At 40.3% G+C, this 288358-nt stretch overlaps 1 protein-coding gene across 1 annotated transcript; it reads left to right on the forward strand.

The window, feature by feature from the left end:
- The first annotated feature begins 40035 nt into the window (after nucleotides 1-40035).
- Nucleotides 40036-180987, forward strand: LOC147630977 (uncharacterized). The gene is made up of 3 exons (XM_086809118.1): nucleotides 40036-40475; nucleotides 40592-40780; nucleotides 180802-180987. Exons 1-3 carry the CDS (start codon nucleotides 40275-40277, stop codon nucleotides 180985-180987), a joined length of 576 nt encoding a protein of 191 aa, XP_086665244.1. The 5' UTR covers nucleotides 40036-40274.
- The last annotated feature ends 107371 nt before the right edge of the window (nucleotides 180988-288358 follow it).

Consider the following 288358-nt stretch of genomic DNA (forward strand, 5'->3'; position numbering starts at 1 on the left):
CAAACCGATCCGACTGCACCTCTAACGGTACTTGGTCAGATCAAGGAAAAAACTTGCACTTGGATCATTGGGATCAACGCTTTTTTCCCCATCAAGAGGCACAGCCGTTGATTCCTATCCATAGAACAATTACTATCCGGGATCAATGCTTTTTTCCCCATCAAGAGGCACAGCCGTTGATTCCTATCCATAGAACAATTACTATCCGGGATTTACTTCATCTATCGTAATAATAGAAATTAAATCTCGATTTACGGATTCATCAGTCCAGCCTAACCCCATCCAGTCCCATGGGTTAGCCAACCTCCCAACCACTGTAGTGATGGGATCCAATTAGGAATTTGGTTAGGTTTTGTCCCGGGTACCAGGGAAAAGAGTTCCTAGGCCCCCTAGTCGGAAGTTCATGTAAACATAAAACTAGTCACACCACTTACACACCCAATATGAAATTGCCTTTTTCTCAGCATCAACTAACTTTCAAACAATCCTTTAATGAAACTATTATGTCACTGATGACAATCCTCGAAGTCTCTGGTTGAATCCTTATTTCCCATCATTCATTCGTTGGTGTACTTATGGCATCATTGGCAACCAAAACGCTCACCACCTGTTCACTTAGGGGCCTTTTCCATAGTTCCTAGCTCATAGTAACCGGCAATATATTCATATAACAGAATGGAATCTCCGTGGAAGATCAGCAAGATCAACCCACAGATCCATATAAAAGAGCCATGGACTCATCCGTTGAGGACCAGCAAGGTCAATCAACCAGATCCATGCCCGATTTAAGAAAACAACTCTTACTCCTTGTTCCAATATCTTCCACAACGCACGTGTGGGTATATTCGGCGACCCAGAGCCCGAGCACCGTATGGTCAGCACCCTCTAGGATCCTTCGCAGGTGACCTAGCGCTTCACTCATAGGCCACTTCCTTGGTCCCTCTTCATCCACCGTACCGGAAGCTCACCATTTAAATCGAACCGAGGCTGGTCAAGACCTCGATCGACCTTGCTACGCGAGACGTCCTCCATTGACTTTCCGTCTCAGCAGTTGCAACTTTATCAGTTCGGTCTTCATGACCTTAATCCTCAAGACGATCAAAATGCTTCCCCAGCATTCTTGACATAAAACAGTCATTTACAAACAACCACAAAATAAAGTTTCTATAACGAACTCTCGTCTTTTCACATTATCCACTCTCAGATCACATTACTTATTCCGTATTCCATTCAATGTGTACTCATTCTCATCCATTCACTCATAAAGACTACACATTATTTCACATACACCTTCACATTCATTATTCTACATACATATCCATGTTCGTACGTCCACATCATACTTCCAATTTCACATTCATACATACGCATCTACATGCATACATCCACATCCACATTCATACATCCATACTTCCATTTCCACTTCCACACATCCACATTCACATTCATACATCCACATTCACATGCATACATCCATTTTCACATCCTCATTCGTACATCCACATTCACATACATACATCCACACCCGTATGTACATCCATACATCCACATCCACATCTTCATTCACATTCATACATACACATCTACATGCATACATCCACATCCACATTCATACATCCACACTTCCATTTCCACATCCACACATCCATATTCACATTCATACATCCATATCTACATTCATACATCCATATTACATCCATTCTCGCCCTAACACATCCCATATACATCTTATCCCATCAGATACACTCTCTACCTCATCCCATACACATCTTAACACATCCTAACTCATCTTAACACATTCTATCACATCTCATACACCTCTTATCATATCCTATCACATCTCATACACATCTTATCACATCTTTTCACATCTCATACACCTCTTATCACATCCTATCACTTCCCATATGCATCTTATCACATCTTATCACATCTCATACACCTCTTATCACATCCTATCACTTCCCATACGCATCTTATCACATATTATCACATCTCATACACCTCTTATCACATCTTATCACATTTCATATCTTTTTATAGAATACAAGAGAATTCTTATATTTGATATAAGATTTCTCTACACATTTATTTATGCATAAATTCCATTTAAGGAGACTAACACTTTCAAAATAAAAATCAATCTTTTATGCATTTTCCTATGCATAAATTCATTTTAAATGAAAATGACACTTTTGAATTAAAATTCAATCTTTTATGCATCTTCCTATGCATAAACTCAATTTAGATGAGAATTGACACTTTTGAATTAAAAATCCATCTTTTATGCATCTTCCTATGCATAAATTCAATTTGGATGAGAATAACACTTTTGAATTGAAATTCCATTCTTTTATGCATCTTCCTATGTATAAATTCAATTTAGATGAGAATGACACTTTGAATTAAAAATCAATCTTTTATGCATCTTCTTATGCATAAATTCAATTTGGTAGGAATTACACTTTTAGAATAAAAGAATTTCTCTTATGCATCTAAGTTATGCATAAAATCCATTTATGATGAAAATCACACTTTTAGTATAAAAAGAATATCTTTTATGCATACCTCTATACATGAAATCCAATATGATAAAAGTAACACTTTTACAATAAAATAATCAACTTTTATGCATACCTCTATGCATGAAATCCAATATGATAAAAGTCACACTTTTATAATAAAATAATCAAATTTTATGCATACCTCTATGCATGAAATTCAAAGATGATAAAAGTCACACTTTTATAATAAAATAATCAACTTTTATGCATACCTCTATGCATGAAATTCAAAAAGTCACACTTTAATAATAAAATAATCAATTTTTATGCATACCTCTATGCATGAAATCCAAATATGATAAAAGTCACACTTTTATAATAAAATAATCAACTTTTATGCATACCTCTATGCATGAAATCCAAATATGATAAAAGTAACACTTTTATAATAAAATAATCAATTTTTATGCATACCTCTATGCATGAAATCCAAATATGATAAAAGTAACACTTTTATAATAAAATAATCAATTTTTATGCATACCTCTATGCATGAAATCTAAATATGATAAAAGTAACACTTTTATAATAAAATAATCAACTTTTATGCATACCTCTATGCATGAAATTCAAATATGATAAAAGAAACACTTTTATATTAAATTAATCAACTTTTATGCATACCTCTATGCATGAAATCCAAATATGATAAAAGTAACACTTTTATAATAAAATAATCAATTTTTATGCATACCTCTATGCATGAAATCCAAATATGATATAAATACACATCTACATGCATACATCCACATCCACATTCATACATCCACACTTCCATTTCCACATCCACACATCCATATTCACATTCATACATCCATATCTACATTCATACATCCATATTACATCCATTCTCGCCCTAACACATCCCATATACATCTTATCCCATTAGATACACTCTCTACCTCATCCCATACACATCTTAATACATCCTAACTTATCTTAACACATTCTATCACATCTCATACACCTCTTATCATATCCTATCACAGCTCATACACATCTTTTCACATCTCATACACCTCTTATCACATCCTATCACTTCCCATATGCATCTTATCACATCTTATCACATCTCATACACCTCTTATCACATCCTATCACTTCCCATACGCATCTTATCACATATTATCACATCTCATACACCTCTTATCACATCTTATCACATTTCATATCTTTTTATAGAATACAAGAGAATTCTTATATTTGATATAAGATTTCTCTACACATTTATTTATGCATAAATTCCATTTAAGGAGACTAACACTTTCGAAATAAAAATCAATCTTTTATGCATCTTCCTATGCATAAATTCATTTTAAATAAAAATGACACTTTTGAATTAAAATTCAATCTTTTATGCATCTTCCTATGCATAAACTCAATTTAGATGAGAATTGACACTTTTGGATTAAAAATCCATCTTTTATGCATCTTCCTATGCATAAATTTAATTTGGATGAGAATAACACTTTTGAATTGAAATTCCATTCTTTTATGCATCTTCCTATGTATAAATTCAATTTAGATGAGAATGACACTTTGAATTAAAAATCAATCTTTTATGCATCTTCTTATGCATAAATTCAATTTGGTAGGAATTACACTTTTAGAATAAAAGAATTTCTCTTATGCATCTAAGTTATGCATAAAACCCATTTATGATGAAAATCACACTTTTAGTATAAAAAGAATATCTTTTATGCATACCTCTATACATGAAATCCAATATGATAAAAGTAACACTTTTATCATAAAAAGAATATCTTTTATGCATACCTCTATACATGAAATCCAATATCATAAAAGTAACACTTTTACAATAAAATAATCAACTTTTATGCATACCTCTATGCATGAAATCCAATATGATAAAAGTCAGACTTTTATAATAAAATAATCAACTTTTATGCATACCTCTATGCATGAAATTCAAAAAGTCACACTTTTATAATAAAATAATCAATTTTTATGCATACCTCTATGCATGAAATTCAAATATGATAAAAGTCACACTTTTATAATAAAATAATCAACTTTTATGCATACCTCTATGCATGAAATCCAAATATAATAAAAGTTACACTTTTATAATAAAATAATCAATTTTTATGCATACCTCTATGCATGAAATCCAAATATGATAAAAGTAACACTTTTATAATAAAATAATCAATTTTTATGCATACCTCTATGCATGAAATCCAAATATGATAAAAGTAACACTTTTATAATAAAATAATCAACTTTTATGCATACCTCTATGCATGAAATTCAAATATGATAAAAGAAACACTTTTATATTAAATTAATCAACTTTTATGCATACCTCTATGCATGAAATCCAAATATGATAAAAGTAACACTTTTATAATAAAATAATCAATTTTTATGCATACCTCTATGCATGAAATTCAAATATGATAAAAGAAACACTTTTATATTAAAATAATAATCTTTTATGCATACCTCTATGCATGAAATTCAAATATGATAAAAGTAACACTTTTATAATAAAATAATCATCAATTATGCATAACATAAAAATCAATTTCTCCATGATTACAATAAAATTATTTCAAATAATCTAGGATGATAATTCCTAGAATATGGTAGGAAGTTCTCTTTTCATGCTTTGAATGAAATTATTTTATGTGTAATTTTTATAAAAATTTTGCCATAGCTCCGTGACTATGACTGATAAATCTCAATTTATTTTGAAGGATAAAGCTTATCATTAAGAGAATGATTAGAATGATCCCTAATTGGATCGTTAACCCAATAATGGATTGAATCATCAATATTCATGAAATACATAAACTAAAAGCATAGAAAAAAGCCATTAATTTGGCCTCAAGCATAGATTAATCTTGGATTAAGGAAAAGCTTTATGAAAAGCTTCATTTGGATTGAGAATGGGTCATGAGTATGACCATTTCTTGAGTGAGAGAGAGAAATTACATAAAAACCATTAGAATTAAGCATAAATGGAGATTTATGTAATTCTTTACTATCATTAACCAATTAACTTCAATAGTATTCATCAAATTATGTAACTCTTCAGTACCATTCATCAATTAACTTCAATAGCATTCAAAGACCATTCCAATTAAGCTTCTCAATCTTGAGAGGGGTTGAGAAGAGAGAAGCATTGAGAAATTATAGAAAAGATCAAAATTCACCATTTACCTTACAAATTGCTTGATTCTTTGTTCACGGTAGAGGCCCCCAACCAATCAATTGGTTAAGTATGTTGATGGAGCCACCAATGGAGATTGAAGAAAGAGAGAAGCTCCAATTTCCCCAATTTGGAGAGAATTTTAGAGAATAGTAGAAATTAGCATTATTTCAGCATAACTTTAGTATAGTAAAATTCTCCTATTTTTTTCAAAGGACTCATGTTCTATTTATAGGAGAGGGAAGCTCTAACCAAAGCTAACTGAATTCTAGAATTTTCCAGATTCAATTTGGTTAAATTTGGACTAGATTTGGATCTAGTTTGGTTCCTTTTTTATTCGGTTTGGTTCCATTTTGATTTGGTTTGATTCAAGAGAGAGGAGAGATAAAAATATCACATTATTTTTTAGTTTAAAACTCATTCAAGCATGTGAAATATGCACCTCCTTTAATGGACTCCCCTTCCTTACATATGTGTCAAAATGGAATCATTATACCCAAAATATCTCATATTTTTGATATTACTCATAGTTTCTTACTAATAAACCTTGTACATAGTCAACTCTTCATCTTATGTGAGCATTTACTCATTTTTGGGTATCTTCTTTTACAAATTGGATTTATCTCTTCCCTACACATGGATTGATGCTATTGGCCCATAGGAACCTTAATTGGACCATAATACAAAAATTTCTGAAAATCTAGACCCTTAGGCTAAGGTCCTTTATACCCATTTCCAATAAATTTCAACTGCACATTGGAAAGTTCTTTTTGAATTTCTGTTTCAGGGGAATTCATTTTAATAATATGAGAAATTTTTCTATCTAAAAATATTCAAAATCTGAATATTCTCTCTCTAGAATATTCTCTCTCTATGTCAAAATAGGCAGAGACAAGATCTTTTATATTTCTGAAGAGGGGATTGATTACAAGGGAAGATGCTGGACATCTTGAGAGGCTGGGGAGGAATCTTACATTCTCTCCCACTTGAAAAATGCGAGATGCCCTCATCTCGCAAACTGGGGGTAATTTCGCAGGATGCACGAATATGAGACTAAGAGAAAATTTTAATTAAGATTAACCACCAAGAAAAAGTCTCAAAGAGAGCAAGACTCAAGACAAGAATAAAGATTTCAACTTTATTCATTGTTGGAACATATACAGTAAAGATAGAAGAACTTTTTACACTTCCATAAGCCCGTCCATCATATGGTCGCAAAAGCAGCACTCACAAGCTGCACACGTATAAGGTAATTCATCTATGGGAATAATTCGGCCGGTTATTATAGCACCTATCTCACTGGTATGAGGTGACCTATTAAAAGGACCTCTGAGAGGCAAGCCAAAAATGGGATAAAGGCATATCTTCTGATGAGGAAGAAAACACGCCAAAAAAAAGACCCGCTCAGAAAACCCAACATGTCTTGATCTAATCACGCAATAGTATCGGGGACCCAAACCCAAAGTTTCAATAACCATAGCCAAGCGAACATTGTTACGAAAGTGCTGTTGACCCCACGGTGTTACCCTAGTTATGTCTTGATAGGTCCGCCATTTGGTCTGAGCTACAGAAGTTCCCAAGTGAGGGAAAAGTGAGCGCTCATACAGTTCTATAAAATCCTTCTTCATAGACTCACTTGCGTCTTGAAGGTGAGAAATCATCATGGATAAAACCAATTCCTGTTGCCAAGCCATAAAGGAGATTAAGAAAGAAAGGAGATCGATGGAAGTAAGATTACTGCGAGCGACAAGTAAGAGTTACGACTTATATAAAGAAGGAACTAGCGTAACCTAGAAGCCACCGGGATATCTTGCCACTGAAGTTTTACCGTCTCTCCATGATTTGGGTTTGGCACAAATTTTTATAGAAGGCATTAAGAACATTGAGATGAGGAGATAAAAGAAGTTCGTAGGCTAAGTCACCTACTTTCTTTGGTCCACAATATCTGGGGGATAACTACTTATACTCTCCAAGAGATAAAGAACTTCTTTTGGTCCGTACTCAAATGAAGTCCATATCTGCTTCTTTGAATTCTCTGACTGTCCTCTTCTTATCTGTATACTGTTTCTGTCGATCCTGGGCAACTTTTATATCTTTATGAATTGCTTGCATCTATTGCTCTATGTCGTCAAGCATTTGACTGGTTATCTCGACCCTAATCAATGGGTCGGACCTAGTTAATGGAGTTAAGCAATCTTGTCCGAGAGAGACGGACCCTAATTAGATTGGTATGAAGGAATTGGTCTTTGAATTTGGGTTCTTGACTTCCCTGTGCCCTTGTCATGGCAGGAGAGTTGGGTAGTCTTTTAACTGATGACCAAAACCTTGGCATCCAAAACACCGGTTCCCACTTCTGAACTCATCGTTCTGAATCCTTAAAACAGGTGGGCTCCTGAGAAAGTATTCTGGGAAAAGTGTCTTCCCTTTTTAAACAAAATCTTTCTTTTTTTTTAGAGAGGGAATAATTATAAGATCAGAAAGGGAGATTCTTACTCCTGCATACCTCGAAGGCTGGGAGAGGAATCTTACATTCTACCCCACTTAAAAAGTGCGAGATGTCCTCATCTCGCAAAGTAGAGGACAACTCATTTTCTTAAGATCCAATTTATTCTGGGGTTCCTTATATTCTGGTCAACCCAATAGAATACGCGGATAAATATCCCTTATATAGAACTCATCATTAAATAACAATTCATTCAGATCATATCATTCATATCTTTAACACGATAACGGTCCATTAGACCGAAAAATTTCCTTCTGAACATTCCTCCACGGGAATTTCAGTTAAGTTCTCAATTTGACATCCCTTAATTTGATCATCCGTGTCAAGTGTTAACAGTAGCAATTTGACAGCACAATCCACTAATCTCATAGTGATTTGCTGAAATCATTATCATCATTTATCATCACAGGGACTCGTCCCATTCATCTTCATTGTGGTTTTGCTCAGTTTATTACATTTCAACCCATTTTCACGCGTCATCATTTTTCAATCAGAATCCCAATCAATTCATCAGCTCGCAAACAGGATTAAAAATCATATCAACCACATTCGAATTCATCAATTGGATAGCATTAATGCTTATAATTTCAAGTCTTAGATTTACTCGTATATACTGCTGGTAAAGAGCTGCAGTTATACCCTTGGTATATACGGTTAGTCATGATACTTGGAATTATAAGGTAAATACCATCATGTCTAAGCCTCAAGCAAGTCAGGGTTCCATACAATTGCGGTACTTCCATTTGAAGATCTAATTACTAATTCACGAATTTGTATGAATTATATCACACAATTACAACCTTTTTGTGTTTCTTGATAAATTTTTGACATATTTATCTTCTCAGTTGATCTTTATTAGCCAATTCACTCTGATACCAACTGTGAGATCCCGGTCTCCACCGCGCAACGGATTCGGGGTACGTGGAAGTAGCACATCGTGCGCGGGGCAGGGGTCCCACACTCGGGGCATCACCCACGGATATCCGGACAAGAGACTAATCCGTCGGTTTATCCAAAACCGAAACCGAAAAAACTTCCTTTACCCGGAAAGCACGGGCGATTCCACCAGGATAACTCTTTACTCTAACGTAGTCAAGATCATTTTACTGATCAAACCGATCCGACTCCACCTCTAACGGTACTTGGTCAGATCAAGGAAGAAACTTGCACTTGGATCATTGGGATCAACGCTTTTTTCCCCATCAAGAGGCACAGCCGTTGATTCCTATCCATAGAACAATTACTATCCGGGATCAATGCTTTTTTCCCCATCAAGAGGCACAGCCGTTGATTCCTATCCATAGAATAATTACTATCCGGGATTTACTTCATCTATCATAATAATAGAAATTAAATCTCGATTTACGGATCCATCAGTCCAGCCTAACCCCATCCAGTCCCATGGGTTAGTCAACCTCCCAACCACTGTAGTGATGGGATCCAATTAGGAATTTGGTTAGGCTTTGTCCCGGGTACCAGGGAAAAGAGTTCCTAGGCCCCCTAGCCGGAAGTTCATGCAAACATAAAACTAGTCACACCACTTACACACCCAATATGAAATTGCCTTTTTCTCAGCATCAACTAACTTTCAAACAATCCTTTAATGAAACCATTATGTCACTGATGACAATCCTCAAAGTCTCTGGTTGAATCCTTATTTCCATCATTCATTCATTTGTGTACTTATGGCATCATTGGCAACCAAAACGCTCACCACCTGTTCACTTAGGGGCCTTTTCCATAGTTCCTAGCTCATAGTAACCGGCAATATATTCATATAACAAAATGGAATCTCCGTGGAAGATCAGCAAGATCAACCCACAGATCCATATAAAAGAGCCTTGGACTCATCCGTTGAGGACCAGCAAGGTCAATCAACCAGATCCATGCCCGATTTAAGAAAACAACTGTTACTCCTTGTTCCAATATCTTCCACGACGCACGTGTGGGTATATTCGACGAACCAGAGCCCGAGCACCGTATGGTCAGCACCCTCTAGGATCCTTCGCAGGTGACCTAGCGCTTCACTCATAGGCCGCTTCCTTGGTCCCTCATCATCCACCGTACCGGAAGCTCACCATTTAAATCGAATCGAGGCTGGTCAAGACCTCGATCGACCTTGCTACGCGAGACGTCCTCCATTGACTTTCCGTCTCAACAGTTGCAACTTTATCAATTCGGTCTTCATGACCTTAATCCTCAAGACGATCAAAATGCTTCCCCAGCATTCTTGACATAAAACAATCATTTACAAACAGTCACAAAATAAAGTTTCTATAACGAACTCTCGTCTTTCCACATTATCCACTCTCAGATCACATTACTTATTCCGTATTCCATTTAATGTGTACTCATTCTCATCCATTCACTCATAAAGACTACACATTATTTCACATACACCTTCACATTCATTATTCTACATACATATCCATGTTCGTACGTCCACATCATACTTCCAAACACCTCTTATCACATCTTATCACATTTCATATCTTTTTATAGAATACAAGAGAATTCTTATATTTGATATAAGATTACTCTATACATTTATTTATGCATAAATTCCATTTAAGGAGACTAACACTTTCGAAATAAAAATCAATCTTTTATGCATCTTCCTATGCATAAATTTATTTTAAATGAAAATGACACTTTTGAATTAAAATTCAATCTTTTATGCATCTTCCTATGCATAAACTCAATTTAGATGAGAATTGACACTTTTGAATTAAAAATCCATCTTTTATGCATCTTCCTATGCATAAATTCAATTTGGATGAGAATAACACTTTTGAATTGAAATTCCATTCTTTTATGCATCTTCCTATGTATAAATTCAATTTAGATGAGAATGACACTTTGAATTAAAAATCAATCTTTTATGCATCTTCTTATGCATAAATTCAATTTGGTAGGAATTACACTTTTAGAATAAAAGAATTTCTCTTATGCATCTAAGTTATGCATAAAATCCATTTATGATGAAAATCACACTTTTAGTATAAAAAGAATATCTTTTATGCATACCTCTATACATGAAATCCAATATGATAAAAGTAACACTTTTATCATAAAAAGAATATCTTTTATGCATACCTCTATACATGAAATCCAATATCATAAAAGTAACACTTTTACAATAAAATAATCAACTTTTATGCATACCTCTATGCATGAAATCCAATATGATAAAAGTCACACTTTTATAATAAAATAATCAAATTTTATGCATACCTCTATGCATGAAAATTCAAAGATGATAAAAGTCACACTTTTATAATAAAATAATCAACTTTTATGCATACCTCTATGCATGAAATTCAAAAAGTCACACTTTTATAATAAAATAATCAATTTTTATGCATACCTGTATGCATGAAATCCAAATATGATAAAAGTCACACTTTTATAATAAAATAATCAACTTTTATGCATACCTCTATGCATGAAATCCAAATATAATAAAAGTCACACTTTTATAATAAAATAATCAATTTTTATGCATACCTCTATACATGAAATCCAAATATGATAAAAGTAACACTTTTATAATAAAATAATCAATTTTTATGCATACCTCTATGCATGAAATCCAAATATGATAAAAGTCACACTTTTATAATAAAACAATCAACTTTTATGCATACCTCTATGCATGAAATCCAAATATAATAAAAGTCACACTTTTATAATAAAATAATCCATTTTTATGCATATCTCTATGCATGAAATCCAAATATGATAAAAGTAACACTTTTATAATAAAATAATTAATTTTTATGCATACCTCTATGCATGAAATCCAAATATGATAAAACTAACACTTTTATAATAAAATAATCAACTTTTATGCATACCTCTATGCATGAAATTCAAATATGATAAAAGAAACACTTTTATATTAAATTAATCAACTTTTATGCATACCTCTATGCATGAAATCCAAATATGATAAAAGTAACACTTTTATAATAAAATAATCAATTTTTATGCATACCTCTATGCATGAAATTCAAATATGATAAAAGAAACACTTTTATATTAAAATAATAATCTTTTATGCATACCTCTATGCATGAAATTCAAATATGATAAAAGTAACACTTTTATAATAAAATAATCATCAATTATGCATAACATAAAAATCAATTTCTCCATGATTACAATAAAATTATTTCAAATAATCTAGGATGATAATTCCTAGAATATGGTAGGAAGTTCTCTTTTCATGCTTTGAATGAAATTATTTTATGTGTAATTTTTATAAAAATTTTACCATAGCTCCGCGACTATGACTGATAAATCTCAATTTATTTTGAAGGATAAAGCTTATCATTAAGAGAATGATTAGAATGATCCCTAATTGGATCGTTAACCCAATAATGGATTGAATCATCAATATTCATGAAATACATAAACTAAAAGCATAGAAAAAAGCCATTAATTTGGCCTCAAGCATAGATTAATCTTGGATTAAGGAAAAGCTTTATGAAAAGCTTCATTTGGATTGAGAATGGGTCATGAGTATGACCATTTCTTGAGTGAGAGAGAGAAATTACATAAAAACCATTAGAACTAAGCATAAATGGAGATTTATGTAATTCTTTACTATCATTAACCAATTAACTTCAATAGTATTCATCAAATTATGTAACTCTTCAGTACCATTCATCAATTAACTTCAATAGCATTCAAAGACCATTCCAATTAAGCTTCTCAATCTTGAGAGGGGTTGAGAAGAGAGAAGCATTGAGAAATTATAGAAAAGATCAAAATTCACCATTTACCTTACAAATTGCTTGATTCTTTGTTCACGGTAGAGGCCCCCAACCAATCAATTGGTTAAGTATGTTGATGGAGCCACCAATGGGGATTGAAGAAAGAGAGAAGCTCCAATTTCCCCAATTTGGAGAGAATTTTAGAGAATAGTAGAAATTAGCATTATTTCAACATAACTTTAGTATAGTAAAATTCTCCTATTTTTTTCAAAGGACTCATGTTCTATTTATAGGAGAGGGAAGCTCTAACCAAAGCTAACTGAATTCTAGAATTTTCCAAATTCAATTTGGTTGAATTTGGACTAGATTTGGATCTAGTTTGGTTCCTTTTTTATTCGATTTGGTTCCATTTTGATTTAGTTTGATTCAAGAGAGAGGAGAGATAAAAATATCACATTATTTTTGAGTTTAAAACTCATTCAAGCATGTGAAATATGCACCTCCTTTAATGGACTCCCCTTCCTTACATATGTGTCAAAATGGAATCATTATACCCAAAATATCTCATATTTTTGATATTACTCATAGTTTCTTACTAATAAACCTTGTACATAGTCAACTCTTCATCTTATGTGAGCATTTACTCATTTTTGGGTATCTTCTTTTACAAATTGGATTTATCTTCTCCCTACACATGGATTGATTCTATTGGCCCATAGGAACCTTAATTGGACCATAATACAAAAATTTCTGAAAATCTAGACCCTTAGGCCAAGGTCCTTTATACCCATTTCCAATAAATTCCAACTGCACATTGGAAAGTTCTTTTTGAATTTCTGTTTCAGGGGAATTCATTTTAATAATATGAGAAATTTTTCTATCTAAAAATATTCAAAATCTGAATATTCTCTCTCTAGAATATTTTCTCTCTCTATGTCAAAATAGGCAGAGACAAGATCTTTTATATTTCTGAAGAGGGGATTGATTACAGGGGAAGATGCTGGGGAGGAATCTTACATTCTCTCCCACTTGAAAAATGCGAGATGCCCTCATCTCGCAAACTGGGGGTAATTTCGCAAGATGCAGGAATATGAGACTGAGAGAAAATTTTAATTAAGATTAACCACCAAGAAAAAGTCTCAAAGAGAGCAAGACTCAAGACAAGAATAAAGATTTCAACTTTATTCATTCTTGGAACATATACAGTAAAGATAGAAGAACTTTTTACACTTCCATAAGCCCGTCCATCATATGGTCACAAACAGGGATTTAATATTCACGTGATCACAAGATTTTTTCTGATAATAACACATGTGAACAAGTTATTCACATGTTCTCATGTTACCGTTCACAAAATAACAGGTCACTTGCCATTTGGGAACCCCTTAAAAGCTTGGCTACACATGGAAATAAGCTATTCACATGTTTTCATGTTACCATCTTCACATAATAGCAGGTCAGTGGCCACCTAAGAAGATTTTTTATGCCCGACAAAGATAATTTTTTAAGGCCCTTATGAAAGCATTGTGAATATAACATGTGATCACAAGATTTTTTGTGTTATTAACATATGTTATTAACATGTTCACATGTTCTCGTTTACGTCAATGAAATCCCTGGTCACAAAAGCAGCACTCACAAGCTGCACACGTATAAGGTAATTCATCTATGGGAATAATTCGGCCGGTTATTACAGCACCTATCTCATTGGTATGAGGTGACCTATTAAAAGGAAACCCAACATGTCTTGATCTCATCACGCAATAGTATCGGGGACCCAAACCCAAAGCTTCAATAACCATAGCCAAGCGAACATTGTTACGAAAGTGCTGTTGACCCCACGGTGTTACCCTAGTTATGTCTTGATAGGTCCGCCATTTGGTCTGAGCTACAGAAGTTCCCAAGTGAGGGAAAAGTGAGCGCTCATACAGTTCTATAAAATCCTTCTTCATAGACTCACTTGCGTCTTGAAGGTGAGAAATCATCATGGATAAAACCAATTCCTGTTGCCAAGCCATAAAAGAGATTAAGAAAGAAAGGAGATCGATGGAAGTAAGATTACTGCGAGCGACAAGTAAGAGTTACGACTTATATAAAGAAGGAACTAGCGTAACCTAGAAGCCACCGGGGTATCTTGCCACTGAAGTTTTACCGTCTCTCCATGATTTGGGTTTGGCACAAATTTTTATAGAAGGCATTAAGAACATTGAGATGAGGAGATAAAAGAAGTTCGTAGGCTAAGTCACCTACTTTCTTTGGTCCACAATATCTGGGGGATAACTACTTATACTCTCCAAGAGATAAAGAACTTCTTTTGGTCCGTACTCAAATGAAGTCCATATCTGCTTCTTTGAATTCTCTGACTGTCCTCTTCTTATCTGTATACTGTTTCTGTCGATCCTGGGCAGCTTTTATATCTTTATGAATTGCTTGCATCTGTTGCTCTATGTCGTCAAGCATTTGACTGGTTATCTCGACCCTAATCAATGGGTCGGACCTAGTTAATGGAGTTAAGCAATCTTGTCCGAGACGGACCCTAATTAGATTGGTATGAAGGAATTGGTCTTTGAATTTGGGTTCTTGACTTCCCTGTGCCCTTGTCATGGCAGGAGAGTTGGGTAGTCTTTTAACTGATGACCAAAACCTTGGCATCCAAAACACCGGTTCCCACTTCTGAACTCATCGTTCTGAATCCTTAAAACAGGTGGGCTCCTGAGAAAGTATTCTGGGGAAAGTGTCTTCCCTTTTTAAACAAAATCTTTCTTTTTTTTAAGAGAGGGAATAATTATAAGATCAGAAAGGGAGATTCTTACTCCTGCATACCTCGAAGGCTGGGAGAGGAATCTTACATTCTACCCCATTTAAAAAGTGCGAGATGTCCTCATCTCGCAAAGTAGAGGACAACTCATTTTCTTAAGATCCAATTTATTCTGGGGTTCCTTATATTCTGGTCAACCCGACAGAATACGCGGATAAATATCCCTTATATAGAACTCATCATTAAATAACAATTCATTCAGATCATATCATTCATATCTTTAACACGATAACGGTCCATTAGACCGAAAAATTTCCTTCTGAACATTCCTCCACGGGAATTTCAGTTAAGTTCTCAATTTGACATCCCTTAATTTGATCATCCGTGTCAAGTGTTAACAGTAGCAATTTGACAGCACAATCCACTAATCTCATAGTGATTTGCTAAAATCATTATCATCATTTATCATCACAGGGACTCGTCCCATTCATCTTCATTGTGGTTTTGCTCAGTTTATTACATTTCAACCCATTTGCACGGGTCATCATTTTTCAATCAGAATCCCAATCAATTCATCAGCTCGCAAACAAGATTAAAAATCATATCAACCACATTCGAATTCATCAACTGGATAGCATTAATGCTTATAATTTCAAGTCTTAGATTTACTCGTATATACTGCGGGTAAAGAGCTGCAGTTATACCCTTGGTATATACGGTTAGTCATGATACTTGGAATTATAAGGTAAATACCATCATGTCTAAGCCTCAAGCAAGTTAGGGTTCCATACAATTGCGGTACTTCCATTTGAAGACCTAACTACTAATTCAAGAATTTTCAGTTTGAATATCAATTTGTATGAATTATATCACACAATTACAACCTTTTTGTGTTTCTTGATAAATTTTTGACATATTTATCTTCTCAGTTGATCTTTATTAGCCAATTCACTCTGATACCAACTGTGAGATCCCGGTCTCCACCGCGCAACGGATTCGGGGTACTAGCAGCGGAAGTAGCACATCGTGCGTGGGGCAGGGGTCCCACACTCGGGGCATCACCCACGGATATCCGGACAAGAGACTAATCCGTCGGTTTATCCAAAACCGAAACCAAAAAAACTTCCTTTACCCGGAAAGCACGGGCGATTCCACCAGGATAACTCTTTACTTTAACGTAGTCAAGATCATTTTACTGATCAAACTGATCCGACTGCACCTCTAACAGTACTTGGTCATATCAAGGAAGAAACTTGCACTTGGATCATTGGGATCAACGCTTTTTTCCCCATCAAGAGGCACAGCCCCGTTGATTCCTATCCATAGAACAATTACTATCCGGGATCAATGCTTTTTTCCCCATCAAGAGGCACAGCCGTTGATTTCTATCCATAGAACAATTGCTATCCGGGATTTACTTCATCTATCGTAATAATAGAAATTAAATCTCGATTTAGGGATCCATCAGTCCAGCCTAACCCCATCCAGTCCCATGGGTTAGCCAACCTCCCAACCACTGTAGTGATGGGATCCAATTAGGAATTTGGTTAGGTTTTGTCTCGGCTACCAGGGAAAAGAGTTCCTAGGCCCCCTAGCCGGAAGTTCATGCAAACATAAAACTAGTCACACCACTTACACACCCAATATGAAATTGCCTTTTTCTTAGCATCAACTAACTTTCAAACAATCCTTTAATGAAACCATTATGTCACTGATGATAATCCTCAAAGTCTCTGGTTGAATCCTTATTTCCCATCATTCATTCATCGGTGTACTTATGGCATCATTGGCAACCAAAACGCTCACCACTTGTTCACTCAGGGGCCTTTTCCATAGTTCCTAGCTCATAGTAACCGGCAATATATTCATATAACAGAATGGAATCTCCGTGGAAGATCAGCAAGATCAACCCACAGATCCATATAAGAGAGCCATGGACTCATCCGTTGAGGACCAGCAAGGTCAATCAACCAGATCCATGCCCGATTTAAGAAAACAACTCTTACTCCTTGTTCCAATATCTTCCACGACGCACGTGTGGGTATATTCGGCGACCCAGAGTCCGAGCACGGTATGGTCAGCACCCTCTAGGATCCTTCGCAGGTGACCTAGCGCTTCACTCATAGGCCGCTTCCTTGGTCCCTCATCCACCGTACCGGAAGCTCACCATTTAAATCGAACCAAGGCTGGTCAAGACCTCGATCGACCTTGCTACGCGAGACGTCCTCCATTGACTTTCCGTCAGCAGTTGCAACTTTATCAGTTCGGTCTTCATGACCTTAATCCTCAAGACGATCAAAATGCTTCCCCAGCATTCTTGACATAAAACAGTCATTTACAAACAGCCACAAAATAAAGTTTCTATAACGAACTCTCGTCTTTTCACATTATCCACTCTCAGATCACATTACTTATTCCGTATTCCATTCAATGTGTACTCATTCTCATCCATTCACTCATAAAGACTACACATTATTTCACATACACCTTCACATTCATTATTCTACATACATATCCATGTTCGTACGTCCACATCATACTTCCAATTTCACATTCATACATACGCATCTACATGCATACATCCACATCCACATTCATACATCCATACTTCCATTTCCACTTCCACACATCCACATTCACATTCATACATCCACATTCACATGCATACATCCATTTTCACATCCTCATTCGTACATCCACATTCACATACATACATCCACACCCGTATGTACATCCATACATCCACATCTTCATTCACATTCATACATACACATCTACATGCATACATCCACATCCACATTCATACATCCACACTTCCATTTCCACATCCACACATCCATATTCACATTCATACATCCATATCTACATTCATACATCCATATTACATCCATATTACATCCATTCTCGCCCTAACACATCCCATATACATCTTATCCTATCAGATACACTCTCTACCTCATCCCATACACATCTTAACACATCCTAACTCATCTTAACACATTCTCCATGATAAGATGTGATAAGATGCATATGGAAAGTGATAGGATGTGATAAGAGGTGTATGAGATGTGAAAAGATGTGTATGAGATGTGATAGGATATGACCTTGCTACGCGAGACGTCCTCCATTGACTCTTATACACCTCTTATCACATCCTATCACTTTCCATACGCATCTTATCACATATTATCACATCTCATACACCTCTTATCACATCTTATCACATTTCATATCTTTTTATAGAATACAAGAGAATTCTTATATTTGATATAAGATTTCTCTACACATTTATTTATGCATAAATTCCATTTAAGGAGACTAACACTTTCGAAATAAAAATCAATCTTTTATGCATCTTCCTATGCATAAATTCATTTTAAATAAAAATGACACTTTTGAATTAAAATTCAATCTTTTATGCATCTTCCTATGCATAAAATCAATTTAGATGAGAATTGACACTTTTGAATTAAAAATCCATCTTTTATGCATCTTCCTATGCATAAATTCAATTTGGATGAGAATAACACTTTTGAATTGAAATTCCATTCTTTTATGCATCTTCCTATGTATAAATTCAATTTAGATGAGAATGACACTTTGAATTAAAAATCAATCTTTTATGCATCTTCTTATGCATAAATTCAATTTGGTAGGAATTACACTTTTCGAATAAAAGAATTTCTCTTATGCATCTAAGTTATGCATAAAATCCATTTATGATGAAAATCACACTTTTAGTATAAAAAGAATATCTTTTATGCATACCTCTATACATGAAATCCAATATGATAAAAGTAACACTTTTATAATAAAATAATCAACTTTTATGCATACCTCTATGCATGAAATCCAATATGATAAAAGTCACACTTTTATAATAAAATAATCAACTTTTATGCATACCTCTATGCATGAAATTCAAATATGATAAAAGTCACACTTTTATAATAAAATAATCAACTTTTATGCATACCTCTATGCATGAAATTCAAAAAGTCACACTTTTATAATAAAATAATCAACTTTTATGCATATCTCTATGCATGAAATCCAAATATGATAAAAGTCACACTTTTATAATAAAATAATCAACTTTTATGCATACCTCTATGCATGAAATCCAAATATAATAAAAGTCACACTTTTATAATAAAATAATCAATTTTTATGCATACCTCTATGCATGAAATCCAAATATGATAAAAGTAACACTTTTATAATAAAATAATCAATTTTTATGCATACCTCTATGCATGAAATCCAAATATGATAAAAGTAACACTTTTATAATAAAATAATCAACTTTTATGCATATCTCTATGCATGAAATTCAAATATGATAAAAGAAATACTTTTATATTAAATTAATCAACTTTTATGCATACCTCTATGCATGAAATCCAAATATGATAAAAGTAACACTTTTATAATAAAATAATCAATTTTTATGCATACCTCTATGCATGAAATTCAAATATGATAAAAGAAACACTTTTATATTAAAATAATAATCTTTTATGCATACCTCTATGCATGAAATTCAAATATGATAAAAGTAACACTTTTATAATAAAATAATCATCAATTATGCATAACATAAAAATCAATTTCTCCATGATTACAATAAAATTCTTTCAATTAATATAGGATGATAATTCCTAGAATATGGTAGGAAGTTCTCTTTTCATGCTTTGAATGAAATTATTTTATGTGTAATTTTTATAAAAATTTTGCCATAGCTCCGCTACTATGATTGATAAATCTCAATTTATTTTGAAGGATAAAGCTTATCATTAAGGGAATGATTAGAATGATCCCTAATTGGATCATTAACCCAATAATGGATTGAATCATCAATATTCATGAAATACATAAACTAAAAGCATAGAAAAAAGCCATTAATTTAGCCTCAAGCATAGATTAATCTTGGATTAAGGAAAAGCTTTATGAAAAGCTTCATTTGGATTGAGAATGGGTCATGAGTATGACCATTTCTTGAGTGAGAGAGAGAAATTACATAAAAACCATTAGAATTAAGTATAAATGGAGATTTATGTAATTCTTTACTATCATTAACCAATTAACTTCAATAGTATTCATCAAATTATGTAACTCTTCACTACCATTCATCAATTAACTTCAATAGCATTCAAAGACCATTCCAATTAAGCCTCTCAATCTTGAAAGGGGTAGAGAAGAGAGAAGCATTGAGAAATTATAGAAAAGATCAAAATTCACCATTTACCTTACAAATTGCTTGATTCTTTGTTCACGGTAGAGGCCCCCAACCAATCAATTGGTTAAGTATGTTGATGGAGCCACCAATGGGGATTGAAGAAAGAGAGAAGCTCCAATTTCCCCAATTTGGAGAGAATTTTAGAGAATAGTAGAAATTAGCATTATTTCAGCATAACTTTAGTATAGTAAAATTCTCCTATTTTTTTCAAAGGACTTATGTTCTATTTATAGGAGAGGGAAGCTCTAACCAAAGCTAACTAAATTCTAGAATTTTCCAGATTCAGTTTGGTTGAATTTGGACTAGATTTGGATCTAGTTTGGTTCCTTTTTTATTCGGTTTGGTTCCATTTTGATTTGGTTTGATTCAAGAGAGAGGAGAGATAAAAATATCACATTATTTTTTAGTTTAAAACTCATTTAAGCATGTGAAATATGCACCTCCTTTAATGGACTCCCCTTCCTTACATATGTGTCAAAATGGAATCATTATACCCAAAATATCTCATATTTTTGATATTACTCATAGTTTCTTACTAATAAACCTTGTACATAGTCAACTCTTCATCTTATGTGACCATTTACTCATTTTTGGGTATCTTCTTTTACAAATTGGATTTATCTCCTCTCTACACATGGATTGATGCTATTGGCCCATAGGAACCTTAATTGGACCATAATCCAAAAATTTCTGAAAATCTAGACCCTTAGGCTAAGGTCCTTTATACCCATTTCCAATAAATTCCAATTGCACATTGGAAAGTTCTTTTTGAATTTCTGTTTCAGGGGAATTTATTTTAATAATATGAGAAATTTTTCTATCTAAAAATATTCAAAATCTGAATATTCTCTCTCTAGAATATTTTCTCTCTCTATGTCAAAATAGGCAGAGACAAGATCTTTTATATTTCTGAAGAGGGGATTGATTACAGGGGAAGATGCTGGACATCTTGAGAGGCTGGGGAGGAATCTTACAAGCACGATGACTTGGATTTACTTCTTGAAAGAGAAGAGTGAAGCACTTGGGAAGTTCATCGACTTCAAAGCATCGGTGGAAAAATAGTATGGTCAATGGATCAGGTGTTTGAGGACAGATGGTGGTGGTGAGTACACATCACATGCATTTGATGCGGTCTTGAGAGAGCATGGGATAAAAAGACAAAGTACATGCAGGTACACACCTTAGAAGAATGGTGTTACTGAGAGGAAAAATAGGATCATTGGTGAGATTGCAAGAGCTATGCTTAATGAGAAGTCTATGCCAAATTATTTTTGGGTAGATGCATGTGCTCCTGCAGTGTACTTGTTGAACAGGACTCCTACCGCAGGTATACATGAGAGTACACCTGAGGATGATAGGATTTAGGCCAGATATTGGTCACTTGAAAGTCTTTGGATGCAAGACTTGAACATGCCATGTCTGGGGTACTTTGAACATACAATGTATATTGAAACTAACCCCCTCACTTGCAAGTTTTTTATGGTTGAGTATGTGTTGGAAGTAGATTTAATCTTGGGGTCATAAATGGCCCATTGCTACCCAAGCACCAAAATTTGAAAAGAATCCTGCCACACAAAAGGACATCATCACAAGCCAAATACTTCAAATGATGAATGTCGCTTCAATGAATCAAATGAGGAACTGCGAGTCACCATCTCATTCTGATGATAAAGTCTATGTTCCTCCGGATCCTTCTCTCTCTTCTCTCCCATTATTAACATCTCTTAGTGTCCCCACTAACAAAAATCACTTGTAACCTTACCGATGATTGCCAAAAACAAAGTGACCCAAAAAAAAATAACAGCTCGCACAAATATAAAATGCAATCATTTGCAAAAACCCCCCACCCCATTAGGAATTCCTAATACACCGCTAACCTCTTCATACATTAACTAGCTTTTCCTATTCCTTCCAAAGGAACACAAACCATTGAACATCATTCAACATCAAAGCCATCGACAAAGCTTATTCATTCTCCCTGTTGGCTATATATAGAATGTCTCTATATATAGTCCTAGGATCTCCTCTATATATATTCATCTATTGTGTGTATTCCACACACCTTTGGGGATGCATATGACGTGTCTCTCTCTCTCTCTCTCACGTTGGTTCAACATGGTATCAGAGCAGACCATGAGCGAGTATTTTCGTCATAGCTGACAAGGGAAATCGAATTAGCAGATTTGGCCCGCGATGTCTTCTTGGAAACGACGATACGATCAATTTTTGTATTCAAAATTTTGTCATTCGAAGACCGTACGACCAAGTTACGATTGATTTTCTGCAGCTGTCCTGGAAGATGACGATTTCTGTCTACTCCTGTTCTTTGGCTTCTTGGAGGTAAGGAGGAGGTAGAGGAGGCTCTTGTTGTTCCTCTTCTTCTCTTTTGGTGTGTGTATATGCATATGTATGCATACGGTTGTGTATTGCGAATAGAAGAAGAAGCGGTATATGTGTATTACGAATAGAAGAAGAAGCGGTATACTTCTCAGTGTCGGGAGCAGCGCTTTCACAGAGGTAAGTGCTTACGGCTTTCTTTTATGATGGAGATTGTGTATATATGAGAGTGTGATTATGCTCAGCCTTGCTTCCCCTACCCATCTCTATCACTCCGTCTCCATGAAACATGCGGTCTAAGTACTATGCGGGCAGGAAGGGGAAGAGAGAGGAACAAAGGGCGGGCCGTCTCAAGGCCGAGTTTTGTGATGAGGATTCTTCTTCTACTCTCTTATGATGTTTTTAATACATATCCATACTCCTCTTACCTATCTACATCATCATCTATGGCATATGAGAAGAATAGCAGTGAAAAGTGTTTTTTTCGGCAGGCTCAGGGGGCTGTATTGTAGAGGGCATAACTTTCTGTAGGAATGTTGGATTTCAAATATTTTTATATCAAAATGTAGCCCTGAAGAAGCTCTACAACTCTTGTGGATGCAAATTTTCTGGTTTGGTCATATTCATGCTCAAAAATTCGCCGCAAAAACCGGCAAAGAGCGGTTTTGGCAGTTTTGCAGGGAAATCTGATTTTTTGCCATTTTGGGGGTGGATTTTGGAGTTCCTCCACTACTTTTTTGCAGGGGCTCCAAAGAGACAAAGTTGTTCATTTTGTTTCCCTCTACAACTTTGTAGTTTTGAGTTTTTAAAGATTTCTTCTAGTTTGAGAGTTATGGCTCTCTGAAAGTGGCCGTCGAAACTGGCAGGCAGTTTGGCACTTGGAAAAATTTTGCCCAGTTTGTTCTGTTTTGACCCAACAGGGGGTAGAGGGTGGTTTTTGGTGTAAATTGAACAGGTTTATTTGTTGATGGCAATCGGCAGAGTCCGATAGTGAGAATTGTATTCCTGATTGGCATGCATAAGGGTATATATGATTGATACGATCCATAGAGGTCCGATAGTGAGAATGGTATTCCTGATTGGCATGCATAAGGGTATATATAATTGATATTGTGGTTTGTTGAAATTTGAGCATAATGATGAGCTATGGTGGATCATACACTAGAATCAACATGATTAACAAAGTGATTAAGAAATGATTAACACGTAATTAGTGAATAATTAGCAGATAGATTAATGTAGGCATGGATACTCAAAAACCAGCAAATTCTCATTAGGACTATGCCTCAATTTATAGAGTTTACATCAAGCATCAAATCCCATTGATTTCTCCATGATTCACTCCCAGAATATCTCCACCTTTTGCCTGATTCTCTCCACCTCTTCTCTTTTCCCTGAATATCTCCCAGAATATCTCCACACTCCTAAATTCTCTCATGCTACCCATTATTCTCTCCCAGTAGATTCTTCTCACCTTTTCACAGGTTCTTTCACAATTACATCTCCTCTTTTACAGCCTCTATCCAAGAGCTTGTTCCCGCACACACCCTATTCACTTGTATATTTCAACACCTCCCCTCAAGTGAATACTCCTAGTACACCTAGACCCTATACCAAGTTTGCCTCCCCTTTACTTGGCAGTCCGCGACCAGTGTCTACTCCTCCCCTCAAGTTATCTCAGCACACTTGGACCCTGTATCAAGTTTCTTTCTTACTTGACAGTCCGCGACCAGTGCCTCAAGTCCCTAAACTCCATAGTCCTTGACACTATCTCTCTCTGTGTCCAAGGCTACTATAAGTGCCCGCGACCTTGACTAAAGTGCTCACACATACATCTACCACGTGGCCTACATCATTGGTGGCTCAGAGGTGGTTTTACTTTGTTGGGGCAGGTTACATTGGGTTGTGGGGTCTCTCTCTCTCTCTCTCTCTCTCTCTCTCTCTCTCTCTCTCAGAGATTTTCACATGGCTCCTCACTCTTTGGAGCCTCACATCTTCTCTTGTCTTCAGTCTTCTTGTCGTGGCAGCTTGTCTCCACGCGTCCGTCTCTTCTTTCAGTCTTCTTGGGGCAGCTTCTCTTCTTGTGGCAGCTTCTCTTCTCGTGTCCATGTCTTCCTTTCGATCTTCTTCTCGGTGTGGATCCTCTTCTTGGGAAGAGATATTCTTCTTCTTCCATGGCTGGGGCCATGAGCTCGTCCGTCAGGTCATTTTGCTCCATGATGTGAGCAACATGTTTCAATGTTTTGCTGACAGTTCCTTTGGGCTTTTTATGTTTATTTTGTATCATTATGCAATGCAAACCCAAATTTATGCGGGAGGTCTTACCACTTGCCTTAATCTGGACAAGGGCAGTGTCTGTTCCCATTTTTACACTGATGCAATGTGCCCAATACATAATGCGTATAGCATCCATTCTCATGCACATTTCAAATGCAACTCTGGCTGTGAATAATCTTGAATTTCAGTGAGATTTACAGGCATTAACCAAGGGTTAAATTCAAAATGATGATTTTCACAATTTTATCAGCACAATTTTCCCAGAAATTACATTAAATCAAGGGTAACCAATTTGTACGGGATGGTTGGAGTATCAAACCAACTCTGATTTGCAATCTGAAGTTATAGGGATCTGTATCAGATACCTAATGGTTAATTTGAACCCTCAATTGTACCAAAGTACAGTGATTAGCACTGATTAGCAAATTAATGCTCTGGTTTGTGTGCAGAAAACAGAGTATGCGGGAGCCTAGATCTGGTGCCTTCCACTTCAAATGAGCTCAAATGCTTTCAAAGGCATCAATATCAATGAGTCTAGTAGAGGATTAAGCCAAGAAACACAAGATTTGACCAAATAATGAAAGTTTAATCTCTATTTTACCAAAGTCACCTGCAGATTTGATGAAGAGCTTTGATCTCAATGTAGACTTGATGAAACTGAATTCTGTCTTCACCAGCTTGTAGAGCATGCTTGATTACCCCTTGGGCTAAGAGGAATTAGAGAGCTTTGATCTGTGGAAGTTGCAATGTCAAAAACATCTCAGAAAAACGTAGCCTGCAAATCGAGCTCCCGCCGGCGTTCTGCGTTGAATTAGCCCACAAGATTTGAGATGTGTGTAGCCCTATGAGTCTACTATGAGTACCTAAGAGGGCTTAGCCTAATGTTATGTGTGCAAGGAGAATGGAGTCCTCCACTAGCTGGGGGTGAAGGGGAAGATGAAAAACTCACTAAAAACTGATTTTTTGCTAATTATCTTACTAATCCTCATTAATTAACTAATGGGCTCATAAATCTGGTTGATTCTAGGCATGGCTCTGATACCATGTTGAAATTTGAGCATAATGATGAGCTATGGTGGATCATACACTAGAATCAACATGATTAACAAAGTGATTAAGAAATGATTAACACGTAATTAGTGAATAATTAGCAGATAGATTAATGTAGGCATGGATACTCAAAAACTAGCAAATTCTCATTAGGACTATGCCTCAATTTATAGAGTTTACATCAAGCATCAAATCCCATTGATTTCTCCATGATTCACTCCCATAATATCTCCACCTTTTGCCTGATTCTCTCCACCTCTTCTCTTTTCCCTAAATATCTCCCAGAATATCTCCACACTCCTAAATTCTCTCATGCTACCCATTATTCTCTCCCAGTAGTTTCTTCTCACCTTTTCACAGGTTCTTTCACAATTACATCTCCTCTTTTACAGCCTCTATCCAAGAGCTTGTTCCCGCACACACCCTATTCACTTGTATATTTCAACATGGTTGTGGGTAGAGACCCGTATGGTTATGATATGATGATGGGTTGCAGGCTCATTTGTTTGTGATCGGCTGAGGTCCGATAGTGGAAATTGTATTCATGATTGCTATTGTTGTACCCTGATTGTTGAGCACTTGTGGTATGCATGAGCATATGGTTGACTAGGCTGCAGAGTCCGAATTGCATTGTGGAACTCTTCTGTGTCGATGTGGTTGTTGTCAAGCAACCACTACCACATGTCATTCTCGGTGTGGCTCTCCCGATACCGCACCGCCTCTCGAGTTGGCCGCGACATGGTGATATTGTAAAACTTATCCTTCCATGCATCGTTTCCGCCGGACCCGTAGTGCGTGGGTGTTTGGCACGCCCTTGCATCCCTTTGTTGGGAGTGTGCTCGTTGCCCTGCCGCCTGCTCGTTCATCTTCTCTTCCATCGCCGTCTCCCACTCTATGTCGTGGACTTGGCCGGGGCGATGATTATGGTCAGGGTCTTCGTGGCCTTGCCTTACATTGATCGTGACTTATGCCATGGACTGTGCTAGCTACAGGAATCACATGATTAAGCTTGGACGTTCATAATGTATTTATTGACAATCCAAGGTATTATCACATGATGGTAATTATGCCTTTCTTTTCGATCGACTACTGATGATATGTATATGGATTTTGTTCATCCTGCCTCGGTGATGATCTGATTGTTTTATCTTATGACTTCTAAATCGTTACAGTTACTTTCTCATGGTCATCTCGGTGATGATCTGATCATTTTAAATCTTATGACTTCAGAATCGTTACAGTTACCTTCTCATGGTCATCTCGGTGATGATCTGATCGTTTTAACTCATGACTCAGGAATCGTTATAGTTACTTGCTCATGGTCATCTCGGTGATGATCTGATTGTTTTATCTTATGACTTCAAAATTGTTATAGTTACTTGCTCATGGTCATCTCGGTGATGATCTGATTGTTTTATCTTATGACTTCAAAATCGTTATAGTTACTTTCTCATGGTCATCTCGGTGATGATCTGATCGTTTTAACTCATGACTTAGAAATCGTTATAGTTACTTGCTCATGGTCATCTCGGTGATGATCTGATTGTTTTATCTTATGACTTCAAAATCGTTATAGTTACTTGCTCATGGTCATCTCGGTGATGATCTCATTATCCTTTTATCTCGGCGGTGATGTTGATCTCTCGTTTGATTGTTCTCACAAGGAAGTTGTGTATTTGTTCTTTCTATGGCTTCGAGGAAGTTCGTCTTGTGCATAAAGAGGACTTTATTGATGCTTAGCATGCTGTTACTACTAGTTAAAGGTGCCATGTGTTCTACCTTTGCTTGTTACATTACAACTAGTCTCACGGACTTGACAATTATTATTTTAAGCATGCAAGCCTCGGTGATTCTGACAGGTTTGGTGAGTTTGTAATTTTGGTGTCTTGGTATGATGCCATGGTGGTGATGGTTACACTTTTTATCGATATATGTATATGTGTTCATTGCATTGATGTAATTCACTCACTACAATCCATGATGCCATGGTGTTGTTCCGTGATGATGGTTACATGTTTCATCGATGATGGTTGACTATGTTTCCATGGATCGTTGTTCCATGATGATGGTTATATGTTTCGTTGATGTTGGTCATTCCAAGCTACATGTTTTGTTGATGTTGGTCATTCCAAGCTACATGTTTTGTTGATGTTGGTTCATTTGGCTAATCTATATTGGTTGATTGTGTTTCCATGGATTTTACCCATGATGCCATGGTGTTGTTCCGTGATGATGGTTACATGTTTCGTGATGGTTGTTACCATGATGCCATGGTCATTGGATGCACCGTGCCTTGGCTTTGGCTCATCAGATTGACTAGGTTTATTTAAGTCTATCAATGTCTTTTGTGGTTGACAATGCAACCATGCAGGTCTAAATGGCTATAATGGTGGTCAAGTCTTGGAATTCAATCTATGGCAACTAACAAGAAATTCCGTCGAGCATATTTCTCGAGAGGTTTGATTTCTCGTCCTATCAGCTTATGAGGTTTATGTTCACATCATGTCATCCTGGCTACATACTGCCTACGGATGTCAAAGGTTTGATTTCTCTGTTAGAAGGAATGATCCAAAGTCATGTCAAATGAACTAAGGTTGAAGGGTACTTCATGGCCTAAGGTTAAAGGCAATGTAAAAGCTAGAGGATCAAGTAAATGAGGTAGATTTTGTCATGACATAACTGATGATGTATGTAGTACCTCTTGGGTGTGTGAAAGGACAATGACCTTTGGGGAGATGGAGAGATTTTAGGAGATGCCTTTTGGCTCTTTGTAAAGGTTGTATCATGCCTATTTAAGAGGCTATTCCTAATGAAGAAACAGGAATTCTATTGCCCCATTTATGTTGTTATTATGCTGTGATTAAGTCTCCCTAATCATGCTTAACTAGTGCTTAATTACTAGCTTTATGATATGGCTCATTTCCATCCACCATAGCTCATCCATTGAGTATGAGATTAAGCTCATTCATACATTCAGTATTCTAACATGGTATCAGAGCCACATTTCATTCCTAAGCTTAGTTATCATCATCATCTTCAAGGCATTAAACCATGGTCTTCATTTTCATCAAAATGAAGCTTTCCATTGAAGCTTCAACTACATAACCCTGGTCTTTTGCTGATTGCGGGCTGAATACTCAACCATTTCACAAACTTTTTGGTGCAAAAGAAAGCTAAGAGGCGGCGCTTTCAGCGTGTAGCTACCCGTGAGTTCAATCGCCAGCATCGCGTCGCCATTACGTCTGCAAATCGGCGCTTTTTTCTACAAAAATCGGCTACAGCAGGAGACATGGTCCATGGTTTACTAATTCCTTTGGTGAGCACTTTAGCAATGTTATGAAGCTTATACATATTGAATTTCATGAGCATTGATGCACTGTAGCTGCTGCTTCAAGTCATTCATCAGTTTTCAAAGTGTCTGCAGTGTTGAGGCTCATATCAGTGATTTACTCACTTGTTTTGGATGGTGTTGAGCTCAATAGCTTAGCAAATCACTGCTATTCATTGTGTTCAAAGCATTTTAAGTGAATCATTTGGGAAGCTCTTCAATGAAACACTCAAAGTCAACTCTGTTTTAGGGACAGCCTTCATATGAATGGATAAGGTTTGAGCTAATCCAATATGATTTTGTACTTCACTATCATATGGTATTGTGATGATGTTTATCATGATGGAAAGTGATGCAGAATCCTCAAATGAATCATATGTGAGAAAATCCCTCAAAAGCACAAGAAAAATCAGAAAGCCAAGGATGCGGGTAAAAACTAGAACCTACTACTATCATCATGCTAGAGCTTTAGGGTTTGGGGAATTTCTAAGTAACAACATGCACTTGTATTGTGATGGTGCCTTCTAGTTTTTGAACTCTCTTATTTCTCATGAGACTAGACACTGCCATTGTTTGGTAAGACCTTCTCATGGAGATGTCATCTCAAATCCTCATTAAAAAATTCAATGGCCATGACTTCCACACATGGCAAGTCAAAATGAAGTTTTTGTTGATGAAAGATGGTGTTTGGGGCATCGTCAATGGATCTATACCTAAGCCCAACACTAGAGAAGGGGAAATCTCATGGCAAACCAAGGATGAGAAAGCTCTTGCTCTCATTGCTCTTGGATTGGAAGATAGTTACATTCATTACATTGGTAATGGTAACTCGTCACAAATAGCTTGGAACACACTTGACAAATCTTTTGGAGCACAAGGTCTACACAGTAAAATCAGTTTAAAGGTTGACTTTTACAGCTTGGAGCTAAAAATGGAAGAGACACTTGCGTCTCATATCAACAAAATGAAGAGCTTAATGGCTCAACTAGAAGCCATAAATGAAACAGTCAAAGAAAGTGATGCCATTGCTATACTTCTCAAATCTATGCCTCCTGAATATGACACCATAATGCCCACTTTGAAGTATATGCAAGATCCCACTTTAGAAGGCATTGAAAGTGTCCTTCTAGAAGAAGAAAAGAAACTTAAAGGAAGGGCCACCACAGAACTTATGACTCCTGCATATCTTGTTCAAAAACAAAATGGTAAAGCTCTTCAATGCTCACACTGTGGAAGAATGGGACACACCATAAAGAACTGCTACCACAAAGACAAACCAAAGCATCAATGCACCATTTGTGGAAAGCCAGGACATCTAGCAGACAAATGCTACAACAAAGTGGAAGCAAACATTGCTAGCACTTCAACCAATGCAGCCAACACTACTACCACCGAACAATGTAATCATATATCCACCTCTTATAATGATGAAGAGGTACCTGATGATGAATGGGCTTTTTAAAGCCATGATGATGCACTCCTTTACTCAAGATGTATGCTCACCTCTGACCACCGAGATGATGTAGGTCATGTGATATGATGTATGCTCACAGTTCTCCTACGTTGGCCATGTAGCCCTCAAGGGGGGGATTGATGGGAGTTGGGTCTCCATGCTCAACACATGATGGTGCACATGAGGCACAATGTTCATGGATATGGAGTATTGGAGAGACATGTTTTCATGTTTATGTTTTTCAGAATGTAGAGCTATGCTCCCTATGAGCCATGCTATTTTCTTTTATGCAATGTAGAGCTATGCTCCCTATGAGCCATGCTATTTTCTTTTATGCAATGTATTGGTCAAGGAAGGGTATTACACTATGACATGCCTTGATCAAGGAAGGGTGTTAGAAGGAATGATCCAAAGTCATGTCAAATGAACTAAGGTTGAAGGGTACTTCATGGCCTAAGGTTAAAGGCAATGTAAAAGCTAGAGGATCAAGTAAATGAGGTAGATTCTGTCATGACATAACTGATGATGTATGTAGTACCTCTTGGGTGTGTGAAAGGACAATGACCTTTGGGGAGATGGAGAGATTTTAGGAGATGCCTTTTGGCTCTTTGTAAAGGTTGTATCATGCCTATTTAAGAGGCTATTCCTAATGAAGAAACACGAATTCTATTGCCCCATTTATGTTGTTATTATGTTGTGATTAAGTCTCTCTAATCATGCTTAACTAGTGCTTAATTACTAGCTTTATGATATGGCTCATTTCCATCCACCATAGCTCATCCATTGAGTATGAGATTAAGCTCATTCATACATTCAGTATTCTAACATTCTCGTTCCGTCATCTTATGAGGTTTACTATCTTAATTGTGAATGTCACACGTTTGATTTCTCGGCCTATCATCTTATGAGGTTTACTTTCAAGTACGTCATGTCAGAGGTTTGGTTTTTCGTCCTGTCAGAGGTGTCTACATCCTAATTGTTGTTTCATGTCAGAGGTTTGATTTCTTGTCCTGTCATCTTATGAGGTTTACTTTCATATCATGTCATCTTGGAGGTTTGATCCAAGTTATAGTTGTCTCATTATCTTGACTCATTATCTTGACTCATAATATTGGAGGTTTGATCTTATGTCATAGATTTTTCCCATGGCAAAGATATGATTCTAGCTTTCCATGATATCCTTAATAACTAGTGTCATTTTCTATTTTAGTGTTTATTGATAGGTCAATCTTCCAAGTCAACTTCTCCAAGTAACCAGATTCTCTTACCAAATCTAGTTCATTTGCCATTGATTGGATGATCTTCCACAAGTTAACATTGCCATGCATGTCCTTGCGGATGGACTATATTCCTAAGCAACCATATAATAGATACCTTTATGTCTATTTCTTTATGTACATCTTTTCGTGTACATCTCATATTTCTATAACAAAATTATGGTTTTCCATTTGTTATGGAGACTTCTTCCATATTACAGGGTTTATGGATCAGGATTATATTTGGATATTGTTGAGCTTCAATTTAGATAAGAGACTACAAAAATATTATTTGGCATCGTCACGAAGATAGACTCGCACCCAACCTACATGAATGGATCAAGACAACATGAAGATGGATGACCTTCAAAGCCTTCATGGCTATTGTACACATAAGAGTGATGAAGTATATATGGGAGTGATGTAGCTCCTTCATGGCTATTGTATATATGGGAGTGATGTAGCTCCTTCATGGATATTGTATATATGGGAGTGATGTAGCTCCTTTGCAGCTTTCATGGCTATTGTATATATGGGAGTGATGTAGCTCCTTTGAATAATACTTTGTAACTATAAAATAATTTAATATAGCGGTAGGTGTATATAGAGCTGTGGGTTTTTCCCTTGAGCCCCCAAGGGTTTTTTCATCCACAGTTAGAGACCCTTCTTTGAGCGGGGGTGTTGGCTATATATAGAATGTCTCTATATATAGTCCCAGGATCTCCTCTATATATACTCATCTATTGTGTGTATTCCACACACCTTTGGGGATGCATATGACGTGTCTCTCTCTCTCTCTCTCATGTTGGTTCAACACTCCCCACACAGAAGTCTTCAACACACGATCACGAGGACGCGATCGTTATCAGGAAGGGGGGAATGTTAGTCCAATTCTAGGATTAACAAGAGCTACCGCCATTATCTTACATCAAGGAGTCACGATAGATACACCATAGGGTCATACATTTAAGATATCAAGCAATAGTGTCCAAAGCTACAGCTTGGACGGGCACCCGTAATGGTGTGACGGAGTATTTATGGTAATTCCCGCTTCAAGAGCGTGTGGTAGCAAGTCAGGATGAAGTCCTAAGTGATGTACTTCATGGATATATTATGAGAGTAGTCATTTTAATAGCATTGGCCTCTTATAAGCCTAAAGTGCCCAGTCGGCCATAGTCTAAGTAAGTGTGAACACTTATGGCCATGTATATACGTGAATTTTGCTCATAATACAACATACTCTTCCATTGTGCAATTGAGTTTTGCTCTTGCTAATCTCTCTCTCTAATGCATGCTAGAGTGAGTGTGTGAGTGAAGTGAGGTGAGAGAAGGGACAAGGACCCATAGTGCAATGCGGCGGTGTGACAACGCTCACCGAGAGATGTGGTGGAATTGCTTCTCAAGGAGTTGTAGAGCTTGGAGACCTCGAGGGTTATGAGCTCGGCCATTGGAAAGATCCTCACGATAGTTACAGTTCACTAGGTAATCTATTTTTGGATGTGTTTCAAGGAGAGTTAGGGTGAGCCTTAACATTTTTGGCGCTGCCGGGGAACGACAAACTCGGGTCACCCATATGATAGGTGGGAATACTCAACACGATCACGAGGACACAATCGTCATCATCAGGCAGCAGCAGGGGGGAATGTTAATCCAATTATAGGATTAACAAGAGATACCACCATTATCTTACATCAAGGAGTCACGAATAGATACACCAAAGGGTCATACATTCAAGATATCAAGCAATTGTGTCCAAAGCTACAACTTGGATGGGCACCCGTAATGGTGTGACAGAGTATTTATAGAAATTCCCGCTTCAAGTGCATGTGGTAGCAAGTTAGGATGAAGTCCTAAGTGATGTACTTCATGGATATATTATGAGAGGAGTCATTGTAATAGCATTAGGCTCTTATGAGCCTAAAGTGTGAGCCAGCCATAGTTTAAGTGAGTGTGAATACTTATGGCCATGTATATAAGTGAATTTCTCTCATAATACAACATACTCTCCCATTGTGCAATTGAGTTTTGCTCTTGCTAATCTCTCTCCCTAATGCATGCGTGAGAGGAGGGACGAGGACCCGTAGTGCAACGGGGCGGTGTGACAACACTCGCGGGAGATATGATGGAATTGCTTCTCAAGGAGTTGTAGAGCTTGGAGGCCTCAAGGGTTACAAGCTCAGCCATTGGGAAGATCCTCACGATAGTTGCGGTTCACCAGGTAATCTCTTTTTGGATGTGTTTCAGGAGGGTTAGGGTGAGCCTTAACACATGCTCCACAAAAGCATGCAAATCATCATGTGTAAATAGTGGGGGACGCCATGCACGTGCTCCTAATGGAATTTAAACCCAAGGTGCCAGGTACTGTGTCACAATCATGGGGGCCTCTACGATCAATCATGCCACCATCCACATGCCAAAAAAATCTACTGACAATCTGAGCATCACGCTTGGGATAGGATGATGCTGCACTCCCACACAAATGTTGCGAGAACCACTTGACGACATGGCATGCATCTCTGAACCGCTCAATATCCTGCCCATAGTTGATGAAATCTTAGAGCACATTTCAAACATGCACCCGCACCATCATGCTCTCCCTTCCTGTGACCAGTCTCAAAGAATGACCAAATCACTAGGATACTAGACTACAGATGCCACCTATAAACCCATAAAAACAAGTCTTAGTTATTATTTTCTTTAAGATCTTCTAGTGAATTTAGATTAATTACAAATCTAAGAGAACTATAAGTACTACCTCTAGAGCCAATAGAATTGTCATGTGACGACTTGAACTATGCACCACAACTATCCAACCAAACCCATCATTAGCCACATGTGACTCCACAATCTCATAAAAAATCATCATGGAGACGAAAATAGTGTTGCACAAAATGTGCATCATGTGAACAATCATCACTGATATAGAAATGATACTCTCGAATAATGACACAGTCCTCGGGGACCAGGGATTTCACTGACGTAAACGAGAACATGTGAACATGTTAATAACATATGTTAATAACACAAAAAATCTTGTGATCACATGCTATATTCACAAAGCTTTCACAAGGGCCTAAAAAAATTATCTTTGTCGGGCATAAAAAATCTTCTTAGGTGGCCACTGACCTACTATTATGTGAAGATGGTAACATGAGAACATGTGAATAGCTTATTCCCATGTGTAGCCAAGCTTTTAAGGGGTTCCCAAATGGCAAGTGACCTGTTATTTTGTGAACAGTAACATGAGAACATGTGAATAACTTGTTCACATGTGTTATTATCACAAAAAATCTTATGATCACGTGAATATTAAATCCCTGTTGGGGACACTTGCATAAAAGTATTACAACCAGTTGTAAACCGTTGTCTAGGACACACGTTTTCAATCCACCTTATCATGCTTTTTTGGCTCTTTCATTCCATGCCTTATATGTCTCCACCTATTATGGAGTTAGATTTTCTTCAGTAATATTTGGCTTCCTCACTTGTGATGAACTCCTAAATTTAGGGACTTATTGAATATGCAAAATTGCCTATCATGCTATATATCATTGGAAAGGTCTCAAAGAGTAGATTCCAAATGTCCAAACTCTGTTCACTTTTGAGTTGATTTACAAAAATTTTTCACCATGGTTCCATTTTGTAGAGAGAGAATGTGTAGAAATCCTTAAGGAAGCCTAATTTGCGTCCAAATTTTTCCTAATGTGGGGTAGAGGGAGAGCTTGAGTTTCTTGTAAAGAAAAAACACATACACAAAAGAGAGAAAGATACAAGAAAGAGATTGATGGCTGCATTTTCTTCTATATTTTCTTCTCTACAACCCTAAACTAAAGAGATAAGAGTAGATATTGTAAGATAAAGTACTCTCCTACTATAATGTATAATGATTGGTCCATCATGTGAGCTTAGCTATATTATGTGGAACTATAACTATGCCATACTCCATTAATCCAAATATGCCTCTCACATAGCCTATCGTCCACGGGCTTCATATCAACCATAATGTCACCAAACATGCCAGTTGTATAAGTGTGGAAGCTATCACCCAAGTGGGTCATCAATATCTGTAGCACTAGTTGAGCTCTAAAGCTCAATGCCTTTTCCTTCGTATAATATGAATTATCTCATCATGGAATTCTTTCGTTGCAATCCCCAAGACTTTCCCTAGTGTAAATTCCACCCTACTGTTTAGAACCCTCTCTTCAAGCACCTTTTTGAGGCGGCTTCAATATCAGATTGAAGCTTGTAGAGTGGACTTTTCCCTTTACCCTTCTTCCTCTCATGCTTCATTTTTGCTGGCACTTCTTCCATTGATACTTCCTATGGAGGTCTGCTATGCGGTGGAGGCATATGTGATGGCCCAGGATCCTTCTTTTTTCACTACCACGGGTGACCCTTTTTGATGGCCCTGGCCCCTCCTTCCTCATTTTCCCTTTTACGCTTTTCCTCTGCATGTGCCTCATTATTCTGGCATTTTGCAATGTAGGCATGAACAGATAAAGAATCCACAGGCTCTTCCCAGCCAGTCTCAAGACGTATACAGTCACCTGCCTCATGCAAAGCCTGTTTAGACACCTTCTTTGATGCAATTAGTTCCATTGTTGATGGCCAAAAATATTCATTCTCATAATCTTCATCATTCTCAGATTCCTGCTTTGATTGACCAACCTTTAACCCATAGGTTGCTGCCTCAACCATAGAGATGGCATGTCCAGCAACCATGTCTTCAACCAGCTTTTTCATCCCTCCTTTCCCAAAGTTTGTGCTTAATGGAAGACCAGTCTCTGTAAGGTGAATTTTCCCATCTTTGAAAAACACAAGTTGATTTCTGAGGGCTTCTTTATAGCTAGCACAGTCTTTCTTTGCATGTTCTGGGTCATCACACCATATACATCTGAATGTAAACCCTTCTTTGCTTTGGGGCCTTTGCATAGAAGCCTGCCCTAATGGTAGCCCTTTTTCTTCAATCCTGGACATCTTCAATTTTAGGTCTCGCATGCCCTTAATAAGCTCATCCATAATTTGGTTAGGTTTTGTCCTGGGTACCAGGGAAAAGAGTTCCCAAGCCCCCTAGCCGGATATTCATGCAAATTATGAAATTGCCTTTTTCACAGATTCAGCTATCTTTAAAACAATCATTTAATGAAACCATAGTGTCATTGATCATAAACATCAAAATCTCTAGTTGAATCCTTATCTGCAATCATTCCTTCATCGGTGTATCTATGGCATCATTGGCAACAACCACCTGTCCACTCAGGGGCCTTTTCGATAGTTCCTAGCTCATAGTACCTGGTAATATATTCTCTTATAAAAATCAAGATGGAATCTCTGTTGAAGATCAGCAAGATCAACCAATAGCTCCATATAAAAGAGCCATGGACTCATCCGTTGAGGACCAGCAAGGTCAATCAACTAGATCCATGCCCAGTTTCAGAAAGTAACTCTTACTCCTTGTTCCAATATCTCCCCCGACGCACGTGTGGGTATCTTCGGCGACCCTGAGCCCGAGCACCGTATGGTCAGCACCCTCTAGGATCCTTCGCAGGTCACCTAGTGCTTCACTCATAGGCCGCTTCCTTGGTCCCTCATCCACCATACTGGAAGCTCACCATTTAAATCAAACCGAGGCTGGTCGACCGACCTTGCTATGCAAGACATCCTTCGTTGACTCTCCGTCAGCTGTTGCAAATTTATTAGTTATGTCTCCACGACCTTAATCACAAGACACTCAAAATGAATCCCCAGCATTCTTGACATATAACAGTCATTTAAAAATAGGTCATAAATACAGTTTCTATTAACGAACTCTCGTCTTTCTACATTGTTCCACATCAATCTACATTACTTAATCCACATCCATTTCATATGTATTCCCATTCTCATCCAATCACATCATTTTCCATCTCATCACATCTTTCCTCATTTATTCTCATCACATCTCATTCACTCACATCAACCAATATTCACATCCCATCACACCTCATTCATTCACATCCCAATTCACATAACATCACATCTCATCCATTCACATCTCGATTCACATGACATCACATCTCATCCATTCACATCTCGATTCACATGACATCACATCTTATCCATTCACATCTCGATTCACATGACATCACATCTCATCCATTCACATCCCCTATCATTCATTCACATCCTGATTCACATGACATCACATCTCATCCATTTACATCCCGATTCACATCACATTACATCTCATCTATTTACTCACATTGACGTCACATCCTCTCACATGCACATCCACATCCATTCTTTCACATACACATCTACATCCATACATCCACATCCATTCTTCCACATACACATCCACATTCATACATGCACTCGATCAAGATACGGAAACGCAATCTATACCGTCCATTCACGTACGCTGGAAGATGCGATCTCGGCCGTTTAAATATCTCGATCGAGGTATATAATGAATCTTGACCGTCGAGATACCTTGTCGTGGTAATGCCTTTAAATCGTGGCCGTCCATTTACCTCGAACGAGATAGTAATATCAAATCTCAGCCGTCGATCCTTCCCCAACCCTAGAATTAGGTGTGTATCTTGGCCGTATGTTGCACTAACCCTAATATCCAGAGCGTTAATCTTGCAAACCCTAAATTGCATGATGTTTCCGAACCTCGATCGAGGTTATAAAACCGGAAAACTTTTTTTTTTGCCTCATTTTCACAAGTCGTTTTCACTCTCTTGCTCTCTTGATTTGGATTAGTATTAGTGAGCCCATTAGCTTTGTTTTTAGCTTCATTAATGCTACTTAGCACTAAGCATTAGACCCTTCACATTGGACCCTTCACATTTGGCTTAGGTTTTAGCATGGAGGGCCACGAGGAGGGCCACGAGGAGGGCCGCTCATCTATTGCGGACCTCATCGCGGAGATAGACCGCGAGTTAGCGGCTATCCGTAGGAGTGCTAGAGACACTCCGTCTACATTACATATCGTGGCAGACTTGGAGACGATGCTTGCGTCCCTTCGTAGCCTTCACGATATTGTTTATGTAGATGAGTGGATAGCCCACCATCGCGCTGCTCCTGTGTCACATGGCCTGACATATCGTCAGGTCTGTGATCTTGCTCCTATTAGGGATGGGGCTTTCCTAGATCTTTTCCTCGATAGTCGTGGGATGAGGCCCGGGGTGGGCAAGCCCCTCACTATTTCGCGGTGTTCGCATCCTCATATGGCGGCACATATCTATAGTCGATATGTTGCCGCATATGGGAGGATGCCGAACAACCGCCAGATTCCCATATACTTCGCAAAGCAGTTATATGCGGAGTTTGTCTTAGGGGAGGAGGTCGATTACACCAGCCATCGTCCGGGTGGTGGTGCTGGCCGAGGCCGTCTCCAGGACCAGGGTAGGCGGCCTCCACCAGCCCTTCGTGTAGCACCTACCACAGATCCTTCATTTGTGCCATTGTCGACAGTAGAGGCTCTTGGCACGCAGGTCGGCATTGACGTACGGAGTACCACGGAGAGCATCCAGCACGTGGTGCGCCTATTCTCACGATCTATACCGACGACAGATGTGGAGGTATTTACATATATATTACGTCTTAAGTTTTTTTGGTCATTTATCTTCATGTTTATATGTACTTTTCTATATTTTTACATGAGCAGCATGGTTGATTGTGTCACGCAGGTTCCCACACCTACCACTCAGAGGCTCACTCAGGAGTTGGTAGAGGCGAGAGCGGAGATAGACCGCCTCCGAGCTGCATTACAGATGGCAGAGGCAGCTACTGCAGAGGCACAGCATCTGAGAGAGTCCGACATCCAGCAGGTAGGTTTCTCTTGCACGTTAAAGAGTTATAATTAAGGTCCTAAGTTACAAATTTCTTTAAGTAATACCTAATGAGAGACTAATCAAATATTTTAATGCTTTACTTTTTTGCGTAGGCTCGGACCGAGGTAGAGAGCTCCAGAGCTGAGGCACAGCATCATCAGATTATGGAGCAGATTGCCCAGCACAGGGCAGAGCAGCTGATGCTGCATGTTCGAGAGTATCGTAGATCATCGGACGTGACAGTGCCTTACCTACCGTTATATCCACGACCCGTTCACAGAGGTTTTTCGACGACCTCTCCCGTAGGATGCACCACCCTTCCTACGTGATGCGTGCTGCTGTTTATGTATCGAGGACATTGATAGTACAGGAGGATATGCCCTAGGATGTGGACATATTTTCCACTTGTCTTGCATCACCCAGGAGCTCGTCCGGTTCTCAGCATGCCCATCCTGCCGTGCACGCGTCGACCTAGCGACGTACAGGGTATTGGGCATCGATGATCTTCACCCAGGCCTTGTACGAGTAGATGCCAGGACTGGCAGGCCTGTCGACTTTACATCAGCTATGGACTTGGGACTCGACGCCTTCGACGATAGAGCCCAGGAGCCTGAGGTGCCTCCTGAGATAGAGTGGAGCTCACATGAGTTCAACGCTTACCAGAGAGTCCTACATGAGAGCCAGGTGACAGCATATGAGCGCGTGGGTGGTGCTGGCCCTAGTGGCACAGCGGGTGATAGTGCTAGCAGGAGTGCTACTTCTCATGAGCAGCGTGTCCTTACAGCAGAGAAGCTTACACGAGCAGAGTGGCAGACACGCACCATTGCAGATTATAGATTTTGGGTTTACAAACAGAGGCGTCTTGCATTAGAATGACGTAGAGAGAGAGAGAGGGCCATAGCAGCTTTTGGGACTCGTGAGCTCCCGAGTACACCGGCACCAGCTCACGATCCTTCCTTTGAGGCAGACCTCCCCACAGACATTCGACGACCCCCGCTGCCGGCACAGCCTCCTCGACGTGCACAGCAGCCTCGACGCGCACGTCGACCGGCAGTTAGAGATGACAATTTTGATTGGGTTGCTGTTGATAGTGACTAAACTCAGACTAGCTGGGTTAGCTCACTTACATTGTACTTAGATTTTTGGGCAGTGACTAACCTCAGACTAGCTGGGGTAGCTCATTTTCATTCTGATGTACTTATTTGATGTTTATATCATTATGAGTTTTCTCATTATTGAGTATCATTACATTTTAGTTGATGTTCTTGATTTTATTATATTTTTTAACACTTTGGCTATCATATTGTTTGTTGAAAATCTCCATGCCATCGTACCCAAACATGCTCTGATGGGGACCAAACTTTGCAAGCATGGGGAGGGGACCCACCCCCACATGCTTGCAAAGTTTGGTCACAATCAGAACATGTTTGGATTGGTAATTGGCGCCCAATGCGGGTTTTTGAAGTCTCTTGGTGCTTAAGAGGCCATGGAAAATCCGGGCCTTCCCCATACCATCGTACCCAAACATGCTCCGATGGGGACCAAACTTTGCAAGCATGTGGGGGTGGGTCCCCCCCACATGCTTACAAAGTTTGGTCACAATCAGAGCATGTTTGGATTGGCAATTGGCGCCCAGTGCGGGTTTTTCAAGTCTCTTGGTGCTTAAGAGGCCATGGAAAATCCGGGCCTTCCCCATACCATCGTACCCAAACATGCTCCGATGGGGACCAAACTTTGCAAGCATGTGGGGGTGGGTCCCCCCCACATGCTTGCAAAGTTTGGTCACAATCAGAGCATGTTTGGATTGGCAATTAGCGCCCAGTGCGGGTTTTTCAAGTCTCTTGGTGCTTAAGAGGCCATGGAAAATCCGGGCCTTCCCCATACCATCGTACCCAAACATGCTCCGATGGGGACCAAACTTTGCAGGGTCCCCCCCACATGCTTGCAAAGTTTGGTCACAATCAGAGCATTTTTGGATTGGCAATTAGCGGCAATTAGCGTCCAGTGCGGGTTTTTCAAGTCTCTTGGTGCTTAAGAGGCCATGGAAAATCCGGGCCTTCCCCATACCATCGTACCCAAACATGCTCCGATGGGGACCAAACTTTGCAAGCATGTGGGGGTGGGTCCCCCCCACATGCGTGCAAAGTTTGCTCCCATCAGAGCATGTTTGGATTGGCAATTAGCGCCCAGTGCGGGTTTTTCAAGTCTCTTGGTGCTTAAGAGGCCATGGAAAATCCGGGCCTTCCCCATACCATCGTACCCAAACATGCTTCGATGGGGACCAAACTTTGCAAGCATGTGGGGGTGGGTCCCCCCACATGCTTGCAAAGTTTAGTCCCCATCAGAGCATGTTTGGATTGGCAATTGGCGCCCAGTGCGGGTTTTCAAGTCTCTTGGTGCTTAAGAGGCCATGGAAAATCCGGGCCTTCCCCATACCATCGTACCCAAACATGCTCCGATGGGGACCAAACTTTGCAAGCATGTGGGGGTGGGTCCCCCCCACATGCTTGCAAAGTTTGGTCACAATCAGAGCATGTTTGGATTGGCAATTAGCGCCCAGTGCGGGTTTTTCAAGTCTCTTGGTGCTTAAGAGGCCATGGAAAATCCCGGCCTTCCCCATACCATCGTACCCAAACATGCTCCGATGGAAACCAAACTTTGCAAGCATGTGGAGGTGGGTCCCCCCCACATGCTTGCAAAGTTTGGTCCCCATCAGAGCATGTTTGGATTGGCAATTGGCGCCCAGTGCGGGTTTTTCAAGTCTCTTGGTGCTTAAGAGGCCATGGAAAATCCGGGCCTTCCCCATACCATCGTACCCAAACATGCTCCGATGGGGACCAAACTTTGCAAGCATGTGGGGGTGGGTCCCCCCCACATGCGTGCAAAGTTTGGTCACAATCAAAGCATGTTTGGATTGGCAATTAGCACCCAGTGCGGGTTTTTCAAGTCTCTTGGTGCTTAAGAGGCCATGGAAAATCCCGGCCTTTCCTATACCATCGTACCCAAACATGCTCCGATGGAAACCAAACTTTGCAAGCAGATGGGGGTGGGTCCCCCCCACATGCTTGCAAAGTTTGGTCCCCATCAGAGCATGTTTGGATTGGCAATTGGCGCCCAGTGCGGGTTTTTCAAGTCTCTTGGTGCTTAAGAGGCCATGGAAAATCCGGGCCTTCCCCATACCATCGTACCCAAACATGCTCCGATGGGGACCAAACTTTGCAAGCATGTGGGGGTGGATCCCTCCCACATGCTTGCAAAGTTTGGCCCCATCGGAGCATGTTTGGATTGGCAATTAGCGCCCAGTGCGGGTTTTTCAAGTCTCTTGGTGCTTAAGAGGCCATGGAAAATCCCGGCCTTCCCCATACCATCGTACCCAAACATGCTCCGATGGGGACCAAACTTTGCAAGAATGTGGGGGTGGGTCCCCCCCACATGCTTGCAAAGTTTGGTCCCCATCAGAGCATGTTTGGATTGGCAATTGGCGCCCAGTGCGGGTTTTTCAAGTCTCTTGGTGCTTAAGAGGCCATGGAAAATCCGGGCCTTCCCCATACCATCGTACCCAAACATGCTCCGATGGGGACCAAACTTTGCAAGAATGTGGAGGGGACCCACCCCCACATGCTTGCAAAGTTTGGTCCCCATCGGAGCATGTTTGGGTACGATGGTATGAGGAAGGCCCGGATTTTCCGTGGCCTCTTAAGAACCAAGAGACTTGAAAAACCCGCATTGGGCACTAATTGCCAATCCAAACATGCTCTAATTGTGACCAAACTTTGCAAGCATGTGGGGGTGGGTCCCCTCCCCATGCTTGCAAAGTTTGGTCCCCATCAGAGCATGTTTGGGTATGATGGTATGGGGAAGGCCCGGATTTTCCATGGCCTCTTAAGCACCAAGAGACTTGAAAAACCCGCACTGGGCGCTAATTGCCAATCCAAACATGCTCAGATGGGGACCAAACTTTGCAAGCATGTGGGGGGGAACCACCCCCACATGCTTGCAAAGTTTGGAGCATGTTTGGGTACGATGGTATGGGGAAGGCCCGGATTTTCCATGGCCTCTTGAGCACCAAGAGACTTGAAAAACCCGCACTGGGCGCTAATTGCCAATCCAAACATGCTCTGATGGGGACCAAACTTTGCAAGCATGTGGGGGTGACCTACCCCCACATGCTTGCAAAGTTTGGTCCCCATCGCAGCATGTTTGGGTACGATGGTATGGGGAAGGCCCGGATTTTCCATGGCCTCTTAAGCACCAAGAGACTTGAAAAACCCGCACCTGGGCGCTAATTGCCAATCCAAACATGCTCTGATTGTGACCAAACTTTGCAAGCATGTGGGGGTGGGTCCCCTCCCCATGCTTGCAAAGTTTGGTCCCCATCAGAGCATGTTTGGGTACGATGGTATGGGGAAGGCCCGGATTTTCCATGGCCTCTTAAGCACCAAGAGACTTGAAAAACCCGCACTGGGCGCTAATTGCCAATCCAAACATGCTCTGATGGGGACCAAACTTTGCAAGCATGTGGGGGGGACCCACCCCCACATGCTTGCAAAGTTTGGTCCCCATCGGAGCATGTTTGGGTACGATGGTATGGGGAAGGCCCGGATTTTCCATGGCCTCTTAAGCACCAAGAGACTTGAAAAACCCGCACTGGGCGCCAATTGCCAATCCAAACATGCTCTGATGGGGACCAAACTTTGCAAGCATGTGGGGGGGACCCACCCCCACATGCTTGCAAAGTTTGGTCCCCATCGGCGGAGCATGTTTGGGTACGATGGCATGGAGATTTTCAACAAACAATATGATAGCCAAAGTGTTAAAAAATATAATAAAATCAAGAACATCAACTAAAATGTAATGATACTCAATAATGAGAAAACTCATAATGATATAAACATCAAATAAGTACATCAGAATGAAAATGAGCTACCCCAGCTAGTCTGAGGTTAGTCACTGCCCAAAAATCTAAGTACAATGTAAGTGAGCTAATCCAACTAGTCTGAGTTTAGTCACTATCAAGATAGAGATCTAGTCAGCAGCACCCTCTCTAGCTCTCAACTGCTCTAGAATGCTCTCATGGTCATCCACTCGAAGCCGAAAACGAGGGTGAGAACTGTGTTTTCGGCTCTGTACTCGAACAAGAGTGAGCCTGGTAGCAACCACTAGATGAGAGAACTGAAATGCCTCTAACTCCCACTTCCACTGCTGGAACTCAAGACTCCCCCGATGAAGTCGAATCTGCTGGTAGAACCGGCCTGCCACAATCATGCTATGGGCGTCATAAGAAAACCCATGATCATCCATTGTATCCTGGTCAAGCATGCACTTTGGCCTAGTGCAACTCATCAGATAGTAGTCTACTCCCTCGCTATTTCCCTCACTGGCAATAACAGCAAATACATCACCCTCCTGTAGCAAATCTGTCAGGTCATCATAACTGACCATGAACGCAGGACCTGTGTGCTCATCAGACACCACTGGATGTGAAGGATGCTCAGGGGAGAGGAATGTCTGTATCCATGCATCTGCCCATCCTCTCGAGGCACAATGTGACCAATCGCCATCCATACATGCTCCACAGAAGCATGCAAACCGTCGTGTGTAAATCGTGGGGGCCGCCATGCACGTGCTCCTGATGGAATGTAAGCCCAAGGTGCCAGGTACTGTGTCACAATCATGGGAGGCTCTACGGTCAATCGTGCCACCATCCACATGCCAAAAAAATCTCCTGACAATCCGAGCATCACGTTTGGGGTACGATGATGCTGCACTCCCACACAAATGTTGGGAGCACCACTCGACTACGTGGCCCGCATCTCTGAACCGCTGAGCATCCTGTCGGCTGATGACGCCTCAAGGCACGTTTCACACACGCGCCTGCACCATCATGCTCACCCTTCCCATGACCAGTCTCAAAGAATGACCAAATCACTGGGATACTAGACTGCACATGCCACCTATAAATCCATAAAAGATAGTCTTAGTTATTGTTTTCTTTAAGATGTTCTAGTGAATTTAGTTTAATTGTAAATGTAAGAAAGCCATAAGTACAACCTGTAGAGCCAATAGAATTGACGTGATGACTTGAACTGTGCGCCACAACCATCCAACCAAACCCATCGCTGGACATGTCTGATCCCACAATCTCCTAAAAAATCGTGATGGAGACGAAAACAGTGTTGCACAAAATGTGCATCATGTGAACGATCATCACTGATATAGAAATGATACTCTCGAATAATGACACGGGTCTCGGGGGTACTCGCTATCCCATCTACATGAGCCTCTGCATGTCGATAGCTAATGTGGACCAAAATAGCAACCTGGTGAGGTAAGCAATACATACGTTTAGGACACAAAAAATCAATTAAGTAATGTAGCTCAAACATAAAACAAATATTACAAAATATAACCATTACCTGCTCTGAGAAGTAATACTCAGATTGTATCTCCTGAAAAGGTGTGAAAGTGTAGTTCTCTGCAAAATCAATCACAGAGACGACCACACCAATAGGAAACTCTGCTAGGCATGCTCGGAACTGACGATCCTGCCACTTGGCACAATGACTGTGCCGTATGTAGGGGTAGATCTGCTCCCTAAATGTGGCTGTGAAGTGACAACGTGGTGTATGTTTGTCCACGAGCTGCAACTTCCTGGACTGTCCACCACTCTGGAGCTGGTGTGTCACATACTCATAACGTTGCCATGCCACTATCTCTTGGTCACTTGCATCAAGATCTACCATCTGTAGATGTGCAAGTGAACCACATGATGTGCAATTGCTCTCCACACAAGGCATCCTATGGAACTGGGCATCCTCCGTGCGTGCACACAAAAGAGAGTGGATGAAATCACGTGGACTATGAGGCAACTCTCTATGCCCACTAAGAGAACGGAACACATCATAAAAAAGATTGAACTCAACATGGTAGCGACAACAACATGTGTCACGCTGACGTGAGTACCTCACAAACCAAGGCTTACACCCCTCAAATGACCTTTGCCCAATTTTAAGCTCTGGATACGAAGCCACAAACTGAGAATACAACTCAGTTTGGGACATTTCAAGAAAGCAAGCACCGTGCTCAATGAACACTCCTCTTGTCACTCTCTTACGCAAAGCTTTCTTGAAAACTGGCGATGCACGACAATTCTCCTCCCAATAACTTTCTATCAAGGTTCTAGTGGTTTCATCTAGTAGGCGATCATGCCTAGCTACACGACCACTACTCGCCCACATAGCACCAACCTCATTGGCATCTAAACTTTGTCGCCTAATAGACCCAACTCTAAGTGCGTGTGGTGCTATGGAAAGGATGCGAGATGTGGCACTAACCTTACCCTTCATTTGGGAGCTACTTATGGCTGCCACAATAGCCCGTCGAGCAGCCAAAGCGTCCGCAGAGTTCCTCTTCTTGTTAACTATATAGGAATGACGAACACTTTGTAGCACCGCCATGCCAGCTCTCCTCTCTCTTCGACCTCCAATGTCGGAAAGCGCCCTGCAGTTGGCCATGTTGGGCAAATCAATCAAAGCATCAAGCACACATGCCTGTGATGAAGACGTGAGGTCTTTGAAATAGGATTGGAAGATTGCATGGGCATGACAATGTGCCCCTGCTGACTTTGATAGTTCTTTCCTATCCACACGAAGGGCGCCCAAAGGAGGGGGGGTGGGTTCTTGTAGAAGAGAGGACTCAAGAAGGGCGGGTTCATGTGGATTATCTAAACTAAGGGGTAGTGGGGGGGAAGAGGGCGAAGGGAGAGGAAGTGGAAGAGGAGGAGCAAGGCTTGGATCATCGCCAACGGAAGGTGTTGCTCGTTGACGTGCTCTCCACTCTCTCTTTCTCTCACGAGCTACCCTTCTCCTCTCCTCCTCTTGAACTTGGTGGATGGGGGGGAGTCTAGTCCTATCACGTTTCCGACTCCTACGACTTTGAGAACCCATTCTCAAGGAAGCTAACAGAGAAAATATTATAAAGACTCAATGATGGGATAGTACTACAGATAAGTGTGGGATAGTACTAGAGATGTGTGATTATATAGGAAAAATAGGTTATCCACTTCAAATCTCACTGGATTTCCTATCTAAGATTGATTGGATAACTAAGATAAACATAAAGATAATTAAAGATAAACTATTATCCACTTAAAAATTAATATTATTTATAATATTTATTAACAAGTCTAAATATTTATCATTACCAGATATATAAATATATCTTTAAAGAAATCTTTTATTTTATAATTATATAACTGCTTTTTTTAAATAAAGTATTTTTTTCATATTTTATTTAAAGGTTTATTCTACATAAAAAAATTTCAAGAAATATAAAAATAAAAAATTTATTTTTTTTTAAAATTAATAATATGATCTTTAATAATATTTTTATTGATCTAATCCCAAAATATAATCCTTTAAAATTAGTGATTTTAAATTCTTTTATTTAATAAGTTACATATATTTTATTATTTAAATTTCTATATTCTATTTCTCTAAATTACTAAATTAACTTTTCCAAGAATATGTTTTTGAAAAAAGAGGGGAGGTGGGAAGGAGATGCCACGTGTCACAAGCGTGCATGACACGTGGCATTCTCTTGACATGTGGCACTATTATGGTTGATGTGGCAATTCCATGATGTGGCATGCCATGTCACCATGTGCGAGGTGGCATGCAAAGGTGGCAAGATGATGTGGCATTAATGATGACTAGGATGATGAGGTGGGGAGTCAACTAGGTTGACCATGTTGACATGGAGGGTGGAGGTGGCAAGCTGAGGTGGCAAGCTGCTTATGTGGATCCTCTCGATGCTCACGTGGACATAAAGTGGCATGCATATATAAGCTTTGGGCCTACCCAAGTCTCACACATGGAATGAAACCTAAGCTGTGAAGTTTACCAAGCCTAGATTTCCAAACCTAACTAGGATTGGTTTTAGACTTGAAAAGGGGAGAGTGGACACAATATGGGAATTTTCACTTGGGAGGATTGAAAATGGACCTTCCCATACTCAAATCAAGCCAAATTTTTTTTAATAAATTCATGGCAACAAGAGTATTGATCCCTTGAGTTTTTAGATTGAAAGATTCAATATTTAATTTTCTAGAATTAAATTACTATTGATTTAATGGGCCTCTAACAGTCATAATAAATTTTCCAAAGTAAATCTACAAAAATCAAACCGTTAGATTTGTAATTTTATCTTATACCCACATTATACTAATCTTTCCCAATCTAATCATCACTAGATCCATACAATTTGAGCATTTTAAATGGTAGATGTGGTGGGAGGATAAAATAGTATGTTTTTTAACAATTCTAATATCTTTTAAATAATATAGAAAATAGTAGAACACATCAAAAATTAGTCGATAAATCAAGTTAAGCTCTATGTTATTTGTATTTGTGATATGCAAAGTGGGAACATCGTATGAGTAATAATGTAAAAGTTATAGGCAATTTACTCACATTCACTATACCTGTCTAAACCTAGGACAGGGCCTGTATACAAACTTGGTTCCCAAAGAAAAGGGGATTTACAATTATTGGATATTCGATCAGATTATAGTTTTAGGTGCCCAACTTTGCATATGATGTTTCATTAGAAGACCTTGAAGTGAAACTCCTTGGCTAACTATGAGAGATTGGCTATTCTTCTTGAAAAAATGCCTGTTTTTCAGCTAAAGCCAAGGGCGCCCACGACATGAAACTAGATAACCTCATCTTGCAACCACCCTGAATTATACTAAAATTTCCTCTTCTTCCCATTTAATTTCTTAAATCTCAATTACCATGGGAATTCCTCTTTTTGCATTTGATTATTTACATTCCAATGTCATGGGAATTCCTCTTTTTCTGTCAATTATTTCTCATAAAATAAATTCATCTAAAATAAAATATCCATTATTTCAATATGCTAGGAATTTCTCTTTTCCCATCTAAATGATGGAATTCCAAATGTCATAGGAATTCCTCTTTTAACATTTAAATATTTCTCATAGATAAATAAATTTATCTAAAATTCATCTTTGAATTTAAATGAATTATCCAATCATTTCAATATGCTAGGAATTTCTCTTTTCCCATCTAAATGATGGAATTCCAATTGTCATAGGAATTCCTCTTTTAACATTTAAATATTTCTTATAGATAAAATAAATGTATCTAAAATTCATCTTTAGATTTAATTAAAATACTCATCAATTCCAATATGATAGGAATTTCTCTTTTCCCATCTCAATGATGGAATTCCAAATGTCATAGGAATTCCTCTTTTAACATTAAAAATGAATTACTAGAAATTTCTCTTTTGCTAATTACTATTTATTTTAGATTAGAGAAATGCTTCATGATGAGAAGCTTCATTTGAATTGAGAATAGGTCATAGGAATGACCATTCTTCGGGGGAGAGAGAGAAATGCTTAAAAACCATTATAAATTAAGCATAAATAGAAATTTATGTATTTCTTCATCACAATACATTAAAGAACTTCAATAGTATTCAAAAGCCATTCAAATTAATGCTTCTCAAGCTTGAGAGGGGTTGAAAAGAGAGACATTTGGAGATTTAAGAAAAGAAGATAATAATCCACACTTTACCTCCTAAATTACTTGATTCTTTGATCACAATAAAGGCCCCCAACCAATCAATTGGTTTGGTATGTTGTAGGAGTCACCAAGGAAGATTGAAGAGAGAGAGAAGCTCCAATCTCTTCAATTTATAGAGGATTTTTAGAGGATAATAGAAAATATCATTATTTCAGTATAATACTGGCATGGTATAGTTCTCAAATTTTTTTACAAAGGACTAAGGATCTATTTATAGGTGAGGGAGGCCTCTAACCAAGTCCAACTAGTTTCTAGAATTTTCCAAGTTCAGTTTGGCTGAATTTGGACAAGATTTGAACCTAGTTTGGCTCCCTTCTTTTGATTTGGTTTGATCCAAGAGAGAGGAGAGATAAAAATATCACAATATTTTTGAGTTTAAAACTCCACCACACATTTAAAATAGGCTCCTCCTTGAAGAGCCCTCCTTCTCCTTACCAAGCTGTCAAAATTGAATCATTATACCCAAAATATCTCATTTTTTTAGTAATACTCATAGTTTTTTTAACTAATAAACCTTATCCTTAGTCAACTCTTCATCTTATGTGAGCATTTACTCATTTTTGGGAGTTTTTCTTTTATAAATTGGATTTATCTCCTCCCCACACTTGGATTGATCCTATTGGCCCATAGGAACCTTGATTGGACCATAATCTAAAAATTTCTGAAAATCTAGACCCTTAGGCTAAGGTCCTTTATACATAATTTCAATTAATTCCAATTGCACATTGGCAAGTTCTTTTTAAATTTTTGTTTCAAGGGAACCCATTTTAGACACTAGGAGGATTTTTATATCTAAAAATATCTCAATTTTGGATTATCTCTCTAGATATTTTCTCTCTCTAGGTCAAAATAGGGTAAAACAGAATCTTTCTTTTATTTCAAAGAGGGGAATAATTACAAGATCAGAAGGGGAGGTTCTTACACCTGTACACCTCAAAAGCTGGAGGGAGGAATCTTACATCCTACCCCACTTAATAAATGCGAGATGTCCTCATCTCGCAAACTAGAGGACAACTCTTTCCCTTAAGATCCAACTGATTCTGGGGTTCCTTATATTTTGGTCAACCCAACAGAATCTTGGGATAAATATCCCTTATATAGAACTCATCATCAAATATCAATTCTTTCAGATCATATCATTCATATCCTTAACACAATAATGGTCCATTAGACCGAAAAAAATTTCTTTCTGAACATTCCTCCACGGGAATTTCAGTCAAGCAAGTTCTCAATTTGTCATCCATTAACTTGATCCACCGGGTCAAGTGTTAACAGTAGCAATCTGGCAGCACAATCCACTAATCTCGTAGTGATTTGCTGAAGTCATTATCATCACTCCAATTACGAACATCATCACAGGGACTTGTCCCATTCATCCTCATTGTGGCTTTGCTCAACTTATCGCTTTTCAACCAAAATTCAAGAATAATCATTTTTCAGTCAGAATCCAAATCAACTCATCAGTTCTCAACCAGAGTTTTAAAATCATATCAACCACATTCAAATTCATCATCTGGATAGCATTTTTGCTTATAATTTCATGGTCTTAGATTTACTCGTATATACTGTCAGTAAAGAGCTACAGTTATACCCTCGGTATATACGGGTAGTCATGGTCCTTGGAATTATAAGGTAAATACCATCATGTCTAGGCCTCAAGCAAGTTAGGGATTCCATACAATTGTGGAACTTCCATCTGAAGACCCAATTACCAATTTACGAATTTCAGTCTGAATATTAATTTGTATGAATTTCATCACACAATTTCAACCTTTTACTATTGCTTCATAAATTTTTGACATTTTTGGCTTTTTAGTTCATCCACTTTAGCCAATTCACTCTAATATCAGCTGAAAGATCCCTGCTCCCTCCGTGCAACCGGATTCGGGGTGCTAGCAGCGGAAGTAGCACTTCTGCGCGAGGTAGGATCCCTCACTTGAGGCCTCGCCCACAGATATTCGGACAAGAAACTAATCCCTTGGTTCTTCAAAAATCGAACCCGAAAAAACTTTCCCTTACCGGAAAGCACGGGCGATTCCTCCAAGATATTTGAACTCTAACGTAGTCAGGGTCATTACTGACCAAGCTGATCCGACCGAACCTGTGAGTCACTTGGTCAGATCAAGAAAGAAACTTGCACTTGGATCATAGAAACCAACGCTTTTTTCCCCATTGAGAGGCACAGCCATTGATTCTTTTTCCATAGAGCAATTACTATCCGAGATTTACTTCATCTATCGTACTATAACACAATTGAGTCTCATTTTACGGATCCATTAGTCCATCCTAACCCCATCCAGTCCCATGAATTAGCCAACCCCCCAACCACTGTAGTGAGATGGGATCCAATTAGGAATTTGGTTAGGTTTTGTCCCGGGTACCAGGGAAAACAGTTACCAGGCCCCCTAGTCGGATATTCATGCAAATTTAATGCTAGTCACACCACTTACACACCCAATACGAAACTGCCTTTTTCACAGATTCAGCTATCTTTAAAACAATCATTTAATGAAACCATAGTGTCATTGATCATTCCTTCATCGGTGTATCTATGGCATCATTGGCAAACCAGAACGCTCACCGCTTGTCCACTCTCAGGGGCCTTTTTGATAGTTCCTAGCTCAAAGTACCCGGCAATATATTCTCTTATAAAAATCAAGATGGAATCTCCGTTGAAGATCAGTAAGATCAACCAACAGAAGAGCCATGGACTCATCCGTTGAGGACCAGCAAGGTCAATCAACCAGATCCATGCCCGATTTCAGAAAGCAACTCTTACTCCTTGTTCCAATATCTTTCCCGACGCACGTGTGTGTATCTTCGGCGAGCCAGAGCCTGAGCACCGTATGGTCAGCACCCTCTAGGATCCTTCACAGGTCACCTAGTGCTTCACTCATAGGCCGCTTCCTTGGTCCCTCATCCACCATACCGGAAGCTCACCATTTAAATCGAACCGAGGCACGTCAAGACCTCGACCGACCTTGCTATGCGAGACGGCCTCCGTTGACTCTCCATCAGCAGTTGCAACTTTATCAGTTAGGTCTCCACGACCTTAATCACAAGACACTCAAAATGCTTTCCCAGCATTCTTGACATAAAATAGTCATTTAAAAATAGGTCATAAATACAGTTTCTATAACAAACTCTCGTCTTTCTACATTGTTCCACATCAATCCACATTACTTAATCCACATCCATTTCATATGTATTCCCATTCTCATCCAATCACATCATTTTCCATCTCATCACATCTTTCCTCATTTATTCTCATCACATCTCATCCACTCGCATCAACCCAGATTCATATCCCATCACACCTCATTCATTCACATCCCGATTCACATGACATCACATCTCATCCATTCACATCCTCATTTATTCTCATCACATCTCATCCACTCGCATCAACCCATATTCACATCCCATCACACCTCATTCATTCACATCTCGATTCACATGACATCACATCTCATCCATTCACATCCCCTATCATTCATTCACATCCTAATTCACATGACACATCCATTTACATCTCAATTCACATCACATTACATCTCATCTATTTACTCACATCACATTACATCTCATCTATTTACTCACATCGACGTCACATCCTCTCACATGCACATCCACATCCATTCTTTCACATTCACATCCGCTTCCATACATCCACATCCATTCTTCCACATACACATCCACATTCATACATTCACATACACATCCACATCGATACATCCACATCCATTCTTCCACATACACATCCACATTCATTCTTCCACATAACATCCACATCCATACATCTACATACACATCCACATCCATTCTTCCACATACACATCCACATTCATTCTTCCACATACACATCCACATCCATACATCCACATCCATTCTTCCACATACACATCCACATCCATTCTTCCATATACACATCCTCATCCATACATCCACATACACATCCACATCCAATCTTCCACATACACATCCACATCCACATCCACATCCACATCCATACATCCACATCTATTCTTCCACATACACATCCACATTCGGGTTGTTGCAAGATCAGGGTGTCCAGTTTTATCCAATTTATGCTGAACTGGGACAATGCTTGGAGAGAAAGTTTTAGGGCGGCAAGGTACTTCAAATGAGATCAAGCAACTAATAGAAAATACACATGCACTCAAATTAACCCAATATAACTTAAATTAATATAAATTAGTCTAATTAATCAAAATTAATAAAAAATATATTATAATGATAAAAAATTGATCTTTTTATACTTAGAGTGATCCAATTTTTTTTCCATAGATGCACCATTACAAGTACACTAGTCCCTATAGGTTTTAGATGATTTACATCAAACATGTAATTTTACTAATTAGATTATTGATATTTGCAAGCCTTCTGATAACCTTGAAGAATTTTAGAAAATAGATCATTAAAAATCCAACCATTGGATATGTAATTTTGACTAACCACCACATTCAACTAATGTCTCACTATCTAAAACTCTTTTTATCTACAAGATTGAGCATTTAAAGTGGTAGTTATTGTGGGTACAAAAAGTAACATATATTATAACACTTTAAAGACCTTGAAATATTTAAAGAAAATAGACAAATAGCTTAACTTTTCTCAAAAAATCAAGTCAAGCTCTATATTATGTGAAGATCTAAGGTCCAAAGTGGGAATCTCATATAAGTTTATATGTAAAAGATATTGGCATTTTATGGAATCAGTCCAAATTTGGGACAGGTTATACACATTAACTTTGTACTTGAGGAAATGAGGAAACTATCTAATACTTAATTAGATTATGCAACTATATTCCCAACTTTGCATGTGATGTTCCGTAAAAACAACTTGAAAGGAAATTCCTTCGTTAGCTAGGAGAGATAAGCCATTGAAGGTAAATAAATGCTTGTTTTTTTACTGCTTATTTACAGGGTGCCTGAGTGGACAAAATTGGGCACGCTGATCTTGCAACCACCCATCCATACATCCACATACACATCATCCATTCTTCCACACACACATCCACATCCATTCTTCCATATACACATCCACATCCACATTCATTCTTCCACATACACATCCACTTTGTGCATAAATAAGATTAGTAGTTTGGGTGCAATTGTGTACAAAATCTTGGACTTCTACATCTCCAAAGTTGATTTAGCAAAGCGATCCGATGTTTGATTTAAGGTAAATTTGATCCTTGTATTTTGTGGTGTGATTTTATGCTTGGTGGCTTGAGGGCCTATTTTTAATTTGGTGCCTTTCATTCCATGATAAGAGGGTTATATGGTGAGAGGGCTCCCATAACCTTAAGACCATGTGTATACCGACAACAAAATCAAGCTTATATTGTCTCTCTAAGTTCTTCTCCAAGTTTGGTATGTATCTATTTGTGTTATGCTAGTCTCCTCCACACACAATACCATATGTTATGAGTGTTTGTTGAGGGTGTGTGTGCCTTTTGATTGATGTATATTGTTAGCATGTATTGATTGGCTACAAGGAAAGATCTTTGGTGTCCTAGCTCACACACATAACTAGGTGGTGCCCCTTTCTTGTTGAGTGTGTGGTTTTTGGGTTCTTATGTTTGTGTTGCATTGTGCCCCAAGCCCATTGAGCAACATGGGAGACTTGACGAGTGCCTAGAGGCCGCTCTTCTTGTTGCCCACCCCGGACTGCCTCAGTACCAAAGAAAAATGGTAAAATCAGGGCATGTGTTGATTATAGGAAGTTAAATGCAGCAACCATTTTAAACCCATTTCCTTTACCTTTTACCGATACTCTATTAGATGATGTAGCTAGTCATGAGATGTATAACTTCTTGGATAGGTTTTTAGGCTAGAATCCGGTTCGTATGGTAGAAGAGGACATGGACAAGACTGCCTTCATCGTTGAATGGGCAGTGAGCACAGTAACAAACTTTGGCTTTTACCGATACTCTATTAGATGATGTAGCTAGTCATGAGATGTATAACTTCTTGGATAGGTTTTTAGGCTATAATCCGGTTCGTATGGTAGAAGAGGACATGGACAAGACTGCCTTCATCGTTGAATGGGCAGTGAGCATAGTAACAAACTTTGGCTTAAAGAATGGTCCTTCTTGTTACCATATTATAGTAGTGATGTGTGTGAACACACTTAGGACCGCCGGGGCACTTTTTCCCTCACTAGGAGGTTTTTTCCCCCGTGCATTGTATATACGCCCATTATCTTTTAGGGTTGGTCATCTTTTATTTTTGGCACTCATAATACACTACAGTGTTGTGCTCAAGCTTCCTCATCTTCTTGAAGTTGTGTGTGCATTCCTGCAACCCTAATTCCAACAATTGGTATCAGAGCAGGCTTCCTCCTCCCGGGCAGCATCACCGGCACCTGCCGCTTCATCTCCTCCGATTGCGACGAGGTTTCACGAGCGTCTGCAGGTTAGTATATGCCGTTTCAGAATTTTGATCTGAAGTCATTTTGATCAGAATTTTGATCTGAAGTCATTTCGCCCTCCGTTTTTGCATTCCAAGTACTGCGCAGGCAAAATCGTCCTACTGTGCAGATTTTCTGTCAAGATTAAAATCTGCAGGACAGGTGCCCATTCGTCTGTTTTGGGCTGTGCTACATAGCACAGGTCGATTTTATACAGCTTTACCTCTTACAGACAGCATTTACATCTAGTAGTACAGTCATTGGCCATGGCTGACAACAATGATGTATTCCGCATGTTGGCTGCTGAGGATAAGTTGGATGGCACCAACTATCCATTGTGGGCATATATGATGCGACATGTATTGGTAGCAAAGGGGTTATGGAACATTGTGCAGGGTATTGATGCACGTCCTATTGTGGCTGGGAATGCTGCAAACACATCAGAAACAGGTACTGTTGATGATGGTGCAGGCACAAGTGCTGTAGCAGCTGTTCGAGAACCACCACTTTCAGCAGAGCAGATTCGTTGGGATGGTAGAGATGCGCAGGCTCATGCCTTGATTGCGCTGTCTGTCAAACGTACCATTATCCCACATATTCGCTCCTGCAGGACTTCTAAGGATGCTTGGGATGTACTTGCCACATTGTATCAGGCAAGAAATGAGGCTCGTGTTGCTTACCTCCGAAAACAGTTGGAGAGTGAGCATATGAACGAAGGTGATTCTATGGATAGCTTTTTGACAAAGATCAAGGATTTCAAAGAGCAGCTCATTTCTGCAGATGAAATCCTGTCAGACAGTTCACTTGTGCAGACTGTTTTGAATGGTCTACCAGATTCTTATCAGGGTTTTGCTTCCACTCTTCGCTTGATGATGAAAGGCAATCCCAATGCCTTATCATTTGAGGAGTTAGTTTCTGTTTTGCTGCAAGAAGACCAGTCAAGGCAAAACAGGAATATTATGCGTGTCGCAGATCAAGCTTTCGTTGCTAGTCAGAGAAGCGGGAAAGGTAAAGCTGGCTTTTCTTCTAGTAAGCAGAAATCTGCAAATGCTGTGCAACCAAAGAAGGAAGACAAAGATGAGAAGAAGGGTGACAAACAGAAGACATTTTGCAAGTACTGTAAGGGAAATGATCATGTCATCAAAGCGTGTCCTAAGCTGGCTGCGAAAGAGGCTAAGAAGAAAGAGGCTGGTATGGCTGTTGCAGATGCCTCTCCTTCTAACAATGAATCTGCTAATGTTGTTCAAGATACAGAATGGGCATTCAATGCGCAGTGCAGTTATGACCCATCTTTGCATGACACATGTATGTCTGCAGTAGATTCAGATGTATGGTACTTTGACAGTGGTGCCACTAAGCATATCACCTCGCAGCGCAGTTTATTCACTTTCCTTGAGTCTGCTCCCACAGGGAATACTGTCACTTGTGCCAATAACTCCTCTTATCCCGTTAAAGGAGTTGGACAGATTGTGCTGAATGTTGCAAATTGCAACACCTTTACACTTTTTGATGCATTGTATGTGCCAGGGATCAAAAAGAATCTGCTGTCAGTCTCCGCATTTGCCAAAACAGGTTTGGTTGTAAAATTTGTGGATGACAGATGTACTGTTCATGATCTCTCTTGTGGTGACATCATTGTAGCATCTGGTTCACTATGTCGAGGGCTGTATAAGCTCAATATGGATGGCAAATGTGTAGAGGATTCAGCATGTGCTATTATGGATACGCAGGCTATTTCAAATGCAAAACTGTGGCATGCATGTTTTGGTCATCTGAATTTTGCAAGTTTGCTGCGCCTGCAGAAATCTGAAATGGTGTCTTCTTTGCCTAAGCTTGAGGCACCTGTCAAGCATGTTTGTGAGGGCAGCATATTGGGTAAAATGCAGCGTGCTTCCTTTCCCAAAGATGGATCAGTGAGAGCTGAACGCAGATTGCAGCTTGTTCACAGTGATGTTTGTGGTCCCATGCAAACTCCATCATTTGGAAACTACCTTTACTTCGTGACTTTCATTGATGATTTTACCAGGCATGCATGGGTATATCCTTTGAAGGCAAAGTCCGAAGTGTTTTTGTGCTTCAAACAGTTTTTGGTTATGGCTGAAAATGTGTCAGAAAGTAAGATGGGCACCCTCCGCCGTTCAGATCGAGGGGGGGAGTATATGTCTTCAGAATTTAATGCATTTCTGGCTGAGCGTGGGATAAAACACCAATGTACAGTGCCGTATACACCACAGCAAAATGGTGTGGCTGAGAGAAAAAACAGGTCTCTCATGGAAATGGCAAGATGTATGGTTAAGAGTCAAAGTCTACCACATGGTTTTTGGCTTGAGGCTGTCATGTGTGCCACTTATGTACTAAACAGGTGTCCCACCAAAGCATTACAGGTTGTCACTCCATATGAGGCTTGGCATAGCCGCAAGCCATCTATTGGCCATTTACGTGTTTTTGGTTGCCTGGCATATGCATTAGTGCCTGTGCAACATCGCAGAAAATTGGATGACAAAGCTGTCAAATGTATTTTTGTTGGATATAGTGCTGAGAGCAAAGGCTATCGTTTGTATCATCCACAGACAAAGCGCATTTTGGTTAGCCGTGATGTTGTATTTGTGGAAGATGCAGTTCAGCCCTTGGTTTCATGTACTAAGGAGACAGATATCAGCTCACGTGATGTCTATGATACATTGTTGCCTCTTTTCAGTGGTGCACAGTCAAGTGCAATACCTCATGAGGCAGTTTTTCAGCCTATGCAGGTTTTAAATGATGGCACAGATCAGCCTATATCTGATGCAGATGTGCATGATGCACTTGAGGATGAGAGACAAGAGATTGAGGGCTCTAGGAACATGCCTAGATGGCTGGTGCAGACTTTGCGTGACAGCAAGTTGGATGCCCCTTTGTCTAGTCGCACTCGTTCTGGCTCTCATGGTGCCTCTTATGCGTCAGATTGTTATGCATTGGCTGTTTCTAGTATGTGCGATGAAAGTGAGCCTGTTTCATTTGATGAGGCACAAAGTTCAGAAAATTGGATGGCTGCTATGCAAGCAGAATACGATGCTATTATGAAGAATAGTACATGGTCTTTATGTGACTTGCCCCCTGGCAAGAAGGCCATTGGAACTAAGTGGGTATACAAATTGAAGCGTAAGCCTGATGGCACAGTGGATCGCCATAAGGCTAGGCTTGTTGCAAAAGGTTATGCTCAAGAGAAGGGCATTGATTTTGATGAGACTTTTGCTCCCACATGTCGTATGACCACTGTTCGTAGCATCTGTGCATTAGCAGCTCATAATGGTTGGAATGTACATCAGCTGGACATAAAGACTGCGTTCTTAAATGGAGATTTGCATGAGGAGGTGTATGTATCGCAGCCTCGTGGTTTTGTTCAAAGAGGGCAGGAAAACAAAGTGTGCAGGTTAAAAAAGGCTTTATATGGTTTAAAGCAAGCTCCACGAGCTTGGTATGAAAAAATACATGCATATTTGACTGCACATGGGTTTCAGAATAGTCCAACAGAAAGCACTTTGTATGTTAAACGTGTGGATGGTGTACATCTAATCATTGCTCTCTATGTCGATGACATGCTGCTCACAGGACCAAATGAGAGTCATATTGCTGATTTTAAGGCTGATTTGAATGCCTCTTTTGAGATGTCAGATTTGGGGCATTTGCATCATTATTTGGGGATACAATTTAAGCAGTGTGATGGAGGTATTGCTTTGTGTCAGACAAAGTATATTGAAACATTGTTGCGGAGATTTGGCCTTGAAGACTGCAAGCCTATTGCTACTCCAATGGAGACAGGTTTGAAGTTGAGTCTTCATGATGCTGGAGATCACTTTGATGTCACACTCTATCAGACAGCTGTTGGTTGCCTCATTTATGTATGCATTACGAGGCCAGACATTCAGTTTGCAGTCTCACAGGTGAGCAGATTTATGCATAGCCCAGGCATTAAGCATTGGCAGGCAGTGAAGCGTATCTTTCGCTATTTGAGTGGTACTCGGCATCTTGGGTTGTTTTATCCCAAGGGGGGATCATTGCCGCCAGATTTACATGTTTTTTCAGATTCTGACTGGGCTGGTTGTTATGACACACGCGTGTCCACGAGTGGTTTTTGCTTCATGCTTGGAAGCTCATGCATATCATGGTTAAGCAAGAAGCAGCCTACTGTGGCCACTTCTAGTTGTGAAGCTGAGTACAGGGCAGCTTTCACAGCTACGGTTGAGTGTGTGTGGCTCAGACGCCTTATGGCTGATTTGGGTGTTGGGAAGCCATCTGCCACCACCATCTTCACTGACAGTCAGAGCGCATTGGTAGTTGCGCGGAACCCAGTGTTCCATGCTTGTACGAAGCACATTGAGGTGCACTACCATTATGTCAGGGAGAGACTCTCTGCAGGAGAGATCAGTTTGGCTTATGTGCCAACACAGGATAACCTTGCAGACCTTTTCACAAAGGCTCTGCCTCGTGAGAAGTTCGAAGCTTTTCGCAAAGCTTTGGGCTTACTCCCTTTTGTGGATTCGTCCACATAGCTAGACACTTCCCTATACATGAGTGCTAGCTCTTGTTCACCGCATCACTCCAGGGGGGATTTGTTACCATATTATAGTAGTGATGTGTGTGAACACACTTAGGACCGCCGGGGCACTTTTTCCCTCACTAGGAGGTTTTTTCCCCCGTGCATTGTATATACGCCCATTATCTTTTAGGGTTGGTCATCTTTTATTTTTGGCACTCATAATACACTACAGTGTTGTGCTCAAGCTTCCTCATCTTCTTGAAGTTGTGTGTGCATTCCTGCAACCCTAATTCCAACAATTCTTCTTGCTTCTAGTGCTTCATTTGATGCAAGGCATAGGCTGAAATATGGCCAAGCTGATACTGCGATAGCAAGGTTTCCTCTTCTGCATGAGTGTTGATAGTGGTAGAGAGGGATTTTGCTAATGTAGAGGTATTGCCACACGAGGGTAAAGTTTGCCATCTCTTTAGGGGATACCAAGGTAAGCTTCTTGCCATGAGTATCTATGGCTATGATATGATAGCCATCTTTGACAAATTTGAACTCAATGCCTTGATCAGCAAGCTCACTAATAGAGATGAGATTCTTCTTTAACCCCGGGACATAGTAGACCTTCTTGACTAAGGTATATTTGCCATTAGGGAGAGTGATGACAACCTCACCATAACCTTTGGCTTGTTGTAGGCTATCATCTCCTAAGAAAATATCTAAGGGATTGTTAAGAGAAGTAAAATTAGACAACCATGAGAGATTAAAGGTCATATGGTGGGTTGCACCAGTATCTAGGTACCATATAATAGAAGAAAGAGTATTATGTGAAATACTAGTAGCAAATAGGTGGAGAGGGTAATCACCATAAGTAATGGGATTATAGAAATTAGGATTAGAATCTTTATTACCTTCTTGAACCTCAGCAAAGTGATCCCTACCAAATGTCCTCTTGTTATTGTGATTGTTGTTGTTGTTGGAGAGAGCTCATTGCTTTGTGCGACAGTCCTTGTCTTCGTGCCCATGAAAGTGGCAATATGTGTATTGCAAATTGGAGTAAGGGATATTTATAGCATGATAATGCTTGTGAGCTCCCCCCTTAGGGTTGAAGTGATGAGGCTGTTGTGAGTCATGAAAACTACTTTTGTGATGACCATGCTTATGAGCATTGTGATAGAAGTGGCTAGAGCCACTGTTTTGATGTTGGAGTGGGATGTTTGATCCCCTAAGGCCTCCTCTTGTTGAATCTTTGCCACTAAGCTTTAAAGCTTGAGCTCCGTTGTTGAAGCTTGGGTTGTAATGAATTCCCTCCATGTTGATGGTAAGGCCACCCCAGCAAGAACATTGATTGAAGAGTCTCTGAGATTTCAAGACCAGAGAGAAGGGTTTCATCTAGAAGACCCTGCGAGGAGTCCAAGACCTTGGTGGTTGCTTGAATTTCTTGAATGCTGAAGTTGACAAGTCTCTTCACTAGGGACACTTGATAAATCAAGTCAGTGTGTAGATAGCAATCTTTGAAGAATTGCCATATTTCTTGTGAGAGGACTTTAATCTTCTCACCATTTTCACTTGTCGATCTCCATAGTGAAGGTTCATCTCCATCTGCATCGTGATGTCTTGTTGCTTCCAAAGCTTGAGGGCTTCGGGTTGCTCCTCATTGGGTTTGCCGTCATCCTCGATGTACTTCCATAATTGAAGTTCCTTGAGATATAGCTTCATTCTTAGCTTCCATACTAAGTAATTGTTGCCATTGAGCTTGTCAATGGAGAAAAACATTGGCTTGGTTTTTTGCAGTGAAAAATGAGGCTACCTCCATGGTTCCTTGATTGAAGGAGAAGGATCTTGAGCTTGGAGCTTGAAGGTAGTGGAGAGTAAAGCTAAGGTATGAGATCTTAAGAGGGAGGCTTATGGACGGCTATGGAGTTCTCAAAGCTCTGATACCATGTGAGAACTATGAGATGGTGAGAAGAAAGAATAGAGTAGACACACACAGACACACACACACACACACACACACACATATGGATGGCTATGGAGTTCTCAAAGCTCTGATACCATGTGAGAACTATGAGATGGTGAGAAGAAAGAATAGAGTAGACACACACACACACACACACACACACACACACACACCCCCACACCCACACCCACACACACACACACACACACACACACACACACACACACACATATATAGAGAGAGAGAGAGAGTCACTTAAGTGAGTAACGACTTGCTTGTTCACCTTGTATTCAAATGAGAGAGTGTGGCTCTTAATACAAAGTAGGATCACTACAAATAGTAGACTTTTGGCAACTCATGTTAAATATTTGAATAGAATATGAGTCCATACTCAAATGAACACCTGGAAGCATTAACTACTTGACACCATTTTCTCAAGAAGTATTGATTCAAGTGAGCAATTTGTTGTGGTGGCGAGGTTCAATTGAGCATAAACATCTTGAAGGGAGTGATAGCTCTATGGGAGAAGTTCATTCAGAGGAAATAGAGAGAAGAGCCCGGCATGGGAAAATTTGCAGTGAGCAAAGAGGGAAAGCCACCGGTTAGAAGTAAAGGATATTGTTGGCTTGTAGGAGGGGAGATGTCATTCCCTATGATGAGAGACAATTCGTTAAAGGTTACACTTTACTTTGCAGTGGTTTGGGTCACTAGGCCATAAGCCTTCTCAGAACCCTAAACCGATCACCATACCCTAAACCGATCACCATACCCAACAAAGACAACATAAACAACATGGGAGTCCAGTTTGTTTTGCTTCTCTAGCAGAAAACAAAAGCATATGCACGGGATCCAAAGACTCAAAAGGTAGGTGAAAACAGGTTTGCCATCCTCACGATTAAGTGCCATGAGGTCTTAAAGACCCTTGTCAGGTGGCATCAATGGATGTCATTGATCAAAATCGCAAAGCCTTTTTTGGGCCCTCGGATAAAGTAAACTAGGTCGAGTAAACTAGGCTACTAAGAAATCCTAGTTTACTAAAAGAGCATAGTTTACTTGTTTACTAAGCGGGTATACTTTACTTCCTAGTTTACTTAGTTAATCATTGTTTACTTAGTTAATCGTAGTTTACATCATGGAATGAGGGTGAATTTGGGTTTGGGACCTAGAAAATTTTGGAGCAAGATGTTATGTGGAAAAGAGGATTTGAACTTGAGACCTTGGGTTACCATTGGAAACATCTTACCACTTCACTATACCTTCAGGCAAAAAAAACCATTGTGGTTTCAAATCTATTATATTCTATGTTTTTCACCACTAGTTTATTCGCCGTAGTTTACTTTATTCAATGGTCCAAAAAGGTGTCACAATTCTGATCATTAACACCATCTATTGATGCCACCTAACCCACTTGGCACTTAGTCCTGTGAGGGTTTGCCACCGCGAACCACAGCTCAATGTAGACTTGAATGGAAGTGTGGTGGTGAAAAGGTGATTCTACAAGTAGGCATATGGAGCCCATTGCCTCCTCCCAATAGGGATGTGGAAGGTCTTCATAGAGTGAGTAGCTGATAAAAGGTTTCGATTCTTGCTTCTTTCACTGAGCAACCCAATTCTACTAGGGGTTAAATGGAACAATAAGTTGATGTTGAATTCCCTCCTATTGACAATAGGAGGTGAAGTCATTAGAGATGTACTCTCCTCCATTCTCTATGCGGAGAGCTTTGATCATGGTGCCAACTTGCACTAGGTGTTGATACATCTTGAAATGATCTAGAACTATAGATCTGTCTATAAAGAAAGAAACAGTCACATCAATAGAAGTACTTTGATTTGGTGAGTGAAGGTATGCTCATTGGGCCACATATATTTAAATGGATTAACTGAAGTGGAGAATATGTTTTAGTCTAAGAGCATGGATACCTCTGATTTTAAACTTTGCCAAATATGCATCTCTCACATAAATCTATGGGTTATAGCATGAAGTTGAAACCTCCGATGGCCATATAGTGAGACTTTATCTCACCATACCACCATCGGAGGTTTCAACCATATAGTGAGACTTTATCCCACCATACCGCCAAGATTGCATCTCCCAAAGAACATTTTGGATTGGATGACCATGCCAGTAATGCTGGTGTAATGTCTCCAACTAGGCCCTAGTAGGACTTGTGGGGTCATGAGAGCTTAATTTGGAGCATGGGTAATACACATACATAAAGGTGCCTTTGTTATGGACATTTGATGTACACAACAAGGGCATTGTTGTGTATATAAGGCGCCCTTTTTGTGGACATTTGATGTAGACATGTTTGCCTATAGGAAGCCATGCCTTAATTATACTGTAGTGATGAAAGAATTTAACATTGGCACCATTTGTAGTGGGCTCACTAAACAGAAAGGAGATTTTTTGTTAGGGACAGGACATAAAAGACCCTTGGGCCGAGGTTCACCTAAAAATATGTAAATATACCATGTGAGTTCAAATGACAGGGTTTTTTAATTCAAAATTTTAAGGTAAATTTATAGAAATACTTTTACAAAAAGGGGTTTTTTAATCGATTTTGAAAAAAAAAACTATAAGTCCATAAAGAAAAAGGGGTCATTTTATTTATGAAAAATTCACATGTAAGGGGTTTTTTAAATACCTCTTGAATGTACATGATACATAGGGTTTCTGAGTAGTGCACCCCCCAAGAAAAGAGCTTTGAAATGGTGGATGTCTAACCCTCAAGAAGAAGAACAGGAATGTCGCTAGTCCTTGATTGTACATAACATATGATGTCATCTCTATAAATATAGTTAAAAGAGGAGTATAGTTGACCAAGAAATTGTGTTGTTGTGACATGTGTTGTGTAGCACCAGTGTTTAAGTAGCATGGATCATTAATATTAGTATCTACTCCCATATTTGTGGCAAAGAATTATAAGTGTGGAGGAGTTATCTCTTGAGAGGTTTGCTTCACACAACCACAAGGTTGCTTCAGGACGGCTGGAGGATTTCTCTCTACATTTGGTCCTGCATTCTTTTTCTGCATGGCCAGATCGTTTACAATATTCTTTTATAATGTTTCCATTATAGGCAGTATTGGGGTAAGATTGAATATGATAGTGAGGACGTCCTTAGGTTGAGCAACCTAGGGTTATGGTTGCCTAAGGATGGAACTACCACCATAACCCATTGTCAAATTAGGGAAAGATTGCACTTGGATCATAGAGACCAACACTTTTTTCCTCATTGAGAGGCACAGCCGTTGATTCTTTTCCATAGAACAATTTTTGTCAGGAATTTACTTCATCTAGCGTACTATAACAGAATTGAGTCTCAATTTAGGGATCCATCAGTCTAACCTAATCCCATCCAGCCTAATCCCATCCAATTCCATGGGTTAGCCAACCGCCCAACCACTGTAGTGATGGGATCCAATTAGGAATTTGGTTCGGTTTTGTCCCGGGTACCAGGGAAAAGAGTTCCAAGGCCCCCTAGCCGGATATTCGTGCAAACTTAAAACTAGTCACACCACTTACACACCCAATATGGAATTGCCTTTTTCACAGATTCATCTATCTTTAAAACAATCATTTATGCACGTGTGGGTATCTTCGGTGACCTAGAGCCCAAGCACTGTATGGTCAGCACCTTCTAGGATCCTTCGCAGGTCACCTATAGCGCTTCACTGATAGGCCGCTTCCTTAGTCCCTCATCCACTCTACCAGAAGCTCAGCATTTTAATCGAACCGAGGCTGGTCAAGACCTCGGTCGACCTTGCTACGTGAGACATCCTCCATTGACTCTCCGTCAGCTGTTGCAACTTTATCAGATTAGGTCTCCATGACCTCATTCACAAGACGTAGAACAACTTTTGTCAGGGATTTACTTCATCTAGCATACCATAACAGAATTGAGTCTCAATTTAGGGATCCATTAGTCCAGCCTAGTTCCATGGGTTAGCCAATCACCCACCACTGTAGTGATGGGATCCAATTAGGAATTTGGGTAGGTTTTGTCCCGGTCGGGTACCAGGGAAAAGAGTTTCGAGGCCCCCTAGCCGAACAGTTCAGTTAGTTAAGACTTTTTGACTCACTTAGAGAAAAATTATCCTAGAGGAATCGTCTGTGCTTTCCGGGCAATGGGAAGTTTTTTCGAGTTCAGTTTTGGAAGAACCGATGGATTAGTCTCTTGTCTGGATATCCGTGGGTGAGGCCCCGAGTGAGGGACCCTAGACCGTACAAGAAGTGCTACTTCCGTTGCTAGCGGCCCTGAGTTCGTTGCGCGGTGGGGACAGGGACTCTACAATAAAAAAGTTTGAACTCAACATGGTAGCGACAACAACATGTGTCACACTGACGTGAGAACCTCTGAAAGATTCCTACCCCCTCTGCGCAACAAAATCAGGAATGCTAGCGGAAGTAGCACTTCTTATGCCGCAGGGTAGAGCCTCTCACTCGGGGCCTCGCCCATAGATATCCGGATAAGAGACTAATCCCTCGGTTCTTCCAAAACCGAACCCGGAAATACTTCCCTCGCCCAGAAAGCACAAGCGATTCCTCTAGGATGTTTTTATTCTAATATAGTCAAGAGCCTTAACTAACCAAACTGATCTGATGGAACCCATAAGTCACATGATCAGATCAAGGAAGAGACTTGCACTTGTATCATAGAGAGCAACACTTTTTTCCTCATCACAAGAGGCACAACCATTGATTCTTTTCCATAGAACAAGGACTATCTGGGATTTACTTCATCTATCGTACCATAACAGAATTGAGTCTCATTTTAGGGATCCATCAGTCCAGCAGGGAAAAGAGTTCCTAGGCCCCCTAGCCGGTGCTTCGAGCAAAATTCAAGATAGTCGCACCACTTACACACCCACTTACACACCCTATATTAAATTGCCTGTTTCACAGATTCAAGTATCTTTAAAACAATCTTTTAATGAAACCATAGTATCATTGATCATAATCCTCCAAAATATCGAGGTTGAATTCTAATTTCCAATCATTCTTTCATCGGTGTACCTATGGCATCATTGGCAACCAGAACGCTCACAGCCTGTTCACTTAGGGGCCTTTTCAATAGTTCCTAGCTCATAGTACCTGGAAATATATTCACTCATAAAAATCCAGATGGACTCTCTGTTGAAGATCAGCAAGATCAACCAATAGATCCATATAAAAGAGCCATGGACTCATCCGTTGAGGACCAGCAAGGACAATCAACCAGATCCATGCCTGAGTTCAGAAAACAACTCTAACCCATTGTTCCATTTTCTTCCTCGATGCAGGTGTGTATATCTTCGGTGACCCAGAGCCCAAGCATCATATGGTTAGCACCCTCTAGGATCCTTCGCAGGTCACCTAGCGCTTCACTCATAGGCCGCTTCCTTGGACCCTCATCCACCGTATTGGAAGCTCACCATTTAAATCCAACCGAGGCTGGTCAAGACCTTAATCGACCTTGCTACACGAGACGTCCTCCGTTGACTCTCCGTCAACTGTTGCAACTTTATCACTTAGGTCTCCATTACCTCATTCACAAGATCGTCAAAATGCTTCCCCAGCATTCTTGACATAAAACAGTCATTTAAAAACACGTCATAAATACAGTTTCTAATGAACTCTCATCTTTCCACATTGTTCCACATCATTTCTCGTTATTCCACATTCTTCTACATCAATTCACATTGCTTAATCCACATCCAATCATATGTATTCCCATTATCCTTCATCCATTCTCATCTACTTACATCATATTACATCTCATCCATTCACATCTACCCATATCCATATCACATCACATCACATCACATCCATTTTCATCTACTTTCATCATATTACATCTCATCCATTCACATCTACCCATATCCATATCACATCACATCCATTCACATTGCATATCATCCATTCACATCTATCCCGATTCACATCACATCCATTTCACATCACATCAAATACATTATGAAAAATGGTTTTTCTAGGTTTTTATTATCAATTTCTAATAAGAATTCGTTTATCCTTATTAGCTTTCAACAAAGCTCTGATACCAACTGTGGGGTCCCTGCCCCATGGTGCACCTCTACCGGTGGCGAAAGCGACGTTAGCCTCCCGCGCGGGGCGGGGATCCACACTCGAGGCCTCGCCGACAGATGTTCGGGACAAGAGGCTAGCCCGGGCAGTCCCTTCGAGACCGGCGGGTCCGGAAGACTTCCACGGGTGATTCCACCATGGGAAAAATTTTCTAACGACGGAATTACTCTAATGAGTCAAAGTCTTTACTAGTTAAACTGATCAGATCAAACCTGAAGTCACATAGTCAGATCAAGAAGAGACTTGCACTTGGTCCATGGAATCACCGCTTTTTTCCTCATTTACGAGGCACAGCCACTGATCCCCTCCCACAGAACAAGGTCTTCTCGGGATTTAAACTAATTAACGTAACTAATCATATCTAGTTGTTTCTCAGGAATCCTCCGATGCAGCCTAACCCCATCCAGCCCATGGGTTGGCCAACCACCCAACCACTGTATTGGTAGGATTCCTTTATAAAAATTTGTTATGTTTTTTCTCGGGTACTGAGGAAAAGAGTTCCCAGGCCCCCTAGCTGGCGATTCATGCAAAAATTAAGGTAGGCATACCACGTACACACCCAATATGAAATTGCCATTTATAACAGATTCAATTGGCTTTAAAACAATCCTTCAATAAAAATCATAATATTTTTTATCATAATTTTTCAAATTTCTGAGTCCATTGAATTACAATAATATCCTCTGGACTCTTCGTTGAAGACTAGCTAGTCAACCAACGAGATCCAGTATCAAAATCTGGTTCCTAAAAATCTTTCCTTTTAGTCCATCTGAATTCCTCCTCGACGTACGCATGGGTGTCCTTGTAACCACCTAGTGCATCGCCTAGTCAGAACCCTCTAGAATCCTCCTTAGGTGTCCTAGCACTTAACTCAAGGACCGCTTTGTCATTCCTAACCCATCGTATCAGAAGCACACCATTTTAACTGTACCGAGGCTGGTCAAGACCTCGGCAGGCTTTTTCGCGAGCGACGTCCCTTGACGACTCCTCGCCAGCTATTCCAACGAACCTCTTCTTAGAAAAACATAAGCCAAATGCTTCCTCTAGCATTTTGGCGTAAAACAATCCTTTGAATTTAAAAAAAAACAGAGGTTCTAATGCAAGTAAAATACTAATTTGAGATTGTTTCCAAAAACTTTTTTTCCATAATTCCCAGTTTCATAATGAGGATCCTTGATCTCTCATCAGGGTAATCTACCCATCATTCAGTCTGATTGTCCAACTAGATTCTTGGTGAGTTCGTTCAGGAAAAACTAGTTTAGTTCCGGTAGTCTATTCTTCGTGATTAGAACTGGAATTGGTCACGAAGTTTTTACTTGATTCAGATGGAGAGATGGACAAGTAGGTTTACTGTCCATCCCTCACGTAGTCTAACCAAATTCATTCGGTTTAGTTCTACAAGGATTCCCTTCAGATAAACATCTAGTTTTGGATAAATATACAGTTAGTGATTTTACCAATTAAAATATCCAAAGATACTCTTTATGCCACATAATTTCTTGACCTTAATTCATTAGGTAGAATTATGGTGGAAAGTCCTCTTTTGACACTAAGATGTAATTCAAATTCCTCTTTTCTTAAATATCATAAAATTTCTTCTTTTAACTAAATACCAATACATATTTTTTTTAAAATAAACTTAAAATTCCTCTTTTTCTCAAGAGTGCAATCCAATTATCATGGGAATTCCTCTTTTACCATAAATTAAATCTATCTAAAATTCTTCTTAAAATTTACATAAAAATATCCATTAATTCCATTAAGCTAAAAATTTCACTTTTCTCATTTAAATATTTCAATTCCAATATGATGGGAATTCCTCTTTCATCATTTAAACTTATCTATGCAAAAAGATAAATTTAACTAAATTTTCTCTTAAAATTTAAATAAAAATCTCCATTAATTTCTTTACACTAGGAATTACACTTTTCTCATTTAAATATTTGAATTCCAATATGGTGGGAATTCCTCTTTCATCATTTAAACTTATCTATGCAAAAAGATAAGTTTGACTAAATTTTCTCTTAAAATTTAAATAAAAATCTCCATTAATTCCTTTACACTAGGAATTACACTTTCCTCATTTAAATATTTAAATTCCAATATGGTGGGAATTCCTCTTTCATCATTTAAACTTATCTAGACAAAAAGATAAATTTAACTAGAATCCTTCTTTAATTTTTAAATAAAATATACATTAATTTAGCATCACAATTTTTCTCTTACTTCATTGGAATACATGGATTTCCATTGTCATGGGGATAACTCTAACATAAAAATGGATTACTAGAAATTTCTCTTTTTCCTAATTAACTATTTATGTATAAACATGAAAATTAAAATTTTCATGATTATAATGAGAATAATTCAATTAATCTAGGATTATTAATCCTAGAATATGGTAGGAAGTCCTCTTTTCATATTATGAATGAAAATGATTTATGCATTAATTTTTAAAAAATTTTACCATAGCTTTGCTGCTATTACTGATAATTCTTAATAATTTAAAAGCATAAAGTTTAGTAATATCCCTATGATTAGAATAACCATTAATTGGATCAATATCCAATTATGGACTTGATTCTTAATTTTTTTCATAAATTAAATAGCATAAAAGGATTAAAAAGCTACTTATTTGGCCTCAATTTGACAAGCATAGAAATTACTTTTAGATTAGAGAATTGCTTCATGAGAGAAGCTTCATTTGAATATAGAATAGGTCATAGGAATGACCATTATTTGAGGGAGAGAGCGAAATGCTTTAAAAAAACATTATAATTTAAGCATATATAAAAAATTATGTATTTTATCACTACAATTCATTAAAGAACTTCAATTGTATTCAAAAGCCATTCAATTGAATGCTTCTCAAGCTTGAGAAGGGTTGAGAAGAGAGAAGCATTTGGAGATTAAAGAAAAAAAAGACCATAAACCACATTTTACCTCCTAGATTGCTTGATTCTTTGATCAAAGTAGAGGCCCCCAACCAATCAATTGGTTTGGTATGTTGATGAAGTCTCCAAGGAAGATTGAAGAGAGAGAGAAGCTCCAATCTTTTCAATTTGTATAGGATTTTTAGAGGATAAAAGAAAATAAGCTTATCTTAGAGTAATACCGGCATAGTTTAGTTCACAGATGAGAATACAAAAGAATGAGGGTCTATTATAGGTGAGAGAGTCCACTAATTGAGTCCAATTGAGTTCTAGAATTTTCCAGCTTCAGCTTGGCTGAATTAGGACAAGTTTTGGACCAGTTTGGCTCCCTTTTTTATTTGGTTTGATCTAGGAGAGAGGAAAGATAAAAATATCCTATTATTTTTTAGTTTAAAACTCATCTACACATGTGAAATAGGCACCTCCTTGAAGGGCCCCCTTCTCCTTACGAATGTTTCAAAAATAAATGATTACTCCAAAATATCTCATTTTTTTATTAATACTTCATAGTTTTTAACTAATAAATCTAGTACTTAGTCAACTCTTCATCTTATGTGGGAATTTACTCATTTTTGGGTATTTTCTTTTATTCTTTGGATTTATCTTATCCCAACACTTGGATTAATTTAATTGGTCCATAGGAACTTTAATCCAAAATTTTTAGAAAATCTTGACCCTTAGGCTAAGGTCTTCTAAATCATTTTTTATTAATTCCAATTGAACCTTGGAAAATCTATTTTGATTTTTTGTTTCAGGGAAACATTTTTTTGATATTTGTAGGATTTATTTATCCAAAAATATCCCAATATTGATTTACCACTCTCTAGAAATTTTTATCTCACTAGGCCAAACAAGGAAAAATAATATTTTCTTGTATTTAGAAACATAGAATGATTACAAGGGATTGAAGTAGCGGCTTATTTGTTATTTAGGATGAGGAGGAATCTTACATCTCTGCTAAGTACAAGTTTGTTGGTGCATGTAGACATGTTATACAAGCACCTCCTTTATAGTTGTCCTTCCGCTCTTTATCTTGAATTCTTTGATTCTACCCTTCCATGACGTTATGAAAATGTTCTTTTGCTTGTATGTTTTTGCCTTCTTAGTTGCATAAGCACCCAGGTTTCCTTGGTTATTTGAACTTGTGTTCATTGGCTCTGTTCGTTGAGTATGTTAGAGATAAGTATAGAAAACCCTGATGATCTAGGTCTCCTTGGCCTTTGAAGTGTTTCGTCAATGTCTTCCAATGCAGGGTATGACCGACATGATATGAATCGATGGTTTGTGGCCATTGTTTAAAAAATATATAGAACTGAAAGATTAGAGTAGAAGGATTAAGGAAAGCAGTGTGTAGCTAGGAGAATTAAGAGAGAAAAATGAGAAGAATAATACATATACAAAGGTAGTACACTTAAAAATTTCCCTCCTCATAAATCGACAAGAAAAGACAAAAAATCGAGGATGAAAAATTCTCCATCTGTACTTGGGCAGGCGTCTTCAATGTAATTTCTATCAGATTCTCCAAAAAAGTTATATATTTATGATGAATACGATTGTTTTTGGAATATACATAAAAACTTTTTAAGATTTTTTTAATGAATATAGCTAATTCTCAACATTACGTTGCCTGCTTGCTCATTGGTTGGCAGCTATTTTCTCTCTCTTCTAAAAGACCCTCCAAATGACCTCCGAAATGCTCTAATGATCCACTGGTAGATCTCCTATCTGAGATGCTACCTACCCAATCTACATATGTGTACCCATATAGCTTCAATGCTATACCTGATGCATAAAACAATGCATAACCAACGGTGGCCCTCAAATATCTAAGTGTGTGTCGTATACTGTTAAGATGTGGTTTGCACGGAACCTACATAAACTGCCTCTCTAAGCCAACAGTGTAGCTCAAATCTGGCCTGTTGATCGGTGACATAGATCAAACTCCCCAAAATCTTCCTATACATAGTGGGATCCTCCAACACATAACCTGCATCCGCCACTATGCTTGCCATTTTGATCTAATGGCACGGCGATTAACTTACAATCAGCCATCCCATACTTGGACAACATGTCCAATACATACTGTCTCTATGACATCCAAATACCCTCATGTGTGCGAATGACCTCCATTCCCACAAAGTAGCACAAATCCTTCATCTCAAACTTTCTTTTGAGAAGGTTTTTCACATGCTCAATCTCTTCCAAATTGTGACCCCCAACAATAAGATCATCTACATAAATGGTGATGATCAGAATACCCTTATCACTCTTGTGCACATACAAAGAGTGATCTGCATCTGCCATATGAAAACTAATAGTGACAAGATACTCAACAATCTTGTCATGCCATGCTCGTCGTGGAGCTTGCTTCAGCCCATACAAGGCCTTCCGAATCTTACATACATACTCTGGGTTACCTATATCCTCAAAACCTGGTAGCTGATCCATATACACCTCTTCTTGCAAGTTACCATGCAAGAACATATTTTTTACATCCATCTGATGTAAATACCAATTTTTAGTTTCAGCCACCACAATCACAACTCTCACAGTTGCCATCTTTGCAACTAGGGCAAATGTCTCCATTATAAGTCAACCTCTACATAGTGTTTTTGACTCTTCCAGATCTTCATAGTTTTGTATTCATAGCTTCCATAACCTTATTCACACTAGGTGTCCTCATTTTGCTGGAATCCCAAGCCCCTCACCAAGGCTCATCTCCAAGCCATTAGAATCTCCATCAACAAGAGAATTACCTCGCAGAAATATCAGGCATACCAAGGGGCTCAACCACTTTCTCTTTGTCTTTATATGATGTACCAACTACATTTTTAGGACTATTATTATGATGTAACCTTCCATTTTTAGGACTGTTATTATGATGTAACCTTCCACTTCATGGTCTATCAATAGAACCGCTGGATGAGGACTCTCCTAGTCCACTCAATGATTGTGATTTCTGACTTGCATTCTGTGCAACCACATTTCCACTTACATCAGCCCCAACAACATCTTTTTCAGTAGCATACTAGCTACTCATCTCATCAAATACAACATCCTTGCTTACTGTCAATTTACGTGTAGCAGGATTATAACATCTATTCCTCAAGGGAACACCCAATAAACACACATTTTTTTGCTTTTGGATCCAACTTAGTATGCAACTCATCTGGCACGTGCACATATACAATACATCCAAAAACTTTCAAGTAAGGCAAGTGGCTACACAGTAGGAGTCATGTTCATAATATAAACTACTGTAGACACAGCCTTAGCCCAATAGCTATGTGGCATATTCTTCTCTGTCCCATCAATGCTCGTGCTATCTGTGCAATATGCCTATCTTTTTGCTCATCAACTCCATTTTGCTGCAGAGTGTATCTACATGTAAATTTTCTCTGGATGCCATTCCTTCGCAAGAATTTAGAGCTCATTGGAGAAGTATTCTCCCCCTCTATCTGACCTCCTTAGGCAATTCACATGCTTTCCTCTTTGTTTTTCAGCCATAACTCTGAAATTCAAAAAATGAGTGAACACTTTACTCTTCTCCTTCATGAAATACACCCACACTTTCCTTGTGTGGTCATCAATGAATGTTACATAGTACCTGTAGCCACCCATAGACATCCTATACATATGAATGCACAACATCTAGTACATTCCTGGTCTCATTTCTATCATTGAAAATACATGTTTTGTTGCTTTCCAAATTGACATGCTCACAAACTTTTTGACAAAGAAAGCTCCTCAATCGTAGTTTGTTTGCCGGTGCCTCCCGAAGAGCTCCCAAACAACAAGGGTATAGTAGCCAACACAAAGGGGGAAGAGTACCTGAAGCTCTTACCCTTGTACCACTTCCTGTGCTTCTCTTTCTTGCTACTCAGCCCATAGCATGAACCAAGCTTTGATACCATGAAAAGATGGGGGAAGAGAGCTTGATCTCTTAGTAGCACACACACACTCACACAAACCCTAGAAGAGAACACACAAGGTGAGAGGATGAAAAATCTTCTTCTTCTTCACACAACAAAAGAGGTCTACAAAGAAGATAAAGTGATTAGCACACATAATAGAGCATATACAAGTGGTCCATAATGTGAACATGCTAAGAGGAGTGGGTAGATGTGGACTAGTTTGGTGTAGTCTAGCTGTAGAATCTTTGGCGAAGAGATGTCGGTGCCAGCTACCAATTTCAGCAGTGATGTATATGTCGAAAGGTCATGCAGGTGCCTCATGAGTGTCAGCTCAGGTTGAGTTTGACATCTCAACATTTCTCATCCATCTCAAGTCGATAAAGTTTCTTGCGGATAAAAATTCATGCTATTGCATTAACCTGACCAAATATAGATTTGAGATGCGACCATGCCTCATGAGAGCTCTTGGAAGATCTCACCATGAATAATGAAGGATTATTTTCTAGCCCATAAATAATGAAGGATAAAGCTTTTAAATCATTGCTTAACCACTTATTGATACCGTCAAGATCCTGGAAGGTTTCTTCTGAGACATTCACTACTATAAACTAGAGTTCCTGATCTACCAACCCCATTTACATGTTAGTACTCCAAGTATGGTACTTGGAACCATCAAACTTCTTAGACTTTTCTAAGAAGTGCCCATAGTGATGATTGGATGAACTGGACATGGTGCACACTATCATAACTCACACTCAGTGAGATAACTAGAACAACTCACATTGAGTGATAAGAGTAATCCTTTATCAGTAAACAATGGATGAGTTCCTCACAAGGATTAAAGATCTCATACATGCTTTATCAGCTTTCCAAATTGACATGCTTCATATACTTTCTGCATACCATTAGCGTTAAACTTAGGCAGCCCCGTCAAAGGTTCTTTAGTCTACATAGACTTTATTCTTTGCAAATTTACATGCCCAATTGTTTTGATATGCCAAATGTTTGTATCTACAACAACTCCTAATTCCTGTTCAAACATTTGAGCTTTCAATTCATACATATTGACATCTAGAGTAAATAATATGCCCACTCTATTACCTTTTGCAACGAACTTGTACTTATCTTTAAATTCTTCAACATAACACCCATTAAGGTTAAAGCGCACCTACAAACCCTGATCAATCATCTGGCTAACAAAAACCAGATTCTTTGTAATATTTGGAACATGAAGTACATCTGCCGCATACTTCACCTTAGTACCATCATGCATGGAAAATAACACATTTCCAACATGGGACAACTGGATGAGCAATATCATCCCTTGTTTCAACAAAACCTGGATTTTTAGTACTTTTCATATCCTTAAACCACTCACCATGACTATTCATGTGGTTCGAATCACCTAAATCTACATACCATACATCATCATTGCATGCAGATACATCATTTCCAGACACAACATTAAGCACATGACACATAACAAACGAACTTTCATTGCTCCTATTGTTTTTGCTAGAGGACACACAGTTATTTTGCTGCACTTTTCTATTTCTCATGTCATTTTTCTTCTTATAGTAATTTGCCTGCAAATGCCTAGCTTTGCCATAATAAAAACGACCTCATGTATCATTTTGCTGCATTTGCCAATTTCCATAACCCCTTTCACTCCCCTTTCCTTTGAACTGGCCTCTTTCACCTATGTGTTGTTGTTATGATTCATGGAATTGTTGTTGCTGACCATGTTGCTTCAAGCTACCTTTGTTTTGCAAAGACTAGTCTTTAACCAAACTCTTTTCTTCAATGATCAGCGTTGACTCCAAATCTGTAAAATTATGAATGTTCTCCTGAGTCTAAATAAATGTCTCGAATACCTTGTATTGTGGCCTGAGACCATGTAGACATACTTTCACCTTATCATCATCATTAACAGAAAACAATAATAGATGCAAGGGATTCCACAACGCACTTAATCATTAAGGCATAATCATTCATAGACATGTTTCTTTTCTCCACAATATGAAGCTCATTCTTCAATTGAGTCTTCTATGCCTTGGTGTTTGTCTCATACAACTTCACCAAGGTGTCCCATGCCTCCTTGGGTGACTTGGCATCCTTTATCTTCCCAATCATGGTGCCTTGTATACTAATAGAAAGTTAATACATGACTTTCCTTACTCCTTGATTCCAACCCTTATACTCTTTTATATCAACAGTTGGATTAATCTCAGGTATCTCTAGTGCCTCCTCACGTTCACCTTCAATGTAGTCCCAGTAGCCTTTTTCCATCCAAAAATATGTTAATCTAAGCCTCTAAGTATGGAAGTTATTCTTGTCAAGCTTCTCTGCAACAATTTAGTTAATTCCATCATTTGACATCTTGTCTGCAAGACAAATTCACCGAAAATAACTCTTGTTTGACCTGCACAAACCATTGTATTCTCTTCTTTGACCTACACTTCTGTTTGACCTACACAAGCTACTGTATCTTTGCAGTGATACTATATAGCACCCAAATTGTCATAACCCAATGTGCATACATATACTATTCTCTTCTTTGACCTACACTTCTGTTTGACCTACACAAGCTACTGTATCTCTGCAGTGGTACTATATAGCACCCAAATTGTCATAACCCAATGTGCATACATATACCCAATAATGTTGAGATTACAAGCTCGATATGACAGCTGAAGCCAGGCATGATATGTGTTGGCATGGTAGACAGTAGCATGTGTGTGCCAATAAATGGCCGCATCCAACTAGCCACAGTGTGTGGAAATCAGTTAGGGTTATTTGGTGTGTGAACACAGCACATGTATTGTGTGGTTGTGTAGTCTTCTCCTATTATGCATTATTTGAGGTTGGATATAGCTTCCCTCTATGGTTAGGGTTACATCAATCTATTAGGGTTTGGTTTTGTGTGTTTTTTCTCTCTCACTTTTTTTCTTTTATCATGGTATCAGAGCCTAGTGTTCTCTATTAGGGTTTTGCAAGTGACTGAGAGAAGAGGGAAAGAAGTTGTGTGAAGAAGAAGAGAGCCATTGGAGCTTGGAGCAAAGAAGAAGCTTCGAGCACACATCTACTCAATAGATATGAAAGATAAGGACCACGGATAAGCAAAGCTAAACACCCTTGAGCGGATTGCAGGTGATTTGACACAAGCAAAGCAGATTTGAGTTGCCCTAAGCAAGTGGAAATTCTGTTTTGCAAGCTTTAATGGAAAGCTTGAGAGCTTGATTGTGCAAAGAGGAAAATGTATATAATACGTGAAGGACATGTGGCATTGGTGAATGCAATATCAACTCATATGCAAACCCTAACTTGATTTTGGAGAAACTCTATGCATTGTACAAGAGGGAAATTATTGTTTGGAAGCTTCACAAAAACAGAGAACATATGCTCAAAATTGATGCCATTAGAGGTGATTCTTGCACAAATTGGAAGCATTGATGTATTGGGAGAAAGCAAGATAAGCCCTCCTATACAACAACATTGGTGAGTACAAATCACTCAAATCTCCCTAGGAGCAGGCGGCACTAGAGAAACAGATCCTTGGAGCAGTTTTTTTAATCATTTCTCCAGGGATTTAATATTCACGTGATCACAAGATTTTTGGTGATAATAACACATGTGAACAAGTTATTCACATGTTCTCATGTTACCGTTCACAAAATAACAGGTCACTTGCCATTTGGGAACCCCTTAAAAGCTTGGCTACACATGGGAATAAGCTATTCACATGGTCTCATGTTACCATCTTCACATAATAGCAGGTCAGTGGCCACCTAAGAAGATTTTTTATGCCCGACAAAGATAATTTTTTTGGGCCCTTGTGAAAGCTTTGTGAATATAACATGTGATCACAAGATTTTTTGTGTTATTAACATATGTTATTAACATGTTCACATGTTCTCGTTTACATCAGTGAAATCCCTGCATTTCTCTCATGGTGATGCCTCCCAAAGCCATATGAATGGTGTGATTGCATATGAATTTTAGCAAATGTGTGTATGTGAACTTGGAGAATGTTTTTGGAAGTTTACTTGTGAGAAACAACAAGATTTGAGTTGATTAAGGACTTCTTAACAGAGGATTAAGCTTGTAATTAGCAAAATAGAGCTCACTAAACCTTTAATTATTCACTCACTATTCAAAATCACGTGCGTTGTGGAAGATATTGGAACAAGGAATACGAGTTGTTTTTTGAATTTGTGCATAGATCTGGTTGATTGACCTTGCTGGTCCCAAACGGATGAGTCCATGGTGCTTTTATATGGATCTGTTGGTTGATCTTGTTGATCTTCAATGAAGATTCCATTTTGATATGTGAATATTGCCGAGTACTATGAGCTAGGAACCATCGAAAAGACTCCTGAGTGGACACGTGGTGAGCGTTCTGGTTGCCAATGATGCCATAGGTACACTCAGGAAGGAATGATGGCAATTAGAATTCAACCAAAAATTTTTGGAGGATTATGATCAGTGACTATGATTTCATTAAATGATTGTTTTAAAGACAGCTGAATCTATGAAAAAGGCAATTTTATATTGGGTGTGTAAGTGGTGTGACTAGTTTTAAGTTTGCATGAATATCTGGCTAGGGGGCCTGGGAACTCTTTTCCCTGGTACCTGGGACAAAACCTAACCAAATTCCTAATTGGATCCCATCACTACAGTGTTTGGGTGCAGTTGGGTAGCCCATGGAACTGGATGAGGTTAGGCTGGATTGATGGATCCCTAAATTGAGACTCAATTCTGTTATGGTATGCTAGATGAAGTAAATCCGTGACAAAAATTGTTTTATGGAAAAGAATCAATGGCTGTGCCTCTCAATGAGGAAAAAAGCGTTGGTCTCTATTATCCAAGTGTAATCTTTCCCTGATCTGACTATGGGGACTTACGGGTTTGGTCAGAACAGTTGAGTTAGTTAAGACTTTTTGACTACGTTAGAGGAAAATTATCTTGGAGGAATCGCCCGTGCTTTCCAAGCAATGGGAAGTTTTTCCAGGTTTAGTTTTGGAAGAACCGATGGATTAGTCTCTTGTCCGGATATCCATGGGTGAGGCCCCGACGAGTGAGGGACCCTAGCCCATGCAAGAAGTGCTACTTCCGCTAGTAGCCGCCTTGAATTCATTGCACGGTGGGGACAGGGACCCTACAGCTAGTATCAGAGCAAATTTGGCTAAAGTAGATCAACTGAGAAGCCAAAAATGTCAAAAATTGATGTAGCAGTAAAAGGTTGAAATTGTGTGATAAATTCATACAAATTGTTATTCAGACTGAAATTCATAAATTGGTAATTAGGTCTTTAGATGGAAGTACCACAATTATATAGAAAAGGAATGTGATGTGACATGAATATATGTGGATGTGAAGTGATAGATATGAATGTATAAATAGATGTGGGTAGTCGTACATGTGAACGATTAGATGGATGTGTATGAATGAGATATGGTGTGGATAGAAGTGATGTAATATAATGTGGATAGAATGTATGTGATAGGATGGTTATGAGAATGTATGTGGTGGTATGAATGAACGAATGTGATGGATATGAATGAATTAGATGTGATGGGTGTAAATGGATGTGATGTAATTGAATGTGATGGGGACAAGAATTGAATGTGATGTAATTGAATGTGATGTAATTGAATGTGATGGGTGTAAATGGATGTGATGTAATTGAATGTGATGGACAAGAATTGATGTGGTGTCATGTGAATTGTGATGTGAATGATTATGATGTGATGAGAAAGGGAATACAGACGAAATAATGAGGAATGATGTGACACAATGTGGAAAGACGAGAGTTCACTTTAGAAACTGTATTTATGATCTGTTTTTTTTAATGACTGTTTTATGTCAAGAATGCTGGGGAAGCATTTTGATCGTCTGGTGAATGAGGTCGTGGAGACCTAATCTGATAAAGTTGCAATAGTTGATAGAGAGTCAATGCAGGACGTCTCACGTAGCAAGGTCGGCCAAGGTCTTGACTAGCCTCGATTCGATTAAAATGGTGAGCTTCCGGTATGGTGGATGAGGGACTAAGGAAGCGGCCTATGAGTGAAGCACTAGGTGATGTGCAAAGGATCCTAGAGGGTGCTGACCATACGGTGCTCGGGCTCTGGGTCGTCGAAGATACCCACACGTGCGTTGTGGAAGATATTGGAACAATGAATAAGAGTTGTTTTCTGAATTTGTGCATGGATCTGGTTGATTGACCTTGCTGGTCCTCAACGGATGAGTCCATGGTGCTTTTATATGGATCTGTTGGTTGATCTTGCTGATCTTCAACGAAGATTCTATTTTGATATGTGAATATTGCTGAGTACTATGAGCTAGGAACCATCGAAAAGACCCCTGAGTGGACAGGTGGTGAGCGTTCTGGTTGCCAATGATGCCATAGGTACAGTGAGGAAGGAATGATGAAAATTAGAATTAAACCAGAAATTTTTGGAGGATTATGATCAGTGATTATTTTAAAGACAACTGAATCTGTGAAAAAGGCAATTTCATATTGGGTGTGTAAGTGGTGTGACTAGTTTTAAGTTTGCATGAATATCTGGCTAGGGGGCTTGGAAACTCTTTTCCCTCATACCCGCCGCCGCAGGACAAAACCTAACCAAATTCCTAACTGGATCCCATCAGTACAGTGGTTGGGTGGTTGGCTAACCAATGGGACTAGATAGGGTTAGGCTGGACTGATGGATCCCTAAATTGAGAATCAATTCTATTATGGTACGCTAGATGAAGTAAATCCCTGACAAAAATTATTCTATGGAAAAGAATCAATGGATGTGCCTCTCAATGAGGAAAAAAGCATTGGTCTCTAATGATCCAAGTGCAATCTTTCCCTAATGTGACTATGGGACTTACGGGTTCGGTCAGATCAGTTCAGTTAGTTAAGACTTTTTGACTACGTTAGAGAAAAATTATCCTGGAGGAATCGCCCGTGCTTTCCGGGCAATGGGAAGTTTTTTCGGGTTCGGTTTTGGAAGAACCGATGGATTAGTCTTTTGTCCGTATATCCGTGGGGTGAGGCCCCGAGTGAGGTACCCTGGCCCATGCAAGAAGTGCTACTTTCGCTGCTAGCGGCCCTGAATTCGTTGCACGGTGGGGACAGGGACCCTACAATAAAAAAGTTTGAACTCAATATGGTAGCGACAACTTGTGTCACCCTGATGTGAGTACCTCTGAAAGATCCCTACCCCCTCTGCGCAACAAAATTGGGGGTGCTAGTAGTGGAGGTAGCACTTCTTGCGCAAGGCAGAGCTTCTCACTCAGGGCCTCACCCAAAGATATCCAGATAAGAGACTAATCCCTCGGTTCTTCTAAAACTGAACCCAGAAAAACTTCCCTCGCCTAGAAAGCAAGGGCGATTCCTCCAGGATGTTTTTATTCTAACATAGTCAAGAGCCTTAACTAACCAAACTGATCCGACCAAATGCGTAAGTCACATGATCAGATCAAGGAAGAGACTTGCACTTGTATCATAGAGAGAAACGCTTTTTTCCTCATCAAGAGGCACAGCCGTTGATTCGTTTCCATAGAATGACTATCTGGGATTTACTTCATCTATCGTACCATAACAGAATTGAGTCTCATTTTAGGGATCCATCAGCCCAGCAGCCTAACCCCATCCAGTCCCATGGGTTAGCCAACCACCCAACCACTGTAGTGATAGGATCCATTTAGGAATTTGGTTATGTTTTTTCCCGGTTACCAGGGAAAAGAGTTCCCAGGTCCCCTAGCCGGCGCTTCGAGCAAAATTCAAGATAGTCACACCACTTACACACCCAATATGAAATTGCCTGTTTCACAGATTCAAGTATCTTTAAAACAATATTTTAATGAAACCATAGTATCATTGATCATAATCCTCCAAAATATCTAGGTTGAATTCTAATTTCCAATCATTCTTTCATCGGTATACCTATGGCATCATTGGCAACTAGAATGCTCACCACCTGTTCACTCAGGGGCCTTTTCAATAGTTCCTAGCTCATAGTACCCGGAAATATATTCACTTATAAAAATCCAGATGGACTCTCCATTGAAGATCAGCAAGATCAACCAACAGATCCATATAAAAGAGCCATGGACTCATCCATCGAGGACCAACAAGGACAATCAACCACATCCATGCCCGAGTTTAGAAAACAACTCTAACTCCTTGTTCCATTTTGGACCCACGTGTGGGTATCTTCGGCAACCCAGAGCTCAAGCATCGTATGGTCAGCACCCTCTAGGATCCTTCGCAGGTCACCTAGCGCTTCACTCATAGGCCGCTTCCTTGGTCCCTCATCCACTGTACTGAAAGCTCACCATTTAAATTGAACCGAGGCTGGTTAAGACCTCGATCGACCTTGCTATGCGAGACGTCCTCCGTTGACTCTTCGTCACAGCTATTGCAACTTTATCACTTAGGTCTCCATGACCTCATTCACAAGATGGTCAAAATGCTTTCCCAGCATTCTTGACATAAAATAGTCATTTAAAAATAGGTCATAAATACAGTTTTGACATGAAATAGTCATTTAAAAATACGTCATAAATACAGTTTCTAATGAATTGTCATCTTTCCACATTGTTCCACATCATTTCGAGTTATTCCACATTCTTCTACATCAATTCACATTGCTTAATCCACATCCAATCATATGTATTCCCATTGTCCTTCATCCATTCTCATCTACTCACATCATATTACATCTCATCAAATCTATCCTCATCACATCTACCCATATCCATATCACATTCACATCTACCCATATCCATATCACATCATATCCGTTCACATTGTATCGCATCCATTCACATCTATACCGATTCACATCACATCCATTTCACATCACACCTCATCCATTCACATCTATCTCGATTCACATCACATCACATCTCATTCATTCACATTATCTCGATTCACATCACATCACATCTCATCCATTCACATCTATCCATATCCATATCACATTACATCACATCCATTCACATTGCATCTCATCCATTCACATCTATCTCGATTCATATCACATCACATCACATCCATTTCACATCACACCACATCCATTCACATCTATTTACATCATCCATCCACATCCATCTCATTCATTATATCCACATCACATCTCATCCACATTACATCACGTCCACATCTCATTCTCATCCACTTATATCACATCACTTCCTTTCACATATCATCACATCTCAATCTCATCTCATCACATTCACATCCACATCCATTTACATCACATCACATCCCATCCACATCTCTTCACATCTATATCCACATCCATTTACATCACATCACATCCTGTTCATATCCATATCCACATCCATTTACATCACATCACATCCTATCCACATCCATTTACATCACATCACATCCCTTCCACATCTCTTCACATCCACATCCATTTGCATCACATCCCATCCACATCTCTTCACATCCACATCCATTTACATCACATTCACATCTTATCACATCCACTCACATCCTATTACATTGCATTCACATCTTATCATATCGTATTCACATCGTATTCTCATGAATCTTATCACATCGTATTCACATCTATTCTCATCTTATTCACATCTTATCACATCGTATTCACATTTATTCACATCGTATTCACATCTATTCACATTTAGTAACATTTTCTACTTTCGATACTGATAGGACTTTTTCTAAATTTTTGCTAATGGCTTGGCCTAGTTAAAGATACTTTTCTCGATGGATATTTTCATATTCTTTCTCAAATTTCTCAAGTGAAATATATTCAATATTCTTCTTTTGAGTAAAAGATTCATGGGATTTACAAAAATCAAATCTATCCATATTTCACAATAATGCTCAAAATTCCACTTTTGATAAATACTCATAATTTGAATTATGCTAAAAATTTCTCTTTTTTCATTTAATTTCTTAGATCTCAAATATCATGGGAATTCCTCTTTTATCATAAAATAAATTTATCTAAAATTTCTTTTTTCTTTAATAAAAATATCCATTATTTCAAATATGCCAAGAATTCCACCTTTACCATTTAAATGATTGAATTCCAACTGTCATGGGAATTCCTCTTTTATCATTTAAATTTTCTCATGCATAAAATAAATTTATCTAAAAATTCTCTTTAAATTAAATATTCATTATTTTAATATACCAAAATTTCTCTTTTTCCATTTAACTACATGGATCTCCATTATCATGGGAATTTCTCTTTTTGCATAAGAATAAAAATACCAAAAATTTCTCTTTTCTTTAATTAATTATTTATGCATAAATACTAAAAATTAGTTTCCCATGAATTTGATGAAAATCATTCTTTTAGCATAGGATATCCAATCCTAGAATATGGTAGGAAGTCCTCTTTTCACATTATGCATAAAAATGAGCTATGTATTAATTTTTAAAATTTTTGCCATAGCTTCGCTACTATTACTGATAATTTTTTATATTTCTAGAAAGAATAATACACTATAATACAATTATGATAGAATACTATCCTTAGCCTTAAATCATAAGTTTACCATGATTTTATTAGCATAAAAGCATAAAAAAGATATTTTCTTAACCTCTAGCTTAACAAGCTTAGAGATTGATTTTGAATTAAGAATTTATCAATGAGAAGCATTCATTTGCTAAAGAATGTCATAGGAATGACTATTCTTTTGGGGAGAGAGAGATATACATAAAAAGCATCCTAATAAAGCATAAAAAACTAATTTTTGGATTAATCATTAGAATTCTTATAGAAAGCTTGATTTGCATTGAAAATAATTAATTTGAAACTTCTCAAGCTTGAGAGGGGTTGAGAAGTGAAATATTTTGAGAATATTAATGAAAACCATGAAATTACTTCTTACCTCTAGATTTGGCTTCTTGCTTCTTTATCTTAAAAGAAAGCCCCCAACCAATCAATTGGTTTAGTATGTTAAGAAGAAGCTCCAAGGATTGTTGAAGAGAGAGAGAAGCTCCAATCTCTCCAAAAATAGAGGATTTTTAAGGAATAATATAAAATATCATTATTTTAATGTAATACTGGCATGGTATAGTTTACAGATTTTTTTACAAAAGACTAAGGATCTATAGATAGGTGAGGGAGGCCATAGAATTCTCCAGGCTCAACCATTCAATTTGGACCACTTTGGCTCCCTTTTTGATTTGGTTTGATCTAGGAGAGAGGAGAGATAAAAATATCACAATTTTTTTGAATTAAAAACTCATCCACATGTGTGAATTAGGCTCCTACCTCAAGAGTCTCCCTCTCCTTACCAAGGTGTCAAAAATGCATCATTATTCCAAAATATCTCATTTTTTAGTAATATCTCATAGTTTTTAACTAATAAACCTTGTACTCAGTCAACTCTTCATCTTATGTGAGAATTTACTCATTTTTGGGTATTTTATTTTATTATTTGGATTTTTCTCATCCCAACACTTGGATTAATTATATTGGCCCATAGGAACCTTAATTGGACCATAATCTAGAAATTTTTAAAAATCTAGACCCTTAGGCTAAGGTCCTTTATATCATTTTTAATTGATTCCTAATGCACATTGGAAAGTTCATTTTAAACTTTTGTTTCAGGGGAAACCATTTTAGACACTAGGAGGATTTTTATATCCAAAGATATCTCAATTTTAGATTATCTCTCTCTAGGCCAAAACAAAGTAAAACAAGATCTTTCTTCTATTTCAAAGAGGGGAATAATTACAAGAACAGAAGGGGAGGTTCTTACACCTTTACACCTCGGGAGGAATCTTACAACCTCACAAACGACCAAGGCTTACACCTCAAAATCTGGAGGGAGAAATCTTAAACCCTCAAAAATCAAGGCTTACACCTCTCAAATGACCTTTGCCCAATTTTAAGCTCTAGATACGAAGCCACAAACTGAGAATACAACTCTATTTGTGTCATTTCAAGAAAGCAAGCACCGTGCTCAATGAACACTCCTCTTATCACTCTCTTACGCAAAGCTTTCTTTAAAACTGGCGAGGCACGATAATTCTCCTCCCAAAAACTTTCTATCAAGGCTCTAGTGGTTTCATCTAGTAGGAAATCTACACGACCACTACTCGCCCACAAAGCACCAACCTCATTGGCATCTAAACATTGCCATCTAATAGACCCAACTCTAAGTGCGTGTGGTGCTATGGAAAGGATGTGAGATGTGGCACTCACCTTATCCTTCATTTGGGAGCTACTTATGGCTGGCACAATAGCCCATCGAGCAGCCAAAGCGTCTGCAGAGTTCCTCTTCTTGTTAACTGTATAGGAACGATGACACTTTGTAGCACCCCTCTCTATTTGACCTCCAATGTCGAAAAGTACCCCGTAGTTGGCCATGTTGGGCAGATCGATCAAAGCATCAAGCACACATGCCTGTGATGAAGGTGTGAGGTCTTTGAAATAGGAATGGAAGATTGCATGGGCACGACGATGTGCCCCTGACTTTGATAGTTATTTCCTATCCACACGATGGGCGCCGAAAGGAGGGGGGTGGGTTCTTGTGAAAGAAAGGGGGCTCAAGAAGGGCGGGTTCAGGTGGATTATCTAAACTAAGGGGTAGTAGGGGGGAAGAGGGTGGAGGGAGAGGAAGTGGAAGAGAAGGAGCAAGGCTTGGACCATCGCCAACGGAAGGTGTTGCTCATTGACGTGCTCTCCACTCTCTCTTTCTCTCACGAGCTACCCTTTTCCTCTCCTCCTCTTGAACTTGGTGGACGGGGGGGAAATCTAGTCCTATCACATTCTCGACTCCTACGACTTTGAGAACCCATTCTCAAGGAAGCTAAGAGGATCATCACCAACGGAAGGTGTTGCTCATTGACAGCTCTCCACTCTCTCTTTCTCTCATGAGCTACCCTTTTCCTCTCCTCCTCTGGAACTTGGTGAACGGGGGGAAGTCTAGTCCTATCACGTTTTCGACTCCTACGACTTTGAGAACCCATTCTTAAGGAAGCTAAGAGAGTAAAAATTATGAAGACATGACGGGATAGTACTAGAGATAAGTGTGGGATAGTACTAGAGATGTGTGATTATACAGGAAAAATAGGTTATCCACTTCAAATCTCATTGGATTTCCTATCTAAGATTGATTGGATAATCAAGATAAACATAAAGATAATTAAAGATAAACTAATATCCACTTAAAAATTAATATTATTAATAATATTTATTAACAAGTCTAAATATTTATCATTACTAGATATATAAATATATCTTTAAATATATCTTTTATTTTATAATTATGTAACTGTATTTTCTTTTATGATGTATTTTTTTAAAATTTTATTCAAAGTTTTCTACACAAAATATTTTTAAGAAATATTAAATTTAAAAATTATTTTTTAAAATTGAATAACATGAAATTTAAAAATAATATTATTGAACTAATTATAAAATATAATCCTTTAAAATTAGTGATTTTAAATTCTTTTATATTAATAGGTTATATATATTTTATTATTTAAAATTCTATATTCTATTTCATTAAATTACTAAATTAACTTTTTTAAAAATATGTTTTTGAAAAAAAAGGGGGAGGTGGGAAGGAGGTGCCACATGTCACATGTGTGCATGACACTTGGCATTCTCTTGACATGTGGCACTATTATGGCTGATGTGGTAATTTCATGATGTGGCATACCATGTCATCAAGTGCGAGGTGGCATGTAAAGGTGGCAAGAAGATGTGGCATCATTAATGATGACTCGGATGATGAGGTGGGGAGTCAACTAGGTTGACCATGTTGACATGGAGGGTGGAGGTGGCAAGGTGAGGTGGCAAGCTGCTTATGTGAATCCTCTCGAAGCTGATGTGGACATAAAGTGGCATGCATATATAAGATTTGTGCCTACCCAAGCCTCACACAACATGGAATGATATCTAGGCTTTCAATTTTACCAAGCCTAGATTTCCAAACCTAGCTAGGAATGGTTTTAGACTTGAAAAGGGGAGAGTGGACACAATATGGAAATTTTCACTTGGGAAGCTTGAAAATGGACCTTCCCATACTCAAATTAAGCCACAATTTTTTTAATAAATTCATGGCAACAAGCATATTGATCCCTAGAGTTTTTAGATTGAAAGACTCAATATTTGATTTTCTAGAATTAAATTACAATTGATTTAATGGGCCTCTTACAATCATAACAAATTTTCCAAAGTAAGTCTACAAAAATCCAACCGTTAGATTTGTAATTTTACCTTATACCCACATTCTACTAATCTTCCCCACATTCTACTAATCTTTCCCAATCTAATCATCACTAGATCCATATAATTTGAGCATTTTAAATGGTAGATGTGGTGGGAGGACAAAATAGTATGTTTTTAAACAATTCTAATGCATTTTAAATAATATAGAAAATAGTAAAACACATCAAAAATTACTCGATAAATCAAGTTAAGCTCTATGTTATTTGTATTTGTGATATGCAAAGTGGAAACATCATATGAGTAATAATGTAAAAGTTATAGGCAATTTACTCACATTCACTGTACGTGTCTAAACCTCTTACAGGGCCTGTATACAATTTTGGTTCCCAAAGAAAAAGGGATTTGCAATTATTGGTTATTTGATCACATTATAGTTTTAGGTGCCCAACTTAGCCCTTCCTTTGGGAATCAAACTAATGCAAAAGAATTTCACTAGTGGATGCTGCCCTAGGTGTAAAATTGCTATTAAGGATGGAAAACATGCAGTTTGGGGTTGTCCTGCTATTAGAGGTCCCTCGTCCAAAATATGCAGATGGGTTTATAGTTGTAGTGGGATTCATGGATTATGGGAGGACTGGTTACAGTTGTAGTGGGATTCATGGATTATGGGAGGACTACTGCTAATGAGGAATGTGTTGAGTCTGTGTTTAACATAATCAGATTTTTTTGTCTCTGGGAAACTTGGAACACTAAGAATTGTATTGTCTTTCAAAAAGCTATTGATAGTGGATTGGATACAATAAGACTGATGTATAAATGTGTATATCTGTGTTGGTCTATTCATGTGGTAAATAAGTTGAACAAGGATATGATGGTGCAAAGGATTCACTCTTTGCAGGCAGCCATTTCTTGATCTCACTTATGAAAAGGGGAACCCTTAGGCATACTAAGCTGAGCCTAACTGTTGTTTGTTGGTGCACTTAGATTTGTACAAAGTTAAGGCAAGGAAGAGACCAGTGAAGTATGCTCCAAGAACGAAGAGATGGTACAAGAAAGTTAAGCAAATTGACTACACCTTTGTGGCATTTAATAAGAACCAATATGTACTAGGCCAGTAGTTAAAATTTGGTCCAAGAAGGGTACGGTATGGAGCAGCAATTACCTAAAGGATATACAACTGAAAGTCTCATGGAAGCATGTATGCAGCTGGGGCATCAGATCTCATGGGAGGAATCCTCCTTTGTTTTTGAGGATGAGAGATGGGCATTGATTAATGAGAGATGGGCATTGATTAATGATCTACTGAATAGGATCTAAATGTATAAATAGATGTAAAGCTCTCTGGATATTTTTTTGTAAAGGGTTTTTGATTAATATATATATAACTATTGATCCAAAAAAAGAGAGAATAACACTTATGCATCAAAGGCCTTTACATCAAATATGAAATTTATTGGTACACTTATATCTATCTTTGCTTTTAGCAAGGCAAGGTGTACAACTTTTCAAGTGATGCATTTGATGATTGGAATGGTACATAGATAATTGGGTTAATGGTACAATTACTACAATTGCTAAGTGATAATTTCTGATAGGCATTACAATCATCAGTCATGGTATTCTAGAATTCCTAGCACGTTGGGATTCGTCGTCTAGTTTGATAATAATGCATGCCTCAAATGCGAGTTAGAGGGTTCCATGTCAAGTGATGAGGCTTAGGAGTCGTTCGAACGCGTGCGCATCGCAGATAAGCCTGAGAGCGCCCGCTTGAGAATAGCCAAACTCCTGGGCAGACCTTTGCAGAGGCTCCTCGAGGAGGGGGTGCCCGAGGAGGGAGACCCTAATCATATACAAGCAACTGCAACTGCAATTGCAGAGTTCCTCTCCTACCAACAAGACAGGCAAAAAACCCTTGGGCACCTTAAAGGCCGGAGGTCCATGGCCCTTATTACGTGCCTCCTGATCCCCCTCCGCGTGATCACCATTAATCAGCTTCGCATAGTGGCATTCAGTACAATTGGAGGAGCTAATCTCCGGCAGAGGAGTAATTAGGGCTGATCGTGCAGCGACCTTTTGGAACTTTCTGATCAATTTGCCCATGATTGAGGGGAGGGGAGGGGAAGAAGAAAACTCAGAAACTTAACGAAGGACTCCCGTCTCCGGAGTCCAGTACACAATACAATTTAACAAGTAATCTATCAAATTATGCACGACTGAGGGCGCTCGGACTACAGAACGACCCTCCCTTTGGCCGGCCCGGTCCAGCCTCCACCTGGTACTGGGCAAATCGGAATCACAACGTGTGCTAATTAGTGCTACAGGATTCGAAGCCGTGATTCTCACGGCAACAATCATAGCTTCACATGTGCGCCAGAATCATCATATACAGACAATTTTTTTATTTTGCGCATGCTCTCTTTTCACAATCAAACCCAAAAGTTCGTAGGCGCAGCATGCTCAAATGACGAGGACTTGCAGTCACTTACTTGAGAAAAACAAACTCAAAAAGTTCGTAGCGTGAGCATGCTCAAATGACCAGGACTCACAGCCACTTACTTGAGGAACACGTGATTTGAGCATGCTCCAGGACCAGGACCAGGACATTGTAGAGCTCAAAGCCACGCAACACAAGACATTGTAGAGCTCAAAACCACGCAAGCCATTGTAGAACTCACAGCCACGCCATTGTAGAACTCACAAGATGTCACCATAAGCATTCGACCATCAAACGTGGTGAGTCGTCACTTGAAGTCTGAACTCTAGACACAAAGCATCAAATCTTTGACATCTAGCGTATTTTTTCGCACATTCTCAACAGACCTTAAAGACATTCTATCAAAAAGGTGTTTACACTTTTCAATTAAAAAATTAAAATAGGAAAGCTTGGAAAATATGATATTAACTTTCTTTGGCAAAGTTTACCACTTTATGTAGCCTAGTACTTTTTAGAGGACCTCATAATAGCCATTGGTCTTAAATTAATCTTAAAAAAACTCCTCCTTCTTATTGCCCACTTTGCATGTGCATACAAAGTCATGATTTGTGGTGTGCGTGCACACACATGCACACACACATGCGTGCATGATAATAGCATTTTTGAACTCTAAATCATTCACATGCAATCAAGCTATTTAACAAGAGCTCACACTAAAGATCTTCCCCTATGATTACTCACATTGAGGACTCGGAAGGACATTGCACTTGATCTACAAGGTTTCTCCCTCTCACTTCCTTCAAGGTCTCTCTCTCTGCACTACAAGAGGATGAGGGCATAGTCATGCCACTAGTGAGAAAATATAGTGAGATAGTGGTGGGTGCAATGAGTAAATGTTGCAGGGGTGTCGAATTGCAACACGCAGCTACATACGCAGATACATCTATATATATAGTTGCGTTTACTAAGATAGAATTCAAGAGGCATACCTGAGAGTAAGACTTTCACAGCGAGCTAGTTTGTGGTGGAATATAATAAAGGTTTCCAAGAAAGAGAGACAAGATATCACAATAATGTGTGTTGGTTTGTGTTGTTGAGGTAATATAGGTGCCTAAGAGAGGCCAATCCTATTGCATCTTCATTTTTGAAGAGGATCGTGATCGGCATAATCATATTTGGAAAGAAGAACTCATACAAAAATATGAAATTAACATTCCTAACTGAGAAATCGAGTTATGTATTAGGGTAATCTTGGTCCGTCGACATTGGTCACATCTTCAATAAAATCCATATATGCTAATTGGTCTATCTCAAGATCCATATCTCCACCCATTACAAGATCATTGGGTTCTATGCCACTATGAGCTATAGTGGATTCCACATCATCATCATCATCTAGATCATTGGTATATTTGGATTTGATTCCTTTGTCTTCATCTTGGATAGGGACACCTTTATCTTCATTGGTTGGTAGTATCTCACTCTCGGCATCTTGCACTTGATTCTCCCTATGTTTATTTTCAACTCCCACTTCATTAATGAGCTCTTTAACATCTTCCTTTAGAAAAATATTCTTTTAATGTGAGGAGAAATGTCTATGATGTTGAGATGTCAAGCTCAACATGAAATGACACTTAATATATGCCTAGGTGACCACTGACATCACTAGCGTGTTTGGTAGGTTGCTGACATGATGGATCTTCGCTAGTGATTCTACAATTGGACTATACCATCTACTAGTCCACAATTGAGTTATGGCATACTTATCTTGCCATCCCACTCACTTAGCGTGTTCACATTATGGGCCGCATGTACATAGTAATTTAGTACTTATAATGCTGCATTTTCCTTATCTCTTGGGTAGACCTCTTTTGTTGAGAAGAAGAAGAACAACAAATTTTTAGCCTCTCATCTTGTGTGTTCTCTTCTAGGGTTTATGTGAGTGTGTGCAAAAGTACAAGCTCTCTTCTGCCCTACATCTTTTCATGGTATCAAAGCCTAGTTCATGCTAAGGTGCTGAGTGAAGCACACGAAGAAGTACAAGGGTAAGAGCTTCACCTACTCTTCTCCCTTTGTGTTGGCTACTACACCCTTGTCCGGAGCTCTTTGGGAGGCACCGGCAAACGAACTTCGATTTAGGAGATGTCTTCACGGGAGTAGAGCTGCATGGAAGCTGTAGTGTTCCTTGACCTCCACATTTGAGTTAGTAGGCATTCACATGCACTACACGTTGGTTTTGATTTTCTACAGAACTCTAATTTTGGAACTACAGGAAGGGAATCTAGTTGTGCAGACACTATGTGTGCTACTATAAAGAGGTCTTACAGGTGTTATCTGATAAAAGATAGATAGTGAGAGAGAACACACACACAAAATAAAACCCTAATATTGATGTAACCCTAACCATGCAGGGAAGCCATATCCAACCTCACATAATGCATAATAGAAGAAGAATCCACACCACACAATACATGTGTTAACAACCCTAACTAATGTCCACACACTATGGCCAGCTGGATGCGGCCATCTATTGCCACACACATGCTACTATCTACCATGCCAGTACATATCATGCGCCTGGCTCCAACTGTCATCGAGCCTATAATCTCAATAGCCCCTCTCAAGCACATGATGTACAACCATAAATGAAGATGAGCTTGGGCTATCAACACCCCCCCTCAAGATCAATGCTTGTACTCTGAACATAGTACCGAAGTACTCAAACTTCTCTCTCCCAAGTGGCTTTGTAAATACGTCGGCAACCTGCTCTTCAGTCTTCACATACTTCAAATCCACTGTACCATCATCCAACACTTTTTTCCTAACAAAGTGATAGTGGACCTCTATATGCTTGGTCCGTGCATGAAAAACTAGATTATTGGCCAACTATATGCTGCTCATGTTGTTAGAATGTATGACAACCTTTCCCTCAAGATGCTCACCCAAATTAACCAGGAGTTTCTTTAACCATACTCCTTCACATGTAGCTATGCTACTCCTCTGTACTCAACCTCTTTGGATAAAGCAACATTGGGTTGCTTCTTGCTACTCTAACTCACCACTGCACTCCCAAATGTAAAGCCATATCCACTAGTAGATCTCCTCTCATAAGAGCTGCCTCCCCAATCAGCATATGTGTAGCCATATGTAGTTTGTGCATAGGACAAACCAGAGTGTTGTTTCTGGTAAATTTGTGTGTCTGGCAGGATGTCAAATGATGGCATAAACCAGATTGTCGCTGAGAAGCTTGATAAGAACAACTTCCATGCTTGGAGGTTTAGGTTGATAAATTTCTAGATGGGAAAGGGTAACTATTTGGGACTACATAGAAGATGAGCATGAAGAGGTACCGGAGATACCAGAGATAAATCCACTACAGATGTGAAAGACTTCAAGGATTGGAACCAAGGAGCCAGAAAAGTTATGTATTGGCTCTCTATCAGTATACAAGACACCATGATTGGGCACATACAGGATGCCAAGTCCCCCAAGGAGGCGTGGGACACCTTGGTAAAATTCTGTGAAATGAATACCAAGGCATAAAAGATACAGTTGAAGAATGAACTTCATACTGTGGAGAAAAAGAGTATGTCTGTGAATGACTATGCATTGAAGATCAAGGGTATTATGGAATCCCTTGCATCTATTGGCATTTCAGTAGATGATGACGATAAGGTGGAAGTCTGTCTACATGGTCTCGGGCCACAATACAAGGCGTTCAAGATGTCTATTCAGACTCGGGAAAACATTCTCAATTTCACAGATTTGGTGTCTATGTTGATTATAGAAGGGAAGAGCTTGGGTGAAGACTAACAGTCTTCACAAAACAAAAATAGTTCAGAGCAACAGGCCTTCTACACAAGTTCAGGAAGAGGACGAGGTAGAGGAGAACGTGGACGCGACCAAGGAGGTGGCCGAACAGGTAATCAGATTATGGCCACCAGCAGCAGCAACAACAACAGTCTCAGAATTCACAGCAACAACAACACGCAAGTGGAAGAGGCCAATTCAGAGTCAAGGGGAGTCAAAGAGGTCGTGGAAATTGGCAAAGGTAGTATAATGATACACGTGGATGCTTTTATTGTGGTAAGCCTAGACATGTGCAGGCAGATTGTTATAAGAAAAAAGTTGACATGCAAAATGGAAAATTGCAGCAAAACAACTATGCATCCTCGAGCAGAAACAATGAGGATAATGAAAGGTTGTTTGTTATGCAGCATGTCGTTAATGCCATGTCTGAAAATGTTGAAGCAGCACATAAAGATGATGTACGGTACGTTGATTCAGGTGCTTCGAACCACATGACAAGTCATGGGGAGTGGTTTAAGGAGATGAAAAACCTTGAAAGACCAGGTTTTATGGAAATAGGGCATGACACTGCTCATCCAATTACCCATGTTGGAGATGTGCCATTGTCTATGCAGGATGGCAAAGTGAAGAACCTTGCAGATATACTTCATGTTCCGAACATAACAAAAAATATGGTTTCAGTTGGCCAGATGATTGAGTAGGGTTTGCAGGTTTTGTTTAACCCTGATGGTTGTTATGTTGAAGACTTTAAAGACAAGTGCAGGTTGGTTGCAAAAGGCAACCAGAGTGGACAGAATGTTTACATTTTATGTACAAACATGCCTGAAGTGAGTGTTGCGATGTTTGCAAATGGTTCAGGAATTGTTGCAGACACAGACATTTGGCATAAAAGAATTGGACATGTGAATGTGCAGAGAATGAAGTCTATGCAGACTAAAGGAATTGTAACAGGGCTGCCAAAGTTTAAAGTTGAAGGTATGCAGAAAATATGTAAAGCATGCCAATTTGGAAAGCAAACAAAGCATGCATTTCCACGTGACAAAAATGTGAGCAGAAATGCACTAGATGTTGTGCATTTAGATGCATGGGGTCCTACAAAGACCATGTCTATGGGAGGCTGCAAGTATTATGTGACATTTATTGATAACCACATAAGGAAAGTGTGGGTATACTTCATGAAGGAGAAGGGTGAGGTGTTCACTCATTTTTAGAATTTCAGACCACACAAGGAAAGTGTTTGTATACTTCATGAAGGAGAAGGGTGACATTTATTGATGACCACACAAGGAAAGTGTGGGTATACTTCATGAAAGAGAAGGGTGAGGTGTTCACTCATTTTCAGAATTTCAGAGTTATGGTTGCAAACAAGGAAATATGTAACGTGCCTAAGGTCAGATGGAGGGGGAGAGTACTTCTCCAATGAGTTCTCTGAATTTTTGAAGAAGAATGGTATTCAGAGAGTTTACATGCAGATACACTCGGCAGCAAAATGGAGTTGCTGATGAGCGGAAAAATAGGCACATTGCTGAGATTGCATGAGCATTGATGGGAGAGAAGAATATGCCGCATAGCTATTGGGTTGAGGCTGTTTCTACAGCAGTTTACATCATGAACAGGACTCCAGCTGCTGCAGCCATACATGATGTAACTCCAGAGGAGAGGTTTACTGGCAAAAAACCTAATTTGTCTCATCTGAAAGTCTTTGGTGCATATGTGCATGTGCCAGATGAGCCGAGAACTAAGCTGGATCCAAAAGCTGAAAATGGTGTGTTTATTGGATATTCCCTTGAGCAAAAGGGATACAGGTGTTATAACCCTGCTACACGTGAGTTGAGGGTAAGCAAGGATGTTGTTTTTGATGAGATGAGCAGCTGGTATGCTACTGAAAAAGAAGCTGTTGGGGCTGATGTGAGTGGAGATGTGGTTGCACAGAATGCAAGTCAGCAACCACAGTCTTTGAGTGGACCAAGAGAGTCCTCATCTAGTGGTCCATGGAGTGGCAGGCTATGCCATAATACCAGTCCTGCAAATGTGATTAGTACGTCACATAAAGGCAAAGAGAAAGTGGTTGAGCCCCTTAGTATACCTGACATTTCTGTAGCGCATTCTCATGTTGATGGAGAGCCTAGTGGCTCAGAGATGAGCCACTAGAGATGGAGAGTCTAGTGGCTCAGAGATTAGCCTTGATGAGGATCTTGGGATACCAGCTATGAGAACACCTGGTGTAAAGAAGGCTATGGAAGCCATGAGTGCAAAGCTGCAAAGAAATGGGAGGGTGAAGAATCCTGTTTAGAGGTTTACCTATGACGGTTATGTGGCACATCACTATGCATACATGGCAGAAGTTGTGCAGGTTGTAGAGCCCACATTGATGAGGCTGTTGGAAATGTGTGTTGGGAGAAAGCTATGGGGGATGAGGAGATGGATGCACTATATGGATATGAGACTTGGAATTTAGTGCAATTGCCTAAAGGCAAGAAAGCCATTGGTGGATGCAAGTGGGTGTACAAAGTAAAACATAACAGTGATGGAAGCATAAGCAGGTACAAGGCTAGATTGGTAGCCAAAGGATATGCACAGACATATGGCATTGATTATGAGGAAACTTTCAGCCCAGTTGCCAAGATGGCAATAGTGAGAGTTGTGATAGAGCAGTGGCTGCATCAAAGCAATGGTCTTTACATTAGATGGATGTAAAGAATGTATTATTGCATGGGGATTTGTAGGAAGAGGTGTATATGTTGCAGCCATCTGGTTATGAGGATGTGAGTCACCCCCGAGCATGTTTGCAAGTTGAAGAAAGCCTTGTATGGCTTAAAACAAGCACCAAGAGCATGGTCTGACAAGATTTCTGAATATATTGTCACTATTGGCTTTCATGCAGCCAATGCAAATTTCTTGCTATATGTGAGACACAGTGATAGAGGGGTTGTGCTTGTTGTCATCTATGTAGATGACTTGATCATTACACGGGGGACCATGATGCAGAGATCTTCGATGTAAAGATCTTGCTTAGACAAAAGTTTGAGATGAAGGATCTGGGGGAGCTCAGATATTTCTTGGGCATTGAGGTGATTCAGTCACCACATGGTATTGGATTATTGCAGAGACAGTATGGCTTGGACATGTTGTCCAAGTATGGTATGAAAGGCTATAAGCCTATCTAAGTGCCATTGGATCAGAATGGCAAGCTGAGTGCAGATTTAGGAGAGATTTTGGAGGATCCTACTATGTATAGGCGCATAGTAGGAAGCTTGATCTACATGACGATCACCAGGTCAGATTTGAGCTATGTTGTTGGGTTGGTGAGTTAGTTTATGTAGGTTCCTCGGAAGCCGCATTTGGATGCATTGAGATGCATACTGAGGTATGTGAGGTCTACTTTGCATTGTGGACTATTTTATGAAACTGGGACAGAGATATGTGTACATGGGTACACAGATGCTGATTGGGCTGGTAGTATCTCAGATAGAAGATCTACTAGTGGCTTCATGTTTTTTTTGGGGAGTGCTGCTGTGACTTGGAGTAGCAAGAGGCAGCCTATGGTTGCTCTTTCTAGTACTACAGAGGCTGAGTACAGAGGTGCTGCTATGGCAGCATGTGAGGTAGCTTGGTTGAGAAACCTACTTGAGATTTGGGTCTATCAATGGATAGACAAGTTGTCATTTTCTGTGACAATATTAGTAGTGTACAGCTGGCCAAGAACCCAATTTTTCATGCTCGCACAAAGCATATAGAGGTCCACTACCATTTTGTCAGAGAGAAGGTTTTGGTAGGAGCGTTGACCTTGTTTATGTCAGCACACAGGATCAAGTCGCTGCTCACATCTTCACCAAAGCATTGGGTATAGAGAAGCTCCGCAGATTCAGGGCTTTGCTTGGTGTACATGAGATGGAGTTGAGCTCGAGGGGGAGTGTTGAGATATCGAGCTCATCTAGTGAGGCGGTGGACACTAATGACCCGCCTGGGGGATAGGCCCCACACTAACACCACTGGCATGGTTGGTGAGATCATGGGTGATATGTAGCCAGTGGGATGACAGGCTATGTGACAGCCATTCTAGAGACTGGCATAGTTATAGCGCCAACTCATTCAGTTGGGTTCACACTATAGAGAAGCCTAGTATGTATTTGGTTGAGTACCTTTTCATATTGTGTGAACTTATATCTTTGTATATGGTGTGATGAGTTGTGTGAAGAAGAAGAATATTTTTAGCCTCTCACCTTGTGTGTTCTCTTTTAGGGTTTTGTGAGTGGGTGTGTGCTTGTAAGAGCTCAAGCTCTCTTCTCCCCTGCATCTTTTCAGCAATAACTCTACAACCATTCTGAAACTCTTCAACGAAATAACCATGCTTGTTAAATCGTACTGGTAATCCTTGCTCAACCATTTGACCAACAGAAGCCAAACTCTTTGTAATGGAAGGCACATATAAAACATTTGACATAGACTTCACCTCGCCATTATGCTTGTTAAATCGTACTTGTAATCCTTGCTCAACCATTTGACCAACAGAAGCCAAACTCTTTGTAATGGAAGGCACATATAAAACATTTGACATAGACTTCACCTTGCCATTATGCATCAGGCGAGGGAATTTTTTCGGGCTTGGTTTCAGAGGAACCGCTGGGATAATCTCTCGTCCGGACATCAGTGGGCAAGGCCCCAAGTGTGGATCCCTGCCCCATGCATGAGGCTGACGCTGCTTCCGCCAAAAATTGGATCCCTCTCACAGTTTTTGCTTGTATTTGTGCTCTACTCAAATGCCACAAATTGGACTACAGAAGCTCGTAAAATAAATCTTTTCTGTATGTTGCAGATTTGGGTGATTGAAAGCCTCCAAACACACTGTTATTCTTTGTTCAGTACGCACTTGGTATCTCTTGCCTTGTAGATAATTCTGGAGTTTTCTTTCAAGCTTGGGCTCCACCTCAGTTGGCCTGAGCTGGGCTACATAAGCTCTAAGAAAAACTTTGAAGAATATGCACACACAAGTGCAATGGAGAGCTCCAAAGTGGATGAACTTTCACTGGTTTCACTTAGAAGAAAAAAGAACACATGATACCTTCAATGTTGATGTTCCATCATTCAATTTGGGTTTGATGCTAAATTTGATGAAGTCCTTTTTCTATTTCCAATGCCTTGAGAAGTTTCTTTGATTTTCTCCACCTTTCCCTCTTGTTACAAATGGGTAACACACTCTCTCACAAAGACTTGATCACACCCACAATGGTGTGTCCCTAAGAATTAAATCCCCTCTTAATCGCAGTAATGCCACTCACTAAGAATGAGGGTGATGATTTTAGGTTTGCACAAAGCAATGTGTTCACAAAAAGTTTATGCAAAGATGATTTTGATTTCTTGCTACTCAAGTATGCACACTAATGAGGCAATATATGTTGTAACGAAGGAACTAATGCCAAGAATTAGTTTTTACTTTTCAACTAATGCAATAAACACATGATATGTTGAGAGTCTCACTACTTTCCCACACAATGGCAAGATACCAACACTGTAGAAGATCCACAACACAAAGATGTGCCTCTCAACACATGAAAGAGCACACTCACAAAGGGGCTCTCATACCAAGTTAAGAAATAGGGATGAGAGTGGAATGCAATAATGACTAATCACAAAGAGAATGATACATAACCAAACTCATCAATGCACATAAGCAATGCTAGATGCACTTAGCATGTGATGGGTAAACAAATGAAAGACCATGAGTTAAATGATAAACATGAATACCACAAAGCTTACCTTAATGCAATGAGGAGATAAGCTCATGCCCACAAAAGGATCCACCAAGTTATATTATCAGCCTATGGTAGCTTGCACAAAGAACTTACAAAGGCTCCTCACTACACAACCATAGAGTTTAGGACCTTGTTTATATAGAGAACCAAGACGAAAATGTGTGAGCTCCCTAGATTGGCACCACCATCCCCTAATCATCTCACCAGTCTCACCATAAAGTGACTCCTACGTCAAGGGAACCACCTACCATGCCTACACCTATAAAACATGGTAATAAGAGACCAAATGACCTTAGGATGTCTATTCCTAAGGTGCAAACAATATTTCTTTACTAAGGACTAATGCTAATGGCATCTTCATAACCTGTGTTTGATCCATATACACTTCTTCTTGTAAATCAACATGCAAGAATGCATTCTTAACATCCATTTGATGTAGAACCCATCCTTTTGATGCAGCCACCGTAATAACAACTATCACAATTGCCATCTTGGCAATGGGGCTGAACGTCTCCTCATAATTAATGCCATAAGTTTGATCATAACCTTTAGAAACCAATCTTGCTTTATACCTGATAATACTTCCATTTGAGTTGTGCTTTATTTTGTACACCCACTTGTATCCAATAGCCTTCTTGTCCTCCTTAGGTAATGGCACCAAGTCGTAAGTCTCATTTGCATCCACTGCAGCCATTTTTTCATCCATGGCTTTCTCCAAATCTACATTCCCAACAACAGCTTCTTCAAGACATGTGGGTTCAACCTTACACAACTTTAGCCATATTGATGAGCCACATAACCATCATAAATCAACTTGTCAAAATAGGATTTCTAAATCGTCGTGACTTGCGTTGTCCATGATCACTACCTAGAATTTTTGCAGCTTATCTTGCCTTCCTTTGCACTAGGTGTTTTAATAGTTGGAATCCCAATATCATCATCATGAAGACTCTCATCTGAGACACTAGACTCTCCATCGACAAAAGAATGCCCTGCTCTACTGTAGAAATTCCAAGCATCGCAAGAGGTTCACCAGTCTTCTCTTTGACTTTACGTGATGTACTAACTATATTGACAAGAGTGGTGTTTTGACGCAGCGTGCCACTCCATGGTCTATCAATAGAATCAACACAATAGGACTCTCTAGGTCCACTCAATGATTGTGATTGCTCACTTGCATTTTGTGCAATCACACTTTCAGTTACATCAGTCCCAACAGCATCTTTTTCAGCAACATACATGCTACTCATTTCATCAAGCACCACATCTCTACTAATTCGTAACTCACGTGTAGTAGGGTTATAGAATTTATATCTTTTTTTCTCAAGGGAATATCCATTTAATGCACATTGTTTTTCCTTTTGGATCCAACTTCGTACGCAACTCATCTGCCACATGCACATAGACAATTGATCTAAAAACTTTCGAGTGAGACAAATCAAGTATCTTGCTAGTGAATTTCTCCTCTGGCATTACATCATGTATGGCTACATTTGGAGTCATGTTCATGATATAAACGGTTGTGGAAATAGCTTTAACCCAATAGCTATGTGGTATATCATTGGCACTTCACATGCTTTCTTGTTTTCTTTACAACCATCACTCTAAAATTTTGAAAAATGAGGTAAAACTTTACTCTTCTCCTTCATGAAATACACCTACACTTTCCTCGTGTGGTCATCAATGAATGTTTCATAAGACTTATAGCCACCCATAGATGTAGTTTTTTCAAGACCCCACATATCTAAATGCACAACATCTAGTACATACCTGCTCACATTTCTATCATGTGGAAAGGGTATCTTCGGTGACCTAGAGCCTGAGCACCGTATGGTCAGCACCCTCTAGGATCCTTCGCAGGTCACCTAGCGTTTCACTCATAGGCCGCTTCCTTAGTCCCTCATCCACTGTACCGAAAGCTCACCATTTTAATCGAACTGAGGCTGGTCAAGACCTTGGCCGACCTTGCTACACGAGACGTCCTCCATTGACTCTCTGTCAACTATCGCAACTTTATCAGATTAGGTCTCCACCACAACCTCATTCACAAGACGGTCAAAATGCTTCCCCAGCATTCTTGACAGAAAACAGTCATTAAAAAAAAAAGAGATCATAAATACAGTTTCTAAAGCAAACTCTCGTCTTTCCACATTGTTCCACATCATTCCTCATTTATTTCATTTGTATTCCCTTTCTCATCACATCACAATCATTCACATCACAATTCACATGACATCACATCAATTCTCGTCCATCACATTCAATTACATCACATCCATTTACACCCATCACATCTCATAAATTCATATCCATCACATTCGTTCATTCATACCACCACATACATTCTCATAACCATCCCATCACATACATTCTATCCACATTATATCACATCACTTCTGTCCACACCATATCTCATTCATACACATCCATCCAATCGTTCACCTGTTCGACTACCCACATCTATTCATACATTCATATCTATCACTTCACATCCACATATATTGATGTCACATCACATCATTTTTCATCACATCACATTCCTTCGCATACACATTCACATCACATTCTTTTACATACATTCATATCCCATATCATTCATTTACATTGTGATTCACATCCCATATCATTCATTTACATCCTGATTCACATGACATCACATCTCATCACATCTATTCACCTCACATATCTTCTTCCCTATTCACATCACACATCTCATCCCATCTATTCACCTCACATCTCATCACCTCTATTCTCATCACATCTATCCATCCCTTCATTCACATCTATCTGATTCACATCACACATCTCATCACATCTATTTACCTCACATCTCATCACCTCTATTCAAAACACATCTATTCATCCCTTCATTCACATCTATCTGATTCTCATCACACATCTCTTCACATCTATTTACCTCACATCTCATCACCTCTATTCATTCCTTCATTCACATCTATCGGATTCTCATCACACATCTCTTCACATCTATTTACCTCACATCTCTTTTTCTTCCTGAAATATCTTTCTCGAAAAGGGGGTGATATTTCAATTACTAATTTACTGAATTTCATTCATTGAATATTCACTTAACTGATTTCTATATTAATCACGAATTTTGATGAGGAATAAATTAATCATTTATCTGAATATTTCGACTTCGATAGATTTCTTGAAATTTCTCTTTACAAACCGAGTGAATATGAAACGATAGAATTTTCCCTCTCAGAGTATTTACTTATTCATTTATCAAATATTCATGGAAATTAAACATAAAATTAAAGAGAATCTAATTTTGATATAAAAATTCTTTATGCATCTATTTATGCATAAAATCAATTTAATAGGAATAACACTTTTAAAATAAAAAGATTTTCAATATGCATCTTTCTATGCATAGAATTAAAATCTAATGAAAATAACACTTTTATAATAAAAAAATTTCCAATATGCATCTTTCTATGCATAGAAATTGAATCTATTGAAAATAACACTTTTATAGTAAAAAATTTTCCAATATGCATCTTCCTATGCATAGAAATTGAATCTAATGAAAATAACACTTTTATAATAAAAAAATATCCAATATGCATCTTTCTATGCATAGAAATCGAATCTAATGAAAATAACACTTTTATAATAAAAGATATCCAATATGCATCTTTCTATGCATAGAAATTGAATCCAATGAAAATAACACTTTTATGATAAAAAATATCCAATATGCATCTTTCTATGTATAGAAATTGAATCTAATGAAAATAACACTTTTATAATTAAAAAAATATCCAATATGCATCTTTCTATGCATAGAAATTGAATCTAATGAAAATAACACTTTTATAATAAAAAATATCCAATATGCATCTTTCTATGCGCATAGAAATTGAATTTAATGAAAATAACACTTTTATAATAAAAAAATATCCAATATGCATCTTTCTATGCATAGAAATTGAATCTAATGAAAATGACACTTTTATAATGAAAAAATATCCAATATGCATCTTTCTATGCATAGACATAGAATCTAATGAAAATAATACTTTTAAAATAAAAGAAAATTCTTTTATACATCTATTTATGCATAAAATAGAAATAACACTTTTAAAATAAAAAGAATTTCTTTTAGAATGCATAAACGGTGGGGATTATTCTTTTTGAATAACATAAAGATAAAACTTATTTCCACAAAATTTAAGAAAATTTTGCCATAACCTCCTTTATATGGCTGACCATTTCTCAATTTTTACATTCTAAATTTACTTTAAAATTTATCCCAAGATGAAATAAAGCACTCTAATCTAATCAATTTTTCACTTCTAAAGAGTAATGAATAGGAAAAGTTTAACTCAATTTAATTGTTACTCATTTTAGGATAAAGAAAGGCTGAAAATCTTAATGAAGAGAAGGGGAAAGCCTTTTCATCAAGGCTTATAATCCATAATCACATTGAAAAGCAAAGAATTCAGAAAACCATAGATTAGAATCAAAAAAAGTAGAATTAATAACTTACATGGAGTTTTATGAGCTTTCATTTGGCTTGAGGGTTTTAGGATTCTACCCTTGTTTGGATCAAGAGTGGCCACCAATTCTTTGTAGAGGAATTTGTCAAAAACAAGTGAATTATGAAGTGAATTCAATGTTTTTGGCTCTGGGAGGACTAGAGTAATAGTGCGTAAGCACTATTAAGCTTTTACAAAAGGGGGGATTCTATCTATAGGAAAAAGTGAGCCTCAAACCAAGCAAATTGACTCTAGAATTTTTCAGATCAGTTTGGTCAATTTTTGAGTATTTTTGGGTCAGTTCAACTTACTTTTTTGAACTAGACTTGAATGAGGATTTTGAGGTGTCAAAAATAAGTTTTTTAACTATTTTCCTTGGTCCTTAGTCCACTCTTCATCTTATGTGAGTATTTACTCATTTTTTGGAGGGGTTTTCTTTATTTCTTCAATTTATCTCCTCCCCCTACATTTGGATTAATCTAATTGGTCCCTCAGAACCTTAATCTAAAATTTTTAAAAAATCTGGACCCTTAGGCTAAGGCCTTTTGAGCAGATTATAATTTATTTCTAATGCACCTTAGGAAACTCTTTTTAAACTTCTGTTTTAGGAAAATTTAGTTTAATAAGAAAGGATATTTTTCCATCCAAAGATATCTAAAAACTGAGTTACCTCTCTCTAGAACATTTTCTCTCTCTAGGCCCAAAACATGTAGAAACAAGATCTTTTATTAATTTTGAAAAGGGGATTGATTAGAGGGAAAGAAAATGGACATCTTGAGGGGCTGGGGAGGAATCTTACATTTATGATGTGTTCCATTCTCTTAGTGGGCATAGAGAGTTGCCTCGTAGTCCTCGTGATTTCATCCACTCTCTTTTTTGTGCACGCACGAAGGATGCCCAATTCCATAGGATGCCTTGTGTGGAGAGCAATTGCACATCATGTGGTTCACTTGCACATCTACAGTTGTTGGTAGATCTTGATGCAAGTTACCAAGACATAGTGCCATGGCAACGTTATGAGTATGTGACACACCAGCTCCAGAGCGGTGGACAGTCCAGGAAGTTGCAGCTCGTGGACAAACATACACCACGTTGTCACTTCACAGTCACATTTAGGGACTAGATCTACCCCTATATACGGCACAGTCATTGTGCCAAGTGGCAGGATCGTCAGTTTTGAGCATGCGTGGTGGTAGAGTTTCCTATTGGTGTGGTCGTCTCTGTGATTGATTTTGCAGAGAACTACACCTTCACACCTTTTCAAGAGATACAATCTGAGTATTACTTCTCGCAGCAGGTAATGGTTATATTTCATAATATTTGTTTCGTGTTTGAGCTATATTACTTATTTGATTTTTTGTGTTCTAATCGTCTCTATTGCTTACCTCACCAGGTTGCTATTATGGTCCAGATTAGCTATCGACATGTAGAGGCCCATGTAGATGGGATAGCGAGTACCCCCAAGACCTGTATCATTATTCAAGAGTATCATTTCTATATCAGTGTGATGATCGTTCACATGATGCACATTTTGTGCAACACTGTTTTCGCCTCCATGACGATTTTTTACGAGATTGTGGGATCATACGTGACTAGCGATGGGTTTGGTCAGATGGTTGTGGCGCACAGTTCAAGTCATCACCCACGACAATTCTATTGGCTCTACAGGTAGTACTTATGGCTCTCTTATATTCGCAAATTAAACTAAATTCACTAGAACATCTTAAAGAAAACAATAATTAAGACTTTGTTTTATGGATTTATAGGTGGCATGTGTAGTCTAGTATGCTAGTGATTTGGTCATTCTTTGAGACTGGTCCTCATGGGAAGGGAGAGCATGATGGTGTGGGCACGTGTGTGAAACCTGCCCTGAGGCATCATCAGCTGCGGGCGGCAGGATGTTGAGCGGTTCAGAGATGCGGGCCACGTAGTCGAGTGGTGCTCCCAACATTTGTGTGGGAGTGCAGCATCATCATATCCCAAACGTGATGCTCAGATTGTAAGGAGATTTTTTTGGCATGTGCATGGTGGCATGATTGACCGTAGAGCCTCCCATGATTGTCACACAGTGCCTGGCACCTTGGGCTTACATTCCATCATCAGGAGCATGTTCATGGCGGCCCCCATGATTTACACACGATGGTTTGCATGCTTCTGTGGAGCATGTATGGATGGCGATTGGTCACATTGTGCCTTGAGAGGATGGGCAGATGCATGGATAAAGACATTCCTCTCCCCTGAGCATCCTTCACATCTAGTGTTGTCCGATGAGCACACAGGTCCTACGTTCATGGCCAGCTATGATGACCTGACATATTTGCTACAGGAGGGTGATGTATTTGTCGTTATTGCCGGTGAGGGCAATAGCGAGGGAGCGGAGGACTACTATCTGATGAGTTGCACTAGGCCAAAGTGCATCCTTGACCAGGATAGAGTAGATGATCATCGGTTTTCTTTTTGATGCCCATAGCATGATTGTGACAAGCTAGTTCTACCAACAAATTCGACTTCATCAGGGGAGTCTTGAGTTCCAGCAGTGGAAGTGGGAGTTAGAGGCATTTCAGTTCTCTCATCTAGTGGTTGCTACTAGGCTCACTCTTGATGAAGTATAGAGCCAAAAACACAGTTCTCGCCCTCATTTTTGGCTTCGAGTAGATGACCATGAGAGCATTCTAGAGCAGTTGAGAGCTAGAGAGGGTGCTGCTAACTAGATCTCTATTTTGATTGTGACTAAACTCAGACTAGCTGGGTTAGCTCATTTACATTGTACTTAGATTTTTTGGGAGTGACTAACCTCAGAATAGCTGGGGTAGCTCATTTTCATTATACCCCCACATGCTCCCAAAGTTTAGTCCCCATCGGAGCATGTTTGCGTACAATTGTATGGAGAAGGCCTGGATTTTCCATGGCCTCTTAAGCACCAAGGGACTTGAAAAATCTGCATTGGGCTCTAATTACTAATCCAAACATGCTCCGATCATGACCAAACTTTGCAAGCATGTGGGGGTGGGTCCCCCTCACATGCTTGTAAAGTTTGGTCATCATCGGAGCATTTTCGGGTACGATGGTATGGGGAAGGCCCGGATTTTCCATGGCCTCTTAAGCACTAAGAGACTTGAAAAATCTGCACTGGGCGACCAATCTAAACATACTCTGATCATGACCAAACTTTGCAAGCATGTGGGGGTGGGTCCCCCCCACATGCTTGTAAAGTTTGGTCCCCATCGGAGCATGTTTGGGTACGATGGTATGGGGAAGGCCTGGATTTTCCATGGCCTCTTAAGCACCAAGAGACTTGAAAAATCCGCATTGGATGCTAATTACCAATCCAAACATGCTCTGATTGTGACCAAACTTTGCAAGCATGTGAGTGTGGGCCCCCCCGACATACTTGTAAAGTTTGGCTCCCATCGGAGCATGTTTGGGTACGATGGTATGGGGAAGGCTTAGATTTCCCATGGCCTCTTCAGCACCAAGACACTTGAAAAATCCACACTCGATGCTAATTACTAACCCAAACATGCTTCGATCATGACCAAACTTTGCAAGCATGTGGGGGTGGGCCCCCCCACATGCTTGCAAAGTTTGGTACCCATTGGAGCATGTTTGGGTACGATGGTATGGGGAAGGCCTGGATTTTCCATGGCTTCTTAGGTACCAAGAGACTTGAAAAATACGCACTGGGCACTAATTACCAATCCAAACATGCTCTAATTGTGACCAAATTTTGCAACCATGTGGGGGTGGGTCCACCCCACATGCTTGCAAAGTTTGGTCCCCATCGGCCGGAGCATGTTTAGGTACGATGGTATGGGGAAGGCTCGGATTTTCCTTGGCCTCTTAAGCACCAAGAGACTTGAAAAATCCACAGTGGGTGCTAATTACCAATCCAAACATGCTCCGATCATGAACAAACTTTGTAAGCATGTGGGGGGTGGGCCTCCCCACATGCTTGTAAAGTTGGGTTCCCATCGGAGCATGTTTGGGTATGATGGTATGGGGAAGGCCCAGATTTTCCATGGCCTCGTAAGCACCAAGAGAATTGCAAAAACCTGCACTAGGCGCTAATTACCAACCCAAACATGCTCCGATCATGACCAAACTTTGCAAGCATGTGGGGGTGGGTCCCCCCCACATGCTTGCAAAGTTTGGTCCCCATCGGAGCATGTTTGGGTACGATGGTATGGGGAAGGCCTGGATTTTCTATGGCCTCTTAAGCACCAAGGGACTTGAAAAATTTGCACTGGGCGCTAATTACTAACCCAAACATGCTCCGATCTCATGACCAAACTTTGCAAGCATGTGGGGGTGCCCCCCCCACAAGCTTGCAAAGTTTGGTCCCCCCATTGGAGCATGTTTGGGTACGATGGCATGGGGATTTTCAACAAACAATATGATAGCCATAGTGTTAAAAAAAAAACCAAGAATATCAACTAAAATGTAATGATACTCAATAATGAAAAAACTCAATGATATAAACATCAAATAAGTACATCAGAATGTGAGCTAACCCAGCTACTCTGGGTTTATAGCCACTAACTTAAAAGATCAAGGCATAATGAAAATGAGCTACCCCAGCTAGTCTGAGGTTAGTCACTGCCGATAAATCTAAGTACAATGTGAGTGAGCTAACCCAGCTAGTCTGCGTTTAGTCACTCTCAATGGCAACCCAATCAAAATTGTCATCTTTAACTGCTAGTCGACGTGCACATCACGGCTGTTGTGCAGGTTGAGGAGGCTGTGCTGACTGCGGGGGTCGTTGAATATCTGCGGGGAGGTCTTCCTCAAAGGCAAGATCATGAGCTGGTGCCGGTGTACTCGGGAGCTCACGAGTCCCATAAGCTGTTATAGCCCTCTCTCTCTCTCTACGTCGTGCTACTGCAAGACGTCTCTGTTTGTAAACCCAAAATCTATAATCAGCAATGGTACGTGTCTGCCACTTTGCACGTGTAAGCTCCTCTTCCTGTAAGGACACACTGCTCATGAGAAGTAGCATTGCTGCTAGCACCATCACCCAAGGTGCCACTAGGACCAGCACCACCCACATGCTCGTATGTTGTTGTGATCTGGCTCTCGTGATGAAGGACTCTCTGGTATGCATCAAACTCGTGCACTCTACTCAATCTCTCAGGCTCCTGATCTCTGTCACATTGGCGACGTCAAGTCCCAAGTCAGTAGGCTGAGGTAAAATCAAGAGGTCTGCAAGTCCTAGCATCTACTCGAGCAAAGCCTGGGTGAAGATTGTCAGTGCCCAAAACTCTGTATGTCGCTAGGTCGACGCGTGCATGGTATTAGAAATTTTTTGAGGTCATTTTTGGACCTTGTAAGGAAGTTTGACCGGAATATTCCCTCCAAAAAGGGGCATCGGATAAAATTTTTGCAAACGAACTCCAAATTTCTCGGACCTCACATATTTAGATTCTACTCTTCAAAAGCTATCCATTGATATATAACACAATAGGGTTCGGAGAAGGGACAAGATAGATACCTAGAAGATTCCCTTTTGTCTGGGGAAGATTCACGTTACAAGATTCACGTAACGTGAATCTTCCCTAGGCAAAAAGGAATCTTCTAGGTATCTATCTTGTCCCTTCTCCGAACCCTATCATGTTATATATCAATGGATAGCTTTTGAAGAGTAGAATCTACATATGTGAGGTCCGACAAATTTGGAATTCGTTTGCAAAAATTTTATCCGGTGCCCCTTTTTGGAGGAAATATTCCGGTCAAACTTCCTTATAAGGCCCAAAAATGACCTCAAAAAATTCCTAATGTAAGAGGGACATGCTAAGAAGCATACTAGCTCCTAGGTGATACAAGACAAATGGAAAAAATGTCCACATCCCAGAGCATATCCACTAGTACTGTCAATGTCCTTGATATAGAGAGCGCAGCAAGCATCACGGAGGAATGGTGGTGCATCTTGAGGGAGAGATGGTCGAAAAACCTCTGTAAAACATGTCATGGATATAAAGGCAAGTAGGGCACTGTCACATCTGAGGATCTACGAAACTCCCGAACATATATCATCAACTACTCTGCTCAACATCCTATTACACGTGTTGGTAGTGTGACATTATGTATGCATGATGGTAGAGTAAAAACCATGTCAGATGTGTTGTATGTGCCAACAATTACAAAGAGTATTGCATCAGTTGGTTAAATGGTGGATCAAGGAATGCAAGTCAGGTTCAATCAACATGGCTGTTTTGCTAAGGACTTCAAAAATGGTTGCAAGTTAATTGCAAAGGGGTAGAAAGAATGTAGATTGTTCAAATTGAGTGCAAGAATTCGAGAGTTGAGAGTCTGTCATGTTTTCAAAAAGTCAAGGGATTGTGCCAGACATTGATATTTGGCATAAGAGAATTGGGCATGTGAATATTCAAAAGTTGAAATCTATGCAAACAAAAAGTATAGTTGGTGGTTTGCCCAGGTTGAAATATGATGGTAGTAATCATATATGTGAAGCATGTACATTTGGGAAGCATGCAAGGTTGCCATTTCAAAAATATGGTCAAATCAGCAGAAGACCATTGGAAATCATTCACATTGACATATGGGGTCCAGCACAAACTCCAACTATCAATGGTTGCAGGTATTATGTCACATTTATTGATGATTATAGCACGATGACTTGGATTTACTTCTTGAAAGAGAAGAGTGAAGCACTTGGGAAGTTCATCGACTTCAAAGCATCAGTGGAAAAATAGTATGGTCAATGGATCAGGTGTTTGAGGACAGATGGTGGTGGTGAGTATACATCACATGCATTTGATGCCTTCTTGAGAGAGCATGGGATAAAAAGACAAATTACATGCAGGTACACACCTTAGAAGAATGGTGTTACTGAGAGGAAAAATAGGATCATTGGTGAGATTACAAGAGCTATGCTTAATGAGAAGTCCATGCCAAATTATTTTTGGGTAGATGCATGTGCTCCTGCAGTGTACTTGTTGAACAGGACTCCTACCGCAGCTATACATGAGAGTACACCTGAGGATGATAGGATTTAGGCCAGATATTGGTCACTTGAAAGTCTTTGGATGCAAGACTTGAACATGCCATGTCTGGGGTACGTTGAACACACAATGTTTATTGAAACTAACCCCCTCACTTGCAAGTTTTTTATGGTTATGTGTTGGAAGTAGATTTAATCTTGGGGTCATAAATGGCCCATTGCTACCCAAGCACCAAAATCGGAAAAGAATCCTGCCACACAAAAGGACATCATCACAAGCCAAATACTTCAAATGATGAATGTCGCTTCAATGAATTAAATGAGGAACTGCGAGTCACCATCTCATTCTGATGATAAAGTCTATGTTCCTCCGGATCCTTCTCTCTCTTCTCTGCCATTATTAACATCTCTTAGTGTCCCCACTAACAAAAATCACATGTAACCTTGCCGATGATTGTCAAAAACAAAGTGACCCAAAAAAAATAACAGCTTGCACAAATATAAAATGCAATCATTTGCAAAAACCCCCTACCCCGTTAGGAATTCCTAATACACCACTAACCTCTTCATACATTAACTAGCTTTTCCTATTCCTTCTTCCAAAGGAACACAAACCATTGAACATCATTCAACATCAAAGCCATCGACAAAGCTTATTCATTCTCCCCACACAAAAGTCTTCAACACACGATCACGAGGATGCGATCGTTATCAGGAAGGGGGAATGTTAGTCCAATTCTAGGATTAACAAGAGCTACCGCCATTATCTTACATCAAGGAGTCATGATAGATACACCATAGGGTCATACATTCAAGATATCAAGCAATAGTGTCCAAAGCTACAGCTTGGACGGGCACCCGTAAAATGGTGTGACGGAGTATTTATGGTAATTCTCGCTTCAAGAGCGTGTGGTAGCAAGTCAGGATGAAGTCCTAAGTGATGTACTTCATGGATATATTATGAGAGTAGTCATTGTAATAGCATTGGCCTCTTATAAGCCTACAGTGCCCAGTCGGCCATAGTCTAAGTAAGTGTGAACACTTATGGCCATGTATATACGTGAATTTTGCTCATAATACAACATACTCTTCCATTGTGCAATTGAGTTTTGCTCTTACTAATCTCTCTCCCTAACGCATGCTAGTGAGTGTGTGAGTGAAGTGAGGTGAGAGGAGGGACAAGGACCCATAGTGCAATGTGGCAGTGTGACAACGCTCACCACCGGGAGATGTGGTGGAATTGCTTCTCAAGGAGTTGTAGAGCTTGGAGACCTCGAGGGTTACGAGCTCGGCCATTGGAAAGATCCTCACGATAGTTACAGTTCACTAGGTAATCTCTTTTTGGATGTGTTTCAAGGAGAGTTAGGGTGAGCCTTAACATTTTTGGTGCTGTTTTGCCGGGGAACAACAAACCCAGGTCACTCGTGTGACAGGTGGGAATACTCAGCACGATCACGAGGACACAATCGTCATCATTAGGTAGGGGAAAATGTTAATCCAATTCTAGGATTAACAAGAGATACCACCATTATCTTACATCAAGGAGTCACGATAGATACACCAAAGGGTCATACATTCAAGATATCAAGTAATAGTGTCCAAAGCTACAACTTGGATGGGCACCCGTAATGGTGTGACAGAGTATTTATGGAAATTCCCGCTTCAAGAGCATGTGGTAGCAAGTTAGGATGAAGTCCTAAGTGATGTACTTCATGGATATATTATGAGAGTAGTCATTGTAATAGCATTAGGCTCTTATGAGCCTAAAGTGTGAGCCAGCCATAGTTTAAGTCAGTGTGAACACTTATGGCCATGTATATAAGTGAATTTCTCTCATAATACAATATACTCTCCCATTGTGCAATTGAGTTTTGCTCTTGCTAATCTCTCCCTAATGCATGCATGAGAGGAGGGACGAGGACCTGTAGTTAGTGCAACGTGGCGGTGTGACAACACTCGCGGGAGATGTGATGGAATTGCTTCTCAAGGAGTTGTAGAGCTTGGAGGCCTCAAGGGTCACAAGCTCGGCCATTGGGAAGATCCTCTCACGATAGTTGCGGTTCACTAGGTAATCTCTTTTTGGATGTGTTTCAGGAGGGTTAGGGTGAGCCTTAACACATGCTCCACAAAAGCATGCAAATCATCATGTGTAAATAGTGGGGGACGCCATGCACGTGCTCCTAATGGAATTTAAGCCCAAGGTGCTAGGTACTATGTCAAAATCATGGGGGCCTCTACGATCAATCATGCCACCATCCACATGCCAAAAAAATCTACTGACAATCTGAGCATCACGCTTGGGATAGGATGATGCTGCACTCCCACACAAATGTTAGGAGAACCACTTGACCACATGGCATGCATCTCTGAACCGCTCAGCATCCTACCCATAGTTGATGACATCTTAGAGCACATTTCAAACATGCACCCGCACCATCATGCTCTCCCTTCCTGTGACCAGTCTCAAAGAATGACCAAATCACTAGGATACTAGACTACAGATGCCACCTATAAACCCATAAAAACAAGTCTTAGTTATTATTTTCTTTAAGATCTTCTAGTGAATTTAGATTAATTACAAATCTAAGAGAACTATAAGTACTACCTCTAGAGCCAATAGAATTGTCATGTGACGACTTGAACTATGCACCACAACCATCCAACCAAACCCATCATTAGCCACATGTGACTCCACAATCTCGTAAAAAATCATCATGGAGACGAAAATAGTGTTGCACAAAATGTGCATCATGTGAACAATCATCATTGATATAGAAATGATACTCTCGAATAATGACACGGTCCTCGGGGAGTCGGGACACTTGCATAAAAGTATTACAACCAGTTGTAAACCGTTGTCTAGGACACAAGTTTTCAATCCACCTTATCATGCTTTTTTGGCTCTTTCATTCCATGCCTTATATGTCTCCACCTATTATGGAGTTAGATTTTCTTTAGTAATATTTAGCTTCCTCACCTGTGATGAACTCCTAAATTTAGGGACTTATTGAATATGCAAAATTGCCTATCATGCTACATATCATTGGAAAGGTCTCAAAGAGTAGATTCCAAATGTCCAAACTCTGTTCACTTTTGAGTTGATTTACAAAATTTTTTCACCATAGTTCCATTTTGTAGAGAGAGAATGTGTAGAAATCCTTAAAGAAGCCTAATTTACGTCCAAATTTTTCCTAATGTGGGGTAGAGGGAGAGCTTGAGTTTCTTGTAAAGAAAAAACACATACACAAAAGAGAGAAAGATACAAGAAAGAGATTGATGGCTGCATTTTCTTCTATATTTTCTTCTCTACAACCCTAAACTAAAGAGATAAGAGTAGATATTGTAAGATAAAGTACTCTCCTACTATAATGTATAATGATTGGTCCATCATGTGAGCTTAGCTATATTATGTGGAACTATAACTATGCCATACTCGATTAATCCAAATATGCCTCTCACATAGCCTATCGTCCACTGGCTTCATATCAACCATAATGTCACCAAACATGCCAGTTGTATAAGTGTGGAAGCTATCACCCAAGTGGGTCATCAATATCTATAGCACTAGTTGAGCTCAAAAGCTCAACAAGAAAGAGAAGCAACTTCTACCATTCGCTATAGTGTGTGTTGCATTGTGATAAGCCCTATTGTGTGGCATGAACAGAGAGAGAGAGAGAGAGAGAGAGAGAGAGTTAAAGTTTGAACTTTGTCAACCTTATAGTGAAGTTTACTTTATAGGTTTGGTATGTAAAGTATGTTTATTCTATTTAGCATGGAAAATAACGCAATGGTTCAAATCGTTTATAACAAATGTCTTCTTTTATAAATCTCCCTCTTGGGTTCATAATACATCACTCCACACATTATCTGTGTTTAAGTGCATTAGTTTTCCTTATTTCCACATGGTATGACCTCTTCTAAGAACTAGGTAGTCTCTGATTCATTGTTTTTTTTAAACTTCTGTGTGAGCCTTTGATTGTTGATCTAGACAACCTTCATGGCTTTGATCTAGACAACCTTCAAGGCTCACTTCTGTGTGAGCCTTTGATTGTTGATCTAGACAACCTTCAAGACTCACTTTTGTGTGAGCCTTTGATTGTTGATCTAGACATTCTTCATGGCTTCTACTTACAACTATAACCCTACTCCTATTGCTCATGTGCTTGAGGCTAATCATGTCCCTTTTACATCACATGCATATCAAGTTGACAAAATTGTTAGTAACTTGTGCAAATAGATCTTTTTTTTTAAATGCCTCTTTGATCTAAATATGAGTGACATCTAATCTTCCACTCAATTTATAGATACCTTAATCACCACCATTAGATGAAATAACCATTTCTGGTTTGATCATTCATAAAATCTTATAATTAATGCTTTTGGTGGCTAATCTTCAACTTTAGGGTCTTCTTAGTAAAATACCTACCATCTTCATGGAGGGATTTCATCAACACACAGTCCACAGTGGTGGCTAATCTTCAACTTTAGGGTCTTCTTAGTAAGATTCCTACCATCTTCATGGAGGGATTTCATCAATACAAGTCCACCATGGCTAATCTTTAGCATAGGTTCTCACTAAAATCCTTGAAGAAGAGGCACTACTCAAATACTTTAGATCCGTCCCATAGCCATGGCTCTTAATCTTAAAAATCCTTCAAGAAGAGACACTGGGAACCATACCCCTAGATTGCTCGTCCTCACTATTTTGTTTAACCTTGCCCCAATGCTCCCTATAATGGGAACATTATAAAAAGTATTTCAAATGACCTGCCCATGAAGAAAAATATTACAAGACCAAACATAACCTCTTTAAATGCTTCATCTCTCTCCCATGGCCATGACTCTTGATCTTCAACTCTCTCCCATATCCATGGCCCTTAATCATATTCAATCTTACCCCAATACTGCCTATAATGGAAACATTATAAAAGAATATTGTAAACGATCTGGCCATGCAGAAAAAGAGTGCAGGACCAAATGTAGAGAGAAACCCTCTAGCCGTCTTGAAGCAACCGTGTGGTTGTGAAGCAAACCTCTCAAGAGATAACTCCTTCACACTTACAACTCTTTGCCACAAATATGGGAGTAGATACTAATATTAATGATCCATGCTACGTAAACAGTGGTGCTACACACCACATGTCACATCATCACAATTGCCTGGTCAACTATACTCCTCTTTTACCTATATTTATAGAGATGACATCATATGTTATGTACAATCAAGGACTAGCGACATTCATGTTCTTCTTCTTGAGGGTTAGACATCCACCATTTCAAAGCTCTTTTCTTGCGGGGTGCACTACTAAGAAACCCTATGTATCACGTACGTTCAAGAGGTATTTAAACAACCCCTTACGTGTGAATTTTTCATAAATAAAATGACCCCTTTTTCTTTATGGACTTATAGTTTTTTTTTCAAAATCGATTTAAAAACCCCTTTTGTAAATGTATTTCTATAAATTCACCTTAAAATTTTGAATTAAAAAACCCTGTCATTTGAACTCACATGGTATATTTACATATTTTTAGGTGAACCTCGGCGCAAGGGTCTTTTATGTCCTGTCCCTAACAAAAAATCTCCTTTCTGTTTAGTGAGCCCACTACAAATGGTGCCAATGTTAAATTCTTTCATCACTACAGTATAATTAAGATATGGCTTCCTATAGGTAAACATGTCTACATCAAATGTCCACAAGAAGGGTGCCTTTATATACACAACAATGCCCTTGTTGTGTACATCAAATGTCCATAACAAAGGCACCTTTATGTATGTGTATTACCCATGCTCCAAATTAAGCTCTCATGGCCCCACGTCCTACTAGGGCCCAGTTGGAGACATTACACCAGCATTACTAGTATGGTCATCCAAGCCAAAATGTTCTTCGTCCTCGTGAGATGCAATCTTGCCGATATGGTGAGATAAAGTCTCACTATATGGCCATCGGAGGTTTCAACTTCATGCTATACCCCATAGATTTATGTGAGAGATGCATATTTGGCAAAGTTTAAAATCAGAGGTATCCATGCTCTTAGACTAAAACCTATTCTCCACTTCAGTTAATCCATTCAAATATATGTGGCCCAATGAGCATACCTTCACTCACCAAATCAAAGTACTTCTTCACATTTATTGATGTGACTGTTTCTTTCTTTATAGACAGATCTATAGTTCTAGATCATTTCAAGGTGTACAACACCTAGTGCAAAGTCAATTTGGCACCATGATCAAACCTCTCCGCATAGAGAATGGAGGAGAGTGCATCTCTAATGACTTCACCTCCTATTGTCAATAGGAGGGAATTCAACATCAACTTATTGTTCCATTTAATCCCTAGTAGAATTGGGTTGCTCAGTGAAAGAAGCAAGAATCGAAACCGCTCACTCTATGAAGACCTTCCACATCCCTATTGGGAGGAGGCAATGGGCTCCATATGCCTACTTGTAGAATCACCTCTTCACCACCACACTTCCACTTAAGTCTACATTGAGCTGTGGTTCCTCAGTCGCAAACCCTCAGGACTAAGTGCCAAGGGGGTCAGGTGGCATCAATAGATGGTGTTAATGATCAAAATCGCGATGCCTTTTTTGGACCATTGAATAAAGTAAACTAGGGTGAATAAACTAGCGCGATGAAAAACATAGAATATAATAGATTTGAAACCACATGTTTTTGTTGCTTGAAGGTATAGTGAAGTGGTAAGATGTTTCCAATGGTAACCCAAGGTCTCAAGTTCAAATCCTCTTTTCCACATGACATCTTGCTCCAAAATTTTCTAAGTCCCAAACCCAAATTCACCCTCATTCCATGATGTAAACTACGATTAACTAAGTAAACTATGATTAACTAAGTAAACTATGATTAACTAAGTAAACTAGGAAGTAAAGTATACCCGCTTAGTAAACAAGTAAACTATGCTCTTTTAGTAAACTAGGATCTCTTAGTAGCCTAGTTTACTCGACCTAGTTTACTTTATCCGAGGGCCCAAAAAAGGCGTTGCGATTTTGATCAATGACATCCATTGATGCCACCTGGCAAGGGTCTTTAAGACCTCATGGCACTTAATCGTGAGGATGGCAAACCTGTTTTCACCCACCTTTTGAGTCTTTGGATCCCGTGCATATGCTTTTGTTTTCTGCTAGAGAAGCGAAACAAACTGGACTCCCATGCTGTTTGTGTTGTCTTTGTTGGGTATGGTGATCGGTTTAGGGTTCTGAAGGCTTATGGCCTAATGACCCAAACCACTGCAAAGTAAAGTGTAACCTTTAACGAATTGTCTCTCATCATAGGGAATGACATCTCCCTTCTACAAACGAGTTTGAAAAGTCAATTATACCATTTAATCAACCTTAATCAACCTCTACTACAACTTCATGGGATGAAGAGTGGCCACCTTACCTCTTGATCCACAACCCGCGGTTCCTATCCCTCAGGATCCATTTCCAGCCCCCATGTTAAGCATGTCTCTCAAATCCAACCACTCCTCTCTTGCCCAACTGGCAACATTCAGCATCGTCTTGGTTCTCTTGCCTTATCACCTCTTGGCTTCCCGTCATCACCTCTCGGCGGGTCCTTCTCTAGCTCTCATAGCACGGTAGATCCACCCATACAAGGGAAAGTGCCACCACGTGGCTGTATAACCTCACATTTGACTTCTCCTTCTACGCATGGGCCGTCATCTAGAGTCAACTCGACTTGTGGATGGCATTTTTCAACGCTTTACCTCTATAATGTGGCACCTTTGCCAATTCTTCTCACTAACCAGTGGCTTTCCCTCTTTGCCCACTGCAAATTTTCCCATGCCGGGCTCTTCTCTCTGTTTCCTCTGAATGAACTTCTCCCATAGAGCTATCGCTCCCTTCAAGATGTTTATGCTCAATTGAACCTCGCCACCACAACAAATTGCTCACTTGAATCAATACTTCTTGAGAAAATGGTGTGAAGTAGTCAGGTGTTCATTTGAGTATGGACTCATGTTCTAGGATTAGCTTTATTCCATCCATGTTTCTAGGAAATCATATTGCTATTTCTATTCAAATATTTAACATGAGTTGCCAAAAGTCACTACTATTTGTAGTGATCCTACTTTGTATTAAGAGCTACACTCTCTCATTTGAATACAAGCTGAACAAGCAAGTCGTTACTCACTTAAGTGACTCTCTCTCTCTCTCTCTCTCTCTCTCTCTCTATATATATATATATATATATATATATATATATATATATATATATATATATATATGTCTACTCTATTCTTTCTTCTCACCATCTCATAGTTCTCACATGGTATCAGAGCTTTGAGAACTCCATAGCCGTCCATAAGCCTCCTTCTTAAGATCTCATACCTTAGCTTTACTCTCTCCACTACCTTCAAGCTCCAAGCTCAAGATCCTTCTCCTTCAATCAAGGAACCATGGAGGTAGTCTCATCTTTCACTGCAAAAAACCAAGCCAAGGTTTTTCTCTATTGACAAGCTTAATGGCAACAATTACTTAGTATGGAAGCTAAGAATGAAGCTATATCTCAAGAAACTTCAATTATGGAAGTACATCGAGGATAACGGCAAACCCAATGAGGAGCAACCCGAAGCCCTCAAGCTTTAGAAGTAACAAGACATCACGATGCAGATGGAGATGATCCTTCACTATGGAGATCGACAAGTGAAAATGGTGAGAAGATTAAAGTCCTCACAAGAAATATGGCAATTCTTCAAAGATTGCTATCTACACAGTGACTTGATTTATCAAGTGTCTCTAGTGAAGAGACTTGTCAACTTCAACATTCAAGAAAGTCAAGCAACCACCAAGGTCTTGGACTCCTCGCAGGGTCTTCTAGATGAAACCCTTCTCTCTAGTCTTAAAATCTCAGAGACTCTTCAATCAATGTTCTTGCTGGGGTGGCCTTACCATCAACATGGAGGGAATTCATTACAACCCATGCTTCAACAACGAAGCTTAAGCTTTAAAGCTTAGTGGCAAAGATTCAACAAGAGGAGGCCTTAGGGGATCAAACATCCCACTCCAACATCAAAATAGTGGCTCTAGCCACTTCTATCAATGCTCATAAGCATGGTCATCACAAAAGTGGTTTTCACGACTCACAAGGGCCTCATCACTTTAACCCTAAGGGGGGAACTCACAAGCATTATCATGCTATAAATATCCCTTACTCCAATTTGCAATACACATATTGCCACTTTCATGGGCATGAACACAAGGACTATCGCACAAAGCAATGAGCTCTCTCCAACAACAACAACAATCACAACAACAAGAGGCCATTTGGTAAGGATCACTTTGCTGAGGTTCAAGAAGGTAGTTCAAGAAGGTAATAAAGATTCTAATCCTAATTTCTATAATCCCCTTACTTATGGTGATTACCCTCTCCACCTATTTGCCTCTAGTATTTCACATAATACTCTTTCTTCTACTATATGGTGTACCTAGATACTGGTGCAACCCACCATATGACCTTTAATCTCTCATGGTTGTCTAATTTTACTTCTCTTAACAATCCCTTAGATATTTGCTTAGGAGATGATAGCCTAAACAAGCCAAAGGTTATGGTGAGGTTGTCATCACTCTCCCTAATGGCAAATATACCTTAGTCAAGAAGGTCTACTATGTCCTAGGGTTAAAGAAGAATCTCATCTCTATTAGTGAGCTTGCTGATCAAGGCATTGAGTTCAAATTTGTCAAAGATGGCTATCATATCATAGCCATAGATACTCATGGGAAGAAGCTTACCTTGGTATGCCCTAAAGATGGCAAACTTTTTCCTCGTGTGGCAATACCTCTACATCAGCAAAAGCCCTCTCTACCACTATCAACACTCATGCAAAAGAGGAAACCTTGCTATCGCAGTATCAGCTTGGCCATATTTCGGACTATGCCTTGCATCAAATGAAGCACAAGAAGCAAGAAGAAGGACCATTCTTTAAGCCAAAGTTTGTTACTGTGCTCACAAAAGCTACCCATTCAATGATGAAGGCCGTCTTGTCCATGTCCTCTTCTACCATATGAACCGGATTATAGCCTAAAAACCTATCCAAGAAGTTATACATCTCATGACCAACTACATCATCTAATAGAGTATCAGTAAAAGGTAAAGGAAATGGGTTTAAAATGGTTGCTGCATTTAACTTCCTATAATCAACACATACCCTGATTTTATCGTTTTTCTTTGGTACTACCACAATTGGTAATAACCAAGTCACAAAAGGTTTGATGAATCCAACCCTCAACAACAAATCAATTTCCTCTTTCACCAACTTGGCATAATTTGGATTCATCATGTACCTATGCTGAATCACTAGTACTGCATCCTTCTTAACTTAAGATTAATTCTATGCTGGTATAGCAGGATCGATACCTTTCATATCTGAATACTCCCAAGAAAAAATATCTTTTAAACTCCATCCAACAAATTAAAAAATCATCCAGGAATTGACCTCCAACAAAGACACTTACTTTCACTCGTTTCGGTTCTTCTTTAGAGCCCAGATTCAGCTCTTGCAATTCATCTGCACCAACATGAGAAGAATTCTACGTATAGTACTCAAATCTCTGATCAGCCTCTCTAATAGCCTTCTGATCATTTTGTTCCAACTTATCAGCTCAATCATTTTGTTCCAGATTTGTTTGGGAGCTCTGACTAGGGTCTATAGGCTGTGCTGGAATAGTTTGAGAAAACCCCCCATATTCTTGCAGAATCTTCTCTCACCATCTATCTCAAAAACTGGCACTGCTATTGGATTAGTAGCCAGATACATATCCTCCTCATCATCCTTTACCTCATTTGCAAAATTCATAGTCTGAGCTACCAGTGGCCTATGGCATCTCTTCAAAAGAACCTTATGTGCCAAGAAAGTTGAATTTCCTTTTCCCCAAATCTAATCACAGCAGTATCAGCACCCGAGTCATGGTTAAGCTTGGCCGATCTAAACCAAGGTCTACCCAACACATGTAGAATGCTCTCTACTATCCATCTTTAGAACCACAAAATTCACTCTAAATTTCACACTTGCCACTCTTATGTCCTGATTCCTCAAAATTCCAAGTGGTTGCAGTCTCCTCTTATCTATCATTTTAACCTGAAATGGAGTTGTCCATAGCACCCCCAACTTTTTTCTAATCCACCACATTTTTCTCTACCTGGTTTAATAGAGTTGCCAAATCCTCTAGACTATGTTGAACAGTTTCCTACTTAACTGGCTCTCGCTCATCCAAGATCAAAAACTTTATCACGAACTGTTCTTGGAAACTAGGTATGAAATTCACTACTTGCTAAAAAGTTAGATGAATCGAAGACTTCAACAAAGCTTCAAAAAGTTTTGATGAACCACCCCTACCTTCCTTTATGTGGGTTGACTCCTACTTAAAACTTGGGGAATCACTATTTCCCCCAAGCACAACTTGAAACATAGGGGTATTGGGAGGAGGTTCTACCTTTCTTTGGATCTTATTGATCTCCTTGAGAACCCCTTTCCGAACTTCATCTTTCCAACCAATCTAGTTGTCCCTTCAACTACGCTTTGGCTCAAGTTACTGCAAAAGCTGGTGCTTCCTCCGAACACTCTTCAATCTGGATACATGCTGAACAATCATAATTGTGATGATCTCCAGGAGTTATTTTAAGAGGACTCTCTACCAGTTCCCCCATTTCCCTTAACACTAAAGGGTTGACTATACAGGATAATTAGACAGTCCTAAACTTTCCAAAGACTCACCTTCTGAATGCATTTCCAACAACACTACATTTGCTGAAGTTGGTGTTTGTTGCTACTGAGGTGTTGGACCAGGTAATCTAAAGCCAGCCTGATTTATGACCATTGGTATCCCTCTTTCATCCCTATGCCTAACCCAAAGCTCACATGATGGCCCAACCCTGTGACCTCTAAGACCACAAAAATCACACATTTGCACCCCTAGTGGACCCTCTTGCTGCCCTTGTGGTCTCGGCCAATTAGGTTTGTTTTGGAACCTCCGAGGTGGTCAGTCATCATCAAAATTTATACCCTGATCATACGGCATGACTTGATTTTCTTCCAAGAATCTAAGTTTATACTGCTCAGGTTGTATCTGAGTTCGAATCCTTTCTCTAAAGCTAGGATTATACCAGCATTCCACTGTTTCATGACGATGTCACAAAACGTCTCCTTCACACCTGATGCACTAAAGCCACACATCTTCAAACTCTTTTATTTACTTTTCCAAAGTAGTTCCCTCCACTTTTGTGGGGAACCTCTTCTTCTTAGTATTTTTAGACTTCCTGGATGTAAGGTTCCCCCCTTCGAAAATAGGAGAAACACTTAAGATAGTCCACTAAGTCTTAACTTGGAGAAAATCTCCTATTTATCGACACCTTGACCATGTAGAGATTCAAGGATACGATTCATAGGTAAGACCTAGTCCTATCCCGCAGGGGGAGCGTGATCTTCTAAAAATCAAATCACCCATAGGGTAATTGATCATAAATTGGGCAACTACTAGACTTCATTTCTAGAGGCAATGCTTTTTTCCTCATCCATGCAAGGCACAGCCGCTGGCCTAGTCTTCTAGAATAGAGTTGCCCAAGAACCTATTTATCTAGCGTAGGGCTTTCACTTAATCTATTGGAAAGATACCCGACTAATCGGGTCCACCCGTCTGTAGGATGGTGCCATCGGGGCATTCCATCCTCCCACTTTCCACCCTACTCATGCGTCAATTTGTTTTCTAATTAATCCTACCACACAGTTTGACATAAATAAACATGTTTCTTAATTAAGGCCCTTTTCACAAGGTTTGTTAAAACAATCTTTTTCCACAATACAATAATGCCAAAGACAAGATATATATAAAAAGTTTATACATGAATCAATTCCATACAAGCCAAACCGGCTCTCTTATTCTTTTCCTTTATATTGCCGATGATCTAGAATTCGACCTTCTAGCCTCTACATGCTAGGCAAAACCCTACGGGACCAGACACCTCATCGTTGGCCGCTGGTGGCAAGGACTCATGCCGGCCTGCCGCCCTCTCAGGCTCCATCGCTTGATCCTCCCGCCCCTCAGAGGGATGTCTACACACTAGGGTGGGCTTATTCATCGCACTAGCCTGGGCCCTCAAAACTAGACAGCATCATAATCTCTCGCCTCAATCGACAAACCTTATTCTCCCAATGGTATGAGGGATACCTTGGGCCATTCCCGAGCTTTGCTAATGACGCTGCCCGGCTACACAAGCACAGAACGAAGTTTGCCTCAAAGCCAGGAAAAACTTGCACTCTTTAAGATAACAATTTCAATGCAATTCATTGAATACATCATCACTTAATTCGTAACTTCATACAATTTTATGTCATTATTTTAAAAGGAAAAGATACACATTTATTGACACTAATATTTAAAAAAACTTTTCTTTAAAAGATGACCAAGCTAACCTGACCACCATTTCCTTGAGGAGCTTGTAAAGGGAGGGTTTGAGCTGCATCGGGAGCATCTTCTCTAATCTCGTTGTTGCATGCTCCTCTCGAGGCAATATTCTGACGTTTTCGAGAAGGGGCCATCTTGGACGTCGTCTTGTAGGGCTCGCTGTGCGGTCAAAACGCTCCAGTCAGATCTCAATTCTGAGATCGTTTGCTCACCGTATGAGCAAAAGACCACAGCGCATGAACCCTCTCTTAAGGCTAAAACCTCTTACTAAAGTCCACACAAATGGGGGGGGGGATTTGTGAGATGTCCTTAATACAAAAATGTTTTGTTGAAGGGGAGAAGGCTGCTCTAAGTCTCTTTACACGGGGGAGGGGGAGGGAGGGGGAGAAGAGTTAAGGACACTGCCTCCTAGCAAGAGAGGGATAGAGGAAAATTGCCTTATCTGAAAAGTGGCAAATGAGGGGCTGTGGAGAGGGGTGGCTGTACTATAGCAAGTACACTGCACAGGGACAAATGGCAGGACAAATGGCAGTACGGACGGCGGCACAACAGAGCATAAGCTACACAAAAATGCGTGTTGCCCATGGAGCACCCCAGGGGTTTATATAACTGTGGGATACGGGTATGGGCACTGCGCAAAGGCTGTATACAGATCAGTGGCCTGCATGGCTTTGGGGGAAAGGTACGGTGTTGGTTAATAGGAAAAGGAGTGGTACGCATGTACCTTATCTGGTCTGGGGCAGCATGGGTGTCCACGTAGTGGTTACGTGTGGACCACACAGTGGGCGGTCGTCCTTTGGTTCTTGTACGGCCATCAAACGGGCACCCTGGTAAGTGTGTACGGTCTAAATTTTGCGACGAGGTCCCCAAATTTGGGACGCCGGTCTCGATTTTTGCGTGCCAGACCACCCTGGGGGGCAAAAATATTTTTTTTGTCCGAGATGTTCTCCTAGTCGTTGGGGTGCAAACCGTTCATCAATCGGACGCCCGGTCATGCATTTATTATTAAGGTTTAAAGGTCGTCACTTTTTAACAAAAAATGACTAAAATTTGCGTATAAGCTTGATCCGGTGTCCGTTTTGGATGCTGTAAAATCCTATATTAGGATAAAATTGCATGCAGATTCTAAATTTGGGTTTAGAATTTGAAGATTCTAAGTAGAAATGACTCATTTAATCAAAATCATTGATTTTTATACCATAAAAACTCATAAATTTATCTATTACATGGACATTTCTTTATTAGTGAAGATGGGTATGTTACATCCTTCCCCCCTTAAGGAAATCGAGATGTCCTCATCTCGTCATGAATTAGGGATCATCCTTTAAGAGTGTAGCTTCATCTTCCCAAGTTGCATCCTCTTCAGGGTAATCTTTCCACTGTACTAGATGTTCTACAAGAGTTCTATTTTGGAGTTGCCTTTTCCTAGAATCTATGATGCTACTGGGCTGTAATTCAAGGAATCCTTGAGTAGGGATTATAACTTGTTCATCATCAAGAATATGATCGAGATTGGGTACATAAGGTTTTAACAAACTTACATGAAATACATTGTGGACTTTGATATGGGCTGGGAGTTGGAGTTTATAGGCACTTTTACCTAGACACTTGATAACTGTATAGGGACCACAATACCTAGGGCTGCGCTTCTTATATTTCCCAAGTGATAGAGAACTTCGTTTGGGTCGCACTCGTAGAAGAACTTTGTCTCCTTCCTTGAAGATCCTTTCAGACCTCTTGGTGTAAGCATAATGCTTTTCTCGATCTTGGGCAGCTTTAATATCCTTTTGGATTACCTTGGTTTGTTCCTCCATCTCTTTGAGCATTGTCCTGGATGCCTCAACTCTTATGGTCGGATGAGAGAAATTTAGAGGAGACAAGCATTCTTGCCCATAGAGTGCTTTGAATGGTGACATTCCTATGCTCTGATGATAAGATGCATTGTAGGTAAATTCTACGAGAGGAAGGTATTGAATCCACCTTCTTGGTTCCCGTCCACAATATGCTCTGAGAATGTCTTCAATTACTTGATTGATTCTCTCAGTCTGGCCATCGGTCTCTGGATGATAAGCTGTGCTAAAGCAAAGTTGAGTTCCCAGGGCTTGAAATAAGGACTGCCAAAACTTTGAAGTGAAGTCAGAATCCCAGTCACTTACTATCTTTTTGGGAGACCATGAAGTTTGAAAACTTCCTTGATGAATATTCGAGCAACATCAGAAGCTTTGAAGGTCTCTTTGCTGGTATAAGGTGAGCTACTTTGGTAAGTAAGTCCACTACTACCACAATGGAGACATATCCTCCTTGAACAATGGGAAAACTTGTGACAAAATCCATACTAATGCACTCCTACTTCATTTGGGGAATAACCAAGGGTTGAAGTTTCCCACGCATCTTGACCCTTTCAACTTTGATCCTTTGGCATGAGAGACATTGCTTCAAGTACCGAAGGACATCATTTTTCAAGCATGCCTAATGAAAGCTCCTTCTTACGGCATTTAATGTTTTTGCATAGCCTGGGTGTCCTGCAGAGGCAGCAGGACTATCATGAGCTTCATGGAGGATTAGTTTCTAGATAAGTAATTAAATTGTTGAAATTAAACGTTTCATATTGTTTCTCTTTTAAAAGTGAAATTTGATTAGTCTAGAGTGTTTAAAACCATTTGGGGATAATTTTAAGTAATTTTAAGATAGGAAAAATTAAAAAATAGTCAGCCATACAAAGGAGGTTATGGCAAAATTTTCTAAAAATTGGTGAAGTAAGTTTTATCTTTTATTTTTCAAAAAGAGTAATCCCCACCAATTGTGTATCCTAAAAGTGTTATTTTAATTTTATGCATTGAAAGGTGCATAAAGAAATTTATTTTTATTTCAAAAGAGTTAATCTCATCAATTTTGATTTTATGCATAAATAGATACATAAAGAAATTTATTTTTATTTCAAAAGAGTTATTCTCATCAATTTGGATTTTATGCATAGAAAGGTGCATAAAGAATTTATTTTTATTTCAAAAGAGTTATTCTCATCAATTTTGATTTTATGCATAAATAGATGCATAAAGAGTTTATTTTTATTCCAAAAGAGTTATTCTCATCAATTTTGATTTTATGCATAAATAGGTGCATAAAGAATTTATTTTTATTCCAAAAGAGTTATTCTCATCAATTTTGATATTATGCATAGAAAGGTGCATAAAGAATTTATTTTTATTTCAAAAGAGTTATTCTCATCAATTTTAATTTTATGCATAGAAAAATGCATTAAAAAATTATTTTTATTTCAAAAGAGTTATTCTCATCAATTTTGATTTTATGCATAGAATGATGCATAAAGATATTTATTTTTATTTCAAAAGAGTTATTCTCATTAAAATTGAATATATGCATAGAAAGATGCATAAAAGATTTATTTTTATTTCGAAAATGTTATTCTCCTTAAAATTGAAATTATGCATGAATAGATGTGTAAAGGATCTTTATATAAAAAATAAGGATTCTTTTGCATTCTAAGAATAGATGTGATGATATAGGATGTGAATCAGATAGATGAGAATGAATAGAGAATAGATGTGATGAAAATTGAAGTAATGAGAATGAGAGCTAGATAGATGTGATGATATGTGATATGAATCAAATAGATGAGAATGGATGGATGGATAGATGTGATGAGAATAAATGTGATGAGAATGAGAGGAGATGTGATGAGATGGGATGCGAATCAAATAGATGAGAATGAATGAATGGATAGATGTGATGAGAATGAGAATAAATGCAATGAGAATGAGAGGTAAATAGATGTAATGAGATGGGTTGCGAATCAAATATATGAGAATGAATGGATGGATAGATGTGATGAGAATGAGAGGTAAATAGATGTGATGAGATGGGATGCGAATAAAATAGATGAGAATGAATGGATGGATAGATGTGATGAGAATGTGAGGTAAATAGATGTGATGAGATGGGATGCGAATCAAATAGATGGGAATGAATAGATGGATACATGTGATGAGAATAGATGTGATGAGAATGAGAGGTAAATAGATGTGATGATGTGAATCAAATAGATGGGAATGAATGGATGGATGGATGTGATGAGAATAGGAGTGGCGAGAATGTGAGGTGAATAGATGTGATGAGAAGTAATGCGAATCTGATAGATGGGAATGAATGGATGGATGGATGTGGATGTATGTGAAGAATAGAAGTGGATGTATGTTAAAGAATGGATGTGGATGTATGTGATAAGTATGGATGTGGATGTATGTGAAAGAATGGATGTGGATGTGTGTATGTGTATGTGAAAGGATATATGTGGATGTGTATGTGTATGTGTATGTGATAAGTATGGATGTGGATGTATGTTGGAGAATATATGTGGATGTAAATGTGATGGATATGAACGAGAATCGAAGCGATGAGATGTGATGTAAATTGGATAGATATGAATGATAAGGGACGTGAATGAATGATATAGGATGTGAATGAATGTGATAGCATATGAATCGGGATGTGAATTAATGATATAGGATGTAAATGAATGTGATAGCATATGAATCGGGATGTGAATGAATGATATAGGATGTGAATGAATGATATAGGATGTAAATGAATGTGATAGCATATGAATCGGGATGTGAATGAATGATATAGGATGTGAATGAATGATATAGGATGTGAATAGATATGATGTGATGTGAATCGAGATGTGAATGAATGATATAGGATGTGAATGAATGATATAGGATGTGAATGGATGTGATGTGATGTGAATGAATGATATAGGATGTGAATGAATGATAAGGGATATGAATGGATATGATGTGATGTGAATCGGGATGTGAATAAATGATAAGGGATGTGAATGGATGTGATGTGATGTGAATCGAGATGTGAATGAATGATAAGGGATGTGAATGGATGTGACGTGATGTGAATCGGGATGTGAATGAATGGTAAGGGACATGAATGAATGTGTGAGCATGTGAATCAGGATGTGAATGAATGAGATGTGATGTGAAATGAATGTAATAAGATGCGATGTAAACTAGATAGATGTTAATGTATGTGAAGTGATGAGATATATGGGTAGATGCAAGTGGGTGAGATTTGATAAGGATAAATGAGGAAATAAGTGATGAGATAGAAAGAGATGTGATTAGATGAGAATGGGAATGCTTATGAAATGAGGAAATAAGTGATTAGATGAGAATGGGAATGCTTATGAAATGAGGTGGATTGATGTGTGGATAATGTGGATTGATGTGCATGGATGTTTGGATGATGTGGATTGACGTGTGGATTGATGTGGATGGATGTATAGAACATATGGATGGATGTGTGGATAATGTGGCTTGATGTGGATGATGTGGGGATTGGTGTGTGTATGAAGAGTGAATGATGTGGATTGATGTGGATTGGCGTGTGTATGATGAGTGAATGATGTGGATTGATGAGTGAATGATGTGGATTGGTGTGTGTATGATGAGTGAATGATGTGGATTGATTATGGATTGATGTGGATGGATGTATGGATGAGGTGGATTGATGTATGGATGATGTGGATTGATGTGTGGATGATGCGATTGGATGTGATTTGATGTAGGAATGATGTGTTGTGATAGGGATCGATGATGAAAATAAAATTGTGGTAAGATGAAAAAAAGATGGGGTCTAATGTGAAAGGATGCGAAGTAATGAGAAAAGATGGAAAGATTGTTGGAGCTATATTTGTTTGTGAAATCTATTTTTAAATGACTGTTTTATGTCAAGAATGCTAGGGAGCCCCAAAAAAGAATGACAGGTTCCATTGTCTGTGACCTTCATACATTGCATCATTTTCCATCATTCACATGGTCCATATTTTTCAAAGCACTTTTGAATTTGAATAGGAAACTGAGTAATGCGGTTGAAAGAGAGAGAAGGAATATTACGTCACTTGTAGTAGTAGCCGTTTTCCTGATAGATGCATGGGACATGATTTGTGCTCCTTGACTATCTATCTGAGAAGTCCATTACATCAAATATGTGAAGGTAAGTAGGTATTATGGAAATTCCTAGATATCAAACTTGATTGAACATCTTATCTTATTACGCTCTAAATCAAAGAGTGTGATATGTCACAGGTGGTTGTGTTTCTAAAAGCGATAGTGCTTGTGATGTATTTCAAACGTTGGTTTCGTAGTTGGTACCGACATGTCATATTGAATGATTTAGTTAATTAATTTTAGTCTTTTACTCATAGTAGGCCCCTATTTGGATCCATATTCTTATACCACATGAGTTGTGAGGTATTTTAGACATTGGTTTTGTAGGTAATGCTAGACAATAATTCCTTGGTTTTTCACCCAATCGAGCGGCCCATATCCTTCCATCACTTGAGAAGGTGCAAGGTCATGGATGGTCATTTCCAAAAACGTCACACCACTATGCAAATCTTCACTAAGGGGATCTCCCTTACTTTGCTAGTGTGCAAGGGTGAAGACTTTAAGGGTGTTGCACTACGTACTGGAGCAAATCATATATTTGTTAACACAATTTTCTTTCCAAGTATACCTACACAAATTTATTATAAGAATTGATGATGTCATGTAATATTACACATTTATACTTTCCTTACATGCTTAAAATATGTAAAGTTAAGATAATGATCCTTCTTTGTTAACAAAGTGCACCTACCTATTTCAACCGAGTAGGGCTTACCTACTATTACCCGATTTTTTTAAAATACTCCATCAAGATAGTGGAGTTGGAGTAGTGTTTTATAGACCATAACTATGCCGACATCTTCACCAAGGCTCTTGGGAAGTATCAACTCACTTGGCATCTTCATCGACTTGGTGTTGGGCTAAGAACATAATCTATCTTCAGGGTAGACATTGAGGGGAGGCATTAGTATACACTCCTCTTATTAGCATCTATGTTTGGTGCACATTTGTAAGGACCCCCATTATAAAGAGAAGTCATTGGTGCATGTGTCTTTAGTAAAAACCCTAGCTTAGACACCGAGATGGGGTAGTTATGACCATTGATGTTTAGGAGATAGTTAGGGGTGTAAGTGTTAAGTCAGGGCCTAGGGCAACGCCCGAGTTGGGGAGTCCCAGGGGGGCTAACATAGGGGTCTAGGGGGCAGGAGCCGCTGTCTCGATGGTATGGGCTCACTGGTGGTGGTCGGTTGGCGGTGTTTCGAGTGCAGTGATCATGTCTATGCCGTGTAACCGCTCATATTGTATATGCATCTACCACACCACCTGTAGCAATATATATGAACATTGTTATCACAAGCTAAGGTATCCAATGCTTGTGAGTATCCACACCCTCTACACGTAGTACTTCCTACATCCAAAGTCTGTCTAGATCGCCATCTCAAATCTAGTTGTGGGTGGACAACACCATCACATTGTAGCTGCCTTAGAATTTTGAATTCTCTATCTATTGTATTATCTATTGCACTTTGTGTTACTATCTATCTTTTTGCTTGCTATATTCTTATAGAGAAAAAGGGAGAGAAGGCAAAAAACCCGCCAAGGCGGGTCTAGGCCACTCATAATAAGAGTAGTAGCCTGTAAGACCTTGAGCAAGGTATGTCTAAAAAGCCCCATTTTTTTTCACAAATACCCTCCTAGGAGTATTATTCGGGCTTGCTACTATCCATCATATGCTTTCATGAACCCCAAGGTTACCTATCAATTTTTATTAACATCCCTTTCCGCTTTATGGCTTGACTTTTTCAATTAAGAAGCCTTGTTTGTATATTTATTTTAATGTTAAGTCCATCGAACAAAAATCCATTGTATTGAACTCACTCACTACCTCACATATTTCTAGGTGAACCCCCACCCCAAGAAAAGAATATGACACGTTCCATCGTATGTGACCTTCATACATTGCATCATTTTCATCATTCACATGGTCCACATTTTTCAAAACACTTTTGGATTTGAATAGGAAAGTGAGTAACGTGGTTGAAAGAGAAAGAAAGAATATTATGTGTGACTTGTAATAGTGGCCGTTTTCTGATAGATGCATGGGACATGATTTGTGCTCCTTGACTATCTATCCAAGAAGTCCATTACATCAAATATGAGAAGGTAAGTAAGTATTATGGAAATTCGTAGATATCAAATTTGATTGAACATCTGATTACTCTCTAAATTATATCCTTCCGTCACGTGAGACGTGGAGCTTGAAAGTATTTCATGGACATTTTGGGACCAATTATTTATTCAAAACCTAAACGTCGACGTCAATCCGATCATAAACTTTGAAAATTAAGTATTTCTGGTCCTAATACGCATCTGGGGTCCAATTATACAAGTTTTTGTTGGATTTTGCCTTCTCGAGGGGTCCAAATAAACAAGTTTTAGCGATCTCGTAAGTGCGCTTGCGCTCATCAAACGAGATGCCAAAGCTTTCTGACAAGCTTCAGAAGCTTGCATGGTTGCTGTGGTCGCATATGGGGCTAGAGCCGGCGCACTTATACGAGAGGGTGAGTGATCCATCGTTTGATGCCCAGGGTCACGTCTTCCAGGGAGCTGGATCAGTTAAGGTGCCCAAGGGTTTTTTGCCTGTCGTGGTGGGCGGCGCATGCTACCTGATGAAGGCTTCACTCCTCAACGACCCTCTCTTCTCGCACGTGCTGCACGAGTCCGCACAGGAGTTCGGCTACTCGTACGCGGGCGCTTTGAGGCTGTCCTGCGATCCTCGGTCATTCGAGCAGCTCTTGAGCAGCATGCCCAGCTGGCCCCAAAAAACCCTTCCATGGAGAAGAGATCTCATTTACCTTCGATCCTTGTGATTTGGCCGCTTGCACTCATTTGTAAAGCCTCTAAGGTTTTTTCGGCCTTTTTATGCGCTAGAAGATTTGCTTATACGTTTTTTTTTTTTTTGTGAGAGCTTTATGTCATGATCGCCAAGGTGTTCTAGAGGGGTTTTTTTTTCCTTTCAAGTCTATCTATAATATATAGACTTTGAGAGATTAAATTTTCTTGTTTAGATACACTGAATAAAGAACTCCCTGGTCATTTCATTTTTTCAATGCTTATTTTCTTGCAAAACCGATGCTTATTTTCTTGCAAAACCGTGCATATCTCCGCACACACATGCACTTAGGTCATTGGGATGTCTACATAAACTACAAGAGGTACTCATGAAGGATTATCTTGCGCATGTTTCACCTCGTCACTTAGTCATTGTGATGTCTACATAGGTCTCGGTGCAGGACTATCTTGCACATGTCCATCTCATCGCTATGACGCTCAAAGAGTCCCATTCTTTTTCAAATGTTTGCTTCTAGTGCTTTAGATGAGCCAATACCCTCGTCCCATGTAGTGCCTTTTGAACAATTGATGACATGATCCATTGCATCTATGTGTGTATAAGAATGATGAGGGATAGTAGAATGTCAACCCTCATTTCCCCCCTTTATTATTTGGAGTAAGGTAGAATAGCCTACATTTGGCTACTTGGGCACCCTCAAAATTCAGTGTGAGAAAAGGCATTTTTCCACCTTTACTATCCAATCTCTTCAAGGTTGCCAACAACAAGGAATTGCATTCCAAGCTCTTCTAATGAAATGTCACATGCAAAGTTGGGTATGAATGATATAATCCTTTTAAATATAGGATAATTACAAGTCCTTATTTCCTTGTGTAGAGAGTTAGTGTATATGTCCTAACATGGATTCGGATTGCTCAACATTATGCTCTTAAAATACTAATTACTTTTATATGTTTTATAGCTAACTCATGTGAATTTTACATCTTAACTCATGTGAGCTTCCCACTTTGAACAACACAAATTCAAATAATATAGAGCTTAACTTGATTCATCATCGAGGATTTTTTACGTGTTTTCCTATTTTTAGAAAATATTTTAAAGCAGTGAAACTGTTTAAAATTACATTATTTTTTTGTACACATTAAGGTCTACCACTTGAAATGCTCAATATTATGGAAGATAGGAAAGGTTAGTAGAACTCAACTGTTGGGTTCTCATAGATCTCTTTTGTAAAATTGTTTTTGATTGTTAGAAGACTTTAAAAGTATATTTTTTCATAAATACGTTTTGTAAAATTCTTTTAGACTGTTAGAAGGTGTGTGAAACTTGTCTTAAATCCAAAGTTCAATCCAAAGTGTGTTAAAATCCTAGGGAGGAATAAAGTAAAAGTTATGATATTTTTTAATAAAGTTTAAATGATTAAAATGTTTCAATCAATCTTCCTTACAAGTGGATACATAATATGTACTCAAATGGGGGGTGGGGTGGGAATTTAATGAACCTTATAAGGATTTCATCCTATTACTTAAAATCCTAAATTACTAGATAAGCACCAAACTCCACCAGACTCCTCGATGAATTAATTTTCTTCGTTCATGTTTGATAAACTATTAGGATGAACTTGTTTATTGCATGATCTCAGAGTCTACATCATAGGCCAGTGGACGAATCAAAACATTGCATATATCTTTATTAAAATAAGGGGGCGTGCACTTGAGAACTCCTTCCACCACTTTCCGAGTCTCCCATCCTAACGCTTAAGCTAACTACCTCTTTTGGAAACAACAAGCCTAAGTAACCACCGAATATGATTATGAAAAAGATATTAAAGATTACTATATAATTACTTATAAGCTTTTCTCTTTAGAGAAAAAAAGGAAATATACCTCTTTAAATGTCGAATATTTTCTTAATAACAGGTTTAGAAGTCATCACCTTAATCTTAGCTTGATTAGTCATTCATTAACATGGAAATCCAAACTTCTAATCTAAGCATAGATAATGACATTATTAAACTTAGTCATGGGAGACAAAGACAGATTGTATGTTGATCCCTATTAGTCCATAGACAAGAAGATCATTAGTACTTAATTAAAGTAATGCTAAAGAATTGAAATGAAGAGGTTGAACGGCTTTTACAGATTCTCCTTCTGTAAGATTCCTCCCTCCAGCTTTTGAGGAGTAAAGGTATAAGAACCCCCCTTTCTATTCTTATAATTATTTTCCTCTCTGAAATAGAAGAAAGATCTTATTTCACCCTGTTTCGACCTAGAGAGAGAAAATATCTAGAGAGAGATAATCCAAAATTGAGATATCTTTGGATATAAAAATCCTCCTAATGTCTAAAATGGTTCCCGTGAATCAGAAGTTCAAAATGAACTTTCCAATGTGCATTAGGAATTAATTGAAAATGGTATAAGGGACCTTAGCCTAAGGGTCCATATTTTTAGATTATGGTTCTAATTAAGGTTCCAATGGGCCAATTGGATTAATCCAAGTGTTGGGACGAGATAAATCCAAAGAATTAAAAAAAATACCCAAAATGAGTAAATGCTCACATGAGATGAAGAGTTGACTGAGTACAAGGTTTATTAGTTAAAAACTAAGAGATATTACTAAAAAAATGAGATATTTTAGAGAAATGATGCAATTTTGACACCTTGGTAAGGAGAGGTGGACCTTTGAGGTAGGTACCTTTTTCACATGTGTGGAAGGATTTTTTAATTCAAAAAAAGTGATATTTTTATCTCTCCTCTCTCCTGGATCAAACCAAATCAAAAAGGGAGCCAAACGGGTCCAAATCTTGTCCAAATTGAGTCAAACTGAAACTGGAAAATTCTAGAACCTAGTTGGACTTGGTTAGTGGCCTCCCTCACCTATAAATAGACCCTCATTCCTTTGTATTTTCATATTGGAGCTATATCATGCCAGTATTATATTAAAATAATCATATTTTCTATTATCCCTTAAATTTTTCTCTCTCCTGGGAGCTTGGAGATTCTCTCTCTCTCCAACATCTCTTCGAGTTGCACTTCTCCTCTTGGTGGACCAATTGATTGGTCGGGGGCTTCATTGCTATCAAAATATCAAGCCAAACTTGGAGGTAAAATAGACAAGAAGATCATTAGTACTTAATTAAAGTAATGCTAAAGAATTGAAATGAAGAGGTTGAATGGCTTTTACAGATTCTCCTTCTGTAAGATTCCTCCCTCCAGCTTTTGAGGAGTAAAGGTATAAGAACCTCCCCTTCTATTCTTATAATTATTTCCCTCTCTAAAATAGAAGAAAGATCTTGTTTCACCCTGTTGGGTGTGATGGATGTGAATGGGTGTGATGAGATGTGAATGGATGTGAATGTGATGTGATGATATCTGAATGGATGTGGTGAGATGGGGTGAGATGTGAATGTGATGTAATGAGATGTGAATGGAGGTGATGTGATATGTGGATGTGGTTAGATATGAATGGATGAGATATGATGTGGATAAATGAGATGTGATGTGATGAGGATCTGGGTAGATGTAAATGGAGGTGAAGTGATGTAAATAGATGTGAACATGATGTGATGATATGTGGATGTGATGTGGATCTGAATGAATGTAGATGGATGTGATGTAATACGAATGGATGAGATGTGATGTGGATATGTTGTGACATGGATAGATGTGATGTAATGTGATGTGGATATGGATAGATGTGAATGGATGAGATGTGATTTGGATGGATGTGATGTGATGTGATGAGGATAGATGTGGATAGATGTGATGAGATGTGATTATGATGTGATTAGACGAGAATGGATGAAGGACAATGGGAATACATATGACGGGATGTGGAATAAGCAATGTGAATTGATGTAGAAGAATGTGGAATAACAAGAAATGATGTGGAACAATGTGGAAAGATGAGAGTTTGTTAGAAACTCTATTTATGAAACCTATTTTTAAAAGACTGTTTTATGTCAAGAAGGCTGGGGAAGAATTTTGACCATCTTGTGAATTAGGTTGTAGAGACCTAAGTGAAAAAGTTGTAACAGCTGGACGGAGAGTCAATGGAGGACGTCGCGCATAGCAAAGTCAGCCGAGGTCTTGACCAGCCTCGGTTTGATTTAAATGGTGAGCTACACAAGAAGTGCTACTTCCACTGCTAGCATCCCCAAATTCGTTGCGCGGAGGCTGCAGGGATCTTTCAGCTGGTATTAGAGCGAATTGGCTAAAGTGGATCAACCTAGAAGCAAGAAAGGTCAAAAATTTATGAAGCAGCAGTAAGAGATTGTAATTGTGTGATGAAATTCATACAAATTGATATTCAGAATGAAGATTCATAAATTGGAAATTGGGTCTTCAGATGGAAGTACCAGAATTTTGTGAGATCCCTGACTTGCTTAAGGCTTAGATATGATGGTATTTACCTTATAGCTCTAAGGACCATGAGTGTTCGTATATACCATGGGGATATATCTGTAACTCTTTACTGACAATATATACGAGTAAATCTAAGACCTTGAAGTTATAGGCAAAAATGCTATCCAGATGATGAATTCCAATGCTGGTTAATATGATTTTTTAATTCTAGTCTCGAGAATTGATGAATTGATTTGGATTCTGATTTAAAGATGATGATTTCTGAATTCTAGTTGAAAGAAGATAAGTTGAACAAAGCCACAATAAGGATGAATCGGGAGAACACCAGTGATGATGCTAGTAACTGGAAGAGGATTATGACCTTCAGCAGATCACTATGAGATTAGTGGATTATGCCAACAGATTGTTACTGTTGACCTTTAACCCAGTGGATCAAATTAAGGAATGACAATTTGAGAATGTGCATAACTGAAATTCTCATGGGAATGTTCAGATGGAAATTCCAGTCTAATGGACCATTAATGTGCTAAGAAAATGAATGAATTATTCTTTGATATGAGTTCTGTATGTTCTTCTTGTAGAAGGGATCTTTATCCCAGGATTCTATGAGGGTTGACCAGACTATAAGGAACCCTAGAATTAGTTGGATCTTAAGGTGAAAGAGATTATCCTCCAGCTGCGAGATGAGGACATCTCTCGTTTTTAAGTGGGGTAGGATGTAAGAATCCTCCCTCCAGCTTTTGAGGAGTAAAGGTATAAGAGCCTCCCCTTTTGTTCTTATAATTATTTCCCTATCTGAAATAAAAGAAAGATCTTGTTTTACCCTGTTTTGGCCTAGAGAGAGAAAATATCTAGAGAGGTAATCCAAAATTCAAATATCTTTGGATATAAAAATCCTCCTAATATCTAAAATGGATTCTCCCAAATTAGAAGTTAAAATGATCTTTACAATGTGCATTAGGATTTAATTAAAAATGGTATAAGGAACCTTAGCCTAAGGGTCTACATTTTTAAAATTTTTGGATTATGGTCCAATTAAGGTTCCAATAGGCCAATTGGATTAATCCAAGTGTAGTGATGAGATAAATCCAAAGAACAAAAAAAAAACCCAAAAATGAGTAAATGCTCACATAAGATGAAGAGTTGACTGAGTAACAAGGTTTATTAGTTAAAATTAAGAGATATTACTAAAAAATGAGATATTTTGGAGAAATGATGCATTTTGACACCTTGGTAAGCAGAGGTGGAACTTTGAGGTAGGCACCTTTTTCACATGTTTGGAAGCATTTTTTAAATCAGAAAAATGTTATATTTTTATCTCTCCTCTCTCCTAGATCAAACCAAATAAAAAAGGGAGCCAAACAAGTCCAAATCTTGTCCAAATTGAGTGAAACAAAAGCTGGAAAATTTTAGAACCCAGTTGGACTTGGCTAGTGGCCTCCCTCACCTATAAATAGACCCTCATTCCTTTGCATTTTCATATTGGAGCTATACCATGCCAGTATTATATTAAAATAATCATATTTTCTATTATACCTTAAATTTTACTCTCTTGGGAGCTTGGAGCTTCTCTCTCTCTTCAACAACTCTTTGAATGGATGGATGTGGATAGATGTGAATATGAATGGATGGATGGAAGTGGATAGATGTGAATGTGAATGAATGAATGGATGTGGATAGATGTGAATGTGAATGAATGGATGGATGTGGATGAATGTGGTGAGATATGGATAGATGTGGATGTGATGTAATGTGGATGAAATGAATGAGATGTGATGTGGATAGATGTGGATGTGATGTAATGTGGATGGAATGAATGTGATGTGATGTGGATGGATGTGAACAAGATGTGACAAGAAGAGGATAGATGTGACGAGATGTGAATGACTATGGGATGTGAATGGGTGTGATGAGATGTGAATGGATGTGATGAGATGTGAGTGGATGTGATGAGATGTGAATGGGTGTGATGGATGTGAATGCGTGTGATGAGATGTGAATGGATGCGATGAGATGTGAATGGATGTGAATGTGATGTGATGATATGTCAATGGATGTGGTGAGATTCGGTGAGATGTGAATGTGATGTAATGAGATGTGAATGGATGTGATGTGATGTGGATGTGGTTAGATATGAATGGATGAGATATGATGTGGATAGATGAGATGTGATGTAATGAGGATCTGGGTAGATGTGAATGGATGTAAAGTGATGATGTAAATAGATGTGAACGTGATGTGATGATATGTTGATGTGATGTGGATGTGAATGAATGTAGATGGGTGTGATGTGATATGAATGGATGAGATGTGATGTGATATGAATGGATGAGATGTGATGTGGATATGTTGTGACATGGATAGATGTGATGTAATGTGATATGGACCTGGATAGATGTGATGTAATGTGATGTGGACCTGAATAGATGTGATGTGGATGGATGTGACGTGATGTGATGTGATGAGGATAGATGTGATGAGATGTATTATGATGTGATTGGATGAGAATGGATAAGATGTATTATGATGTGATTGGATGAGAATGGATGAGATGTATTATGATGTGATTAGATGAGAATGGATGGACGATGGGAAAACATATGACTGGATGTGAAATAAGCAATGTGAATTGATGTAGAAGAATGTGGAATAACGAGAAATGATGTGAAACAATGTGGAAAGATGAGAGTTTGTTAGAAACTATATTTATGAAACCTGTTTTTAAAAGACTATTTTATGTCAAGAATGCTGGGGAAGCATTTTGACCATCTTGTGAATGAGGTCGTAGAGACCTAAGTGAAAAAGTTACAATAGCTGACAGGGAGTTAATGGAGGACGTCTCGAGTTGCAAGGTCGGTAGAGGTCTTGACCAGTGTCGGTTTGATTTAAATGGTGAGCTTCTGGTAGGGTGCATAAGGGACCAAGGAAGTGGCCTAAGAGTGAAGCGCTAGGTGACCTGCGAAGGAGCATAGAGGGTGCTAACCATACGGTGTTCAGGCTCTGGGTCGCCAAGATACCCACGCATGCATCAGGGGGAAGAAAATGGAACAAGGAGTTGGAGTTGTTTTCTGAACTCGAGCATGGATCTGGTTGATTGGCCTTGTTGGTCCTCAACGGATGAGTCCATGGCTCTTTTATATGGATCTGTTGGTTGATCTTGCTGATCTTTAATCGAGAGTCCATCTGGATTTTGTTATGTGATTATATTATCGGGTACTATAAGCTAGGAACTATTGAAAAGGCCCTTGAGTGAACGGGCGGTGAGCGTTCTGGTTGCCAATGATGCCATAGGTACACCGATGAAGGAATGATTGGTAATTATAATTCAAGCTAGACATTTTGGAGGAATTTGATCAATGATACTATGGTTTCATTAAAAGATTGTTTTAAAGACAGCTGAATCTGTGAAACAGGCAAATTCATATTGGGTGTGTAAGTGGTGTGACTATCTTGAAGTTTGCTTGAAGCCGGCTAGGGGGCTTGGGAACTCTTGTCCCTGGTACCCGGGGCATAACATAACCGGATTTCTAAATGGATCCTATCACTATAGTGATTGGGTGGTTGGCTAACCCATGGTATTGGATGGGGTTAGGCTGGATTGATGGATCCCTAAAATGATACTCAATTTTGTTAAATTACGATAGTTCAAGTAAAATCTCTTCTATGGAAAAGAATCAACAGTTGTGCCTCTTGATGAGGAAGAAAGCGTTGGTCTCTATGATCCAAGTGCAAGTATCTTCCTTGATCTAACCATGTGACTTACAGGTTCAGTCGGATCAGTTTGGTTAGTTAAGGCTCTTGACTACGTTAGAATAAATATTCCTTGGAGTAATTGCACGTGCTATCTGGGCGAGGAAGTTTTTCCAAGTTCGATTTTGGAAGAACTGAGGGATTAGTCTCTTATCTGGATATCTGTGGCGATGCCCCGAGTGAGAGGCTATGCCCTATGCAAGAAGTGCTACTTCCGCTACTGGCGTCCCCGAATTCGTTGCGCGGAGGGGACAGGGATCTTTCAGCTCATATCAGAGCGAATTGGCTAAATTGAATCAATTGAGAAGCAGAAAATGTCAAAAAAAGTTTTTCGACAAAAATGTCCAGGATGTTCTCTTGGTCATTGGGGTGCAGACCGTCCATCAATCGGATGCCTAGTCTTGCATTTATAAAGGTTTAAAGGCTGCCATTTTAAAACTAAAAATAACTAAAATTCGCATATAAGCTTAATCCAGTGTCCGTTTTGGATGCTATAAAATCCTATATTAGGGTAAAATGGTGCGCAGATTCTAAATTTTGGCTCAAAATTTGAAGATTCTAAGTATAAATGGCTCATTTAATAAAATCATTGATTTTATACCATAAAAACTCATAAATTCATCTATTACATGGACAATTCTTTATTAATGAAGATGGGTATGTTATATCCTTCCCCCCTTAAAGAAATCAAGATGTCCTCATCTCGTCATGAATTGAGGATAATCCTTTAAGAGTGTAGCTTCATCTTCCCAAGTTGCGTCCTCTTTAGGGTAATCTTTCCACTATACTAGATGTTCTACAAGAGTTCTATTTCGGAGTTACCTTTCTCTAGAATCTATGATCCTACTGGGCTATAATTCAAGGACTCCTTGAGTAGGGATCACAACTTGTTCATCATCAAGAATATGATCGAGACTAGGTACATAGGTTTTAACAAACTTACATGAAATACATTGTAAACTTTGATATGGACTAGGAGCTGGAGTTTATAGGCACTTTGACCTAGACACTTGATAACTGTATAGGGACCACAATACCTAGGGCTGATCTTCTTATATTTCCCAAGTGATAGAGAACTTCATTTGGGTCGCACTCGTAGAAGGACTTTCATACCTCTTGGTATGAGCATAATGCTTTTGCCGATCTTTAGCAGCTTTAATATCCTTTTGGATTGCCTTGGTCTGTTCCTCCATCTCTTCGAGCATTTTCCTAGATGCCTCAATTCTTATGGTCGGATCAGAGAAATTTAGAGGAGATAAGCATTCTTGCCCATAGAGTGCTTTGAATGGTGATATTCCTATGCTGCTCTGATGATAAGTATTGTAGGCAAATTCTACTAGAGGAAGGAATTGAATCCATCTTTTTGGTTCCCGTCCACAATATGCTCTGAGAATGTCTTCAATTATCTTATTGATTCACTCATTCTGGCCATCAATCTCTGGATGATAAGCTGTGCTAAAGAAAAGTTGAGTGCCCAAGGCTTGAAATAAGGACTACCAGAACTTTGAAGTGAAGTCAGAATCCCAGTCACTTACTATCCTCTTTGGGAGACCATGAAGTTTGAAGACTTCCTTTATGAATATTCGAGTAACATCAAAAGCCTTGAAGGTCTTCTTTGCTGGTATAAGGTGAGCTACTTTGGTAAGTAAGTCCACTACTACCAAAATGGAGTCATATCCTCCTTGTACAGTGGGGAGACTTCTGACAAAATCCATACTAATGCACTCTCTTTTTATTTGGGGAATATCCAAGGGTTGAAGTTTCCCAGGCATCTTCACTCTTTCAGTTTTGATCCTTTGGCATGAGAGACATTGCTTCAAGTACTGAAGGACATCATTTTTCAAGCCTGCCCAATGAAAGCTCCTTTACGGCATTTAATGTTTTTTCATATCCTGGGTGTCCTGCAGAGCGGGGCTATCATGAGATTCATGAAGGATTAGTTTCTTTAAAGCAGGATCCTTAGGGATACATAGCTTGTGATTGAAGTAGATTGAAGTAGAGGCTTCCTTCATGAGTGGAGTATCCCTTGAATTAGATTCTTCTCTTTCTCTGAATTTCCCCCTTTTTCTACTAACTTCGCCATCCTCTGATAATCTAGATCATGAGATAAGACTTCTTTCACCTTGACTAGTATGGGATCATTTGGCATTGAATTTCACTTAAGAAATATTTACGGCTAAGTGCATCTGCTACCACATTATCTTTCCCAGGGTGGAATTTGATGTCGAAGTTATATTCTTGTAGACTTTCAATCCATCTCCTTTGCCGCATGTTGAGGTTAGGTTGGGTGAAGATCCACTTCAGACCATTAGGAAGTGAATGGGGTCTTCTTGGGCCCTTTAATTTGCCCAAGCCTAATCAAGGTGATTAAGGAATAGCCAAATGGGGGGTTGCCATGTGGACTGAAATGTTGGATTTGTAAGAGAGGTGTAAGAGTGGTCAAAGGGTGCACTTTTCCCCCCAAAAAGGGAGGAGGCAATTTTACAATTTTCGGACCTCCATAACTTCTACATACAAGCTCCGATTTGATTGGAGACTATAGATCCGTGATCTATGCATCAAGAGCTTTCCATAGATATGTTACATGATATGGTTTTGTCCGCTATATTTTAAGTTCCATTTTCCCTCCAAAATTCAAATTTGAATAAAGTAGCCATTTTGAAGCTTCTAATTAGAAAACGTTTATTCTTAAGAGAAAAGGTTTGACTCCTTAAACTGCCAAATAAAAGGGCCCAAGAAGCCTTCCATTGAGGTCCTAATGCTTTTGTGGTCAATTTACAAGCTGGAATTTGCCCCCCAAGAGATAATGTCTCCATAGCTGGGGCATACTTTCGAAGAGTGATAAATTTGGAATAGGAGTCTTCAAGAGTTAAGCTGCACTGCCTAAGACTAAAAAACTCATTCATCTTTATGGATTTATGGGATGGGGGAAGATATCTTTCCTTCATGGCCTACTTGATATCTTCCCATGTTTGAGAATGCTTGATGACTCCCTTGTCACGGCACCACTGTTTCCACTAGAGTTTAGCATCTCCGGTGAGGCGAAACCGTGCAAGAATAGACTAATTTGCTGCTCTAGTACCGACAGCAGAGAAATAATCGTCCATCGCTTCAATCCAGACTTCCAATCTTTGAACCTTCTCCTTGGTTGCATTTTCTTGAGCAGGAGCTTCTTCTCCTGGATATCGATGTAAAGCACATTGGGACGTGGAGGCTGATCGTCCTGGCCATCATTGTAAAATTTTTTAAGATTACAAGATTCATACTTTGCACAATGCTTAAGCTTTTTTTTTTAGAGAAACATTGAAATCATTTTATTTTCAAATATTTACAAGGACAAGTTTTATTACAAAGATCTAAGACTAATATAATTAGTCTTATTTGTCATGAAGGGAAATTCCTAAACTCGACTATGACATAAGGGTGGAGTGGTCCACATAGGTGAAGTATGGGGGTTCCCCTGTAGTTTCTAAGACTCGAAAAACTGATGGTAAGGGTGGTAGACTCTGTATTGGGGTAGGTCCCAACACAGCTACTCTGTCAGCAAGTAAGATCTGCATCACTCGATCATACAACCAGCAATCCTAAGGTATGCGAATCCCATCTATAGTCATCAGAGGTGTCGGGATGGGAGTACCGACAAACCAAAATAAATGAACCACCTTCAACTTTTCAATCCACAAATCCACTTTAGGTCAGTGGTAAGGTTCCCAATTCGATCCGCTCGGATGAAGAAATATCTCGGCCCGCGACTCCAGAAATCTCTACCTCATCCTCTTTCAATAGGAGAGAAATGGTCGAGGCACATCTTCTCTAGCATCTGCACCATGGTGTCACGGAACTCGAAATTTGAGGAGTGACTAGCAGTCTCGAAGATGCATTAGAAAACTAGAAACTTTGAGTAGGCATCTTCCTCTTCCTATAATCATTCAAACATCAATTCAACTTGTTTTTAGTAAGGTGTTTTTCTTAATTAGCATTATGTTAGGTAAAACATACATTGCAAAACAGTCCTTAAATGGCAAGTCCTAGGAGCTAAGATTGGCTCTGATACCAATTGTAAGGTTCCCCCCTTCCAAAATAGGGGAAACACTTAAGATAATTGTAAGATCCGTGACCCCACTGCGCAATGAATTTTGGGGTGCTAGCAGCGGAAGTAGCACTTCTTGCATGGGGCAGGGTCCCACACTCGGGGACTCGCCCACACGGATATCCAGACAAGAGACTAATCCATCGGTTCTTCCAAATCCAAACTCGGAAAAACTTTCCTTGCCCGGAAAGCACGGGCGATTCCTCCACGATAACTTTTCTCTAAGTAGTCAAAAGCCTTAACTAACTGAGTTGATCTGACCGAACCCGTAAGTCCCATATTCAGATCAAGGAAAAGATTGCACTTGGATCATAGAGACCAACGCTTTTTTCCTCATTGAGAGGCACAGGCATTTGTTAAAACACCCTTTTTCCACAATACAATAATGCCAAAGACAAGATTTAAAAAACATTTATACATGAATCAATTTCATACAAGCCAAATCGGCTCTCTTATTCTTTTCCTTTATACTATCGATGATCTAGAACTCAGCCTTCTAGCCTCTACATGCTGGGCAAAACCCTCTGAGACCATACACCTCACCATCGGCCACCGCTGGCGAGGACTCAAGCCTGCTGCCTGTCGCCCTCTCATGCTCCATCGCTCAATCCTCCTGCCCCTCAATCAGAGGGATGTCTACGCACTAGGGTGGGCTTATTCATAGCACTAGCCTAGGCCCTTAGAACTAGACAGCATCACAATCTCTTGCCTCAATCGGAGAACCTTATTCTCCCAATGGTATGAGGGATACCTTGGGCATCCCGTGTAAGATTCCTCCCCCACCCCCTTTTTGATGTCTAGTATCTTTCCCTGTAATCAATCCCTCTTCAGAAATATAAAGACCTTGTTTCTATCTGTTTTAGCCTAGAGAGTGAAAAATATTCTAGAGAGAGAATATTCAGATTTTGAATATTTTTGGATAGAAAAATATCTCTTCTAATTCAGATGAGTTCCCCTGAAACAGAAATTCAAAAAGAATTTTCCAATGTGCAATTGGAATTAATTGGAAATAGGTATAAAGAACCTTAGTCTAAGGGTCTAGATTTTCAGAAATCTTTAGACTATGGTCCAATTAAGGTTCCTATGGGCCAATAGCATCAATCCATGTGTAGGGAAGAGATAAATCCAAATTTGTAAAAAGAAGATACCCAAAAATGAGTAAATGCTCACATAAGGTGAAGAGTTGAAAATGTACAAGGTTTATTAGTAAAAAACTATGAGCAATATTAAAATGATGCCATTATGACACATATGTAAGGAAGGGGAATTCTTTAAAGGAGGTGCATATTTCACATAAGATGAAGAGTTGAAAATGTACAAGGTTTATTAGTAAAAAACTATGAGCAATATTAAAATGATTCCATTATGACACATATGTAAGGAAGGGGAATTCTTTAAAGGAGGTGCATATTTCACATAAGATGAAGAGTTGAAAATGTACAAGGTTTATTAGTAAAAAAACTATGAGCAATATTAAAATGATTCCATTATGACACATATGTAAGGAAGGGGAGTTCTTTAAAGGAGGTGCATATTTCACATGCTTGAATGAGTTTTAAACTCATAAAAATTGAGATATTTCATCTCTCCTCTCTCCTCATTCAAGTCTAGTTCCAAAAAGTTAGCTTAACTGACCTAAAAATGGTCAAATATTGACCAAACTGATTTAGAAAATTCTAGAATCAGTTTGTTTGGTTAGGAGCTCAATTTTTCCTATAAATAGAAGCCTCCCCCTTGTTGAAAAATAGATAGTGTTTATGCATCGTTACTCTACTCCACCTAAGCCAAAAACTGTGAATTCATTTAATAATTCACTAGTTTTTGGAGCTTCCCTCTTTCTTCAATTCCCATTAGTGGCTCCATCAACATACTTAACCAATTGATTGGTTGGGGGCCTCTACCGTGAACAAAGAATCAAGCAATTTGTAAGGTAATTAGTGAATATTGATCTTTTCTATAATTTCTCAATGTTTCTCTCTTCTCAACCCCTCTCAAGCTTGAGAAGCTTAATTGGTATGGTTTTTTTAAATGCTATTAAAGTTAATTGGTGAATAGTAGTGAAGAGTTACATAATTTAATAAATGCTATTGAAGTTAATTTTTTATTTATGTTTAAATTCTAATGGTTTTTATGTAATTTCTCTCTCTCACTCAAGAAATGGTCATACTCATGACCCATTCTCAATCCAAATGAAGCTTTTCATAAAGCTTTTCCTTAATCCAAGATTAAGCTATGCTTGAGGCCAAATTAATGGCTTTTTTCTATGCTTTTAGTTTATGCATATTGATGATTCAATCCATTATAGATTAATGATCCAATTAGAGATCATTTTAATTATTTCCTTAATGATAAGCTTTATCCCTTAGAAAAAATTGAGATTTATCAGTCATAGCAGCGGAGCTATGGCAAAATTTTTATAAAAATTATGCATAAAATAATTTCATTCAAAGCATAAAAAGAGGACTTCCTACCATATTCTAGGAATTATCATCCTAGATTAATTGAAAGAATTTCATTATAATCATGGAGAAATTGAATTTTAATATCATGCATAAAGGATATTTTTTTTATATCAAAAGTGTTACTTTTATCATTTTTAATTTTCATGCATAGAAGTATGCATAAAAGAAAAATTTTTATATTAAAAGTGTTACTTTTATCATTTTTAATTTTCATGCATAGAAGTATGCATAAAGGAAAATTTTTTATATCAAAAGTGTTACTTTTATCAATTTTAATTTTTATGCATAGAAGTATGCATAAAGGATAATTTTTTTATATCAAAAGTGTTACTTTTATCATATTGGATTTCATGCATAGAGGTATGCATAAAAGTTGAATATTTTATTATAAAAGTGTTACTTTTAGCATAATTGAATTTCATGCATAGAGGTATGCATAAAAGATATGGGAAGTGATAAGATATGATAAGATGCATGTGGATGTGGATGTGGATGTATGAATGTGGATGTATGGATGTGAATGTGGATGTGGATGTAGATGTATGAATGTGGATGTATGGATGTGAATGTGGATGTGGATGTGGATGTATGAATGTGGATGTATGGATGTGAATGTGGATGTGGATGTGGATGTATGAATGTGGATGTATGGATGTATGAATGTAGATGTATGGATGTGAATGAGGATGTAGATGTGGATGCATGGATGTAAATGTGGATGTGGATGTGGATGTATGGATGTATGCATGTAGATGTGGATGCATGAATGTGGATGTATGGATGTGAATGAGCATATAGATTTGGATGTATGGATGTGAATGTGCATGTAGATATGGATGTATATATGTGAATGGGAATGTGGATGTGGATGTATGTATGCATGTGGATGTGGATATGGATGTGTATGTATGAATGTGGATATGGGATGTGGATGTATAAATGAGGATGTGAAAATGGAAATACGCATGTAGATGTGGATGCATGAATGTGGATGTATGGATGTGAATGAGGATATAGATGTGGATGTATGGATGTGAATGTGCATGTAGATATGGATGTATATATGTGAATGGGAATGTGGATGTGGATGTATGTATGCATGTGGATGTGGATGTGGATATGGATGTGTATGTATGAATGTGGATATGGGATGTGGATGTATAAATGAGGATGTGAAAATGGAGATAAGCATGTAGATGTGGATGCATGAATGTGGATGTATGGATGTGAATGAGGATATAGATGTGGATGTATGGATGTGAATGTGCATGTAGATATGGATGTATATATGTGAATGGGAATGTGGATGTGGATGTATGTATGCATGTGGATGTGGATATGGATATGTATGTATGAATGTGGATATGGGATGTGGATGTATAAATGAGGATGTGAAAATGGAGATAAGCATGTAGATGTGGATGTATGGATGTGAATGTGGATGTGGATGTGGATGTATGAATGTGGATGTATGGATGTGAATGAGGATGTGGATGTGGATGCATGGATGTAAATGTGGATGTGTATGTATGGATGTAGGCATGTAGATGTGGATGCATGAATGTAGATGTATGGATGTGAATGAGGATATAGATGTGGATGTATGGATGTGAATGTGCATGTAGATATGGATGTATAGATGTGAATAGGAATGTGGATGTGGATGTGGATGTATGTATGTATGTATGTGGATGTGGATGTATGAATGAGGACGTGATAATGAATGTATGCATGTGGATGTGGATATGGATGTGTATGTATGAATGCGGATATGGATGTGTATGTATGAATGTGGATATGGGATGTGGATGTATGGATGTGAATGTGGATGTGGATGTGGATGTATGGATGTGGATATGGATGTGAATATATGATATGTGATGTGAAGGAATCTGAAGTGAAGAGATGGAAAATGATATGATTGGATGAGTACACATATAAATGAAATGTGGAATAAGTAATGTGGATTGTATGAGGGATAATGTGGAAAAATGAGAGTTAATATAGAAATTGTATTTGTAAACTGTTTGTAAATGCTGTTTGTAAATGGCTGTTTTATGTCAAGAATGCTGGGAAAGCATTTTGACCGTCTTGTGATTAAGGTCGTGGAGACCTAACTGATAAAGTTGCAACTGCTGACGGAGAGTCAATGGAGGACGTCTCGCGTAGCAAGGTCGGCCGAGGTCTTGACCAGCCTCGGTTCGATTAAAATGGTGAGCTTCCGGTACGGTGGATGAGGGACCAAGGAAGCGGCCTATGAGTGAAGCGCTAGGTCACCTGCGAAGGATCCTAGAGGGTGCTGACCATACGGTGCTCGGGCTCTGGGTCGCCCAGGATACCCACGCGTGCGTCGAGGAAGATATTGGAACAAGGAGTAAGAGTTGTTTTGTGAAAACGGGCATGGATCTGGTTGATTGACCTTGCTGGTCTTCAATGGATGAGTCCATGGCTCTTTATATGGATCTGTTGGTTGATCTTGCTGATCTTCAACGAGAGTCCATCTTGATTTTTTATAAGTGATTATATTGCCGAGTATTATGGGCTAGGAACTATTGAAAAGGCCCCTGTGTGGACAGGTGGTGAGCGTTCTAGTTGCCAATGATGCCATAGATACTCTGATGAAGGAATGATGGGAAATTATGAATCAACTGGATAAATTGGAAGATTGTGATCAGTGGTACTATGGTTTCATTAAAGGATTGTTTTAAAGTTAGCTGATGCTAAGAAAAAGGCAATTTCATATTGGGTGTGTAAGTGGTGTGGCTAGTTTTATGTTTGCATGAACTTCCGGCTAGGGGGCCTTGGAACTCTTTTCCTTGGTACCCGGGACAAAACTTAACCAAATTCCAAATTGGATCCCATCACTACAGTGGTTGGGCGGTTGGCTAACCCATGGGATCGGATGGGGTTAGGCTGGACTGATGGATCCGTAAATCGAGATTTAATTTCTATTATTACGATAGATGAAGTAAATCCCGGACAGAAATTGTTCTATGGATAGGAATCAACGGCTGTGCCTCTTGATGGGGAAAAAAGCGTTGATCCCAATGATCCAAGTGCAAGTTTCTTCCTTGATTTGACCAAGTACCGTTAAAGGTGCAGTCAGATCAGTTGATCTGTAATGATCTTGACTGCGTTAGAGTAAAGAGTTATCCTGGTGGAATCGCCCATGCTTTCCGGATAAGGGAAGTTTTTTTGGGTTCGGTTTTGGAAAAACCGACGGATTAGTCTCTTGTCCGGATATCCGTGGACGAGGCCCCGAGTGTGGGTCCCTGCCCCGCGCATGAAGTGCTACTTCCGCTGCTAGTACCCCGAATCTGTTGCACGGTGGGAACAGGGATCTCACAGTTGGTATCAGAGCATTTGGTTAATAAAGATCAACTGAGAAGACAAATAGGTCAGAAATTTATCAAGAAACACAAAAAGGTTGTAATTGTGTGATATAATTCATACAATTTGATATTCAAACTGAAATTCGTAATTTGGTAATTGGGTCTTCAAATAGAAGTACCGCAATTATATAGAATCCCTAACTTGCTTGAGGCCTAGACATGATGGTATTTACCTTATAATTCCAAGGGCTGTGACTATCCGTATATACCGAGAGTATAACTGCAGCTCTTTACTGACAGTATATACGAGTAAATCTAAGACTTGATATTATAAGCGTTAATGCTATCCAGATGATGAATTTGAATGTGGTTGATATGATTTTTAATTCTGTTTGGGAACTGATGAATTGATTGGGATTCTGATTGAAAAATGATAATTTTTGAAATTTAGTTGAAATATAATAACCTGAGCAAAACCGCAATGAGAATGAATGGGACGAGTCCCTGTAATGATAAATGATGATAATGATTTCAGCAAATCACTATGAGATTAGTGGATTGTGCTATCAAAGTGCTACTGTTAACACTTGACTCGGTATATCAAGTTAAGGGATGACAAATTGAAAACTTGCTTGACTGAAATTCCCGTGGAGGAATGTTTAGAAAGAAAAATTTTCGATCTAATGGACCATTATCATGTTAAAGATATGAATGATATGATCTGAATATTAATGATGAGTTCTATATAAGGGATATTTATCCCAGTGTTCTGTTGGGTTGACCAGAATATAAGGAACCCCAAAATAAAATCGGATGTTAAGAAAAAGAGTTGTCCTCTACCTTGCGAGATGAGGACATCTCGCACTTTTTAAGTGGGGTAGAATGTAAGATTTCTCCCCAGCCTTCGAGGTATACAGGAGTAAGAATCTCCCTTTCTGATCTTATAATTATTCCCTCTCTAAAATAAAAGAAAGTTCTATTTAACAAAGGAAGATCCTTTTCCTAGAATACTTCTCAAGAGTTCCACCTGTTTTAAGGATTCAGAACAATGAATTCTGAAGTGAGAATCGATGTTTTGGATATCAAGGTTTTGGTCTTCATTCGAGTACGGCCCAAAAGAAGTTCTTTATCTCTTGGGGAGTATATGAAGTTATCCCCCAGATATTGTGAGCCTTATATCTGAATTCAATGAAAGTAGGTGACTTAGCCTATAAGCTTCTTTTATCTCTTCATCTCAAAATTCTTAATGCCTTCTATAGAAAAATGTGTCAAACCCAAATCATGGAAAGACGGTAAAACTTCAGTGGCAAGTTACCGTTGGCTTCTAAGTTACGCTAGCTCCTTCCTTTATATAAGTCGTAACTTTTACTTATCGCTCACAGTAATCTTACTTCCATCGATCTCCTTTCTTTCTTAATCTCCTTCATGGCTTGGCAACAAGAACTAGTTTTATCCATAATGATTCCTCACCTTCAAGACGCAAGTGAATCTGTGAAGAAGGATTTTATAGAGCAGTATGAGCGCTCACTTTTCCCTCACTTGGGAACTTCTGTAGCGCAAACCAAGTGGCGGACCTATCAAAACATAACTAGGGTAACACCCTGGGGTCAGCAGCACTTTCGTAACAATGTCCGCTTGGCCATGGTTATTGAAGCTTTGGGTTTGGGTCCCCGATACTACTGTGTCATGAGATCAAGGCATCTTGGGTTTTCTGAGCGGGTCTTCTTACTGGCATGTTTTCTTCCTCATGAGAAGATATGCCTTTATCCCATTTTTGGCTTGCCTCTCAGAGGTCCTTTTGTTAGATCACCTCATACCGCTGAGATAGGTGCAGCAATAACCAACAGAATTATTCCCATAGATGAGTTACCTTATACTTGTGCAGCTTGTGAGGACTGCTTTTGTGATCATATGATGGACGGGCTTATGGAAGTGTAAAGAGTTCTTCTATCTTTACTCTATAAGTTCCGAGAATGAATAAAGTTTAAATCTTGTTCTTATTTTGAATCTTGCTCTCTTTAAGACGTTTCTTGGTGGTTAATCTTGATTAAAATTTTTCTCTAAGTCTCATATTCGTGCATCTTGCGAAATTATCCCAGTTTGCGAGATGAGGACATCTCGCATTTTTTAAGTGGGGTAGAATGTAAGATTCCTCCCCCACCCCCTTTTTGATGTCTAGTATCTTTCCCTGTAATCAATCCCTCTTCAGAAATATAAAGACCTTGTTTCTATCTGTTTTAGCCTAGAGAGTGAAAAATATTCTAGAGAGAGAATATTCAGATTTTGAATATTTTTGGATAGAAAAATATCTCTTCTAATTCAGATGAGTTCCCCTGAAACAGAAATTCAAAAAGAATTTTCCAATGTGCAATTGGAATTAATTGGAAATAGGTATAAAGAACCTTAGTCTAAGGGTCTAGATTTTCAGAAATCTTTAGACTATGGTCCAATTAAGGTTCCTATGGGCCAATAGCATCAATCCATGTGTAGGGAAGAGATAAATCCAAATTTGTAAAAAGAAGATACCCAAAAATGAGTAAATGCTCACATAAGGTGAAGAGTTGAAAATGTACAAGGTTTATTAGTAAAAAACTATGAGCAATATTAAAATGATGCCATTATGACACATATGTAAGGAAGGGGAATTCTTTAAAGGAGGTGCATATTTCACATAAGATGAAGAGTTGAAAATGTACAAGGTTTATTAGTAAAAAACTATGAGCAATATTAAAATGATTCCATTATGACACATATGTAAGGAAGGGGAATTCTTTAAAGGAGGTGCATATTTCACATAAGATGAAGAGTTGAAAATGTACAAGGTTTATTAGTAAAAAAACTATGAGCAATATTAAAATGATTCCATTATGACACATATGTAAGGAAGGGGAGTTCTTTAAAGGAGGTGCATATTTCACATGCTTGAATGAGTTTTAAACTCATAAAAATTGAGATATTTCATCTCTCCTCTCTCCTCATTCAAGTCTAGTTCCAAAAAGTTAGCTTAACTGACCTAAAAATGGTCAAATATTGACCAAACTGATTTAGAAAATTCTAGAATCAGTTTGTTTGGTTAGGAGCTCAATTTTTCCTATAAATAGAAGCCTCCCCCTTGTTGAAAAATAGATAGTGTTTATGCATCGTTACTCTACTCCACCTAAGCCAAAAACTGTGAATTCATTTAATAATTCACTAGTTTTTGGAGCTTCCCTCTTTCTTCAATTCCCATTAGTGGCTCCATCAACATACTTAACCAATTGATTGGTTGGGGGCCTCTACCGTGAACAAAGAATCAAGCAATTTGTAAGGTAATTAGTGAATATTGATCTTTTCTATAATTTCTCAATGTTTCTCTCTTCTCAACCCCTCTCAAGCTTGAGAAGCTTAATTGGTATGGTTTTTTTAAATGCTATTAAAGTTAATTGGTGAATAGTAGTGAAGAGTTACATAATTTAATAAATGCTATTGAAGTTAATTTTTTATTTATGTTTAAATTCTAATGGTTTTTATGTAATTTCTCTCTCTCACTCAAGAAATGGTCATACTCATGACCCATTCTCAATCCAAATGAAGCTTTTCATAAAGCTTTTCCTTAATCCAAGATTAAGCTATGCTTGAGGCCAAATTAATGGCTTTTTTCTATGCTTTTAGTTTATGCATATTGATGATTCAATCCATTATAGATTAATGATCCAATTAGAGATCATTTTAATTATTTCCTTAATGATAAGCTTTATCCCTTAGAAAAAATTGAGATTTATCAGTCATAGCAGCGGAGCTATGGCAAAATTTTTATAAAAATTATGCATAAAATAATTTCATTCAAAGCATAAAAAGAGGACTTCCTACCATATTCTAGGAATTATCATCCTAGATTAATTGAAAGAATTTCATTATAATCATGGAGAAATTGAATTTTAATATCATGCATAAAGGATATTTTTTTTATATCAAAAGTGTTACTTTTATCATTTTTAATTTTCATGCATAGAAGTATGCATAAAAGAAAAATTTTTATATTAAAAGTGTTACTTTTATCATTTTTAATTTTCATGCATAGAAGTATGCATAAAGGAAAATTTTTTATATCAAAAGTGTTACTTTTATCAATTTTAATTTTTATGCATAGAAGTATGCATAAAGGATAATTTTTTTATATCAAAAGTGTTACTTTTATCATATTGGATTTCATGCATAGAGGTATGCATAAAAGTTGAATATTTTATTATAAAAGTGTTACTTTTAGCATAATTGAATTTCATGCATAGAGGTATGCATAAAAGATATGGGAAGTGATAAGATATGATAAGATGCATGTGGATGTGGATGTGGATGTATGAATGTGGATGTATGGATGTGAATGTGGATGTGGATGTAGATGTATGAATGTGGATGTATGGATGTGAATGTGGATGTGGATGTGGATGTATGAATGTGGATGTATGGATGTGAATGTGGATGTGGATGTGGATGTATGAATGTGGATGTATGGATGTATGAATGTAGATGTATGGATGTGAATGAGGATGTAGATGTGGATGCATGGATGTAAATGTGGATGTGGATGTGGATGTATGGATGTATGCATGTAGATGTGGATGCATGAATGTGGATGTATGGATGTGAATGAGCATATAGATTTGGATGTATGGATGTGAATGTGCATGTAGATATGGATGTATATATGTGAATGGGAATGTGGATGTGGATGTATGTATGCATGTGGATGTGGATATGGATGTGTATGTATGAATGTGGATATGGGATGTGGATGTATAAATGAGGATGTGAAAATGGAAATACGCATGTAGATGTGGATGCATGAATGTGGATGTATGGATGTGAATGAGGATATAGATGTGGATGTATGGATGTGAATGTGCATGTAGATATGGATGTATATATGTGAATGGGAATGTGGATGTGGATGTATGTATGCATGTGGATGTGGATGTGGATATGGATGTGTATGTATGAATGTGGATATGGGATGTGGATGTATAAATGAGGATGTGAAAATGGAGATAAGCATGTAGATGTGGATGCATGAATGTGGATGTATGGATGTGAATGAGGATATAGATGTGGATGTATGGATGTGAATGTGCATGTAGATATGGATGTATATATGTGAATGGGAATGTGGATGTGGATGTATGTATGCATGTGGATGTGGATATGGATATGTATGTATGAATGTGGATATGGGATGTGGATGTATAAATGAGGATGTGAAAATGGAGATAAGCATGTAGATGTGGATGTATGGATGTGAATGTGGATGTGGATGTGGATGTATGAATGTGGATGTATGGATGTGAATGAGGATGTGGATGTGGATGCATGGATGTAAATGTGGATGTGTATGTATGGATGTAGGCATGTAGATGTGGATGCATGAATGTAGATGTATGGATGTGAATGAGGATATAGATGTGGATGTATGGATGTGAATGTGCATGTAGATATGGATGTATAGATGTGAATAGGAATGTGGATGTGGATGTGGATGTATGTATGTATGTATGTGGATGTGGATGTATGAATGAGGACGTGATAATGAATGTATGCATGTGGATGTGGATATGGATGTGTATGTATGAATGCGGATATGGATGTGTATGTATGAATGTGGATATGGGATGTGGATGTATGGATGTGAATGTGGATGTGGATGTGGATGTATGGATGTGGATATGGATGTGAATATATGATATGTGATGTGAAGGAATCTGAAGTGAAGAGATGGAAAATGATATGATTGGATGAGTACACATATAAATGAAATGTGGAATAAGTAATGTGGATTGTATGAGGGATAATGTGGAAAAATGAGAGTTAATATAGAAATTGTATTTGTAAACTGTTTGTAAATGCTGTTTGTAAATGGCTGTTTTATGTCAAGAATGCTGGGAAAGCATTTTGACCGTCTTGTGATTAAGGTCGTGGAGACCTAACTGATAAAGTTGCAACTGCTGACGGAGAGTCAATGGAGGACGTCTCGCGTAGCAAGGTCGGCCGAGGTCTTGACCAGCCTCGGTTCGATTAAAATGGTGAGCTTCCGGTACGGTGGATGAGGGACCAAGGAAGCGGCCTATGAGTGAAGCGCTAGGTCACCTGCGAAGGATCCTAGAGGGTGCTGACCATACGGTGCTCGGGCTCTGGGTCGCCCAGGATACCCACGCGTGCGTCGAGGAAGATATTGGAACAAGGAGTAAGAGTTGTTTTGTGAAAACGGGCATGGATCTGGTTGATTGACCTTGCTGGTCTTCAATGGATGAGTCCATGGCTCTTTATATGGATCTGTTGGTTGATCTTGCTGATCTTCAACGAGAGTCCATCTTGATTTTTTATAAGTGATTATATTGCCGAGTATTATGGGCTAGGAACTATTGAAAAGGCCCCTGTGTGGACAGGTGGTGAGCGTTCTAGTTGCCAATGATGCCATAGATACTCTGATGAAGGAATGATGGGAAATTATGAATCAACTGGATAAATTGGAAGATTGTGATCAGTGGTACTATGGTTTCATTAAAGGATTGTTTTAAAGTTAGCTGATGCTAAGAAAAAGGCAATTTCATATTGGGTGTGTAAGTGGTGTGGCTAGTTTTATGTTTGCATGAACTTCCGGCTAGGGGGCCTTGGAACTCTTTTCCTTGGTACCCGGGACAAAACTTAACCAAATTCCAAATTGGATCCCATCACTACAGTGGTTGGGCGGTTGGCTAACCCATGGGATCGGATGGGGTTAGGCTGGACTGATGGATCCGTAAATCGAGATTTAATTTCTATTATTACGATAGATGAAGTAAATCCCGGACAGAAATTGTTCTATGGATAGGAATCAACGGCTGTGCCTCTTGATGGGGAAAAAAGCGTTGATCCCAATGATCCAAGTGCAAGTTTCTTCCTTGATTTGACCAAGTACCGTTAAAGGTGCAGTCAGATCAGTTGATCTGTAATGATCTTGACTGCGTTAGAGTAAAGAGTTATCCTGGTGGAATCGCCCATGCTTTCCGGATAAGGGAAGTTTTTTTGGGTTCGGTTTTGGAAAAACCGACGGATTAGTCTCTTGTCCGGATATCCGTGGACGAGGCCCCGAGTGTGGGTCCCTGCCCCGCGCATGAAGTGCTACTTCCGCTGCTAGTACCCCGAATCTGTTGCACGGTGGGAACAGGGATCTCACATCCCGAGCTTTGCTAATAACGCCGCCACCTGGCTACATTAGCACGAAATGGAGTTAGCATTGAAGCTAGGAAAAACCTGCACTTTTTCTCTTAAAGATAACAATTTCAATACAAATCATTAAATACAGCATCACTTCAAATAGTAGCTTCATACATTTTTTTCAAAGGAAAAGATACACATCTTCTTTCTTCATTTTTTGCCATTAATATAAAGAAAAACTCTTTTTAGAAGATAACCAAGCTAACCTGGCTACCATTTTCTTCTGGAGCTTATCGGGAGGGTTGGAGCCGCATTAGGAGCATCTTTACCAATTTCATTGTTGCGGCCTGCTTCTCCCGAGGTGATATTTTGGTGTTTTTGGGATGGAGCCATCGTGAACACCGCCTTGTAGAGCTCGGCGTTGTGATCGTAATGCTTCAGTCAGATCTTGATTCCGAGATCGTTGCTCACTTTATGAGAAAAAACTACTCCACGCGAACTCTCTCTAAGGTAGAAAACCTCTTGCTAAAGTCCACGCAAATGGGGGGGGAATTTGTGAGATGTCCTTAAGGAGAAGGCAAAAACGTTTTGTTGCGGGATGAGGGGTGGCCCTGTAAGTCTCTTCACACGAGGGGGGGGGGAAGTTAAGGACACTCTCTCCTCAGCACAAGGGTGGTTTGGCTGAAAATTGGGAGATGAAGGGATGCTCAGAGGGGGGGCAATAAGGGACAGCTACAGGTATTGTAGCAAGTACATTGTGCAGGTACAAAAGGGCGGTACAGATGGCGACACGGCCTTATGCAGAGTATAGGCTATGCAGGAATGTGTGCTGGCCATGGAGTACCCTGGGGGTTTATATAGCCGTGGGGTACGGCTGTGGGCGTGTAGAAAGTACGGTCAAAAGGATGATGTACCATCATGCGGATCGGTGGTCTGCATGGGCCTGGGGAAAGGTACAGTGGTGGTGAATAGGGAAAGGAGTGGTACGCATGTACCCTATTTGGTCACAGGCAGCATGGGTGTCCACGTAGCAGTGCGTGTGGACCACACAGTTGTGGCTGGCCTTTGGTCCTTGTGCGGCCATTGTAGAGGTGCCCTAGTGAGCCACACAGTTGTGGCTGGCCTTTGGTCCTTGTGCGGCCATTGTAGAGGCGCCCTAGTATGGTCCTTTTCTAGGGTGGGGTTTCCAAATTTGCGGCGTCGGTCTTGATTTGCGTGTCGGACCACCCGAGGGGTGAAAATTATTTTTCAACGAAAATGTATGGGATGTTCCCTTGGTCATTGGGGTGCATACTGTCCCTCAATTGGACGCTCGATCGTGCATTTATTAAGGTTTAAAGGCCATCATTTTTTAACTAAAAATAACTAAAATTTACATCTAAGCTTGATCGGTGTCTGTTTTGGATGCTGTACAATCCTATATTAGGGTAAAATCCTATATTGGGGTAAAATTGCACGTGGATTCCAAATTTGGGCTTGGAATTTGAAGATTCTAAGTAGAAATGGCTCATTCAATAAAATCATTGATATTTATACCATAAAAACTCATCAATTCATCTAGTACATGGACATTTCTTTATTAATGAAGATGGGTATGCTACATATTTATAATGACTATCACATGGATTTTACGCATGTTATACATGTTGATGTTGTTGATGATGAAGTATGCATTGGAAGCAAACATGTCGATCTTGAGGATGACACCTATGCTTATGGGGGTGCTAGTGGATTCTATGATCTATGGGAATGGAGAATTCACTTTCACATATATCATATGTCACTTGAGATGCATGATATATGATTATGTGGCATGCCATGATACACCATATTATAGTGTGACCATTAGTCAAGGTTTTTATGAGATAGGAGGATTCAGTGCTATGACCATTGATGATGGAGTTTCTCATACCAAGGTGGTGTTGGGTTTATGTTCCATATTTTTGGATGCACCATTATGTCTTCCTTCCGATCTAGGAGGTCACACATTTATTTCATGGTTGTTGGATGATCTAGATTGTGGTTATCCATTTGACCTAGGAGGATTAGCTAGTCTCAACATGGGCTTTCTTTATTCTCAGTTTGATCCAAGCAGCTTGAGAGCCATTTCTTTGGATTCTAAATGACTTGAATTTACATTTCATCCATGCAGTTGTAGTTGTATGGATTACCTCATCTTCGAGGTGATATTCGTAACTTTTCCATTTTATTGAGGAGGATACATACTTAGCCTTTCCTCCGATGATGATTTTTGACATTGGTCATTTGATGTGCATTATATGGGCTTTTATGACTCCTACGATGAAAGATGTGCATCCTAGAATTTTTTAGACAGATTTGGAAGAGGAACTTTTTAGAGTCTTTTGGTGATCTCAATGAGCTCTAATGGTTACTATGATGGTAGTTTATGATATGTAGATGCTTTGGCGCATCATGCAAATGTCATTTGGGGCTCATTTTAAAGTGTTCCATGAGAGATTTTCAAGTGGTTTTGACATCGACGGGTTGCCATATATTATGACCTTTTGCAATAAGTCTAGCCTTGAATTTATCAATCAATCCATCTTCCTTTAACCTAATTTGGATCTTCTTGAGGCTCTTTAAAAGACTCATGTTCATCTACATAGTGGTTGAGAGTTCTTATCTCTTGGACTTGTGTGACCCAAACATGTTGATCTCCATTTGGGTTGCAAAGTAGAAATCAACATTGCTAGGTTTGACCTTCGTGCCAAGAACCGGTGGACAAAGATTAACACGTTGTGGCATGAGTTCCATGCATATGTGCCAAGAAAGGTAGTTGGCACTAGTGAGATAATCAATATCACTAGAGGTTTTAGACTTTTTATCTCCATACGAAACAAAGACCCTTTCACTCCCCCTTTTACACTTGTAATGTGTGATTGGAGTTTACACTTGTGAAATAAGTCTTTGCTCATGGTGATTTTCTTTCTTTAGTGTGAATGTTACAATTCTTAAGTGAATAAAAAAATCACTCCTTTGAATGTTTCCTTTTTACTTCTTCTTCTTTAACACCTATAAAACTTATGCTTGTTTTTCACACATGGTGAAATATCAGCTACATGAATATTTTCCTTTTACTTTAACACGAAACTTATTCTTGTTTTTCATACATGGTTAAATATCAACTATGTGAATATTTGCCTTTTACTTTAACACCTATGAAACTTATGTTTGCCTTTTCAACGGTGAAATTTTCACAATGTGATTTTTTCTATGTTACTTTAACACCTATGGAACCTACATTTGTTTTTCACACATGGTGAAGTATTCATCACATTTCTTATTTGTTAAGATGGTGTATCATTTCACATGTTGCTACAAGAACTTTTACCCGTGAATGAGAACATCAACATTTCACTTTAGCATGTTTTAAATTTCATAAAACTTTTAACACATGGTAAAGATTTTATTTTTCATTTTTTCATATGGTGATCAAGTGAAACTCTCTAACATGGTAAATAATCCCCTATGTTAATTCAATGTCTCCCATGTGTAAAAAAGACTTGCAAACTTTACTTTCATATGACTGTTAAAGATTGCTCTAGCATGAAAACTTTATTATTGGTGGAATTCTCTGTTTCTCTTTCTCTCGGCAGTATGCTTTGGTTGTCGTTGATGCCATGGCTACCTTTTCACAAATCGAAATTGACCTCAACAATAAGGAGAGCTACCAATATGGCAATCGATCAGTTCTCCAAGGCTATAAACTTGAAATTTAATATTATGAAAAATGTCATGTGTTAAAACCATCTTTTACATGTGCTTTTCCAATGAGGTAAATCTAAAAAAGGAATTTGATTTGTTATGTGTTTTTTCCACATGGAAAAATATCTTTCTTGTTATTACACATTTTCTCTTTTTTTTTTCCTAATATATGGTAGTGGTTCTTACATACAAACGCATTACCTTACCACATGGTAATAATTTCTACATAATAATCAATGTTTTTTCTCACATGAGAAATATAGTTTCCTATTAATTCTTTTCATGTTTAAGGATTCCAAATATTTTACACACATTAAATTTTTTATATTTTGTATATGTACATGTCAAAACATAGTTTTTTCTTGGTAAATCTACATGATCGAATGTTATAATTTTTAAAAAGTAAGATTACATATCGTTTTATGTTTCAATACATCATCAAATTTTTAGGTTCAAATAAAATTTTCATAATGAAGTCTTTTGTGAATAAACAAACCAAAATTGGATCATTATAATTATTTGAACATTCACATAGACAAGTTGAATAAAGAAGAAATGCTTGCAAGTAAATCAATATAATATGATGATGATTTACTAATGTGCATTACACTCAACACCAATGTAAATCAGTATTCTTTAATGTCACTACAACATGTATATATGTGTTGATGTTCAACGTATCCTTCCTAATCTCTACTTATTTCTTGTAACATTTGTAAGAAGATAAGAGTCCCATGGTATCCATTGGAAATACTTAGTAATGAAAGTATGCATTTAAGTTCTCATCAAGTTAATAGTCCCAAGATAAGGGCTGAGACTAGGGGTACTAATAAGTACAAGTCAATCTTAAAGAGCTAGTAGTATAAAAAATCTGATATTAAAATAAACACATAAGTAAAACGTATTCTATCATTATTAAAATCTCTTTTTTTTTTAAAAATCGAATCTCTTGAAATCGATCTAGACCAAAGATCAAGAAATCAACACATAAATTCCAACTCTAGCATCCATTTGATGGGCATCAACAAACACATATAAGAAATACATGTGACTATGATGAAAATAGAAGAAATCCACATGCACATGTAGCAAAAGAAGGTATGTGCATAAGGCCTAAGTAATTTAACCTCTCACAATGAGGATGGATCTTGAATCTCTTGAAATGGATCTAGACCAAAGATCAAGAAATCAACACCTAAAGTCCACATTTAGCATCCATTTGCAAACACATATGATAAATACATGTGGTTATGGTAAAATAGAATAAATCCACATGTACATGTAGCAAAGAAGGTATGTGCATAAGGCCTAAGTGATTTAACCTCTCACAAATGAGGATGGATATCAAGCTTGCCATGAGCCCTAGACCATGAAAGGCCATATGATCCATGAAAGGATCCAAGAGTACATGTAAGTTTCCAAGATATGAATGATAAAAAATATCCCTACAATGAACCCAAGGCACTATTTATAGTAGACTTGCCCATGGCCCATTATTTATATATTTTGACCTTAGCTTCTACTTCATTATTATTTTATCCTCAAAATCATACAAGAAGATATCTAAAATTAAACATATCCTCAAATGAAATCAATGGGAAGTGGTGAAGGTCCCAAATATGCTCTCCAGATATAAGGAAGTCCGTGAAACTTCATCTCCAAAATGCATACGTGTGGAATTGTTGTGGTAGCCCTTGTTTGTAGATGAAATCTTTTGAAAAATTCTCATGAAAACTCCATGAAATAGGCCGCAAATGATTATAATGAAACTTTTTCTCCCACTTCCCATATGACCACTACACTATCTAATTTCTTATGCTTTGGCGGCCATGGATACAAAGTGTACGAATTGGTACATTAAAACATTGTTCTTGAATGGTGACTTATATGAAGAAATTCATATGAGTCAACCAATTGGTTTTTCCCACCAACCTAGTCAATAACAAAAGGTATGTAAGCTTAATAAAACTTTATATGGTTTAAAACAAGCTCCTAAGTCTTGTTACTAGAAGATCCATACCTATTTGACTAGACCAAAATTTCAAAATAGTCCTACAAAATGCACTCTATATATAAAAAAGGACAAGAAGGGTTTTCTTGTTAAGATTTTTGGTGTAGATTTGTAGAGGAAATGCTAATGACAATAGGCACCAATGACATGTTCATGAGGCACAAATGAGGATTTCATTACAACTTTCAAAGCTTCCCTTATTTTAAATTTTAAGATAACATACCTTGGCCTTTTATTGCTCAAGAGGTTCAATATGGACAGTTGTAAATCAATCTCTACACTAATGGCACCTGGTGTAGAACTTAGTTTGCAGGATACGTGGAACCATTCGACATAATCACTTATGATCAATCTATGGATGCCTAAACTATTTGCGCAACTCATAGTAGCTAGACATCCACTATAGTGTGTCACAACTTTCAAAGTTCATGCATTGTCCAAGCACTAAGCATTAGCAGTTAAGCATATCTTCAGATACTTGTAAGGGATTTATAATTGCAAGCCTTCAATGATCAGTGATTCTAATTGGGTAGGTGATTATGATACATGTCATTCCATATCTCAAAAGTGTGGAAATTCATGCATATCTTAGCTAAGCAAGAATTAACCAGCGGTGGTAACATCATCCTCTACAAAGTAACACATATAGTAGCATTCATTTGTGACACAGTTGAATGTGTATGGTTGAGAAAATTGATGGGTGACCTTTGTGTCCCATTTGACACCCTACTCCTATTCTCACTGACAATCAAAATGCAATGGCAGCTACAAAGAATCATCTCTTTTATGCCAGGACCAAGCATATTGAATTATATTATCACTATGCTTGAGAGAGACTCTATGCTCTAGAGAGATTGATCTGATCTATTACAATACACATGACAATAAGGCAGATATTTTCACTAAAGCCTTATCATGTGAAAATTTTGAGGCCTTTTGCAAATATTATCTCATCTTATCCTTTAGAGACTAAACTACAATCTCTCTAAATCTCACATTCGTACTATACAGGGATTTGTTAGATATTTGGTAGTTCTATATTGTGAGGTTATGCATTTATGCAATGGGTTCTTTTGTCACATTGAGTTTTTGCCATGGCCATCTAGGTGTGAACGGGAACCTTTAGTATGCAACCTGTAAGATCCCTGACCCCACTGCGCAATGAATTTGGGGGTGCTAGCAGCGGAAGTAGCACTTCTTGCATGGGGTAGGGTCCCACACTCGGGGCCTCGCCCATAGATATCCAGACAAGAGACTAATCCATGGGTTCTTCCAAAACCGAACTCGGAAAAACTTCCCTTGCTCGGAAAGCATGGGTGATTCCACCAGGATAACTTTTCTCTAACGTAATCAAAAGCCTGAACTAACTGAATTGATCTAACTGAACCCGTAAGTCCCATAGTCAGATCAGGGAAAAGATTGTACTTAGATCATAGAGACCAACGCTTTTTTCCTTATTGAGAGGCACAACCGTTGATTCTTTTCCATAGAACTATTTTTATCCAGGATTTACCTCATCTATCGTACTAACCAGAAATTGAGTCTCGATTTACGGATCCATCAGTCTAGCCTAACCCCATCCAGTCCCATGGGTTAGCTAACCGCCCAACCACTGTAGTGATGGGATCCAATTAGGAATTTGGTTAGGTTTTGTCCCGGCGGGTACCAAGGAAAAGAGTTCCCAGACCCCCTAGCCGGATATTCATGCAAACATAAAACTAGTCACACCACTTACACACCCACTTACACACACAGTATGGACTTGCCTTTTTCACATATTCAACAATCTTTAAAACAATCATTTAATGAAACCATAGTGTTACTGATTATAATCCTCTATTTATCCAATTGAATCCTAATTTCCAATTCATTCCTTCATCGGTGTACCTATGGCATCATTGGCAACTAGAACACTCACCACTTGTTCACTCAGGGGCCTTTTCAATAGTTCCTAGCTCATAGTACTCGACAATATAATTCATAAAAATAACCAGATGGAATCTTCCTTGAAGATCAGCAAGATCAACCAACATATCCATATAAAAGAGCCATGAACTCATTCTCCAAACGACCTCATTCACAAGACAGTCAAAATGCTTTCCCAGCATTCTTGACATAAAAGAGTCATTTGAAAATAGATTTCACATACAATATAGTTCCAACAATATTTCCATCTTTTCTCATTACTCTGCATCCTTTCACATTAGACCCCATCTTATCTCATCTTACCACAATTTTATTTTCTTCATCGATCCATATCACATCACATCATTCCCACATCAAATCACATCCAATCGCATCATCCACACATCAACAATCGACATCATTTATACATCCATCCACATCAATCCACATCATCCATACATCCATTCACATCAATCCACATCATCTATACATCCATTCACATCCATCCACATTATCCGAACATCCATCCATATCTTTTATACATCCATCCACATTATCCAAACATCCATCCACATCTTCCATACATCCATCCACAGGTCAATCCACATCATCCAAACATCCATCCACATCCATCCACATTAATTTATATCATCCACTTATCAATCCACATCATCCACATCAATTTATATCATCCACTCATCAATCCACATTATCCACATCATCCATACATCAATCCACATTATCCACACATCCATCTACATTCATTTCATAAGCATTCCCATTCTCATCTAATCACATCTTTTTCTATCTCATCACTTATTTCCTCATTTATCCTCATCAGATCTCATCCACTTGCATCTACGCATACATCTCATCACTTCACCACTTATCGTTCATTCACATCACATCACATCCATTCATATTCCTTATCATTTATTCACATCTCGATTCACATACTAACACATTCATTCACATCCCGATTCACATGCTAACACATTCATTCACATCCTATATCATTTATTCACATCCTGAATCACATACTAACACATTCATTCACATCCTATATCATTCATTCACATCCCGATTCACATGCTAACACATTCATTCACATCCTATATCATTCATTCACATCTTGATTCACATGCTAACACATTCATTCACATCCTATATCATTCATTCACATCCTGATTCACATGTTTACATCCTGATTCACATGCTATCACATTCATTCACATCCCTTATCATTCATATCTATCCAATTTACATCACATCTCATCGCCTCAATTCTCGTTCGTATCCATCACATTTACATCCACATGTATTCTCCCACATACATCCACATCCATACTTATCACATATACATCCACATCTATCCTTTCACATACATCCACATCCATACTTATCACATATACATCCACATCTATCCTTTCACATACATCCACATCCATACTTATCACATATACATCCACATCTATCTTTTCACATACATCCACATCCATACTTATCACATATACATCCACATCTATCCTTTCACATATATCCACATCCATACTTATCACATACATCCACTTCTACTCTTCACATACATCCACTTCTATTCTTCACATACATCCACATCCATCAATCCCTTCATTCACATTTATCTAATTCACATTACATCTATCCATCCATTCATTCACATTTATAAAAATCAACTTCAATGGGAATAACACTTTTATAAAAATCCCTTTATACATCTATTTATGCATAAATTCAATTTTAAGGAAAATAACACTTTTGAAATAAAATAAAAATAAATATCTGTATGCATCTTTCTATGCATAAAATCAAAATTGATGAGAATAACTCTTTTGAAATAAAAATAAATTCTTTATGCATCTTTATATGCATAAAATCAAAATTGATGAGAATAACTCTTTTGAAATAAAAATAAATTCTTTATGCATCTTTCTATGCATAAAATCAAAATTGATAAGAATAACTCTTTTGAAATAAAAATAAATTCTTTATGCATCTTTCTATGCATAAAATCAAAATTGATGAGATTAACTCTTTTGAAATAAAAATAAATTCTTTATGCATCTTTCTATTCATAAAATCAAAATTGATGAGATTAACTCTTTTGAAATAAAAATAAATTCTTTATTCATATTTTTATGAATAAAATCAAAATTGATGAGAATAACTCTTTTGAAATTTGAAATTAAAAAAAAATCTTTATGCATCTTTCTATGCATAAAATCAAAATTGATGAAAGTAACACTTTTATAATAAAAAAATTATCCAATATACATCTTTCTATGTATAGAATATAAATCTAATGTAAATCACTCTTTTATAAAAAAAAAACAAAAATCAATATGCATCTTTTTATGCATAGAATTTAAATCTAATAAAAATCACTCTTTTATAATAAAAAAATAACCAATATGCATCTTTCTATGCATAGAATTTAAATCTAATGAAAATCACTCTTTTCTAATAAAAAATAACCAATATGAATCTTTCTATGCATAGAATTATATCTAATAGAAATAACACTTTTGTAATAAAAATATTTCTACTATGCATTCTCCTATGCATAGAATGAAAATAACACTTTTAGAATACACAAACGATGGGGATTACTCTTTTTGAATAATTAAAGGTAATACTTATTTCATAAAATTTAAGAAAATTTTACCATAACCTCCCTTGTATGGCTGACCATTTTTTAAATTTTCCTATTCTTAATTTACTTAAAAATTATCCCCAATTTGTTTAAAGCATTCTAAACTAATCAAATTCCACTTTTAAAAGAGAAACAATATGAAAAGTTTAATTCAAACAATTTGATTACTTAACTGGGATAAAGAAGGGCTGAATTTAAGAATGAGAGAGGGGGAAAGCCTTTCCAGCAAGGCATAGCATCAAATTATCATTTTAAAGATAACAAAAAATTAGAAAACCATTAAAAGAATAAGAAAAAGTAGGATTTCTAACTTACATGAAATTCTGGGAGCTTTCCTTTGGCTTGATGGTTTGAGGGATCTACTCTTGCTTGCAACAAGAGTGGCCACCAACTCTTTAGAAGAGGTAATGGTCAAAAACTAATGAATTATTAAGAAATTCACAGTTTTTGGCTCTGGGAGAGGAGTAGAGTAACAGTGCATAAAACACTATTAAGCTTTTACAAAGGGGGAGGCTTCATTTATAGTAGGAAAAAGTGAGCCTGTAACCAATCAAACTCATTCTAGAATTTTCCAGATCAGTTTAGTCAATTTTGGACCATTTTTAGGTCAGTTTAGCTTACTTTTTGGATCTAGTTGAAGCAGGAGAGACGAGAGATGAAAATATCTCATTATTTGTGAGTTTAAAACTCAACCACACATGTGAAATAGGCACCTCCTTCATGAGGGGAATTCCCCCACACTGATGTGTTAAAAATGCATCATTTCTCTAAATATCTCTTCTTTTTTGACTAATATCCTTGTTCTTAGTCAACTCTTCATCTTATGTGAGTATTTACTCATTTTTGGGGAATTTTCTTTATTTTTTCAATTTATCTCCTCCCTACATTTGGATTAATCTAATTGGCCCCTCAGAATCTTAATCTAATTTTTTTCAAAAATCTGGACCCTTAGGATAAGGCCTTTTGAACAAATTATAATTGATTTCTAATGCATCTCCTGAAAATCTTTTTGAACTTCTGTTTCAAGGGAATTTATTTTAATAAGAAGAGATATTTTTCCATCCAAGAATATCTAAAAATTGAATAACCTCTCTCTAGAATATTTTCTCTCTCTAGGCCAAACAGGGTAAAATAGGATCTTTCTTTTATTTCAGAGAGGGGAATAATTATAAGATCAGAAGGGGAGGTTCTTACACCTACACACCTCAAAAGCCGGAGGGAGGAATCTTACAACCTCATTTATAGTTTAGGGTTGCTTATTCATTTGTACTTTCTCTTTGTACTTCTAGAGAGAGCTTCATCTCTCTCCTTTGAGCTTGCCAATCTCTCTCACACTCTGCACCCTTGTATTATTATCATTGAGCATTGTTTGTGTGTAAGTATATCTCTCCATATGCATGAGCTAATAGTACTCTTATCTTTATGTTGAAGAGAAGAGAATAGTTCAAGCAAATTTAATCAGTCATCTCTCTTATGTGCTTGTCTACTCGTGTGTGTGTTTGCTTGTAAGGATCTTAAGTTCACCCTCTCCCTCGCATTCCTCTCATGATATTCGCCTCTAGGTAATTAATGGGTAAGGGTAACACCATCATTTCGCCTTTGATTTAGAATAAAATCTCCACAAGTACTCAGGAGCCTCCCTTTGCAGTGAAGCAGAGAGGCATTATATTGTGTGGTTATTTGAAGCATTGATTTGTTTCTATAAATTTTTCTCAAGAACTCTGTAAAAGTATGAATTTTTACCATATATGTATAAATTCTGGTATGTTACCAGAAAAATTTAGTTACAAGACAATCTATGCTGTAGAGAATCTGGAATTTTTAGGTTGTTGGTGGATGTATATTTATATGAGTAGTTCACATACATGTGCAATATTATAACAGGTTTATAATACTAGTAGAAGGTGACTGTGTTGGAGGTTGTAGGGTTTTTATAAGTGTAAAATTTTTTGTAAGCATTATTTGTTAAGTTACTACAGATAATCATTTTTTGACATCCTATCCTAGATAATAATATATGACAGTCTATCCTAGATAATCATATATGATAGTCTATCCTAGATTGTGAGCAAGAAGCTAGATAAGAACAATTTTGAAGCATGGAAGTTCAAGATGAGAAACTTCCTCATGGAAAAATGATATTCAAAATTTATTTTAGGTGTGACAAGAAGGATTCACAAGTTCAGGAAGAAAATGTCACTCCTCAATTGGCACAAACCTTTAAGTCCAAGATGAGAAAACTTCCTCATGGGAAAATGAAAATAGAAGTTTGTTTCAAGTGATAAGAAGAAGATGTTTCTCCTCAATTGGCACAATCCTTTAAGTATTTTCATGATAAATCCAATAAATTTATGTTTTGATTGTTTGTTATCATGTCTATTCAATGTTATGATCAGCCATATATAGGATACACCACAACATGTCAGGATGCATGGGATATCTTGGTTAAGGTTTATAGCATACCAACGCAAGAAAGATATAATTGAAGCAAGAGATACATAATGTACCAAGTAAAAAGATGAATAATAGTGATTAGTCATTGAAATTGAAAGGGCTCGTAGATTCCCTCACCTCTATTGGAGCTCAAGTTGATGAAAATGATAGTGCCGATCATTAAACAGGCTTAGCAAAGATTATGGATGTGTAAGATTCCTCCCTCCAGCTTTTGAGGTGTAAAGGTGTAAGAACCTCCCCTTCTGTTCTTGTAATTATTCCCGTCTCTGAAATAGAAGAAAGATCTTGTTTTACCCTGTTTTGGCCTAGAGAGAGAAAATGTCTCGAGAGAGGTAATCCAAAATTGAGATATATTTGGATATAAAAATCCTCCTAGTGTCTAAAATGGTTTTCCCTGAAACAGAAGTTCAAAATGAACTTTCCAATGTGCATTAGGAATCAATTAAAAATGATATAAGGGACCTTAGCCTAAGGGTCTAGATTTTCAAACATTTCTAGATTATGGTCCAATTAAGGTTCCTATGGACCAATAGGATTAATCCAAGTGTTGGGATGAGATAAATCCGAAGAATAAAATAAAATATCCCAAAATGAGTAAATGCTCACATAAAATGAAGAGTTGACCGAGAACAAGGTTTGTTAGTTAAAAATTAAGAGATATTACTAAAAAAATGAGATATTTTGGAGAAATGATGAATTTTTGACACCTTGGTAAGGAGGGGGAGACTCGTGAGATAGGCGCCTATTTCACACATGTGGATGAGTTTTTAATTCATAAAAATTATGATATTTTTATCTCTCCTCTCTCCTGGATCAAACCAAATCAAAAAGAGAGCCAAATTGATCCAAATCTTGTCCAAATTCAGCCAAAACTGAAGCTGGAAAATTCTAGAACTTAGTTGGACTTAGTTAGTGGCATCCCTCACCTCTATAAATAGATCCTTAGTCTTTTGTAAAAAAATGTGTGAACTATACCATGCTAGTATTATATTAAAATAATGATATTTTCTATTATCCCTTAAAAATCCTCTACTTTTGGAGAGATTGGAGCTTCTCTCTCTCTCTTCAACAATCCTTGAATATTTATCAAAAGTGAAATTTTGAGCATTATTGGGAAATATGGGTAGAATTGATTTTTGTAAATCCCATGAATCTTTTACTCAAAAGAAGAATATTGAATATATTTCACTTGAGAAATTTGAGAAAGAATATTAAAATATCCATCGAGAAAAAGTACGTTTAACTAGGCCAAGAAATTGGCAGAAATTTAGAAAAGTCTCATCGGTATCAAAATAAAAAATGTTATTAAATGTGAATGCAATGTGAATGTGATGTGAATAAGATGTGAATGCGATGTGTTAAGATGTGAGTGGATGTGATAAGATGTGAGTGGATGTGATAAGATGTGATGTGATGTAAATGGTTGTGGATGTGGATGTGGATGTGATAGGATGTAAATGGATATGGATGTGGATGTTATAAGATGTGATGTGATGTAAATGGATGTGGATGTGAATGAAGAGATGAGAATGAGATGTGAGGATATGTGAAAGGATGTGATGTAAATGGATGTGGATGTGAATGAAGAGATGAAAATGAGATGTGAGGATATGTGAAAGGGTGTGATGTGATGTAAATGGATGTGGATGTGTATGTGATAAGATGTGATGTGATGTAAATGGGTGTGGATGTGGATGTGATAGGATGTCATGTGATGTAAATGGATGTGAATGTGGATGTGATAAGATGTGATGTGATGTAAATGGATCTAGATGTGGATGAGATGTGATGTGATGTAAAGGGATGTGGATGTGAATGTGATGAGATGTGGATATGAATGTGATGAGATGTGGATGAAATATGATGTGATGTGAATATATGTGGATGTGAATGTGAATGATTGGATGGATGTGGATAGACGTGCATGTGAATGACTTGATGGATGTGGATGACTGAGATAGAATGTGTATGGACGTGATGAGATATGGATGGTTGTGGATGTGATGTAATGTGGATGGAATAAATGAGATATGATGCGGATAGATGTGGATGTGATGTAATGTGAATAGAATGTATGTGATGGGATGGGGATACAATGAATGTGATGGATGTGAATGGATAAGATGTGATGTGAATGGATGTGATGTGAATCGGGATAGATGTGAATGGATGTAATGTGAATCGGGATAGATGTGATGTGAATGGAGATGTGATGTGAATGGATGTGAGTGAATTGGGATAGATGTGAATGGATGAGATGTGATTTGAATGGATGTGATGTGAATCGGGATAGATTTGAATGGATAAGATGTGATGTGATGTGAATCGGGATAGATGTAAATGGATAAGATGTGATGTGAATGGATATGATGTGACTCGAGATAGATGTGAATGGATGAGATGTGATGTGAATCGGGATAGATGTGAATGGATGAGATGTGATGTGAATGGATGTGATGTGATGTGAATCGGGATAGATGTGAATGGATGTGATGTGATGTGAATCGAGATAGATATGAATGGATGAGATGTGGTGTGAATGGATGTGATGTGATGTGATGTGAATCGGGATAGATGTGATGTGATGTGATGTGATGTGAATCGGGATAGACGTGAATGGATGAGATACGATGTGAATGGATGTGATGTGATATGATGTGAATCGAGAAAGATGTGAATGGATGAGATGTGATGTGAATGGATGTGATGTGATGTGAATCAGGATAGATGTTAATGGATGAGATGTGATGTGGATCCGACTAGATGTGAATGGATGAGATGAGATGTGATGTGGATCCGACTAGATGTGAATGAATGTGATGTGATGTGATGTGGATACGGGTAGATGAGAATGGATGACATGTGATGAGGATAGATGTGATGAGATGTAATATGATGTGATTTGATAAGAATGGATGAAGGATGATGAGAATACATATGATTGGATGTGGATTAAGCAAGCTGAATTGATTTAGAAGAATGAGGAATAACAAGAAATGATGTGGAACGATGTGAAAAGATGTGGAACGATGTGAAAAGATAAGAGTTCGTTAGAAACTGTATTTTATGACCTGTTTTTAAGTGACTATTTTATGTCAAGAATGCTGGGGAAGCATTTTGACCATCTTGTGAATGAAGTCGTGGAGACCTAAGTGATAAAGTTGCAACAGCTGACGGAGAGTCAATGGAGGACGTCTCGTGTAGCAAGGTCGGTCGAGGTCTTGACCAGCCTCGGTTCAATTTAAATGGTGAGCTTCCGGTACGGTGGATGAGGGACCAAGGAAGCGGCCTATGAGTGAAGCGCTAGGTGACTTGCGAAGGATCATAAATTCTTGACATTTCTTACTTCTCGGTTGATCCACTTTAGCCAATTTGCTCTGATACTAGTTGAAAGATCCCTCAGGTTGCCCCCTCCGCACAACGAATTCGGGGGTGCTAGTAGCAAAAGTAGCACTTCTTGCGTAGGACAGAGCCTCTCACTTGGGGCCTCGCCACAGATATCCAGACAAGAGACTAATCCCTCGGTTCTTCCAAAAACGAACCAGGAGAAACTTCCCTTGCCCACAAAGCACGGGTGATTCCTCTAGGATATTTTTATTCTAACGTAACCAAGAGCCTTAAGTAACCAAACTGATCCGACCGAACCCGTAAGTCACATAGTCAGATCAAGGAAAAGACTTGCACTTGGATCATAGAGACCAATGCATTTTTTCCCATCGAGAGGCACACCCGTTGATTCTTTTCCATAGAACAAGGACTATCCGGGAGTTACTTCATCTATCATACCATAACAGAATTGAGTCTCATTTTAGAGATCCATCAATCCAGCCTTACCACATCCAGTCCCATGGGTTACCAACCACTCTAGTGATAGGATTCATTTAGGAATTTGGTTATGTTTTGCTCTGGGTACCAAGGCAAAGAGTTCCCAAGACCACTAGCTGGCACTTCAAGATAGTCACACCACTTACATACCCAATATGAAATTGCCTTTTTCATAGATTGAGCTGTCTTTAAAACAATCTTTTAATGAAACCATAGTATCACTGATCATAATCCTCCAAAATATCTGGTTGAATTCTAATTTCTAATCATTCCTTCATCGCTATACCCATGGCATCATTGGCAACCAGAACGCTCACCACCTGTTCAGTCAGGGGCCTTTTCAATAGTTCCTAGCTCATAGTACCCAGAAATATATTCACTTATAAAAATCGAGGTTGACTCCTCATTGAAGATCAGCAAGATCAACCAACAGATATATATAAAAAGAGCCATGGACTCATGCGTTGAGGACTAGCAAGGACAATCAACCAGGTCCATGCCCGAGTTCAGAAAATAACTCTAACACCTTGTTCCATTTCTTTCTTGATACACGCATGGGTATCCTCGGCGATCGAGAGCCCGAGCACCGTATGGTCAGCACCATCGTAGATTCCTAGAGGCATAACATGAAGGTAGTATTCACTGGGTTTCCAATGAAGTTCAAACTTGAGGTTTTCGACTCCATGGTAAGCTCAACGGTCATTTTCTTAGATGATTTTCTATTAAGGTCCAATTGACGTATGCATCTTGGAGAAAGAAATTAATTTGTGCTTCCAAAATTGATTAGCAATTTATAATGCATGTCCTCTATGTGGTCCTCGACTTGATTCAAGATACTCAAAAGCATTACGAAAGAATGTCTACCAAGGACATGTTAGGTATCTTCCAGAAAATCATGAATTGTGGGATGGTAATCTAGGAAGACCTCCTCCAAGTGCATTGTGAAGGCAAGCGATTGGAAGCTCAAATGGGATATCGATACTTTCCAAGAACTAGGGCCATCCGGCCCTGCTCTTGGTGTGTGTTTGGTTTTCTCATTGATGTTGAGATTGCAGATCTTCATGCAAGTGGATCTTTTTTAGAATCACAAAGCGGACCCTCCAAGAATCATAGAGATCATTGCATCGATTAGAGGTAAGTTAGCAGTGTGCACCTTAAATATAGAGATGTCAAGGTAGTTTGTTGGGAGGAGAAGTCAACTAAAGTGTTTAATAAAAGTGTTTAATGAAAAAAAAGAAAAGGGAAAAACTCTCACAGTAGCTAAAGTGGTTATTGAAGCATCTTGTGCAATGAATCACACGTATTTTATGCGATCACAAAGGTATTGTGTGAACTATTCGGTCACAATTTTGGAGTTTCCTCATTGCACTTGTGAGGATTTTCAGAAGTGAGAGAGGAAGCATCTTACTAATGTGCCATGTAAATACATTTACTTTGTATTCTTGCAAGTGCTCAACTTGGATACATAAACTCATTATTTCATGCATCACTCATCTCTATCAAAGGTGGAGTTGTTCAAGGCCCTCTTACACCACAAGTCTCATTTAGCACCTTTAGGATAGGCCTTGATGCTGAGTGGGACCTCAAAATCATCTATAGTAGATAAGATAATGAGGACAAGTGAGAGACTTGTTCTATGTGAGAAAGGTGAAAGTCCTCAATAGAAGCAAGACAAGATAATGATTACATGGAGAGAGAGAGAGAGAGAGAGAGAGAGGGAGAGATGTAGCAAAAAGGTTATTACATGATTTAACTAAAACAAAGACTTACAAAATGCCTTTCTCCTCTCACAAGATATTGAGAGAGAGTTGACCCCTTCTTCTCTTCTATCAGCATCATATTTGATCTCAAGAAGGGCATGCTGCTCCTGAATAGGTGGAAGATTCCATACCAAAATTTTTGCCTTATCATGCTGCAAGGCCACCATGATATCTAGTGAAAAAACAAAATCCTCTCCAATGACTTCCCCTCCAACCATGCAAATCTGTCTCTTGATTAGGTAATACACTTTCCTTCTGTAGATATGGTCAGACCGTCAAGGCCAGCTTACCATTGACTTGTCCACATCTTCTAGATGAACTATCGGGTCATCATCAGAACCATTATGAACTACATCATGGGTATCTACCATTGCTTCTTGTAATCAAGGCATCTCCATGTGGGCTGCCAATGCCATCAGGTTATCATCAACCAAATTGAAAGGATCCCAATGAAAACCTTCCCCACATGCATCATGTGCATTTGCATCAAGATTTTCCTCCTCTGGATCATCCCAGTAAATCTTCCCATCAACTGTGTGTAGGATGGAGACTCTGTCAAAGTTTTCTCTTTGAAGGACTTTTGGCTAGAGGATGGTCATCCTTGTGTACCTGATCGTCATCTGCCACATTGGAACATTGTCCACCCGGCAAAACCTGCTCAAAGGCTAGGCCAAAACCCAATCCGGATTGGTCATGCGGATGTCAGTATGGAGGATGTACAAAGTTGAAACTTGGAAACACCTCCGCCCAAGTGTTCATGACCTCTACTGCCACACTTGGCAAGAGCTTGTGCCATACATTTGGTTCATCATGGGTATGGGCTGCTTCAGGAAGTGATATGGCATCATCCTCATCAAGAATAGGGAGAGGCTTCTCATTCAACTTATGCCATGTACTATCACTAACATGGGGAATATAGTCAATGTACTGCTACTGCGTAAGCATCACCATGCTCTTCAAAGACATTCTGGGTAGCCAAAATCTCCTCATTTGGATGCTCCATCGCAGCCATGTCCTCTCCATTATCATGGAAACCATAGTCAGCATTTGGATCAATATCAGAAGCCTCAAAGTCACTCTCCAAGCTGTTTTCCGAGCTACTATCTTCATCCTCATGTTTTGTAATTGTTTGCTTGACATCAAACAAGAGGTGTCCACTCCATATCCTGCAACAAGAAATCTCGTCTTCAAGGGTGTTGGGATTGCCATTCCACAGCTGAGGCAACATCTTTGAGAAACTTCTTTAGCTCCTTTTTACTCTTCAGAAGGCAGTCGATATTGTGTGCATTCTTTCGCTTGGGCCATTGGTGCTGCACATCCTCAAACTACTTTAAAAATGCATTTAGGCACACCCGAGAGCTGTGACTTGGAATCTGCATTGGCAACATACATGGAATAAGCAATCATTGGTTCCATGGCCATGTTGGCCACACTACCTCTGCTGCAGATCACACATTCCATAGACCGATGCTGCTTTGCTGCCATAATGCTTCCATGCTCTTCGACCCATTATCCAAATCTACGTGGATCTAGCATACTGATCGCAATACACACTAAATTCACAGCATGTCAAAGCGTATGCCGGATTAGACTCCAAACAAATCAACATCATCCAACTACCTGACCGTAAACTCGGCACCACCTATGCATCCGGATTTGGTCGAATAGGGTTGTCCACCTTGGCTTCTAGTTTAGCCCATCTGCGCTACTCTAGTCAATCTCACCTCAGTGGGTGCCGCATCCTGAGTATTGATATGATGGCTCCCAGAAAAATCCATGCAGAATGCCCAAAGAGTGGTTTATGATGAGCGCTCGGTACTCGGAGTAGCCAGTTCTGCTCTGCCTTCAAATTAGTAGGTCGTATGGCTGCTTGCACGCAGATCACGCACCCATAATGCTATTTACACTCGGGTAGCAATGCAAGGTTTGGAGGGCAAACTTCAACATATGATCCGAGACAATACTTGTTCCTACCCTTCTATTGCAATTGCCTTCATTAACAAATCAATGTCATTGTCTGGCTTTATTCCAGTTGCTTCTTACAAGAAGCATGGCCTTGTCGACACTAACAAACCTCTGACTTTGGACTTGGGAGAGTCAAGCTGGATTTTTGACTTCTCCAATTCTAACTGTGGACTGCCACCACATCGTTAACGTTAAGATCCTTGGATATGCTTCAGGGAACGGAGTAGCGCTGAATCTAAATAGACAAAGATGGAAGGCATATTACTCTGCGTCTATCTGCCCATCCAATTACATCACGTGCCTTGGACTTTGGCCACATGTTGGTTCATCTGATTATAGGTTAGACCTCAGACCCCACCTCTTCTGGCTCAGTCAGTTTCACAACAACACAAAGCAACTATAGACGTGCTTGATAGACGCGCATAAAAGTGGGCGCGTCTATAGGCGTTGCTTGAATAGAGAAATTACAGGCGTGTCTAATAGCGCGTCTAATAACCTGTGTATTTACCTGTGTATTGACGCATCTATTAGGGCATCTACACTGAGAATCTAACAGTGCATCTAACAGTGCGTTTATTTACGCATGTATTAGCATGTCTATTTACGCGTGTATTAGGGCGTCTATTAGTGCGTCTACACTGAGAATTAGACGCGTATTTAGATGCAAAACAGAGAGTACACTGAGAATTAGACGCGTATTTAGATGCAAAACAAAGAGTACAAAAAGTGAGATTTTGGTGTAGGCTGGTAAATGTACATCAGTGCTTTCCAAAAATTGCACATAATTTTAACAAAAACATCAAAGCTTTTTTACAAACCCACATATACAAAAAATAACTGAGGTGAGGAGAATGAGACAATATGTAAAATAGTTTAGTCAATATTAAAATGATTGGCTACGGTTCAATCTCATCCTTAATGACATCAACCCTTGCCAAACTATCTACTTCAAAATCCAAACAAGTGTTTAGATCTACAAATACATTCAACCCACTACTACTTGTGCTACTAATGTGCTCATCGAAATCAGCATCACCAACAATGGTAGGCTCGTCCTCACGGGTAATGGCCTCAATATCTGTATCTCCTATCTCATGATCATCCTCCTCTCTCGTATCACGGTCATCATCACCTCCATGGCCATGATCATCCTCCATACGCTCCATATTTGTAAATGTACTATACATAACTTTGGAACGTGGCATAATAGGTATGACATGCCACCATCTGTTATTATCCACCATTGGTTGATAGACAACCTAATTCAAACACAAATATAGTCATGTTATTTTCCTTGCATCGAAGGTATCAAATATTTAAAAGTGAGTACTTTTATATGTGTGTACAGTACCTGTTCACATTGTTGCGGTAGTACTAGTGTGTCTTTCTTACTTTGCCAAAACTTTGTGGAGTCAATAGTTACAAAGCCACTTGCATGGCATTTGATTATTGCATTAGGGCCTCTTTCCACTACGTCCTTAAACCACTTTACATCCAAAACATACACAAAGAAGCGTCGAAAGTCAAGCTTAATAATATCTTGGATTATGCCACAATAATCATCCATGGCTCCATTGGCTCCCTCAAAGCTAGCAATGATGCCGCAATCTTGTGTGTTTCTCTTATTATCAATCCGTTGTGTTTGAAAATGCTTGCCCTGACACCATATAGCATTGAACATAGTACACTACACCAAGACAAAATCAATTAAATAAGAAATCTAAATTATTGAAAGCACCTAACTTATGCATAACATTCTATATACCGACCTTACTCATGCATCTCCTAGTATACTCCCATTCTTCCATTGTGATATGCATCCCCTCGTCTTTATCTACTTTCTCCATTTCGTCAAAGTAGCTAATCCACATGAATAACCTTTGGAAGTGCTCTTAGATACTGAGGGTATGGCACACGAGATCCGTGGTGTGTACGAAAGAGGGCCCTTTCTTCTTGTCTTTTTGCCTTTGCATCCTCGTATCTTGTCACCCATCTTTCATCACATCACTATTAAGCATGCAATAGAGGTTGATATTATTAAGCAACTCTGTGTCTATTACTTTGTTGCGTCCTTTCCCTTGAGGCACAATAGAGGTCATCCTTAGGTCTTCATCATCTCTCCATAGTCGTGAGAGAGAGCTATCCACATCAACAAGAAACTCAAAAATATATACAAGTGACTCTTGTATCAACCAACCCTCGGCCATGCTACCTTCGGGTCTTGCATTTTGTCTCACAAAACAAGGTTTTCATGAAGCGCTCGAGGAAGAACAACCATTGTGCATATATAGTACCGCATATAGCAATCTCATCCACCAAATGCACTATGAGATGTAGTTGGCTTGTGAGAATAGAACGTGGAAATGTCTCCTCCACTAAACAAACCACCTCCACTGACATAAGTCGAGCATTCTCAAGTGTGGTGGGATCTATTTCCTTTGAGCTCACATACCTAGAAATGAAAAAGTACACCATATTAGCAATATGAACACCTTGCATGGAGCTTTGATACGCATCACATTTTGTATCATGTAAAGTACCTCACAAGCTTGCCCATCTTGTAAATACAATCTTTCACATCCTTCGATGCACTATGAGAAATGCTAGTAGGTAGTATGAACTAAACACACGAGGAATGGTTGATTAGTTACTTCTAATTCACTCACAAATTTGAAAGGAAAAAGATATTATGCACAAAAAATACTTACTTGGAGCATCTTGTGCCAATCATGAGATTTCAAGCCATATAATTGCTCTACACCTCTTTTCTTGCTCTTTGTAAAGGCCCCCTTCAAACACCTCATGCATCCAACAGTGGGAGTACGAATTGTAGTAATAGCACGCTTCACCGCGACCATCTCTAGCTTTGATAACCTCCACGGTGCACGAGGTAAAAAAAACACGCCCATTTGGTCTCTCTTGTGGCCAAGCTTCATGCATCCTCCCTGTGGTACGTAGATCCTCCCTTATGCCTACGGAATCTCGTGTCCCATTCAAATGTTCCCAAATGGTAGATGCCACATTCTTGAAGATATGCATGGGATCAAGTAGGTGATTGATCTTGAGGTGGGACCAATATGGTAAACGATAAAAGATGGAGTATCTAAACAAAAGCTGGTGTTAGCGGGCAAACTTTATTTCTTGCCAATATAGCACACAATAATTACAAACCCTTACCGGCTCATGCCAAGTGGTGGAGGAGCCGTGGAACCGTCCCAAATTCTCATCCAATCTCCCACTGTGAGTGATTGTGGGAGGACTTCATTCCAAGGGGCAACATATCTAGGATGATCAGGTGGGAGAAATCGATGGTGATTCTCATAGATGACCTTATTCAATGCGTCTGCCCGTGAGGCAACAAGCAAAGGACCACAAACAGGACATGAATGGTAACCCGATGTAGTGAGACCTGAACAAAAGACGCAATTAAGAGTTGAAGGTGGGTTTAGGGTGCCACATCCTTTCCGTACTCATAATTAGAAGTGCAATGCTTACCTGAACACTCGCCATAGCCTGGGAAGTCATGCATCATCCACATCAAGATTGCTTTGTACTTGAAGTCTCGTTGACGAGGGAGGCCTGCCATTAGGAAAATTATGGACTCAAAAGAGGGCTATTTCAATAATGATATAATAATAGACACATATAATTCTGGACTCAAAAGAGGGCTATTTCAATAATTGAGTGACATGAAATCTACGAACGATATTCACCGGTGGTGGGACCTCTGTACAAAACCACCTAAAACGTGGAGAAACTCTCATCTTCATGAAATGTTAAAAAAACCATCACCTTGTCTTAAAATATTTTAAACCATTTTTTTGTCAGCACCTAACACAATAAAAGAATGTTTTCCACATTCTTGTGTTAGACGTGGAGCACTAAAAAATTCTTTCCACCACCCCTAGAACTAATGAAGCTTGAATGCTTGGAATAGATAGATATACATTCTCCTAGTTATTCCCTCAACTTGGTTCCACTTTTGAATCTCGAAACATCTTTGGCGCCCAAAAGAACACACCGTCCCTCATTTCTTCTTCCCTCATTGATCCACAAAGTGGTTAGCTCAATCATCCACTTTCTGCTACTTCTTCTTTCTCATACGTCTGTTAATCTCTTATGGCACCCGAAAGTGGACTGAAATGAGCAAGGAGCAGTATCTCATCTGTTGTGTTGTATAGCATAAAAGACGAGAACGAAGAATGGATTCCCCAAGTATACAGGAAGTACTCTTGGGTCACTATGCAGCCAGGAAAACGTGGCCACTACTACCGAGTGAAGGGAAAGGCATCTGAAGACTTGGCCAAACATTGGAAAGGAAGGATCCTTGACTTTAAGATGGCACTAGGAGGGAAAATTGTCAACGAAGTGTTGATCCAGCATGTATTCATGCAAAAAGAGATCAACGTGGGACCATTGGAAGGACTTCCAAGACACAGACCACATTGTAAGTGCTTGTGTTTTGTATTTCAATGTTGCAAATAAGGTGATTGATATACATTTTTCTGCCTTGCATAGATTTGTACCCATCCACCAATCTTCAGGAGTGGGAGCTTGCACAATGCTTGATGGGATTCTTGAATGTCGTACATGGTGAGGTGGGGGAACTTCAATATGAAGGTCGTGAACCAAGTGATCTCCCAAGAAGTAGAACATATTTCTATGACTTATTTTATACCTTGCCCACTCAATCGAGTCGACATGGAAAGTTGGAACGTATTCCGTTGCCTGCACCACTTGATAGTCTTGAGTGGCCATTGCTTGATACAGAAGTGTGATAGAGTCATACAGGACCAAAATGTTTAATGATATTAAATATGCTATGAAGCCTAGCATTGGTGCAAGAAATGTCCACTTAAGTTTGTTTGTTCCAATTGCATGCTTTGTTGATTTATTTTCTGATTGTAAACAATTGAGAAAAACTAGAACAACTTTTGTGTGCAAAGATATAGATGAAGCCTGGCTTGATCATTTGTTTGACAAAGGTTGGAGAGTGAAATCATCAAAGGGAGATGATTTGATCAAATGTCGATTGAACACCTCCGACATTGCATTTCGGTGAGTGTTATAACATTCAAATGTATTTTTGTGAAACAGTTACAACGCTTATTTGATTATACTCGAGAAATTATCCTAATGATATTTTGGAATCAGATACTATATGTAAGATCCCTGTTCCCACCGAGCAACGGATTCGGGGTACTGGCAGCGGAAGGAGCACTTCTCGCGTGGGACAGGGATCCCACACTCGGGGCCTCGCCCACGGATATCCGGATAAGAGACTAATCCGTCGGTTGTTCCGAAACCGAACCCGGAAAAACTTCCTTAACCGGAAAGCACGGGCGATTCCACCAGGATAACTTTTTATTCTAACGTAGTCAAGATCATTTCTGATCGAGATGATCCAATTACATCTATAAGATAGTCAGTTCAAGGAAGAAAACTTGCACTTGGATCATTGGGATCAACGCTTTTTTCCCCATTCAAGAGGCACAGCCGTTGATTCCTATCCATAGAACAGTTACTATCCGGGATTTTTTTTTTCTATCGTAAAAACAAAAGTTTGAGTCTCGATTTACGGATCCATCAGTCCAGCCTAACCCCATCCAGTCCCATGGGTTAGCCAACCGCCCAACCACTGTAGTGATGGGATCCAATTAAGAATTTGGTTAGGTTTTGTCCCGGGTACCAAGGAAAAGAGTTCCAAGGCCCCCTAGCCGGATGTTCATGCAAAATAAAACTAGTCACACCACTCACACACCCAATATGAAATTGCCTTTTTCAACCAGATTCAACCAGTTTAAAACAATCCTTTAATAAAACCATAGTATCACTGATCACAATCTTCCAATTTATCCCATTGATTCTTAATTTCCCATCATTCCTTCATCAGAGTATATATGGCATCATTGGCAACTAGAACGCTCAGGGGCCGTTTCGATAGTTCCTAGCCCTTAATACTCGGCAATATAATCACTTATCAAGATGGACTCTCGTTGAAGATCAGCAAGATCAACCAACAGATCCATATAAGGAGCCATGGACTCATCCATTGAAGACCAGCAAGGCCAATCAACCAGATCCATGCTCGATTTCAGAAAACAACTCCAACTCAGTTCCAATATCTTCCTCGACGCACGCGTGGGTATCCTAGGCAACCCAGAGCCCGAGCACCGTATGGTCAGCACCCTCTAGGATCCTTCGCAAGTAACCTAGCGCTTCACGCATAGGCCGCTTCCTTGGCCCCTCATCCACCGTACCGGAAGCTCACCATTTTAATCGCACCGAGGCTGGTCAAGACCTCGGCCGACCTTGCTACGCGAGACGTCCTTCATTGACTCCCCGTCAGCAGTTGCAACTTTACCATCACGACTTTAATCACAAGATGGTCAAAATGCTCCCCCCAGCATTCTTGACATAAAATAATCATTTACAAACAGCATTTACAAACAGTATTTACAAACAGTATTTACAAACAGTTTACAACACAATTTCTATTTTAACTTTCATTTTTCCACATTATCCTTCATCAATCTACATTACTTATTCCATATTCCATTTATATGTATACTCATCCCATCACATCATTTCTATCTCATCACTTCAGATTCCCTCACATCGCATATCGTATATTCACATCCATACATCCACATCTATATGCGTACATTCACATCTACATGCATACATCTACATCTCTATGCATACATCCACATCCACATTCACATTCACCTCCATACATCTACATCTACATGCATACATCCACATCTCCATTCACATCTACATCTATACATCTATATCTACATGCATCCATCCACCTCCACATCCACATCTACATCTATACATCTACATCTACATGCATACATCCATATCTCCATTCCCATCTACATCTATACATCTACATCTACATGCATCCATCTACCTCCACATCCACATCTACATCTATACATCTACATCTACATGTATACATCTACATCTACATGTATACATCCACCTCCACATCCACATCTGTATCTATACATCTACATCTACATGTATACATCCACATCCACATCTATACATCTACATCTACATGCATACATCCACATCTCCATTCACATCTACATCTATACATCCACATCTACATGCATCCATCCACCTCCACATCCACATCTACATCTATACATCTACATCTACATGCAAACATCCACATCTCCATGCATAATAAAATTCTTTTAATTAATCTAGGATGATAGTTCCTAGAGTATGGTAGGAAATCCTCTTTTTATGCTTTGAATGAATTTATTTTATGCGTAATTTCTATAAAAATTTTGCCATAGCTCCGCTACTATGACTGATAAATCTCAATTTTTTTCTAAGGGATAAAGCTCATTATTAAATAAATAATTAGAATGGTCTCTAATTGGATCATCAATCCATAATGGTCTCTAATTGGATCATTAAGAAAACAATTAGAATGGTCTCTAATTGGATCATCAATCCATAATGGTCTCTAATTGGATCATTAAGAAAACAATTAGAATGGTCTCTAATTGGGTCATCAATCCATAATGGATTGAATCAACAATGTGCATAAACTAAAAGCATAGCAAAAAGCCATTAATTTGGCCTCAAGCATAGTTTAATCTTGGATTAAGGAAAAGCTTTATGAAAAGCTTCATTGGATTGAGAATGGGTCATGAGTATGACCATTTCTTGAGTGAGAGAGAGAAATTATAAAAACCATTAGAATTTAAATATAAGTGGAAATTAACTTCTATAGCATTTATTAAATTATGTAACTCTTCACTACTATTCACCAATTAACTTCAATAGCATTTAAAAAAAACCATACCAATTAAACTTCTCAAGCTTGAGAGGGGTTGAGAAGAGAGAATCATTGAGAAATCATAGAAAAGATCAAAATTCAATATACTTACCTTATGATTTGCTTGATTCTTTATTCACGGTAGAGGCCCCCAACCAATCAATTGGTTTAGTATGTTGATGGAGCCACCAATGGGGATTGAAGAAAGAGAGAAGTATCAAAAACTAGTGAATTATTAAAGAATTCACAGTTCTTGGCTTAGGTAGAGTAGAGTAACAAGGCATAAGACACTATATATTTTGTCTTAGGTGGAGTAGAGTAACAAAGCATAAGACACTATATATTTTGGCTTAGGTGGAGTAGAGTAACAAAGCATAAGACACTATATATTTTGTCTTAGGTGGAGTAGAGTAACAAAGCATAAGACACTATATATTTTGTCTTAGGTGGAGTAGAGTAACAAAGCATAAGACACTATATATTTTGGCTTAGGTGGAGTAGAGTAACAAAGCATAAGACACTATATATTTTGGCTTAGGTGGGGTAGAGTAACAAAGCATAAGACACTATATTTTTTCAACAAGGGGAGGCTTCTATTTATAGGAAAATTTGAGCTCCTAACCAAACAAACTGATTCTAGAATTTTCCAAGTCAGTTTGGTTGAATTTGGACTAGATTTGGACCTAGTTTGGTTACTTTTTGATTCGGTTTGGTTCCATTTTGATTTGGTTTGGTTCAAGAGAGGTGAGAGATCAAAATATCACATTATTTTTGAGTTTAAAACTCATTCAAGCATGTGAAATATGCACCTCCTTTAAAGAATTCCCCTTCCTTACATAGGTGTCAAAATTTTATTGCTCATAGTTTTTTTACTAATAAACCTTGTACATTTTCAACTCTTCATCTTATGTAAAATATGCACCTCCTTTAAAGAACTCCTTTTCCTTACATATGTGTCATAGTTTTTTTACTAATAAACCTTGTACATTTTCAACTCTTCATCTTATGTGAAATATGCACCTCCTTAAAGAACTCCTTTTCCTTACATATGTGTCATAGTTTTTTTACTAATAAACCTTGTACATTTTCAACTCTTCATCTTATGTGAAATATGCACCTCCTTAAAGAACTCCCCTTCCTTACATATGTGTTTATTTACTAATAAACCTTGTACATTTTCAACTCTTCATCTTATGTGAGCATTTACTCATTTTTGGATACCCAAAATATCTCATATTTTTAATATTGCTCATTTTAATATTGCTCATAGTTTTTTTACTAATAAATCTTGTACATTTTCAACTCTTCATCTTATGTGAGCATTTACTCATTTTTGGGTATCTTCTTTTACAAATTGGATTTATCTCCTCCCTACACATGGATTGATGCTATTGGCCCATAGGAACCTTAATTGGACCATAATCTAAAAATTTCTGAAAATCTAGACCCTTAGACTAAGGTTCTTTATACTTATTTCCAATTAATTCCAATTGCACATTGGATAATTCTTTTTGAATTTCTATTTCAGGGGAACTTATTTAAATAAGATGAGTTAATTTTCTATCCAAAAATATTCATAATCTGAATATTCTCTCTCTAGCATATTTTTCTCTCTCTAGGCTAAAACAGTTAGAACAAGGCCTTTATATTTCTGAAGAGGGATTGATTACAGGGGAAGATACTAGACATCAAAAAGGGGTTGGGGGAGGAATCTTACACTATATTGCCAGGCAACATCTGTGCATGTCATTTACTTATAGAAGGTGGCGATGGATCAACAACAACTGGGAAAGCATGGACCAAGATACAAGAGATGGCAGCCACTCTTGCTTGATAGATATAGTTATGATTCGACAGGGTCACCCATCAGACATTGGAAGTGGAAGAGAATTGGACTCTCGAATATGTTAGGAAGGAATTAGAAGTAGCTATTCAGAATCATCCAGATCAATTTTGCTTCAAGCTTAATGGTCAGAAGCTAAGTACAAGAAGAGAGCATCAGATCATTTGTAAAGATGTTGCAGCCCCACATGAATTGGAGGCACTAGAAGATATATGATGTGACCATGTATACGGTGACAATGTATTTTCCATATGCAATAAACTTATCTATTCAGAACATTGCTTTTGTAATGCTTTATTGTTTAAAACATGTATTGAAGGTAAAAATTCCCCAATTGAATTTTTATGTACACAAAAAAGGCTTAAAATAAGAAAACAAGCAGTGAAGGAACACAGTAGCAAACTTGATCCTCTGATTTTCAAATTAAAAGTGCATTTACAATTGATGTTCTCTCTCCAATAACACTAAACATGTGCAAAAAAATATAAATGTACATGCGTAGCTGCATATTTACAAACATACATTTGTTGGAAGAAGGAAAAAACTATTTATTACTGGAACCCATAGGACTCAGCTTCACGATGGAGCCATGGCTCTTCTACGGAGCCCATGTAAGAGGCTCGGGGGGGCCTATCCCCCCTCGTGGATTGGGCGAGATGAAGTCCACTGGGCCGTCTGGAGGCATTACTTCTATGACCTCGATCAATTTCGTAATCGTTTCCTCCCTAAACGTTTGGATGTCTAGGTCCATGTAGCGAGACATGGATGGAAACTGCCATCACAATTCATCAAGGCATAAATAAGATCAACATGACAATATACAAGAAGATAAACAAGAGTACGCATGCGTATGGGAGCTGAAAAATGCTTACATTCTCTGAAGGGAGCTGAAAAATGCTCCGTAGCAGCAACAATGCATTAAGTGCAACCCTCCACCCACAGCTGTAACCATCTTCTTGTTTGGTCACACTAACCCTTCGAATGGTCGCTCGATCCAGGGTATCGATGTCCATGCTTAGGCTCTCATAAGCTGCCATTAGTTTCCTGACACCACTGCAAACAAAGACCAATCATTATCCTGATCAATCCGGACTTCTAACTCAAACAATAATATGTATCATAATGATTTTAACTTACAGCAAAACATTGCCATGGACACCAGATGTCGAATTTGCAAGGTAAATAACATTGTCTTGCACATCGACTAGTACAAGACTCCAATGGGAACTGCATCACATTCAAATAGATTTCTATTAGTTTCAAGCCAAAGGAAGCACTATATAACTCATGTATGGTGATTCGTATAAACATCATGCAAGAGAGATAGAGAGACAAACTCACTTTTCATGATATGCCAAAAAAAATACTTGAGCATCGTCCAGCTGGACCTCCCGAAACCAGTTCAGCACATCGAGGTACGGAACTGACTCTACTAGCAACAGTGTTGAGACCAGCGAATCAATCTGGAACACTCGATGGTGTACATCCTCAGGCAATTACGAAATAACAAAACTTCACAAGGAAACATATCAAGAGTTAGGCATAAACTTTAAGAGCCAAGAATGAAAAATTGTGGGAGAACAGAGAAAAGAGTATACCTTAAAACACATCTGAGCACTTTGTCATTGACTTCAGTTTTAGGATCAAACAAAATGTTTATCTCCTTAGCATGAATCGAGAAATAACATCTTTGCCCTCTAATATTATAGGGTACATAGAACTCCGGCAACAAAAATTGAAGCGCCTCCCGATTCATAGCGTGGAGTGCGCGAACATTTTCTCTTTTTGTTTGCAATGTAAGCATTGCCACTTGATGTTCCCTTTGAGCGCTTGTCAGAAAATTTGCCCGAGTCTGATGTTCATGATCTGAACCTCCCTCGATCACCTCTTCAATTCTCACTTTTTGAACAGGACGAACATCCACAATTTGCACCATTCGTGCATCAATAAATGTAATTGGTCTAAGTAACTTATCATATCTAAAACGAAGGGCTACTAGGCTGAAAAAATCTTTGTTCATCACTGTGACCCTGTGTGCATGGGCAGCAAGAACGTAACTATCCAAAAAAATTCAATCATCCAATCCTCTGAGGCCTCCTACAAGAAAAACAGGGCTGATGCCTTCCACCTAAACAAAATTCCATTTTGCTCACAAATTCTCCTGGCAAGCCTCTGGAAAGGTAATCTTGGAATAGCAGCAGTCGGGTGCTTCATAAATTTTGTGATTTCTCGCAGCGCTGACGAATGCTCTGCGAAACGCCTTAGTCTACGCTGCATTTTGGATAATCAGGAAGGACTGCTTGATTTCCTCGATCTTGAGGCATTCAGAGTGCCCATCTTCTTCCCACTAGATGAGGGACCTGCATTGTCAATGGGTCTAGCTGTATGCCTTACACGAGCGATCTGAAAATGCAAGCAAGAGCAGAAAACTTAGCTATTCACTAGTACACGATTAACAATTTGCCATAAAGCGAGAGAGGGTGGTCAAGAAAGCAATATTCACTTCCTCGCGTTATGGTGAATCCATTCACCATAACGCGAGATGAAGGCCCACCGAAGCACAATAATCCTCCTTGCATTATGGTGAATTAATTGACACCAATAAGAGGTGGATTATCGTGCATCCTTTGAGCTTTGATCTTGCGTTATAGTGAATTGATTCACCATAATGCGAGACTAAGAGCCAGTCAAAGCAAAACAATCCTCCTCGCGTTATAGTGAATCGATTTACTACAACGGGAGGAGGATTATTGCGAATCTCTTACCATTCCATCTTGCATTTTGGTGATTCAATTCACCATAACACATAGAGCCGTATTGAGATTCTAAGTCGTCTGCTTTAAGGTGAATTGAATCACCATGGAAGAGGGCAAACAGTCGAAGAGAAAACAATGGCAGAGGGCAAACAGTCGAAGGAAAAACAAAACAATCAAGGAATATACAAGAAACTCACAAAACAATCAAGTAATACACGTCCATCACATTTTATGCATGGGAATGGATGGAGACTGTCGTGTAGGAGGTGAATTAATTGACACAATAAGAGGTGGATTATCGTGAATCCTTTGCCCTTTGATCTTGCGTTATAGTGAATTGATTCACCATAACGCGAGACTAAGGGCCAGTCAAAGCAAAACAATCCTCCTCGCGTTATAGTGAATCGATTTACTACAATGGGAGGAGGATTATCGTGAATCTCTTACCATTCCATCTTGCATTTTGGTGATTCGATTCACCATAACACATGGAGCCATATTGAGATTCTAATGGCCCGTCGTGTGCTTTAAGGTGAATCGAATCACCATGGCAGAAGGCAAACAGTCGAAGAAAAAACAATGGCAGAGGGCAAATAGTCAAAGAAAAAACAAAACAATCAAGCAATATACAAGAAACTTACAAAACAATCAAGTAATATACAAAAACTCACATTTCATGCGTGGGAATGGATGGAGACTGTCGTGTAGGAGGTGGAATATTGGTTCAGTACTGTGGGGGTAGTCGAAAGTCACCTGGGGGCAAGCAGGAGGACGAACAAGGCGAAATCGATAAGAGGACGAAAAGGTGGCGTGATTAACGGCTTTGATTAGTCTTTAGAGCGAACAAACGTGCTGGCGGGATGTCAAGGCAACTAGGCGGCGCTGACGTGTTGCATAGCATTAAAAAGGGTTTTTAATTGCCTCTCTTGCTTTGATTAGTCTTTATAGCGTGTACACGTTGCGAGGTGAAAAAAAGAAGAAAAGACCACTGCCTCTATAGCCCTTCACCTCCCAAACTTAGAAAATACTGACATAATGGAGGCACCACCAGCCACCGGCTGGAACACTTCTCTCAGTTCACCACACCAACCCACGCCAGACAGACAGCACAAAATAGTAGGGGCACCATAGACAAAGCAAACACCCAGCAATTATATTCCCAGTAAACACTATATACAAGCTTCTCCCGACATAGAAGCTTTACTCACACAACTTACAAACGCTCAGGCCTGGATTTACTGCTACCAAGGGAATTCCACCATGGCCACACCACCTTAGGAATTACGACCTTGCGTCTGACGACCAAGCCCTTGCAACCACACGACCTCAACACTTTGACCTGTCACTGTCGAGGATACACCACATCCTCAATCACCATCAAGGAAAGACTGACCGCCGATTGTTTGAACTTGAATGCTTGGAAGAAGCCAGACTACATGCTATCTACGAAATGATATTCGAAAAGCTAAAGTGCAAGAAATGGTTTGCTGAAAAGCTCAAAGACAAAGATATTAAAGTTAGGGACATTGTTCTCATGTACATAAAAAACCAAAAGCACAAGCTAAAGTATAAAGGGATGGGACCGTTCCTTGTGGGTGAACTCACCCTGGACACAAGGATCAACACGCATTGAAACACTTAGCAATGTGGAAATGCAAGGATTCTTCAATAGTAGAAAACTTAGATGCTACTATGTCCCTTTAATTGTGAATACCTTGAAGGCCATTGATTAGAAGAAAGAGGAGAACATAAAAGAAGCTGCATAAGAAGCTGCATTGATGATGGAATAAACCAGATTATTGCAAAGAAGCTTGACAAGAACAACTTCCATGCTTGGAGGTTTAGATTGACCAATCCTGATGGGAAAAGGTTACTGGTGAAGGTGAACATGAGGAGGCACCGGAGATACCAGAGAATAATCCAACTGCTGTAGATATAAAAGAGTTCAAGGATTGGAATCAAGGAGCAAGGAAAGTCATGTATTGGCTTTCTATCAGCATGCAAGACACTATGATTGGGCATATACAGGATGCCAAGTCACCTAAGGAGGCTTGGGACACCTTGGTGAAGCTGTATGAAACCAACACCAAGGCACAAAAAATTCAGTTGAAGATTGAGTTTCATACTATGGAGAAGAAGAATATGTTCGTGATGAATGATTATGCTTTGAAGATCAAGGGCATTGTGGAATCCCTTGCATCAATTGGTGTTTCTGTGGTGGATGATGATGATAAGGTGGAAGTGTGTCTGCATGGTCTTGGGCCACAATACAAGGCATTTAAGATGTCTATTCAGACTCAGGAGAACATTCCCAACTCTCGCCTGTACGCTGTGCCAATCACACCAGAAAGAACCCGGCCACTCTCACTCTTCAGAGGGCGCCCACACTAGCTAACCCTCAACTCTCTGTAGCCCATCACTTCTGCATGTGTCGCCACCAGCAGCAGCTACCCAAACATCTCTCTCTCTCTCTCTCTGTGCTGATCCTCTGCCAGCCACTTCCTCTGCAATGCTAATGACCCCACCAGCCAAGCAGCAACACTGTCCCCTCTTCCAATCGGCACCCGTTCACGCTGTCCACTGTCCTAAACCCAACTCTTCACGGTAGCTTCCCAGCAGTCACCGTTCCTTTGTCTTGCATCCAGCTGCACCTCCAATTGCACATCCAGCTCTTCCTCTGTTGTGCCAACACCTCAAAGGCGGCCTCCCAGCAGCTCTGCGCGTTGACCACCTCCTCTTGCGCTACCAGCCACCCTCGCTTCTCTTGCGGCTGCAGTTGCACCTAGCCACATACAAACAAAAGGCCACCTTCCCTACAGGCGGTCCTCTCCTGCTGACTCAACTCTCCAGCCCTTCACGTTTGACGCCAGTAGCTTCTCTCTTGCCTACGCTCTCACCTGAGAAGCCCTCGTGTGTGTAGCTGCGCCAACCTGTCACCTTCACTTCAGCTTACCAGCCCGTCCTCTCTTGACGCCAGCCACTCGCAGCTCCACTCACGCCTTCTCTCCTTGCACTGTCAGCCACGCTACCCACTGTCGCTAGCACGTTTGCTTCCACCAGCTAGAACCTGCAGCTCTGGCGGGCCCCTTGCGCTATCACGCCGCGTTCACCAGTCGCCCTCCTCTGCAGATACTTGCGGCTGCGCCTTCCAAGCCCGCTTTGCTGCTCTTCACAAGGGAGGCCCCTAGCCTCTAGTTGCAGCCCGGCGACTCCTCCACGCCGTTCTTCTCTGCAAATCAATCAGAGCCCCCAAAAACCAAAACAAGGCGACGGTATCTTTATCTGTTTGCAGCTGCGCATCACCCGCACTCACCAGCTTTTCACGATCCTTCCTTCACGTGCTCGCCAACCTTCCTGAGACCCACTGGTAGCAGCGCTGGCATCTAGGCAAACAGCCAAGTGGCGGGCCACGTTAATATCATTTTTTTATTCTTCCTTAAAACTTCAATGATGGCCACGTGACCCTCACGCCTTCATTTCACAACATTTCTCAAGGCAACATCCCTTGATCATTAATTGCTCCCCATGCTTTCCACACACTTGAATACAGCTTTGAGAGTGCCCATTCATTTTTTTGGATGCATACACATACGAGCCATCAAACAACTGATATCATCCCCAGCGAACCTCGTTTCGGACAGGCCTGCAACAAGCTCAACACAAAACCGTCCACCCTGTACACCTGCCAATGCATTCAAAGCCAAACTCTTCACACATGCCATGCATCCATATGTACACAAGCCCAAAACACCTTTCAGAAAAACGCCTGACATACTTTGCCAACCCCCCCCATCTGCTCGAGCATTCATGCTCAGCAGAGCAAAAGACAAATCCGATAGCTATCCACCAGGATCAAAAGGAAACATCTGTAATTCACCATCCCAATCCCCAATATCTGTGAAACACCATGACTATCTCACTACATACCAAATATCAACCATATGCATCAAAAAATCATTTCCGTCCACTTCAGCCACAACAAACCTTCTCGTCTTCAAAACCTGGGGCATTGCAGCATTTAGCATCCCATTCATCAATACCAATGAAGGCCAGGTTCCAACATTTTGACCTTTATGCACACAAAAATCCACATCCTTTCCAACAACAGTGTCTACCAGGACTTCCAACTCTTGTAATTCAGGCATCTCTTCACAACCATACAGCTCAACTGGTTCAGAATCCTTGTCATCCATGCACTTTGCTTTTAGCATTTCAGCAACACACAAAGAAGCCTTAGTTACACTTTTGACCATATCTACATCCATGTCCATCTCTGGCTCCTGCTCATCAAGGCTAGCAACTTCCCACATATCATCCTCAAGCACAATACTCACCTCACCACGCTCTTCATCAGCCAAATCTACATGCATACCTTCTTGAGTGTTGCCAACCCCCCTAGTATCATCGTCCAAAGACTCCCCAGCACACAATGCATCAAATGGAAAAACATCCATATCATTCATCACAAGTACCAGACCATCATCAATCTGTCCAAGAAACTCCATAATAATAGGATCTTCCTCCATGCTCTCCACATCCGCATTACAAATCGTCTTCACTTCATCACAAGTCTCTACCCCATCCTCCTCCCTTGTAGAATCTGGCAAAGAATCATCCTCAAAGCATTCTGTATCCAACTCCTCTTCCTTCTTATCATCAGCCAATCCCAAGGCATCATCCTCTTTGCTTCCATGTGCATGCATGTCATCCAGATCCAAATGATCTTCAATAGAGCCTTCCAACTCACTGTCATGAACAGCCACGACGTCCAAATCCCCCAAAGAAGAATCCACTGGCAACTTCTCATCTTCACTTGTCTCAAACCTTGACCTAGATTCCTCATCCTGCTTTTCATTCACTTGCACATGCTTAAAAGACTTTGGAAAAAAATCAGAAGGCATATAAAACATCCCCGTTTGCACCTGTATCGGCCTTTGAGGCTCCTATCTAATAATCAAACTTTGCATAGGACTTTTATCCACCTCAACCAAATTTACATGCATATCCCTTGCAGACACAATACCTTCATACTACGGATAAATACCCATCTCCATCTGTTTCAAAATCTTGCCTTCCTTTTCCCTAGCAACCCTAACTGCATCATCAAATGACTTGGGATTCTTCAAGTCAACCCTGACCTCAAATGGGGTAGCAAACCATCAATAAAAACAAACTCTTCTTCAGAAACATAGGAGGAACTTTCTGCTTTAATGTCATACACCACTTACCCAAAAAACATGTAAATACCTTCACAAAATCATCCAGTGATTGCCCATGTACCTGCTTTAAGATGCTCAACTCCTGCCAAAGCACACTAGAATCCTCCATTTGCTGAAAGGCCTTCTTTCAACCTGTCTAAGGTCAAAACACCAGCATCCTGTGCTTCAAAATCTTTAAACCAACTTCGGGCATCTCCCTTATCAGCTTCAAAACCTGCACTTCATCTGTAACATGATTGCTAATGCATGCCAGCTCCATCTGCTCCAAGAAGTCACACACATCTTCACGGCAGAGAGAGCACAAAATAGGGGCACCATAGACAAAGCAAACACCCAGCAATTATATTCCCAGTAAACACTGTATACAAGCTTCTCCCGACATAGAAGCCTTACTCACACAACTTACAAACGCTCAGGCCTGGATTCACTGCCAAGGAAATTCCACCACGGCCACACCACCTCAGGAATTACGACCTTGCGTCCGACGACCAAGCCCTTGCAAAAACCACACGACCTCAACACTTTGACCTGTCTCACTGCCGAGGATACACCACATCCTCAATCACCGCGAACCTCTCACCTGCACGCTGTGCCAATCACACCAGAAAGAACCCGGCCACTCTCACTCTTCAGAGGGTGCCCACACCACATACTCTCTGTAGCCCATCACTTCTGCATGTGTCGCCACCAGCAGTAGCTACCCAAACATCTCTCTCTCTCTCTCTCTGTGCTGATCCTTTGCCAGCCACTTCCTCTGCAATGCTACCGGCCCCACTAGCCAAGCAGCAACACTGTCCCCTCTTCGAATCGGCACCCGTTCACGCTGTCCACTATCCTAAACCCAACTCTTCACGGCAGCTTCCCAACAGTCACCGTTCCTTTGTCTTGCATCCGCTGCACTTGCAACTGCACATCCAGCTCTTCCTCTGTTGTGCCAACACCTCAAAGGCGGCCTCCCAGCAGCTTTGCACTGACCACCTCCTCTTGCGCTACCAGCCGCCCTCGCTTCTCTTGCGGCTGCAGTTGCGCCTAGCCACATACAAACAAAACGCCACCTTCCCTATAGGCGGTCCTCTCCTGCCGACTCAACTCTCCAGCCCTTCACGTTTGACGCCAGCAGCTTCTCTCTTGCCTGCGCTCTCACCTGTGAAGCCCCCGTGTGTGTGCAGCTGCGCCAACCTGTCACCTTCACTTCAGCTTACCAGCCCGTCCTCTCTTGACGCCAGCCACTCGCAGCTCCAGTCACGCCTTCTCTCCTTGCACTGTCAGCCACGCTACCCACTGTCCCTACCCCGTCGGCTTCCACCAGCTAGAACCTGCAGCTCTGGCAGGCCCCTTACGCTTCCACACCGCGTTCACTAGTCGCCCTCCTCTGCATATACTTGCGGCTACGCCTTCCAAGCCCTCTTCGTCTCGCTGCTCTTCATCACAAGGGAGGCCCCTAGCCTCTAGTTGCAGCCCGACGACTCCTCCACGCCTTTCTTCTCTGCAAATCAATCAGAGCTCCCAAAAACCAAAACAAGGCGACGGCATCTTATCTGTTTGCATCACCCGCACTCGGCAGCTTTTCACGATCCTTCCTTCACGTGATGGCCAACCTTCCTGAGACCCGCTGGCAGCAACACTGGCATCTAGGCAAACAGCCAAGTGGCGGGCCACGTTAATATCATTTTTTTATTCTTCCTTAAAACTTCAATGATGGCCACCCTCATGCCTTCATTTCACACCATTTCTCAAGGCAACATCCCTTGATCATTAATTGCTCCCCACGCTTTCCACACACTTGAATACAGCTTCGAGTGCCCATTCGAGTGCCCATTCATTTTTTTGGATGCATACACATACGAGCCATCGAACAACTGATATCATCCCCAGCAAACCTCGTTTTGGACTGGCCTACAACAAGCTCAACACAAAACCGTCCACCCTGTACACCTGCCCCAATGCATTCAAAGCCAAACTCTTCACACATGCCATGCATCCATATGTACACAAGCGCAAAACACCTTTCAAAAAAACGCCTGACATACTTTTCCAACCCCCCCAATCTACTAGAGCATTCATGCTCAGCAGAGCAAAAGACAAATCCGATAGCTATCCACTAGGATCAAAAGGAAACATCTGTAATTCACCATCCCAATCCCCAATATTTGCGAAACACCATGACTGTCACTACATACCAAATATCAACCATATGCATCAGAAAATCATTTCCGTCCACTTCAGCCACAACAAACCTTCTCGTCTTCAAAACCTGGGGCATTGCAGCATTTAGCATCCCATTCATCAATACCAATGAAGGCCAGGTTCCAACATTTTAACCTTTATGCACACAAAAATCCACATCCTTTCCAACAACAGTGTCTACCAGCACTTCCAACTCTTGTAATTCAGGCATCTCTTCACAACCATACAGCTCAACTGGTTCAGAATCCTTGTCATCCATGCACTTTGCTTTTAGCATTTCAGCAACATGCAAAGAAGCCTTAGTTACACTTTTGACCATATCTGCATCCATTTCCATCTCTGGCTCCTGCTCATCAAGGCTAGAAACTTCCCACATATCATCCTCAAGCACAATACTCACCTCACCACGCTCTTCATCAGCCAAATCTACATGCATACCTTCTTGAGTGTTGCCAACCCCCCTAGTATCATCGTCCAAAGACTCCCCAGCACACAATGCCTCAAATGGAAAAACATCCATATCATTCATCACAAGTACCAGACCATCATCAATCTGTCCAAGAAACTCCATAATAATAGGATCTTCCTTCATGCTCTCCACCGCATTACAAATTGTCTTCACTTCATCACAAGTCTCTACCCCATCCTCCTCCCTTGTAGAATCTGGCAAAGAATCATCCTCAAAGCATTCTATATCCAACTCCTCTTCCTTCTTATCATCAGCCAATCCCAAGGCATCATCCTCTTTGCTTCCATGTGCATGCATGTCATCCAGATCCAAATGATCTTCAATAGAGCCTTCCAACTCACTGTCATGAACAGCCACGACGTCCAAATCCAAAGAAGAATCCACTGGCAACTTCTCATCATCACTTGTCTCAAACCTTGACCTAGATTCCTCATCCTGCTTTTCATTCACCTGCACATGCTTAAAAGACTTTGGAAAAAAATCAGAAGGCATATAAAACATCCCCCTTTGCACCTGTATCGGCCTTTGAGGCTCCTGTCTAATCAAACTTTGCATAGGACTTTTATCCACCTCAACCAAATTTACATGCATATCCCTTGCAGACACAATACCTTCATACAGATAAATACCCATCTCCATCTGTTACAAAATCTTGCCTTCCTTTTCCCTAGCAACCCTAACTGCATCATCAAATGACTTGGGATTCTTCAACTCAACCCTGACCTCAAATGGGGTAGCAAACCATCAATAAAAACAAACTCTTCTTCAGAAACAGAGGAACTTCCTGCTTTAATGTCATACACCACTTACCCCAAAAACATGTAAATACCTTCACAAAATCATCCAGTGATTGCCCATGTACCTGCTTCAAGATGCTCAGCTCTTGCCAAAGCACACTATTTGCTGAAAGGCCTTCTTTCAACCTGTCTAAGGTCAAAACACCAGCATCCTGTGCTTCAAAATCTTTAAACCAACTTCGGGCATCTCCCTTCAAGAAAATCTTTATCAGCTTCAAAACCTGCTCTTCATCTGTAACATGATTGCTAATGCATGCCAACTCCATCTGCTCCAAGAAGTCACGCACATCTTCACCCTTCCTGCCATGAAACTCCGGATAAGACCACATCATGAAAACTTGTAACAATCCTTGAGCTCTCCTCAGAGTGGAACATACGCCCTTCTAGGCAAAGAACAACACCTGAGTTATCCTCAGTGGGGGCACCAGAAGAATGTGAGGTGAAAAAAAGAAGAAAAGACCACTGCCTCTATAGTCCTTCACCTCCCAAACTTGGAAAATACTAACACAACGGAGGCACCACCAGCCACCGGCTGGAACACTTCTCTCAGTTCACCAGACCAACCCATGCCAGACAGACAGCACAAAACAGGGGCACCATAGACAAAGCAAACACCCAACCAGCAATTATATTCCCAGTAAACACTGTATACAAGCTTCTCCGGACACAGAAGCCTTACTCACACAACTTACAAACGCTCAGGCCTGGATTTACTGCCAAGGGAATTCCACCACGGCCACACCACCTCAGGAATTACGACCTTGCGTCTGATGACCAAGCCCTTGCAAAAACCACACGACCTCAACACTTTGACCTGTCACTGCCGAGGATACACCACATCCTCAATCACCACGAACCTCTCGCCTGCACGCTATGCCAATCACACCAGAAAGAACCCGGCCACTCTCACTCTTCAGAGGGCACCCACACCAGCTAACCCTCAACTCTCTGTAGCCCATCACTTCTGCATGTGTCGCCACCAGCAGCAGCTACCCAAACATCTCTCTCTCTCTCTCTCTCTCTCTCTCTCTCTCTCTCTGTGATGATCCTCTGCCAGCCACTTCCTCTGGCCCCACCAGCCAAGCAGCAACACTGTCCCCTCTTCCAATCGGCACCCGTTAACGTTGTCCGTTGTCCTAAACCCAACTTTTCACGGCAGCTTCCCAGCAGTCACCGTTCCTTTGTCTTGCATCCAGCTGCACTTGCAACTGCACATCCAGCTCTTCCTCTGTTGTGCCAACACCTCAAAGGCGGCCTCCCAGCAGCTCTGCGCTGACCACCTCCTCTTGCGCTACCAGCCCCCCTCGCTTCTCTTGCGGCTGCAGTTGCGCCTAGCCACATACAAACAAAAGGCCACCTTCCCTACAGGCGGTCCTCTCCTGCCGACTCAACTCTCCAGCCCTTCACGTTTGACGCGAGCAGCTTGTCTCTTGCCCGCGCTCTCACCTGAGAAGCCCCTGTGTGTGTGCAGCTGCGCCAACCTGTCACCTTCACTTCAGCTTACCAGCTCGTCCTCTCTTGATGCTAGCCACTCGCAGCTCCAGTCACGCCTTCTCTCCTTGCACTCTCATCCACGCTACCCACTGTCGCCAGCCCGTCGGCTTCCACCAGCTAGAACCTGCAGCTCTGGCGGGCCCCTTACGCTTCCACGTCGCGTTCACTAGTCGCCCTCCTCTGCATATACTTGCGGCTGCGCCTTCCAAGCCCTCTTCGTCAATGCTCTTCATCACAAGGGAGGCCCCTAGCCTCTAGTTGCAGCCCGGCGACTCCTCCACGCCGTTCTTCTCTGCAAATCAATCAGAGCCCCCAAAAACGAAAACAAGGCGACGGCATCTTTATCTGTTTGTAGCTGCACATCACCCGCACTCGTTGCCAGCTTTTCACGATCCTTCCTTCACGTGCTGGCCAACCTTCCTGAGACCCGCTGGCAGCAGCGCTGGCATCTAGGCAAACAGCCAAGTGGCGGGCCACGTTAATATCATTTTTTTATTCTTCCTTAAAACTTCAATGATGGCCACCCTCACGCCTTCATTTCACACCATTTCTCAAGGCAACATCCCTTGATCATTAATTGCTCCCCACGCTTTCCACACACTTGAATACAGCTTCGAGTGCCCATTCATTTTTTTGGATGCATACACATACGAGCCATCGAACAACTGATATCATCCCCAGCAAACCTCGTTTTGGACAGGCTTGCAACAAGCTCAACACAAAACCGTCCACCCTGTACACCTGCCCCAATGCATTCAAAGCCAAACTCTTCACACATGCCATGCATCCATATGTACACAAGCGCAAAACACCTTTCAAAAAAACGCCTGACATACTTTTCCAACCCCCCCAATCTACTAGAGCATTCATGCTCAGCAGAGCAAAAGACAAATCCGATAGCTATCCACTAGGATCAAAAGGAAACATCTGTAATTCACCATCCCAATCCCCAATATTTGCGAAACACCATGACTGTCTCACTACATACCAAATATCAACCATATGCATCAGAAAATCATTTCCGTCCACTTCAGCCACAACAAACCTTCTCGTCTTCAAAACCTGGGGCATTGCAGCATTTAGCATCCCATTCATCAATACCAATGAAGGCCAGGTTCCAACATTTTGACCTTTATGCACACAAAAATCCACATCCTTTCCAACAACAGTGTCTACCAGCACTTCCAACTCTTGTAATTCAGGCATCTCTTCACAACCATACAGCTCAACTGGTTCAGAATCCTTGTCATCCATGCACTTTGCTTTTAGCATTTCAGCAACATGCAAAGAAGCCTTAGTTACACTTTTGACCATATCTGCATCCATTTCCATCTCTGGCTCCTGCTCATCAAGACTAGAAACTTCCCACATATCATCCTCAAGCACAATACTCACCTCACCACGCTCTTCATCAGCCAAATCTACATGCATACCTTCTTGAGTGTTGCCAACCCCCCTAGTATCATCATCCAAAGACTCCCCAGCACACAATGCATCAAATGGAAAAACATCCATATCATTCATCACAAGTACCAGACCATCATCAATCTGTCCAAGAAACTCCATAATAATAGGATCTTCCTCCATGCTCTCCACATCCGCATTACAAATCGTCTTCACTTCATCACAAGTCTCTACCCCATCCTCCTCCCTTGTAGAATCTGGCAAAGAATCATCCTCAAAGCATTCTGTATCCAACTCCTCTTCCTTCTTATTATCAGCCAATCCCAAGGCATTATCCTCTTTGCTTCCATGTGCATGCATGTCATCCAGATCCAAATGATCTTCAATAGAGCCTTCCAACTCACTGTCATGAACAGCCACGACGTCTAAATCCAAAGAAGAATCGACTGGCAACTTCTCATCTTCACTTGTCTCAAACCTTGACCTAGATTCCTCATCAGCTTGCTTTTCATTCACCTGCACATGCTTAAAAGACTTTGGAAAAAAATCAGAAGGCATATAAAACATCCCCCTTTGCACCTGTATCGGCCTTTGAGGCTCCTGTCTAATCAAACTTTGCATAGGACTTTTATCCACCTCAACCAAATTTACATGCATATCCCTTGCAGACACAATACCTTCATACAGATAAATACCCATCCCCATCTGTTACAAAATCTTGCCTTCCTTTTCCCTAGCAACCCTAACTGCATCATCAAATGACTTGGGATTCTTCAACTCAACCTTGACCTTCAAATGGGGTAGCAAACCATCAATAAACAAACTCTTCTTCAGAAACATAGGAGGAACTTCTTGCTTTAATGTCATACAACCCCAAAATCATGTAAATACCTTCACAAAATCATCCAGTGATTGCCCATGTACCTGCTTCAAGATGCTCAACTCTTGCCAAAGCACACTAGAATCCTCCATTTGCTGAAAGGCCTTCTTTCAACCTGTCTAAGGTCAAAACACCAGCATCCTGTGCTTCAAAATCTTTAAACCAACTTCGGGCATCTCCCTTCAAGAAAATCTTTATCAGCTTCAAAACCTGCTCTTCATCCTGTAACATGATTGCTAATGCATGCCAACTCCATCTGCTCCAAGAAGTCACACACATCTTCACCCTTCCTGCCATGAAACTCCGGATAAGACCACATCATGAAAACTTGTAACAATCCCTGAGCTCTCCTCAGTGGAACATACGCCCTTCTAGGCAAAGAACAACACCTGAGTTATCCTCAGTGGGGGCACCAGAAGAATGTGAGGTGAAAAAAAGAAGAAAAGACCACTGCCTCTATAGTCCTTCACCTCCCAAACTTGGAAAATACTAACACAACGGAGGCACCACCACCAGCCACCGGCTGGAACACTTCTCTCAGTTCACCAGACCAACCCATGCCAGACAGACAGTACAAAACAGGGGCACCATAGACAAAGCAAACACCGAGCAATTATATTCCCAGTAAACACTCTATACAAGCTTCTCCGGACACAAAAGCCTTACTCACACAACTTACAAACGCTCAGGCCTGGATTTACTGCCAAGGGAATTCCACCACGGCCGCACCACCTCAGGAATTACGACCTTGCGTCTGACGACCAAGCCCTTGCAAAAACCACACGACCTCAACACTTTGACCTATCACTGCCGAGGATACACCACATCCTCAATCACCACGAACCTCTCGCCTGCACGCTATGCCAATCACACCAGAAAGAACCCGGCCACTCTCACTCTTCAGAGGGCACCCACACCAGCTAACCCTCAACTCTCTGTAGCCCATCACCTGTGCATGTGTCGCCACCAGTAGCAGCTACCCAAACATCTCTCTCTCTCTCTCTCTGTGTGATGATCCTCTACCAGCCACTTCCTCTGGCCCCACCAGCCAAGCAGCAACACTGTCCCCTCTTCCAATCGGCACCCGTTAATGATGTCCGCTGTCCTAAACCCAACTCTTCACGGCAGCTTCCCAGCAGTCACCGTTCCTTTGTCTTGCATCCAGCTGCACTTGCAACTGCACATCCACCAGCTCTTCCTCTGTTGTGCCAACACCTCAAAGGCGGCCTCCCAGTAGCTCTGCGCTGACCACCTCCTCTTGCGCTACCAGCCGCCCTCGCTTCTCTTGCGGCTGCAGTTGCGCCTAGTCACATACAAACAAAAGGCCACCTTCCCTACAGGCGGTCCTCTCCTGCCGACTCAACTCTCCAGCCCTTCACGTTTGACGCCAGCAGCTTCTCTCTTGCCCGCGCTCTCACCTGAGAAGCCCCCGTGTGTGTGCAGCTGCGCCAACCTGTCACCTTCACTTCAGCTTACCAGCTCGTCCTCTCTTGATGCTAGCCACTCGCAGCTCCAGTCACGCCTTCTCTCCTTGCACTCTCATCCACGCTACCCACTTTCGCCAGCCCGTCGGCTTCCACCAGCTAGAACCTACAGCTCTGGCGGGCCCCTTACGCTTCCACGCCGCGTTCACTAGTCGCCCTCCTTTGCATATACTTGCGGCTGCGCCTTCCAAGCCCTCTTCGTCACTGCTCTTCATCACAAGGGAGGCCCCTAGCCTCTAGTTGCAGCCCGGCGACTCCTCCACGCCGTTCTTCTCTGCAAATCAATCAGAGCCCCCAAAAACCAAAACAAGGCGACGGCATCTTTATCTGTTTGCAGTTGCACATCACCCGCACTCGCCAGCTTTTCACGATCCTTCCTTCACGTGCTGGCCAACCTTCCTGAGACCCGCTGGCAGCAGCGCTGGCATCTAGGCAAACAGCCAAGTGGCGGGCCACGTTAATATCATTTTTTTATTCTTCCTTAAAACTTCAATGATGGCCACCCTCACGCCTTCATTTCACACCATTTCTCAAGGCAACATCCCTTGATCATTAATTGCTCCCCACGCTTTCCACACACTTGAATACAGCTTCGAGTGCCCATTCATTTTTTTGGACGCATACACATACGAGCCATCGAACAACTGATATCATCCCCAGCGAACCTCGTTTCGGACAGGCCTGCAACAAGCTCAACACAAAACCGTCCACCTTGTACACCTGCCAACGCATTCAAAGCCAAACTCTTCACACATGCCATGCATCCATATGTACACAAGCCCAAAACACCTTTCAGAAAAACGCCTGACATACTTTGCCAACCCCCCCATCTGCTAGAGCATTCATGCTCAGCAGAGCAAAAGACAAATCCGATAGCTATCCACCAGGATCAAAAGGAAACATCTGTAATTCACCATCCCAATCCCCAATATTTGCGAAACACCATGACTGTCTCACTACATACCAAATATCAACCATATGCATCAGAAAATCATTTCCGTCCACTTCAGCCACAACAAACCTTCTCGTCTTCAAAACCTGGGGCATTGCAGCATTTAGCATCCCATTCATCAATACCAATGAAGGCCAGGTTCCAACATTTTAACCTTTATGCACACAAAAATCCACATCCTTTCCAACAACAGTGTCTACCAGCACTTCCAACTCTTGTAATTCAGGCATCTCTTCACAACCATACAGCTCAACTGGTTCAGAATCCTTGTCATCCATGCACTTTGCTTTTAGCATTTCAGCAACATGCAAAGAAGCCTTAGTTACACTTTTGACCATATCTGCATCCCTTTCCATCTCTGGCTCCTGCTCATCAAGGCTAGAAACTTCCCACATATCATCCTCAAGCACAATACTCACCTCACCACGCTCTTCATCAGCCAAATCTACATGCATACCTTCTTGAGTGTTGCCAACCCCCCTAGTATCATCGTCCAAAGACTCCCCAGCACACAATGCCTCAAATGGAAAAACATCCATATCATTCATCACAAGTACCAGACCATCATCAATCAGTCCAAGAAACTCCATAATAATAGGATCTTCCTTCATGCTCTCCACCGCATTACAAATTGTCTTCACTTCATCACAAGTCTCTACCCCATCCTCCTCCCTTGTAGAATCTGGCAAAGAATCATCCTCAAAGCATTCTATATCCAACTCCTCTTCCTTCTTATCATCAGCCAATCCCAAGGCATCATCCTCTTTGCTTCCATGTGCATGCATGTCATCCAGATCCAAATGATCTTCAATAGAGCCTTCCAACTCACTGTCATGAACAGCCACGACGTCCAAATCCAAAGAAGAAGCCACTGGCAACTTCTCATCTTCACTTGTCTCAAACCTTGACCTAGATTCCTCATCCTGCTTTTCATTCACCTGCACATGCTTAAATGACTTTGGAAAAAAATCAGAAGGCATATAAAACATCCCCCTTTGCACCTGTATCGGCCTTTGAGGCTCCTGTCTAATCAAACTTTGCATAGGACTTTTATCCACCTCAACCAAATTTACATGCATATCCCTTGCAGACACAATACCTTCATACAGATAAATACCCATCTCCATCTGTTACAAAATCTTGCCTTCCTTTTCCCTAGCAACCCTAACTGCATCATCAAATGACTTGGGATTCTTCAACTCAACCCTGACCTCAAATGGGGTAGCAAACCATCAATAAAAACAAACTCTTCTTCAGAAACAGAGGAACTTCCTGCTTTAATGTCATACACCACTTACCCCAAAAACATGTAAATACCTTCACAAAATCATCCAGTGATTGCCCATGTACCTGCTTCAAGATGCTCAACTCTTGCCAAAGCACACTATTTGCTGAAAGGCCTTCTTTCAACCTGTCTAAGGTCAAAACACCAGCATCCTGTGCTTCAAAATCTTTAAACCAACTTCGGGCATCTCCCTTCAAGAAAATCTTTATCAGCTTCAAAACCTGCTCTTCATCTGTAACATGATTGCTAATGCATGCCAACTCCATCTGCTCCAAGAAGTCACACACATCTTCACCCTTCCTGCCATGAAACTCCGGATAAGACCACATCATGAAAACTTGTAACAATCCTTGAGCTCTCCTCAGAGTGGAACATACGCCCTTCTAGGCAAAGAACAACACCTGAGTTATCCTCAGTGGGGGCACCAGAAGAATGTGAGGTGAAAAAAAGAAGAAAAGACCACTGCCTCTATAGTCCTTCACCTCCCAAACTTGGAAAATACTAACACAACGGAGGCACCACCAGCCACCGGCTGGAACACTTCTCTCAGTTCACCAGACCAACCCATGCCAGACAGACAGCACAAAACAGGGGCACCATAGACAAAGCAAACACCCAGCAATTATATTCCCAGTAAACACTGTATACAAGCTTCTCCGGACACAGAAGCCTTACTCACACAACTTACAAACGCTCAGGCCTGGATTTACTGCCAAGGGAATTCCACCACGGCCACACCACCTCAGGAATTACGACCTTGCGTCTGATGACCAAGCCCTTGCAAAAACCACACGACCTCAACACTTTGACCTGTCACTGCCGAGGATACACCACATCCTCAATCACCACGAACCTCTCGCCTGCACGCTATGCCAATCACACCAGAAAGAACCCGGCCACTCTCACTCTTCAGAGGGCACCCACACCAGCTAACCCTCAACTCTCTGTAGCCCATCACTTCTGCATGTGTCGCCACCAGCAGCAGCTACCCAAACATCTCTCTCTCTCTCTCTCTCTCTCTCTCTCTCTGTGATGATCCTCTGCCAGCCACTTCCTCTGGCCCCACCAGCCAAGCAGCAACACTGTCCCCTCTTCCAATCGGCACCCGTTAACGTTGTCCGTTGTCCTAAACCCAACTCTTCACGGCAGCTTCCCAGCAGTCACCGTTCCTTTGTCTTGCATCCAGCTGCACTTGCAACTGCACATCCAGCTCTTCCTCTGTTGTGCCAACACCTCAAAGGCGGCCTCCCAGCAGCTCTGCGCTGACCACCTCCTCTTGCGCTACCAGCCGCCCTCGCTTCTCTTGCGGCTGCAGTTGCGCCTAGCCACATACAAACAAAAGGCCACCTTCCCTACAGGCGGTCCTCTCCTGCCGACTCAACTCTCCAGCCCTTCACGTTTGACGCCAGCAGCTTGTCTCTTGCCCGCGCTCTCACCTGAGAAGCCCCTGTGTGTGTGCAGCTGCGCCAACCTGTCACCTTCACTTCAGCTTACCAGCTCGTCCTCTCTTGATGCTAGCCACTCGCAGCTCCAGTCACGCCTTCTCTCCTTGCACTCTCATCCACGCTACCCACTGTCGCCAGCCCGTCGGCTTCCACCAGCTAGAACCTGCAGCTCTGGCGGGCCCCTTACGCTTCCACGTCGCGTTCATTAGTCGCCCTCCTCTGCATATACTTGTGGCTGTGCCTTCCAAGCCCTCTTCGTCAATGCTCTTCATCACAAGGGAGGCCCCTAGCCTCTAGTTGCAGCCCGGCGACTCCTCCACGCCGTTCTTCTCTGCAAATCAATCAGAGCCCCCAAAAACGAAAACAAGGCGACGGCATCTTTATCTGTTTGTAGCTGCACATCACCCGCACTCGTCGCCAGCTTTTCACGATCCTTCCTTCACGTGCTGGCCAACCTTCCTGAGACCCGCTGGCAGCAGCGCTGGCATCTAGGCAAACAGCCAAGTGGCGGGCCACGTTAATATCATTTTTTTATTCTTCCTTAAAACTTCAATGATGGCCACCCTCACGCCTTCATTTCACACCATTTCTCAAGGCAACATCCCTTGATCATTAATTGCTCCCCACGCTTTCCACACACTTGAATACAGCTTCGAGTGCCCATTCATTTTTTTGGATGCATACACATACGAGCCATCGAACAACTGATATCATCCCCAGCAAACCTCGTTTTGGACAGGCTTGCAACAAGCTCAACACAAAACCGTCCACCCTGTACACCTGCCCCAATGCATTCAAAGCCAAACTCTTCACACATGCCATGCATCCATATGTACACAAGCGCAAAACACCTTTCAAAAAAACGCCTGACATACTTTTCCAACCCCCCCAATCTACTAGAGCATTCATGCTCAGCAGAGCAAAAGACAAATCCGATAGCTATCCACTAGGATCAAAAGGAAACATCTGTAATTCACCATCCCAATCCCCAATATTTGCGAAACACCATGACTGTCTCACTACATACCAAATATCAACCATATGCATCAGAAAATCATTTCCGTCCACTTCAGCCACAACAAACCTTCTCGTCTTCAAAACCTGGGGCATTGCAGCATTTAGCATCCCATTCATCAATACCAATGAAGGCCAGGTTCCAACATTTTGACCTTTATGCACACAAAAATCCACATCCTTTCCAACAACAGTGTCTACCAGCACTTCCAACTCTTGTAATTCAGGCATCTCTTCACAACCATACAGCTCAACTGGTTCAGAATCCTTGTCATCCATGCACTTTGCTTTTAGCATTTCAGCAACATGCAAAGAAGCCTTAGTTACACTTTTGACCATATCTGCATCCATTTCCATCTCTGGCTCCTGCTCATCAAGACTAGAAACTTCCCACATATCATCCTCAAGCACAATACTCACCTCACCACGCTCTTCATCAGCCAAATCTACATGCATACCTTCTTGAGTGTTGCCAACCCCCCTAGTATCATCATCCAAAGACTCCCCAGCACACAATGCATCAAATGGAAAAACATCCATATCATTCATCACAAGTACCAGACCATCATCAATCTGTCCAAGAAACTCCATAATAATAGGATCTTCCTCCATGCTCTCCACATCCGCATTACAAATCGTCTTCACTTCATCACAAGTCTCTACCCCATCCTCCTCCCTTGTAGAATCTGGCAAAGAATCATCCTCAAAGCATTCTGTATCCAACTCCTCTTCCTTCTTATCATCAGCCAATCCCAAGGCATTATCCTCTTTGCTTCCATGTGCATGCATGTCATCCAGATCCAAATGATCTTCAATAGAGCCTTCCAACTCACTGTCATGAACAGCCACGACGTCTAAATCCAAAGAAGAATCGACTGGCAACTTCTCATCTTCACTTGTCTCAAACCTTGACCTAGATTCCTCATCAGCTTGCTTTTCATTCACCTGCACATGCTTAAAAGACTTTGGAAAAAAATCAGAAGGCATATAAAACATCCCCCTTTGCACCTGTATCGGCCTTTGAGGCTCCTGTCTAATCAAACTTTGCATAGGACTTTTATCCACCTCAACCAAATTTACATGCATATCCCTTGCAGACACAATACCTTCATACAGATAAATACCCATCCCCATCTGTTACAAAATCTTGCCTTCCTTTTCCCTAGCAACCCTAACTGCATCATCAAATGACTTGGGATTCTTCAACTCAACCTTGACCTTCAAATGGGGTAGCAAACCATCAATAAACAAACTCTTCTTCAGAAACATAGGAGGAACTTCTTGCTTTAATGTCATACAACCCCAAAATCATGTAAATACCTTCACAAAATCATCCAGTGATTGCCCATGTACCTGCTTCAAGATGCTCAACTCTTGCCAAAGCACACTAGAATCCTCCATTTGCTGAAAGGCCTTCTTTCAACCTGTCTAAGGTCAAAACACCAGCATCCTGTGCTTCAAAATCTTTAAACCAACTTCGGGCATCTCCCTTCAAGAAAATCTTTATCAGCTTCAAAACCTGCTCTTCATCCTGTAACATGATTGCTAATGCATGCCAACTCCATCTGCTCCAAGAAGTCACACACATCTTCACCCTTCCTGCCATGAAACTCCGGATAAGACCACATCATGAAAACTTGTAACAATCCCTGAGCTCTCCTCAGTGGAACATACGCCCTTCTAGGCAAAGAACAACACCTGAGTTATCCTCAGTGGGGGCACCAGAAGAATGTGAGGTGAAAAAAAGAAGAAAAGACCACTGCCTCTATAGTCCTTCACCTCCCAAACTTGGAAAATACTAACACAACGGAGGCACCACCACCAGCCACCGGCTGGAACACTTCTCTCAGTTCACCAGACCAACCCATGCCAGACAGACAGTACAAAACAGGGGCACCATAGACAAAGCAAACACCGAGCAATTATATTCCCAGTAAACACTGTATACAAGCTTCTCCGGACACAAAAGCCTTACTCACACAACTTACAAACGCTCAGGCCTGGATTTACTGCCAAGGGAATTCCACCACGGCCGCACCACCTCAGGAATTACGACCTTGCGTCTGACGACCAAGCCCTTGCAAAAACCACACGACCTCAACACTTTGACCTGTCACTGCCGAGGATACACCACATCCTCAATCACCACGAACCTCTCGCCTGCACGCTGTGCCAATCACACCAGAAAGAATCCGGCCACTCTCACTCTTCAGAGGGCACCCACACCAGCTAACCCTCAACTCTCTGTAGCCCATCACTTCTGCATGTGTCGCCACCAGCAGCAGCTACCCAAACATCTCTCTCTCTCTCTCTCTCTGTGATGATCCTCTGCCAGCCACTTCCTCTGGCCCCACCAGCCAAGCAGCAACACTGTCCCCTCTTCCAATCGGCACCCGTTAACGCTGTCCGCTGTCCTAAACCCAACTCTTCACGGCAGCTTCCCAGCAGTCACCGTTCCTTTGTCTTGCATCCAGCTGCACTTGCAACTGCACATCCAGCTCTTCCTCTGTTGTGCCAACACCTCAAAGGCGGCCTCCCAGCAGCTCTGCGCTGACCACCTCCTCTTGCGCTACCAGCCGCCCTCGCTTCTCTTGCGGCTGCAGTTGCGCCTAGTCACATACAAACAAAAGGCCACCTTCCCTACAGGCGGTCCTCTCCTGCCGACTCAACTCTCCAGCCCTTCACGTTTGACGCCAGCAGCTTCTCTCTTGCCCGCGCTCTCACCTGAGAAGCCCCCGTGTGTGTGCAGCTGCGCCAACCTGTCACCTTCACTTCAGCTTACCAGCTCGTCCTCTCTTGATGCTAGCCACTCGCAGCTCCAGTCACGCCTTCTCTCCTTGCACTCTCATCCACGCTACCCACTTTCGCCAGCCCGTCGGCTTCCACCAGCTAGAACCTACAGCTCTGGCGGGCCCCTTACGCTTCCACGCCGCGTTCACTAGTCGCCCTCCTTTGCATATACTTGCGGCTGCGCCTTCCAAGCCCTCTTCGTCACTGCTCTTCATCACAAGGGAGGCCCCTAGCCTCTAGTTGCAGCCCGGCGACTCCTCCACGCCGTTCTTCTCTGCAAATCAATCAGAGCCCCCAAAAACCAAAACAAGGCGACGGCATCTTTATCTGTTTACAGTTGCACATCACCCGCACTCGCCAGCTTTTCACGATCCTTCCTTCACGTGCTGGCCAACCTTCCTGAGACCCGCTGGCAGCAGCGCTGGCATCTAGGCAAACAGCCAAGTGGCGGGCCACGTTAATATCATTTTTTTATTCTTCCTTAAAACTTCAATGATGGCCACCCTCACGCCTTCATTTCACACCATTTCTCAAGGCAACATCCCTTGATCATTAATTGCTCCCCACGCTTTCCACACACTTGAATACAGCTTCGAGTGCCCATTCATTTTTTTGGACGCATACACATACGAGCCATCGAACAACTGATATCATCCCCAGCGAACCTCGTTTCGGACAGGCCTGCAACAAGCTCAACACAAAACCGTCCACCTTGTACACCTGCCAACGCATTCAAAGCCAAACTCTTCACACATGCCATGCATCCATATGTACACAAGCCCAAAACACCTTTCAGAAAAACGCCTGACATACTTTGCCAACCCCCCCATCTGCTAGAGCATTCATGCTCAGCAGAGCAAAAGACAAATCCGATAGCTATCCACCAGGATCAAAAGGAAACATCTGTAATTCACCATCCCAATCCCCAATATTTGCGAAACACCATGACTGTCTCACTACATACCAAATATCAACCATATGCATCAGAAAATCATTTCCGTCCACTTCAGCCACAACAAACCTTCTCGTCTTCAAAACCTGGGGCATTGCAGCATTTAGCATCCCATTCATCAATACCAATGAAGGCCAGGTTCCAACATTTTAACCTTTATGCACACAAAAATCCACATCCTTTCCAACAACAGTGTCTACCAGCACTTCCAACTCTTGTAATTCAGGCATCTCTTCACAACCATACAGCTCAACTGGTTCAGAATCCTTGTCATCCATGCACTTTGCTTTTAGCATTTCAGCAACATGCAAAGAAGCCTTAGTTACACTTTTGACCATATCTGCATCCATTTCCATCTCTGGCTCCTGCTCATCAAGGCTAGAAACTTCCCACATATCATCCTCAAGCACAATACTCACCTCACCACGCTCTTCATCAGCCAAATCTACATGCATACCTTCTTGAGTGTTGCCAACCCCCCTAGTATCATCGTCCAAAGACTCCCCAGCACACAATGCCTCAAATGGAAAAACATCCATATCATTCATCACAAGTACCAGACCATCATCAATCTGTCCAAGAAACTCCATAATAATAGGATCTTCCTCCATGCTCTCCGCATCCGCATTACAAATTGTCTTCACTTCATCACAAGTCTCTACCCCATCCTCCTCCCTTGTAGAATCTGGCAAAGAATCATCCTCAAAGCATTCTGTATCCAACTCCTCTTCCTTCTTATCATCAGCCAATCCCAAGGCATCATCCTCTTTGCTTCCATGTGCATGCATGTCATCCAGATCCAAATGATCTTAAATAGAGCCTTCCAACTCACTGTCATGAACAGCCACGACGTCTAAATCCAAAGAAGAATCCACTGGCAACTTCTCATCTTCACTTGTCTCAAACCTTGACCTAGATTCCTCATCCTGCTTTTCATTCACTTGCACATGCTTAAAAGACTTTGGAAAAAAATCAGAAGGCATATAAAACATCGCCCTTTGCATAGGACTTTTATCCACCTCAACCAAATTTACATGCATATCCCTTGCAGACACAATACCTTCATACGGATAGATACCCATCTCCATCTGTTTCAAAATCTTGCCTTCCTTTTCCCTAGCAACCCTAACTGCATCATCAAATGACTTGGGATTCTTCAACTCAACCCTGACCTTCAACAAATGGGGTAGCAAACCATCAATAAACAAACTCTTCTTCAGAAACATAGGAGGAACTTCCTGCTTTAATGTCATACACCACTTACCCCAAAAACATGTGAATACCTTCACAAAATCATTCAGTGATTGCCCATGTACCTGCTTCAAGATGCTCAACTCCTGCCAAAGCACACTAGAATCCTCCATTTGCTGAAAGGCCTTCTTTCAATTTGTCTAAGGTCAAAACACCAGCATCCTGTGCTTCAAAATCTTTAAACCAACTTCGGGCATCTCCCTTCAAGAAAATCTTTATCAGCTTCAAAACCTGCTTTTCATCTGTAACATGATTGCTAATGCATGCCAACTCCATCTGCTCCAAGAAGTCACACACATCTTCACCCTTCCTGCCATGAAACTCCGGATAAGACCACATCATGAAAACTTGTGACAATCCCTGAGCTCTCCTCAGAGTGGAACATACGCCCTTCTAGGCAAAGAACAACACCTAAGTTATCGTCAGTGGGGGCACCAGAAGAATGTGAGGTGAAAAAAAGAAGAAAAGACCACTGCCTCTATAGTCCTTCACCTCCCAAACTTGGAAAATACTAACACAACGGAGGCACCACCAGCCACCGGCTGGAACACTTCTCTCAGTTCACCACACCAACCCATGCCAGACAGACAGCACAAAACAGGGGCACCATAGACAAAGCAAACACCCAGCAATTATATTCCCAGTAAACACTGTATACAAGCTTCTCCGGACACAGAAGCCTTACTCACACAACTTACAAACGCTCAGGCCTGGATTTACTGCCAAGGAAATTCCACCACGGCCACACCACCTCAGGAATTACGACCTTGCGTCTGACGACCAAGCCCTTGCAAAAACCACACGACCTCAACACTTTGACCTGTCACTGCCGAGGATACACCACATCCTCAATCACCACGAACCTCTCGCCTGCACGCTATGCCAATCACACCAGAAAGAACCCGGCCACTCTCACTCTTCAGAGGGCACCCACACCAGCTAACCCTCAACTCTCTGTAGCCCATCACTTCTGCATGTGTCGCCACCAGCAGCAGCTACCCAAACATCTCTCTCTCTCTCTCTCTGTGTGATGATCCTCTGCCAGCCACTTCCTCTGGCCCCACCAGCCAAGCAGCAACACTGTCCCCTCTTCCAATCGGCACCCGTTAACGCTGTCCGCTGTCCTAAACCCAACTCTTCACGGCAGCTTCCCAGCAGTCACCGTTCCTTTGTCTTGCATCCAGCTGCACTTGCAACTGCACATCCAGCTCTTCCTCTGTTGTGCCAACACCTCAAAGGCGGCCTCCCAGCAGCTCTGCGCTGACCACCTCCTCTTGCGCTACCAGCCGCCCTCGCTTCTCTTGCGGCTGCAGTTGCGCCTAGCCACATACAAACAAAAGGCCACCTTCCCTACAGGCGGTCCTCTCCTGCCGACTCAACTCTCCAGCCCTTCACGTTTGACGCCAGCAGCTTCTCTCTTGCCCGCGCTCTCACCTGAGATGCCCCCGTGTGTGTGCAGCTGCGCCAACCTGTCACCTTCACTTCAGCTTACCAGCTCGTCCTCTCTTGATGCTAGCCACTCGCAGCTCCAGTCACGTCTTCTCTCCTTGCACTCTCATCCACGCTACCCACTGTCGCCAGCCCGTCGGCTTCCACCAGCTAGAAAAGGCGACGGCATCTTTATCTGTTTGCAGCTGCACATCACCCGCACTCGCCAGCTTTTCACGATCCTTCCTTCACGTGCTCGCCAACCTTCCTGAGACCCGCTGGCAGCAGCGCTGGCATCTGGGCAAACAGCCAAGTGGCGGGCCACGTTAATATCATTTTTTAATTCTTCCTTAAAACTTCAATGATGGCCACCCTCACGCCTTCATTTCACACCATTTCTCAAGGCAACATCCCTTGATCATTAATTGCTCCCCACGCTTTCCACACACTTGAATACAGCTTCGAGTGCCCATTCATTTTTTTGGACGCATACACATACGAGCCATCGAACAATTGATATCATCCCCAGCGAAACCTCGTTTCGGACAGGCCTGCAACAAGCTCAACACAAAACCGTCCACCCTGTACACCTGCCAACGCATTCAAAGCCAAACTCTTCACACATGCCATGCATCCATATGTACACAAGCCCAAAACACCTTTCAGAAAAACGCCTGACATACTTTGCCAACCCCCCCATCTGCTAGAGCATTCATGCTCAGTAGAGCAAAAGACAAATCCGATAGCTATCCACCAGGATCAAAAGGAAACATCTGTAATTCACCATCCCAATCCCCAATATTTGTGAAACACCATGACTGTCTCACTACATACCAAATATCAACCATATGCATCAGAAAATCATTTCCGTCCACTTCAGCCACAACAAACCTTCTCGTCTTCAAAACCTGGGGGATTGCAGCATTTAGCATCCCATTCATCAATACCAATGAAGGCCAGGTTCCAACATTTTGACCTTTATGCACACAAAAATCCTCATCCTTTCCAACAACAGTGTCTACCAGCACTTCCAACTCTTGTAATTCAGGCATCTCTTCACAACCATACAGCTCAACTGGTTCAGAATCCTTGTCATCCATGCACTTTGCTTTTAGCATTTCAGCAACATGCAAAGAAGCCTTAGTTACACTTTTGACCATATCTGCATCCATTTCCATCTCTGGCTCCTGCTCATCAAGGCTAGAAACTTCCCACATATCATCCTCAAGCACAATACTCACCTCACCACGCTCTTCATCAGCCAAATCTACATGCATACCTTCTTGAGTGTTGCCAACCCCCCTAGTATCATCGTCCAAAGACTCCCCAGCACACAATGCATCAAATGGAAAAACATCCATATCATTCATCACAAGTACCAGACCATCATCAATCTGTCCAAGAAACTCCATAGTAATAGGATCTTCCTCCATGCTCTCCACATCCGCATTACAAATCGTCTTCACTTCATCACAAGTCTCTACCCCATCCTCCTCCCTTGTAGAATCTGGCAAAGAATCATCCTCAAAGCATTCTGTATCCAACTCCTCTTCCTTCTTATCATCAGCCAATCCCAAGGCATTATCCTCTTTGCTTCCATGTGCATGCATGTCATCCAGATCCAAATGATCTTAAATAGAGCCTTCCAACTCACTGTCATGAACAGCCACGACGTCTAAATCCAAAGAAGAATCCACTGGCAACTTCTCATCTTCACTTGTCTCAAACCTTGACCTAGATTCCTCATCCTGCTTTTCATTCACTTGCACATGCTTAAAAGACTTTGGAAAAAAATCAGAAGGCATATAAAACATCCCTGTTAACCCATGGCGGACATGGCGACGTACTATATTTTACGTCATTAATTTAAATATTCTGAGTCATGGGCCGGGCTTGTCGGCACCATATGTTAAGGATGAAGGGATTGGGTGATCGCCGATGAGAGGCGCACCTTGGATATCAGTAGGATAAGGGTTAGGGTCGGCCGGCCATGTATGGGTGCCCAAGTGTGAATGACCAAGTCACCTATATGAGTCAAATGTAACCCTAAAATCCTCATTCTCATGTGTTGTGAATACAAGAGTGCTCTTGCCTTTTCTCTTTGGTTTCCTTCTCCTGCGTTTGTGAGAGAGAGAGAGAGTGAGTGAGAGAGCGATTGAGCACTGTGTAGCGGCACGGCGGCGGCGGAGAGGCGGTAGAGCGGCGACGGCGGCTCCTCCTTCACGGCTGCGACGCGGGAATCCTTCAAGGCGGCAGTTAAGCGGTGAGTGACACACCTTTTGCATTCTGTTTTGAGCTTGCCTTCCTGGTTGTATGCTTGCAGCCATTCGTGGCTCGCATACGGTGTCCGGCAAGTCCCCAGCTACGACCTGTGCGGCAAAAGCGCACATTTTTGGCGCCGCTGCCGGGAAGTTGCCCTGCACCAAGCTCCAGTTTGCAGCTCGGCTGCTGTGTGAAGTTTAATCTACACTATAGGAAAGGCGTCTGTGTTGCTGTTGAGGTGTTTCTGTGGTTTTCAATCTCTGTTTCTGCAATTTGTCTTCTGTATTCCTGTTTCTTTTGTTATATTTTCGCTCTGCGTGTGGGCGTACGTTCTGTTATCTGGTTTCTGCATGTGAGAGGGATTTCTGAATCCCCAGATCTGTGCTGTGTGTGCGAACTGCACCGCGGCCAAGGCTGAACCCTAAGGAAACCCTAGGAAACTTATCTCACAAAAAAAAAACAGAAAATAAAAAATAAAAAAATTATAAAAAATAAAAAAGAAAAAAATTAAATTTTATTTTCAAAGAAAGAACCAAACATGTGGAGAGGAAAGATTTTCTAATTGGAGAAAAAAAATTTGAAAAGAAAGAACCCCAATTGACCCCCGACCCCGACCCCGACCCCGGCCCCGGCCTCGGTCTCGGTCTTTTGATATATATATATAGGAGAGTGAGCCTCCATAGCTTTCTCTCAAGTGAGAGCTTATGGGAAGTCGTGCCCTATATGTAGCCCACTCCCCAAGGAGTAAAGTGAGCATGTGGGATAAAGCCCTCACCCTTTCCTCCACAAGCAAATAGGCTTTTGCCCCTTCCCCCCAAAGGAAACGGACTATTTTGAGGACTACAGGAGCTCTATATAGGCGAACACGGTGCTGTAAAGCACACTAGGACCCTTTAAACGATACGCTCGTTTCGAGCTATCACACGCCCTAGTCCAAGTTCGACCGTAAGTAAGGGGGTCAAAAACGAGTTAAAAACAATCTAAAAACAAGTAAAAACGAGGTGCAAAATACCCTAAGAAACCACTTGTGTGAGTTTCAAGGGTAGTTACCAACGCACGTAGGGTACCCACATCACATGCATCTATGCTCTGGTCGGGTGCTGGAGTCTGAGCCACTAGAAAGCATTTCAGTCTACGCAGGCTCACACCATCCCTCCACGTTGGCATCTTGGCCTTCGGCTGGAACCCAAGGGAGTGCAACCCAAGATCCACGAATAGTGGATAGTGACTCGTCTTCTGACTCAGAAGCCATGGAAGGACACCCTACCAAGAACCCTGAGGAGACAAGCCAAAACATGCCAGTGTGGGCCCCACAACCCGGATCTAGCATGTTTAGTCGTCTAATAGAGACCTTTAGTAGAGCTACACGCTCTGAACATGCGACAAGCGAAGTAAATGAGGAAGGAGGGGTAGTAGATTCGCCATTCACATCTTATGTAGACCCTACCCTCCCAAAGAGTGTCCATGTGGATATTCTACCCACTTCGTTCAATGAGGGCCCTACTGAGCTACCACATTCTGATGCTCCTCCTAAAGTAGAGGTCCCTCGGAGCCAATCCATAAGAAGTGACATTGCGTCCACTTCAAGAGAACCGTTTGGCACACCAAGTCTGGATGGGATATTTCTCAATGAAAATTGGGAATATGATCTACACACAGAGACTCTAACGAACCTATACACGGGTTACACATATCATGTAGGTTGGTTAGAAGTCCTACGATCTACATCTAGCGCCACTAATCTAGAGGAGCAACAACACATGATATGTGAGGTGATTCATAGAATTATCCAAATTGAGAGGCAAAATAGGGGAGTGAACTTAGTTTCCACTGGCCCTATGAGATTTTTGGATACGGGCAAGGCAAAACAACCAACCCTATCACAATTGGAGACTCCCTCGGTGAGTCCCATAGACCCTTCATATGTTGTTTCGCCTGGAGTCTCAATGCAGGTTGAGCCCACGAGCAGTAACTTTAGCTTTCCAACCTTGGCTCAACTTTCCATTAGGGAATCTGCAATGCCTACCCCAATGATGAGCATAGCTGAAAGTGCACCTGTTGCCGCTGTAGTTAGTACGACACCGCTACCTAGTGGAACAGTACCTACAACAGTGCGTGCCAGTGCCTATCGGCCTTATGTACCTATTGTTACTCATGCTCATGTAGCTCCTACGCCTCCTAGTATGCCAATGGCGTATGCTCCAAGACCGCCTTATCATAACCATTATCCAAGGGGAGCTAGGCCTAGTCACATATCATATCCTACGTCATTTGCCAACCTACTCAGACCAACGCCAACTCCTATCAGCCAGGCTATCCCAGAAGTGCCTCCACCAACTATGCCTGCTCACCTAGGTGATCTCGCAGCGTTTGCTCAGACGATCGGACGATCTATTGCGGAAAACATGCGGGGTATGCCTGAGAGAGAACCTAGAAGCAAGGCAGTACAAGTGGCTAAGCTCACTCAAAACTTCAGTGGTAACGAGGATGTTAGGAAGCACATTGAAGTCTTTGAGCACGTGTGTGATTCCTTGGAGGAACACAACGAGCTGCATAAGTGTAAAGCCTTAGGCTTAACCTTGAGTGGGAAGGCCGGAGATTGGTATCGAACCTTAAGGGTTGAAGAGCGCACTCACTACCCCACTCTCAAGAGATTGTTCTTGAAAGAATACATACGTGAGGGTGTGCTTTGGGGGGTAGCATCTCAACTCCAAAAAGCTGAACGCGAGGAAGGGGAGTCAGTGAGAGACTTTATAAGTCGATTGAAGCATCTAAATTCTCGCTGCACTCCCGATGAACGCTTCAATAACAACCAACTCCTCGATAGATTCATCCGAGGATTGCGCCACGAGGACATTTACAATGGCCTAGTCATTAGAGGTCTTACAACGTGGGAAGCAGTCACTGCCAATGCAATCCAGTTAGAAGACAACTTGATGATTGCAGGTAAAAAGGTGTCTTCAGAAACAAAATCCGTTAGTTCGCAAGTATCTGGGCACGAGCCAATGACAGTAAAACCTATTGCCAAGGAGCCCAAGATATCTGAAATGTCTGTGACCGACCTTACTAAGGCTCTCCAAGAATACTTTAGGGGTAATCGAGCTCCTCAGAATAGCCATATGTACCCAAGGAGAGAGCAACAATGGTGTTCGGTGTGCTTAGGACCACATAGCACGAGTGAATGTCCCACATTTAGAGTCAAATTCAATGGAAATTGCAATGCATGTGGTAAGTATGGCCATCAATCTAAAGATTGCCTAACACTTAAGCGAATGTTGGCAAACCAGGCACCACTAGCTTGGTCAAACACACCTCAAGTACCCGCGCTAATGCCTGCACAACCTATCGAGCAACCGTCACAGCACATAGTTCCAAGGAATCCGAATGTAGTCCAGTCTGTGCCGTTACCACCGCCAGTGCTAGGACCACAACCTCCACATCCAAGGATTACCCCAATAAACCAGATGGGTTGTGAGTCACATAGTGCATGTGGGGATTATGAAGAGGAGATAGACCCTACTGCTCCATATGGGATTGATACGTTTGAAATGATTCCCCAGTACTACATGGAGGATCATTTCGGGCAAGTCAAGCCTGTATATCAAGCGGCTGCTCTTGCCACAAGAGGGCAAAACCTTAATACCTTGGCAAGGAGACCACCTCTTCAATGTTACGAGTGTGGTGGACCGCATCGTGTAGCAGAGTGCCCTAATAGGCTACAGAAGATCTCTACTCAGATGCAACCAAATCAAGCGAGCACATCGGGAATGCCGGTACTTACATGCAATCGTTGTGGCATAGATCATTTGATCGCACAATGTCCACATAATCCTAATGCACCCAAGATTACGCCATTGAATTTGGTTGAGGTCACCAACCAAGCACGAAGAACCACACCCGTTGTACCCGCGAATGTAGTTACACGGTCAATGCTTCAAAATCAAAACTACATTCTTGAAGAGAGGGATACTGCATCAATCGCTCAGGCAAAGAAAAAGAAAACACGGCGAAAGAGATCGCTTAATGCCACAAGCTCCAAGCCCAGTTCAAAGACTAACATAGGGACAGGAGACGACCCCGTGTATATGAATGATCCTGAAGACGATTCTGATTCAATAGAAACCATGGGGACCAAAGCCACTACCTTAAGGGAGGAACCCACACGGGAGCTCAATGAAGGGGAATCAAGCGAGTACATAAATAAGGAAAAACAGAAGGAAACTTCCTCGGCCCCACAACCAAGTCAGTTAATGCCCTCTCGACCACCCAAACTGACTGAGACTCCCCAAGACAAGCCACGTGGGCCAAAAACCCTCAAGAAAAAGATTGGAACTTACCCAAACCCAGTTGAGGAGATTGAACAAGTACAACACTTAAGGGGTTTGGTGGAAGAAACACAAAGAGAACTAGAGCCAAACCCGAGAAAAGTCAAAATTTCAGACACAGTGTTTCCTACGCAAGTTCAGCCTCACCGGAACCATAAACCGTTAGCTATACCGAGTATCATTCGGGAAGAAAGTGAGGATAGGACATCCGGAAGTGGGCAAACACCCTTCTTGCTGGAAAGAATGTTTAGTGAGGGAATGCCTGACCCCATCGAAGAGGAAGTGATTCCATCTTCACCAGTCCCTAGTCAAGGGGCGATGTCTCGAAAAGTACCGTTGAATGTGTCCAAGCTAATGGATTTCATGTCCTCTAAGATCAGAACCACGATCATATCCAAATTATACGGAGATCCTGAGCTATTCTTAGCTCTTCGGGCATTTCTCAATGGAGAACTAAAGGCGGGACTACCACAATTTGCAAATATGGATAGACCCGACACGCTTCAAGATGAAGGAGAACATTGGGATCTACAACCCAACTTTGATGAAGATTCGGTCGTGGAAATACCTGTGAACAAGTTGGGACAGTACTTTGAAGGTGACGAATCTAATGCCACCCTCCCCATTACTACCAAGGGATTAACTCTAAAGGGAATCCTTGATGGTGGTGCTGGAGTGAGCATTGTGACTAAAAACTGTTGGGAATCTATGGGAAGGCCTCACCTCGAAGTCACAAACATAGTGGTTAAGATGGCAAACGGAACCATAGCTAAACCTATTGGAATGTTAAGGGACCTTAAGATCAAGGTCCTGGGATACAAGGTAAAACATACCTTCATTGTAATGGATTTCTCCAAGCATCCTATGTCATATCAAATGATCTTAGGACGTCCTTTCATGAGGGAAGCACAAATGGTGCATGACTGGTCGAAAAACCATGTCTACCTACAATTCCAGGACTCTGTCATTCGAGTTGATCTTGAGAATGGTCGTGCACATCCTTTAGGAAGCAAGGTTATCATTGATAATCGATCGGATACCACTATTCACTCCGCCCCATTAAGGTATTGCTATACATGCAAAAAAGAGACTGATGATGGGAAAGATTCTCCTTATATGGATGTCCTACCGGGTATGACTGAGTCGGATTACGTGGATTGGGTACACCTAGCGGCAACCATAGACACATGGGGAAATAGAGGCACAAGTTGGGTAACACCTGAGGGGCAAGATATGCCACCGTTAGTGCCAATAAACATGACAGGTGTTATGCACTTGACTCCTGATGGCGAGAACGTGGCAAACTCCACCGACACTGAAAGTAGCGAAGACTCTGACCAATGCAACTCTGAGTATGAATCTCAAGAAGAAACTGACCCTGAGCCTGATGGGGAAAATGAATCAAATATTCACCCAAAGGTGGAAGCAAGGTGCTCAAGGCCTAGGACAGTGACCTCTTGCAGTTCATCCGAAAGTGAAGATCGACCAAGTGAGTTCGAATCTGATAGAAACAAAAATCAAAAACTTGGTAAGAAGAAAACGAGACATAAGCGCCAACGCTATCGAGCTAAGGTACGAACTGCAATAAACAAGGAGCGATCCACTGCAGAATGGCTTCCATAGCGGATAATTGGGGACAATACCTCCAAAGTGTCATGTGGTGTATTCCGCAACCTCATGACGTCGCCCAATTAGAAATCGAAGAGAAGCCAAAACTAAGTCGTACTGCAAGAAGGCGACAAAACCAAGAGTTGGCTCAGCAGCAAAAGGAAGCGGAATTGAAAGAAAAAAGTCTGGCACAACAGGAACCAGTAGACTTACACCCCGCACCCGAGCATTTCAAATCATTCACCACAGGGGAACGTAAAGTAGTCTACACAAAAGCCCAACGAACGCCTACCAATGGGAGTAGCGGTGTCTACGATGGCCCTGCGGTAGTTAAGGAGATAGACTTAGCAGATCCGGGTGAGGAGTCTAAACCGGTTTATATTGCTCAAGACCTCACCAAGGCGGAAGAAGCTGCACTTACGAAGCTTCTTAAAGAATTCAAGGACATATTTGCTTGGACATATCATGATATGAAGGGTGTTCCACCCTCGGTGGTGCAACACACGATTCCAATGATTAGCACTGCTAAACCAGTCCAGCAACGTCCCTACCCAATGAATCCTAAGTACGCAAAGATTGTACAAGAGGAAATTGAAAAGCTGGTAAAATGTGGATTCATATATCCTATTGAGCACTCAGAATGGGTTTCTCCGATAGTCATCGTACCAAAGAAGAATGGGAAACTCAGAGTGTGCGTTGATCTCAAAAAGGTTAATGCAGCCACCAGAAGGGATCATTACCCCTTGCCGTATTCTGAACATGTGCTTGAAAGAGTGGCCGGCAAGGAGGCATATAGCTTTTTAGATGGGTACTCGGGTTACAATCAGATCACAATTGGAGTCGAGGACCAAGCTAAAACAGCATTTATCACGGAGTTTGGAGTGTTTGCCTTTCGCGTCATGGCTTTTGGCTTGACCAATGCACCTGCAACATTCCAACGATTGATAAACACGGCCTTTAAGGAATATCTAAGGGACTTTTGTGAAGCTTTCTTAGATGATCTTTGTGTTCATTCCTCTTGGGACGAGCACTTGATGTGTTTACGAAAAATATTTGAAAGGTGTAGATTATATCGCATCTCCTTGAATCCTTTCAAATGCCAATTCTGGGTTAAACACGGAGTTATCTTAGGGCATATAGTGTCCAAAAATGGGATTTCCACTGATGAGAGTAAAATCAAGGTCATTCTGGAATTACCCCCACCCACCAACTACAAGGGAGTCCAACGCTTTATGGGCCACGTTGGTTATTATCGAAGGTTTATTCTCTTCTTCGCCGAGATAGCTCGACCATTGTATAAGCTTCTCATCGAGTTTATTTGGACCGAAGAATGTGACCGTGCCTATGAGCTATTAAAGAAGGCCTTGGCGAGTGCTCCAATCTTGAGAATGCCTAACTGGGATTTACTCTTCCATGTGCATCTCGGGGGGGTCACTCACAAAAAAATGTGAATATCACGTGCGTTCAACAGAAGCATAATTTTAATTTATGAAACTTACAGAAATATATTTACATAAGGGTATGATTTAAATTTTTTTCAAAAAAATTTACAGATTCATAAAGAAAAGGGGATATTATATAGATTAAAAAATTCACAAATAAGGGATTTAAAATATAGGCCTTGAACGCACGCGATAGGGATATTTTACATATAGTGACCCCCCCGAGATGTGCATATTGATGCATCAAACTTTGCTATTGGGTGTGTGTTAACTCAACCTGGAGAACACAAGCTAGACTACCCCATTAGCTTTGCCAGAACGATGCTGAGATGAACTACACCACTACGGAGCGAGAAGGGTTGGCAATGATATATGCAGTAAGGAAATTTCGTTATTACCTCCTTGCCACCAAGTTTGTTTTCTATGTGGATCATCAAGCATTGTTGTATCTGGTAAACAAACCATGCTCCACAGGAAGAATCACACGATGGCTATTGATTCTTCTTGAATTTGATTTCACGATTGTTGTGAGACCTGGCAAGAAACATGTTATGGCTGATCATTTGTCTCGCATACCTAATGGTGAAGCTCCTACGGGGGTTGATGATGACTTACCGGACACTTCCTTGTTTATGGTGGAGACAATGCCTGAATGGAGTGAGAAGATTGTTAACTTTTTGGTTAATGGCTTTCCACCCAAGGAGCTTCGTAAAGATCTAGCTCGAAAGCTAATCAAAGAATGCGAACCCTATTGCCTGATAGCAGGGACTCTTTATAAAAGAGGAAAGGATGACGTTCTTAGGCGTTGTGCCCGAGAGGATGAATATCTATACATTTTGCAAGAGGCACATATGGGCGTAGCCGGTGGTCACTTCTCAGGAGACTTAACTGCGCGAAAGATCTTACAATCAGGGTATTGGTGGCCCACTATGTTCCAAGATGCATCACTCTTTGTGAAGGGTTGCGATGAATGCCAACGATATAAGAAACCCCAGAGGAAAGATCAGATGCCCCTACATCCGATCAAAGTAAACCAACCATTTGAAAAGTGGGGTTTAGACTTTGTAGGTCCAATTAGTCCAGCGGCCCGAAACACACAATCTCGCTATATTATTGTGGCCACTGACTATATGACCAAATGGGCTGAAGCGAAAGCAACACGTAAGGCAGATGCGAGGACAACAGCCAAGTTCCTCTTTGAAAATATAATCACACGATTCGGTTGTCCTTTTGAACTTGTGAGCGACAATGGTACGCATTTTATAAATGAAGTGATTAAGGAGCTCACAACAAATTTCATGATATCCCATCATAAATCTACTCCTTATTATCCGCAAGCGAATGGCCAAGCCGAGAGTACCAACAAGACTTTAATCTCTATTTTGACAAAGACAGTTGAAGCTCATCGCACGGATTGGGATCTAAAGCTTACGACAGCTTTATGGGCCTATCGTACTGCGTACAAAGTGGCTATTAATTGCACACCATTCAAAATGGTATATGGCCAAGAAGCAGTCATGCCGTGGGAATTTGTCATTCCTAGTCTTCGTGTTGCTACTCAAGAGGGATGGGATGGTAATCCTTTAGCAGAGCGTCTGTATATCCTTGAGCGGCTAAACGAAGAAAGACAATTGGCTGTATACAATGCCCTTGTGGAGAAGGATAGAAGGAAAAAATGGTTTGATCGCCATTTAAAGGACAAGGACATCAAGGTTGGGGATAAAGTCCTGATGTATGGAGTGCGAAACGAAAAGAAGAAGCTCAAATATGCTGGTAAGGGACCGTATAGAGTATGTGAAATTACACCGCAAGGTACCATCAGAGTGGAGACTCTCGACGGAGTTGAAACCATTGGATTCCTTAATGGGAGTAAATTCAAAAGATACTATGACCCCCTGAGCCAGGAGGAGTTACATGCAATCCATCAAAAGAAGGCAGCTAAAGAACATGCTGAGCTTAAAAAGATACAAGCAAGAGTCGAAGCCAAAGAACGTCAACAGCGTGCTAGGAGACAACGAGAAGCCAACTTGGGAATTACGCAAGTATTTTTCGAGGAAGCAGAGGAGGATGCACTGGAATCTGACCCACCTCTAAGATACCCAATTGAGTTACAGAGTCCTTACGGGGAGGTGCTGTATAATGCATTATTGGATACAGGAGCTCAACACAATTTGCTATCATATGGCGTGTGGTGTCAACTGGGAAAACCACCTTTAACCAAGAGTTCTATCCAAGTCCAAGGAATCAACAAGAAGAAAACCCCTGTCTCAGGAATTCTGCACACTCCGGTTGCTTATGACAAGGGAACCATAATTCAAAGCTTTTTGGTTATGCCTGCTGGCACCATGGAAGGGACTGTAATCTTAGGGCGCAAATGGATGATGGTCACCAAGTGCAATATCGATTGGGCAACCAGACAAGTCACAACGCAAGAACCAACACTAGGTCTGACCGCTCAAAATCCCGCACCTAAGTCATCCACTCAAATATTAGATAATGAAAAATCACAAAGTCCAGTGGCAAAACCATCTTCGATTGTAGGTCACCCCTCTAACGCTTCAACGCCAAGAGTGGAAACAGGCAAGGCGGTCCATAAAGCTTCGCTTACTATGCCAAAGAGTACATACAAATGGGTCCCCAAAGCTTCGTTAACAGCTACTTCCCCTGCTCAATCTCGTTCAGCCACCAAGAAGCCTCGTAAAAGGAAAGCAGCTACCCACCCGAGAAAGGGCAATGTAACATCGCGATGGATCCCTAAAAAATTATTAGTAGCCCAAGGGTACTATGAGGGAAATGACCAGATTTGGGTCCCTAAACATAAGCTGAATCCCTCTACATCACCTATAAAACCTTGCAAACCAATTGTTGCCACCCCAACGATAATTCAAGATCGTGGTAAGGGAAAGGTAACAGAGTGCTCCACACCAATTCTTCCAGAGTTAGTTTGGATTCCCAAACGATATCGATCATTACCACCTAGCTCAGGAAGGGGGGAGCCACATGAAGCTTCTAGCTCCTCATGCCAGGCACACGCTGATATAGAAGTTTCTACATGCTCTACACCTACTCTTGTCAACACCCAACAAAAAACTGATGAGTCTACGTCTCCCCTTGTAATAGTATCGTCGGAAACCATTTCCTCCATTCGTCAATGGGAGCGTACACTACCATCTCTACAATTGGATGTGGCCACAAGGGTCATAAAAAGCTATCTGCCCACATCACAACCTATGACCCGCTGGACAAATTGGTTCCAAGAGGCTGCAACATCATTGCAAATAATATGATCTACCCAAGGAAAGGGGGAGCATGTACTCATGCTCGACATTCTAATGCTTCCTCCTTAACCTTCTCCCCTGACCATGTAATTGCCAAATTCAAGGAGATGTATATATATAGCTTCATACATTTTTAAAAAATAAAAAAAAACAAAAACAAAGAAAAGAAAAACAAAAAATAGTAAAAAGAGCAAGAGCACAAAAAGAGGATAAATATCTGTATACAATCAAGAACTAGATTGACCTGTCTCACAAACTTACTGATGCTATATCTGTGTTTGCAGATATGGCAGATGCACGATCATCATACACTTCATCCACTCCCGCCTTTGATGAGAGGTATCATCTGTACCTTTCTCAGATATTTCACATGTGCTATCCTGTTATTGAAACTGAATGGGATCATATAGATGTACTGGCTAGAGAGGAAAATGTTGAAGAATTAGAATGGCTAATTCGCCTATTGACCATGACTGACCCCTACTCCGTAGAGGAAATATCCCCGATAGCCCAATGCTTTCCTTTTCCACAAGATGACTATCCTCGCATGGTTATATTCTTGATGAGTTTATGTGGATGGGAAAATGAAAAGGAAATATCTGACAATGATGAATGGACGGATGAAACTCATGGCACTACTGAGGTTGACTTTATTTGTTTGGATGATGCGGATAGAGGCTTAGCCTTAGGGCTAGAGCCAAGACTCTACAACATCCTCTTACCGTATTCTCAGTAGTAGTGTGGTGACTGGTAGGTAGGTTAGTGTTTTCAAGTTTTTTCTAGTTTAGATTCCTTAAACGAGTCTTGAAATTTTCACACTGATGTGCCTCTCGAGGTATAGTGCTTGTTAGTTGATTGTACAGGTTAAAAAGTTTGAGGTGGGTTCGCTTCCATATCTTGAGACTGCCGCAACGATCATCAAAATATATCTACATCACATTGCAAGCTGTCTCATCAAATCAAGGAGATCTCCAATTTCAGGTGTAATTCTTCCATACCCACTCTCTTTCGTTTTTTCTGTTCAATTAATTTCATAAACTATACGGCATGACCACATGGAAATTGTCATTGTACTACTTAGTTTTTGAAGTTGCTTGCATGCTAGTGTAAAACATTAATGAGCTTAACTTTATTGGAAATATTCCTAGGCAGCATGATGTCTTTAGTTAACCTTGGAATACGATTGTCTTAGGTCTAGGGTCAAACCATCTTAATGTTTGACACCTGGCCATGTGTGTGTTGACCTCTAGGACATAGCTTTTACCCCTTGTCAAAAGGATGTAAGAACACATTTTAGTTCAGGAGCAAAGATCAAAAGAAATAGATTAAAAGAAAAAAAAGCCTACAATAAATGGCAATACAAGGGTTAGTGTGCTTTAATGTTGGCCTATCGCCTTATTGATACTTGGTAGGCGAGGAGTATTCTACTCCAGACCGATGCCTTGGTTGGTAGGGGGTAGCCTTGCCTAAAGTGAGCTAATAGATTCCTGGATAATGCCTTGTGTTAAACATGGTACCAGGATCGATGTTAGTTTTGCCTTAGGAAGGTCGCCATTGTGTGTAAAAATTGTCACGTGCATTAAAAAAAAAAAAAAAAAAGAGGCAAAAGGCTCCTGTAACTGTGATGTTTCTTGTGTCCCTAGACGTGTGGTATTAACTTGTTCTTAGAGTAGACACAGTGTGGTCATCTGTTTATTTATTAAGCTTGATTATTTTCCTTGACTTAGGCCAGTTATAAACCTTGATTAACCTGTGACACCTTGCTAACTCTTGAATTCCTTTCAATAATTTTAAACTCCTATTAATTTGCTACACTAGCTCACTCATGTGACTTTTAAACTAAGTTCTCATAGCAACATCCATTGTGGTCTCACATGCTTGAATTTATACACTTTATATCTTTTGAATTCTAGCATACCTTCACTCTACTTCCCTGTTTTGCAGACGGTCTACCACAACAACCCTCTTGAGCTTACCATACCATAGCTTCCGAGGACGGAATCTACATCAGGAAGGGGGGCATGTTAACCCATGGCGGACATGGCGACGTACTATATTTTACGTCATTAATTTAAATATTCTGAGTCATGGGCCGGGCTTGTCGGCACCATATGTTAAGGATGAAGGGATTGGGTGATCGCCGATGAGAGGCGCACCTTGGATATCAGTAGGATAAGGGTTAGGGTCGGCCGGCCATGTATGGGCGCCCAAGTGTGAACGGCCAAGTCACCTATATGAGTCAAATGTAACCCTAAAATCCTCATTCTCATGTGTTGTGAATACAAGAGTGCTCTTGCCTTTTCTCTTTGGTTTCCTTCTCCTGCGTTTGTGAGAGAGAGAGAGAGTGAGTGAGAGAGCGATTGAGCACTGTGTAGCGGCACGGCGGCGGCGGAGAGGCGGTAGAGCGGCGACGGCGGCTCCTCCTTCACGGCTGCGACGCGGGAATCCTTCAAGGCGGCAGTTAAGCGGTGAGTGACACACCTTTTGCATTCTGTTTTGAGCTTGCCTTCCTGGTTGTATGCTTGCAGCCATTCGTGGCTCGCATACGGTGTCCGGCAAGTCCCCAGCTACGACCTGTGCGGCAAAAGCGCACAATCCCCCTTTGCACCTGTATCGGCCTTTGAGGCTCCTGTCTAATCAAACTTTGCATAGGACTTTTATCCACCTCAACCAAATTTACATGCATATCCCTTGCACACACAATACCTTCATACAGATAAATACCCATCTCCATCTGTTTCAAAATCTTGCCTTCCTTTTCCCTAGCAACCCTAACTGCATCATCAAATGACTTGGGATTCTTCAACTCAACCCTGACCTTCAACAAATGGGGTAGCAAACCATCAATAAACAAACTCTTCTTCAGAAACATAGGAGGAACTTCCTGCTTTAATGTCATACACCACTTACCCCAAAAACATGTAAATACCTTCACAAAATCATCCAGTGATTGCCCATGTACCTGCTTCAAGATGCTCAACTCCTGCCAAAGCACACTAGAATCCTCCATTTGCTGAAAGGCCTTCTTTCAACCTGTCTAAGGTCAAAACACCAGCATCCTGTGCTTCAAAATCTTTAAACCAACTTCGGGCATCTCCCTTCAAGAAAATCTTTATCAGCTTCAAAACCTGCTCTTCATCTGTAACATGATTGCTAATGCATGCCAACTCCATCTGCTCCAAGAAGTCACACACATCTTCACCCTTCCTGCCATGAAACTCCGGATAAGACCACATCATGAAAACTTGTAACAATCCCTGAGCTCTCCTCAGTGGAACATACGCCCTTCTAGGCAAAGAACAACACCTGAGTTATCCTCAGTGGGGGCACCAGAAGAATGTGAGGTGAAAAAAAGAAGAAAAGACCACTGCCTCTATAGCCCTTCACCTCCCAAACTTGGAAAATACTAACACAATGGAGGCACCACCAGCCACCGGCTGGAACACTTCTCTCAGTTCACCACACCAACCCATGCCAGACAGACAGTACAAAATGTTGGTATTGGGAGTGGATTAACAAAACTAAGGAGGATCAAACATGGTTATAGTCATGGTTAGGTCATGATTAGTACCATGATTAAGAGTGGATTAGGAGATACTAATGAGACATAGCTTGGGCATTATCATGGAAATACACGAGTTACTTCTTCATTAGCAAAAGCCTCTTATATAGGCAAGTAGTACATGACCACATGACATCACCTATGATGTCTTACAAGCATAAGAGGCCATCTCCCCCATGTGGGTATGCCATCTCCCCCATGTGGGTATGCCATAAATGAGCAATATTCCCTCTAGGCTATTTTTGATGTAGGCGCCCTTTTGAGGATGTGGCTTGAGTAAAGAAGTCAAGGTTATATAGCCCCTTTCAACCATTGAATGGATTTGGGTGATATATCCAACAAACCCTCCTTCAACCAAATCCATGACAATGCTACCTTTATGATGGCAATTCTAGGTTCTAGTTACAACATACAAGAACTAGTTATGATGACCATGCTGGTGCCCGTAGGTCTTACTCCAGTTAGGTTTACAATGCTAGCAATGATGGATGATGCTAGAATACCATAGTAAAGCTTACAATGAGATAGTTATGTTTAGGATGGAGAGGTTTTTAAACATGGTATGGGCTATCCCTTGATTTTACTCAAAAGGCCCAATCTTCTTCGATAAAATTGGCCTCTTTGGAGGCCTCTTCTTGCAGCTCTTCTTTGTCTTGACTTGCGAGAAATGCCTTTTGTGCCTTTTGTTTGAAGAAACAATTTTCTTCAATATGATTGTCCTTGCCGCAGAATCCACAAGTCTTCTTCTTTCCTTTTGTGTCGATGAAGTTCTTCTTCTTGAAGTGTGACTTGTTGTTGGAGAAGTATTCCCCTTCCATTATCCCTATATTCTCTTGCTTCTTCTTGTACTCCTCAAGGAGTGCAGCTTCAATGGCCTCTAAAGTAGGATCCGGAAGATTCATGAGAGTTGACACTAAGTGCCCATATTCATCATAAGGCATGCTTTTCAATAAAACTGCAATGGTATCTTCCTCATCTATTGGTGCTCCTATTGTTGCAAGTTGTGACATTAGGCTTTTCATATAATTAAGATGAGTAGGTAAAGACTCAGAAGCTTTCTTTTCAAGTTTAAAGAATTGGATTTTCAGCCCTATCTTGGAATGCTTCCCTTTTGCCCCAAATAATTTCTCTAAGATTTCCCATGCTTCAGCTGAGTTGTTTGCATTAGAGATATGATGTATGTAGTTGTCACTTAGACCTAATGCAATTATGGCAAAAGCTTTCTCATCCCTAGGTAACCATCCTTGTTTACCATCTCTAGTGGTAGGTTTTTTCTCCTTTCCACTAGCAACTCCCCACAGACCTTTCTTCATGAGAATAAATCTTACTCTAACTTGCCAGGTATGAAAGCCTATCCCATTAAACTTATCAACATGAAATGAGGATGTAGACATGATGATAAAGCAAGGTCTTACCACTTGAGTATCCCTCAAGGGCAGTGTCTAATGCTTTTACAAGATTAGATACCTTCACCAAATAGATGGAGGTTATTTATGAAAAATTCAGACCAATCATGCCCTCCTAAAACATTGTTTGCTCTTGAGTTGTAGACATTGTTTCTTACCCGTCTCCTCGGCTTTCTGCTTTTCTTCTTAGGCCTCAAATGTTGAATATTTGATGATTCAGCATCAGATGGTTCAGTCATTGTGATTCAAAAAATGATGTAAACAATATCATCATCACAATATAGTAATATCATCAAGTATATGGTGACCAATGTGATAATGCTTTCAAAACAACTTCCAAAAATTGGGTCACTTGGAGTACTTGAATGAGATAGAAGCCTAAGTCTAAACACCAAATGCCTTTAGCACCTTCAATAGCAATGACTTGAGGCCAGATTAAGCACTAATTACTAGTGATTAAGTGAGTTAATCATTCATGCTTTAACTGTTACCAAATGAGCTTTCTGAGATTATGTCAGACCTGAAGCCACCAAACCACTAAACCATTCAAGAAATTGACTGCACAGGCGTGTTTGCAGCTATTGAAAACCCCCAAAGCCAAGGCGAATTAGTGAATCTTGCACTGGTTCAATCGGTGGACTGATTTCCCCCAAAAAATTTGGCGCCGGTTTCGTCTGCAATGCTGGCATCTCTGCACAAAATCCGCCTAATTCCACCGAGCTGCAGCTTCCTTATGATGTTGAGAATGCACAGCTTGAATCCCGTACGAGTTCGTGGAGGCGACTGTGAGCTGTGGATGCTCCAAGGCAGCCCTATATTTCAGGCTATGAAATAGGAAGGGATAAGCTTATGATTAAGCTAATTAAACACTAATGATGAGGCAAACGAGAGGGATGAGGTTGTATTAACGTGGCTCTGATACCAAATGTTGGTATTGGGAGTGGATTAACAAAACTAAGGAGGATCAAACATGGTTATAGTCATGGTTAGGTCATGATTAGTACCATGATTAAGAGTGGATTAGGAGATACTAATGAGACATAGCTTGGGCATTATCATGGAAATACACGAGTTACTTCTTCATTAGCAAAAGCCTCTTATATAGGCAAGTAGTACATGACCACATGACATCACCTATGATGTCTTACAAGCATAAGAGGCCATCTCCCCCATGTGGGTATGCCATCTCCCCCATGTGGGTATGCCATAAATGAGCAATATTCCCTCTAGGCTATTTTTGATGTAGGCGCCCTTTTGAGGATGTGGCTTGAGTAAAGAAGTCAAGGTTATATAGCCCCTTTCAACCATTGAATGGATTTGGGTGATATATCCAACACAAAACAGGGGCAAAATAGACAAAGCAAACACCCAGCAATTATATTCCCAGTAAACACTGTATACAAGCTTCTCCGGACACAGAAGCCTTACTCACACAACTTACAAATGCTCAGGCCTGGATTTACTACCAAGGGAATTCCACCATGGCCACACCACCTCAGGAATTACGACCTTGCGTTTGACGACCAAGCCCTTGCAAAAACCACACGACCTCAACACTTTGACCTGTCACTGCCGAGGATACACCACATCCTCAATCACCGCGAACCTCTCGCCTGCACGCTGTGCCAATCACACCAGAAAGAACCCGGCCACTCTCACTCTTCAGAGGGCGCCCACACCAGCTAACCCTCAACTCTCTGTAGACCATCACTTCTGCATGTGTCGCCACCAGTAGTAGCTACCCAAACATCTCTCTCTCTCTCTCTGTGTGTGCTGATCCTCTGCCAGCCAATTTCTGTTCAATGCTACCTGCCCCACCAGCCAGGCAGCAACACTGTCCCCTCTTCGAATCGGCACCCGTTCACGCTTTCCACTGTCCTAAACCCAACTCTTCATGGTAGCTTCCCACCAGTCAGCGTTCCTTTGTCTTGCATCTGCTGCACTTGCAACTGCACATCTAGCTCTTCCTCTGTTGTGCCAACACCTCAAAGGCGGCCTCCAAGCAGCTCTGCACTGACCACCTCCTCTTGCGCTACCAGCTGCCCTCGCTTCTCTTGCGACTGCAGTTGAGCCTAGCCACATACAAACAAAAGGCCACCTTCCCTACAGGCGGTCCTCTCCTGCCGACTCAACTCTCCCGCCCTTCACGTTTGACGCCAGCAGCTTCTCTCTTGCCTGCGCTCTCACCTGAGAAGCCCCCGTGTGTGTGCAGCTGCACCAACCTGTCACCTTCACTTGAGCTTACCAGCCCATCCTCTCTTGACGCCAGCAACTTGCAGCTCCAGTCACGCCTTCTCTCCTTGCACTGTCAGCCACGCTACCCACTGTCGCTAGCCCGTCGGCTTTCACCAGCTAGAACCTGCAGCTCTGGCGGGCCCCTTACGCTTCCACGCCGCATTCATTAGTCGCCCTCCTCTCCATATACTTGCGACTGCGCCTTCCAAGCCCTCTTCGTCACTGCTCTTCATCACAAGGGAGGCCCCTAGCCTCTAGTTGAGCCCGGCGACTCCTCCACGCCGTTCTTCTCTGCAAATCAATCAGAGCCCCCAAAAACCAAAACAAGGCGACGGTATCTTTATATGTTTGCAGCTGCGCATCACCCGCACTCGCTAGCTTTTCACGATCCTTCCTTCACGTGCTGGCCAACCTTCCTGAGACCCGCTGGCAGCAGCGCTGGCATCTAGGCAAACAGCCAAGTGGCGGGCCACGTTAATATCAATTTTTTATTCTTCCTTAAAACTTCAATGATGGCCACCCTCACGCCTTCATTTCACACCATTTCTCAAGGCAACATCCCTTGATCATTAATTGCTCCCCATGCTTTCCACACACTTGAATACGGCTTCAAGTGCCCATTCATTTTTTTGGACGCATACACATACGAGCCATCGAACAACTGATATCATCCCCAGCGAACTTCGTTGTTCCAGACAGGCCTGCAACAACCTCAACACAAAACCGTCCACCCTGTACACCTGCCAACGCATTCAAAGCCAAACTGTGCACACATGCCATGCATCCATATGTACACAAGCCCAAAACACCTTTCAGAAAAACGCCTGACATACTTTGCAACCCCCCCATCTGCTAGAGCATTCATGCTCAGTAGAGCAAAAGACAAATCCGATAGCTATCCACCAGGATCAAAAGGAAACATCTGTAATTCACCATCCCAATCCCCAATATCTGTGAAACACCATGATTGTCTCACTACATACCAAATATCAACCATATGCATCAGAAAATCATTTCCGTCCACTTCAGCCACAACAAACCTTCTCGTCTTCAAAACCTGGTGCATTGCAGCATTTAGCATCCCATTCATCAATACCAATGAAGGCAGGTTCCAACATTTTGACCTTTATGCACACAAAAATCCACATCCTTTCCAACAACAGTGTCTACCAGCACTTCCAACTCTTGTAATTCAGGCATCTCTTCACAACCATACAACTCAACTGGTTCAGAATCCTTGTCATCCATGCACTTTGCTTTTAGCATTTCAGCAACATGCAAAGAAGCCTTAGTTACACTTTCGACCATATCTGCATCCATTTCCATCTCCGGCTCCTGCTCATCAAGGCTAGCAACTTCCCACATATCATCCTCAAGCACAATACTCACCTCACCACGCTCTTCATCATCAGCCAAATCTACATGCATACCTTCTTGAGTGTTGCCAGCCCCCCTAGTATCATCGTCCAAAGACTCCCCAGCACACAATGCATCAAATGGAAAAACATCCATATCATTCATCACAAGTACCAGACCATCATCAATCTGTGCAAGAAACTCCATAATAATAGAATCTTCCTCCATGCTCTCCACATCCGCATTTTAAACCGTCTTCACTTCATCACAAGTCTCTACCCCATCCTCCTCCCTTGTAGAATCAGGCAAAGAATCATCCTCAAAGCATTCTGTATCCAACTCCTCTTCCTTCTTATCATTAGCCAATCCCAAGGCATCATCCTCTTTGCTTCCATGTGCATGCATGTCATCCAGATCCAAATGATCTTCAATAGAGCCTTCCAACTCACTCTCATGAACAGCCAACGACGTCCAAATCCAAAGAAGAATCCGTTGGCAACTTCTCATCTTCACTTGTCTCAAACCTTAACCTAGATTCCTCATCCTGCTTTTCATTCACCTGCACATGCTTAAAAGACATTGGAAAAAAATCAGAAGGCATATAAAACATCCCCCTTTGCACCTGTATCGGCCTTTGAGGCTCCTGTCTAATCAAACTTTGCATAGGACTTTTATCCACCTCAACCAAATTTACATGCATATCCGTTGTTGCAGACACAATACCTTCATACGGATAAATACCAATCTCCATTTGTTTCAAAATCTTGCCTTTCTTTTCCCTAGCGACCCTAACTGCATCATCAAATGACTTGGGATTCTTCAACTCAACCCTGACCTTCAAATGGGGTAGCAAACCATCAATAAACAAACTCTTCTTCAAAAACATAGGAGGAACTTCCTGCTTTCATGTCATACACCACTTACCCCAAAAACATGTAAATACCTTCACAAAATCATCCAGTGATTGCCCATGTACCTGCTTCAAGATGCTCAACTCCTACCAAAGCACACTAGAATCCTCCATTTGCTGAAAACGCTCCAAAAGGCCTTCTTTCAACTTGTCTAAGGTCAAAACACCAGCATCCTGTGCTTCAAAATCTTTAAACCGACTTCGGGCATCTCCCATCGAGAAAATCTTTATCAGCTTCAAAACCTGCTCTTCATCTGTAACATGATTGCTAATGCATGCCAACTCCATCTGCTCCAGGAAGTCACACGCATCTTCACCCTTCCTGCCATGAAACTCCGGATAAGACCACATCATGAAAACCTGTAACAATCCCTGAGCTCTCCTCAGTGGAACATATGCCCTTCTAGGCAAAGAACAACACCTGAGTTATCCTCAGTGGGGGCACCAGAAGAATGTGAGGTGAAAAAAAGAAGAAAAGACCACTGCCTCTATAGTCCTTCACCTCCCAAACTTGGAAAATACTAACACAACGGAGGCACCACCAGCCACCGACTGGAACACTTCTCTCAGTTCACCACACCAACCCACGCCAGACAGACAGCACAAAACAAGGGCACCATAGACAAACCAAACACCCAGCAATTATATTCCCAATAAACACTGTATACAAGCTTCTCCCGACACAGAAGCCTTACTCACACAACTTACAAACGCTCAGGCTTGGATTTACTGCCAAGGGAATTCCACCACGGCCACACCACCTCAGGAATTATGACCTTGCGTCTGACGACCAAGCCCTTCCAACCACACGATCTCAACACTTTGACCTGTCACTCACTGCCGAGGATACACCACATCCTCAATCACCGCGAACCTCTCGCCTGCACGTTGTGCCAATCACACCAGAAAGAACCCGGCCACTCTCACTCTTCAGAGGGTGCCCACACTAGCTAACCCTCAACTCTCTGTAGCCCATCACTTCGGCATGTGTTGCCACAAGCAGCAGCTACCCAAACATCTCTCTCTCTCTCTCTCTCTCTGTGTGCTGATCCTCTGCCAGCCACTTCCTCTGCAATGCTACTGGCCTCACCAGCCAAGCAGCAACACTGTCCCCTCTTCCATCCCCTCTTCCAATCGGCACCCGTTCACGCTATCCACTGTCCTAAACCCAACTCTTCACGGCAGCTTCCTAGCAGTCACCGTTCCTTTGTCTTGCATCCATTGTCTTGCATCCAGCTGCACCTGCAACAACTGCATATCCAGCTCTTCCTCTGTTGTGCCAACACCTCAAAGGTGGCCTCCCAGCAGCTCTGCGCTGACCACCTCCTCTTGCGCTACCAGCCGCCCTCGCTTCTCTTGCGGCTGCAGTTGTGCCTAGCCACATACAAACAAAAGGCCACCTTCCCTACACGCGGTCCTCTCCTGCTGACTCAACTCTCCAGCCGTTCACGTTTGACGCCAGCAGCTTCTCTCTTGCTTGCGCTCTCACCTGAGAAGCCCCCGTGTGTGTGCAGCTGCGCCAACCTGTCACCTTCACTTCAGCTTACCAGCCCGTCCTCTCTTGACGCCAGCCACTCGCAGCTCCAGTCACGCCTTCTCTCCTTGCACTGTCAGCCACGCTACCCACTGTCGCCAGCCCGTCGGCTTCCACCAGCTAGAACCTGCAGCTCTGGCGGGCCCCTTGCGCTTCCACGCCGTTTTCACGAGTCGCCCTCCTCTGCATATACTTGCGGTTGCGCCTTCCAAGCCCTCTTCGCTGCTCTTCACAAGGGAGGCCCCTAGCCTCTAGTTGCAGCCCGGCGACTCCACGTCGTTCTTCTCTGCAAATCAATCAGAGCTCCCAAAAACCAAAACAAGGCGACGGCATCTTTATCTGTTTGTGCAGCTGCGCATCACCCGCACTCGCCAGCTTTTCACGATCCTTCCTTCAAGTGCTGGCCAACCTTCCTGGGACCCGCTAGCAGCAGTGCTGGCATCTAGGCAAACAGCCAAGTGGCGGGCCATGTTAATATCATTTTTTTATTCTTCCTTAAAACTTCAATGATGGCCACCCTCACGCCTTCATTTCACACCATTTCTCAAGGCAACATCCCTTGATCATTAATTGCTCCCCACGCTTTCCACACACTTGAATATAGCTTCGAGTGCCCATTCATTTTTTTGGACGCATACACATACGAGCCATCGAACAACTGATATCATCCCCAGCGAACCTCGTTTCGGACAGGCCTGCAACAAGCTCAACACAAAACCGTCCACCCTGTACACCTGCCAACGTATTCAAAGCCAAACTCTTCACACATGCCATGCATCCATATGTACACAAGCCCAAAACACCTTTCAGAAAAATGCCTGACATACTTTGTCAACCCCCCCATCTGCTAGAGCATTCATGCTCAGCAGAGCAAAAGACAAATCCGATAGCTATCCACTAGGATCAAAAGGAAACATCTGTAATTCACCATCCCAATCCCTAATATCTGTGAAACACCATGACTCTTTCACTACATACCAAATATCAACCATATGCATCAGAAAATCATTTCCGTCCACTTCAGCCACAACAAACCTTCTCGTCTTCAAAACCTGGGGCATTGCAGCATTTAGCATCCCATTCATCAATACCAATGAAGGCCAGGTTCCAACATTTTGACCTTTATGCACACAAAAATCCACATCCTTTCCAACAACAGTGTCTACCAGCACTTCCAACTCTTGTAATTCAAGCATCTCTTCACAACCATACAGCTCAACTGGTTCAGAATCCTTGTCATCCATGCACTTTGCTTTTAGCATTTCAGCAACACACAAAGAAGCCTTAGTTACACTTTCGACCATATCTGCATCCATGTCCATCTCTGGCTCCTACTCATCAAGGCTAGCAACTTCCCACATATCATCCTCAAGCACAATACTCACCTCACCACGCTCTTCATCAGCCAAATCTACATGCATACCTTCTTGAGTGTTGCCAACCCCCCTAGTATCATCGTCCAAAGACTCCCTAGCACACAATGCATCAAATGGAAAAACATCCATATCATTCATCACAGGTACCAGACCATCATCAATCTGTCCAAGAAACTCCATAATAATAGGATCTTCCTCCATGCTCTCCACATCCGCATTACAAACCGTCTTCACTTCATCACAAGTCTCTACCCCATCCTCCTCCCTTGTAGAATCTGGCAAAGAATCATCCTCAAAGCATTCTGTATCCAACTCCTCTTCCTTCTTATCATCAGCCAATCCCAAGGCATCATCCTCTTTGCTTCCATGTGCATGCATGTCATCCAGATCCAAATGATCTTCAATAGAGCCTTCCAACTCACTGTCATGAACAGCCACGACGTCCAAATCCAAAGAAGAATCCACTGGCAACTTCTCATCTTCACTTGTCTCAAACCTTGACCTAGATTCCTCATCCTGCTTTTCATTCACTTGCACATGCTTAAAAGACTTTGGAAAAAAATCAGAAGGCATATAAAACATCCCCCTTTGAACCTGTATCCGCCTTTGAGGCTCCTGTCTAATCAAACTTTGCATAGGACTTTTATCCACCTCAACCAAATTTACATGCATATCCCTTGCACACACAATACCTTCATACGGATAAATACCCATCTCCATCTGTTTCAAAATCTTGCCTTCCTTTTCCCTAGCAACCCTAACTGCATCATCAAATGACTTGGGATTCTTCAACTCAACCCTGACCTTCAACAAATGGGGTAGCAAACCATCAATAAACAAACTCTTCTTTAGAAACATAGGAGGAACCTCCTGCTTTAATGTCATACACCACTTACCCCAAAAACATGTGAATACCTTCACAAAATCATTCAGTGATTGCCCATGTACCTGCTTCAAGATGCTCAACTCCTGCCAAAGCACACTAGAATCCTCCATTTGCTGAAAGGCCTTCTTTCAACCTGTCTAAGGTCAAAACACTAGCATCCTGTGCTTCAAAATCTTTAAACCAACTTCGGGCATCTCCCTTCAAGAAAATCTTTATCAGCTTCAAAACTTTCTCTTCATCTGTAACATGATTGCTAATGCATGCCAACTCCGTCTGCTCCAAGAAGTCACACACATCTTCACCCTTCCTGCCATGAAACTCCGGATAAGACCACATCATGAAAACCTGTAACAATCCATGAGCTCTCCTCAGTGGATCATACGCCCTTCTAGGCAAAGAACAACACCTGTTCAGTGGGGGCACCAGAAGAATGTGAGGTGAAAAAAAGAAGAAAAGACCACTGCCTCTATAGCCCTTCACCTCCCAAACTTGGAAAATACTAACACAACACCAGCCACCGGCGGCTAGAACACTTCTCTCAGTTCACCACACCAACCCACGCCAGACAGACAGCGCAAAACAGGGGTACCATAGACAAAGCAAACACCCAGCAATTATATTCCCAGTAAACACTGTATACAAGCTTCTCCCGACACAAAAGCCTTACTCACACAACTTACAAACGCTCAGGCCTGGATTTACTGCCAAGGGAATTCCACCACGGCCACATCATCTCAGGAATTATGACCTTGCGTCTAACGACCAAGCCCTTGCAACCACACGACATCAACACTTTGACCTCTCACTACCGAGGATACACCACATCCTCAATCACCGCGAACCTGTCGCCTGCCACACCAGAAAGAACCCGACCACTCTCACTCTTCAGAGGGCGCCCACACCAGCTAACCCTCAACTCTCTGTAGCCCATCACTTGTGCATGTGTCACCACCAGCAGCAGCTACCCAAACATCTCTCTCTCTCTCTCTCTGTGCTGATCCTCTGCCAGCCACTTCCTCTGCAATGCTACCAGCCCCACCAGCCAAGCAGCAACACTGTCCCCTCTTCCAATCGGCACCCGTTCAATCTGTCCACTGTCCTAAACCCAACTCTTCACGGCAGCTTCCCAGTAGTCAGCGTTCCTTTGTCTTGCATCCACCTGCACTTGCAACTGCACATCCAGCTCTTCCTCTGTTGTGCCAACACCTCAAAGGCGGCCTCCCAGCAACTCTGCGCTAACCACCTCCTCTTGCGCTACCAGCCGCCTTCGCTTCTCTTGCGGTTGCAGTTGCGCCTAGCCACATACAAACAAAAGGCCACCTTCCCTATAGGCGGTCCTCTCCTGCCGACTCAACTCTCCAGCCCTTCACGTTTGACACCAGCAGCTTCTCTCTTGCCTGCGCTCTCACCTGAGAAGCCCCCGTGTGTGTGCAGCTGCGCCAACCTGTCACCTTCACTTCAGCTTACCAGCCCGTCCTCTCTTGACGCCAGCAACTCGCAGCTCCAGTCACGCCTTCTCTCCTTGCACTGTCAGCCACGCTACCCACTGTCGCCAGCCCGTCGGCTTCCACCACTGTAGCTCTGGTGGGCCCCTTACGCTTCCACGCCGCGTTCACGAGTCGCCCTCCTCTGCATATACTTGCGGCTGGACCTTCCAAGCCCTCTTCGTTGCTGCTCTTCATCACACAAGGGAGGCCCCTGGCCTCTAGTTGCAGCCCGGCAACTCCTCCACGCCGTTCTTCTCTGCAATCAATCAGAGCCCCCAAAAACCAAAACAAGGCGATGGCATCTTTATCTGTTTGCAGCTGCGCATCACCCGCACTCGCCAACTTTTCACGATCCTTCCTTCACGTGCTGGCCAACCTTCTTGAGACCTGCTGGCAGTAGCACTGGCATCTAGGCAAACACCCAAGTGGCGGGCCACGTTAATATCATTTTTTTATTCTTCCTTAAAACTTCAATGATGGCCACCCTCACGCCTTCATTTCACACCATTTCTCAAGGCAACATCCCTTGATCATTAATTGCTCCCCATGCTTTCCACACACTTGAATACAGCTTCAAGTGCCCATTCATTTTTTTGGACGCATACACATACGAGCCATCGAACAACTGATATCATCCCCAGCGAACCTCGTTCCGGACATGCCTGTAACAAGCTCAACACAAAACCGTCCACCCTGTACACCTGCCAATGCATTCAAAGCCAAACTCTACACACATGCCATGCATCCATATGTACACAAGCCCAAAACACCTTTCAGAAAAACGCCTGACAACGTGTTAGGTACATGGCGGGCTACCACGTGGCATTCATGGAATGGCGGGTGAAAACGTGGCGCTGACATGTCGCATAGCATTAAAAATGGTTTTTAATTGCTTCTCTAGGATACCCATCTCATTTATTGCCTCTCTTGGAGTTCGTATTCTCATTTATCTCCCCACCAACAGCCTTCATCTCCATCAATGACTATCTCCTCCAACCCTTCTTCATCAATCATCCTCCTTCATCCTCCTGTATCAAACGACAAAGACAAACCTCCAACCTCCTTCATCTCCATCAAAGATAACGACAACCTCCTTCATCTCCATCTCCTGCGAAGTTTGTATACAATTCATTTTCTTGGTATTTTTATCTCTTTTGTGCTTCCTTCTTCTTTTGTTATTTCGTTCTTTTGGCTTCATTCTTGCAGAACTCCTTGCTTTGTCTTTTCATCGCGTTAAGGTGAATTGAAAACCTATGACTCCTCGCATTATGGTGAATTGACTACGAGGAAGACTATTTTAATTTGTTTGACACCTCCTCTCTCAGTATGGGTACTTGAGAAGTATCTTTATTTGTAATTCACCAACGTGAAAGGCGACGCCAAAGGATGAAAAAGTCATCATGTTGCGGTGAATCAATTCACCATAACGCGAGCAAAGGTCCCATAGGAAGCACAATATTCCTCCTCACATTATGGTGAATCGATTCACCATAACACAAGAAGAGGTCCTTGACGAAGTTGCAATTTTATTTGCGTTAGGGAAAATAGATTCACTACAACGTGAGGAGGAATACTTGGATTCCTCTAGCATCTCCTCTCGCGTTATGTTGAATCCATTCACCACACAGAGATTTGGTGTTTAAGACCGACTGTCTCTTGATTCATTGCTTGAACTAATATTTTCCATGTCTTATCTACACCCTTGAATTCAGCCATGGCGCAAGTTCAAGTTGATGTGGACGAAGAGATTAAAGGAACACCTGCAACTCTGTTGTATGACTTCCTTTACAAATGTCGACGTCATGATTTGCACCCTTCAATTTCGTTGATGTTCAATTGCAATTTTTCTCTAGAGGATACACTTTCTAGCCATCCCGGATACTTTGAAGAGGCAAAGCAAGAGTTTGATGAGCTCAGAAATGAAGATCGAGTGATGATTGATGGGAAAAATCACATTCATTTTAATCTCAAGGTGTCGCCGGAGAAGAAGCAGAGGTTAAACAGGGATTGGCACAAGGTACCATGTGATAAGAAGAGAGCTTTGCCATGCCCTTTTCACAAAAGAAAAGGCCGCTTGATGGAATACTCTTATGCCTTCTTATGCTTCTTGCACATGAAGGTGCAATTAATAGATGAAGAATGTACAGAGCCGCATGCAACAAATAAAAGTGAAGACACAGTTTCTTGTCAGGCTAGTCCCACCGTTGAGGATGTTGCTAAAGAGGAGGACACTCCTCATATGATTGAGGAGTTCAATGTTGAAGAAGAGAGGAAGCTCAGTTCGGCGGTTGATATTGAGGCAGTGAGAGAACAAAACACTGATGTAGGTCAGCTTGTGATTGAATCAGATGACTTCTCCCCCATTCCAACGCCATTACTCCCCTCCTACCAAGTAGGAGATTCAGAGTATATATTGCTGACAGACATACAACATGTATTTAACTTAAGGGAGGACCATTGCATAGCTTTCATAGCCCAAAATCTGGAGGTCTATGACAATTTTGTAGATGATGATGGGATAGATAAGTACTTACTAGTGAATAGCCATGTGAAAGACACCGAGTTCCTATCTGCTGTAGCAACACTAAAGATGATCTATGCTGATGCCCTTAAATATGAAGGAAAATATGCCACAGAGGAAGAATTACAAGAAGCAAGGGAAAGACTAAATATTACCAACATGGGAGGGTTTAGGGATGTGCCAAGTAAGATAGCGGAAACCGTTCCTAGTTCGAGCACTAATTTATGGCAAGACGCCTTGCTTGAAGCAGATGAGAACCAAGAGGTTTTTTTTTTTTGTTGTGTTTTCGTACTTTTGTTGCGGATTTGGCTGCAGATTTGGCTTTATCAACTTTGTCCTAAAATGTTTGGTGATGTTGTTTCTGGCTAATGATCCTTTATTTTTTCAGTTGGAAATATATGAAGACACATTCCTCAAACGTGCTTCAGGCAAGCGTATTGCGGGATTGGTCCACGATTCGACACTAGGAACATATATACACCTAAAATTTCCTCAAATTGTGATATTTCACACTAGCTTCTCCAAGGACAATGCAAGTTTTCCTCTGATGGCGATAAAGACTCTATCCAAGTATTTAGGTGGCTATCACTTAAGGCTGAATGCAAACAAGGCAATACTTCTGGAGCGGCAAGCAGTTGTTCGAATTTTTGGGGAGGGACCTGGAGTATATTCGTTGAGATGTAAATATTATTTAACATATGCTGCTTACGGCTTGGCATGTAGAATCACAGATCCTAATCTGTTGAGTGATTGTTGTGGGAAGAAGCATCTTCTTAGAATAGCAAGGCCAATGGTCCCTGTTGTGCCATTGATAGAGGATGAAGAAGATGTTGTAGAAACTTCATCAAAAAGGGCTCGGCTGGGGGAAGTCTCTGCTCCAGATAAACAGATTTAGATTGTTCCAGTTGCTAAGAAGTTTCTTCATATTTCTCAATACTCTTCTTGCTTACCATTAAAAACTATGAAATGTATATATATTGAAAACATTTATATGGGACATAGATGAAAGCTCTTGTTCTTTTAAAATCTTTTACATTTACATCATTGTTTTATAATATGTATTTCAATGATCAATTTTCTTCCACACTCTGCCCTGTCTTTGTCGTTGTCTTAGCCATTCTCTGCCTTCCCTGTGAGGAGACATATATTGATCGTCTCCGTTCAGCCTGCATCTTTCTTATTGCACATGACACAACTGATTTAGACTGTTTGATCTTCACACGAGCCCTCACTTGAATCCACCTATACCACCACTGACATAGTTGCTTCATGGGATTACTTTTCTTCACTCCTCCTCCATGTTGAGTGGCCCTTTGATAGGCACAACGTGCTTGCCAACTTTTGCAATATCCAAGCAATCCATTTTCACCCTCACACACAAACTTGAAGAAACTTGTCAACCCAAAGAATGATGGAGATTGAGAGGAGGTTGGATCTGGTGGGTAAATACTACCATCCAACCATAGGTCCATATTTTTCTTTCCTTCATTTCGAAGCTCAGTAATGTGCGCTTCGCATGCTGGCCTAGACCAATTTCTCTTACAGCAGGGAGCATAATCGGCTTCTACTTGGAAGTGGATGTCCACCTTTTTCTTCTTTTGTTTCACAGGTTCCATTGCATTGTTCTGTGCTTTAACAACACCAAAAAGCATCATGAACTCACACTTTAACCAAAAGAAACCAAAGATATTACACTTATCTCCCGTGAAGAAGATTGCTTCATTAAAACCAAAAGACAACATCACTAAATAATACCTCCTTGTCCATCAAACAAACTTGTTGGTATCTTGGATGCACCAAAATGTACACAATACTTGTAAGCACAACCCTCACTTGAAAAAGGTAAGAAATGAGATTGTTATTCATGCACAAGCAGGTATGGCACATGAAGAACAAATACTTTTCCATCCTTTTTCAAAACTTGCTGCCTCGAGAAGAAGAGAAAATCAAAAACTTCCTGCTCAAAACAATTCGGATTTGGAGTGGTTGTGGTTGTGGAGTTGGGAAGACAATGAGGGAGACAATGCAAGATGATGGGTTGCAGCAGGAAGGAAGTTTGGTTCAAGTTTGGTAAGCAAAGTTGGCTTGGTTCCATTCAAAAGTGTAATGGAGAAAGAGAGTGGTTACTTTCTTTAATAAAATAAGGCACCATAGTGGGAATAAAAAACTATACTTAAGAGGCATTGTTTTGAATTAAAAAACACTCTACATGTCAGTTAATGGAATAAATGTTGAGATATCGAGCTCTAGTGAGGCGGTGGACACTGATGACCCGCCTGGGGGATAGGCCCCACACTTACACCACTGGCATGGTTGGTGAGATCTTGGGTGATATGCGGCCAGTGGGATGACAGGCTGTGTGACAGCCATTCTAGAGACTGGCATAGTTATAGTGCCAGCTCATTTAGTCGGGTTCACACTATAGAGAACCCGTGTATGTATTTGGTTGAGTACCTTTCATATTGTGCGTACTCTTATTCTTGTATATGGTGTGTTGAGTGTTGAGTAGAGAAGAAGAAGATTTTCAGCCTCTCACCTTGTGTGTTCTCTATTAGGGTTTTATGAGTGTGTGTGTGTGCTTTGCAAGAGCTCAAGCTCTCTTCCCCCCTGCATCTTTTCATGGTCTCAGAGCCTGGTTCGTGCTAAGGGCTGAGCTGCAAGCAAGAGAACCACAGGAAGCGGTACGAGGGTAAGAGCTGCAACTACTCTTCCCTATTTGTGTTGGTGACTACACCCTTGTCGGGAGCTCTACGGGAGGCACCGGCAACGATCTCTGATTGAGGAGCTTTCTTCGCGGGAGTAAAGCTATAGGGCAACTATATTGTCGTATAGGGCAACTATATTACCCTATCGGACAAAATTTTCTGGGCCGAAAACGCGTTTCGGGCGCGTCTGGACCTCCGTTTTTCAGAAAGCAGGCGATTTCGAGCACTGCGGGTAAGTCATCGATTCTTTGCAGAACTCTGTTTTAAGAACTGCAGGAAGAGAGATTGACTGTGCAGACACTGTGGGTGCTGCAAAGAGGTCTACAGTTGCCATTGGGTGTATGTATGCACATTGAAGTCACTGGTTGTGACATTTGAGAGTACTACAGTACCGCTGTGCAGAAAATACAGCAGTTTGTGTAGAAAAACCAGAGTGCAGTTTCTGGTAAAATTGTGTATTTGGCAAGATGTCAAATGATGGGATAACCCAGATTGTGGCTGAGAAGCTAGATAAGAATAACTTCCATGCTTGGAGGTTCAGGTTGACGAATTTCCTGATGGGAAAAGGCTATTGGGACTACATAGAAGGTGAGCATGAAGAGGCACCGGAGATACCGGATATGCTGCAGATGTGAAAGAGTTTAAAGACTGGAACCAAGGAGCCAGGAAAGTCATGTATTGGCTCTCCATTAGTATACAGGACACCATGATTGGGCACATTCAGGATGCCAAGTCCCCCAAGGAGGCGTGGGACACCTTGGTAAAGCTCTATGAAACAAATACCAAGGCATGTAAGATACAGTTGAAGAATGAACTTCATACTGTGGAGAAAAAGAGCATGTCTGTGAATGACTATGCGCTGAAGATAAAGGGTATTGTGGAATCCCTTGCATCTATTGGTGTGTCAGTAGATGATGATAAGGTGGAAGTCTGTCTACGTGGTCTCGAGCCACAATACAAGGGTATTGTGGAATCCCTTGCATCTATTGGTGTGTCAGTAGATGATGATGACAAGGTGGAAGTCTGTCTACGTGGTCTCGGGCCACAATACAAGGCGTTCAAGACGTCTATTCAGACTCGGGAAAACATTCCCAACTTTACAGATTTGGTGTCTATGCTGATTATCGAAGAGAAGAGCTTGGGTGAAGACCAACAGTCTTCACAAAGCAAAAACAGTTCAGAGCAACAGGCCTTCTACACAGGTTCAGGAAGAGGACGAGGTAGAGGAGGCCGTGGACGCGGTCAAGGAGGTGGCCGAACAGGTAATCAGAATTATGGTCAGCAGCAGTAGCAACAACAACAGTCCCAGAATCAACAACAACAACAACAACACGCAGGTGGAAGAGGCAAATTCAGAGACAAGGGGAGTCAAAGAGGCCGTGGAAATTGGCAAAGGCAGTATAATGATGCACGTGAATGCTATTACTGTGGTAAGCCTGGACATGTGCATGCTTGAGATGAGTGTTGCGATGTTTGCAAATGGTTCAGGAGTTGTTGCAGACACAGACATATGGCATAAAAGAATTGGACATGTAAATGTGCAGAGATTGAAGTCTATGCAGACAAAAGGAATTGTGACAGGGCTGCCAAAATTTAAAGTGGAAGGTATGCAGAAAATATGTGAAGCATGCCAATTTGGGAAGCAAACAAAGCATGCGTTTCCACGTAACAGATATGTGAGCAGAAATACACTAGATGTTGTGCATTCAGATGTATGGGGTCCTACGAAGACCATATCTATGGGAGGCTGCAGGTATTATGTGACTTTCATTGATGACCACACAAGGAAAGTGTGGGTATATTTCATGAAGGAGAAGAGTGAGGTGTTCACTCACTTTCAGAATTTCAGAGTTTTGGTTGAAAAGCAAACAGGGAAATATGTAAAGTGCCTAAGGTCAGATGGAGGGGGAGAGTACTTCTCCAATGAGTTCTCTGAATATTTGAAGAAGAATGGTATTCGGAGACAGTTTACATGCAGATACACACTGCAGCAAAATGAAGTTGCTAAACAAAAAAATAGGCACATTGATGAGATTGCGCGAGCATTGATGGAAGAGAAGAATATGCCGCATTGCTATTGGGCTGAGGCTGTTTCTACAGCTGTATACATCATGAACAAGACTCCAACTGCAGCCATACATGATGTAACTCTAGAGGAGAGGTTTACTGGCAGAAAACCAAATTTGTCTCATTTGAAAGTCTTTTGGATGCATTGCATATGTGCATGTGCCAGATGAGCTGAGAACTAAGCTGGATCCGAAAGCTGAAAAATGTGTGTTTATTGGATATTCCCTTGAGTTAAAGGGATACAGGTGTTATAACCCTGCTACACGTGAGTTGAGAGGGTAAGCAGGGATGTTGTCTTTGATGAGATGAGCAGCTGGTATGCTGCTGAAAAAGAAGCTATTGGGGCTGATGTGAGTGGAAGTGTGGTTGCACAGAATGCAGGTCAGCAATCACAGTCTTTGAGTGGACCAGGAGAGTCCTCATCTAGTGGGTCTATTGATAGACCATGGAGTGGCAGGCTGCATCATAATACCAATCCTGCAAATGTGATTAGTACATCACGTAAAGGAAAAGAGAAAGTGGTTGAGCCCCTTCGTATGCCTGACATTTCGGTAGGGCATTCTCATGTTGATGGAGAGTCTAGTGGCTCAGATATGAGCCTTGATGAGGAGCTTGGGATCCCAGCTATGAGAACACCTGGTGTAAAGAAGGCTATGGAAGCCATGAATGAAAAGCTATGAAGATCAAGGAGAGTGAAGAACCCTGTGCAGAGATTTACATATGATGGTTATGTGGCACATCACTATGCATATATGGCAAAGGTTGTGCAGGTTGTTGAGCGCACATGCATTGATGAGGCTGTTGGAAATGTGTGTTGGGAGAAAGCTATGGATGAGGAGATGGATGCACTATATGGAAATAAAACTTGGGATTTAGTGCAATTGCCTGAAGGCAAGAAAGCCATTGGATGCAAGTGGGTGTACAAAGTTAAACATAACAGTGATGGAAGCATAAACAGGTACAAGGCTAGATTGGTAGCCAAAGGATATGCGCAGACATATGGGATTGATTATGAGGAAACTTTCAGCCCAGTTGCCAAGATGGCAACGGTGAGAGTTGTGATAGCAATGGCTGCGTCAAAGCAATAGTCTTTACATCAGATGGATGTAAAGAATGCATTCTTGCATGGGGATTTGCAAGAAGAGGTGTATATGTTGCAGCCACTTGGTTATGAGGATGTGGGTCACCCCGAGCATGTTTGCAGGTTGAAGAAAGCCTTGTATGGCTTAAAGAAAGCACCAAGAGCATGGTCTGACAAGATTTCTGAATATCTTGTCACTATTGGCTTTCATGTAGCCAATGCAGATTTCTCATTGTATGTGAGTGATCGAGGGGTTGTGCTTGTTGTCATCTATGTAGATGACTTGATCATTACGGGGGACCATGATGCAGAGATTTTTAATGTAAAGATCTTGCTTAGACAGAAGTTCGAGATGAAGGATCTGGGGGAGCTCAGATATTTCTTGGGCATTGAGGTGATTAGGTCACCACATGGTATTGGATTACTGCAGAGATAGTATGGCTTGGACATGTTGTCCAAGTATGGTATGACAGGCTGTAAGCCTATTTCTGTGCCATTGGATCAGAATGGCAAGTTGAGTGCAGATTCTGGAGAGATTCTGGAGGACCCTACTATGTATAGGCGCATAGTAGGAAGCTTGATCTATATGACCATCACCAGACCAGATTTGAGCTATGCTGTTGGGTTGGTGAGTCAGTTTATGCAGGTTCCACGGAAACCGCATTTGGATGCAGTGAGACGCATACTGAGGTATGTGAAGTCTACCTTGCATTGTGGACTATTCTATGAGACTGGGACAGAGATATGTGTACATGGGTACACAGATGCTGATTGGGCTGGTAGTATCTCAGATAGGAGATCTACTAGTGGATTCATGTTTTCTTTGGGGAGTGCTGCTGTGACTTGGAGCAGCAAGAAGCAGCCTACGGTTGCTCTATCCAGTACAGAGGCCGAGCACAGAGGAGCTGCTATGGCAGCATGTGAGGTAGCTTGGTTGAGAAAGCTACTTTGGATCTATCAGTGGATAGACAAGTTGTCATTTTCTGTGACAACATTAGCAGTATACAGTTGGCCAGGAACCCAGTCTTTCATGCTCGTACGAAGCACATAGAGGTCCACTACCACTTCGTCAGAGAGAAGGTCTTGGTAGGAGATCTTGACCTTGTTTATGTCAGCACAGAGGATCAGGTAGCTGACATCTTCACCAAAGCATTGGGTATAGAGAAGCTCCGCAGATTCAGGGCTTCACTTGGTGTACATGAGATGGAGTTGAGCTCGAGGGGGAGTGTTGAGATATCGAGCTCTAGTGAGGCGGTGGACACTGATGACCCGCCTGGGGGATAGGCCCCACACTTACACCACTGGCATGGTTGGTGAGATCTTGGGTGATATGCGGCCAGTGGGATGACAGGCTGTGTGACAGCCATTCTAGAGACTGGCATAGTTATAGCGCCAGCTCATTTAGTCGGGTTCACACTATAGAGAACCCGTGTATGTATTTGGTTGAGTACCTTTCATATTGTGCGTACTCTTATTCTTGTATATGGTGTGTTGAGTGTTGAGTAGAGAAGAAAAAGATTTTCAGCCTCTCACCTTGTGTGTTCTCTATTAGGGTTTTGTGAGTGTGTGTGTGTGCTTGCAAGAGCTCAAGCTCTCTTCCCCCCTGCATCTTTTCAATAAAGAACTCAAAAATGACGCACGTACCCTCCAATATTATTGGCTTGCTTTGTCCACATCACCATCCCAAGGGATCTCTTACAAGGCCCCTTTTTGAGAGTCCAAATTTTCCCTAATGTCACATCATGCACCTCGATACCTCTCCAAAGTATCTCTAGCTTGTCAATCAAAGGCTCCAAATAAACATTAGGATTTTTGACTTTATGTTTCCCTGGAATTAGAAGGGATAACATAACATGTCCTTTCTTAATCGCCATAGAGGGTAGAAGATTATAATTCACCAATATCACTAGCCATACACTGTAAGAGGTGCTTTTGAGACCAAATGGGTTCACACCGTCCATACCCAATCCAAGTCTCAAGCTCCTAGGTTCTTCCTTGAAGCTTGGCCATGTGTCTTCAATATGCTTCCACGCAAGAGTGTCTGCGGGAGTTCTCCACTTGCCATTGGTTGATCGATGGGAGGAATGCCATGACATGAGCTCTGCAATGGATTTGCACTTGAATATATAATGGATGTGAGGGATTATGGAAAAATGTCGCAGAACCTTACGAGGCACGTCCAAAGTTTTGAGATCTGCTCTATATCTTGCCTCTCCACAAGTAGGACACTCTCTTGCATCCTTATGTAGTCCACGAAACAAAATGCAATCGTTGACGCATGCATGGATGCGCTTGTAATCTAATCCTCTAAGAGAGGTCACATGTTGCCTTGCCATATCTCTTGAGGTCGGTAATTTATTCTCCCTTGGAAGCATTTTACATAATAGCCTGCACGTGAAGACCATAAATGAGGAAAAGCATTCGAGTAATTCACCATGTTTGCAAAATAGACTTTAAACCTTACTTGAGTAATGCATTCAAACTTGCATTGCTCCATCCATAGATGGTTTGCAAGTTTAGTAACTCAAGGGAGGCACGTAGAATAGAGAATGTGCACCCCTCAAATAGTGGAGTCGATGCTGCGGTAAAAAGATCGTCCTGCTCCATGCTATCATCCCTCCCTTCGGATTGATGGACATAAAAATCCCGCACCATATCATCAAACACCTCCTCCTCCACGGCTTCATGAGGTAATGGCGGAGGGCTACTATCACCATCACTCCATGCTACTAACGGTCCCTCCTGAAGATCCCACCTCCTATCGCCGACGCTTTGCCTTCTCACGAGAGCATAGGGCAACATATGTGGGTGTGGCACTCCATCTTGTATCAAATTAAAACGGTATCATAACTCAAACATATGAACACCCATAGGTATCTCAATCAACCTTAACTCCTAAACACTTACCGTGTTTACAGTCGCATCCCATTCTCCATACTTTGAGATGTGATTGAGTGTAATCCTGCGTGCACGATACATGTTTCCTCGACATCGATCACACATACATTTGATTTTTTGCTCCAACCACATTTCGCGATGGTGGATACGGAGGGATTCATCCTCACTGGAGCTACTTGTTGAAGATGAAGACATCCTACAAATAAACAACCCAAAAAAATTGCTCTTGTATCAAATATTTAATCTAAAAACTCTGTGGCGCATCTAATACCGTGTCTAAAACCGCATCTGTTCTGTGTGGTACGTGCCTATAGGTGCATCCAAACTGCTATAAATGCGTAATTAAACGCGATTTTAGACACGAAAGTAGACGCGACATTAGACGCTCCTGTAGACGCGATTTTCATTTTCAAACCTACTTTTAGCGCGCTTGCTTTTCTTCACATATTTTTAATGGGCTTGCTTTGCTATTAACAGATCCATAGCCTAGCATCCACACTTATCTTCGAGCACCCACACTTATCTACAGGCTTACACAATCATCTCCAAGAACACAAGAGAAGAGGGTGAACAAGGAAAAGAAGAAAGAGAAGCAAAGGGTGAACAAGGAAGAGAAGAAAGAGAAGTAGCTTTGAAGAAGGACAAGAAGCTTCCATACCTCTATCCAAGATAAGTCTCTTTAGGGTTGATCTTCTTTGAAAGTTGCTCTAAGTGTTTGATTCGTCCTTTGCTCTCTTTTCGGTACAACTGTGTTTTTGGTACAATAACTGTGTTTTTGTGTCGGGCACGTCGGGCGCAACGCATGTCCTTTTCATCTTTTTGGAATAGTATGTCTGTCAGAGTGCGTCTACAGAAGACACATCTGAGAGAGCGTCTAAAAGCACGTCTAAAAATGCATCTATAGACGTGTCTACTCTGTGTTGGGTAGCCGCGTCTATAGACGCACTGTTAAACACGTAGATAGACGCTGTGTTTTTTTCTTTTTTTTCCCCTCCTCTCTTTTTCTCTTTTTTTCTCCTCTCTTTTCCTTCTTTTCCTCTCCTTTCTCCTCTCTTTTATCCCCACTTTTTCTACTCTCTTTTACTCTCCTTTCTCCTCTCTTTTCCTCTCCTTTCTCCTCTCTTTTATCCCCACTTTTTCTCTCTTTTTCTCCTCTCTTTTTCTCTCCTTTCATGGAAATAAGTGATTGCATGAATGAAGAAAGGGATTGCATGAATGATGGAAAGGGAAGAAAGGGATTGCATTAATGATGGTAAGGGAAAGCATGATTGAAAAAATAGATTGCACTCTATATTTTCCTCTCTTTTTCCTTCTCTCTTTTATCCTCTCTTTCCTTCTCTTTTTTTCTCCTCTCTTTTCCTCTATTCTCCTCTCTTTTTCTCTCTTTTATCCCCCTCTTTTTTCCTCTATTCTCCTCTCTTTTTCTCTCTTTTATCCCCTCTTTTTCTCCTCTCCTTTCCTCTCCTTTCTCCTCTCTTTTATCCCCGCTGTTCATGCCTTTTCTACTCTCTTTCCTTCTCTCTTTTTCTCTCTTTTTCTCTTCTTTTTCTCTTCTCAGTTCATCAGTAATCTTCTTTTTTTCTTTTTTCCAGTTCATCATGTGGCCAGGAAGCGCTTCACGCTCACCTGATCCTCGGGAATCCATCTTTCGGGACTTATATAACCTTTTGGGGCACCCTCCCAGTCCTGCGGAGTTATACGGCTACATGACGGGTACTCTAAACACCCCCCCAGGAGTCGACATTACAGACTCCAAACCACCCTAACCCCACACCTTTTGAGATTACCCCAGTGGAGTCAACACAGCCCAGCCGGCTACATAGCCGAGACCCTTCCCCCATGCCGTCCTGTGTCCCTTGCCCCATGCCGTCAGGAGGCCCTTCTGCCTCCAAATCCGTTGGCATACTCCCGTGCAGTCGCGAGACTTGGTTCTCCAGCAGCTACTACAGGTGGCCAGCGTAGTAGCTCGACATGACACAGTAGCAGGTGTAGTAGCAGGGAGAGCGGTGGGGGATGCATGGCACAGTGCTTTGGGGGGGGTGGTGGTGGGGGCAAGAATGATTCAGATGATCAAGACGTGCCTCCGAGTAATGGTACGATCTACTATGACATCACTCAGACAGGAGGCATCTTCATGGATGCACGGGGGAAGGACATCATGGCCTTCATGCACTCTGTAATTGCTAACAATTACAGAGATTGCTTTATTCACTACAAAGATCAACCAAAGAGGTTAGCTGATGAGACCCTCGCTGCTGTTCGCTCTAGGTATCCTAACCCCCCCAATGTTCAGTTCAAAGATAAATGGGCCAAGTCAAAGATTATTTCGATACTTAGCAATAAAAGATCTTCGCTTAAGAGGCATGCACTAGCCGAGCTTGCCAGGCTCCAGGGAGGTCAACCACCAAGGGGCCCGCCCCACACCGCTCACAAGCGTGAGTGGAAGAAAGCAATGAAGTCAGCAAAGGAGGAACCTAGTCTAAAGTACGTGGAGGCACGAAGGATCCAAATGGAGCAATATGGAGGCGTGCATTTTGGAGCAGGGGGTGTTGAATCATGGGAGGCGCAGTTTGTAAGTATCGATCTCAAATTATATTATTTAAGTTTATTAGGAGTTTGTTTCTTTGTACTAACCCCTCCGCAAATTGTTTCATCTTGCAGCTTGATATCGTGGGCAGGTGTAACTAAACGTTTCGGAGTTATAATGTTTTATTTGGAATTGTAATTAATGTCGGCTATAGACGTGCTTGCAAGAGTGCTAATTAAAATGCGATTGACTGTAAGAATTGAATTACACAATGTGGAAATAGGATTCCTGTAACTACATAGCATACACAACATACATAGCATTCTGTTAAAGCACATAAAATTTAAAAAATATTCTGTAGCGCGTCTATAAACGCGTCTGCGTCTGGTTTGCGTGTATAAATGCGTTTGTATGTTTTTTAAATTTCTCCTTGATCGTCTATTTGCGCGTCTATTGAGCATCTATATGCGCATATATAAGCGCGTATAAAGGCGTGTCTGTCTGTTTTTGAAATTTCTCCCCGACCGTCTATTTGTGCGTCTATATGCGCATATAAAGATGCGTCTGTTTGCTACCTTTTAAACGCGTCTTTAGATGCGGGTCACGAGACGCGCTAATAGATGTGGAAATAGACGCGCCCGTAAGTTATTTTTTCTAGTTGAGTAAACGCGTCTATGTGCGCGTCTGTAAGTGCTTTGTCTTGTTGTGTTTGCCTTGCTCAGCCTGAGTGTTTGTCCCAGCTTTCAAAAGATAAACCGTGTCTGACCTCGACATTGGATTTTCACCCCTTCCCCGTTCTAACCAATCGGCTTTGCCGTTTGATGCAGCACGCGGAATGCACCTTCAGGTCAGGAAGCGGAGGACTCATTCGCTTTCGAGTTCATCACACCGAAGACTGATCCTCTTCTAGTTTGGTAAGCGGAGTATTTATCTGCTTTCTCGATTTATCAAACGGCAGCGAGTCGGGTGCGGAAGCAGCATGGAGGATGCAGAGTGAGGGTGGCAAAGAAGTGCGAAATCCGAAAGTCGAGCTGCATGCGAAATCTGATTTCGGGTGTTGTGCGGAATCATCAATCCGGGTGGTGTGTGCAGAGATGGTAGGTCTGGCTTAAAGTCAGTAGGCGAAGTGGCTCGGATGATAGCATTTCGGTGGCCCGCTATTCCTGCTCTATTTGTGGTAGTAAATATTCTAACTCTACTCTTCTAATCCTTTGGATGTGACTGTATTGTCAACTGCTTGGCATAAGTCATCACTTTGGTTGAAACTCTAAACACGTAGGTGAAAATTCATCCCATAGTAAGACCAAGAATGATTACCAGAGCTGGCACACAACATCCCCAGGCTTGAGACAATCCACTCCCAAAAACTCTAGACCCTACTTGAGGCTGAATCCAACAGCAAATTCCAATCAGAAGACATCATTTCTGGTGTAGCCGGATGTTAAGGGTGTCTTACTGTTAAAGTTCCCTTTTGCAGCTCCTTGTAGCATTGTTGTAGCAATGGCAGTGAGGAAAATATTCGCTCAGATCCTGCTGCCAGATGTAGCTCCCTCTTTCTGCCTCTACATCCTAGCTGGTGATGCTGCGTAACCCTAAACGTCCTTGATCACTTCACACCATTCGCTCAACTGAACTAGGTTATGGGTCTCATCTTTGCTCTGCAAAGGAATACAACCCTGCTATAGACATAGTTGTGCTTTTGCTTCCACAGCGGGCAACCTCCAGTCATAGCTACACCAATCACCGCTGGTCTTCATCACCAAAAGGAGGTTCCTGACATCGTGGGTCACCAAAGTATTAGCGGTCTTCAACCCTAACAGAAAGAAAGAAAGACACATAGAGAGAGAGAGAGAGAGAAGAGGGGGAAAAAGCTAAGTTTCCATTAAAATTGCTAATCCATAGTTGCGAATGCTCATGCACAAAACATCAGCTAGGTAAAGACCTAAGGTGGGTGGAGGGTGGTCTTAAGGGTAGGTGAAGAGTTATGGTGGTCCTAAGGGTGGTTCTCATGCAGTGCATACACATGGGCTAACACTTGCAAGGAACTCAAGCTCTCTCTCTCTCTCCCACATTCTCTTTATGGTATCAGAGCTTTGGTTTGTGTGAGATCTAAGGAGGCATGCAAGAGGCAAGAACAAGCAAGGAAGGAAGCGATACACGGGTAGGAGTATCATCATCTCTTTCCCTTCTTGGTTTAGCTACAACACCCCTTGGTAGCTCTGGGAGAGCTACACATCTCTGGTTGAGGAGCTGTCTTCACAAGCTTGGAGGTGCATGTGTGGTACCCAATACTTGGAACTCCACTTTTGTGGCCAGAATTGCATTTCGGGCATGTCTCGACCTCTGTTCTTTCACTGCAAGGTATTTTTAACAGTTTCAGCAAGTTCTATTGAGAATTGTCTCTCGTAGAAATCAGGTTTTTACACTACTACAGTGCATTTTGGGAGTGCAAATATTGTTTACACATGTATTGTTGATATTGGGTGTATGTACATGTACTTTGGTCAGATCTAGTGACCTACAGGTTGTGCTGAAGTTTCATTGCTGTTGCAATAGTCACAGAAGATATCGCTACATTATAAGTTGCATACTTATATTATCTATTGTAGATTTTTATTGTTGTAGGAAAACATGTCTGATGGAATCAATCAGATTGTCACACTGAGAAGCTGGACAAGAACAAATTACATGCCTGGAAGTTCATAATGACTAATTTTCTTATGGGTAAGGATTTCGGGACTATGTCGAAGGAGACAATGAGGAGCCTCTTGAGTTGTCTAAAGTGAATCCCACTTTAGCACTGACATATAAGAATTCAAGGATTAGAACCAGGGTGCAAGAAAAGTCATGTATTGGCTTTCAATTAGTGTCATATACATGATAATAGTGTTGGATAGGTGTCATCTCCAGATGGTATCTCCAGATGGTGTCACGCTAGTGCCACACTCTTTAGCCTCTAAGCATTTTTGGGATTTATAGCATTCATTTCCATTTTTTCCTATTTACACACATTTTTGGATGGAGGAACTTTCCTATATATATGAGGCATTGTAGCTCATTTCTAATCAAGTTGGCTAGTGGTTCATTCATTAGTTCTTGAGTACATTGTCTCTTCTCTCATCTCTTCTTTCTCACATGGTATCAAAGCAAGGTGGTGGCGCACATAGAGCTTCCTTATCCTTCTTCCTCTCTACCTCTAGTCCTCTTCAACAACCCCGCTTTCAATTGAGTTTCTTTCATTCTTTGATTATCTGCTAAACGAATGCGTTTTTGAGGATTATGCCCATGATACCTATTGGAGTCATCGTGGTCTACAACTTTACAGAAGATAGTTTTCACAAATTCCTCACCGTTTTTGAGTTATTCTTCGCAGACTGCCTGCATACAGAATTTTTTCTTGCGTTTTTTGCAGAAGCCCTTACTCATCATCCTTACACTCATTCAAAGATGTAAGAGGCTTCAAACCAGCCCCTTACCATCCTCTACAAGTGTGTTTTTAAAGCACTTCAATCCAAGTCCTACAACTCTACTTGCGGTGAAAACATTGCCAACAACTAGTTTTCCCTACATGGGGTAGCATTTTTTTGGAGGCTTCTTGTGGAGAGATTTCTTGGCTGCGTTTTCATCATCAACTTCAGGCCTCTTCATGGTGTTTTGAGGTACATATTCATCCTCTTTTCTACACCTTTCTACCGGCTAAAAATTCCACTTTGTGGTTGCTCAGCCCTCTTTTGGTGGTTTCTACGGAGTCTATTGGTTCATATATCGGCTGCATTTTGTGGCTGGGTTTTTTTGCACTATCGTTGTGCATATTTTGGAGATACTTCCTTGGTGGTGGACAGCCCATCTATTGGCTGCATTTTTGGAGGTACGACACTTATTCCCTTGTGTTTTCCTACCCTCCACTTCCTATGGGATCTCGGAAGTCCTCTACTCCAAAAGACAAAGGCAAACTTGAAGATACTATGGATCCTACATCTCCTACGACGGTTGGGACCAGCAACTACTACAACGGAAGTTGGTGCAATTCCTTCTTTGGTAGGTGCTTCTACTTTCTCTTTTCCGTCGTATCCATTACCTTCTACGAATCCTTTCTCTCTTTCTTCTTTGTCCTTTATGCCTTCCTATCCACATACTATTATGCCCTCTATGGTATATCCCCCTACATCATCTATGCCTTTTATGGCAACTTCATCTACTATGATTCCTCCTTCTACTACTTCCACTACTACTCCTCTCCCCACTCAATCATATCAGCCCTTTAACCCATTCACTCAATCTTTGAGCCTTCCAAGTCTTTCCGATTCACAAAAGCTTACCCCTAACAACTACCACACTTGGTCCTTGTTTATGCAACTTCTTTTGAAAAGCGTCGGGATGTGGTCTATAATCACTTCTCCTCATATAGTGCCTTCTCAATATCAAACATATATGGATGCATGGGCCAAAGCTTTACTTGTGCATGGCATGTCTACATCGGTTGTGTCTCAATTTCTCTCTACAAGGAGTACGGCTCAACAATTATGGCACGCTATACAAATGCAATATGGAAGACTTTCAACGGTTAAGATGGCTAAGTTGGAAGAAAATTTGGATAAGCTTTCTATCTCCAAATCCGACAACATAGTGGAGAAGCTTGGACAATTCAATCGAATCAAGTGACAACTTGAAGAGTTTGGTACATTGGTAAGCAATCCGATCCACAAGCTACTTGGTAAATTTCCTTCTTCTTTTGAATCGATCAAAGATAACATCTTTCTTCGAGTTCCTTTCCCTTCCTTTGAAGAGACTATGGGTCTTCTTATGATAAGTGCCTTACTCGCAAGCAAAACAAGAAGGACTCGGCTTTTGTAAGCCAAGGCAAGAGCAAAGGCAAAGGCAAGGGGAATGATCAACGCAAAGGCTGTAATTCCAATGCTAAAGATTCTTCAACCAAAGGCGACAAGGACAAATCAAAGGATTCTTCCAAGGAGTGCACTTTCTGTGGTCGTAGTGGCCATACGGAGGATCGTTGTTTTGCTAAGAAGGCGGCATCCCCAAGAAGGTAAAAGCTGAACTTGAATCCAAATCTAAGGGTTCTTCTACATCAACATCTTCTCACGACAAAGACAAAGACAAGAAGGAAGACGGTAACGCCAAGGTTGCATATGTTGCTATGTCTTCTACTTCTTCATGTGACACATCACTTGTGGTAATCAAAGATCTTGATACGCATACTGCGGATGAGTGGATTGCCGACAGTGGTGCTACCTCTCACATGATGAATAGTTCTTCCTTATTGGAAAACTATAAGTCTATCTCTTCATCAGTACACATTGGTGATGCTTCGTCTCTCCCTGTGATTGGTATTGGTGATGTTTCTTTTGGAGATGCTATCTTACATGATGTTTTGCATGTGTCTAAGATGTCTGCCAACTTATTTTCTATCTCTAAGGCTACTTCTAAAGGTATTGGGGTTTACTTTGATGATGAAGTGATTTGAATCATTGATAGATAGTCACTTTCTTGTGTGGCACATGGTTATCAAAATGCTGGGCTTTATCATATAAGCTCTTTTACAGCACAGTTGCCATCACATGAGTCTCATCTTCATCAATTATTTGCTTCTCCTAAAGCACTTGTTTCTAATGAAGATAGTGATCTATGGCATTTCCGCTTTGGCCATGTTCCTCTTGCTACTTTGCAACATCTTGTCTCACATGACATGGTTACAGGTCTACCAAAGCTTCAGAAACCTCGCCATCATATTTGTTCTTCTTGTGCTCAAGGAAAGCAACATCGGGCTTCTTTTCCAGAGGAGGCTACTCATAGGCCCACATGCATACTTAAGCTTATTCATGCTGATCTTGTAGGACCTATGGAAGTACAATCACTTGGTGGATCCAAGTATTATATGCTTCTTATGGATGACCTCTTGTAAATCATGGGTTTATTTCTTACCTAAGAAGTCTGATGCTCTTTCTCATTTTAAGGTTTGGCTTGCCCAAACGGAGAATCAAGCAAGTCAAAAGGTATCTTTTCTCACAGGACTGACAATGGAGGTGAGTTTATAGCATTTGAGGATTTTTCAGCTTCAAAAGGCATACAACGACAAACCACCATACCCTACACTCCTCAGCAGAATGGTGTGGTTGAAAGAAAGAATAGAACGGTGAAGGAAATGGCCCGCTCCCTCTTACATCATGCGAAGCTACCTTCCTCCTTTTGGGGTGAGGCTATAGCTACTTCAGTTTATCTTCTCAATCGCTCTCTTATGAAAGCAGTGGACGGCATGACTCGAGAGGAGACTTTCACAGGCCACAAGCCTACTATTTCTCATTTTCATATCTTTGGTTGTGTTGCTCATGTGCATGTGCCTTCTTCTAAGAGGAGGACTCTTGATGCTAAGTCCAAACCTATGATATTCACAGGATATGCTTCTCGCTCCAAAGGGTTCCGTTTTTGGGATCCTTCTCGTCGTCGTGAGGATATTGTTCTTTCACGTGATGCCATCTTTGATGAGCATGTTTTTGGTCTTGATGAGTTACCACCTTCTACATCTCTCAGATCCATTTCCACCCTTTCCTATTTACACACATTTTTGGATGGAGGAAAGGGTGGAGGAACTTTCCTATATATATGAGACATTGTAGTTCATTTCTAATCAAGTTGGCTAGTGGTTCATTCATGAGTTCTTGAGTACATTGTCTCTTCTCTCATCTCTTCTTTCTCACAGATAGGACACATACAGGATGCCAACACTCCATTCGTTGCATGGCAAAGTCTAGTGTAGATGTTCTAGACCACATTAGGAGACCTTTGGATATCTGTGCTACCTTGTAAGGATTTCTAATTTTTAGGGATTAAGGCTAATTTTGTGCTTTCTTAAGGAGACAAGGTCCATCAAGAGGGCTACTTGGAGCCTATAAGTTGAGATTTCTAGCCCATAACTCTCCTACAAAAATAGGGTCTATTGTTGTCATTCTCTCTCCTCTTCTCTTTCTAGCAAACTCGTAACTAAGGGGGGACCCAAAATAGACAAATTTGTTTTTTCCCATTTTGCAAGTTTTATACTTTGAAACTGACCCAGACCCATATATATGTAAAACATTCAATTTTAACCTTGATTTCCTCCTAAAACCCATTCTATCTCATCATTGAATGCCTCTACCTTTATCTCCTTCATTTAATGTCTCTACTTCCCCACCAAATCAACCAAATCAGAGATCTCTGCTCACTTTCCACATCATCAATCTCACAACTAAGGGAGGGTCAAAAATAGTGATTTTTGTTTCTCATTTTTAAACTTTTTTGCTTTAAAAGTCATCCCAAACCCATATATATGTCAATAAATCAATTTTCAATCTCTTTCCTCCCCCCAATTTATATTTCAAAAAATCAATTTTCAATCTCTTTATTTGACTTAAATTAACCCAAATTAGATTCATAGAACTATAATCTACACAATTGAGTAAATAATAAGAAGAGTTTAATTAATCCCTTAGTTAATCTTTCTAGGATTAAGAAAGGCTGGAATGTAAAGAAGAGAAGGGGGTGGCCTTTTCATCAAGACATAGCATTTGAATTTAATTCAATTAACTGCAAAACATAAAAATCAAGAAAACCATAGATTTAAAATTTGTAAATAGGTAAGAAAATTAGCTTACATGAAGCTTGTAAGCTCTCCTATGGCTTGAGGGATTGAGGGTTCTACTCTTGTTTGAAGTAAGAGTGGCCACCAAATCACTTTGGAGAGGATTAGGCCAAAAACAATTGAATTATTAAGAAATTCAATGTGGATGGCTGAGGACAGGAGTAGAGTAATAGTGCATAAACACCATTAAGCTTTTACAAAGTTGGAGGCTTCTATTTATAGGAAAAAGTGAGCCTCTAACCAAGCAAACTGGTTCTAGAATTTTTCAGATCAATTTGGTCAATTTTTGACTTTTTTTGGGTCAGTTCAGCTTACTTTTTGGATCTAGTTTTGAAATAGGAGAGAGGAGAGATAAAATATCTCATTTTATTGATTTAAAATTGGGGGTAGTGATGAGAAAAAAGGTGCCTACTTCATGAGGAGAGATCCCCACTCTGAGGTGTCAAAATTCAGGTTTTTTTAATTGTTTTCTTTGGTCCTTAGTCCACTCTTCATCTTATGTGAGCATTTGCTCATTTTTGGGGGGTTTTTCTTTTATTCTTCAATTTATCTCCTCCCTACATTTGGATTAATCGTATTGTTCCATAAGAACCTTAATCCAAAATTTCCATAAAATCTAGATCCTTAGGCTAAGGTCTTTTGTGCACATTATAATTTATTTCTAATGCACCTTAGGAATTTTTTTTGAACTTTTATTTTGGGGGAATTTATTTTAATAAGAAGGGATATTTTTCCATCCAAAGATATCTAAAATCTAAATTACCTCTCTCTAGAATATTTTCTCTCTCTAGGCCAAAATAGGTAGAAATAGGATCTTTTATTATTCTGAAAAGGGGATTGATTACAAGGGAAGAAACTGGACATCTTGAGGGGCTAGGGAGGAATCTTACAGAGAAGTAGTTGAGCTAGTTACCAGCTATTATGCATATGTTAAGCATGTGTCAACTAGTTTAGGACTAGTAAGCATTCATCTTAATGTGTGGGAAGTAGCTATGAGCTACCCAGTAGCTGTTAAGTAGTTAGGGAGCTACCGGCATGCACTAGTAGCACTTAGCATGCATTGAGAGCTAAGCTACTGTGGGAGCTTCCTATGCATGCCCGTAGTTGACATCATGCTTAGATAGCACCTAGAATGCATTGGTAGCACCCAGCATGCATTGGGAGCTCATGGTGTATGCTAGTAGCTCCTGGTGAATGCATGGCGAGCTACCAACATGTACCGATACATCACAATGCATGCCATGTGCTCCCAATGCATGAAGAGCTAGCATGCATTGAGAGATATACTGGCATGTTTTGGTAGCTTTGCACGTGCATTGATAGCTACGGGCAAAAATATCCATTAATACAAATATGCCAAGAATTCCTCTTTTACCATTTAAATGATTGAATTCCAAATGTCATGGAAATTCCTCTTTTATCATTTAAAAATTTCTCATGCATAAAATAAATTTATCTAAAATTCCTCTTTAAATTTAAATAAATATATCCATTAATTCAAATATGTCAAGAATTCCACTTTTACCATTTAAATGATTGAATTCCAAATATCATGGGAATTCCTCTTTTATCATTTAAGTTTTCTCATACATAAAATAAATTTATCTAAAATTTCTCTTTTTTTAATTAATTATTTGTGCATAAACACTAAAAATTAGTTTCCCATGAATTTGATGAAAATCATTCTTTTAGCATATATCCAATCCTAGAATATGGTAAGAAGTTCTCTTTTCACATTATGCATAAAAATGAGTTATGTATTAATTTCTAAAAATTTTACCATAGCTTACTGATAATTTTTAATATTTCTAGAAAGAATAAGACATTGTAATACAATTATGATAGAATACTATCCTTAGACTTAAATCCAATTTATGGAATTAAATCATAAGTTTACCATAATTTTATTAGCATAAAAGCATAAAAAACTCATTTTGTTACCCTCTAGCTTAACAAGCTTAGAGATTGATTTTGAATTAAGAATTTATCAATGAGAACCATTCATTTGCTAAAGAATTAGTCATAGGAATGACTATTCTTTTGGGGAGAGAGAGATATACATAAAAACCATCCTAAGCATAAAAACTAACTTTTTTGTGATCATTAGAATTCTTATAGAAATCTTGATTTGCATTGAAAACAATTAATTTGAAACTTCTCAAGCTTGAGGGGGATTGAGAAGTGAAATCTTTTGAGAATATTAATGAAAACCATATAATTACTTCTTATCTCTTGATTTGGCTTGTTTCTTTATCTTAGAAGGAAGCTCCCAACCAATCAATTGGTTTAGTATGTTGAGAAGAAAGCTCCAAGGATTGTTGAAGAGAGAGAGAAGCTCCAATCTCTCCAAAAGTAGAGGATTTTTAAGGAATAATAGAAAATATCATTATTTTAATGTAATACTAGCATGGTATAGTTCAGAGATGAGAATACAAAAGAATGAGGGTTTATTTATAGGTGAGGGAGGCCACTAACCAAGTCCAACTGGGTTCTAGAATTTTCCAGGTTCAGTTTGACTCAATTTGGACAAGATTTGGACTAGTTTGGCTCCCTTTTTTATTTGGTTTGATCCAGGAGAAATAAAAATATCACAATTTTTTTGAATTAAAAACTCATCCACATGTGTGAATTAGGTGCCTTCCTCAAGAGTCCTCCTCTCCTTACCAAGGTGTCAAAAATGCATCATTATTCCAAAATATCTCTTTTTTTTAGTAATATCTCATAGTTTTTAACTAATAAACCTTGTACTCAGTCAACTCTTCATCTTATGTGAGCATTTACTCATTTTTGGATATTTTCTTTTATTCTTTGGATTTATCTCATCCCAACACTTATATTAATCTTATTGGCCCATAGGAACCTTAATTGGACCATAATCCAAAAATTTCTGAAAATCTAGACCCTTAGGCGAAGGTCCCTTATATCATTTTTAATTGATTCCTAATGCACATTGGAATGTTCCTTTTGAACTTCTATTTGAGGGGAAACCATTTTAGACACTAGGAGGATTTTTATATCCAAAGATATCTCAATTTTGGATTATCTCTCTCTAGACATTTTCTCTCTCTAGGACAAAACAGGGTTAAACAAGATCTTTCTCCTATTTCAGAGAGGGAATAATTACAAGAACAGAAGGGGAGGTTCTTACACCTTTACACCTCAAAAGTTGGAGGGAGTAATCTTACAACTTTATTCAAATAACCTTATGCAACAAAGATAAAAAACATTGTGAGCATTGTAAGATTTTTTTCTTAACACTTTACCCAGGAGGAGATTTTAGAGGCAATGGAGATCATTAGATGCAGAGTCCCACAATAACATGATGGCTTTAGCAGTGGTTGGAGAGTGTACTACAACGCCATGTTGCTACTACACACTCAATGTTGGGACTTTCCTTAGAAAATGTAAGCATGCACTTTTTCTTCTAATGATATCTCATTTTCTTTATACATTCACTCATAGCACATGATATGTAATTTTTTATACATGTAGAGTTTTTTCTTTACACTTTACCCACCAAGAGGATATTTTAGAGGCAACAGAGTGCATTAGGATGTAGAGTCCCACAACAACATGATGGCTTTAGTTGTGGTTGGAGAGTGTGCTACAATGCCATGTTGCTACTGCACTCAATGTTGGGACTTCCCTTAGAAAATGTAAGCATTCACTTCTTTTTCTAATGATATCTCATTTTCTTTGTACATTCACTGATATCATATGTGTAGAATCTACGATTAGCAGAATATACAGATTTGGATGTACGACCATACAAGGGCACAATAATTGAAACTCTAATTAACAACATTGGGCAACGAGAGCCTAATGTACCATATGAATTTGTGAGACCAATTATGGCTTAATATAAAAACCTAAACATTTTCAAGGTAGAGGAGCAAGGATGCCCAGGACCTGTGGTTTCCATTGAAGCAATTAGAAAGAAAAAAATTTAAAAAGAAGTAAGAAGTAAAATTTATATAGCAACATATAGACCAACGATAACTCTTGAAATTGTTTTTAGATGTAAAGGTTAAAATATCAAGGTGATTCCACAACCTCTAGGATATGTGGCTTGATACAAACAAAGCAGGTTTTGGAAGCTTCACTCCTGATTTAGAGTTTCCTAGAATCTAACTAAAAATAGAAATCCCTCGGTGCATCACTACACATCGATTGGATCTCTTGTCTAAGAAAGGTTATGGCCAATGGCCAATGGATTCTAGATTGACCCCTAACTAGTTTCGACCTTGTAATTGGATTACAACATCTATGACAAAAGAGTGAGTTCCATCATGCATGTCTTGATCCAAGCTTTCCCAGACACCTCTCCATAGTTTCCATCTTCTGTAACAAAATCACATGCATAATGTTTTCCTCCCAATGAAATACCTGGTCATAAAAACAATCAGTGCTAAAAAGTAACGGATGTCACCTTAATAGAATTTTATACAAACATAAACAAACTTTACATTTTGATTTCACCTGAATGTAACATCTAGCATTGTTACTTTGCATTCAATGGCATCTTCAACAGAGGTCCTCTTTATATCCCAACCCTCTCCCAAAAATTGGTTCATTAAATCATTATCAAGGGACCTCACTTGATATGTTAACTTTTTTTTCTTGATACCCTCACATGATGTAAGCATCTATGCAAAGGCACTAAATGGTATAAACCAACTTTGATGGATGTCCTTAGAACCTATTGAAAAGCTCCACACTTTCAATACTGCAGATGTGTTTTGTTCTCGAGCTCACCTACAAAGGGAAAACAAAAACATTATTACCATTTCATTGGACTCAACAATCTAAATAGAAAAAATAAAACTTTAAAGAAATGTTGTGGACCTTGCACTCCACTTTCCTTGTAGTCAAGTTGACAAATAACCCTATAAGTTTTCACAAATGATATCATGGTCACAAGGTTAACAAACATAACAAAAAAAATAAAATCACAAAGAAATAATTATTAGCAAACATAGCTTAACAAGCTTTACCAGACTATTAAGATGGAAGAAAAAAGAGGTTGAGAGAAGAAGAAGAAGAAGAAGAGATGAAGCAGATATGGCGGAAATAAGTGACATTGTAAGAGAGGCAAGAAACGGAGAGACCTAAGTTCTAATTGTGGAGAAAGTCTTCAATCATCCTAGCTTTCAATCAGTATAGCCTCTTTTCTTGATATTCCTTCTAACATACATTTTGGTAGGTGGTATTTAGGCTTGGCATTCTTCTATTTCTGAGTTTTATGCCAATATATTTTATTCCTCTTTTTTGAGCTCAATGTTTTGGAGACCACTCTGACAAAAAATATTCATGTTACATGGATCTAGAATCCAAGCACTCTCATTGGCTAGTCTTATATTATTTTATTGGGCTCTAAAAGGGTCCATTTGGAGCCCAAATTTCCCCTAATGGCTATTAAGATTCTAAGTCATGTGAAGATGGTTCTACATATTTTGACTTGCCAATGTGCTCATTTATCAATGGTTTTTTTCTTATATATTGAATCATAAAAGTTGTTTCAATTTTTTTTTAAATACTAGACGTATTACGTAATTTTTTCATAACCAACTGTGTGTTTCTTTTTATAGGACAAAATGGATATAGAGCATTTGAATGAAGATCCCCAATATGATAATATTTAAGAGGAAGTATAGATTGTATAAGCAATTCACCCCATGCTAGAACACATAACTTACATGATGAGTTACAAGATTGGATTTTCGACGTGTAGTCTACTTTGGACAAGTACAGGGAACCTATTGCTATGCAGGATGAAATAATGAAAAAGCTTTTCTCAGGAGTGCAACCGTCAAGAGGAAAGAAGACAAAAACAAATGGAAACAAAAGGTTGCTTTGTTTTTTGTTGCTTGACAAGATTTCCTCGCGTCTGACTGGTCCTATACCTCAAAATTTTGACTGGTTATTTTGTATATATAGGGAAAAGGATATGATAACACCCAAGAGGTGGAGACTATGTATAGGTACAGATGAGGGACACCACATACCATTAGTTTTTCTTCCAAATATGGAACACGCATATTTAGGAGATGTTTTGGAATGCCAATGTGAGGCATAAACCTCAAGTTAGAGATTGAAGCATATTGTTATATATGTTGTCAACGCTATCTCACGAATGTGGAAAATCAAGAAAAGATATGGTTCCATTTGACTATCTGCCTATTTGTAGAGAAATTGCAAACCCTTTGTAGAAGTCAAACCTTTTGTCATAATCTCCTTCCTATGTGGTGAGCAAGGGGTGGGTGGTCACAAAAGCCTTCTATGTTAAATGACATCAACGTCAATGAGTTCGAAAAGATAACAAGGAACCTAGACTTTTGGAATCCTCAAAGTTTTTGGGAGCTTCCTTTTTCATGCATCAACAAAGAATTGCACATGTTTTATAGAATATTTTCCTCAGATTTAAGAAGCAAAGAGCTAGAAAACACATGGAATGAGGAGGATCAAGAATATAATTTCTCATGCTCAAGGTGTACAACATACAACCACCCACAGAAAATAATGGTTAAGGTGTGTAGACCATTACCTTTACTCACTTTTTTTAAATGTGAAAATTTATAAAATAAAACTAATTTTAAGCTTTTTTTTGTAGGGGGGTCCTCAAAATTTTACATTAATGTGTCATTAGTATGGCATTCAAGCAGCAAGCACAAAGCAAAAAGAAAGTGGTGCCATTAAAATGGTTGTTCTTAATGGGAGAAAATATTCAATTATAGTTCCAGTTCCAATTATATTTCAACCACATTAATTTTATTGAAGTTGGAGAAGAGGTATGGAGATGTGTTTCCTCATTTTTTGAAGCCTTTAATGAATGAGTTGGAATCAGCTTTTATGTACGTGTTTGATGTTGAGTTCAATTATCCATTGTCTTACGTTTGTGAGAGTACCCAAAGTCTTGAAGGGACAGATTTACATTGAGGGAAATTCTTATATGACGGAATGGGGATCATCGTATACAATGTAAACTAGGACATTCAAAAGATGGGGGCAAAAGCGGATGTGGAAGAGATAAGCCTATAATGGAAAAGATAATAGAAGGTGTGCGAATTCCAAAATATGTGTATACTTAAGTGAGATATCTTGCAACAACAAGAAGGCATATTGAGGACATGTTGCAAGCTTTAAGGACTTCAAAAAGGAAGCGAATAAAGGAGGAGTGTTCCAAGATACTCTCAAAAGAAGGACTATCAAGAGAATCTCCACTTCGGAAATTATATCATATTTATGGATTTGACATTAGTTTAGATCTTGTTTATGATGTGATGGATGTCTTAGCTCTAAATCTCTTCAAGAAGTACACAAAGGTCTTGTTTGAGCGAGAAAATAACATAGTGGAGAAGCTTGGACAATTCAATCGAATCAAGCGACAACTTGAAGAGTTAGGTACATTGGTAAGCAATCCGATCCACAAGCTACTTGGTAAATTGCCTTCTTCTTTTGAATCGATCAAAGATAACATCTTTCTTCGAGTTCCTTTCCCTTCCTTTGAAGAGACTATGGGTCTTCTTATGATAAGTGCCTTACTCGCAAGCAAAACAAGAAGGACTCGGCTTTTGTAAGCCAAGGCAAGAGCAAAGGCAAAGGCAAGGGGAATGATCAACGCAAAGGCTGTAATTCCAATGCTAAAGATTCTTCAACCAAAGGCGACAAGGACAAATCAAAGGATTCTTCCAAGGAGTGCACTTTCTGTGGTCGTAGTGGCCATACGGAGGATCGTTGTTTTGCTAAGAAGGCGGCATCCCCAAGAAGGTAAAAGCTGAACTTGAATCCAAATCTAAGGGTTCTTCTACATCAACATCTTCTCACGACAAAGACAAAGACAAGAAGGAAGACGGTAACGCCAAGGTTGCATATGTTGCTATGTCTTCTACTTCTTCATGTGACACATCACTTGTGGTAATCAAAGATCTTGATACGCATACTGCGGATGAGTGGATTGCCGACAGTGGTGCTACCTCTCACATGATGAATAGTTCTTCCTTATTGGAAAACTATAAGTCTATCTCTTCATCAGTACACATTGGTGATGCTTCGTCTCTCCCTGTGATTGGTATTGGTGATGTTTCTTTTGGAGATGCTATCTTACATGATGTTTTGCATGTGCCTAAGATGTCTGCCAACTTATTTTCTATCTCTAAGGCTACTTCTAAAGGTATTGGGGTTTACTTTGATGATGAAGTGATTTGAATCATTGATAGATAGTCACTTTCTTGTGTGGCACATGGTTATCAAAATGCTGGGCTTTATCATATAAGCTCTTTTACAGCACAGTTGCCATCACATGAGTCTCATCTTCATCAATTATTTGCTTCTCCTAAAGCACTTGTTTCTAATGAAGATAGTGATCTATGGCATTTCCGCTTTGGCCATGTTCCTCTTGCTACTTTGCAACATCTTGTCTCACATGACATGGTTACAGGTCTACCAAAGCTTCAGAAACCTCGCCATCATATTTGTTCTTCTTGTGCTCAAGGAAAGCAACATCGGGCTTCTTTTCCAGAGGAGGATACTCATAGGCCCACATGCATACTTGAGCTTATTCATGCTGATCTTGTAGGACCTATGGAAGTACAATCACTTGGTGGATCCAAGTATTATATGCTTCTTGTGGATGACTTCTCTTGTAAATCATGGGTTTATTTCTTACCTAAGAAGTCTGATGCTCTTTCTCATTTTAAGGTTTGGCTTGCCCAAACGGAGAATCAAGCAAGTCAAAAGGTATCTTTTCTCACAGGACTGACAATGGAGGTGAGTTTATAGCATTTGAGGATTTTTCAGCTTCAAAAGGCATACAACGACAAACCACCATACCCTACATATCCTCAGCAGAATGGTGTGGTTGAAAGAAAGAATAGAACGGTGAAGGAAATGCCCCGCTCCCTCTTACATCATGCGAAGCTACCTTCCTCCTTTTGGGGTGAGGCTATAGCTACTTCAGTTTATCTTCTCAATCGCTCTCTTATGAAAGCAGTGGACAACATGACTCGAGAGGAGGCTTTCACAGGCCACAAGCCTACTATTTCTCATTTTCATATCTTTGGTTGTGTTGCTCATGTGCATGTGCCTTCTTCTAAGAGGAGGACTCTTGATGCTAAGTCCAAACCTATGATATTCACAGGATATGCTTCTCGCTCCAAAGGGTTCCGTTTTTGGGATCCTTCTCGTCGTCGTGAGGATATTGTTCTTTCACGTGATGCCATCTTTGATGAGCATGTTTTTGGTCTTGATGAGTTACCACCTTCTACATCTCTCAGATCCATTTCCACCCTTTCCTATTTACACACATTTTTGGATGGAGGAAAGGGTGGAGGAACTTTCCTATATATATGAGACATTGTAGTTCATTTCTAATCAAGTTGGCTAGTGGTTCATTCATGAGTTCTTGAGTACATTGTCTCTTCTCTCATCTCTTCTTTCTCACAGATAGGACACATACAGGATGCCAACACTCCATTCGTTGCATGGCAAAGTCTAGTGTAGATGTTCTAGACCACATTAGGAGACCTTTGGATATCTGTGCTACCTTGTAAGGATTTCTAATTTTTAGGGATTAAGGCTAATTTTGTGCTTTCTTAAGGAGAAAAGGTCCATCAAGAGGGCTACTTGGAGCCTATAAGTTGAGATTTCTAGCCCATAACTCTCCTACAAAAATAGGGTCTATTGTTGTCATTCTCTCTCCTCTTCTCTTTCTAGCAAACTCGTAACTAAGGGGGGACCCAAAATAGACAAATTTGTTTTTTCCCATTTTGCAAGTTTTATACTTTGAAACTGACCCAGACCCATATATATGTAAAACATTCAATTTTTAACCTTGATTTCCTCCTAAAACCCATTCTATCTCATCATTGAATGCCTCTACCTTTATCTCCTTCATTTAATGTCTCTACTTCCCCAACAAATCAACCAAATCAGAGATCTCTGCTCACTTTCCACATCATCAATCTCACAACTAAGGGAGGGTCAAAAATAGTGATTTTTGTTTCTCATTTTTAAACTTTTTTGCTTTAAAAGTCATCCCAAACCCATATATATGTCAATAAATCAATTTTCAATCTCTTTCCTCCCTCCAATTTATATTTCAAAAAATCAATTTTCAATCTCTTTATTTGACTTAAATTAACCCAAATTAGATTCATAGAACTATAATCTACACAATTGAGTAAATAATAAGAAGAGGTATGTAATGCAATACCTGCATAATCACTTTTATGGCAAGGAAGATGGCCTTGGAATCCCACTAAATTTCATGGCATGTTGACTGCTACACAGAGGAGCATCAAAAATTCATCCAATGGTTTCTTCCACATATTAAGCAGAGTACAAAATATCAGAGAGGAGGTGAGGAGCTGAGGGATATTGGTATGCTATTAATAGATATAGCACGTATCTTTTACAACTTTACACCTACTCATGGGTGGTCATTTGAAGCTATAAGTATTACATGAAAGCTATTCTTAGCATGGAGAATCATCACGGAGGAGAAAGAAGGAGAAAACATATCACCTTTGGAGCATGCGGCAGGTATATCTCAACATTCAGATATTTGAATTCTTTATTTATGTATATTATTTGACATTTTTCTTGATTGGGGAATTGCTTGACGATATATTGCATCATGGTGAGCATGATGTGTATTGATGTTATGGACTTGAAAGAAATGTTTCTGGCTATGTCGAGATACCAACCAACAACAAGTCCAATGAGATAACTTATAGACAGTGTCATAGTAGGTTGATATTAACAAGAACACTTATTCAATTGAATGTAGAGAAGGATGAAGTATCACCCATCACACGGATTTTATTGACAATACACAAGAGCTTGATGTTGCTGGAAGGTATGCTCAAAAGCTCCATTCAACTTTCAAGCTATGATTATTGGCACAAGGTGTGCTTGATTGTTTGCAACTTCAGAAAAAGGAGCCTTCGACATTTTTCAAAATGCAAACATGTTATGTCCATGTCCATGTCCTTGTGTAGAGCTGATTAAAAGAAAGGGTATTGTTGTAAGTCCATTGAAGAAAAAAATAAAGCTGCTTGACGATTGGGAGATGACATATGCATGAAATAATATTGGGGTGATGATCAAGTTTCTTCTGAAGCCATATGCTACTCAATTGTTTTTCTAAAAAGAGAGAGATTTGACTTGAATGATGCCGTGATTGTGCATCTACATTCAGATAATACATCACATATCTTCAATGTGAAATAAAAGGAGTATGTAAAGTTAAGTCTTTCTTTTCACACGAGCATCAATTGGCCAACCTTCGATGGAGTATTTTACCTGTAGTACAATTTTGCACAAGTGTTTTTTCCTACCTATTGGAAGCGATGGAGATAAGGTGATCTATGAAATGAGAGATATGAAGATCTGTTGTTGCTTGCTAGAGCTGGGATACCCTAGATATGTTTCTCCTTGGTTAGAGAGAGGGGCAATTGTTTTGATAAGATCCATAACTGTAAATACATCTTTTAAGAAAGTGGTTGGTTTGTCAGAGAAGTTAACGAACAACAACATAGAGTGAAACTAGGATTTTTGATTCAAGAACCATCACCTCATGTTTGGATAGTAGAAGATGAGGATGACACATGGAAAGATTGGGATATATGCACTAAGGTCTTAGAAGGCTGGTCACGTGAACAAACTTCTTGTAGAAGACTATGAAGATGCCAAATGTACTCGATTTAGAGAAAACTAAAAGTCTGATCAAACATTTGAGTTTTTTACATTGTGTATTGGTTTTTAAAATTATGGACTTGTTTTTGAGACATGCAAATTTTTGTTAAGGAATCAAAAAAACGTTACTCTATTTTTATCTTTATTTCAATATAGTTTTACACTACAGCCTATTGTATATACAATCTTGTCTTTATATACACCAGTTAATATAGTTTTACGTCGTATACAAAGAAGTCTAGATAGTCTAAGTGTAAAAGATGATAGTGTGTTATATACCTTTATGTATTAGGAACTGGTTATTATACATTTAAAAGCTATTTTTCAAGAATTTGTTAGGAGACCTCTCTTGGCATGTAGAAATTTTATCTCATTTTGATACAAATACCAATACATAAATAGAAGATATAGAAAGGTAAATTTGTTCAGTATTTTAAAGCTAAAAATTTCTTACTCTTTATTAAAAGTAGGATATTTTTCAACCCTGGTCACCATATGGAATTAAGTCAACGTTCATTAGATAAGAGAAATGTTATTACATCATAAAGTACAAAAATTATTTAATACTTAATGGCATACTAGGTAATTTACTTTTTGGAGTATGTATATTTCATTTTGGGTTTAAAGAAGTTGATATTAGAAGTAAAATGATGAAGAAAAAATATTCTATCGGGTACAATTAGAAAGAGCTAATATAAAAAATCCTATTGTATACGGTTTGAAATGGTGAATTGGAGATTATATAGAGATTGGACTTGACTTATAATCATCGGCTTTAATCATGTTGCCAATGAGCATCGAGACGCTGTACAATGATTCAAATCATTTAGAATGTAATATCTAGTAAATATAATTATGTTTTTATATAAGGAGGAGCCATAGAGGATTTAAGGAACTAATATGATACTATATTAAAATTCAAATGGACACATTAATTCGAAAAGGACCACTTGGTGCAATAATCTGTTGCTCTCGGAATATACCGGTTTCTTGTCTTTGCAGAGCTGCAGGTTTAAAAGGCCTAATTTAGCTACTCTATAAAGTTTCATATATATTAAACTTTATAGAGTTTAACATGTGAGAAGATCTCTAATTTAGCTACTCTATAAAGTTTCATATATATTAAACTTTTTTTACCATATTTGTAAGTTCTACACATAACATAAGTTAATAGCACGTTTGAAAAGTTTAACACATTGAAAAGATTCACATGTGAGAGAGTTTGATTTCATGTGTTGAACATTGTCATGTATAGAAATTAGAAAATAATCACATATGCTAAAGTAAAAATACCACATGTAAAAGTTTTTTAAATAATAACATGTGGCAAAAATAAACTTTCACTTGTGTGGATGGAAAAAGAATGACTATTCCCACCTTTAAAAAAAAAAAAAGCACAAGTGTTATCCACCTCTCTTGAGTGTTAATGTAAATAAACATTACGCAGGGTCTCCCCATGGACCTTCCTCATGGGACTTGTAACCTCAAATATTAACTGCTGTTAATCTCTAAAAAGAGTGTGCTGTGAGAAATATTGTCAAACGTAAAGATTTTGCGTGTGAGAGTTGTTTCAAACATTGAACGCACATCTCGAGACTAAGCTACTACTTAAGAATCACGCAGTGGTTGAAATATTAACTGCTAATCTCTGAAAAGAGTGTGCCGTGAGAAATACTGTCAAACGCAAAGATTTTGCGTGTGGGAGCTGTTTCAAACATTGAACGCAAAGAATTAATTAATTCTGTCTCTCTTAATTAATTACGAAGCTACTACTTAAGAACCACGCAGTGGTTGAAATATTAAATGCTAATATCTGAAAAGAGTGTACTGTAAGAAATATTGTCAAACTTAATGACGTAAAATCTGATCTGATCTGATCTGATCTGATGTAATAATGTAAAATTGCTGTTTGATAATAAATATATATCTCTATTGGTGGAAAGAAAAGAAATATTGTCATAATAAATATATATATATATATATCTATTGGGTTTTTTTTAAAAAAGAAATATTGTCAAACGTAAAGATTGTGCTTGTGTGAGAGCTGTTTCAAACTAGTATTGAATAAAAATGTCGTCATTTTATCGAGGTCCGTGCACGTGTACACACTCCGGTAGATGTTAGGAATCAAGAACGTTGGTTTCGTAGGCGCGAAAGGAATGAATTTGTGTGTTACTCTGGAGACGTAAATCTTGAACGTACTTCATGGGCATTTGTTACTGTAACTTGGACGATTGTTCAAGCTTGACAGCAGCCCCCAGCCCTTACGGTCGACGCCAATTAATAAATTGCCTCCTCTTGGGGCCTCGCGGATCTTCTACGTGCGCTCGCGCTCCTCAATGATGCCAGAGTTTCCCAAACTTCAGAAGCTTGCAAGGTTGCTGCGCTTGCATATGCTGCTGCTGCTGCTGCTCAAATGGCCGGCTGCATATGAGAAGGTAAGGCGTGGTCCGTCGTTTGATGCTCAGAAGCTTGGGCACTATCAACGAGGAGCTAAGGTGCCAAAGGGCTGCTTGCCTGTTGTTGTGGGCCGGGACTGCACATGCTACCTCATGAAGGCTTCACTCCTCAACGACCCTCTCTTCTCGCACGTGCTGCACGAGTCGGCACAGGAGTTCGGCTACTCGCACGCGGGTGCTTTGAGACTCTCCTGCGATACTCAGTCATTCGAGCAACTTTTTGAGCAGCGCGTGAGCAGCAGCATCCACACCCATCAGAGACCTCTGAGACTCTCATCTCCTCATTAGGCCTATGTACTCACTTCTAAAGCCTCTAAGCGGACGCGTCCAAATAAAGCACCGAACATCTATTTTGCTATTAATTAATCAATGTGTATAGAAAAAATTTGTTTATATAAAAAATTTGGTGGGCCTTAGGTTTTTAAGGTTTTAGACTTTTGAAACACAAGAATTGGTAGATTCATGTCATGATGGTGATATAAAATTCTAAGAATCGTTGGTGATTAAAATGCACAGTGGGAAATGTTTTTAAAAAATTGGACTTTTTTTTTCGTAGAAACAGGAATATATTAAAAGAGGAGGAAATTACATCGACCCATGAGGAAAGTCCATGGGGGGGACCCTTAAAACAGCTAAGCCAATAGGTGGCTTTAGCTACAATCCAAAAGCACTCAAAGATGAGAACACCTATCTGAACCAAAAAAGGATTGCTAAGAATGGCATATAGCTAGTGAACTGAGGATGAACCACCTATATAAAAAGCAAAGTACATGAATGAAAAGGTGTGCTGTTTCCCCTCTGTATTCTTCAGTGGACTAAGCCCGATGATCACCATATTGGAGCATTCTGAAGCATTCCTTTTCCAGGCCTTGACACATGCTTGTCCTAGTGTTGGAGTTAGAAGAATTCAGAACTTTCCTCCACTTTCTCCACGGATGATCCTGCCAGTGACCAGCTTCAGAACTTTCACCTCTAGGTTGGACTTGCTTGGTCAACTTGAGAATACTGTCAAGAAATAGAAAGAAATTGTGATTAGTTTTTATACCAAAGAGGGCTTCATTCCTTTGTTTCCAGACATGCCACAACAGGAGACATCTGACAGACTGCCAGGTTAAGGGGTCTAGCTGTCAACATTCCCCTAACAGAACTTCTTTCGAGCTGAGCGGGAAGCTTCTAGTCTTCTCGAAGTCATCATTAAGCACTTTCAGAAACTGTTTAATGTCAGGGCATGTGTAAAAGAGATGAGAAACGGTCTCCAGATTTGCTTTACATCAAGGGCATATACCATTTCCATGTTCCAACTTCCGAGCTCTCTCCTACGTCCAAATTGCTTTGTGGACAACGAGCCAAACCAAGATTGCGTGCTTCCTTTCGTGGGAAAAGGTCCAAATAATTTTGAAGCGAAATGACCATTGATGCTTGTTCCACTTCAGAGTCCATCTTTTGTTGAGTTTGAACTTCAAATTGGTTGCAATATGTGGGTTTGGGAGTTTGAGAAGGTTCTTGGAAGATCCCCATCTAAGAGCCTTATAATCACATTTACCCACATGAGGAATGATAACATTCAATTCATTAACAATTAGATCAACACTGCCACGCTATAAAGGAAAACTTGTTTCTTATTTGGACATTGTTTAACATACCAGACGAGTCACAAAGGTCTGCCCACACCTTAACCCCTGCTTTGAAACAAGAAAATCTGGTCTGCAAGTGAACATTGGCAATCAACTTGACCAGGTGACCAAACCACACTGAATCAGCTGCATACGCATATCGACCCCTCTTGGTATACATCTGGAAAGAAAAAAGATTTTTGAAGCCCATCCAAGACTCCCACATTCTACAGCTGAGCTTGCTGCCAGTAGGAGATAAGTGAGCCTTAGAAAAAAGAACCTCATTGAGTGAGAACCCTTTCCAAGCTCTTTTGTTCTTTTGTTCTTTAAAAAAACTTATCCACATTTCTTTTAAGCAAGTCTGCACAAACATCCTTGGAGAAGATGGCCCTTTGAATCCTCTTAGCTGCTGCAAGTTTTTCAGCCAGCATTCCAATGTTGACGATGCCCAAACCACCCTGTTCTTTGTCCATACAGCAAACCTGAAAGGCCACCTTGTTGAATTTCCTTCTGTCTAAGGATCCTCCCCATAGAAAGTTCCCCATAATTGTATATAGGGAGTTCAATTGGGTTTTAGAGGGTCTCCAACATGCCAAAAAATAGACCACAAAGGGAATAATAAAATGGTTGAGGACAAAAGCTCTAGAAGCCACACCTGTATTTATATGACTCCATTTCAAAACCTGGCTTTTGAGCTTCTACAGAGCAGAACAAAATCCCATCTCTATTTGACAGAAATATTAAACCCCATGGGTATGCCTAACAGCCTGAAGACTTCCCCTTCCGAAATAGTCTTACATCGAGCCGCCAGGGTGACTGGAGGAGGCACAGCTTCAAAAACTCTGAAACTTGTCTTAGCATGATTGGTTTGAGATCCACTGGCTAAACAGAAAGTGTCAAGGCAAGTCATGAAGTGACCTGCAGTCTAGATCTCATTAAGGAGCAAAGCATTGGTGTCATCAGCGAAAAGTTGCAGACATAAGGGCTCAGTTCTGCCAGGGATAGAGATGCCCTTGATATTGTTGTTAGATATTTCCTCATTCACCAACCACCCAGGGCATCAGCAACAATGGCAAAAAGTAGGGGGGACAGAGGGCACCCTTGTCTTATAGACTTCTTCAGAGGAAGGCAGGGGGAGCCAAAGAGGCCGAGGTGGTTAGAAAAGAAATCAAATAGCATAGAGTGCTAATACTGTGGCAAACCAGGACACATGGCAAAGGATTGTTACAAAAAGCAGATGCTATGGAGCAAAAAGGTTATAGATGCTCTAACCCTACCACTCGTGAGATGCAAGTAAGCAGAGATGTTGTCTTTGATGAGATGCAAGTAAGCAGAGATGCTATAACCCTACCACTCATGAGATGCAAGTAAGCAGAGATGTCTTTGATGAGATGAGTAGCTCGTATGCACCAGTAGAGTAAAGACAATAGAAGATGCATATGTAAGAAGTGCTGATGTTGCATCACATGTAGAGCAGCAATCACAGGTGGCGAGTGGACCTGGGGAGTCCTCGAGTAGTGGATCCAATGTTAGCCCATGGTCAAGCAGGTTGAGAAATGATGCAGGTACACATGTATCATAGAAAGGGAAGGAAAAGGTAGATCAACCTTTTGTGCTTGATCTGTCAGAGTAGGTCACTCATATGTGAATGGTGACTCTAGTGGCTCTGAGCAAAGTCTTGATGAGGAGCTTGGCATTCCGTCTGTGGGGTTACTCTTGGTGTAAGGAGAACCAGGGTTGTTTTAAGGACACCTAGCAATGATCTAGGTGTACGCAGGTCTACGAGGGTTAGATTGACAGGTTGAGATATGATGGATATACAGCTCGTCATTATTCTTACATAGTAAAAGCAATATAGGAGGTTGAGCCCACTTGCTTTGGCAGGAAATTGGAAATAAGAAATGGGAAGATGCCATGGATGAGGAGATGGCAGCATTGGGAATGCAAATGCAACATGGGAGTTAGTGTGCCTTTGCCTAAGGAAAAGAAGGCAATTGGATGTAAGTGGGTGTATAAAGCACATTCAGTGAGCAGGTACAAGGCAAGATTGGTTGCCAAGGGCTATCCACAGACTTATGGCATGGACTATGAGGAGACATTCAGCCCCGGTTGGCAAGAATGGAAACCGTGAGGGCCGTCATTGCTATGGCTTTAGTGAAGGGTTGGTCTTTACATCAAATGGATGTAAAGAATGCTTTCTTGCATGGTGATTTCCAAAGAAGAAGTGTACATGATGCAGCCACCAGGTTATGAGAGTGATGCACGTCCAAATTTTGTGTGTAGGTTATGCAAAGCCTTGTATGGCTTGAGGCAGGCACCTAGAACATGGTCAAACAAGATCGGGGAGTATCTTGTTACCATTGGATTTCAGATATCCAATGTAGACTTTTCACTATATGTGAAAAAGACAGATAGAGGGATCATGCTATTAGTCATTTATGTGGATGACTTGATTATCACTGGTGATAGTGATGTAGACATACATGATGTTAGGATGATTTTGAAGCAAAAGTTTGAGATGAAGGATTTGGGTGAGCTGCAGTATTTCTTGGGCATAGAGGTGGTGAGATCACCTCATGGAATTTTGCTATTGCAGAGGCAGTATGGCTTGGACATGTTGTCCAAGTATGGTATGACAGGTTGTAAACCTATTTTAGTGCCATTGCAGTAGAACACAAAGCTTTCCGTAGATACATGTGAGCTTTTGGAGGACCCCACTACATATAGGCACATAGTGGGTAGTTTGATCTACATGACCATTACAAGGGAAGACTTGAGCTATGCTATTGGACTTGTTGTGAGTTAGTTTATGTAGGCCCCTAGGAAGCCACACTTGGATGCGGCTAGACGTATCCTTAGGTACATAAATTCCACAGTTGATTATGGACTTTTCTATGAGGTTGGTAAAGAGATACAATTGCATGGGTACACAAATGCTGATTGGGCTGGTAGTATTGCAGACAGGAGATCTACCAGTGGTTTTATGTTCTCATTTGGGAGTGCTACTATGAGTTGGAGAGGTAAGAAGAAGCTGACAGTTGCCTTGTCGAGTATAGAGGCAGAGTACAGGGGTACTGCTATGGCAGCTTGTGAGGTAGCTTGGTTTGGTGACATGGGAGAGCCTGTAGATAGGGCAGTTGTCATATATTGTGACAACATGAGCAGCATACATCTAGCTAGTAACCCAATATATCATGCTAGAATGAAGCACATTGAGGTGCATTATCACTTTGTGAGAGGGAGAAGGTTCTAGTAGGAGATGTAGATCTGGTATATGTCAGCACAGTGGATCAAGTGGTTGACATCTTCACAAAGGCGTCCTAGAATGGACAACTAGGGACCTCATATGATGGTCCAACCAAGGTAAAAGAAATTAACCTGGTAGGCTCGGGTGAAGACCCAAGATGCCAGTATACATTGGAGACGACCTCTCTACAAAGGAAGAGACCGAGCTCATTGCTCTAGAGACTCACAGAATTCCAAGATTGCTTCAAATGGAAACACACAGATATGAAAGGTGTGCCTCCCAAAGTAGTAAAGCACACCATAATTGATCAAATAAGGGGCTTATCCTATGAACCCAAAGTATTCCAAGATGGTTCAGGAAGAAATTGATAGACTTATTAATGCTAGATTCATATACAAAATAGAGCACACAGAATGGGTATCACCCATCATGATAGTGCCCAAAAAGAATGGGAAGGTAACAATGTGTGTAGATCTCAAAAAGGTCAATGCAGCCACAATACAAGATCATTATCTCTTACCCTTCATCGAACATGTGCTAGAACTTGTCGTAGGAAAGGAAGCCTATA

Source organism: Cibotium barometz, chromosome 15 (assembly GCF_041138505.1).
Source record: "Cibotium barometz isolate CiBa-2024 chromosome 15, ASM4113850v1, whole genome shotgun sequence".
NCBI lineage: Eukaryota > Viridiplantae > Streptophyta > Polypodiopsida > Cyatheales > Cibotiaceae > Cibotium > Cibotium barometz.

Excerpts from the sequence above, each read along its gene's own strand:
- LOC147630977 (XM_086809118.1), top strand. The coding sequence starts at position 40,275 with ATGTTTATATGTACTTTTCTATATTTTTACATGAGCAGCATGGTTGAT. Across the intron at positions 40,476-40,591 it reads GAGAGTCCGACATCCAGCAG|GCTCGGACCGAGGTAGAGAG; the intron begins GTAGGTTTCTCT and ends TTTTTTGCGTAG. Across the intron at positions 40,781-180,801 it reads GTTTTTCGACGACCTCTCCC|GATGGAGACTCTGTCAAAGT; the intron begins GTAGGATGCACC and ends AACTGTGTGTAG.